At 38.2% G+C, this 288,358-nt stretch overlaps 6 protein-coding genes across 11 annotated transcripts; 3 read left to right on the top strand and 3 right to left on the bottom strand.

The window, feature by feature from the left end:
• Positions 1 to 75,896: 75,896 nt before the first annotated feature.
• Positions 75,897 to 202,252, bottom strand: CDC73 (cell division cycle 73). The gene is made up of 17 exons (XM_052800598.1): positions 202,042 to 202,252; positions 196,170 to 196,275; positions 195,103 to 195,172; positions 193,490 to 193,552; positions 193,349 to 193,401; positions 191,496 to 191,584; positions 188,491 to 188,707; positions 167,304 to 167,402; positions 165,951 to 166,029; positions 155,054 to 155,118; positions 98,378 to 98,435; positions 95,297 to 95,332; positions 94,834 to 94,921; positions 87,182 to 87,343; positions 85,164 to 85,264; positions 81,616 to 81,757; positions 75,897 to 80,388 (listed from the first exon to the last, which is right to left on the bottom strand). Exons 1-17 carry the CDS (start codon positions 202,170 to 202,172, stop codon positions 80,352 to 80,354), a joined length of 1,596 nt encoding a protein of 531 aa, XP_052656558.1. The 5' UTR covers positions 202,173 to 202,252; the 3' UTR covers positions 75,897 to 80,351.
• B3GALT2 (beta-1,3-galactosyltransferase 2) lies at positions 122,063 to 130,505 on the top strand. 2 transcript variants are annotated; one of them, XM_052800600.1, is made up of 3 exons: positions 122,063 to 122,672; positions 124,685 to 124,809; positions 127,604 to 130,505. In XM_052800600.1, the coding sequence occupies exon 3, from the start codon at positions 127,740 to 127,742 to the stop codon at positions 129,006 to 129,008; it is 1,269 nt and encodes a 422-aa protein (XP_052656560.1). In that variant the 5' UTR covers positions 122,063 to 122,672; positions 124,685 to 124,809; positions 127,604 to 127,739; the 3' UTR covers positions 129,009 to 130,505. The 2 variants fall into 2 exon arrangements, with proteins under 2 accessions (XP_052656560.1, XP_052656559.1); XM_052800599.1 differs by lacking the exon at positions 124,685 to 124,809 and having other exon boundaries at positions 122,064 to 122,672.
• On the bottom strand, positions 195,227 to 196,121 carry LOC128147754 (ubiquitin-conjugating enzyme E2 D2-like). The gene is given in 5 exon segments (XM_052800734.1): positions 195,227 to 195,734; positions 195,737 to 195,832; positions 195,835 to 195,920; positions 195,922 to 196,001; positions 196,095 to 196,121. Coding segments are annotated over 5 exon segments (342 nt in total). The 3' UTR covers positions 195,227 to 195,681.
• A 4,234-nt stretch (positions 202,253 to 206,486) lies between the features above and the next one.
• GLRX2 (glutaredoxin 2) lies at positions 206,487 to 210,873 on the top strand. Its single transcript, XM_052800605.1, has 3 exons — positions 206,487 to 207,091; positions 208,549 to 208,725; positions 209,283 to 210,873. Exons 1-3 carry the CDS (start codon positions 207,029 to 207,031, stop codon positions 209,412 to 209,414), a joined length of 372 nt encoding a protein of 123 aa, XP_052656565.1. The 5' UTR covers positions 206,487 to 207,028; the 3' UTR covers positions 209,415 to 210,873.
• Positions 210,163 to 236,748, bottom strand: RO60 (Ro60, Y RNA binding protein). Of its 3 annotated transcripts, none has more exons than XM_052800596.1 (9): positions 236,267 to 236,748; positions 231,072 to 231,671; positions 230,340 to 230,560; positions 229,943 to 230,089; positions 220,796 to 220,933; positions 220,363 to 220,479; positions 219,507 to 219,620; positions 218,911 to 219,057; positions 210,163 to 217,228 (listed from the first exon to the last, which is right to left on the bottom strand). In XM_052800596.1, the coding sequence occupies exons 2-9, from the start codon at positions 231,649 to 231,651 to the stop codon at positions 217,076 to 217,078; spliced, it is 1,617 nt and encodes a 538-aa protein (XP_052656556.1). In that variant the 5' UTR covers positions 231,652 to 231,671; positions 236,267 to 236,748; the 3' UTR covers positions 210,163 to 217,075. The 3 variants fall into 3 exon arrangements, 2 of the variants coding, with proteins under 2 accessions (XP_052656556.1, XP_052656557.1); XM_052800597.1 differs by having other exon boundaries at positions 236,275 to 236,748; XR_008237081.1 differs by lacking the exon at positions 236,267 to 236,748 and having other exon boundaries at positions 219,514 to 219,620.
• A 195-nt stretch (positions 236,749 to 236,943) lies between these two features.
• UCHL5 (ubiquitin C-terminal hydrolase L5) lies at positions 236,944 to 257,451 on the top strand. 3 transcript variants are annotated; one of them, XM_052800602.1, is made up of 11 exons: positions 236,944 to 237,283; positions 238,705 to 238,768; positions 240,585 to 240,690; positions 248,992 to 249,117; positions 249,204 to 249,265; positions 249,344 to 249,474; positions 251,061 to 251,124; positions 252,224 to 252,326; positions 252,788 to 252,901; positions 254,869 to 254,967; positions 256,836 to 257,451. In XM_052800602.1, exons 1-11 carry the CDS (start codon positions 237,202 to 237,204, stop codon positions 256,878 to 256,880), a joined length of 996 nt encoding a protein of 331 aa, XP_052656562.1. In that variant the 5' UTR covers positions 236,944 to 237,201; the 3' UTR covers positions 256,881 to 257,451. The 3 variants fall into 3 exon arrangements, with proteins under 3 accessions (XP_052656562.1, XP_052656563.1, XP_052656564.1); XM_052800604.1 differs by lacking the exon at positions 236,944 to 237,283 and adding an exon at positions 244,901 to 244,984; XM_052800603.1 differs by lacking the exon at positions 254,869 to 254,967.
• Positions 257,452 to 288,358: the final 30,907 nt, after the last annotated feature.

Genomic DNA, 288,358 nt, shown 5'->3' with positions numbered 1-288,358 from the left:
GTGACTGTTTCTTTTCAATGGTACAGAACCAGAATATGGCTACATTCATTCTTTCATTCATTCACTGTTGATTTTCACACTGGGAACTACCGTAGCAACTCATGAAATGTCATTCACTGAAAGAAGTACACAGAGGTTCTACTTTCTAAGCTTTGTTTAAGTATGTAGATTTCCTTCTTGGTTATTTTTATATCCTGTGGAAAAGGCTTGCTTCACCCCATCATAAGAACATAAACAGAACATGTAAGGCAGAATAACTGTGTTATCATCATATTATTTCCTACATTTGCAGATATTCTAGTTTTGTAACCAGACTAGATATCTTGTGTAATATTAAATACTTTCTTATAATGTATATTTGTGCCAGAAAATACCAACACAATTCGGGAAAAAGTCTAAAAAAAGATTTTTGCAAATTCTTCAGAATTTTCATCAGTCCTCTCAGAGCTAATATTTTCTACCTATCTTTCCACCACACTAGAAAGAGCCAGTGGGTCACATCCCCTGCTACACAAATACAATCACCCTGCTGTAGAGGGTTAAGGACAATCAAAGCACATTTTAGCATGACTGATAAATGCATTCATCCTTCATGTGATTATAAACAGGAAGTTGATTATCAATAGCAGAGAGACCACTGGAGAATGCTTACCTGATATTAGCTGGGCAAAGTTAAAATATAGACAACCATTATTGATTATTTTTCATCAGACACCTTGACAATAGATAAAAGATAATTAGATTTACAGGTAATTGTTTTTTGCTTCAGAACTCTGCCCACATGAAATAGAACCATGTTGTGCTAAATGCATGTGTAAACATGCACAAGAAAACAATTAGAGGTGTACAACATGACAAAGCAGCACAGTAACAGGAGACACATTATATTACTGCCTTCATTTTTACATTTGAACACAGAAGCAGAAGAGATTGATTCATGCATAATCAAACAAGAAGTTGCTGGCAGTCCTTCCCTAAAAGGGAGTCTAACTGAGCTGTAATAACTAGCCATTTCAGACACAACTGAAAACTAACATGCATCATTCTCTAAATTAACTCTCATAGCGCTGTCCTGCTCTGTAAAAAACCAGACTGGACTTGGCTGCCTGGAGTGGCTGAATTACATCTTCTGTTGACCCTCCTGCAACCTTGATTTCTCTCACTAGATTCCCTGACACAACAGTTTCAGTGAAAGTGCTGTATACACAAATTTAATAAGTGAAATTTTTAAAACTGGTGATTTGTTTGTTTTATAGTTTACTTAGGGAAAATCAAATGGGAAGCTGTTCACATTGTGTGGCCAGCAGGAGCAGGGAGGTGATTGTTCTCCTGTATTCGGCACTGGTGAGGCCGCACCTCGAGTACTGTGTTCAGTTTTGGGCCCCTGTATACGGACAGGTTAAAAGATGGGACTTTGGTCCGTGGATGAACACTGGGGGAGTGGTAGATAGCCGAGGAAAACGCAGTCAGCACAGAAAATGGATGGTTTGTTGCCCATTGCTTGGAATGCTGACCACAGAGATAAGAAAGCTGAGCAATACTGGGGGAGGACGGGCGGCAGGCTGTTGCACAGCACAGCTGTGAGCATGATCGGCGTGTGACTGCTGGATGATGACAATATGCCGCATGTACAAAGCCCATGAACCAATAGACAGGGTGGCTATGGCTTGTGCAGAGCGCCTGGCCAGCAAGCGCATGCGTCATAGGCTCCCTATGTTACAACTGAGGCGTGTTTTGGCACCCGCTGGCCACGTGTGCCGAAACCCATTCCTCTGCAAATGTATAAATACTGGGATTTTTCCGAAGAGCATTGGGCTGGTGTATGGCGAGGCCACCGTTGCCTCCATGGGGACGCCCACGTAAAGCTGGCACCTACTGATTGCTGGGCTGAGCTCACGGCGCAAGACAGCACAAGAATGTATGGATGGTCCATCTTCCTCACAGTCCTCGGGTCAGTATGTTAATTTGCCTTACAAGATACCCTTAGCATAACGCACATCTGCAGTTAATAAATGCTGGCTTTTTCCCCTTATAGTCAGCGTGTGTGTGTTTGCCTTCTCGGGAATCCTCAAAACCACCCTAAAACAGCCCCTCACTACAGGAAAGACATTGAGGTGCTGAAACGTGTCCAGAGAAGGGCAACCAAGTTGGTGAGGGGCCTGGAGCACAAGTCTTATGACAAGCGGCTGAGGGAGCTGGGGCTGTTTAGTCTGGAGAAAAGGAGGCTGAGGGGAGACCTTATCACTCTTTACAACTACCTGAAGGGGGGGTGTAGTAAGGTGGGTGCTGGTCTCTTCTGTCAGGTGGCTGGAGATAGGATGAGAGGAAATGGCCTCAAGTTGAGGCAAGGGAGATTTAGGTTGGATATTAGGAAAAATTTCTTTACTGAGAGGGTTGTCAGACATTGGAATAGGCTGCCCAGGGAAGTGGTTGAGTCACCATCCCTGGAGGTATTCAAAAAGCGTGTAGACAAGGTAGTCCAGAACATGGTTTAGTGGGTATGGATGATGGTTGGACTCGATGATCTTGAAGGTCTTTTCCAACCTAAACAATTCTATGATTCTATGATTCTAAATTGGGTCACAATTTCTAAGCCATTACTAAATAATCAATAATAGTTAATGACTTGTTTGACAGTTAATGTCAAGAGGAAAAGGCCAATGAGTTTAATGCTGTAACAAATCGATGTTACCTATGTTAGCAAATAGTTTTGCTGTTGAAAACTATAATTACTAAGTAAAGTAAACAATAACATGTTTTCAAAAGAAAAATACCACAGCAGACCTATCTGAGGCAGGATGAGAGCCAAGGAATGCGTCCAGTCTTACAAATTAAATAAAAATAACTGTGATACAATGCAGGTAAATTTTGCTGCTCTGCAGTAGAGAATTTCTCTCTATACATACCAAATAAACGGAAAGCACGGTTACCCTAGTTTAAAAAAAACAAAACCAAAAACAAACCAACAACAAAAAATCCACAACTTTAAATTACCTTTTCATCTTCCTTCCATTGTTTGGTAATACGCAATATATCACTGTTTTTAAATGGTACAACTAATCTGGTACAAACTAACCCCTTCTGTAAAAAAATCTTCGAATAGGGGTTCAGTCACAAGGAATCTTCATTAAAAGTTTTTTGGAGTACATTTACCACCAGTATAATTTGAGACAGTATTTAAATACACCAGAACCCTATGAACCCTGGGTTTTGCCATTATCTTTTCTGTATCTCCACACCAAACAAAATACCAAAGATAACTAAGGCACTCCAAGCCTAACATTGTTTCTTCTACTGTGAAGGGCAAAATGTGTAAAGTTGTTCAGAATGCTTGTATAACAAAAGCTAACATTTTTCAATTTATAGAAACAAATTAACAGATCATACAAAGCACTGACAATGATTTATCAAACCTTACTAGGTTTCTCAGTCAGTGACTGATTCTGGTTCCAACTTCTTTTCACATACGCAGTTGATGGGAAATGTGATAATGCAGCACACACAGCGTAAGGATGAGGCCAGCTCTAACGTTGCCTTTCAACTGCTTTCCTTGCAAGAGTCGCCTTCTTTTGTTCCCCTTTTCCCCAGGTAACTATGTGCAGGATCATTTATGTGTGTATCCTTAGAACTTGCTTGTGAATAGAATCAATTCAGTAGAATATTGGGGAAAATGATGTCTTCACCATCTCCTCATCCAGGGTCATCCAGTAATTACTTTCCCTGGGGATTAAACATAGAAGTGCTTCAGAGCAAACTAGTCACACCTTTGTCCAGAGACACAGGGAAGAGCTGTCCAGCAACTACCCAGTCTGCCCTTTTGCCTTCAATAAGGTGAGTATGGATTTATTTTAATGCAACTGCAACCAGTCAGGCCCTCAGGTCTGTTAGTAATTAAGAAACAAACATGCAGTGTGCAGTGTCATGGTTTAACCCCAACCGGCAATTAAGCACCACACAGCCACTCGCTCACTCCCCCCCCTCAGTGGGATGGGGATGAGAATCAGGGGGAAAAAAAAGTACAAATTGTGGGCTGAGATAAAGACAGTGTAATAGGACAGAAAAAGGAGGGAAAATAATAGTAACATTAATAGTAAGAAGAGACTATACAAAACAAGTGATGCACAATACTATTGCCCACCACCCACTGACCGATGCCCAGCCAATCCCTGAGCCATGGTGCCCCCCAGCCAACTCCCCCCAGTTTATATACTGGGCATGACATTATATGGTATAGAATACCTCTTTGGCTCGTTTGGGTCAGTTGTCCTTGCTGTGTCCCCGCCCAGCTTCTTGTGCACTCCCAGCCTCCTCTGGCAGGGCAGTATGAAACACTGAGAAGTCCTTGACTTAGTATAAACACTGCTCAGCAACAACTAAAACATCAGTGTGTTATCAACATTATTCTCATCCTAAATCCAAAACACAGCACTATACTAGCTACTAAGAAGAAAATGAACTTTATTCCAGCTGAAACCAGGACAGCACCCAGCATAAAATTCTTTAAAAATAGGGAACGAGAATGTTGGTATTTTACTACAGTTGCAAAGTTAAGCCTACTATAAATACCTCTGTCAAATAAATTGTTATTGGAAAAATACTATATTCAAAGAGGAATTGAATACTAGTTATCCTGCTTGTAAGGCTGAATTTTCAAAATGTAATTTAATGAGACCTCAAAACATTTTACAAAGTGGGGCTTTATGGAATTCAATTTGACTTACACCTGACTTTGATCAGTCAGCACAGTTACAGTGATTGCCTCCATTGTCATGACACCTTCCCATCTGACAGTCTTCTGTACTAAATGTAGTCTAAAACATCCAATCTCCAAAGCTAGCTTGCTATTACAGAATTAAATAGAACATTTATGTTTAATTGCACATAAATTTGATCATTCTACACTCCATGAGGGATTATAAAATAATCACTTCTCTTTTCCTTGGCCTCAGGGGGGGAAAAAGAAAACCCACAAAGTTTGCAAATTCCATTTGCCACATGCAAAGAATATCTTAACAGATGTGGCACACTCTTAGGTTCGCAGTAACTGCAGGACGTATACAGTGGGTTGCAGTATCTGGCTTCATAGCCAAAAGAGAATTACTAGTAGCTTTGCTAGTCCCTTCTGGTCCAGTTCTGTGGTGGAAGGTCCACAGATATATTGTAGGGAAAAATACAGCTACACACTAATGCGTGTGTATATTGCACTTAATGAATAAAGACAACTAGAACCTGGGTTAACTTGGTTAAAATGACAAAAAGTAGTTCTCCAGTTTTCTAACTGCAGGACAACACTCTGGAAAATATTAAAGAAACGTCCAGTTTAGCATACTCTAGGGATTAGAAACAGAAGGCTTCAGCTTCCTTTAAGATACCTGCTTTTAGCCATTTTAAATATAGGGTTCCAAAAAAGACCCAATTTTTTTAGTCTCATAAAATAGTTCTTTTGTTCTTTGACAAGGTGGTTTTATGAAAATACAAATGATACTGTAATATCATCAGATCACATATTTCAACTTAATAGTTTAGTGAATTTACCTTATCTAGACATAAATAAAAAGTGAGTATTAAATATTTCTATTTTCTATTTCTATTGTGGCAGGATGAAAGGAGCTTGTTATCCTTTTAGAAAAGTATTATTTCAAGAACAATTAAGTATTCTTTTAAGTAAAGATTTAACCAAACTGAAGTTTAAAAACCCTTTTTCATTTAATACATCTTTTGTAGCATCTAGTAGGTTTTACTCTGAGATTTAGCTCGTCATTTAAGATTAACGGATAAAAGCTTGCTTTATGCAACTTTTATTAACTGAAAAACATTCTTAATTCACATAATACATTACATACTATATGAAAGTGCAGTTATTGACTGTGCCATTGCAAGTTTATTATGTTAAAAGTTAACGTTGCAATTGCTCCTAGGCCATTGCTTTTTTAAAACTAATATAGGCCAATGGTGTAATTAACTGTGTGCAATTCAAAGAAGCCCAAGAGAATTCTTAGAGCTCCAGGATTATGGGTATATGTTTGTCAGAAAACTGGACTTGGAAGTATAGAATTAAGTAATCTGATATATCTGGGAGCAAAAATATTTATATGCAATAAGAGCAGAAAAAGAGGATGGATTTTTCTCATAGGTAGCTTGTAGGTAAGGCAAAATCAAGAGTATATACAGTACATCTTGAGGGCGAGATTATTTTGAAGATGTTGCCACAGAAAAAAGGGAAATGTTAAAAATCAATAGAACTCCATTTTACCATCAGTCTCCAGCTGCCTTTGCCATGGCCTCATTTATACCCAATACTTTCAGAGTTGACACTAGAGGAGGAAATGTTCTCTTTCTGCGTGGCAGTAGTAGAACCTCACCCAGCTTGTCAGAATAGAAAAAAAGGCAGCATTATTCCCAAGAATGGTTGAGAAAGGATAGTGTTCCCATGCATGTCTTCACATACAGATTTCACTCAGTAGCCTCATCTCAGTTGCAAGACTACTCAAAATTAAATAGTGAAAAAATTTCCAGTAAATATTTATCTAGTCAGATATAATACACAAACACATCATGAAAAATAAGCATAATCTGTGAGGATTTTGTCCCCTTAGTAATTCGCCAGTTACTCAAGCAATTGTGCAATGTATTCAGCCTAACTTCTGGTCACACGAGCTGATTGTAATATTACAATTGTCTAAACAAGGAAAAAAGCTTTGCAAATTTAACTGAAGTTCATTTGCAAGTAGTAAAACATAAAGGCAGGCAGACAAATGTCTTTTCCAGCAAAAATTCAGCTGCAGTCAAGTGTCCTTTGCAGGTTAGATGGCTAACTTATGTGAAAAGTACAAACTATCAGGATTTTACCTTACTCCAATTAATTTAGGTTACCATCTTTTTTTTTTCCCCCTACAGTTCAGACCCAGCAGAACATGTTATTCCACAGATAAGCAGTGTAACTTCCTTCCCTCTGCCCTAGTTACTTGAGTGACCAGACTTTCAAGCATCTGGGAAAGTAAATACTTTCTATCAGCTACAATTTAGATAACTTCCACAATCTCATTTCATGATGGAGTACATATTTAAGACAACGGCATTATTGAAATGAATAAATACTCAGCAGTCTGAATAAGGTATCCAGAATCTCGACTAAATTTTATAACAGGCTCACTTAAAAAAAAGGTTACCTTCAAAATTTACACCTTTGTGATGTTTATTTTTGCCTTTGCTTAAATGTTTTTTAATGTATGTGCTTCTGTGAGTGTTTTTACAACAATGCAAGAATGTCATATCTTCCTTTACCTCTCTAGGGCCAGGCATGAATTTGCCAGGGGTATGGAACAGCTAAGTGAGAATGCATTAAGCTCTTCCATGATTCTAAAACAGTAGCGCAGCTCCCTTTTGCACATCCCTGGCACCAAGAATTACATTAGTTTTAACATCACTGACAATGGTTAAGTCTCTATTGCAGGAGAAACTGTTTAAATAACACTGCACAAAAGAGATTTTCATTCAGAATCTTTGAACTACTCCACTTATTGAGAGAGGGGTTGGCACCAATGAATTAAATGAGTATGTACGGAGTTGTAATAAGTGCAAGTGTAGCATAACATACCAGCACACTGCAAGACATCCTTATGACTTTGTCCTTGCATTTTAAGAGCCTATTCCTGAGCAGATTGCTTCTTGGAGGCTCTGACAAGGAGGTCAACCAAGCCCGCTTACTAGTCTAAAATATGTCCTTACAAATACATTTACACAGGCAGGTTCAGCCTCGCTAAATCCCATGGTTGAATCAAATTAAATCATTTCAAACATAAGAAGCCATTATGGGGAGTATGTCTGCTTTCTACTCAGTCTAGCACCACATTACAGCAGACAGGGATTCAGTGAGTGTTTAATCAAGGAATGCTTATTAAACTGCAGGTTTGTGCTGTTTCCAGGGAAAACATAAAAATAGAAACATATTCTAGCTGTCAGTCAAGATGATTATTTTAATGCTACCACTCTTAGTTTAAAAACGTTAGAAGCAGCTGAGTTTAAATACGTACACTCTGTGCATATTCACTATACTTCTGTACCTTATTTTTCCATTAAATAAAGTTCAGTCTAAACTTCTATACTCTGCAATTTAGCTACATTTTTAATTGTCATACACCTACAGTGTGTTAAGTAATTTTGTCCACATAAGAATTCACCCTACTGATTATTCTTGTTAACAGAGAAAGTTTGGTGTGGTTTTTTTGTTTTTTCTTTTTTTCTAAGCATTTCTTAACAGTAAGCAAACTCAGAGTTTGAATGTCACAGGTCTTATGTAGCAGTATCAGGGAACAGGAATAGCTGAGCTCTACACTTTGTTTTTTGACTTTGGAGGGAGGAGAGAGAATATCCATCCCTAGAATTAACAAGCACAAGGTAAAAGATTGGACTGAGGGAAAAAGTAGGTGAAGCTCTGGCGTAGACAACCAGGAGATGATAGGAGACAAGCCAATTGATGTGAATTAGCTTGCTTCCTTTTTTCTGCTTCCACCATAAAAAGGATCAAGAAAATAGTCATGACTGAGCCATAACTTGTTCTGTGGTTTGCACCTGAGCAACTGTAATTATCTGCTGTCACACCTCCCCACCAGGCAGATTGCAAGGCTGCAGATTAAGCCCCAGGGTGAGATGATCTGCACTTCAGTGGATACAGACTCACCGTACCTGAATATTCCATACGGCCAACAATGTAGAAGAACAATCACCAAATCATATAAGTCTGAAAAGCAAAGAAAAACAAAAGAAAACAAAAAAATCCAACTTTTGAGATAATTAGGCACAGGGGAGTTTACACGATATGCTTAACACTAAATGACATTTACCATATGCCAAAATTAATCTCTGAGGACAACAGTGATGGTCAGCTATTGTCCAATAAAATAATTTTTGACAGAAGAATTCATTTAAAAGAAGAATTTTTTATGGCATTTTTATTGAAAATTGTTCCTTGGATCCAGAATGGAATGTCTGGTCAAACAAGGAGAAATACTAAATGCAAAACAGGAAGGATATCAGTTTTAAAGGGAATCTTAACAGATGGGGAAGGCCTAGCATCAGAGCCATATTCAAGCCTGTTGAACCTCAGGACTTGAACTCCAGTTTCTTGTAGCAGATGAGTGGAGCTGATGAGAGAGAGAAATCCTCTATGGCACAACGTTCAGCCAGCTATGAAATGGCTCTGGCAGGATCAATGCCACCTACCTCAAAGAATGTGTAACCTCCTGGTCCCAAGCATTCCCACCTTGGGGAGGGAGGGGAGGAGGTTAATGGAAAATTTGGAACGGAGTCAGGAAAAGTTTTTAAATCTCCAAAACTTTCACAGAACAGGAAAATCATTCAGCTCTATCCTTAGTAAGAAACATTTTTTATTTTATCACAAATGCTTATGTAAAGCAAATACAAAGATAAATTCCAGTTTAAATATAGGTCAAAACTGTAGCTGGGGCCTAAAGTCTGATTTACAGTTCTTTTTGTATTGGATGAAAATATTTTAAATTATAATCTGGAATACTGATTAATGGTCAACCAAATATTCTGATTAAAAAAAAAAACTTGGATTGATCAAAACTAGCCTAGATAAGTTGTAAAATATTCTAAGAGAACACAAAGTTAAGCTCGACTGAAGAAAAAAAAGCATAATATAATTCACATTGGGTAAATTTCTTGTTCACTCTCAGATTGGCATACCTAAAAATCACTCAAGACACCACCTTGAAAACATCCATATATTCATCATGTAGCAGTGCCAAATAGAAAACAGAAGTATTGTAGGAGCACTATTGATATCTCTTTGAATGCTTTGTTCCCTTACTTTATCTGAGCCTCAATACATGAAACACAAATGGGAAAATAGCCTAATAAAGGACAAACAGGAGAAGACACAATGCCAGCTGGCATGAAGAGGGCACAAATTTCAGTTTCATTCCAGACAACTGAGAAGAAATAACAGGGGGATACAACACCTTATTATTTATACATGCTCATAAATCCATAAACTTTTACTCAAATCCACAAGTGCTGAATTATTGCACAATTCAACACAAAGAATAAAGAAGTTTGAAATGATTCTTTGCTCTGTTGAAAATAAGGAAATCATCTTTCATTCAACATTTCACCCCACAGTGAAAAACAAAATGCTATTGAGCCTTTTGGCTTCTGCATCCTTACAAGAGCTAAAACCATGAAAGGAAAAGAATGACTAATTCATAAAACCCACCCTCTTTTTAAAATGAGATTTGCTGGTGACTGAAGAACTGAGATTAGAGGCAAGTCCTAAAATAAATATTCTTCCTTCTTCATTGGTTAAAGTATATTAGAGTGCAGATTAAAATTATTTGCACTTCTTCACAAAACCAGATGTTCACCAGTTGATTTCTCTTCTGTTGCTGGAAAATCTGTTCCTCTGGTCTTGCCATTCTGCTCTTTGCATGTAGAGACATCACTACATCTCCATATTCTTATATCCACTCATTTCTTATCAGGTGTTCAGAATGCCCAGGTAAGTGCTGAAAATTGAACTGTCTGTTCACTACGTTCCAGCCAACTGACTAAAATTAAGGATCAAACACAATAGAAAGAATTGAAGTTTCTTCAGCAGCAGCATTTCTGAATCCTGATTTCCCATGCTTGTTCTCTTTGCAGATTCTCCACTATCTAACCATATGCTTGAGCTCTTGCTTCTACCTTTCCTTCCTGAGAAACGTAGGGTAAAAACCCAAAGCTCACTGATGACAGAAATACAGATTTGCAAAGGACCTTGAGGTCATCCAGTGGGATATGTGCAGCTGGTACACATCTCTCATGTGAACATGGGAGACATATACTTCCCCGGACCATGCACCGAAGGAAATTTCCCAGACACAGACAGTATCTCCGTCTAGAGCAGAACCATTTTACTTTAGATATCATACTGTTATCCCTCCTTCAGAGAAAAGGTTGAAATTCTATTCCAGCCCTCTGCTGTCCCTCAGCACTGATGTAGAGTGCCACCACCATGACTACAGAAATACAGCTTGGAAGAAAATGAGCAAAGCATGTGTGAGGAGGAGGTATTAAGGAGCTAAGGAGGAAATAGGAATAAATGACAAAGAAAAGAAAACAAACAAACAAACAAAAAAGAACCCTCAATACCAAGTGATCTGAACCAGAATAATTCCAAAATATGCTCTCCTTTACGAAGGACTTCTCTCCCATGTTCCTAGTTCTAAATCACAGCAATTCCAGGTCTGTATTTAAAAGCCAACTGCCATATAGAAGATAGATTTTTTTTCCTTAGAATTGTAAACTGTTGTTTAATTGGACAACCAAAAAGCTTTTTTGTTTTCCTTTTCATTAAAAAGTAGTTGTGTTTACCAGAAACCTTAAAACAAAGGATGTCTAGCAGAGTACTAGGATCAATATATTTCTTAAACATTGTTTCCTCATAAAAGCATTTTCATTTGCTGCTCTTTCTTTCCGCTACAGATAAACTGCTTCTAAGCCATAGCAACTGAATTGGGATTTACACATTTCACTCTATAATTTTAACTATCCAGGCTTGACTACTTGCTGCTCAGAGTCAACATACATTAAATAAGATTTTATTTTTTTTTAAATAAAATATACAGGATAATTGCTAGAGTTTACACAAGGCATTCTTTTCTTTATTGAAACTGCAAGCAGGGTAAATAGCACTGTACTTTCCAATGCTAGGATTTCAACCCATTTCCAGTTAACCACTACAAGAATATACTCTAAAGACTTTTGACTAGCCTAGAAATGTATCACTGTTACATTAAATCCATCGGTATGTCCATCACAGTGGTTCAATAACTAAGCCACTAGCTGTGGAATTTGATTCTAGGCCAATCCAGCTTTTATCTAAAAGTAATGCAAAGTTTCTTACTGTTATGGTTGTGAGAGGAAAACCTGAATCTGTAGCTCAGATGACAACCCAATGTAAGAGCAGATTAAAGGATAATAATTTAGGTTCCTTTTATTTCATAATTCTTGAGTGCTTGGATTGGCCATGAGGGACCCAGGAGGTTTAAGGTTCAAGAATGAGGAATGATCAATGCTGAAATAACAGTAGCTAGATTCAAAATATGTCTGGATCAACAAGATGAGATTCATTGGTAAGGACATGTGCAAAATAGCAAAATAGAAAAAATAAAGCTCAAAAAACACAGAATCATTTAGGTTGGAAAAGACCCTTAAGATCATCAAGTCCAACCATTAACCTAGCACCACCAAGTCCACCACTAAACCACATCCCTAAGTGTCACATCTACACATCTTTTAAATATCTCCAGGGATGGTGACTCCACTGCTTCCCTGGGCAGCCTGTTCCAATGCTTGATAACCCTTTCGGTGAAGAAATTTTTCCTAATATCCAATCTAAACGTTCCCTGGTGCAACTTGAGGCCATTTCCTCTCATCCTATTGCTTGTTACTTGGGAAAAAAGACCAGCACCCACCTCACTACAACCTCCTTTCAGGTAGTTGTAGAGAGCGATAAGGTCTCCCCTCAGCCTCCTTTTCTCCAAACTAAACAACCCCAGTTCCCTCAGCCGCTCCTCATAAGACTTGTGCTCTAGACCCTTCACCAGCTTCGTTGCTCCTCTTTGGACACACTCCAGCACCTCACTGTCTTTCCTGTGGCGAGGGGCCCAAAACTGAACACAGTACTTGAGGTGCGGCCTCACCAGTGCCAAGTACAGGGGGATGATTGCTTCCTTAGTCCTGCTGGCCACAGTATTTCTGCTACAAGCCAGGATGCTGTTGGCCTTCTTGGCCACCTGGGCACACTGCCAGCTCGTATTCAGCTGGCTGTCAACCAACACCCCCAGGTCCTTTTCCTCCAGGCAGCTTTCCAGCCACTCTTCCCCAAGCCTGTAGCGCTGCATGGGGTTGCTGTGACCCCAGTGCAGGACCCAGCACTTGGCCTTGTTGAACCTCATACAATTAGCCTCGGCCCATTGATCCAGCCTGTCCAGGTCTCTCTGTAGAGCCTTCCTACCCTCGAGCAGATCAACCCTCCCGCCCACTTTGGTGTCATACGCAAACTTACTGAGGGTGCACTTGATCCCCTCACCCAGATCATTGATAAGATGTTAAACAGAACTGGCCCAAATACTGAGCCCTGGGGAACACCACTTGTGAGTGGTCACCAACTGGATTTAACTCCATTCACCAAAACTCTTTGGGCCTAGCCATCCAGCCAGTTTTTTACCCATTGAAGAATATGCATGTCCAAGCCATGAACAGCCATTTTCCCCAGGAGAATGCTGTGGGAAACAGTGTCAAAGGCTAGGTAGACAACATCCACAGCCTCTCCCTCATCCACTGAGTCACCTTGTCATAGAGATGAGTGGCAATTTTAAAGGTCTAAAAGAAACATAAAAGTATTGTTTTTCTCTACATTTTTCCAGTGTGAATGAATGCACTCCAAACTTAATTACATTCTGTGTATCTCATTAGTGCAAAGAAATTGGTAAATCAGAGAAGCCAGAGAAGAACAGCAAAATTTATAGATATGCAACTTAGACTTAATTACAAAGGACAATTAAAAGAAGCAATATGCACACACATATAGCATGGCAACATACTTATAAGGAGAACAGGAAAGTGAGAGAGGAAGAAGATTGTTTACAAATATTTTAAAGCACCAGGAAAGAAGAGTAATTAAGAGTTATAAGGAATAAAGGAGAATACAGTTTTGATGGATATCATGAAACACATTCTAACAGGAATTCTCTTCAGCTTTTGAGAAGTTCCCCAATACACTTAATTGATCCCTTTTAATCAAAAATACCTTGGATAAATACTATTAAAATGTATGCTGGTAAACAACCTCTTCTAGCAAGAGTAACTGTACAGGACTGCTTCACCTAACTCCTATAAGGACTGGAGCTCTTATTTGGTAGAAATCACCTGAAAAGAGAAGTAGTGAATAAACCTATGTGTATGATTAGGACAGTAGCAACAGAGCCATATACACACTGAAAAAAACAACAAAAGAAAAAAAAATTGAAGAAAAAGCAATCACCCTCATATGACAGGATCATGTGTTATGGAAAAAAGATGATCTATTCCAAACAAATTCCACTAAATGAAAAATGGTTCTAAAGAAGCAAAGAGCAGTATCCCAACTTCTGTGTCAATCTATACTAAAAGGGGACTTTCTGTCTTAATTTCAGATTTGAGACACTTTTCCTCTTAAGAGCAAGAATAGCAGCAATTAGGTGTCTTATATCAAAATACTACAGGGACATTAATGATCAGCTTATTTAAAAAACCCCAAACCTCTGTTATCTCAGTGAAGCCACCAGAATCCACAACAACTGAGAATCAGAATCCAGGTTGGTTTTGTTTCATTGTTTTGGGGGTTTTTTGGTTTTGGGGGGTTTTTTTTTGGTTTGGGGTGTTTTTTACTTTTTTCTTACTGTTACTGTGAGGTGAATTTTGCCATAATTTCTAGGGAAGAAGGAAAAATTATAGATTCTGGAAAGAGAGGAAAAAAAAAGCACCTAACACGTCAAGTGAGCTAATTAGTGGATGCACCTTATTTCAGAATAAAGCTGCCAACAATATTAGCTTATAACATAAACATACTTGAAGCAGGCTTAAGAGTTAAAAGTAAGCAGCTATGGAAATATTGAGGATGGCTACCTCTCTCATCTCTGAAGAATCACTCAAGTTCAAAAGATGCTAACATTTTTACTTTTAATCAGTTGCCATTTTGATGTTGGCCTCTAGATAGCATGAAAGAGAATAGAGCATTGATGGGTGGATATGACAAAATCCAAGACATCATGTTTCCTTCCAGATTTCCTAATCATCTTTGTTAGTTTCAGGCAGCAGGTGAGATTCAAGAAAGTTACAGGCTCAAAAAATCCCCAGCCTCCCTCAATACAAGACTTTTTTCCTCTTCACAGCTGCAGTGAGGTTGTTCACTAAATAGCAGTTCAGGCTCTAGGGAATAAGCACCACACTAAGCCTCGCTTGGAAGGGAACACAAACTCCCTAAGGTATGCCCCGTAGGCTCAGAGAAGAAACACAACACTGCAAGCTGCCAGCATTAATATTTGAGATTCTGTTGTTTTTTCCCCAGGAAATGAGGTAAGTCAAGGAGAAATAACATCTCTCTGAGCCAAGAGCACACACACACATTTAAGTGCTTTCTGAAGGCGGAGAATGAAGGGGTTCTTTCCTTTTGACTTAGTTAAGCTCTCTGTGGGTTTGTATACTGTTCAAGCTTTTAGAAGAGAGACTGAGAAAAATAGCAATCAATAGTGTCAGCTAAAGGTGACAAACAGAGCACAAGGTGGCTACTGCAGGGACGCACTGTGAAGACAGTGGCTGGACAGTGATCAATTGCACTAGGAGATGAAGACAGACAGAGGGAGCAAAAAGAGGAATCAATCCAGTCTACTGCAGATATAGGCACCTGGAGTAGGTAGCATGTGACAGGCAAGGGTTTATCTGTCAATAATTCATACTGCCTCACTGCATAACTTTTAGTAAAAGTCTGTCTTGAAAGCAACAGTACTGACATATGTTGTATGGTAGAGTTTTACTAAAACCTGGCATCTCCAGTCAAGAGCAATTCAAAGCACACTACTCAGGATCCAGTCACCTTAGTTCTTTCTGCCGAATGAGTTTTAGGGCAAACTAAAAAGGCATTTGAAATACTTGTTTTGATGGAAAAAATAATAGAGAAGTGTTGTGGTTTAACCCCAGCCAGCAACTAAGCACCACGCTGCTCACTCACTCCCCCCCCCCCACCCAGTGGGATGGGGAAGAAAATCGGGAAAAGAAGTAAAACTCGTGGGTTGAGATAAGAATGGTTTAATAGAACAGAAAAGAAGAAACTAATCATGATAATGATAACACTAATAAAATGACAACAGCAATAATAAAAGGATTGGAATGTACAAATGATGCACAGTGCAATTGCTCACCACCTGCCGACCGACACCCAGCCAGTCCCCCAGCAGCGATTCCACCCCCCCCCCCCCCCCCCACTTCCTATACTAGATGTGACGTCACATGGTATGGAATACCCCGTTGGCCAGTTTGGGTCAGCTGCCCTGGCTCTGTCCTGTGCCAACTTCTTGTGCCCCTCCAGCTTTCTCGCTGGCTGGGCATGAGAAGCTGAAAAATCCTTGACTTTAGACTAAACACTACTTAGCAACAACTGAAAACTTCATTGTTATCAACATTCTTTGCATACTGATCTCAAAACATAGCACTGTACCAGCTACTAGGAAGACAATTAACTCTATCCCAGCTGAAACCAGGACAAGAAGGACTTCCAAAACTAGGCAGAAAAGGGAAATCAAAAACAATCCTTGTCTTTTAAATGGATTATTCAGTCTAGTTCTACACTGTTGAAAATGTAATCATTATATTTGGCCAGCATGCCTGATGTGATATCCTAATAAATTCAGCCTAATGTGATATACTGATGAATCCAGCTGATTATAAAGGCCTGGAATCTGAGTGGGAAGAATGATCTAAGCTGAAAGCAGAGGCTGCAATTGCTAGATGCTTCCTGGGCCAAGGGAAAAGAAGGATGCTATTCACAGCCTGGATTCTATGCAGCAGCTAAGAGAAACATCCTGTATTACTGAAATGTCACTAGTGGGCTGGTATTTAAAAGTGAGTAGTGCTCAGCCCAATCCAATTTTTCCAGACCCTAGACATTCAACTATAACAAGTGTAAAAGTAAATATGAAAAATGGAATTTCAATACTTACCCTCAGAAGAACACAGGAATAAGTCCCCCCTCCTAAAGTCCCCCCTCCTAAAGTCTCCCATAGGTGAGTAATAAGCATCACAAAAAAAAGTTGATTTTATTTGTAAAGAGGCAATTCAGCTAATTCTTTTAATAAATGCTTTACTGTATTTACTCGAGTTCCCGGATTTATTTACTAACTTCAGTATAGCCATTTTCGGGAGAAATGATTCATCCCTCAAGCAAAATGATGTCACAATTGTCAATTAATATTCTACTAATTTATTTCAAATCTTCTAAGTAATATTTAATTTAATTGGTACTTAATTTATTGTGATAGTCAATGTTATGCAAGGTCAAGCCTTTGATTAATTGCATCTTCTCCACTGAAGATGGAGATAAAAACTGGTGGTGGCTATTATAACAAAATCCATATAGGTAACTGCAGTATCTTTAATGAATTAGAGAAAAAGTAAAAGTAGTATTTACCAAAACTCAGGCACTTACTAAATCACTCACAAATGTTCCAAATTATCCTTCCACACAAATACTCACATATTTAAAGATAACAAGTTGGTTCAAGAAGGTGCACACATTTTAGCCCTGATGACATCCATTCCTGACTCTGTATTTTAAATAACATCAGTCATTTCTGCAGGAAGCTGGCATTGCAGCATGAATTGTCTTTCAAACCATGTGACTGTTTTCTTCCTGGCTGCTGACAAAGGCTCTGGTAAATTTTGTGACCCTCAACTGAAAACACTACGTGAGGTGCATCTAAATATGTCTTCTTTAAGAAACTATTTCTAACTGTTGTACTGAAGAGATTCTAAATCATCTATCCACTGCTTCTTCTCCTCCCTCTCTTCTTCTAAGTCTGAAACTGATGCATGGTTATTGATTTAGGACATAGTTATTAATTTAGAACATGTTTTGGTTCTCTGCATTTGTTTAGGCCATATTATACAGCTTCTCCCCGATGAGCATGCTGTACACAAGTCATTAATTAGGTACAGAAAAGTTCATACTGTGCTGAGCCACAGGTCCCTCCTATTATAAAACAGGCCACTCGGCTACTCTAGTCTCTAGCAATCATTCACAGAGAAAGTAGAAATTATTCAGCATTCAGCAGAGCCCTAAATGTTTCAGAAATCTGTTTTCCAAAGCAATTGCTGGTACCCTGATAGCTATACTCAGGCTTTATACAATGCCTACAGATAAGTACATTTCCAACCTCATTACAGTGCTATCAACAGGAGCCAAGCATTTAAAATGTTTTATGTATTCGCTGAACCATATTTTAGTTTCGAAAGAGCAGGTAAGATTTGTTTCATCACAAATAGGCTAGACATTAAAGTAAGCAAATCAACAACATTTTTCTATGCTGTAAGATCAAAGCAAATATCGATTGCAACATTCCACTGCTGCCTACCAATACTTAGTGAAATTAATTTCAATAGGTTGATTTTCTTTCTTTCATTTTTAGTGATTACCCACCACTTTAGTTCCAAATGTAAAAACTAGTTTAAGCCATGACGCCTGTCAAAGCAAGAGATGGTAATAACAAGCCTTTGCCCTTAGATGAGCACAGCAGGTTTTCAGCTCCTCAAAAATAAAGGCAGCTGCAGTAAAGACTACTCGTGGTTGTTCATGCAGTATGGTACATAAATCTTAAAAGGTTCCGTGTCATAGCCAATCCGTAATGAATTATACCTGCTTCATTAAGTTTCAGACGCACAGTTACTCTGATCATTTTTGGGTGTTCATCTGCAGTTTTCCTAAGGCCAACATAATTTGCTAATTTTCTCCTTCTCCAAACCAGACCCATCCAAATAGTCACCTTCTTACCATTCAGAAATTGAGTCTCTTGTTCAAAATCACTAGTCATTAAAAAAAAAAAAAAAAAAAAAAAGGGGGTGGAGAGACAATCAGCACTGAGTCATTTCACAGGACCAAAATGAGTGGGAACTCCATGACTTAAAGTGTAGAAATTTATGCAGTTCAGTTCTCATATAGTGTGCTCATAAATGAAGAATTTCCTAGTTAACTATTCGTATCAGCTGTAGTATTGTCTCCACTGATATGTTTCTGCACACTTTTTTTTGAAGAACATACTTTTGTGGCCAGATTTTTTAAAAAATATCTCTTATAAAAATCTTCTTGGAACAGAACAAGGTTGTTCCTAAAGTAATTTGCTGTCTTTGTATGCAAAAGGGGGAAAAAAAATGGACAGGAATCTTACAAGTTTAAATAATTACCCCTGAACACAAAAATTAGTCTGTCATGTACAGAATGAAATTGTTTAAAATGAATTTTGCAAGTTGTGCTCTGATAAGGCAGACAGGCTTTTAAAGGACGGAATTTGTTCTAATGATCCACCTGAAAAGTATTTTTTAATTCAAAATTAGAACTTTTATAAAGAAGTAATGGAGTATTTCTTTTTGATAAGCCACTTCACAGAACAGGGATCAGAATGCAAATTACAGTTATTTGCTCTAAGTGCTTTTCCATTAGAATGGCATTAATATGAAACATTTTCTTTCTCCGTTTCATCAAGACATTTCACAGTATTTCTGCTACCTTTAAGACATGGTGTATTAATTTAACAAAATTATATATAATCTTGGGTGTATTATGTATGTTTCATTTACTTTTTGCAACATTCATTATCTTATTTTTCATGTTTGAACCTGTCAACTGATAACACAGCTACATCTCCTTTCAGAAGATCAGGTTTCAGATCAGAGTAGTAAAGTCTAATTACAATAGATTTGTGAAAAATTGAGGGTTTTATTAAATAAAAGGATGACACAAGCCCTTGTGTTTAACAGTCCAAAATCTTGTAGGTAAAAGCTTTCTTTTTCTCTCTCCCTTCTTTTTTGTAGTTTAACCAGTAACACAAGTAAACTGATAATTGTTTGGGATTTTTTAGTGTAAATAAAGGGTGCCAGCACAAAGGTGCTGTAGTATGAATGATCTATAGCACCAAGAACACAAGTAGAAAAAACTGAGTATGTGAAAGTAAGAAATAACAAACTTTTATCTGTGGCTTTTTCACAGTGACTATTTGTATTGGGTTTTTGTGGCAAGGTTTTGGTAGCGGGGGGGGTTACAGGGGTGGCTTCTGTAAGAAGCTGCTGGAAGCTTCCCCTGTGTTCGACAGAGCCCATACCAGCCGGCTCTAAGACGGACCCGCCACCGGCCAAGGCCAAGCCAATCAGCAATAGTGGTAACGCCTCTGTGATAACATTTTTAAGAAGGAAAAAAAGTTGGGACGGAGGTATTTGGCAGCCGGAGAGAGGAGTGAGAACATGTAAGAGAAACAACCCTGCGGACACCAAGGTCAGTGAAGAAGGAGGGGGAGGAGATGCTCCAGGCGCCAAAGCAGAGATTCCCCTGCAGCCCGTGGTGAAGACCATGGTGAGGCAGGCTGTCCCCCTGCAGTCCATGGAGGTCCACGGTGGAGCAGATATCCACCTGCAGCCCGTGGAGGACCCCACGCCGGAGCAGGTGGGTTCCCGAAGGAGGCTGTGACCCTGTGGGAACCCCGCGCTGGAGTAGGCTCCTGGCAGGACCTGCGGATCTGTGGAGAGAGGAGCCCATGGAGCAGGTTTTCTAGCAGGACTTGTGACCCCGTGGGGGGCCCACGCTGGAGCAGTCTGTGCCTGAAGGACTGCACACCGTGGAAAGGACCCATGTTGGAGCAGTTTGTGAAGAACTGCAGCCCGTGCGAAGGACCCACGTTGGAGAAGTTCGTGGAGGACTGTCTCCTGTGGGAGGGACCCCACGCTGGAGCAGGGGAAGAGTGTGATGAGTCCTCCCCCTGAGGAGGATGAAGCGGCAGAAAATAACGTGTGATGAACTGACCGTAAACCCCATCCCCGTCTCCCTGTGCTGCTGGGGGGTTGGTAGAGAATCCGGGAGTGAAGTTGTGCCCGGGAAGAAGGGAGGGGTGGAGGGAAGGTGTTCTGAGATTTGGTTTTATTTCTCATTACCCTACTCCGGTTGATTTGTAATAAATCAAGTTAATTTTCCCCAAACTGAGTCTGTTTTGCCCGTGACGGTAATTGGTGAGTGATCTCTCCTATCCTTATCTCGACCCACAAGCTCTTTGTTATATTTTCTCTCCCCTGTCCAGCTGAGAAGGAGGGGGAGTGATAGAACGGCTCTGGTGGGCACCTGGCATCCAGCTAGGGTTAACCCATCACACTATTGAAAGCTACTCACACATACTGGTTGTGGACAGTGGGACACCACTCTACCAAAGGTAATCCAAAGGGCGTGTACAATCATCAGAGCACATACTGCATCACCCTTTCTTAATGCCTGAAAATTGCAGTTTTACCAGATTTTGTTTTAGCTGCAGCACCTGTGAAAATTACTTCAATCCCCATCCTACAAAATATATTCTTTCTTACTTCTTCCTTGAACAATTTCTGTAGTTGTGCAATGAAAATAGCTATGTAATAGATCTGGGATAACCTTTTTCTCTGGCTTGTTTTCTATTAACCCCAAATTATTCCCATATCTGTTTTCAAATACAGCTGCACAAACAATTGTACTAGCACAGTTCAGAAGGTCGAAACATGCATGCAGATATAAATTCTGCATAAGCTGACACTCCTATAGAAAGATATGCTCATTAAATGACACAGCCATGAGAAATGGTTCACATTAAGGACCCCTTTATAGTCTTGATATTCCAGGCCACTAGAAAGGTCATTTGCATAACCTGTGTCAGAGAAGCTTTGAGCCTCTTCACTTTCTTCATACCAGGGCATCAAGAAAGCCTAAGAAGTGTTTTCCACTCCTCTAATCTCTAATAGTTTCCAAGGATGTGAACCATGAGCAACCTATAACAAAGAAAACCTCAAGAAACAAACCAAAACAAACAGAACACCCTCCAAGACCTACTTGGTGCCACCATAAAGGTTATACAAGCTTTTTGTCTTCCACAATTAGCATACACATGGCTTACTACATAGGCATAAAAAGCTAGTGGAAAGTCAGAAATGAAAATACAGAATCAATGATCTGTTTTGTTATTTATAAAAATATAAAAAGTAAGGGGGGAAGTTTTTGTCTTCCTCCACCCTGTCAAGTGCAATCACTTCCACAGTAATGTGCAGTGGACTGCACTTGTAAACACAGCACTCAACACTTCTAGATAAAATTACTAAAAAGAACCTTTTAATTTTGTTATGTTATAATTTTTATTCCCTTGTCTCAATCCCCTGGCTTTGCAGAAAAGGCTAAGAACGCCCCACTGGAAATTTCCAGCACACAGGCTGTGAAACACAGTCCTGGAGGTCTATTATAAGACCCAGTGAAGTCTACAAATGAAGATTTTGTAATGCAGAACTCTTTAAAAAACACAACACTGGAAAAGGAGAAGACATATCCAGTGACATATCTGTAGTAACCACCTGCCAGAAAAAGTTGACAACTATCAGTGAATACAAAGAAAAGGCAGCAATAGCACCTGTTCCACTGGAAGAGGTGGACAAGCAATAGCACTATAGTATGGAGATGATGTCAAATGAAGTAAGAGACTAGTAAAAACTTGTGCTTTCTATCAAAAATGCAGAAAAATGAAGGCATCAGTTGGTATGAAGGAAAAGCAGGAAAGAAAAAAATAATCAGGATGATGAGCAAAGAGCATGTTATTAATAATTAAAGTGGAAATCCCTGCATTAGTGGCCACTATGGACAATTAACTACTGGTTTATTATTTATTTTAATTACCTGACCAGAAGGCAGTCCACATTAAAAAAAAAAAAAAAATCATTATGTGTAGTAACATTAGGTTTCAAGGGGATTAGCTCTTTTATAACCTGTGTTAACTACTTTACAACAGCCATAATGTGCTTTTAAGTATGTTGGTTCTGTGGCTGCTGAGAAATTGGTCTGTCTTCATCAGTTGACTATTGATTTCCTATCAATCCAAACACTATACTGTTTCACCATTTCTCTTACATATTTTCCATTATGTTTTAAGATAACCTCACACATACAGTATGCAAAAATAACAATTTTTTGTTTTGTTGGTTTTTTTTTTTAATGTAGTGATTACTATCTAAAAGGAAGTAGCCCAAATCATTCAGTCCTTGTTCCAACAAATCTGGAGTCAAATCCTCCCACTGCCTTATGTTTCTCAGGTCACCCATACCACTGTGACCTGCACATAAAAGCATCACCAAATCAGAAAATTAAACAGACAGTGCAAAGTAAAAGAATCCTGTCTGACATTGCAGGTTCTGAGGTGAAACACTTTAGATCACTCTCATCCCCAAACATGTTCTGTATCTGTATTTGTTTCAGTGAAAAAAACGGTCATGCATTTCAGAGCAGAATGTGGCTCAAATACTAAAAGAAAAACAAATTAGTAAAATACAATCTTTGCAGTCTTTACTTCACCTTGGACAGTGGAGCAGGGATCAGTACAAATCCCTATGGGGGGCAACAAGTGAAAAAGCCCATCCCTTCACAACAAAGAGTTAGACTTGATCTCATTCAGCATCCATTGCTGTCAGCTGGCCTCAGCATCTCATCTAGGCTTAAAATGTCTTGATAGACTATCTATAGTATTGGGCTGGTGGTATGATTCCTTCACACTATCACCATCTAAACACGTAGACAGAAAAAGTCTCCAGCAGATGCAGTCAGACTCAGTAGAGTCATTCTATTTCAACAGCTTATTCCTCCTCAAATAACTTAGTTTAAAGCCCTCTGTTATTCTAGTCCTTCAGTGCTGTGGTTCTGCTTGCGTGGCCATTCCACCAAAATTCCCGTGTGACAGCATTGAAAAGGATGGTATAAATGAAAGGAAAAAATCCCATTTTTTATGCTACATTTAAGTAGAATCAGAAAAAGCAATGTCAGTCAGCAGTCTCAGGTAAACAAGTACCATTCTAGATGTTGCCATAAATGAATCTCAAATTATTTTGGAACAAAGAAGACAAAAGTACAAGCAGAAAGGTGACAGAAAAAGCATAGTTTTGCATTAAGACAGAAAAATGTGAAATTTCAGACAGGTACAGAGTTGTGAATTTTGAGAGAAGGCATGAGAGAAATTGATGCCATTTTATGTACCAGTCTTATGGTATTTCACAGAGATTCAGAACCTATTTATAGGCCAAAATCATTCAACTAGCTGAGAAAACGGTATTTTTCTGCACTGGACCAGCCACATCACTGAGAGGATTAAGGAAGAATACATCTGAAATACACACAAGTTTTTTGTTTTGTTTTTTTTTTTTTATTGGAACAGAACTGAGACCATTAAAAAAAGTCATAAAAACAGTCTATCAATCAAGTTCTCTTACATGTCTGGTTAATGTCATGACCAAACCTTTTTCAAAGTTAGACAAGCTCTCTAGCCAAATAATTGTTTATTTATATAAAATAGGGCCATGCTAATAGGAGATACTGCACAAAAGAGCAGATCAGCAGATTTTCTTATGACATCTCTCTTTTAGTCCAATGATTTGCTGCTGCCAAAGGGGAAATCCACCCTCCCAATCCTCCCAGGCCTGAACTGCCTCCTTTTCCCTTCCAACATCTCTGGCTTCTCAGCAAGCCCATTCAGCTAAATAACTTTTTTTTTTTTTTAATGTCTTTTTCTTCTAGCTTAGGAAGACTAACAGGCTCTCCAAGGACTCAGATGAGCATCAGAGCTCACATAACAGATTAGGTTCACAGAAGCAGGAGAGAAAAGAAGTCCAGCACTATCCTCAGTCATGGACTACCAGCCATCTCTTGAAACTTCACCTTAACTATACTGCCCTGAGGAAAATGCAGTGGGCTGAGATTCAGATTGAAGTCTCTATTCTAAATTAGACAGAACTAGGACCTATAACCCAGGAAGGTGTTCTTCCTACTACAGATCCCTTCCACAGTGAATTAGTTTGCCTTTGCATTAGCATTCCTTCCTTCCTGAATTTAAGAAATATCTCCAATAAAACCTTTACCGAAATAGTGCATTTCTGCAAAAAGATGTATCTTACTATATCAACAAGCTTCACCTCTCAAACATAATATATATTCAAAAAGTCATGGCCAGTTGCCTATAGGATTTTTTGTTTCATACTGTGGTGTAATTTATGGGGAACATATGACAGCAATTAGCTGGATAATATGTAATGCAGTACAACTGAAATAGTCTTTCTATAGAAATACGGTAAATTTGACATTACTGTTAAACTCTGAAGTCCTACTAGTACCTGGCAATTGCTCTTTACAGGGAGGGTGAATGGCTGATTACACAGGGTGGAATTTCACTATATTCTAGACATAAATGTCCCAGCATCATTACACTCCTTTGCTCACTTGGAAATAATTATAGCACCTAAGAATGTTGTTTTAGTACATCATCCTTTTCCCATTTGTCTGTCACTGTTTCTTACTAAGCTGCCTCTAATAGCAATAACTGTACCATACACTCCTCTAATTCTGCACTCCTCCAAGCAAACTCTCTCTTGTAATGGTAGATAAGCAAAGAGGCTCCAATTATCCCTATTATAACAACCATGGGAAGATGCCCTTGTAAGTTGGGAGGCAGCCTAAATTCAGGACTGTGTAATTGTCTGGACTGATCTGCTTGCAAAAAGAGGAACATGTGGATTTTAATGAAGCCAGGAAACCAGCCAGCATTTTGTTGAAGGTTCCCAGAAAGTGACTGACCATCTCATCTAGACATTAAAAATACATCTCTTTCTAAGTCTTGTGACAATGCTTAACATGCTAAAAAGGGAATTAGGGTTTAAGCAGGTTGAGTTGGGTTTTTTTCTGGGTTTAAAAGAAAAAAAGGAACACTTCTTTCTTACTGTTTAAAAACATTTCATTTATAAGCTTCCTCTAAGGTTTCCACAAGAAAGTACCCCATTCCAGCCCTGAGACAATTATCAACACTAACATATAATGTATGCTTTACTTCATTAAATATATAAAAAGTATTAGTTACCCAGTAATGTGCTCAAAATACTGCTGCTAGAATCTGATTATTACTAGTTTTGAACTGTTGGACGCAGACCTTAAGCTCAACAAATGGGAAATCATGCATTTAGGTTCACTAGTTTGTGTGGGTGACCCAAGCATCCATCCATCTGGAAGGAATGACAGTACAAAGACAGACTAATTATCTCCCAGATAATTCTACCTACCTCAAAAGCAGACCTTAAATATAAACATGAGTGCAGTTCAAGTCAGAATCCAAAAACTATTAATAAGAAGAAAAAGTGGAAACATGACAAAAAGAGGTATATAAACAATCAGCTTCCTCGCAGTGGAAAATAATCCTTGGGGAAATTTTGTATTCTGTTATCAGAAATACATGAAAATTTTTAGTTAAAAAACAAGTGATCAGCTCTATTGCCTAGTTCTATGTTCTATGTGACAGAATTATAGAATATAGTGATCACCTCAAAAAATAATCTACATCAGAGTTTTTCAACTGGTTTGATGGATCACATGAATTTTGGGGGGAAAAAAGATCTACAGCCATACTGTATATCTCATGTTGCCTGGAGGCTGAAAAAGTGAGGTGAAAACAAATCAGTACTTTGCATATCAGTCCATGCAATTTAATTGCTTTTATAGTATCATACATTTTGTTATTATTGTCATGACACACCAGTTGGGTGTTGACAACAGTCAAGAGCTTGATACCTAGTATGTGGTGCCATTAGCCATCTATCCACTGCACTTCTTTGCATGCATATTTCACAACTTTTTGCAGTTCCACAGATCACCTTTTGAGGCTTTACATCCATTCACAGTACTTTCAGTAACAATGACATAGTCTGCTTCCACAGGTGGCTCTCTGTTCCCCCCTCTTCAAGAAAGATCAGTTTTACTTGTGATATCCCCAGCAGACACATGCCTGCTCTGTCCTTAAAACCTTCAAGGACAGAACAATCTATCCCTTAGAAATCCTAAATGTTTTCTGTTGTACTACATTTCCCTTTATGCGACTTGAGTCTATTCCTTCTTGTCACAGACCTGGGCACTGGTATTTTACTTCAAATCTGTTTAAATTTATTCAGTAATATTTGTCTCTTTAAACAGTCCTAGATTGTCCTCCCAGATTTACTGGCAAAATTCCCATTCTCTTCAGTAATGTAGTATCTGGATCCATAACAATAAAAAACACGTTTTAATCCAATATTTCTTTTCTTCTATGACAAGCTTTCCAACAGAAAACAAGTTTAGTAAGTTGGATGAATATCATATGACTCAGACAAGACATCTAAATGAACTCAAAGATGAAATGTTTGAACAATTGACAATAACCTTGTCATTAAAACTGCCTCTGAGTCACAGCAAACGTAATGCCAAATTTTGAGAAGGGTCTCAGATTTTTACAGAGAATGGATCAGCCAGAAATACTGGTAGCCTTACTGGGAAAAGGGGTAGGAAATAAAATACATAATCTTTTGCCCATGGATATATGGACAAAGGTGATAAACTGACAGGAATAAGTTATTGGCAAAATCTTGTCTCACAGATACATTGGAGTTAACTTGAATGAGTCTATAGGTATAAAAGGCAGATCAAGATGATAGAGTCAGCCTGGATTTCTGAAGAACTTTAAAAGAAAGTACCACAAATTATGAGAGCTGATCTTTCCAGGTAAATAACTCGTTAAGAAACCATGAGAGTATACTATGGAAAAGTTATGATATTTGCCCTGTTCTGACAGGAAACCCTATGTCTGGATTTTCAAAGGCTTCCCTACAGATCCATTGGGTCTCCTAAAGCATTAAATTAAGTGAATATCTCCTCCTCGTTTCAGAAACCAATGAATTGTCATTCTTTAAATAAACTTAGTTCTACCAAAATCCTTCAGAAAATGGATTTTTTTAAAAGATTCAGAGAAGGCAGCAGCCCTTTTTCCTTAAGAATGCTTGTTATTTAGAACTCGTACCACGAGAGAGGGATGTACCATCAAACATACTGATATAAATTAGTAGACATTACAAATACCATCCGTGCTAATTGCTGAGAAGCACAAGTCCCCAGTTTAAGAGAAATGCTTCAAGGATTAAAGGGAATCTTGCCTTCTCAATTGCTGATACAAACTCATTGCATTTTAATTTTCCTTTGAGCACAGTCTTGCATTTCAGGTTGGGCATCAACAGTCTGCATATAACTCCAGTGTTTACTCAGTTGCTGAAATTTGAGCTTCCTTAAATAAAACAGTAAACAGTGAGGAGTTACTAATTTAATCACCTGCCTCATCTCACTGTAAGCACTTTAAACTACAATTATTTTTATAGATCATGAAAATTAGGACCTCTTGGGACTTTGAGACATATTATTCAAAGTACTATACAAACCTTAGAGCGATCAGGATCCATGTTAACTATTATAAAAGACAAGTGCATGTGTATGAGCAGATAGGTAACCTGCAGTTCATTTGTAAAGTGCAAATTAACATCTTAAAGCAGAATATATTTTAACTTAGTACTATTACAATTCTCATCTTATTTTTACCCTGTGTTTCCTTCAGCTGAAAGCCCTGTAATAGCAATTGACCTAGTATTATGCATTTATATTAATAACATTCTACATAATGTGTAATGGCACATTATAAATACATATTGGAATACACAAACCTTATGAAAAGATCATGTTTGGGTTTTTTGGTTTTGTTTGGTTTGTTTGGTTTTTTTTAACTTGCCATTAGGCATATTTACTTATCTTTGTGAATAATATTCGATATATGTTCTTTCTGAAAGAGAAGGTATTCCTAAACAGTAATTTACATTAGCAAGAATTTTTCTCCCCAAAGTCAGCTCATTTGGATCCTTTTCCAAGTGATCAGCAAATCTGGGAGGTAATAGAACTAACTACACAGGGAAGAATGTCAGCTGTGCTTCTTTCCTGATATTTTGAGGAAGTAAAATACCTTATAAAAATGTTCATTTCCAAGCTTGGTTGTTTTTTTATTTCTTCCTTTCAGTTGTCACAAAAATAGATTTTATATAAATTACTAACATAACAGTACTGATAATTTTGAAAAGGTTATATGGAAATTGTACTAATATCAAAAGTCACATTTGGTGAACTTTATGACAGCTTTTGCTATGTTGTTGGCTGATTCAAATTTCCTTGCAGAATACCAATCATATTCCTACATTTGTAAAATAAAACATTAATAAAATATGAAAGTTTGACATTAATAAATATTAATTTACAAGTCTTTCTTGAGTACTAATCCATCTCTGGCAAGTTCTAAGTAAAATGTTAGTAGGCTCACTTCACAAAGCCCCATTGACCTCTAATGATCATGATGAAATTTGCTTTTCATAATGTTCTTTCATGGGCAGTCCGTAACACTTTTATGTTGAATACGGTTAAATTTAGCATGTGAACCACCTTTATGATAGCTACATATAATTTTTATATAAATTAACTTGGTAAGGAAGAAAACATCAAAGATACAAGTAGGGCTTAGTAATACAGTTTTAAAAAGACAATTGTAAACTCAATTGGTGATAATGAAATTATTTCAATACAACTTCAATATATTTTGTTATTAAAACTAAGTGTGAGCAAAACACAATAATGAGAACTGTTCCTATTTTAAATGATGATTATACTGTGAAAACTAATAGGTTGAAAATTATTCATCACATAATAGAAGTGCAGGCACTATATGAACAGTAAGAATCAAACAGGATGGACAAAAAAGTTATGTATGAAAGATTGAATATTGATAGAATGTCTGACAGTGCAAAAAATACAAAGAAGATATTGGGAAAACAGAGTTATCACTTTGCTGTATCTAGTGATTCCCGAAATAAATCAATGAATCTATACACACTCCTTTCTACATTATTGTTCCTATGCAATAACTAGACAGGATGCTGAGAAGGAATATCTCAGGTTATAAAAATGAAACCTTATGGAAATATTCAAAATCTGTTAACATTTTTTAAATATGACCGTGTTAAAAGGAAGCCATTTTATCTTTTAATTTTTTCTGCCCATAGAAGTCATTCGCTTTAACAAAACGAAAGAAAAAAAAGCTTTCTTTAGAATCAGGTTTTATCATAGCATTTGATGCTATCAAAAATGCAACATTTTTACACTTTTAGTTCCTTCCTTTTGGTATTTGTGTTCCCAAACAAATTACAGAATTTTCAGGTTTTCTTCTGAATTAGAAAAAGCATTATTTTTAGAATGTTGCAATGTCCCATTAAATACATATTCCATTTTTTCTAAAACTATTCCACGAAACAGATAAAATCTTGGACTGTACTGAATTTTGTCACTTAGCTCCATAAATCAGGATCTCAGCCCAGTGCCAGGAATCTCAAGGGAACTGCAATCCAGTGAGCACTCCTGCAGCAGAAATGTTGAGCATCCTGTTTCAGAATGACATAAGGTAGCAGATCTACCCTTCTAATTTCTACTGAAAAGAATGAAGTTTAAAAAAAATATGGAGGAAGATGAATTGGAAGAATCTCCTGGTTGTGTAATGAAGAATGGATAAATAATTAATAAATTACATTAAAAATTCCTTGTGCTGTTATGCACCTTGTAAAACAACAGGTAGATTCCAAATTTAGCTAGATATGCTTCAAGGCCACAAATACCCAAACTCAGGGACTGGCAACAGAACTCAGGTAAGTCATCCTCTTGTGACAGTTTCTGCTAAGCAATGATTAAATGTTTTGTTATGTTGTTGCCTGATTCAAATTTCCTTGCAGAATACCCATCATACCATATGGTATCATACCATACCAAGAATACCATCATACCAATGATGTCAGCCTGCTGATCCTTTTTGGTTACCAACATACATTCTACATGATTTCGGACTTCTGACAAATTATGGTGAAGTTTGATTGTCAGAGAAAAAAAGGAATGTTGACAAGATGAAAACCTGATTTTTACTAATTCAAAATAGAAATTAAGATGTAAGTGCAAGAAAATATATTTTTTAAAAAATGTAAAAGTGAAGTGAAGCACTAAACCAACATGACCAATACAGAAATCTGTTCCTAATGGAATCTTTCATAGGAACAAAGACAGCTCTGGAAAAAGATTGACCTTCAAAATTAATTTTACTAAAATAAGCTAGCATTGGCTAGAGGCTAATTCTTTTCTCAGCTTTGCATGAAGGTCAATCTCAGACTGACAAATTAAACCCCAGGTAGCATAATAAAATTTCAAGATAACAGTCTTAAGAGGTCAGCTCGGGATAACATTAGTATGCTAACAAAATACACTTTACAATAAGAAGAGAACAAAGATATCAAGATGTCAGAAAAGGATATTTAAGATTGTTAACTCTCTTTTTGACACGAAACAGAAATTTCCACTGGAAAGTAAATAAATATTCATGAAAAGGTTTGAGCCGTGAGATGAGTTTCTCTGATTATGACAAATTTCCCATCCACATTATGATGAGGCTGTCATCCTCAATATGAGAAGGGAGGGGAAGAAATATGGATAGAGGTTTACTATCTCTCCAAGACAAGAGAATATTCATAAGAGCCTTTCATACCTCTTGATGTTGGTAAAGCAGCAGTAACTCACTTTCTGCTTGGCTGTCAGTAACGAAAGAAAAGCCTTTTCCTTTCCTTCTCTATCAAAAATGTTTTTAACAAAGAACAAGGGGTATTTTTATTCATATTATGTACCCCTACATGGAATAAAATAAAGGTGTAGAATTACATAGACTCAAGAGAGTGTTATAAACTCAACAGAATTTTTGGATTTACTTGTACTCCACTATTTTCAAAGTTTAAATACATCCAGTTTCTAAAAGAAAATCCAATACAGGCATCCAATCTAAATTTTTTCACAGCTCACATTTCCTCATAGGGGATAGTCTGAAATTTCCTAGCAGAACAGGACACAGAGTTTAGAATATTTTTAGTAGCAACTGCCGCCTTTACCGTGACACTAAAACCTAAGATTAATTATCATTCACCCCTGGCTTTTTCTGTGTAACAAAAGCTGCAAAGAGCAATAGCCAGTGGAGTGGCCAGGGAAGACTGTGCTATGTTGTCATCACTACTAGTGAGACACAGATTTTTCTGCATTCACTTTTGGGTACAGAATAGCCTACCTCCAAGAAACAGTAAGTCCAGACGCATTAACATTTAACGGCAGAAATAACACCTGACAGAAAGACAAAACTAATTACTCTAGTCACTGTATAGGACTTCTTTCATGGTCCTTTCCACCTTATGGATACAAAACCTTCCCAATCACGTAAGTCCACTGCAATTGTAAATCAGGCTAAACTTGCAATGGTTGCTTTATAAAGCAAATGCTTACATGTAATTTACCATCAAACTTAGGCAGAAAGAGCAAAAATTAGCAGGAAGGCAAGCTATGAGTGAAGAGAAAGTTCCATTTCACCTCTTTTGCTAACATTCCTACACAAATCTGTTACACCTCTCTCTACATCCTGATACGTATTTGTCTCATTTACATTCATACATGCTGTCAATTGGAAAAACATTTAATTACATAAACAGATATCAAATCTGTTTTTTGCTCCTATATTTTAGACATACCTGAATAATAAAGCGATCTCCAAATTTATCTTTCAGATACAGAAATCTCAGAAGTTCCTGGAGGAAAAAGAAAACCTTTTTTTCTTCAAATCACTAGGCTTATATAGAAAATTGTTTTATCCTAAAATTTTCAGGTTCTCTTACAACAGGTTGAGTCAGTTCATCTCTCATTGAATGAGGTAACACAGTAAAACTGATGTAACCCAGCATGAGTCATCACAAAACATACCAGTTAGAAAGCCATGCAAGAAATAGTTACTGTCATGGATAATAAACATATAAAAAGGTAATATGCTATGGTACTTGCAATGATGCAGCCAGTGGCAAGATGATACAAAGCATTTCAGCAAAGTACCACCTTCATTATTTCCCTTCTGAAAAGTTTCACTGATCATCTCATACCGAAAGTCATTTTACTCCAACATCTAGTAACTTCTGATCTGCATGTCTGTTTTACAAAGAACTCCAACATGCAATAATTTTTGACTAACACTTACTTGCCTTTGCTGATCTGCAGCTGATTTACACTACAGGACAGTACTATAAACAGACTGCTGGAAAGTCTTGAATTCGAGTCACCCATGTAAAAGATTGCATCATTATCCGAGATGTTTTTCCAAGACCCGTTTGCAATGTCTGTACAGGCCACTCTTAGGTGAACTAATATGATTTATAATGGAATTCCCCAAAAAGAAGAATGGCACAGTATGGAGTACAGACTAACTAAAATGCTTCTACCAAACGAGTATTGACCATGAGCCAGGTTCATATGCTCATTTTTTCCTTTAGTTTGTTACTCATGCAGGAAAGCCTCACTCATCTAGCTTGAAAAAAGGGAAAAAAACCCAAACCAAAACAAAGACAACCCACACAAACAGACCCAGAAGTAGTTCTTGTAAGACAGTCGTGAAATTTGAAATCTCACTCTGTTGCTCTGTAAAGATTGAAACCCTTAGATAATAAATTATAAAGGTAACACTAATAGGACTTAGCCACCTCCATGTCCTATAAAAATCCTAGCCAGGTTTAATATATGTAAAGACAGTCTCACAAAATATAGCATTTATAAACAAGCTACAGTTCAGCCAAGTAAATGAAGACTGCAGTAGCAGTCTTCAGTAGCAAATAGCAATCTGTTTTAATGGACCATAAAGCAATCTTAAATGAAAGAAAATGAAAGAGCAGTTTAAGAGGTTTTTTGGAGGGTTTTTTTGCAAAGCCTTATGACAATGACAATATTTACAGCCCACACACAGAAACACAGATGGGCAAAAATTAATCTGTCAAGATAACTTTCCCCAAACTTGTGGTGGACTTGCCTGAATGAAGGTTTTATTATGATCTGATTAATAATGCTATTCAGAAGTACAGGTTCAAACAGTGGCATGGTGGTAAAGACATGGATAAAATTACCTGTTCAGTGTAAAGAAGTAGATCACTCATTTTTTTACACAAATATGAAACCTATACATTATTGCATGTTGTTTTTCAGCACCTATCTACTCTTTTCACTGAAGCAATGGGCTTATAAACTACATAAAAAATTGTCTTGAATAAAAGAGTCTATAAGCTACAAATTCCACTGAGTTTACCATTACTGCAACGGATTCTATGTTAACTTCCACAATAGGATGAGGGGAAATTGGTGTATCTTTTCGCTGGTTTGTAATAAACCAGTTGTTATGCTTCAAAGGTCAGTTATTTCCAGCAACTAAAATTAATTCCAAAATACAGCAATTTTCCCTCCTCATCAACACATTTACTTTTGTCATGCCATATCAGATATTTCAAGTTTTCAGAAGAAAGTACAAATTCCTTCTGCCATTTGTTCCTGTTATGTGACTGAGACTCAGTCTTACATCCATGTACAATTATGTTTATAAAAAGGTTATCCTAACAAATTCCACTTAAAGTGTAAGATTAAAAAAAACTTGATGCAAGCCATTTATGTGGGCTGTATAAGAACAGCTTCCTGTTTTCAAATATTAAATTGACCTTTCTTACCTTCCTTTATAAGTGTCTGGCAATCTGTTTTATAAACTCTTCCTCAAATGAGGCTACACTTATTAAAATACAAGGCGAAGTACGTACCACACGAACTTCAGGCCATTCTCTTCAGCCAAAAACCCCTATGATTACCAGAGACAACATTTGCAGCTGTATGGTGTTCCAGCTCTGATTTCCTGGGAGAAAAAAATAAAATGCAACAACATTTTTATTGCTTATCTCAAAGGATGCAGTAATTAATTTTTTCTCAATATAATAATGTTCTTCATGGATGCTGTTATTGTTATGATGATTGTTATAGGAATGCTTTAATGTGTAAATGAAAGCAGCATGACTAGAAACTTCAGAGGAATATTTTTCTACAAGGGTCAGAGATAGCAAGTGAAATACAGGATTAAGTAGAGTGTTGTTATAGCCCAGAGATTTTCTTTTCTTTTCTTTCCCTTTCCCTCCTTCTGTCTTTTTCTTTCTTCTCATAATAATAATCTCTTGAATAAAACTGACATAGTTGTTCAAACAAAATTCTAGTGCAAATTTCAATGTACTAAACACCTTGGAAGGTTTTAGGATGTCAAAGTAACCTTGAAATATTTGATACTACTCTGTTTCCATCCTCCCTACTTGTCTTTTACTCAACACGGTGATTTGAGGCAGAAAAGCTAGACAAGGGGAGGGAGGAAGATTTGATGTCAAATTTTGATCAAGACACTATCTCTACAGTGCAAATGAAGCAACAATATAAATATAAGAAATAGAGCAAGGGACAAGATCACTATGATCATAACTCTAAATAATGTGTCTAATGTCTTTGCTAAATTTGAATTTCAGGATGAAACTATTCACATGCTTAAAGCATATACTTCAGTCCTTTGCTGGGTCAGGGAATTTATTTGTAAATTAGACCTTGTCTGTAACAAGATCTACTACAACAGTTTCTAACATTTCTTGGTCCAAAGAATGAGAATAATGTGTTTGAATGGCAACATCATGCTTAGATTTTTCTGGACATGCAATAGAATGCTCAGTTTTAAATTGTGGTTTGTGTGGATGCAAATAATGTCATATGATCTTATAAGCAGTATGTTGCTCACAGGTTGGGAAGCACCATCAACAGAATATAAGAGATCCATATCCACTTCAAGTCATATTCCCTCCCTTTATATTTAAAAAATTGCATGTTTTACATATTTTTTCTTATTTAATAGAATGACATTTCTTAGCTCAAACAACAAAGGCTTATATTTTCAGGTAATGCAGTCTCTGCTGTCAATGAACCAGTCAGGCTCAAAGTTTAAATGCATTTAACTACTACTTTGATAATAATTATCAGTATATATCAATAATTATCAGTGTGTGTGTATATATATATATCAGTATATCAATAATTGTCAATACAGACTCCTATATATGTCAGTCAATTATCAGTATTATCAATACACTGTATTATCATAAAATGTATATTATTCTCTCTTTTCCATGCTCTTTTTCATACTTTTCCTGCTATATTCATGCAGTAATAGCTCCATTTCCTAATTCAGATTTCCAATTTATACTTGGCACCAAATGTTTACATTAAGATGAGAATTGGTTTCTTCTTAAACAGCTGGAAGATTACTGTCCTCTTCCACATTTCTACTTTAAAAAAAAAAAAAGCTTGGAAAAAAGATCTTTCAGGCTTTCTAAATGTTGTTAGTATCATTGTATAATCATTCTCTCTCACATTCTTGTACAAAGAAGTGAGATCCCTATGGACAATCAAACATCAAATGGTAATGCGTTAGGTTGATCATGCTTAAAATATTACTTGCTTTAGGCTCTGTCAGCAAAATTAGCGCCTCTCGATGATTTCCTGACTTTTGAAGCTATAAGGGTTTACAGGCATTTTCACTAGGGGAAGCCAGACTCTTCTTTACCCTTAGAGAGTCTTACTCTAGAATGCCTGGGCAGAGATTTTACACAAACACAAAGGTCCCTCAAGATGAATTCAGGTGAAACTGAGTTTATACCAGTTAACAACAATGTGTAGTTTTTCCTCATACCTTCTTTAGAATAATAGACACTGCCATGTGAAAATAAAACAAATACAAAGCTGCTCCAAAATGTACCAGGCAAGTTTGCAATACTCTGTGTAGGTATACTTACATAAAAGTACTCCTAGAAAAGGTGCCTGGTGACTTTGAGACAAAAAATGAGATTGCAAACTGAATTCATTCCCCATAGGACACAAGTATAAATACATTCCTTGGTTTAAATAGCTGGCGAGGAATACAGTTTTTCATCTAGTCTAAAATTTCACTGACCTATCTTTCCCCTCATATATTTAAAATCCATTTTTAGAGTTCTAGCCTGATTTCAGGCATTCAGTCATGCATGTCACAGTATCACCTAGAACATGAAGTATTACAGATTTCAGCAGTAGATTCTATACCATTCATGTACTTCTGTAATTAAAGGCAATTAATTATTAAGCCCCTAGTTTTCGTAATACTCAGACAATAATAGCCAGGGCAGCCCAACAACCTAGGCAAACAAGTTGCTAGCATAGATGAGACCAGAATAATACAAGAAGCATGTTCACAGATGTTTGTACCAAGCTATGAATAGTATGAATAGAGGTTAGTTTCTGCCTCCTGCAAAAAGCACAGTGTTTGAACACCCTTGAACTGATGACTTAAAAAACACATGGCTGAAAGGCTCAGCTATATGGTCAGATCCACACAATCCTTTTTTTTTTTTATTTTTAAACAAAGACTTTTTTCAAACAGAGGATTTGTTTTGTTTTTTTTTATTTCAAAACACAAAGAAAAAAACAATACAACTAAGGCTCTAACCTAGGATTTAGAAAGACCTTGATTAAAAGCATTGCACTGTCTCAAACTCCCATCATGATCTTGGGCATTCAGTTCCTAAAGGGTTGTATAAATCGAGTATTGTATCACTTCTCTGCCTCACAGTAAAAGCATGATATTAGAACAGCCATACCAAAGCCCTGAATCCTGACTGTGACCATAGCAGAAGCAGATGCTTAAGGAACATGTTTCACTGCTGTATTTTGCCAGTTTTCATCAGTCTGCTATATCAATTTATTTCATCTTCCTTAGATATTGTATGGTGAGAAATAGTAAATAATTGTTCTCTGTTCACTCTCTCCAGGCAACTTATAACATTGCATTATTTGCCCTCTGGTAGGTTTTTTTTTTTCCCCCCCCAAGCTGGAAAATCTGCAAATGTTTAACCTCTTCTAGCAGAGAAGCTATTCCACACATTCCACTACTTTGTTGTCCTTCTCTCTACACTTTACAGTTCTCTACTACATATTGTCAATATTGTCAACATTTTGAGCTAGCAGGTGAAGCAGACATTTACAGATATATACAATAACAAGAGAACTATTTTCTGTTTTCTTCTCCATTAGTTCCAAATAATTTCTAACACTGTATTAGCCTTTTTGACTGTATTAGCAAAATACTCCAGTCACATCAGAAAAATCGATTTTTATTAAATACATCCTCCAATTTTCTAGCAAATGCCACTGCTGGCAGAATGCATTACTATCCTTGTGTTGCATCCTGAAGATCCCAATATGCTGAAAGACCCAAATGATTTCATTCAAAAAAGAAACCTATTTGTCTCTATAAATTAGTCACTCAGCTATCCTCAGGGTAATTACAATATTAAAAGTCAGAAATTAAATTAGAAAAGTGAAGGACTGGTTTGAGAGCTAGCAGCACTCACCAATGTCAAGTGCCAGTTCAGGTCAGGAAATTAAAAACACTATGGTCAGCTGAAACAGAGAAAGTTGCATGGATAAATGAAGTGGCTCATAACTGACTCCTAAGGTGCAATCAGGTATAGAACTGATTTCCTCTAGTCAAAGCCTCATAATTTGAAAAGGTACATGAAAACGGTATCTTTGGGAGCACAGACACTTCTGACATTGAGAGGTGTTATGATTCCTGTTTTTTTTTAATGGCGTCAAAAAGAAAGACATTGTCTGATACCATTTTATCACACCCTGGGCTTTCCTGTTTGTATACTTTTCATGCCTCGTAGACCTGCCATTTCCGAGATCTGAAGATGTCACAACCTAAGGTAAGAAGGCAACAGGTAACTTTAGCATTATCACCAAAGCTTTGCATAGTTCTGGATCGCAGATATTCATAGTGTGTAATTAGTTATTCCACATGTGCTGGTGAACACAATGATACTGCAGAAACTATTAATAAAAATACATACAATTTAGGACAAACAGTCAAGAACTTTTACTTTTCTGTGTATCCCAAACTGGAAACAGAAGAATATAAAACCACTTCTTTACTCATTCAGAAAGCATTCCCCAGAAGACAGAAATAGTGGGCTGTGTAGACAGCATATTCCAGAGTAAAGAACCATGCTCTGACCCACTCTTCCTTCCAGCACCATGTGCTCACAACTGCCATGAGGAATGAGAACCAGCTAATGCCATGAACTTCACCTACAAATCAATAAGAAACTGGCACGATTCCTGGAAATGCAGGCCTAAGTGGTATTTTCTGGAGAGAATACACTAAGCAGACAGCTGCTTCAATCTGCAGTCACTGCAATTTCTAAATGGCTATCTGGTGTAGCCCACTGACAGCATAAGCAATAATCCACTCCAGAGGAGATAAAGGGGGAGGTCTAAGCCATGAGCAGCTGACACCCTCCTAGAGACACTCGTCCGTAGCACCACACGGAACCTGTCAGAGAGCAAATCAAACCCTCACATTTCTGTTTTTACTTGCAAGGGTTTCCCTGGGGTTTACCTAAGAATGAAAATTAATGGCTAGTACATATAGATACATACAGCATTACTTTCCAGCTTAGGGGAAAAAAGTCTTTAATGCCTTATGTTGCATAAAGATTTCTCTTCTGTATAGGGATATAGGATTATTGTTCTCTTAAAAGGCTGGAAGAAGTTGCTAAATTAATTCTCTCACTGATAAACAGTTCATTTTCCTGTAAGGAAACAATAATTGGGTTATTTTTTAAGTCAGAAAACTACCGATCATTACAATGAGGATGTTAAAGATGAAAAGTCAAATGGCAGCTGTTAAGCAAAGACAGTATGAATAAAGCAAGAAAACGTGCAGAAGATGTAGATGCTGCTTAGTTCATACATAACTCATTGCTTGGGCCTCATCTGCAGGATTATTTTTCCTACAATACTCTACCCTTCTTGCCAATGACTCCACCTGAAAAACTGCAGCAATGAGATCTCTGACAAGGTATCAACTAGTATTTAGAATCAGATATCCAAGCATGACCGGTACAGTGATAGCTGCCAATTTCTCTGTAAGTACTAGTAACTCCAGTTTGTACTGGTTATGGCTACAAAGCACTACCGGAAGCAGATAGAAGGCAAGAGCAATTAGTCTAAAGTCTGTATGCCAACGTGCCATGAATAATGTTCCAAACTGATGCCAAGCTCAAGTCCTAGAAATGGTTTAACAGCATCAGCCCAACACACTAAAACTGAAGAAACTTGGCTCCCAACAGGGATCAAAGAGCTCTTATTTTCATCAAAATGGCTCAAACCCTTCCATTTACTTTCAAGAAAACATACTTAATTCACATCACTGACAAGCAGAGTCTGCTAGAAGGCAATCTTTCCTTGAAAACAGAATTTTTTTTTTCCAGAAGCTCCCCCAAACTATCTTCTACCTCTTCATTTCTGTATCACTGTCTATCTTCCTGTAAATAAATGGAAGAGGAAAAATAGCAGAAGTTACAAATGAAAACATGCACAGAGTAGATATTTATTGTGGAGGTATGATGGTCTATCATACAAGCTTGTGAGCAAAAAAAATCAAATAGCTGAAAACCATTTTTGTAGAAACCTGTAGAATGAAAAGTATTTCCACATTTTTCCTTAAGAATTCCTTTATCGTTGTATTAGCTGTGTGAAAAGCAGCATGAAAAATGCAACAGTAGTCTCCACATAGTAATGCCTGTCTGAACTAAAGCAAAAGCTCACAAATGTGGGGGAGTAGCTTGAATATATTAAGATCATACTGACTACACTCAGAAGGGACTACAATCAGTGGGAAACTCAGTCAAGACTATCCACTAAAGAACTCCCTTTACAGCAAGAGAAGATAATGACAGTGTAAGCATTCAGCTCAGCAGTCCAGATTTTACTGCTAGGGACATAATTACTGGAAAATACCTCTGTGAAACTTGTGAACATGGATGGCGATGAACAATTGATAGAAACTTCTGCAGTACTTTGAATGTCTGTATGTGACTATACATGCAACATATACATCAGTTCTTTTCTGTTACTTTTTTTGTTCTTCAGTTTAGTCACAGAAGTAAATTAACCCATTTTTTTAGAAGAAAATGAGAATAAGTTAAAATAATATGGACATATAAAATATATCTTCTTTTTTATGCTCAGAAAAGTATCTGTTAAAAATACTGGTTGCTCAGAATGATCTATCAGCCATTCCATCCAGAGCTTTTTCTCTGAGATGACAGAAGAAAACACACCCTTTACTTGTAAAAATTACTAAATTGAGATAATTAAACAAGCTACATAGACATCTGGGAATATTATTGTCTTCGTGCATTAACGCAGAAACGTGTTGCCCAGATGAAACGTAGAATGATAAAGCGACTCTCATGTACTTCGTATTATATTTTGCCTCTAACACAAGCATTAACCTTCTGCTAAGTAACAGCAAATGTCTAGCCCATATAGGACAGAAATGCTGAAAACAAAAGAGGGTATATCCACATGTAGGTATATTTCATTTTCATGCTTAAATGAATTCTGAAAAAAGATGATTACAGTAGCCTTTGGAGCAGTCCTCCTTTATCAAGAACTTAGTAAATATGGTGTAAAACGTCTGTGCCACAACACAAATCGATCACATGCAGACATGAAGAGACAACTAGTCTAAAATGAGTATGTTTAGAACCTAAATTAAATTTGAAGTAATTAACTATACAATGTTTGAGCATAGTGGTGCCTCAGAACATTCTTGAACAAGAAAAGCAACTTATGCTCACCATGCTACACTTTTGAACTGTAATTTCCAATATCAAGTAGGGTATCAGTTTTAAAACTTAATTTAGGATATTTATAAGATCTTATTTGTAAATCACAAGAACACACGTGCATTTAAAAGATACAATCAACTGTGTAATGATGAGCTTTTAAAAATCATATGTCACTGGAATTATTATTCACATTGTAATGATTTCCTTTTTAGCTGGAGGATACTTCTCAGTCGCCTGGTGCTGTTCTGGCACATTTAAACAACCTGATCATCAATTTCTTTGAATCAAATTGAGACAGAATATTATGACAGATCAATTTCCTTTGCAAGATACTATTGTTGTACTGCTTGCTTCTCTACAGCTACACTACTTTAGAAATAGAAATATATAGCAATAAATGTTAGTGTCTATGCCTAGGTACAGAGGCAGCAAATCCCCAAGGAGGTTGAAGGTAAGCTTACAGCCAGGGTTACGGACTGAGAGGGTTACAGAGGCCTGTTCAAAATTGTGTCTAAATAAAGAAAAATGTGATTGTTACATATTTCAAATTTTTTTTTTACATTTAGGATTGAAAGCAAATCTTTCTAAATACTAATAATATAATTATATTTTAGAACGCACAGTTGTCCGTTTCCCCCAAAGTCATCAGGCAACCTACCACCACACATCATAGAGAGACCATTTTTTCCATTATGAACGTTTCATTCATGTCATAAAGCTAATTTTAGTTGAATTAACTTTCTAACTTTACGCTTCAGTATTACAATTACAGTAAACCTTAGTATGCTCTGTCTTTAGAAGTTAAAGCAGAGTATCTCTGACTAAAAATAAACTCCACCCATTACCAAGGAGGTTCTAACTCCTTGTCTGCCTGTGAGTCTCCTAATACATTTTTCTTTTTTATTCACTCTGAAGAACTTTCGATACACAACAATGACCAAGTACAATCAGAACTAGTCCATTCATTGACACACTAACAAATTAATCGTTGATCTAATTAACCATTTGCCAAAATAGCTAGCTGCTACGATGTTATTGCTTGGATACCATCATTTCATTCTATCCAGGCAGTTAATTTCTAAGACACTCGTATGCATGGAGTTGCCAGTTTGGCATGCTGGCCTCATTAACTCAGGTGCCTTACTCCTCTAACCCTATCTGTCACCCAGTTCTGGGACAGTCCTCCTACGCCTCAACACTGATTTGTTCCCATTTAGTTTTGTTGCATGGCTTCAAGTTTTCAAGAGACAAACTACAATTCAGGAAAGATGAATGTTTAAAGTAAGTTATCCTGTAGATGAGTGCCATATGGTAACCTTTTAAGGTGGGTAAGCAGAACTGGAACATGATCAGCCAATACAGATAGCACTAAATCCCACTCAATTAAGATACAGATGATGTTCAAATTTCTCATTTCACATTTTCCTTACTGGAACAGGCAAGTTGTCATCTGGAGGTTTACAGCTGAGACTGAGTTGAGTTTTGCACTAAGGGCAATGCTTCAGTCTTCTTTTTTTAGCATAAAAAATTCAGTGGTCTCCCACTCTGAAGGGGAAATAAACAAAAAAACTTGTAAAATAATTAATGCATTTATTTTTAAAATCCAGAAGTATGCTACTCAAATTCACTACCTTTTTCAAATCTTAATATTAGAATAATGCATTTTTCAGGAAAGCCTGTATATAATTAGAACTCCATAACTCTCTTGCAAATGGTATGTTTGGATTAATTGATATTTTCTCATGACCACTTGCTATAACAGAATTATCAGCAGCAGCAAAATTGAAGTAAACTTCTTTAGAAATGGCTACCAGCTTTTACTGTTTTCTGTTGAAAGGAACCTGAAAACTTACTGCTTTAATCCCTTTCTACCTGTTTCTGTCTGCCCTTCCTCTTAGTGACCCAACCCTTGTCTTCTCCAAAGACAGCTTGACTTCACTCCTATGAATGGTAAGGAAGGGAAACCCAATATTTAACTGAAGTTAATGTCATACGAGCCAGCTTCAAACTGTTAAGAAAATGAACCCTCTGGTTATTAAGTTATTAGTGAGGGAAAAATAAGATTGCTTGAGTGCCATAATAATGCCTGCTTTAATGAGTTCATGTTTATTTTAAAGGTATACTTACCATTAGATTTTCTGAACTAAGTGCTTTTTGCAGACAGTTGCAAGAGACTTGTGGTATATGTTATTCTGAACTTTACTGTTATGAAACAAACCGTATTAAAAAGTAGCTAAAACTATCCTTAAGTAGAAAAGAGATTATTATAGACGTTTAAAAAATTCTGTTCTCCCCTTATATTTTTTTCCTCAAAATATGATTTTGCAGCAAGGAAAAAAAAAAAGCACGGCACCTTTTCAGACCAGTATAAGGACCTTCTTTACTCAAAGCATAACTATCTGACAGTCTAAAGACAACTTTTGGATGGTTTTGCAAAGATAAATGTGTCCTACTTTCAGCTGGGATAGAGTTAACTGTCTTCCTAGTGTCTGGTACAGTGCTATGTTTTGAGATCAGTATGTGAAGAATGTTGATAACACTGATGTTTTCAGTTGTTGCTAAGTAGTGTTTAGACTAATGTCAAGGATTATTCAGCTTCTCATGCCCAGCCAGCGAGAAAGCTGGAGGGGCACAAGAAGCTGGCACAGGACACAGCCAGGGCACCTGACCCAAACTGGCCAATGGGGTATTCCATACCATGTGACGCCACATCTAGTATAGGAACTGGGAAGTGGGGGCGGGGAATCGCCGCTCGGGGACTAGCTGGGTGACGGTTGGCGGGTGGTGAGCAATTGCACTGTGCATCATTTGTACGTTCCAATCCTTTCATTATTGCTGTTGTCATTTTATTAGTGTTATCATTATCATTATTAGTTTCTTCTTTTCTGTTCTATTAAACCGTTCTTATCTCAACCCGCGGGTTTTGCTTCTTTTTCCCGATTTTCTCCCCCATCCCACTGGTTGGGGGGGGAGTGAGTGAGTAGCTGCGTGGTGCTTAGTTGCTGACTGGGGTTAAACCATGACAGTCCTTTTTGGCGTCCAATGTGGGGCCCAAAGGGTTGAGATAACGACAAACCTGACCAGAGCTTGTTAAAACAAATTTGTTATAAGCATTCATTATATTGGTCTAATAGTCACTGGTCATTATGTTGATTTACGTGTTCTTAGAGTTGTTGCTCTGGTTTTTAAAGTTCTGTTATGTATCACCTCGCTTGCTGTATGTAGTCCCTCTTCTGCTGCTTATCATCCATGGGAGGTGGATTAAGGTTTTTGCTTTGATGTATTGTGTAACACTGGTTTATGGTATGATAAAGTCATCGGTTGTGGGATTAATCCGGTATTTGCACTCAGCATTGTCACCTTTATACTTCGGGAGCCATCTGTGGGAAACTACTAATAATTATACCATTTACCTTTCCTCCTTGGAAAGCCAGTCTATGGGTGGGGTACCTTTCTTCCCATCTCCTTTCTCCTTCAGTCCAGTTACAATAGTGTTTGAGAATTTTTTAAAATTTGAATAATCTTGGGATGTTGGGACCAGCACAGTCCTAGCCCTACTGCTAGGAAGTAGCATGCTCCTGAATGTGGTTCAGCTCTTGTTTGAGGTTAAACAACTATTTAAGAAGATCACCCAGAGATCTGCCCCGAGGCTGCATAATTATGAGTGGCAGGGTGTGTGGGGTAGTATGGGCAAGTACCTAGAAAAGTGGGCACCTCCAGTGTTTTGGAAATTCACCCCTGAACAAGTGCAGAATCTGGAAGATCTAGTAAAATATTTGGAAAAGGTATGCTGTCACCCCGGCAGCTCCAGAGAGATTCAAATCACTGCAACCTGCTAGGGCCTGGCCCATGCCTATCGAGCCCTGTTCGACACCACTCAGTACCCTCAAGGGGAAGAGAAGGTCTCTGGATCTAACAACAAAACAATGAGCGCTGCAGTCACCCAAACCCCAGCAATGGGCGCTGCGGCCCCTCCAGCCCCGGCGACGAGCATTGCGGCCACCCAGACCTTGGTGACAGGCACCGCGACCCCTCCAGACCCGGCGACGAGAACTGTGGCTACCCAAACCTCAGCAACAGGCACTGCAGCTCCTCCAGCCGCAGCAACAAGCACAGCAGCTACCCAAACCTTGGCAACGGGCACTGCGGTCCCTCCAGCCCCAGCAACGAGCACTGCTGCTACCCAAACCTTGGCGACAGACGCTGCGGTTATCCAAAACCCGGTGAGCAATACTGCAACTGAACCAGCGGACCAACCTGCACCAGTATCAGTTGCCCCCCTACAGAAAAAGAAATATACAAAAAAATCAGTTCGCTTAGCAAACGATGAAGGTGAACCAGGGTCATCACAGGAACAGGAGGAAGAGACAGAACGAGAGGTAATAACCCGATCCCTATCCTTGAGTGAGCTGCGAGATATGCGAAAACATTTTGGCCGCCGTATAGGTGAGCATATTATCACCTGGCTCCTCCGATGCTGGGACAATGGGGCTAATAGCTTGGAATTAGAAGGTAGGGAAGCCAAGCAGCTGGGATCGCTTGCCAGGGAAGGTGGCATTGACAAGGCAATTGGAAAAGGGACACAAGCCATCAGCCTCTGGAAGCAACTCCTGTCAAGTGTGAAGGAAAGGTACCCCTTTAAGGAAGATGTTATATGTCAATCAAGCAAGTGGACAAGCGTGGAAAGAGGTATCCAATATCTGAGGGAATTAGCTGTGCTAGAGACGATTCATCATGACCCGGACAACCCACAATTACCTAAAGATCCAGACGAAGTCCAATGCACACGACCCATGTGGCCGAAGTTTGTACGGAGCGCACCATCGTCCTATGCCAACTCACTGGCAATAATGACCTGGGAAGACGAAGAGGCACCGACAGTAGATGAAGTGGCTCGCCAACTCCGTCAATACGAAGAAAATCTCTCCTCCTCCCTGCAAGCCTGCATTTCGGCTGTGGAGAAGCTGTCCGAGGATTTCCAGCAATTCAAAGAGGATATGTCCTATTCCCCACCTGTAAGGAACAATGTCTCAGCTATTAGGAGTGAGTGCTCCTCTGCCCAAGAGAGAGAATATAGAAGGTACACACTGCGAGGTGCCCTGTGGTTTTACCTATGTGATTGTGGAGAGGACATGAGGAAATGGGATGGAAAACTCACCTCAGTCCTAAATGCACGGGTACATGAGTTGCGAGGAAAAACCACCACAAAAGGGGATTCTAGGAGGAAAAATGCCACTCCAGTTTCCAAACAGAGTAGAAGGGCTGATCTTATTTCTGATCCTGTTGAAGGGACTTCTGAGCCAATTTTATGAGAAGGGAATACTGGATACTCTGACCAGAATTAGACGGGCCCTGCCTCCAGCCAGGTGGAGGAAAGGGATAACCAGGTCTATTGGACTGTGTGGATTCGATGGCCTGGCACGTTAGACCCACAGGAGTATAAGGCTCTAGTAGACACCGGCGCACAGTGTACTCTAATGCCATCAAGTTATAAAGGGGCAGAACCAATTTGTATTTCTGGTGTGACAGGGGGATCCCAAGAGTTAACTGTATTGGAAGCTGAAGTAAGCCTAACTGGGAATGAATGGCAGAAACACCCCATTGTGACTGGTCCGGAGGCTCCATGTATCCTTGGCATAGACCATCTCAGGAGAGGGTATTTTAAGGACCCAAAGGGGTATCGATGGGCTTTTGGTATAGCTGCCTTGGAGACGGAGGGCACTGAACAGCTGTCTACCCTGCCCGGTCTCTCTCAAGACCCTTCGATTGTGGGGTTGCTGAGGGTTGAAGAACAACAAGTGCTAATTGCTACCACAACGGTGCACCAGCGGCAATATCGCACCAACCGAGACTCTCTGATTCCCATCCACAAGTTGATTTGCCAACTGGAGAGCCAAGGAGTGATCAGCAAAACTCGCTCACCCTTTAATAGTCCCATATGGCTAGTGCGAAAGTCTAATGGGGAGTGGAGACTAACAGTTGACTATCGTGGCCTGAATGAAGTTACGCCACCACTGAGTGCTGCCGTTCCAGATATGCTAGAACTTCAATACGAACTAGAGTCAAAGGCAGCCAAGTGGTATGCCACAACTGACATTGCTAATGCGTTTTTCTCAATCCCTCTGGCAGCAGAGTGTCGTCCACAGTTTGCCTTCACTTGGAGGGGCGTACAGTACACTTGGAATCGATTGCCCCAGGGGTGGAAACACAGCCCCACCATTTGCATTGGACTAATCCAGACTGCACTGGAAAAAGGTGAAGCTCCAGAACACCTGCAATACACTGATGACATCATCGTATGGGGCAACACGGCAGAAGAAGTCTTTGAGAAACGGAAGAAAATAATCCAAATCCTTCTGAAAGCCGGTTTTGCCATAAAAGAAAGTAAGGTCAAGGGACCTGCACAGGAGAGGTCCAGTTTTTAGGAATAAAATGGCAAGATGGACGTCGTCAGGTCCCAATGGATGTGATCAACAAAATAGCAGCTATGTCCCCACCGACTTATAAAAAGGAAACACAGGCTTTCTTAGGTGTTGTGGGTTTTTGGAGAATGCATATTCCAAATTACACTCTGATTGTAAGCCCTCTCTACCAAGTGACCCAGAAGAAGAATGATTTTAAATGGGGCCCTGAGCAACAACAAGCCTTTGAACAAATTAAACGGGAGATTGTTCATGCAGTAGCCCTTGGGCCAGTCCGGGAAGGACAAGATGTTAGAAATGTGATCTATAGTGCAGCTGGGGAGAATGGCCCTACCTGGAGCCTCTGGCAGAAAGCACCTGGGGAGACCTGAGGCTGACCCCTGGGGTTTTGGAGTCGAGGATATCGAGGATCCGAGGCTCGCTATACTCCAACTGAAAAAGAGATATTGGCAGCATATGAAGGAGTTTGAGCTGCCTCAGAAGTGGTTGGTACTGAAACACAGCTCCTCTTAGCACCCCGACTGCCAGTGCTGGGCTGGATGTTCAAAGGGAGGGTCTCCTCTACACATCACGCAACTGATGCCACGTGGAGTAAGTGGATTGCACTGATCACACAATGGGCTCGCATAGGAAACCCCAGTCGCCCAGGAATTTTGGAAGTGATCACGGACTGGCCAGAAGGCAGAGATTTTAGAGTGTCGCCAGAGGAGGAGGCGGCACGTGCTGAAGAAGCCCCACTGTATAATAAACTGCCAGAAAATGAGAGGCAATATGCCCTGTTCACTGACGGATCCTGTCGCATTGTGGGAAAGCATCGGAGTTGGAAAGCTGCTGTATGGAGTCCTACACGACAAGTCACAGAAACTGCTGAAGGAGAAGGTGAATCGAGTCAGTTTGCAGAGGTGAAAGCCATCCAGCTAGCGTTAGACATTGCTGAAAGAGAAAAGTGGCCAGTGCTCTATCTCTATACTGACTCATGGATGGTGGCAAATGCCCTGTGGGGGTGGTTACGGCAACGGAAGCAGAGCAACTGGCAGCGCAGAGGTAAACCCATTTGGGCTGCCGCACTGTGGCAAGATATTGCATCCCGGCTAGAGAATCTGGTTGTAAAAGTACGTCCTGTAGATGCTCAAGTACCCAAGAGTCGGGCCACTGAAGAACATCAAAATAACCAACAGGTGGATCAGGCTTGCCAAGATTGAAGTGGCTCGGGTGGACCTGGACTGGCAGCATAAGGGTGAGCTATTTATGGCTCAGTGGGCCCATGATACCTCAGGCCATCAGGGAAGAGATGCAACATATAGATGGGCTTGTGATCGAGGGGTGGACTTGACCATGGACACTTGCACAGGTTATCCATGAATGTGAACCATGTGCTGCAATTAAGCAAGCCAAGTGGTTAAAGCCCCTGTGGTATGGAGGGAGATGGCTGAAATACAAATATGGGGAAGCCTGGCAGATTGACTGTATCACACTCCCACAGACTCGCCAAGGCAAGCGCTATGTGCTCACAATGGTGGAACCAACCACCGGATGGCTGGAAACTTATTCTGTACCCCATGCCACCACCCGGAACACTATCCTGGGCCTTGAAAAGCAGGTCTTGTGGCGACATGGCACCCCAGAAAGAATTGAGTCAGACAACGGGACTCATTTCCGAAACAACCTCATAGACACCTGGGCCAAAGAGCATGGCATTGAGTGGGTGCATCGTATCCCCTATCACGCACTAGCCTCTGGGAAAATTGAGCAATACAATGGACTGTTAAAGACTACGTTGAGAGCAATGAGGGGTGGAACTTTCAAACATTGGGATACACATTTAGCAAAAGCCACCTGGTTAGTCAACACCAGAAGATCTGCCAATCGGGGTGGCCCTGCCCAGTCAGAATTTTTACATACTGTAGAAGGGGATAAAGTCCTTGTAGTGCACATAAAAAATATGTTAGGGAAGACAGTCTGGATTACTCCTACCTCAGGCAAAGGTAAACCCATTCATGGGATTGCTTTTGCTCAAGGCCCTGGGTGCACTTGGTGGGTGATGCGAAAAGATGGGCAAGTCCGATGTGTGCCTCAAGGGGATTTGATTTTAGGTGAGAATAGCCAGAATTAAACTCTGTGATATAGTTGCTATATAACCCTGCTACTGTATGTTATCATTACTATAATTGTTATATGCTATATCCTTAGTACTATAGTAAGAATCACTTAGATCAAGCAAGAAAGAACTGTGATAAAACTGAGCAAAGCGCAGTAGTGATGGAACCAGAACTGACTCCAGCATGCAACAATCCAACAGTGCACACCATCCTCCTGCTGCATCCGACATCACCTGCTCATCACACTGCACTGAAGTCCAATCCTGCTCTACCGACTGAGAGGATTTTGCACCATCCCTCCTGCCCAGAAAGACTGGTATGACAGATAGAGCCCAGAGTCAGGAACTAAATGAACTCAACGAACATTTAATGAACATAACCCATAAACTAAAGGAATGATATCTCTGTGTGTGTATACATATATATATCTCATTGCTTATATGTCTCAAAGAGATGGAAAAGGTGATGATGATTGACCAGGATGTAACTGAAGGTATGGGAACTGAGCATGATGTCAATGGTATAGAATAAGGAGTGGATACTGTCCTAGTTTCAGCTGGGATAGAGTTAGTTGTCTTCCTAGTAGCTGGTACAGTGCTATGTTTTGAGTTCAGTATGAGAAGAATGTTGATAACACTGATGTTTTCAGTTGTTGCTAAGTAGTGTTTAGTCTAAAGTCAAGGATTTTTCAGCTTCTCATGCCCAGCCAGCGAGAAAGCTGGAGGGGCACAAGAAGTTGGCACAGGACAGAGCCAGGGCACCTGACCCAAACTGGCCAACGGGGTATTCCTTACTGTGTGATGTCACATCTAGTATAGGAACTGGGGGCGGGGAATCGCCGCACGGGGACTAGCGGGGTGTCGGTCGGTGGATGGTGAGCAATTGCACTGCGCATCATTTGTACATTCCAATCCTTTCATTACTGCTGTTGTCATTTTATTAGTGTTATCATTATTAGTTTCTTCTTTACTGTTCTATTAAACCCTTCTTATCTCAACCCATGAGTTTTACTTCTTTTCCTGATTTTCTCCCCCATCCCACTGGGTAGGGGGGGAGTGAGTGAGCAGCTGTGTGGTGCTTAGTTGCTGGCTGGGGTTAAACCACAACAAATGAAAACACTGGTTCAACAGAAATATATCAAATTTACTCTCATTTCTTAACTTGAGTGAATAAAAAAGAATAAGAAAGCTTTCTAAAATTGGTAAAGCTTTTACAGATTTTGAATAAAGAAGAATAGGAAAGCTTTGTAAAAATTGGTAAAGTTTTTACAGATTTAAAGAAGCAAAACACTGAGTTTTTCTAATATAAAGGCTTATTTAATCTAGTAGACAATAGTCAGCATCATTGCAACAATCAGCATGTTCAGATACCACCATATCTAGCATTAGCAACATTAATGACAAGAGGGTCACACTTTCGTTACCCCTGAGAATAAAACAGCTGCTGAAACACCTTACCAAGGCATGCACTGGCATCTCCATTATTCAGACTTTATGAATCAAGTTTGGGTTTCTTTCTGAAAAATATGTTCCAGTTTATCGCCCAGACCAGCTGAAGGGAGAGTCTATGGCTTATGTTGCCTCATGGATTAGCTTAGATAATGACAGTCTTTATATGTCTTTAACACCAGAAACAAAACAACTTATTTACTAATGGTAATAATGGGGTCAAAATTCAAGGACACAGAGGGAAATGTCCTACTTCTCAACTATGTTGCAGCTATGCTAATATTTATGAAGTTAGTACAGTGTCAGTGGAAACACTGCTGATAGATTTTGAAACAGTTTTATATCAACATTGTATATGTACAAGTCAATGAGAAAAAATACAGATCCATGGATAGTCAGGAGTTTTTTTCTGCACAGCTGAAACTGAAAGCACAAAATGCAGTAAGACTGGAGTGCAGATCTCTATTAGATGTGGTTAGATTTTAAAATCATACTTTGCAAGTTATTCAAAGCATGTTGTGATCCTGACATGTTTGAGAATACTTAGAAACATGGATGAGAATTGGAACTGACAAACCATGCAAAGAATCTTAAGTGGACCATTGTTTTTATTTGTAGTATCAAAAAGGACCTCTTCTTATGTTACTGACTTCATGATTAGGAAGCCTGCATATCACCATATCTTTTGTGCATTTAACAAGTTGCACTGTATCACTGAATGAGCTAAAATTATTGTTCCATACGTTTTAGGATGGATGGAGTAATCCTAACAGAACTAACAAGCCACTCCGAGAGAGATACTAGTAACAGAAATTAATATAAAGAGATTATAACACCATCATGTATTGCTGCTAATGACTTAAGAGAAATATATTACTTTAGTAGTGAACTACTACTACAAAAAAAAAAAAAAAGCACATCTCATCAGATACAAGGTAATGCCTTTATGGTTCATATTCACTCAATACCCCAAACACAATTAGCAAGCATTAGACTTCTTTCCCATCATCTTCTAGTTCACAGATGAAAGGCTTTAGGCAGTAACGTATCCAAATGTTTTACTTTAAGTCTCAAAATAAGTCTTTGACAAAGTCAAGAATAGATCTTGTATGTATTGAATCCCTTCACTGCAAAAGAAGCCTAATATATTCTTTCATTCTTCCAACTAGGATACCAGGGCACTTTCAATAAGTCCCCAGTTCTTCATGATATTTGAGTAACAAATGCATCATGTAACATCTTCAGGTGAATTAAACAGAGGAAATAAGGAGAGGAAATGCAATTAATGCAGTAGTCTTGGATCTGAGGTTTAGTGTGTTTTGCATGTGCATTTTGAACAAGCTTCAGAACTTTATAAAGAAAAAAGGTTGGAAGAAGATCCTAACTAACCATGCAGAGGATGAATGGAGATTTTTGACATTTAGGGCACATAGAATTATGAGATAAAATATTTGGCATTGCCAAGCTCTCACTGCTCTAATTCATCTGCCTTCCAAATCTCCATATCCTGTTTCTGCTGTTCTTGCATGACGTCCTCTCCCAAACTCCTGCATTTTTCAAACCTCAGTTTCTCTCTCCTGTTGAGGAGACCTCCTTTCTCTACCTACACAGTACTCACCATAACACACCTCCCCAACTCACTTCTGGCAATGGCTAATTCTTTCACATGCCTCTATCACGTCCAGCACACCAAGATGTTTGTCAGAGCATGTCTAGGGACCACACAGACTCATGCCTGTGCCACACTCTTGAGAGAAGAGGTCCTGAGGCAATCTTGCTCTAACAGGAGCTCTTTCTGACCAGTTGTACACACAGCAATAGTGAGAAATGAGTCTGCCTGTGGCTGTCTGCCCCAAGTAGCTGAGCTGAGGCTAGTTTGTCACACCTGTGCACCCAACTGCAGGAATTTCAGTTCCTGGAGGGGAGGGAGGGGAGCTATATCTGTAACATGCCATGGCAATCACTAGGGATGCATGCAGCACACTGTCCAAAGAGACAGAAAATTTACTAGGGGATGGTTATTTACATTTAATCCTACCCCCTCTACACAACATGTTACATTTTCCCTGCTGCAAAGTGAAGATGAATCTGGAGGGCTTGGGGATGCAAGGGAGTTCCCCTCCCTGGCTTGGTGGGCTCCAACCCACTTTTCCCATCCCTGTCAGACACAGGTGGCTGATGCAGTTCCCATTTGTAGGTCTGGCTAGTGGCAGGGCTGAGCATGTACACAACAGGCACAGATACACAACACACACAATTTCAGTAGTGTGCCTACATACACACACAGAAGACAGCACACTCATACAGAAAACAGTCAGGAATAGAGCTTAGTAAGAAGATAGGGTAAGCTGTGGTGACAACATGCAATGCTCAGCCAGGCAAGGGTACCAACCAGCAGCCTCCTTGCACTTCACTGGCACTTTTTATCCCCCCTCCCCTCTATTTTTCCTTGCTCATTCTTTCCCTATTCATTTTGATCTGCCCTTATCTCCCCTCAGATGAGCAACACACTGTACATACTTTTTCCCATTGGTCCCAGTTTTGCTACACCCATGCCCATGTTTGGTGTTTCTGATCCCATTATCTAGGTCATCTAAGCTTTCTACAGTATACTGACAGGGTTACCTAAGTTCTGTTGGTACTGCAAGATTTCACTCCCCCAAAGGTTCCCAACACTGCCCTCCAATTATCTGTGAAGTTCACTGTCTCTCATGTAACTTCCCATTAAGCACCTGTGAAAACCAGCTAAGCTCACAGCACTGTCTGTACCCAAAGTTAGTATTTCTGATCCCGTTACTGAGATCATCTCAGTCTTATATGGTATTACTGATATGGCTACCTAGGTGCTGTTGGCTTTGCAAGACTCCCTTTCCCAAAACATCCTCCTTGCAATTTTCTGTGAAGTTTGGATATTTCACTTGTAACTACCCCTTAGTCATCTGTGAAATCTGACCCACTCCAGCACACACCTTCCCTCCACTCATTTCTTCTGTCACCCCTTCTCACACCTCTCCATGCCTTTAGTTTTTCCTTCCTCTAGATCTGCCTATATTCCAACTGCTTATCCAGTTATCATCCTTCTAATCTCTCTTCAACCCTGAAGATGGATACTTAGAGAAAACTAGATAATTCATGGAATCTAAGCAGATCTGACTTCCCTTAGATAGGGAATTTGGAATTTTTACACATATTTATCCTCCACCAGAGGATAAAGAATTCTTTCTCATTTGTATTGTTGTTTTTCTTCCCTTCAAGTCCAAGAAAAGCAGCATCTTAACATAGTCTCCCTCCCTTTTCCTCCACCAGGTTTTTGCCTCTGTTAACAGGAAAACAGTCATCATAAGAACTCTCTCCAGCAGATGTCAGCTCCTACTTCTTGTAATGAGAATTTCATAATGAAAACAAGCAGAGAAAAGGGGATGATGAAGCAGGGCTCTTCAGCATCAGGAAGATGAAAAGTCTCCCTTCCCATTTACTAGTGGTGTAACAGCTGAGCTCCCATTAGTTTAACTCATGCACTTGGGTTTCATTTCTTTGCTACCATTAATCACTTTATCTCTCACTGAGAAAGCAGAAAGGCACACAGGATTCTGCTTTTTGGGATCATGACAAGATTCCCCCGATGGAATAAATCGCACAGAGTGAATAAAGCATAATTTTTTAATCAAAATTGTCAAAGACTCCTTAATGTTGATATAAATAACTGTGCTTTGATGTTTTGGCATATTTGCATGTGGCTGATACAGTCATACAGGCCAAGCCAGCTCCAGGAGTTGTCAAATTAAAATCCTATTGCCTATATCACCTATTGCTCTAATCTCCTCAGATCACATAGCAGTTCAGTCAGTCCTGTTTCTCAGCCTTCCAATTTCCTGCAACACCAAAACACAGAATTTCCTGCAACACCAAAACACAGAATTTCCTGCAACACCAAAACACAGAATTTCCTGCAACACCAAAACACAGAATTTCCTGCAACACCAAAACACAGTTGTGATCCATTTACACTGCAGAAACACCTGCCACAGAAAAGATTCATTAGCAATAGCTCTTACAGTAAGCAAAGATGTACAACAGAGCTCTAGCAGGAGCACCAGAGATTTGCCATGAAATGAGCATTTTTATAAGAGTCCCTCAGCACTATGCTGCTGTGCTTGACTGTGTTCTGAGCAGGAAGCATCACTGTCTCCTCTCTTTGAAATAGTATGTTGTGGTCCAATGCAGCCCTGAATCAAGAAGGGACAGCCCTGGTCACCAAAAATTCCTGGCATCCATGCAGTAAGTATCTAGATAAACAAGGCCCACATAGCAAACTTCTTTGTAATAGATACAGCTCTGCAACTAGAGAAACAATAACTCAACACCAACAGAAAAGGTAGAGATTAAATCAGTGGAGCAACGAAGCAATTTTGAATTCCTGAAGAAGGAATTGGGGGAAAATAGGCAAATAAATCACTCCCTGTTGTCATTGTTGTATTTAAGTTAGTAGGAGTTGAAGGGGATTCAATTTTGTAAGCCAATACTTTGCAGAGAAATGTAATTTTGATAGAATTCAATTTGGGGCACATTAAGATCCTCAAAAGCTGCTTTCCAGAGGATATGGAACATCTGACTTCTGATAATCAGGGCTCCTACTTTCAAGTTAGGCATCTAAAATCACTTTTTCAAAATTACAGCATTCATTATTAAGGCACAGAATATTAGTGATCAATTCACTATGTCAATTCAAATTCTAAAGAATATTCATTTATTCAAATGATTTCTTCAAAGTAAAAACTGACACTTAAGCACTCAGCATTTACACATACCCTTACGCAACTGCTCTCCAATTATTAAGTGTAACCATAAAAACTACTATTTAAGGCCCAGCCGAGTGAGGACTCGCTATTATAAACACTGTAAAAGATTAGTACATTACAGCAAAGAGCATGCAGCCTGAGCAGACAAAACAGATAAAATGTGGAGAAAAGAATATAAACACAAAGCAGAGTGATCAAGGATTTATCCTTATTTCTTTGGAAGAGAGAATACATTAGTAAGCTAGGAATAAGCTAAACAAAGAGCAGTGAAGAAAAAGAGGACATTGATACTAAAGGCAATGAGAGAGAAAATAAGGGCAAATATGGAGCAAAACCAATATGAAAAGTAATCATAGACTGGGAAAGTGGGAGGGAAATAAAGGATTGGATAACACGATCAATTGTCACAGAACAGAGGACATCTAGACAGAGCCCAGGAAAGATACTGAAACTCCAAAGGCTCCTGCTTTGCCCTCTTCCACATAATCCAATCCACTCAATGAAAGAATATACTTAAGTAAGCAATTATCTATCGTCACATGGAACACCTTTACCTGAGCTGAGGTACCTGATTTTTCAAGTCAATATTTAACACTGTACACTCCAAAACTAAATTTATCTCAGCCCAACTCCTCCATAGCGCTCAGTTCAAGCCTTAGTTTTATAGGGGTATCCAACTTCAATATTCTTTCAATATCTTTAAGGCTAGCAGGTTCTTGTAATTATTAATTTAGTAATACAGTATCTGAAATGAAAAAAACATGTAACTAAAAAATGTCATTTAATGTTGTATAAAGTATGCCTAGGTCACTAATAATTTATTTTAAAAGTCACCTCAGGATTGGCTTTTCTGTTCCTTTTCAAATTTCCCTACTGCTCTCGATTTGTCACAAGCAAGTTTTTGTATGTTGGCTAACATGCTCTACACCTTGCTCTATTTTCATTGGTCTGTTCGTCTGCATTACAACTGAATTTACTATATATGTTGTGTTTTACATATGTCAAATAATTTCTGCTCTCTTTATTACCCCTAAAACTGCTTTTATGTAGCTCCCAAGGCTGCTTTCCTTTGCTGACCAGCATCTGACCATGGCTAGTTAGTTTTTAGCCATGGGGCCTCTGGTATCCTCATGTACCTGTCCTTTCAAAGCTTCTGCCCATGCCTGTGCTCCTCTGCTCTGGTCTAGGATTATAGATAGCTCACTCTCCACAAAATAGCTACTTGTAATTACTTTGCATTAGTTTAAAAAAATTCATAATGTTATGTATTATGCCACACAACTGTACAAGGCTAAGCAAAAGTTAAAACAAGGTAGGTAATAGTTCCCTGGTCACTAGATAATAATCTAGCAACAATTAGATAATTACTGTTACAGGTAAACAAGCTAAAAAAAAAAAAAATCTCCAGGCTGGCCAAGACAAGCCCAGACAAAACCTGGCAGATGTTAAGTCCGTGCTGTTAGTTTAACACAATGCTGTGACCAGTTACAAGCAACAGCAACTCCATGTTTACTGGGCTACAAGACTACGCCATAGATCATACAAACACATCCATCGCAGTAAAAAGATGGATTACACAGCTCTATTTTCCTGGTTAGCTGTGCAGATCTATAACAAGACATTGTTATCTGATATGGTTTCATTCAATAACAGAACTTTGCTTTATTCAGTAAACTTGCTATCTTCAATTTCCTATTGTTTTACAGTTTAATATTAGGAGTTTAGGTAAGACTTCAGCTGTTATTTCTGCTCCATGTACCAGGCTTACTCTAAACAGCATCTGTATATCTGGTTTGGCTGTATCTTTTTTCCATTAATATCCACCTTTCCTTTCTTCTTATAAATCCATTAAGATACAAATTACATTTCCAGAAACCCAGCTAAAAAAATATCTGAATCAGTCTCTCATCATTCAAGGACAAAAATGTTTTATACTTTCACAAATGGAAGATTAAACTCCAAATCTACATTTGATACAGAAATCCTGAGTAAATATTTAAATATTCTAGCATATGCTCTTTAACTTTAAGCAATCGAAGTGTTTGTCACCTCCAAATAGTTCAAATAGGAGCAAGACTAACAAAGAATAAGATTATCTGAAAACTGGAACCAAGTAAAGCTTGTTTTGATTTTTCTGCCTGTGTAGTTTGTGATCCTTTAAATTATGCTTGGTCGTATCTGCAAGACTATCCTCACAGTTATATGGTTAAAAATACTCATGAATGTGCTCTGAGAATTTAAGAGTTATTAAAATACAAAGAGGCCCACATCAAAATCATCAGAATTAACTTTCTAGGAACCACAAGTCTGTAGCATGATAAACAGGTATGGGAAAAAAGTAGGCAGGGATCCCATGAATTTTTTTTTCTCTAGGACTTGGGCTGTAACCTTGACCATTGAGTAGCATGTGTCATACCACTGCATTTCCTGCTGAAATTCCTTTGAAGATTTTAAGTTTCTCATGCTCCTTCCAGTGCCCTCAAAGCTGTTTTATCACTTCCTTGTTTAATGTTTTAACTCTGAGATTTCTCTGCAATTCGTTAATAGAGCAGCAAAATCACTGCAGTTTTTTCCCTAAAAAAAAAGTCTTATGGGAAACATTTTATAGTGTTTTCCTTTTAAAAAATACTTATGGGAAAGTTTCTGTAGTGACTTTCTAGATCTTGGAGTAAAGAGTCTGTATTGCAAGTAAGAGAATTTTGAAGAAATACCATGTAATTGGTTTCCACTAACAAAACTAGGAAGCTGAGCTGAAGGTTATACAATTTTATGCTTTGGGAATTGATAAAGAGCAATTCCATTTTAAGAGATGAAGGTAGAGATAGAAATCATAAGGTTCCATAGTAAGAATTTTCCAGTTTTGTTGGAGCGGGTGCAGGAAAACCAGTCTTAAACAAGGTCAAAGTTGAACATGTGAAGAAGGGGTGAAAAGAACTCAGGAAGAAAAAAAAAAAAAAACAAAAAACAAAAACCACCCTGTTTCTTTTTCTTTCCCCTACACCACATTTCTTTCAAATCAAAGACCTTCTACCTAAGCCTCCAAAAAGCTGATTTCTCCAAGTTACCCAAGTTCCCTGCCTGATTTCTGCTGGAAGATCAACAAAACCAAAGCATTCCTAAGGAACTTTACAATTTCAAGGATGCAGTGTTTCCCAACAGAAAGGCATTCTTTCCAAAAATTGTGAACACTTTAAATATCAATACCAGTGTTGGCTCAGCCATTTTAGATTAACATTTCAGTCAACACTTCTGAATTTTGTTATATTCATTCATTTTCCTGCTATTCCCACAGCTTCAAGGATTTGAACTTAAAAATAAATTTATGCTTATATCGAAAAGTGTTTCAGAATTCCATTTAAAAACCTCAAAGGCGGCAAATAAAGAAACTTCCCTGCTAAACTTACTGCATATTTAAAATCTTGTGGGTTGGTGGTTTTTTAATCCTTGGTGCTGGAAAATGGAAATGGCAACTCATTAGAAGGTCCAACAGAGAAGCACCTGGCATATACACTGTAATAGTAAAGGTTTTATACTCAACCTCTACAAATAAATAGAAAAATCTCTCCAAAACCAGTAAGCTTAGTGCCTTTGCCTGATTTTATTAAGATGACAGTTTTGCCTTTTTTCCTCTCAGGTTTTTTTATGTACTGCTTCTTTCTTTAGGTTTCCTTAGGTTTTAAAGAACATTTGTCTGTTCACTCTTGTCTGAACACTGCGAGTTTTATTATGCCTTAAAGGAGTATAAATAAAGCTATTAAAAAAACATGCATTTTTCCTCTTCCTAAATCTCAAGGTTAAATTTATTTTCAAACTAGGTATGTCCTTCATTTCTCCTATTGTTTGCATATGCTAATTTCTACGCAGATCAAAAGTTTGACCGCATTCTAGTGCTTGAAGTTCATAATCACAAGACAAAACATATTTATATGTGACTGAAAAGTGGTGTGCTCAGTTTCCACTCCATATGAAAAGGGTATGGAAAAAAACCACAGCACCAATATACTTGGTGAGAGGCTAGTGAAGGGAAGGCAAAATTTTGTTTTATGATTGCTGAACAAAAACTGGATGAGAAAATAACCCCCTTTCCTCGCCCCCCCCCCACCCTGAGACCACCTGAGAACTTTAGCTTATGGAAATAAACTGTTCAAATAAACCATTTTCCCCTGTTCTGAAAGACATGTTTCTTTGATAAGCAAGAAAAAATTGCTTAACTTCCACAGAAATTAGTGCCATTAAATACAGGTGTAATGAAGAACACCATATTATGGTGAATACAAAATGACCTCAGTTTACAAATCATAAAGCAACAAAAAACACGTTTGCTGTTCTTAATCTTGTGGTCCTCAATGGTGGTAGCTGAACTTGCCCCACTGCACAGTCTGCTAAACAAGGCTGAGGACAGAGAGAAATTTAGACAGTGCTGAACCCTACGCTCTCTTTTCTGACTTTTGCCAGCTACAGCTGTGTGTATCACTGCAAAGAGCTTAACAGCATATTCTCTAAACATAGGATGGGTTGGATTTTTTTAGAGCTTAATTTCAGCTTATATGCAGATCAGCAGAGTGTGTTGAGCTGGCTCCATCCCATCACTGCGTTGCATCAGATGACCCCTTCTAGGCAGGCAGTACACAACCACATCTTCTTGTTTGGTTATGACAATCGCTATGAAACTGGCAACTTAGTCTGCAAATTTGTATTGCTTTTTCAGGCTCATGATGCTATTTCCAGAAGTCTCACATCTGCGAACCAACATACATAAAATGTCTCTTGTCCTTTTTTGGAAACACCAAGTTATGATCTATTTAGTCCTAATCAATATATTACGTGAAGTTAATCAGCTTGTCTTATTACAGATCTTTAAATCTTAAGAATTATCTCGTACTAGATTGGTCAACAAATATTAAAAGTAGCATTGCTTATACTAAATTATTGATAATGACTAAGTTCCAAGCCCCTTGTGAAATTATTTCTGTATTTTCCCCTGCTTCTCCCTTTTTCCTCCCTAGATTTCTTCTCTGTCCCCTTTCCTTAATTTCTGATGTTTTGCTTGTGCTCTATCATTTTACACCAAAAATTAATGCCCTTACAAGTCACCTGTTACAAATACTCCTATATATTTTTTTCAGACATTGAAAAACATAGATACAAGAACAGTTCAAAGAGCAATTTTTATTTGCCATCATACCTGTGTGAAGTAGAAGTTCATGAGTTTGAAAATCATTTGTTCTAATTCTTTTGGGGGTACAGGAAGAAATAACCAAATTAAAAATGCCCTATAAAACTATTCTTTCTTCCTTCTTCTAAACACAATTTTCTATGATCCTGCCTGTGAGCTGAAACTTTCAGAAGCCAACCAGCATCTCAACATGAATTCTTTTATGTCAAAGACTATGTATTAATGCAAAGCACACAATGTCTACGCTGAGGAACGACAGTGGTCAGATGAAGGTGAAGACTTGATATTTAAAGTCTGTTGAGTAGAAATGAGAGAAACTATCCTTACAGTATAGAAATAGTTCACAAGTAAAGATAGAAGGCCTTCTGGGTATTTGCAAGTTTTGCAAAGGCTTCTGAAGCTGAGGTGTAACTGGGAGAGACTGAACCTCTAAGTTGTGGGTTTAGCATTTTTTGTGATTTGGTTGTGATTTTGGGGGTTTTGTTTTGGGTCTTTTTTTTTTTTTTTCTTAATGTACTCAGACTGCAGGGACAGCAAAGCTTTGTCAGCCTTTAATTCCACAGAGGAATGCACATGAGAAACAGTTGTAACTTTAAAAGGTGTTTTCTGCTGTCTGTATGCCCCTTCTTTAGCCTTCCCTTGAGAACACAGTGCCAGAGGAAAAGCACTACAGTCCTGGACTGACAGCCCTAAGGATCAGGACATTGAAGTTATCCCGAACAGGGAAAAACCTGTGTCAATGCAGCAAGGCACAGCCCCCTCTCCACTCCCCTTCTCCAATTTGACACCAGCCTGAGATTTCATTTGAGCTGTTTCCAGCTATCAGGATAGCAAAATGTTTATAGTTGGTTCTGGGTGCTCACGTTAGGATACCATACAGAGTCTGACACTTCTTGAGAAAAATGGGTCACATCACATCACTAGTCTCTGGCAGAAATTATATTGAAAAAATATGTTGCTACCATAAAGTGCTGGTTTTATTTTAGGAAGAGATGAATCTGAAGCAGTCCACATTGCACAAAGAACTACCAATATTGCCATATTGCCAGATTTGGTTCTGAAAGCTACATTTTACTTCTGAAGGAAAAACTGTTTTGAATCTCCTAAATGAAGTACAATAGCACCAACTGCTGCTATCTTAACCGATGACTGCTAGATGCTATTACTATAAAACCATGAACTACTTCCAGCACAAAAGCTGTCGTGGTTTAACCCCAGCCAGCAACTAAGCACCACGCAGGTACTCACTCATTACCCCGCCCACCCAGTGGGATGGGGGAGAAAAATCGGGAAAAGAAGTAAAACTCATGGGTTGAGATAACAATGGTTTAACAGAACAGTAAAGAAGAAACTAATAATGATAACACTAATAAAATGACAACAGTAATGATAAAAGGATTGGAATGTACAAATGATGCACAGTGCAATCGCTCACCACCCCCCGATTGACACCCCACTAGTCCCCTGAGCGGTGATTCCCCCCACCCCCACTCCCTCCAGTTCCTATACTAGATGTGATGTCACATGGTATGGAATACCCTGTTGACCAGATTGGGTCAGCTGCCCTGGCTGTGTCCTGTGCCAGCTTCTTGTGCCCCTCCAGCTTTCTCGCTGGCTGGGCATGAGAAGCTGAAAAATCCTTGACTTTAGGCTAAACACTACTGAGCAACAACTGAAAACATCAGTGTTATCAACATTCTTCACATACTGAACTCAAAACATAGCACTGTACCAGCTACTAGGAAGACAATTAACTCTATCCCAGCTGAAACCAGGACAAAAGCTCATTTACCTCATGAATCTGCTGCAACCGATCTTTGGCATTAGCTGCCAGTGAAGCTCTGTCATCTCTATTCAGATGCAACCCTCCCCTGATCTGAGTAATAAGATAGAAACCACCCTGGGGAGGGGGGAGACCCAGCAAGAAAATATCTTCCTGGTTACAAAACAACAAAAACATCTCCCCCAGAAAAGTCAGTGGAGAAATACTTTATTCTTGCAATTAGATATTATTAAAGAACTCCTGTGTCATTGTTTAGCTTTGAAATGGCCCTTCCAGATGTTACACATCTCAGTCACATATTTCAATATCTGTCCTGCCTCCTTTCACTTGCTCAGTGATTGTGCAACACAGATGCACAGAATAACCAGAAGCAGGCTTCAGGGTCCAAAGAAAGAACTGTTGGAGCTGAGAGCTTTTAGCACCTGCATTTATCAAATGTTTTGAAGAATTTGACTTCCACTCATTTTCTAAAGTTTCTATTCTAACAGAATATTTGGGAAAGGAAAAAATTTTTACAGAGAAAAAAACACTGCAGTCTTCTGCTCTATTCTTATTCATGGAAATCTTCTTTCACACATGATGCTGCTGTATCAGTAAAATACAGCAGATTGTGTGGGCATGTCCTTTAATAATTTGGAGATAAAAATAATGGAGCAATTACAAGGTAACGTATACACCTTAAAAGAAAACCTTAAAGAACCCTGATGCTCAAAATTAATGGCTAATAATATTTAACATCATGGTTGCCTCTAAAGTATAGCACACATCAAGACCATACCACTTTACAAAGTCCTCACTCTGGTCAGATATAATTGACAGTTTTCTAAGTATGATTATGTCCTCTAATCTGTGCTACAATTTCTTTATTAGAGCTTGGTTGCTTATCTGCACTATGATTACTACAGAATTCCAGACCACTAAAACTTTCTTGACTGCTGCTTTTGAACAATTAGAAATATATAACAAAACACTTCTGCAAAGCTCAGGGAGGAAACTTTTAAATATTATATACAAAGACATCAGACTGTTAATTAATGCCAACATATTGATGACATCTGGAAACACTGTTTGGAAAGATAGCACACCTGCTTTTCACCTCTAACACTTCTACTTTAAGAACTAAAAAAAATCATCCTAGCCTGTATCAGAAACAGTGTGGCCAGAAGGAACAGGGAGGTGGTTGTTCCCCTGTACTTGGCACTGGTGAGGCCACACCTCGAGTACTGTGTCCAGTTTTGGGCCCCTCACTACAGGAAAGACATTGAGTTGGTGGAATGTGTCCAGAGGAGAGCAACCAAGTTGGTGAGGGGCCTTGAGCACAAGTCTTATGAGGAGCGGCTGAGGGATCTGGGGTTGTTCAGTCTAGAAAAGAGGAGGCTGAGGGGAGACCTTATCACTCTGTACAACTACCTGAAAGGGGGTTGTAGTGAAGTGGGTGTTGGTCTCTTCTGTCAGGTGGCTGGAGATAGGACAAAAGGAAATGGCCTCAAGTTGAGGCAAGGGAGGTTTAGGTTAGATATCAGGAAAAATTTTTTTACTGAGAGGGTTGTCAAACATTGGAATGGGCTGCCCAGGGAAGTGGTTGAGTCACCATCCCTGGAGGTATTCAAAAAGCGAGTGGACCGGGTACTCCAGGGCATGGTTTAGGGGGCATGGTTAATGGTTGGACTCGATGATCTCAAAGGTCTTTTCCAACTGAAATGATTCTATGACTCTATGATATTAATGTACCGGCTCTAACCCAAAAGCTAATGCCCAGAATCAAAACCAGTGTCCCAAGATAAACCACTCTCTAGCTGATAATGTGCTCTGAAAAGCCGGATAATGGCCCCTTCATTTGCAATGGGTACATACCTCATGCCACCTTCCGACACAGGAATTCATTTCTTCATTTTGATCCATTGCATTTCCCTATAAAGAGAACAGACTGTCTTAATCAAATGAGTGAACTCTGGAACTGGTTCAACATCTGGGGCAAGATATTTTCAGCAATTGTTATTTTTAACATGTATGAACTTGTTCTACTAAATTTCCTTCTAGCATTGTCCAAATAAACCTGTCTGATTATGTAAATGTTTCATATGTTCTGCTTTTTCTTTTTTTGAGCTACTTTGATAGCAAATGACGTTCTTGTGACAGTTACAGCAGATTGTATTTTCTGGTACAGTAAAGCAAATCTCTCCAAACTTTTTCTGTACAGTAAAGCAAACCACTCTAAAAATCACTTCATTTTAAGACTAAAACACACTATGATGATCACCCAGCTTCCCACAGAACAAATCAGAGAATTTAATCTTGTAATTCCTCCATTTAACTCATCTCTGAAACTCGTTATTCCATGCACATCTTGAAGAATTTCAGTCTCTAATAAGCAACCATCTAGCATTTTTCTTTTGGCTTTGAGTAGTAGTTGACATATCCATTTATACCATGGGTCATTGCAAGCAAGAATCTTACACCCTCATATTTATCAGACAGGGCATCTTGGTGTACTTCATACAAACAAGAGTTGAAGGACTGCTCTACCAAGAACTGAATCAGTCCTCGGTGCCTCAACAATAGCAGAAAGCCTCATGAAAGCCTTGAGTTTATCCTGAATAGTTCCTTTTATGTTAGGAATGGGGATGCTTCTCAGGAGATTCATGACCTTGCCTGGGTTCAGATGGAACATGCCACAAAAACAAGAGGAGGTTCCATTTGGCAGCCTTGTTGCAGGCCAGCAAAACCTGCTGTGCACTTGAAACAGGCTTGTGACATGGCCATAGTTTTGGCTTTATGAGCTAGCAACAGCGACAGTTGTCTGAAAGATCTATTTCTGTAAGAGAAAGCCTTCCCAACCTCCCCTGTATGAAGAACTAAGCATCAAAGACATACTCTGTGGAAAAGAAGGCAAATTAATTTCTTGAGTAATCAGGAAAAGCAGAAGGACATCAAAGCACAAAAAACCACCCATATTTTGTATGAAGATATTTCATCAGAAGGGATTAAATCGCCTCCAATACCTTGTTAGAGGCAATAGCTGTGGGGAAAGACATCATTACAGAGAAGTGCAACAGCAAGGTAAACAAGTAAGTTACCAGTGGTAAAATGAAGGCCTGACAAGTATAATCATATTGACTTCCCTCACAAGACAGGCTTGGTAGAGGTATCTTTACTGTTAACCTTCTCAGGAACTGTAAAGCAATAGGGTGAAAAAACAGATGCTTCCTGAAACTGGTAGGCTGATATGTAAAAGAGCTCTATTAAATTTCACTTGGCATACAAGGGAGAAATTTGAGATCTCTAAACTTTATTAATCCAAAACATTCATTACTCAGTTCCAGCAATAAGAAATGCTGAAAACCTGGTTCACTTTGTGAAGTACATGCATCTCAGAGATCTTTTTACTGTTAGTGAAAAGCAACTTTATTGATGAGGAGAAATAACACTGAGAAAAAGATTGATTCTATGAGACGAAACACAGTGAGACGAGATCAGTGAGACTTCAAGACCTCTGTGAGATTTGGGAGCAAAAAATAAGATCTCAGAATGTTCATAAGATGCATAAAACTGTCTGGATAACAGGTTTTTGCCTTGTGTCTCACTGTTGTGGTTTAACCCCAGCCAGCAACTAAGCACCATGCAGCCGCTCACTTGCTCCCCCCCCACCCAGTGGGATGGGGGAGAAAATCGGGAAAAGAAGTAAAACTCGTGGGTTGAGATAAGAATGGTTTAATAGAACAGAAAAGAAGAAACTAATAATGATAACACTAATGAAATGACAACAGCAATAATAAAAGGATTGGAATGTACAAATGATGCGCAGTGCAATTGCTCACCACCTGCTGACCAACACCCAGCTAGTCCCCAAACGATTCCCCGCCCCCACTTCCCAGTTCCTACACTAGATGGGACGTCACACGGTAAAGAATACACAGTTGGCCAGTTTGGGTCAGGTGCCCTGGCTGTGTCCTGTGCCAACTTCTTGTGCCCCTCCAGCTTTCTCGCTGGCTGGGCATGAGAAGCTGAAAAATCCTTGACTTTAGGCTAAACACTACTGAGCAACAACTGAAAACATCAGTGTTATCAACATTCTTCTCATACTGAACTCAAAACATAGCACTGTACCAGCTACTAGGAAGACAGTTAACTCTATCCCAGCTGAAACCAGGACACTCACCCTAACCACTGAAGACAGCTCCTGTCTTGCATCAGTAAATATATTCAGCTGGAGGGGAAGAAGGCACATACCCTAAGTTAAACTAGGAAGATAACAGGAAGAGAGTACTGACTACCAGGCTTCAGATTAAAAAAACCCCTAAAATCTGATTACCCTGTTACCCTATTAGAGACAAACAGAAGTCTCTCAGAATAACATGAAATCTGAAAAAAATATCTTCACAATAGTAGAATCTCCCACTTATGAATAAGCATAGACTGACTCAACTCATTCACCAGTGGTTAGCAGATCAAGGAGGTAAACTGATAGGCAGACGGGTCTAATTCTTTGTGCATGAGTCTCAGAGCTCAGCTACTTTCTGACAGAGGGAAAAATTTCAGGCCAATTTGTTTGGATTTCACCTGAAAATCCCCAAACTCTGAAAAGCCCTGCACACTGTTGATTGCTGCAGTGAGGTTTCTCTGAATACAATTCCCATCCCAGAACAGATGCAGCCATGGAAATAGATTTGGATAAGGAATGGTGGTGAAAAGATGCCAGCTCTGGAGGTGTCCCTCCACTGTGACAAGAAGCATTTAACAGTCTGAACAGTAGCCAGTAAGGAACAAGGCACTTAAGACAGATCACCCTTTCAATGAACATCAACATTGTGCATGTCAAGGCTTATGACTGGTTGGGAGCTAGGGAGGACTTGCAAACAAGGGGAGCAGTGTGACACCAAAAAAAAAAAAAGAGCTAAGACACTGAATGGGAGTGAAAAGTTACTGGGGAGTATTTGAAGCCAAGGATTTCAAAGGGCCTGCCCTGCTTCTTTGCTATCCCTTTTCAGTCAAAATGGCCAGGCAGCTATGGAAACAGGATTACTCCATTCCCACTACAGTGGGCCACTAGAACAGCTGGGAGTTTGGTGAAGAACCTTAGACTCTGGCAGTGTGGCCTCCTGGCTGTCTCACCAGCATGTTCAATACTACACTGCACACACAGGTCCACAACACATGTATACGTATGAAGGTTTCCGCTTCAACGGATCTCTGCAGTTTGTAGGTCTGCTTTTAAGCAAAAGAAGTTATTTTATATTGAATTGATAGACATGGATTGGGATGGAGGAATGGGAAGACAAAAATCTTTCAACTCTGTTTCGTCTAACCATTCACCCCTCCAACCTTTCTTTTCACCTCAATTCTCTAGATTCAACCCTGATTCACAACTAGCTTCATTTTCCCACCATGTGCCATTTCCTCCCCCCCACACCCCCCCAAGTATATTATTCATGAAAAACCATTCAGCATTAATCTGGACTTCAAGTTAAAAAGTTGACTTGACTTCACCTCTGTGCCCAGACTATTGGTCATGCAGAAAGAGTTATTTTTCCTGTGAATATAAATACATTAAGGTTTGTGAAGGACATTTACATCTCCCCAAAACTACTGCCAGTAGCACAACAATTTGCAGTAATACCTGGTTCAGTTCTATCATTTCTGTGAGAAATTATCATTTCAGTCTATTAGTGGTTATGAAAATAAATGAGGGTTAATTATATTGGAAGTTGCCTACCTAAATCATCTTGGCAACTCTGAAAATACATGAAATTTCTATAAAAAGCTTGTTTAAAATGGGTTTTCATGGTATGGTTTTGGTTTCCACATACAAAAATGTACCACACTGGTTTGAGGGAAGGTTTACAGAAACATCAATTTAGACAAGACTAGAAACACTGTGATTACTCTTAAAATGTTTGGATATCAATTGAAAAAACCCTGTGGTTGTCTTGATAAAGGAGGGAAAAAAATCATAGCTAACACTTGAAGAAAGGCAGCAGTACATTTTTCCACAGTTACAGGTACAGGCTTGTATATGAAGTACCTTACAAAAAGTAACTTTCTCAATCTAGATCTGAAAAAAATACAAAGCAACTTTTCTAAGTGCTTTTCTGCTTAAGCTGAGATAGGCGTGAATTAAGCAACGCTACTAACTGGCAGGGGAAACAATCAGCAAATAAACTTGATTGTTAATATTTACATAGGAAAATCATTCTGGCCATTATTAGAAGATTGCTCAGAACAACATTTAAATAATGCCATCTTCTGCTAATTATAAACTGACTGATTAAACTGAGAAGACAACTGAAATACAGTAACATGTGTGAAGGCCAAAACTTACCGCTTTCCTCTGTGTCCCAGAGCCTCTTGCTCCCCCAGCCAGGTACCTCGCTGACATGGGGAGAGGAGAGAGAGAGGAAAATAACTTTGGTTTTGTTAAAACTGCCGGGGGGGCAGCAGGATTGGTAGCCTGTGAGCAGGGACAAACCAGGCATGAGGCCGGGAGGGTCAGGCAGGCCTCTGGGCAACGGCCTGGGCTGGGCTGCACCTCCTGGCAGGGCCTGAGGCAGGGGCCTCCTGAGGCAGGGCAGGGGGTGCCACCTGAGGCCCTCCAGGCCCTGACACGAAGCAGTTGATCTGCTGCTGCTATCAGCATGTGAGGGAGTCAGTCTTGCTTTGGAGCAGTGGTTATTGTTCATTGTCCCTGAAAAGCACCAGTAAGTCTATTGTCATGGAAGCCCTCTACTCAGTAAGGAACATCTAACTTTAAGCACTTCTATTTGAAGTCAGATATATGATTAACTGGGTCCTAACATTGAACAACACATTGCACATCTCTACCAGATAGGAGAATGATCAGTAGCCTTGAAACACCATGAGATAGTAAGGAGACAACTCGGGAGATTTATGGGTTCATGGAAAAGTCCGGGTCTTTGGAGATCCCCAGTCCAACCTGCTCTTAAAAGCAGGGCCATAGACTAGGTTATCCAGAGCCCACTTAAGGCAAATCTTGAGTACTTCCAGTGAGGAAATAAGTTTCCACGACTTCGTGGGCCAACGATTCCTATGCTGAATTGCTCTAATTTTTTTTTGGCTTTTTGCTTTTCTTTTGTCCAGACAGTTTCCCCTGAAGCAGCTTGTCCTTGTTGCCTCTTGTCCTGTCACCGTGCATCCTTGTGAAGAAAGAACCACTGCCACCTCTACAGCTACTTTTTAGGTACTGGAAAACACAGTAGATCTTCCCTGAGCCTTCAAAAAAACCCCATGTTAATTTCTCTTCCAGTGATGAAATAAACAACACTGAGGTCAGTCAACACAGGAGAAACATACTACATAAACAAAAGAAAAAAAAACAAACAAAAACCCCCACACAAATTACATTCTTCTTAAAAAAATCTAGTGCTGATAAAATATATCCATACCCCTGAAAAGTGAAAACAAAGTAAACTGTTTACATTGAACCCATCTAAATACAATCTCCATTTTAAAAATAATGTTTTATGCAACAGAAGTCACCAAAAAGACTAGTTAGCAGGGCTTACATCAGCCACAAAGTGACCCCCACCACTGCAGGATCAAACTCGAGATGAAGGCTACTAGATGAATACAAGTTTTAGGCTAGGACTGCAAGCCTTTCACTTACCCTGAATGCTTATAAGATCCTTCCACAGCAACTGAATTAGCAGTAGCAAGAGCCCAAGTTTCATAGATTTGTTCTATGAAATGTATGTTGGCCATTCTTGACCACTTTATGCAGAATCTAGAGTGAGCTTCAAATGGTGCACCTACATTGGTGCTGCAGTTTGGATGAGGAACACGTTCCCACAGAAAACCTGAATGCTCCTCGCTTAGTTTGCTTGTGCTCTCTGTTGTTGCATGCTACATAGACTTTCCACATCTAATTTAGTTAGATAAATTTAATACTGGAAATACTTGATCTAGAATCATTAATTTTCTTTCTTTGTGCTCTTTTGCAAGAGTAATAGTTAAAAAGACATCTGTGGAAAATTATAGGAAAATTGTATTAGCTCTGGACGATACAAATAATGATATTAGGGTTTGCACTTTAGCTTGTAACTTTCGTAAATCAGGTTTATCATTCTGTTGAAAGATGCACATATTACCTCACATAATTGGAGTTAAAAGGGGTGTAACAGGAAGGTAGAAGGTAATAGCACAGAATTTCTTTGTAAAGTGCACAAGACATGCCATTTAGAAGCATAAGTCAACAGCAATCATTCATACTCTCCAGCAGGCAGAGAGCAGAATTTTTGCCTTCCAGGCATATATATGATATATTTGGGCTTGCTACCTTCATGGGAAGGCAAAGAAATTATCAGACACTAGTGTCATTGGGTAGAAGCAATGAATTTCTAGAAAATTTAAAGGTTCAAAGTAAACCATCTCAAAATCAGTACTTTACACTATCATTTATATCAATCATGTTATGGCATTGCTGATGCAAAATGAATCTGGCCCTATGCAAGCAGATGTTTTCTCAGAGACACAGGTGTGGACTCACAGTTTTTCCTAACTTTAAAATACTTCATAAAATTTTTTACACTGGGATCAGTTTCCAATAGTAGAAAAAAATGTTGTCTTTAGCAGTTATTAGCTACATACTCAGCTGATGTAAAAGCTATGTCAATTTACCTCATGACCTAAATTAGGCTTTTGCAGGGTCAGCTAGCTTACCCAGGGAGAAAGATACAACAGTTAGCTGAGTCAGGCGACTACTTCAATTAAGATCATTTCAGTTGCACATTCTAACAAAGGAAAAGGCATGATGAAGAAGTTGTATCATTTTTTTTTAGCATGTAAATCTTAACATGAAAGTTCCCATATAGACTTTTTCTGACATTTGAGATAATAAACTACACATCACTTCTCTAATCTCCAGAGCATAAAACCACAGTAAAATAAACAAAAAGTTAAGCTAAGATAAATCATGATTGCCTGTAGCAGCTGTAGAAATATCACGCCTTTGATGGTCCTGAACCTCCTCACCTTATCATTTTATGACACAGCGGAACCCCCATTTCTCTGTCTTGTTGCTAAAAGCTTCAAGGTTATCGCTGGTTTCTAAGGAGTCTTTTAGTCTGCAGACAATGCTATACACTGCATTGCTAAGTATGGTATGGAACATTAAGAGCTGCATTAAAGAAAACCAGACATTATGTCTGAAATACTGAGATATAACTTCATGTTTTACTACTATAAAAAAATATTTGACATGGATATGATATGGTCAATGACTGTTTACAAGGCTAGCAATACAGTACTGATCAGCTGAATTATTTTTACAGAAATAAAAAGTGGGCAAGTACTGCAATACAGTAGGAAGATGGGAGACTGGAAAACCACTGGCAGTAAATGCTGTGAAAGAACCAATGGACAGGATGTAAGAAAACTTTGCTACAGGTTGAGATACTGTGGCAATGACGACTTATCATGCATTTGTACTGTTGTGCCCCCCAAATCCCATTATTAAGCAGTGGCCACAATCCACTTATTTTTCCATTTTTCTATTATGTATCTCTTCCCAGATACACTACCACCTGCAATGGACATTATTTCCTGTTGCAAGAGATACTGTATACTTAAGGAGCTAAAAATTAGAAAATATTTACACCCACCCCCTCCCCTGATGTGACTGGTAACACATCTGAAGGCATTAATCCCAGGAATAACAGTATAAATCATGATTTCAGAACAGAAGAGAAACACATTAAAGAATGTGTTGCACGATATGATGCACAAATAACTGTTGGGCTAGCAATGGCAAATTTATTACCGTTTTGACTTGCAGACTGTGTGAAACATGAGAATGTTTTGAAGATACCTGTGTGATGTTTCAGGACCATCTCATATTAAATGGATAAATCCCTAACATATTCAATATATTTAGCAGATTTTTGGCAGATTTTGTTCTGCTAAAGTTCTCAAAGGCTATTTCTTGCTTTCGGGAAGGGCTAAGAGAACACAGCCTTCTTCAGTCTGCATCAGTGTAAAAGTAAGTCTCCCGAGAGGCCCATTATTAAATGCAGAGTTCTCCTTAGCCATAATTTCTTACGTAGCTTAGTTACCATATTGATTATTGTCTCATGTTGTATGGCCAAATGTCAAATTTGTTCTGAAAAAAATTTCAACATATGGAGAGCACTGCACTTTAATTTTGATGCATTACAGAAGTAATGATGTAAAAAATTACAACGTGCATCATGAGGGATGCAAATTTCTTCTCAGTGGAATAGTAATGTGAATGTACATGCATATAACCACAAAACTAACTGTAATTTTGTACTTAATTAATTTTGTACTTACAAGATCATCCAGCTGCCTTGATATGTGGGGGAAAGAAAAGGCTAGATGAACAGACCAACAGGTACTGACCAAAGCCAGAAAAATCCAAGATTAAAACTGAAAATTAATCAAAGTCAAGAGAGACTTTATATCATTGAGTGAATTTGTGGATCATTCAGTTTGATAAAGCTAAAACAAGATTATGGGGAAAGAAATTTGGGTCATTAATCCGCTGAACACAAAAATAAATTCGTTCTACACAGACTTCACAATGAATTGTTGTAAACATATTTCAGTTTAGCAATCTCACTTTTGGAAGCTCTTCTCTGTTTGGGTTTGGATTTTTTGGTTTCACTTTTTTTTTTTTCCCCTCTCATCTTTAATCCCATTATTCCCCTTTTAGCAACTTTTCAGCAACCAGACTAATTGCTTCCATCATGCATAAAACAGAGGCTTTTTCATAAAAGTTTTATTACAGAATAAAAAGATCTCCTCTCTCCAGTGGAACCTGCAATCTAAGTTTCACACAAGATGCAAAAACGAATTTAAACAGTTAGGTCAATGAATGGCTGAAAATACCTGCCATACAAAGTGGCTATACATGACATTCTGAAGTAATTAAATTACTCTTCCACTCTAACACCTGTGTTATTCGCAGGATCTTCAGCAGTGATATTTGTCATAAGAACAAGTGGAGCACTGCTAAGTAATTTTACTCACTTTGGGTTGTATCTTTTTAAAACCCACAGACATACCTTCAGTAGCATGTTAGCATCAAGAAAATCAGGACAGCCATTCTCAAGACTACCAGAATGAAGAACGCCTGGTTAGACAACCAAAACAAGCTCCACAATAGGGGATTTGAATACGTAAAAGATCACCTCCTTCCCCACTGCAGTGATCCTGAGTAGGAATGCTTGAATTGAGGAAGGGGTCAGCAGAGATGTCCCACTGAATACAAAGAGACAGCTGGTGAGGTACCATTCAGTTACACTACCTTTTCTACGACCATGTGAACTTTTTTCAAGGGCATGCTGCAAAATTTATTGATAACTCATAGCCTTAGAAAACAATCAAATCCACGCTTTCTGCTCTTGGGATTAGTATTAGTTGCTGTGGTCACCTCACAATTCTTATGAAATGATAAATAGCTCTATTACAAGTGTTTAACAGCATCTGAAAAACAAGTATCAATTTTTTATTTTCTTCACTGCTCATAACTTTGTTACGTTAGATCTGTCTCTCACAAAATCAATAATAAAGAAAACTAGTGTGGTGCTCCTCAAATCATTTGCCAGCTGCCAAACAAAGGCTGTCAGGTAATTAAGTGTTTAGATTTCATTCAGTCTCAGGTTAAGATTGACTCAACTCCGTGGAGCTAAGGATAATCATTCACCATTCTGCTCCTAATACCTATCTGCAGTAACAGGGAGAAATCTACAGTTAAAGAACCTTGGAGAATAACTAGAGACATAATAATAATTAAGGAAATAATAACTAGTATGCCTTCAATATTTTTATGTTCAAAACCTCAAAGCTTCATTACTACAGGACAAAACTAAATTAGAAAGAAGCATGATGAAGTAGTATTCAGTAGGTCATACTTGCCTTTTTTTTATTTTTTTTTTTTAAAGTCTGTAACCAACTCTTTGATACATAATAGGGAGGAGCTTGTGCTTCTTGTGCTTCCACTGCCCTGTTTGTGCACTGATGAAGATGGGGCAGAGGAAAGATTCATGGATGTGTGCTGAGGTGAGGTCCTCAGAAAGCTTGCAGGTTTGGGAACAGTCCCAGTTTGGGAGACACAAGCAGAAAGAATAAGTCAGAGAAAAAGATGAGGGTCTGGACAGGTCTCCTGGATAGGATTTCAAGAGGGCAGGAGCAAGTGAAATATTAGAAGCAGTTTCTTTAAGGTATTTTTTACCTCCTATTTCACTGATAAAAATCCATTTAGTATTATGGAACTACAGGGTTGGTCCTGAATGGTAGGAACAAGAGAAACATGCTTTTTTTTGTTTCTTCTTTCACAGCCAAGTTGACTATTGCATTTAGGAAGACATCCCACCTCTGAAAGTTCTCAAGATACTTCTGCTAAGAATTTTCAAAAGTTGGACTTGAGCTGATACTAAACTATTAACTCGGTGAAAACATCAATAATACAGTCCAAATCTTAAATAATAGGTCAAATGGCAAGACACATCAAAAAAATTAAGATTTATGGAAACAGTCATTAAACACAAGTTTATGACAGTTACGTGAGAGTTTAAAGGTTTAACCTCATGAGAAGTTTGTCTTCTTTCATTCAACAGTGGCTGTCCCCATCAGATTCTTACAAGACTTCATTTTAACCTGAACCTTCAAAACCACTGTTAAAATTTGGGCCCACTGATGCAGGCCAGAATTTATAATCTACAAACTCATTCAACCAAACCTTCCAGCAACTGCAGCTAAAGATTTACCTCTGACAGCTTTCTGTGATACATACAGGAACCTTGTGAAGCAAGTAACCAGTTTTTCTGAATTTTAAATAAAATAAATCTGAGCAAAAGAATTTACAGATACAAATGAAAACCATAAACCAAGATATTTTTCTTACAGATTTTATGTACCACCTCATATCTTTCAGTTTTATATGTGAACTAGTCTCTGCAATAAAGTTTCAAACATTTGAGATTGTTCTTTGCATTCTTATTAAAAAATTATAAAATTTTTGTTTAAAGTAAAATTAACACAGTAAATCAGTCTGGATGCATGGCCTGTCACTGTGTACTACCTACCAATGAATTTTGCTTGATTAAATCTCATTATTCTCAAACTTGCCCTCTATAATAGCATCACCACTGAGAAGAATGATCTACAGACAAGTCAATGACAGCTGAACAATGGACTTGATGTTACCCACTGGATCATAGTTCCATTAAGAAACCATCTTTATCTTTGTCAAGTGCATGAGCTCCACTTAAGCAACTTCATACTTAAAGTGATCTGTTTTCAATCACTGCCTCAGAATCGTTGTATCATGTTAACAGTCTTAGCATTACACAAAAACTACGCAGTTGCTACTGACGTACGTAGGTGTTCAGAAAACGAAAGCAAAACTGCCATCTCTCTTCAAAAAAAAAATCAGTTAAGTAACAAATGAGCAACCCCAAATATGACATTTGGAGATTCCAGTTTGTGGTACATTTTTGCACACACTAGTTGAACTGTAACCTACTTGGCCAACGGTTTCTTCAGACAGGGATTTTAATTTTTCATGAACACATTGCTCTAATAAAGTACTTGGCATTAGTTATGGCTTTTGAATTAAAATGCATTCATGACATTAAATTTTAAATTCCCTAAGCCATTAATTTTGACCAGCTTTTTTTTTTTCATATTGTGTTTGCAAGAATTAGCAACTAAGTGCATATTTCACCAGCAAAAGAATGAAAGCTGTACTAATAAAACTTAGTTTTGCAGGTCCCTGCAGAGAATGGTAATATTTTATACACTGCATATCAAATGAAAGCCAAAAACAAATTTGCTCTTCTGATAAAGGCTTATCTGTCAAATATCACATAATTGTTCAACTTACGATCAAGGGCAACTTAACACACAATCTGCTATCTACATTTTCTTCTGTATTCAGAAATAAAAAGGTTTACACCACTGCAGAACAGTTCTATAAATTGTCTAGCTTAAGCACCGACTTTAGTACCTATTTGTGAAACTATCTTGCTACAAAAATTTCCAGGTAATAACTAAATAGCTGAGCTTACTCAATTGAGGATGCTGATCTGCAGTTTCTTCAGGTATGCAAGTCCCTGCAGTTGCCCTACTTTACCTTACAAAAAAATGCCCCCTTTGTCTGCTTTATTCAGGGTAGCATTCAGAAAGCTCAGATAGTATAAATCACATGTATTTTAGTTTTTAATATAAAATCATTACTTCAGATATGTCTACTGGCCCCTATAACCTTGCTACTAAAAGAGATAATCACCTGCTGACAGTATGGGAACCCAATAGCAGACTTCAAACCAGTCTTCATCTTGTTTTATCGTGTTTCATCTCGTTTATCTTGTACTTATGAAACAGTGTAGAGTTATGACACTTAAGATGTTTAATAGAAACAGCCAGTTTGATATCCGATTCCCATGCTGCTATCATTCTACTGTTCAGTAAACTACAGTCAGTGAAGTAGCTCAGTTTTAGTTATACATTTTAACTGAGTACAATTTACACACTTTATACACCTCTAAGTAGTGCGTCAAATTTGCTCAACAATAAGAATGCAGCTCACTAAAACAGATGTCTGATCCTCCAGCTTCCCCAGTTCTTAGTATCGGTTTCCTTTACTACTCTACATTAACTTGTTGATAAATTAAGCATAAGTGTCTAAAATTCCAGCTGTTTTGCAAAATGCTGCTGTAAGGCTAAATTTTTAAGTCCAAGTAGTTTCATAATCTATGTGCAGTTATTTATGAAGGCAGCAGGAATGCTATTCTGACAACGTAATTAAACTTGCAATAATGTCAGCAGGAATCTGATTGCAAAATGGCTCATTTTATAAACATCACTACCTTTATGACTGACAAAAATATGCACGATCAGGTGCCGACTCCTTCACAAACACATATTTTATAACTTGTGTTGTAAATTGCTTGCAAGTACAAATTCTAAGATATTAAAGGTCTATGCTCAATCCCTAAAAAATGGCACAGTTCAATACAAAGATTTCATGGATTTTGCTCTTCTGCCAGTTTCACATCCATGTAACTTCACTAGTTTCAGAGGAGTTATTCCCAATATATACATAAATTTACATCTAAAGCAAGCCATCTCCGGTATACAATATTGGACCTGGGATTACACATGCGTTTAAAACACAAATGAAATACAGGACAGAGAAAAGATAATTGGACCTTGCCTATTTTAAGACCACTATATAGTCTGTATATCACAGCACACGAAGCACACATTTCTTCAGAATTTGCTTTTTAAGTTCGCTGCCCATTGTACAAATCTCTTTAAAACGGCATGGGCCACGAAGTACTGATTAAGTCTGAAAAAAATTACATTTCTCATTGGAAGTGTTTAAGAGTTAAAAAAAACATACATGATATCCCACTATTTAAAGCAGTAATAAACCCTAAATTGAACCACTTCCTCATGGTAGTGATTGCTGGGTTGATAGCCATTACAGCTTTTCTAACTAAAGTACAGGTTAAAACAAAGTATTGAATGTTTTAGCTCACTCATGTATGACACGGTTACATTTATAATAAGCTTAAGTATTGGGAAAAAACAGTCATTTGGTATTGACCAACTGCCCATACAAATAGAAGACCTTCTAGTAGTTCTGTATTGCCTGCTCTTCTAAAGTCACTTCACAGAATCCATTCAAAAATCCAGTGTCAATTTCTTCTAATGTTGGAGTCACTGGGGTTTTTTTTTTGGTGGTTTGGGTTTTTTTTACATTTCCATTAAGGCCATTTAAAAATAGTAGTCTCGATATAGCAGGGATGGAAACATTTAATTAAAGTCAGACCTCACAGTCTTCATAAATTTAAAACATAGTTTGAGAAACCTCTTAAGGAGATGTGCCTTCTGCATTTACTAAAAATGAAGGTAACATCAAATAAAAAGCAAAACTAAACAAGAATAGGTAGAACATTTTACTTTTGTCAAACCTTAAATGTAAAGTATATTAAAAAAACATGGTTCGGAAGTTCAGGAACAGGAATATAAACATGTGTTTTCTATCCCAGAAAAAAATTCATGCAGGTGTTACAGTATTCGATCATTCTCTACATCCACTGGTATGCAACATCAACTTAATGTTCTTAAATAGATACAGAGATACCATAAATTCATATAAGTACCAGGGTCTTCTGGCCTCAGTTATACTGTAGATCAAGAAAATCTGTTCTTTGGTAATTGGAGTAGGCTCATTTTCCAATCCAATGCAGGACTGTTAGGAGGCCATATCAGCCACTCATCTCAGAAAACTACAACTCCTGTGGACATAGTCTGGGCTACCTTTGTCACAAGATAATAATATTAGAGGTGGTCTTAGAGGTATAAATGTAAAGAAGTTAAAATTATTCATTCCTTGTGGCGGCTGTTTCAGGAAAAAAACATCCAAACTCTCTCCCCTTCTCTATTCATTGTTTAATCTAGGCAACATTTAGACTCATATGCAAAGGTATTTTGATAGATGGGAATGTACACATGCACACCTTCAGCTTAGAGAGACCTGTGTGGAGAATGGCAATTTAAAGTTAATGACTTGAAGGTATTCTTATAATAAAGTTTAAAGATTTAGTAAACTGGGACATTACAAATCCAAAAAAGTGTGTCTAGATTTTTCATCTTCCCTTTTTCAACAAAGACTGACAGAATATACATATACAGTTTGATGTTTTGATTTATCGAAAACAATTTTCACTTTGCTCAGTTTGCAAGTCCTATTGACTAAAATGTAGTATCATTCACAACAAAATATTTTCAGTAAGTGAAACAATAAGCAAAGAAAACCAAAACTAAGCTCAGAAGCTAAGTGGTTTAGAAAGCCTGGTAACATCTATATGTGTATAAGTGTGTCTATAATTTTTTTTTATACATTATATATATAGACACACACACACACACACGTGCGCACATGCGCACATGCATACACACATTTGTAACCTGCAGTGAAGATCAATCTATTTTCTATAAGGAACAAAACACATTATTTAAAAATGTGGCTAATTTAACAAAACAGAGAAGAAACTGCTGCTATCAAAATATACAATTTGGATTGCAGACTAGAAGGCTAACAACATTAAAAAAATAGTTTTAAGCAAAACCCCTTTGCTTCTGAATAAGAACAGGTATCATCAACCTGCCATAGCATGAAGCATCCAAACAAGATTTTATAAAAAGTTTAAACTGTGACCCTTCTTCATTTGTAAAGTTCTTGACATATCACATAGTGTGAGCTCTGGTCTCCAAACTGGAGCACCTTTCATTTTTCTCAATCCGTACTTCAGGAAATAAATGGCAACTGAAGGATTCAGAATCTCAAGTGAGATTTGTGCTTTACCATATACCTGAAAAAAATTAACAGAAGACAACATTACTACTCTTTTCGTATTTATAGAAATTTTACTCTCAGGAATAATATGCACAGACTTTGTTAAAACAAAATTCTTAGAGAACTAGCAATTTGCCAAAAAGATGCAGTGTCTTATATGCCATGGAGCTCTGCATTATGCACCACATCTGTCCCACTAAAAGAGTCAGCTAAAACCTTTGAAGAAAATTCATGTTTTCCAAAGCATCACATAACTTCTAGCATTGGAAGACTGTTGTGAAAGATAACTCTAGTTCATTCTGCGAATTCAGATATATAGTTTAGCTGAGACTTTTAAATAAGAAGCCACAGAATGTTTGATGCTTGGAATTTTCAAAATTCCGATAGGATTTTTCCTTTTGAAATTCACTCAATCATTCAAGCAGTTTGCTGTGCAATCAACATGAAAAGATAAAATATTCAGGAAATGCATGGACTTCTCCCTTCCCTCAATATTTCTTCAACTGCTTCATGGTAAGAAACTTTCTTCTCTACAACTTGAAAAAGGTATTGCAATGAGCTTCCTGAGATCACAGAGAAGCAGAGTCAGAAGCAATGCTGCTCTTCACAGAGCTGCTGGTGCTCCTCCATCCCTCGCTTCTCATGAAAGGCAGGGCTAAGGACTTGGAAGGCCCCTAAGATACAGAAGAATTGCCAGTCCAAAACTCATTATGTGCCATATCTTTTTTGACTTCCTCTTCTACCTAGTGCTGTGGACTCAAGGGCATCAGGATAAGATAATGCTTTGTGGCTCTTTACCTTAAGGTAGTTTCTCACCTTTTCTAGACTGTAATCTAGTGAGGTGGAAACAGAAAGAGAAGAGCTTGTAAGCTCAGAAGTGCAGTCCAAGGAGAGGGCTGGAGGAAAAAAGGAAAACTCTACACCACCTAGCTTGTTCTCCATTCCTTTCCTTCTGCCTGAAGGGAGATGGGGAATCATGCTACTAATCAATGATTAATGGTAACTACCCTTCCTTTAAATCCATGCATATTACACTGTGGAGATTATTATTTATAGTCTGTAAGAAAATATAGCGGTATATATTTAACCGTATCATTGGGGAAAATCTAAACAAGCAGTATTTTCAAGCTAAAACATTGTTCAGATGTTTACACTGTATACAATTCCCTTGTTGCCGTAAGTCTTCATTCCCACCAAACATCATAAGAGCATGAGCATTAAGGATTTTCAGCAGGAAACATACCTGTCCAAAGTTTCCCAGAAGCGTAGAAATACTGGCCTGTCCAAGTGTCTTTTGTGGTAGCTTAGTTCTAACACTGTTACATCCCATTTCTGTACATTTGGATCCAGACGTACTTCATCATATTTGAGATGAAAAGCTTTAACTACAGGAAACAGGAAAACATTTAATGTACAAACATGATGACTTTACAGTGTTTAACTATTAGTCAAAAAGAATTTCCACCCCGCCCCTCTTTTTTCAGAAACAGAGCCTGAGAACAAAATTAATGAGTCCATCTCTCAAGAAAGTCAACTAGTTAATAAAGGGCACTGAGCTAAATATAGTGGTTGGTGGCCACTATCAGGTTTTCATGCTATTACAGGTTTAAGTGAAAGGGCAGCCCCTATTTTTGGATGCATAGATTCTAGGAGAATAGCAGAAACTTAATGCCAATTCAAGCACATTTTCTTTGGGAAGCAAAGAAGTTCTTTCTGAAAATCTTTGAACTGTCCAAGAATTTTAAAAAAGAAGCATTTCTGAGACCATTGAGAAGGAAGCCTGGCTATTTCCTGCAGGTCTGCGTAGAAGACTTAGAGCAGAATACCAGTGTAACCCCCCAAATGCTACATGAAGCATTCTGAGAAATTTAGAATCATAGAATCATTTAGGTTGGAAAAGACCTTCAAGACTGAGTCCATTTAGTAACTGCCAATTTCCCCTGATTTAGTACTCACTTAAAAGTGGCAAAATATTAACAGTTATTTTGCTCTTGGGAAATACTGTCACATGTGAATTATATAAAGCCTAAGCATTAACACAGTGAGTATTAAAATCTTCTGGCGATTCTTTTTGATTTCCTTAGCCAAATCATAGTTTTGACATAATCCAGTGCAAAGTAGTTAAGTCTTGTACAATTCCTATCTGGTAGCCAATCTGATGCAGTTTCTATTTTGGATATTATTGGAGAAGTAAAGCAGAAGCATTTGACCAGGCTTGTGGAAACCAGTTAATTTTAATGCCATGGTCATATCTTTTCTGGTACCACACTCTTCATTTTTTCTTCCACAAAATCCACCTACAATTTTAGCTAAATGGCTAAAATGAATAAATAAATAAAGCAGTCCCCTTTTCCAGACACAGGTCAATCTATACAATGATATATCTAGGAGCTTTCTAGGAGATTGGTATCTGAAATTAGCTTTTTTTTCAATTGATAAACTAAAGAAGTGGTCATCTGGCTTGTACCATTGCCAGATAAATTTCCAAGCTTTGTGAATGAAAAGTAAGAATACATATGCATCACCTTTGCTATACAAAGTTGCATGTTTTAAAATAACTCCAGAGCAAGCAAATAAAGATACACAGGGTCTATGCATTTACAGAAAACTTAATCAATACCTGACAGAATCTCTGCATTAAGGTTAAACGATACTGAGCAGAAGATAACTCACTTCTTAATTGGAAACAAATCAGTCTTAAAACTGCACACTAATATGCTCTAGCAGCAAAACCTTTAAAATTGTATTCAAAATTAAATATTTGTTCATTAAAGTGACACCATCCAAAATTTCACCTCAAACATTAACTTGCAGATGCAAAAATAAGCTTGTTTACTACGCTAACATTAAACACTCAGACCACGTGTAAAGAAAACTAAGGAGAACAATTTTAGAGACTCAAGCAGCAAAATGCTACATGACATAGCAACTGAACAAACAAAACCAATTTAACAGGCTCTGGTCCAATAAAAATTTTATTGAGGAATTCTTTATGGTAAGCTACCTGCTTGTTTTCCAGAGTGACAGTGATAAGCTTTCAATATTTGCTAATCACCACAGACCCAGTGACTTACATAAAGAAATGCAAACTGCAGATGAAACAACGAACTGTTGCAGATCCAAGAAACCACATTTATGAAGACTATTAAAGACTATTAATATGGGCAAAGCAATAGCTCCAGGTAAAGGTAGACACATACAACCAGACTGACATTGGATGTGCTCTCTCCATTGACACTGTTTTTATTTTAAGGAATGAGTGAAGTCATTAGGAAAAGCCCTAGAGATACTCTTATCAGGAAAATATTTTAAAAATACCTCAGCTTGGAAAAACAGAATGCATTTCTAAAATTAAAAAAGGTCCATTTCAATTTATCTTTACGAGAAAAGTAAGAACAGGTATCCTTCTTTCACTTGAAAAAGATAAGAATTTGTACACCTTCAGACTGAACTACACAGGCTATGATTTTGATCTTTTGGCATAGTGAAGACTTCAAAAATGTCAAAGCATGTCATAACAATTTCTATGGCCCTCTATACATCTACATATTCATAATGTTAAAATTAATAGGAACTAGCATGCAACTACTAGCTAGACCTTAAATATTTAACAGCATTTTTCTTGGTTTTGCTTTTTACAATTTCCATTTTCTCTATATATTCATTTTGAAGTGTTATTTTTTTCTTTCATTAGTCTCTTTTGTTAAACTCTCTCCTGTGGTGTATTTTTTCTTTTACATTGGCTTTCAGGCTCTTTCTCTCCCTGCTCATTCTCAATCCCCCCTTAAGCAACTCATTCTATTTTCTTGTTCACAGATACATCCTTAGCCTTGTGTCTGTTTTCTTTTTTTGCTCCTTACCAAACTAGCATTCTCTTTCTGCCTTCTACCTCACATACCAAATATGTGCACACATAAAACCTGATCAAACTTGTTTCCCCATCACACTGACTGGAAGATGACAGACTGAACTAAGTCTTTTGGCTTGGTTTTCTTTTTTTTTTTTATGTGTGTGCGCATTGGTTTGGGTTTTTTGGGGGGTGGGTGGGTGGGTGTTTTTTTTTTTTTTTTTAAAACCTGTAGCTCAGAAACTACTGGACACTCTAAAAAGGTCTATTTTCTAAGGCAGCTTTACAATGAAGCAACAGAGACCAGAAGCTGACAGTTGCTTTAATATTATCGCACACATTACAGTCAGAAGAGTGAACTGTGTGAGAAAAGTGCAGTGGTGCAGTGTGTCTCAAAGCATACCAGGCATAATTGTGATAACTCAGAAAACCTGTTCAGATCTATACAGTGATAACAACTAGCTCACAACGTAAAAGTATTTGTATCTTATTAAACTTCCAAGTTTTTGTCAGACACCAGATCATATTTGTAAAGCTTTCTTAGTGAAATACTAGGTGATCAATCCTCTGTTCAAAGTAGTAATGAAATGCGAAGACAGCCTGTAAATCTGTTATCTATGAAGTGTTGTAATATACATTGTCTTTTCACCTTTTTTTAGAAGCTTGGAAAATAAATTTATACACTAGCTATTTCTGAGCTTCTTGTAAAGATGACAGCTTTGAGAAGATTTCCATGAGCTTCCACAGGTCAGAACAGAACAACTGCAGAGGGCGCATAAGTATCTGCCATCTGTGCAAAGACCTAAGCCCCTGTCTTCTCAACCACCTGAGTCCAACAGCACTTTGGCAGTACTTTGCCATAAGCATAAACACCCCATAAAAAAAAACCCAAACAGAATAACAAACCCCAAACCACTTAAAAACAAAACATAAAAACCCCTTACTTTTTGCAAAGATATCAACAGGTGATCCATCAGGCAAGAGCCAAGGCCAGCCTTTGAACTGCCAAGCAGGACCCTGTACAAACACTGCCACCACACGATCCCTACGAACACAGAAAGAGACAGACACGTTGATGGCCCTGAACATTTAAATTACATGCTTTCTTAAACAGGCAATATACCTTAGCATAGTTTCTTATTTTACTAACAGCAGTATAGCACATTGAACAACTACACCTCCAGCACAACTGCCTTTTTTTTTTTTTTTTTTTTTTTGCTTAACAGAGAAAAGTTATTTTTCTGGACTTTTAGCTCCATCCCTTTGCAAAACGCAGCTCAGTTTCCCATGTTAGATTCATAAGAAGTTGAACAGTGTTTATTTCTGGTCATTATTACTTTGCTTTTAAAAAGTGCTCCAACCTTTTAGAGATAATCTTCTATGAACGATGTAAACTGAGATGTATCAATTTAAAAGCCTTTATTCTGAATACTGTTAACTTCTATTCTAAAAATTTATTAGAAGAGACAGCTGCTAAATTTCTGCAAAGTGCATCATTTATTGTAAGGGTATGTAACCATTACCTGCAGTCTAAGAAAATAAATTTGTGATTAAGATGAAGCTTTTACATAAATAAAATTAAAAAACCCAACACATTTGAGAACAAATGACCTCCCACATATGGTCTATCTTTTTCTTGAATATTTACATCATCCAACTATGGTTCCTACCTACTACAACAAATAATTACCTCCCTAATCTAATCCCCAAATTTAACTCATTGTAAAGTCTACCAAATCCCAAATGGAAGAGATTAATCAAGGTGGAGTTTTGGGGGTTTTTTTTGTTTTTTTTAAAGGACAGACTAAAGCTTTGCCATTTAAAATGGTGTTACAGGTTTTGTAATGGCTAACAGTAAAAACCAAACCAAAACAAAAAAACCCACAGCAGCAACATGTTAATTTCTAGATACTAATATCTGATTCTCCCTTGGATAAAAACAAACTAAAAGAACGACCTCACTTCATCTGTTTGGTCAGAAGCACTTTAGGATCCATTTCAGATGGTTCATAAAGGTTTGATCATTAAACATTAAGTGCTATTTGATATTTAGAATTTCAAAACCACGGATTTCTGATTAGTTCAAGTTCTCAACAGAAAGAACAATTAATTTAGGAACAGAACTGTTTCAAAATATTCCTCTCCATTAAAATCTACTTTGGAAGTTACTAAACCACCAAAAATGTCATCATGTGTGTCTAAAATCTTCACACTTATGAGGAAGAAATAAAAATTTTGCCTAATTCATTACATCAAATAACAAAAATATGTTTCTCCAGAATTTTCCTGCTCAAAGAAAAATATGTTTTCATAGCATCAAAGAATAGGCTACAGACAAAATAATCTTTCCAGCTTTTTCTTAGAAGTAAAAGCTATCTATGATTTCTTTTCCCCAACTGGGGCTCTCCCTTCAGAAGTAATCTTACATCATTGAATCCAATTCAATGAATGTGGTTCAATACTGAAAACATAGTTCAGTCTTTACTGTCTGATGTGCTTGCTTTCTTTGTTAAACTATTAAAAAAGTTAGAATGTCAGATGCTGAAGGCCTGTAAACACATCTTCCCAACAGACTCTCATTCAGAAAGTGGAAAAGAAAGCAGGATTTTTCTCTCAGCTCATGTTTCAGTGACTTGCACACTACACTATCACGAACCAGAAAATTAATATGAGTATTCCTATTTGAATTTCTGGAACATTTCCAGCAAACCTATAAAAATAAAATTAATTGTGCTGCTCACACTGTTAGAATGTAGAGTGTTGCGATTTCTTAAGACCTTTTAAATAAGTTTAGTTTCATATTATTTTCACCTGCAGAAAAGACTCCTTCACAGTTAACAATCCAATCCATTCTTATATCTGTATCTTCACTTTTTAGTGAATTTAGTAGCATTTTATTGGTCCCCTCCAAATTCTGCATTCTCCTGGTTAAGAAATTTTGTAAAGGAGAAATCTGTTTTACCAGTCTTGTGGCATAAGTTTCAGAGGTTGGTCTACTACTCGATAAGGTACAGTAACGCTGACTGTAGTTCCCCCAGGCTGCATCTGATCCTTCCTTCTCTGTATTAGAGTTTCATTCTCTCGTTGACAGCCTTGTTTCTTCTTCTCATCTGATGGTACAAACCTTGGGGAATAAAAAAAACATTCAGTAGACAAAAGTAATTTATTTGATATAATCAGCAGGAAAAGTAGCAGCTTTATCAGAACGTTGCATTATTGGCAACAGTCACTGAAGCCATCTCATTTTCACTATGCCAAGCCTCTATCACTACTCATTCAGAACAGCAAAAAATATAAGAATAATATTTCATAAGCCCTTATGATAAAAACAGTTGTACTAAAAGGTCCTCTGCCTCTCAAAACTACAGCCTGACCTGTTCTCATACATTTGTGGCACTCCCTGCCGACCTTACCCAATACATTTGCAGATGAGGAGCCACATCACAACCCGCTAAATGGCTATAACTCATTATTTTTAGTGATCAAGGGTAATGTGAGGAAGCTTGGGCACTAAGAAACAATTGCTTCCTGGAGCAAATTTTAGAGCTCTTGCTCTTGGAGCCATCAGAATTATGTTTTTTGAAGAAAGCTGGGATTTTTGGTCAAAAGGTTTTTGAGTGAGGTTTTATTTTTTTGGATTACAGTGATTTTACATTATCAATGACTCATCTGGTTACTATGATATATATATACTACAACTCTATAATTTTTTTTTTTCCTAAATAGCTTCTCTGATAGATTAAGTGCTCAGAAAATAAGGATGATGTGATCCTCATGTCTTATGTAATATCTGTATGACACAAATAAATGCTTAAGATGCAAGGCTCCCCAAATGAATTACAGATCTTTTGTTTTTGAAGTGGGGGGCTGAAAAATAAACAAACAAAACAATTCCATTTCAAGAGTCTCTTCTTTATGGCAATAATAAAATAACATACACAGAACAGTTCTCAAAATTGGCATCAGAAACGTGAGAGTAGCGTGAGCCTTTTTACTGATGAATCTCAGTGGGTTTTGTCAAAAGGAAAGATAACAAAATCATGAATGTTATAGAACTAAAACTGTGTCACAGAAAGGTGAGCTGGTGTGACCAGTAACACCTGCTAGGCCAGCAACAGAGCAGAGCTCAGACCTATGTTCTCCTAATATTCTATATAGAACCACCCAGCTGCACTACTAACACTGTTTGCCCTTACATTTCTTTTCTAAAACTTCTGATAAAAAGAAACACTGTTTCACTTAACTGCAAAAGTTCTCACCAGTATTGGTGCTACATTTTGAAAACACAGTACTCTACATAATTTGTAAGATTTCTCTTCATTATAGTACAGGCGGTGCTTTTTAAAAGTTTACTACATTTTTCAGGTAAGTTGTTTGCACCGTTTCCATTTGTTCTCTTCAACCTATTTCTGTTTGAATACTAAAAACCAATTTGATTGTGCTTAAACAGGCAGACTGCACTTTCTATTGCTGGAAAAATAGAAGAGAGGAATGAAAAATGAAATATGAGGAAAAATTCATTATTCAGTCAACTTGAAAATACTAGTTTCTGCTAACATCTTATATCCAATGAGAAAACGGCATTTGGGGGAAAAAAAAAAACCCTAACAAAAACCAAGTTTTAAGGCAGCACGTGGAAACTGTCAATAAACCTTCAAGCAAAACTATTTTACTTTGCTAACATAAATAAACAGATGAAGCCCCCCCATACTCTTCATGATTTAACAGTATTTCAAAAACAGAAAGTCACAATGAATTTCTGAAGTGTGCGTCCAAACACACACAACTGCACCGGAAAATTAAAAAACCCAAAACTGCAAAAGACTACGAATTGTGCATTAAAGTTGACTAGTATTGCAAATACAGAAAAAGCATTACAGATGTTAAATGATAAGCTACAAATTAAATTATACTTATCTGTCTAGTACATGTAAGACACCACCATTCCAAAGAAAATACAGACAGAAAAGCTATACAGGATACACTGGGAAAAAGTACACTTAGGCCACCTAGAATATTCTAAAAAAAGTTAAGACAGTCATTTCACCAATAATTGAAGTAATTACAAACCAGTTAATATCAACACATATTTTATCTACCACAACCAACTGACACATACAATTGCGTGCTACACACAGAAGCGTTCAACACAGTTCTACTTTGGAAAAAGCTACTAAACGTGACATCAGAATTAAGTATTTCTAGTCAAGTCGTTAATGTAAAAACTCAGAAGTAAGGTACAACTTTAATCATGAGCATACCTAATGGCCTGTCCTGCCAACGTGTTGCAGGCTTGGCTTTACCAATACTAACTGATAGGAAACTGTATTTTATAACTTAAAATGAGGATTTGCTTGGTGGTCTTGAGCTTTTAAGAACACCATTCATGAGTCTCTCCTCACCCATCAGAATTAAGGAATCTCAGCTGGAAAGATGGAAATAAAACGTTTTTTGGTTTGGTTTGGGTTTTTTTTAATAATTTTAAAAAATTACAAAAAAACCCTCCTCAAACATCTTTTACCCAAGTGGCAAGGTCTATATGAAAAGCCAGAATCACCTAAAATGGGGGAGTGCTTGAAAAGAATTTCTTTATTACATGTCCCATGCACTAAATGAGAACAAACTCTTACAGAATATGTAAATAAAATGCAGCCATACGTACACTACAGCGATAATCAAATATTCATATGAACAGCAATCTAAAAGGTCACATTTTCAGTTTAATTTGTAATGTGAGGAAGGAAACACATTTTAAATGGAAACAGGAAAGCTAGCCACCCCAGGCCAAATTAGACAAGAAGCGATATTGCTATTCTACAGTCTAACAATTTCACCACTGCATCCAAGACCCCTCAAATTTGGCTGAAACAGGCATTCTCAATTCTACTTCTAGCTTTAAATGTTTCTGTGTTTAAGAATTCATTTCAACACTAGTTAATTGACAGTTTCTCTCCATTTCAGCTAGAAACTGCGTTAACAGCCATTAAGGCACCATTCGGTTGTGCCTCAGTTATGCATCTTCTAGACAACAGCTTCAGTTTTATTTACTGTAAAAATCTGAATATTTTTGAACACATTTCTCCAAGAGAGAACATAAAATATCTTATCTGAATTTTCCAAAGAAAAAAATATCAATGAGCAGATTCACACGGAACAGTAGAGAAGATAACTGTCATAAAGAAAGCACTGAAGGAAAGGCTTACATATATGTACACAGAGTACAGGAATAAATGACAGCTTACAGATAGTTTATGAAATATATGCTTGCATTTCCGGGAACCATTGATTCAGTAAGTATAATAAAAGCCATGTGCTCAAGAATTGAGAATCAATAGAAATGACTGTATGATTACAGATATAATTATGGCTTACTCCCTCGCTACCTGGACATAAAAGACAAGCATAAGAAATCTGAGTATTAAAGGAATCACCAAAACCCCCATCTTCTCTTGGGAATTATTTGCCACAATGCTATAGTGGGTGGCTTAACTACACATTTGTACTTGACACCTTTTTAATCATCCAACACACTAGAAATCTGTTCTGAAACCTGACTGTGCCAGAGCTTACATTTTTTTGTTGCTTCTCCAGATTACTATTCCCTAGTAAAAAAAAAATAATTAAAAAATCTGTATCTACTTAGAATCCATTATTATACCCCTACTAGGAAATTAATAGCACTCCATTCTCTTGCTGTTAACTGCCAAAATCATTATCCACACAAAAAACGGTGCACACTCATTTTACAAAGACAGCAGGTCCCTGTCCCAAGGTAACAGGCAAGCGATTGAACAAGATCAAATGATGGGAGGTAACTGGTAAGGTACTATCCACTGAACTGCCAGAGCTGCTCATGTCTAAGCTCTAAACTCATATCAATTGCTAGCATTAACTTTAAAACACTTTCACTGAGGTCAGGTCAGTACTTTCTGGCCCCCAACTCAGGCATACTGAAAAATGCATGGACAGAGAATAAGGCAACTCCAATGCAGGACAGTAACTGAGATCATTGTAATATACATTTGATTGCGTTTAGAACTGGAGACTTATTTTTACAACCCTCTCAATATTTTTGTCAGATTACAATATCACCTGTTTTTGCAAGAGAACAAAGCTTTTTTTTGTAATACATCATGCCTCAATCTTTCAGATAGTTTGCTTGATATCAAAGCTGGATAAATCCCAGTGAGTTGCCTGGCCACATATGGTGAAACACATCATGAGTAAAAGCATCATCATAATAAAAATACATAATCATAATCTAATCATTTACATCTGCCTGGTATAATTCCTGCCTTGCTTTTGTTCCATGTAAAGCAGAAGCATTGCCTCTGAAAAGCCTAGCTTCAGATATGCTCAAATACTTAGTCTGGAAAGCCAGATTTTACACAATAATTATGATATTCAGTTCAGATATTGAATAAGAATAAAGTGTATTATATGAAATATTTTTTAAGAAGCTTCACAATATACCATGAAGTATTGCAGTTCTGATTTTAATTGAAATGATATCTTTTTAGTATTTTAGAAACTCTTCATTTTTATCTTATACTTGAATCCTTAGAAAAATAACTTTCAAAAAAAAGGTTATGAAGAATATTTGCATATTATACAGCATATGAATTATAAATATTACAATTATATACAGAAATGTCCCCCTACAAAAACTAAGTTGCAACAAATATACCCAACAGACAAATCAGATATCTTAAAAAATAAAAATCTTAAACCAGTAATATGCTTCTGGTTTATCATTATACATGATTCTACTCATGATAGCATTCCTGCTTTCCCCATTCTCTACCTCAAAACAGAGCATAACATTAGTGATGAATTAAAGATGCTAAGCATCACATAAATGTCAGCCAAATTTGGCAAGAAAAATAACACCAACATACTATGAAGCTATGAAAAGGCTTACTAAAAACGTTGGTATAATTAGTAAGTTTCTTTTAGTTCTTGACAATTGAATTTAATGCCTACCATAGTACTAGATGAAGACTATCCTGTTTATTTTACAACAAACAACGTAAAATATCTGTCAATGATACCACGATTACTTTTTCTCACATCCAAAGTGACAATGCATTGCAGTCCAGTTACTTATAAAAAAAAAAAAACATCCAGCACCCTAGACAAAAACTATCCTAGAAGACAGGAATTCCCAGCTATGACTGTAAGTTTTGATTTTAAGTGGTTTGATCTCCCATTACAATTACAGCTTTGTTCCTTGTTTTGTTTAAAGAAACATTTAAATGGAGGGAATAGCAAAAGTTGGTTTTATTTATGAAACCCAAATACTCATTCTTTATTATCACACACTTCATGGAACCGTGCTGCCTCAGGTATCAGGCATGGAAGAAAGCTGCCCTGTAAACAGCCTGTGTATCACAGCTTCCATACCCTAACAGTCCCAGGGGCCTCATTCTCCCGGGGTTCTCCTACATTTCTTAGCAGTCTCCCCTGCAATGGCTCTTACTCTTCCAGCTCCAAAAGTCCCTTCTCCTCGTGCTATCATTGATGTACTCTGATGGCTAATACAAGCAGACTGATTACCTCTAGAAATACAAGAAATTCAAGTCTACCTGCACCTTCCTCAACAGGGGTAAGGGAGGCAGTATTAATTTGGATGTGTCTTTTCTATCTGGACAATATTTCTTTATTCCAAAACTTGTGGCAATGAGATGTGTCTTCCAAACCTCTACTCTTCTGTCAATTTTAGCTGAAAGTGGGAAATGAGTTAAAGGCGGCAGTGACTTAGAGGCAGAAATTAGATAAGTCTTCTTTCCTTGGAAAACCATCACATATCTATCAATTACACTCTACATCAAGGCTAGTTCTACACTCTGCATACCTGAACAGTAAAAACAAACCCTGCAGCCATTCCTAAACAAACTACTTGCATAAATTTGAATGCCAAAAAAAAAAAAAAAAATACAGGCCAGGTGGCGTATTTTCTAGAAGCGTGCTAGAACTGTCATGGCTAAATTAATATTTTGCTCTTCTAAATTCTGCTATTGAACTTCTGATTCATTAACATACCTTGCTTCTTCAGTTTGTCTTTCACACTTGTTAACTACATCAGTGTCCTCCTTTGAACCCTTAAACATAATTTCATCTTTTCCTGGATCGTGTTCTTTGTACTCTAACGATCAGCGTCCTCTTGGGGCAGATTTCGAGAAGTTAACTGTAGCTCTACCCCAGTGGAGCTGAAAACAGTGCAAGCCTCCTAGCACAGACATACTTAGACAGGACATATTGGTGCTTTATTCCATTATAGGTATTCCTGTACCAGAAAGTCACAAATTACACAGACATAAAATCCAGGGCTTGTAGTGGTGAAATTTTTTCTTAAACAAAAAAACCCCACATAAACAAGCAACACTCTCTGTCAACACAATTGTATCAGTCCAGTTACTGCTTGCACATTAAGCTATAACGTTAAAAGCCAGCCTTATCTCTGATTAAATATTTCGGAAGAGGCACCAAGAGTCCAGTAAGCTTACTGGATCTTTGATGATATATGGCAGTAGTCTAGGAACTAGAAATAGCTGGAGATCAGAAGGCATCTGGTATCTCACAGCAGTTTTAACAAATTCTAGGGCAACTCCAGTGAAAGCTGTAGCACCACAATAAGGACAGCCCATTTTTGAAGAAAAGCAGTGTATAGTCTCATAAAGGACAAGCAAAATGCTGAGGTGGAAGAAAGAAGAGCTCTCCCTTTTTTCAACACACCATTGCGGACCATCTATAACAGTGTATTTCTCTGTGAAAAAGACTGCCTGTTTCAGAAAAATTAACTGGTATTAACCTATAGGCAACTCTAAATACCATGATCTGTTGGACAAGCAGAAAGATGGGTTTTTTGGTGGTTTGTTTTTTTGGGGGTTATTTTTGTTTTTGTTTTACCATAACAGTGAATTTTACCTGACCACAAAGAAAGTAATTTGCAATGTTGATTGCATTCAGCCATAATGAATTAAACCTTAGAATCAGATGTGTGATGCAATAAACAAGTTTTAGCAACTCATTAATTCCCTGAATGAATTTGCATCAATACTTAATGACAATGCTTTATTCTTATTTTTGTTATATGTGAACTTTAAAAGAATTCTTTATTTACACAACCAGCTGACCTGCTCAGCTGATACAGCCATTTATTTAGATAGAACAGAGGCCACCCTCCGGTCGCCTTCCCCTTTACAGTAACTGTGGTCGTTTCCCAAAATCTTTTCTGAGCTCCATGAGCACATTGCCCTTGCTCATCTTCTCTAAGTCTTCTTCCATTATAAGGGTTCATTGATCAGTTGCACAGGTGTGCACGTATGTTATGTAAAAGAAAACCACTATAGATATTAGAAACGGTACTGTAAGACTTTCTTATCAATCTGCCCATTTGGCCCACAGGTCACAACTGTGCAAAAGCTCTGAAAAGAAGTTTTCGCTTTTTTCCTGCTATTCCAGAGGCATTAATTTCTTTTATACTTTGGTTTGTAAAACTAGCTTATCGTGAGACAGTAGATACTCCCTCTTGCTTAATTACTAGTTTGGTACTAGTACACCTTCGTATCTGAAAACAATTTTTTATACAGCATGTTCTAATCAGCTACTTACTTCAGATCTTGCAGAAGGTCCTTTGCATTAAGCATCGTTATTAAAGAGGTCGTGGCTGCTGGAATAATGATTATGGGAGTTCGAGACCCTGGAGAGATAATACAGTCACATTTGCCTGTTGTTTTTTTGTTGTTGTTGTGGTTTTGGTTGTTCCCCCCCCGCCACCTTTTTCATTAAAGGAACTGTACATAAAACGAAAACTCTTGCTTAACAGATCAAAATCATGGAAAAATATTCAAGGAAAATTGTAGTCAATCTTTTCTAAACTGAGGTTTTCGTTCACCAAAAAAAGCGTACCCCTGTATCAGGACTCTCTAAATATGGGTAGGACCCATTTAGCAAAACAGAATGCTGTCTGTATTCCACTGCTTGTTTATATTATTGCTTGTGGTTCCAGCAAAAGATAAGAGTGGGCACAATTCACACAAAAATGAAAAGGATCATGTAACTAAAATTGACTCGCCTTTTTTCTGGTTTGGAGGTGGTCTTGCTTGAGAAACTGAGAAAAAACAGAAAACATGGCAGAATGACTAAAACATAAATACAAACATCATTGTAAGGCAACATTTCAATGTTTTTAGTTGCAGGAGTGAACAGAGAAGAGTCACACTATCGTCATTAGATCATTTTCACAGATGCAATACACAAAGTTGAAGAAGAGATTTATAACTTGGGTCTCAGTATTCAGAAGACAAACAGCTTTTGACTGTCTGAAACATGTTAGGACATGAGTCAATCTCTCCTAATTTTACTTAAACTAGTCATCCCTCTCCATCCTCCTCAAAAGGTCGGCGCACTATAGCATTGACAAAAATTGTCAGCAATCTTGAAAAAACTGCTTGTAGATCTTAAGTTCAATTGGGCTGAACCAACAGGAAGACTGTTGCATAACAAACTAACCTTTACAGACCCTCACCTTTTCATTAATAGTTATTACTGTACACGGTATCTGTAGGATTTAGCTATCCTTAACACATACAGAACTCTCAACAATCAAAATCTGAATTTCAGGCTTACTCCAGTTAATTTTTGATTGCAGTTTGAGTTACATAGCCTCTTTGGGTGCCAGAAACGGTGAAACTTGACAGATATGGTAGCACTCAAGAAAAAAACAAAAAACAAAAAACACCAGGAAAAACCCCACCAAACAAAAAAAACCCAACAAAAAACCCCAAACCACCAAACAACAACAAAAAAAACCCCACACAAAGAAAATATACTGGCCAGACAGAAAACAAAGTATTCCCCCTAGCCCCCCAATAAAATGTTTCCGTTTCAGGCTTCCAAGTTGTGACCTCCTCAATATGGGAGATACTTCAGTCCGAAGTTGCAAAAACATGTTTCTTCACTTTGGTGCTATTACTGAATAACCTGGCTTCCTCCAAATAGACATTTTATAGTTCAGTTTTCAGGAGTCCTAGCTTAAGGAAAGAACTGTTGTGCCTGATAATTATCATCACATGTGTTTATCCTAATTCACAAAATCAGAAAATGGTGAGTAGTAGAAAGATTGATGCAGACTAACTCCAGTCTCAACTGCTACTATGCACGACAAATTTCATTAATTGACTTCCAATTTCATAGCACCAACTTGTTCATGTTTATTTATGACCAACTGTTTCAGAAACTTCCTAGAACAGTATAAATATTCACAACACAGTTGCCATTGTTGAAAAATTGAGACCATATCCTTAATTATCTTTTCCTGACACTGTCAAATGCACAGATATAATTGGCAACACTATATTGAACTACATGAACTTTACCTACCCAGTGATTTTTTTTCTTTTTTTTTTTTTTAAATCTACGTATCTCCTTAATGTAAAAATGTTCCTGAAATACATGGCAACATTAGCTGATCCCCCCCCCTTCCAAGTGGGGGGATGGGGAGCATCTTTAAGAAATTTGATAGCTGTACCAAGCCAGGTTAGTAGAAAAGTTGGTACTGCAGAAATATGCAGAAAAAAACCCTTAAATTAAAAGCACATCTCAAATATTTTTTCAAATCAGTATTGTACAACTGTTTTGTCCAATTCAACTAACGCTTATATGCACAGGAGCAGCATCCTGGAAATTGCACATTTTAAATACTTTGACTGCTAAGAACAGAGCAACTGATTTTTTTAAAAGTTCCAAACCCCAAAATATCCTAGAACAGGCAGAAAGCGAAATCTTTTTTTTTTTTTAATGAAGCAGCATATACTGTTTTCACACTGTACCTCTCTTCAATTTACAATATAGAGGCAACATAATGGATTAGATCGGCCTTAGAGAACTACAATATCAGTATAACCTATACAATGTACAAAAAATACACTTCTGACAGTTAATGTCCATGAAGTCACAGCTAGCAGTAGGGACCTGTGACAACTCAGACTTCTGTTCTTGCCACTACTACCCTTTCCATACTGCTGTCTGTCAACTCCATTTGCATTATTATGCTTAATAGGGCTAGTGAGATAAGTATGACAGGTAGCATGACCTTTCTAGTACCAAAAAAGCAAACAGAAGAATCTGTGCACAACAGCATTTAGGTGTGCTGAGAATATTCAGTATTAGAATAGATTTTTGGGGAAGAATCATTTTTACAATATTAAGTCTTAGCATTAAATCCTACTAATAAATCTCAAGGAATTAGCAAGGCACATATTGAAAGCATTTAGTAGTCTCCACAAGAATATACAGTACTCCAGCACTACTTCTAGAAAAAGTCTATTAATTTTAAAAGGTAGCTTTTTTCCCAAAAAACCCATAATGTCTGCTTTCCAATACCTTCATAACAACTATAACCATCATCTTGTTCTTAAATAACACCTTTCACTTGAGACTTACATCCACCAAACCAGAAATTCTCTTAGTACATAAACCAGGTGCAGATATGCACATAGCTGTTTGGAAACACTGATCCTCTCATACACTGTCTGTACTCTTACACTCTTTTAAAAACTCTAAGTGTTTCTCATTAAAACAAAACAAAGTACCTGTATCATTCTGTCTTTGAATCTCAATTTGAGATTCAATCCGACATACAAAATTGACTTGGTAGCTAAAGTCTACTAACTGGGAATTAAAAAGCCAGTTGAAGATTCTGGCTCCATTACAAATACCTAATGTGCCAAGAAGTGTGAAGAAGTAATGATAACACATTCAGAGAAAGACTTATTTCTGATATATTCATAATAGAAGTAATAATATCTTTTTGAGATTAGCTTTTCTATTTAGGTTGTTTCTCCTTGGAGTATTAACCAGCTCTTATTATGGATTTGAGCTACCAAGTCAACAACCAAGAAGTTCGTCACTTTTTAATTTCACTAGCGCATCATTTCAGTGGGCTAATTGGGCAACACACTGAAGAGAATGAACCCAAGCCCCATGGTATAACATTAACCAAAAAGTTATGTGTTACTTCCAATACATATGCAGTTAAAGGCCACAAATAAACAAGTCCCACTTCATTCTTCAGCTAACTAAAGTTTTAAATAGTACTTCTTTGAAACTCATACTTATTCGTAACAGAAGCACAAATGATAGTAGGCTACCTTACCTGGTCGTGGTACAGGCTGTGCTGCTGGAGTTTGTGTTTTTCGAGCAGAAGCACCTTCCTTTTAAAAGACAGAAGAGGTAACATTAATAGCTGGCCTTCTTGTCAGGTACATGGGTTTTTTAAATGAACACAGAGCTACAGAGGGTATCATGAAAATGAGGCCAACACGTTTCCATTAAAGAGAAGAAAGAAAATAGTGAAAATATTCAAAACTCTTTACAGATTCTGTTTCAGACTTGGTGAGGACAGACAACCTCGTAAGCTTTTACAGGTTTACATTTTAACCATCAAATGCCAATCAAACTTTTTTCTATATTCAAAGAAACCTTTTCTATTTATAGTATTGTTTCATTTTACCTATGATCACTTTCACCAAGGGTTAGTAACATAAATGTAAGCAATTGGCTACAGAAATTTCAAAATAAGATCTGCTTACGCTCTGGATGGAAAACTAGGACCAAGAAATTGCAATGCATTCCTGCCTTGAAGAGTTTTAGTGCCCAGAAATAGCACACTGATGATAATTAGTTCTGCTCATGGCTTATCCAATTACCTTAATGTAACAACAAAAGACATGCACTACTATTTATTCTTGTTAACTCTGCAGAGTCAACACACCAGGTAAGAGAACAGTGAGGTCACACATGTCTGGTCCCAAAGCAACAATGAATTCCTGCAAGAACAAATTCTGTTCTCAGTTACTGCTGTGAAACCTCACTGAACAAAACATGTATTACTAACAATCTTACTAACACTGAAAAAAAAGGCTAATATATTCCAGCCACTTCAGTTTGCAAGGCTGACAGAAAACCTTTTAACACGAAACCATGAATTCTATCTAAAAATTATTTAAATGCTATATGAAGCATATCCTAAAACTGTGAGACACTCAGAAAGGTCAGAAACCACTCTGGGAAAAACCTGTTGGAAAGGACTCCAATATGGCATTATCACATTTGTTTGTCCATGCGTAAATAACAATATGTTTTGTAATTCAAAATAAAAAAAGCTAATGAGCAGGGAACTACACACACGCAGCCTCAAGTTCCATGATTTAAATAACACTTAAAGCAACTGCTTTTAAGTTTCCACCATGAAAGTTAAAACTCTGTTTTTATCTCAAGAACTGTGAAGTACAAATAGAAGAGAAGATCACTTGACAAGCCCTTAGAAAACACAAATTTACTCAAAATGTCTCTTCCCTGAGCTTTAGTCAAAGCCACCCATGTTTAGTTACTATAGGCTGGAGCTGACATTTGGTACAGCACGCAGCTTTCGTAACTTTTACAGTCAGCAACCTCCTATTCATCTTCAGTGTAAGGATTTAACCCTGCACTGCAAGAAATGGATTAATCCCAAATTTTGCTGTACTCTTTTCTGATTATTAAAATACCAACATCTATGTAGGGCACTTGAGTCAGTAACTGTTATTTTAAGACTTACTTTTTTAGTATCTGAGAAAAGGTATTTTTGCCCATGTCCTTTCACAAAAATTACTCAGAAAATGACAAAAATTAAAATACCACATTCTAAAAGAGCAGCAGCAGGAAAGGCTGACTACCTTTGAGAAAAGCCTTGCGATTGAGAAACAGCAGCTCTTTGAAACACCACCACCTTTCTTTTAACCAAGAAAGTGGAAATAAAACATTTTGCATTTGTTTCTATAGAAAAATGTCATTTTCTGTGTGAAAAGACTGTTCCTGTGGTGCACTAATTACACATTTTGAAGAAACACCAAGAATTCTCCCATAATATCTCCTTAAATTCACAGCATTTTATGAAATGGAAAGAAAAACATCGAGCTAAAGAAACATCACTTCCTGCAATGCTAAGTTTCAAGTTTCTAAATCCAATGTAGTTTGCATGCTTAACTAATACTGTCTGCAGTCCCACACATCCACTCCTCTTTCCTCCCCTGCAGAATCAGTAATGCAACTTTTGTGCCTCCCCTTCCACTTATTCAGTACCTCCAATGTCTCAAAGAGACCCTGCAGTCCTATGGCAGCTACAACAAAGGGAGGGAACCTGAAACTGGTTTAGAGATTCTAGAGTTTTTAGAAATTCTTGGTTAAGAATTATAACCAAATTATAACCATAGCTTTGGTTTGGTTTCCATATGACTTGTGCTTGTGATTTCTCCTCTTCACCAAAATGTCCATAAAGCACCAGAATATACATAGAATCAAGCCTAACAAAATAACTGGCAAATTATCTATTCGGGAGTTTTTCATAGTTTCCTCTGAATAGTCTTCTCTACAGTGATTAACTGGAAACTTAGTGCAGAAGCCTAAAACATAAAGGCAGGGCTTTGAGAACATTGCAGCTGAAACAAAAAAACCAACCCCAAAACAACAACAACAACAAGCACATAAAAAAAAAATCACAAGAAAATATCTGATTAATGGTAGGAAATAAATTCATTTAAATGAGTAGGTACAAAAGACAGTTACCCCTTCCATGCCCATGACCTTCTATCTGTAAGAACAATTTCTGCAAATCAATAATGATGGAGGTCACAGCTCTTAGTTCTGTAAATCGCTGTCTTAGACTGTGGTAATTTCATGGATGAACCTCTGCTCACACCTCCTGATATTCTGGCATCTTAGCACAGAAGCTCAGTTATTACCTACCGAAGGCATAACACGTATCCTTTGTAACTGATTACGTCTCTCTCTATGATTATCTGTGACGTAATCACCACTTCCTACTATGTAAAAAACTGCAGACAATGTAGGAAAAGAAGCTCTGATCAATATTTTAACCACACATTTCTTAAATGGTTTGTAAGGAGAGAAGTATACTATTTAGATGAGGAAAAAACAAAAGTACGGAGCAGTGATGGTTGACAAGATACACTTAAGTGGAGAAGAAAGCCTGCTTTCAATAAGGAAGTCATTGGCAGGGTAATTTTGCTAACATTTCACATTGTCCCAAAAACAAAAGATGCCAAGTTTAGATACAGAATTAATGCTTTTCAAAAGCATTCAGATAGGAAAAACTTATATCTCTATGACAACACACTGATTTATGATACAAGCTCTGTTTACAAGGCAGGTATAACCACAGAGAACTATGTGCTAGGATTTCTGCCAGAGGAGAAGAAAATAGTTGACAGAGTAAACTTCATAGCTGGTTCATTCAACTACACAAGATAAGTGCTGCTAGTAATTTATGCCCCTTGTAAAGACAGTAGCTTATTTCTCAGTGAGCACACAGTAAGATATTTCAAATCTTCAAATGTGAAGTTTTTAATGTAAAAGTTACTCTTAAGTAACTAGCACACTGCAAATTCAAACTCCAGTTAGGGAGCTTTTGTTTGTGCAGCTGTACCCTAAGCATCAGAAGCAGCAGAAATCACTGTTTAGCTATTTAAAGAACATTCATTTCTTCAAAGTTTCTGAACACTTCACAGTTTTGCTCAAAGATGACATACCTAATTCTTATGCATAAGCTGTTTGAGACCGTTAAGGAGTATATTATGAATATTCATAAGTTGAAACTAATTTAGTAACAAAACCATGTAATTTGAAAAATACAAATCTTCTTTAAGACGACCACTTAACATCATATTTTAATCAAAAACATATTACTTTTAGTTGTCTGATTTACCATAGAAGGTTATATATAGTTTACTTATAATTTACATTAAATACATGAGTATTTAACCATTCAGAAGCGACAACCTGACATAGAATGAAATCAAGAAAACAGATACCAAAAGCTTCATACCTTCCTAGATTTCATTGCATCATCTACAGATACACCGCTGTATATACTTTTCAGTGGAATTCATTCCATTTCAGTACTAATGTTTCCTATCATATTAGACATTTACAAAATCCCTGCTCAAAAACTGTTTTTGTTTTAGTGTATGCTTTCTGCTATTTAGCATTGTCCTACCTAAACACCTAAAATACTGGTTTGCAAACCAATGCATGAATAGAAAACAGGTTAGTACACGTGGAAAAAAAAAAGAAAAAAAAAAATCAAGATTCCCACTTATAGTCAAACAACGAAAAAAACCCCTCACATCCTGAAGGACAACTGACTTCTACTATTATTGTACAGCCTGGAAATCAAGCTTTGAGTGTGTTCTTCCCTCATTCCTTCATACAATTTCTATGTTTGTCTTAAAAATTTCAGACACTGCTATGTGCTCTGATATGTTTTGTGAGTGTAAACTATGTTTACAATAATAAGAAGCTTTAGGTCTATTGCCTAAAGTCCCTTAAATTTGTACGTTCTGTATACAGCTTACTTCACATCTTTCCTTTCACATGTGCTTTAATTTTCCCTTCTCTGCTTCTACATTATACAGGCAAGTTGCAATGTATTATGAAGATGCAAATTGTTTTGGACAGATTCTTACCACACTTGTCTGTCCTCCAATATATTGCATCCTCAATCCGTTTTAATGTAAAAAGTTCAACAACTTTTAAAAGATCTATTACTTGCAACAGTAAATCTGAGATACTGCATCTACACAGACAAAAAAACCCTATCTAACAGAAAAGTAAACTATGGTCAATCTATAGTTTTATTTAGTTATCCAACAGTGGGTGGTGATGTTGGTTTGGTTTTTAACAGCTTCTAAAACCTTCTGCAGTGTCTGTTAACCTTTTTAATTAAAAAATAAATCTGTCATTCTTTGTGTTAATTTGCAAAAATCACCAATTACCAATATTCATCTGATACCAGGACCCAACTAGTATTTTTCTAGATTTTCGGAGGGGAAAAAAAAAAAAAAAAAAGGTATTTTAGATACCTAGTACTTTTCTTAAGTCTAAATGAACATTAACATCCATAGTGAAGTTACTTCCACTCATTTCACAGAATGGAATCAGAAATTGCCTGAACATAAACTCATGCTACGTTTTAGGAAATGAACCCTCGTGTTTTAAGCAACAGAACATGTTATATTGGTAGAATTTTTTCTTGGAGGCACGTTTCACACACCCACTAGTTTACTCTTGAAGCACAAAAAAAGCTATTAAAAGTTTCCTATTGTGGCTTCGCAAGGTATAAATAATGGAAGGAAAAAAGCTCTATTTCATTGCACATTCACTATCCCAACTGGTTTCTATATAGAGATCCACACAGTCTGTAATATTTTGACCTTTTAAAAAATGTTAAGAGCAACGGATAGAATTGACAATTTGATGCCATCTTGTGGCTTTTTTAATTTAGTAAATTTAATTTCTATCCTGTTCCTTCATAACATTTAAATTAGTACAAGATCTCTACCCATAAATCTAAAAATTATTAGGCAACTTGCAGTATTGAACCTTTGAAAATTCTAGTAAAGCCACCCTAAAGAACTAGGGCAAAATCTAAAACTACTGCATAGTTAAAAAGAATATTATTTTTCTAGAAATTAAATCTTGTGTACATCCATGTATGACAAACAGCCAAAACAATGGGATGACTTCAAAAACAGGTATCTAACAAATGGTCCAGATGCCCTACTTCAAGCTTGATAGAAACATCTATCTATTTCATACAAACAGCTTGGATTCTGAAAACATAGGGCTTTGCTCTAAAAATTTGAAGCCCTTACAAGCCTGGGGGGGGGGGGAATCTTCCAAAGAACTGAGCAAAACAATCCAACTGAGTTGCTCTGCCTCTGCAGTCTTCCTAATAATTCTTCGACTTCTGTTCATATCAAGAAAATTTTAATAATATTTTAACTAGTGTTTCACATAATTTTATTTACACATGAAACTGGTAGAGCTTATCTGAATACTTCTATGCACACAAATCTGCATATGCAGTCCCCCAAGACAGATACTTAAATAATAAATTGCAAGCTTTTAACTGCCTTCCTAATTTTAAACTATGCTGTAAAAAAACCCCAGAATTCGATAACAGGATCTTAACTATTGTGCAAATACTGCTAATACCACAGTGATTTTGACTTCCAATGCTTGTAATACTAATAAAAAGGTCGTTTCTACTGTTTACAGTTTCAACTTCCTTATAGTCTAGAAAAGAGAGTGGGAGTTTAAGTAGAATTAAAAGTATTTTTGTAGAATGAATTTAAAAAGGGGAAAAGTTTACCATTATTTATCAAAGGCTTCTGATACCAGCTGCCTAAGGAAAACAACACCATAACTTCACTATTTCCTACTTCAACAACTAAAAAACTGATATGACAAGACAAAAGGGGTTAGTCAAAATTATAATTCATATTTATTTCAAAATACAAAATTGCTTATACTGAAGATCGTGTCTCATCAAGCATAGTTTGAAGAAAAATACCAGTGGAAGACTGCCAATCCTCAAATTCAGTTGCAAGGAAGAAACCTCGATGCCCACCTTCTTACAAAGATAAGGCAAATTTCATTATAGTTTTCAAAATACTGTTAAAGTTAGTACTTATAACAAATTTCACAAGTGTAAGGAAATCGGATGTAGACAGTCTCTTCTGAATGAGTACAGCATTACAATGATGGAGGAGAGGGAGAAGGGAGAATCAAGGGAGGATGGCAGAAATAAAACTATGCTGATGTCATCAAGGGGCTAACTGAAACTTAGAAATACTAATACTTGTTATTCCACAGCATTCAAATTAAACTTTTGTTTACAAATCTGGTCCTTTATTAATCCATTACAGCATTAAAACTGACAAGATTACTCAAATTCTGGAACACTGACACTGTAAAACGTAATAAAGAACAGGACTGATGGCTTTTTCAGCAGCAGGTTAGGCCTGGAGATCAGTTTCATTGGAAGACATGAAAAATGCTCACTGCAATTTCTTGTTCGTTACAACCAGATTAAAAGAAGTTCGTTTTAAACATGGAAAAATATGACTGCATTAACTGGACTGCTTATATTTAAATGACTCATTCCCTTGAACTGAGTGAAAAGACAGAAGCAGACATCACTAAAACATTATTTTTGCTTAGAATTCTTTCCCTTTGGGTTAATTATCTGAGCAGCCTCACACATATTAGTTAGCAATGGGTAAGATTTTTAGCACAATTTGAGAATAAAAGGATTGTTTCATCTTTCTCAAAAGTCAGGTGCAAAGGTTTATACACTACTGGTTTTCTGTATACTACGATCAGAATATGCCACATCAATTCAATAGAACTAGAATTTGCATAATTGTGAATTTACTACAATCTGCTAATGTTTTAGTCTCCAACTTTCAACTTCACACATTCGTGAATCTCTAGTTTCAATACTACCTGTAACCACAAGTATTAGTCACTCATATGAAGTGGGTTTTCACCAGAAACATCACAAAATATGGGGCTTGAACAATTCATTTGCATAAAAGCACTGCTGACATGCAAACTCTAAACATACATAGAAAAGCACTGTTGTTTTTCTATTCAGATCCTGCTTTGGAAATGCTATTCAAGGGAACAGTCACATGTACATCAAAGAAAATCTTGCTCAGTACAGAGCAATAGGAAGATCCCACTTAACACCTGCAGTCAGTGAGCAATAAATTTGCAGAGGAAAAGGCTTAAAAGACCTCAGAAAGGTTCCTTTGCAACTTCTGGAAAGACTCACGAAATGCTTTGTATGTGAAGAATATTTTCAAGAGCTCTGCAGGTGCCTAAATGAATGCAGATGGATCCTTAACTTCTGCGTGAAAATTTTTCCAAAAATCCCAAACTGAACCAAGACCCAAGCAACTGATTAACTTTGTGATGCTGTTCAGCACCTCAGTGCAACAGAAACTGATGAGGCTCTTTGCAGACTCCCCTTGGTTATACTGAATCCTGTTGCTAGAACAGGAGATGCTGCAATATTAGAATTCTAATACATAGGAAGCTATTAAAGATCTTGGGTTTTTTTCATGATTGCTTGTTCAACAAATTATCCAGCACTTTTTCCCCAGTTGTACTTCATCCTGATGTGATCTCCTCTCCTTTCTATTCACTGAAAAGAAGTTTTAATATTATTCCTCCATACCTGTCCTGGGTTTGACTGGGATAGAGTTAGTTTTCTTCCTAGTAGCTGGCATAGTGCTGTGTTTTGGATTTAGTATGAGAATAATGTTAATAACACACCAATGTTTTAGTTGTTGCTGAGCAGTGCTTACATTAAGTCAAGGACTTTTCAGCCTCTCATACTGCCATGCCAGCAAGGAGGCTGGGGTTGCACAACAAGCTAGGAGGGGACATAGCCAGGACAGCTGAACCCAACTGGCCAAAGGGATATTCCAAACCATATGACATCATGCTTAACAATAAAACTGGCATGAGTTGGCCAGGGGGTGGCAGCCCACTGCTCAGGGACTGGCTGGGCTGCTGTCAGCGGGCAGTGAGCAACTGCATTGTGCATCACTTGTCTTGTATATTCTTTTATCATTATTATTATTTTTCCTTCCTTTTCTGTCCTATTAAACTGTCTTTATCTCAACCCACAAATTTTACCTTTTTTCCATTCTCTCCCCAATCCCACTGCAGGGGGAGTGAGCAAATGGCTGTGTGGTGTTTAGCTGCCTGCTGGCTTAAACCCCACAGTACCTTCCCAGCTTTCGGAATCCTAGCACTATGGTTATATATTACATTACGTTACAAGAAAACATACTTATCGTGGGTGGTCGTGGCCAGAGAGGTGAAAGCAATTTTCCAAGTAATCACCTTGGAAGACTTAAAACATCAGGAGAAAATCCTGCAACTGTCTTCCTTGAGGAGCCAATGCACAAAGCTGAACAGTGGAGTGATGAACTCTTAGTTGTTTGTGTTGCCTAGAAAAGTAACCGCTGAGTTCAAAACCAGCATATGAGCTTTTTCAGGATCAAAAGCTTTAGCTACAGCTATCATAAATTGTAATAAAGAAGCCAAGAGATAAGAGGGCTTGAGCGATGACAGTAATGATTGTAAGAATACACTGGACTATAACCACTTTGACATGGAAAGGTCTATTTTGAACTGTCACAGGCCAGGGAAAAGTGTACAAAAATGTTCTATTGCAGACTGTCTTACACTCAAGCCTTTCTCCTTTACGAATAACAGATAATCTACTATGCAACTTCAGCTGCAAAAGAACAGTTTTTTTTTTAACTGCAAAAGGTGATGATCTTGAAGCCTGTTATAACTGGACCAAGCTGCTAATAATACTAAAGTACAGATCTGTGCAGAAAGTTGAGTAATATTGGTAATGAAGTTTATGTTAACTCAAATTTTCTTCTTAACTTTTCGTATCTCTTTACTTTGTGAGTTGTATCCTAAGACACCCCAAGACAGTCTTGTTGGACACCCACTTGCTTCACTGGCTACAGCAAAGTCAAGTGATAGCAACTCTACATATAGGAAATAAAGTACTATAAGGCGGGAAAAAAAAAGTTTATTTATACCAGTTATCTGTGCCATTTTCAAACGCAGTAGTAATCCTCCAGCATAACATCTGTTAAAGCCCTCATATCAACAAACTGTCCATTGAGACAGAGCAGACTGACTATCTTGGGTGCTGGTGATAAAAATAATTGACAAAATATTGAGACACAAGAGATCTGTACAACATCAGACAAGCAAGTCAGACACAGAACAGTAATTTACTGCAAAAACTTCTGAGTTTAGTCCAGCATGGAAGTCTTATGATTTCTGGACTTGCATATGCTGCAGTTATCCACACACTGTAATTCCCCCAAACTGGGAAGAGTAGACATTTTAATCTGTTTACAAGATAACTAGAATACTGTCTTCTAAACATTTGTCCTGCCCCAGCTGCATAAGTTCACAGGTTTGTTTCAATTGTCATATTAAAAGAAAAAATTAATATTTTATCAAAGACTGGAAATTAACCAAAGTAACACCATATTCACAAAAAAACCCAGATTTTGTCCTGCTCTTACTCTACAGATCTTATTGCTTTAACTCGTTTTAAAAAACAGACTGAAGAAAATGCATTGTGTACCATAAGGATGGGAAATGAGTCAAATCAGGATGCAAACAAAGGTTTTTGGTGGATGGTAGTGGGGGGAGGATGGGTGAACAGACTTTTTTGTTTGCTTTTTAACACTGTGGCTAAGCACCCTTGATCATAATGGCAGCAAAAGGTATCATTTATCCATGGCAAGAATGCAAATTCAGTCATCTCCCCCTTTGTCAAATGTCTATTTTAAGCCTTACATTTACAGTTTGCATGATCAGAAAAGCCCCTGTGAAACGTTTGCCAAGCACTATACATAAACACAGCATTAATTCAAGATTAAAATGCATGGGAACAGCAACAAAAACTTCAGACAAAGCTTTTTGCAATAAAAGCACCTCTAACCAGAAGGATAGGACAGGACATACTCGCGTTATTGCTAGCCCAGATTCTGTTTGCCACCTGCTTTCGTCATATGCAACAACATAACGGTCTGTGTCAACAGGTTGATAATGTGTTCAGAGGAACTGATCTACACTCAGTTTTGAAATCACAAGAAGCTGGGAAATCTGACAAATAACAATCTGTCCCCAAACACAAAGTTATTGGTCATCTTGTGACTAAACTTTTATTTCACTAAAAATACTAAATCCGAGAGAAACCAACTATTTTGAACAGACACGAAATACCTTACATTTTCAATGTACAGGCTTGTTATATGGTGCCATATGAAAAAGCACTATTTTGAAAACTATTATGACTGGAGCCAACATTTCATTGCAATGTTTCTTTCTGCCTGGTGATTTGATACACTTGTATCAAGTAAAACAAAAGATTTCAGTAGCTTTAACTTCAAAGAAAACACATCTATTACTGGATCAAAATGTTTACATTCAGATTTCAACAAAATAAACAGCTCCTTGGAAACATCTTCCCACATTTTAAGTCAGGGCATAGAGGCAATTTGGGATTCAAAAGAATATACATACAAACTTCAAGAACCAAACCTATGAAGTTCATAAGCAGTGTATGAATAGTAACTCAGTATTAAACTTGAGGAGTTGCATAGCTTCTAGCTTCCCATGCTTTATATACGTAATACAGTAAAACATCATGGAAAAAAACTTGTGCTCTTCAGTATCCTCAAGTGGCTGCTCCCACCACTACAAAAATTAATCACAACATACCTTTCTCAGTACGATAGTCTGAAGGCTGAGCATTTCCAAAATTTACAATAATAGCATCCCACTTATACCAGTCACAGTAGCTCTGACAAACTGTCCTCTAGACTACCTAGATCTTTTCCTTGGACTGCATTATATAAAAGTTTCACACACACCCCATCATAATTAAACACCTAGAATAAAAATGCAATGGTTTTGGTACTGCTATATGCCATTTATGGTCCTGTTCTCCAATTTTTGTCTCCCTCCAGCTTTCCCAGTGAGATCAATTGCACTACACACTTTTCACTGTAGAACTCTCTTTCCAGACCTCTGTTTTAATTAAAATACAGTTTTATTAACAATTATGAAGGAGCACTCAAATTAGACCAAAGCATTCCCCCCCCCGCCTTCTCCAAGAAATTTCTACTCAGTGCAACTAGGTAACTCCAAAAGGCCTTAAGTTTCCCTCCCTAGGTACAGATGTAAACAGATCAAAAAGTTAAAATGTTTTGCAGGGATCACTACCACACAGCACTAAATCACACTACTGTACGTGTGTCATGGTTTAACCCCAGCCAGCAACTAAGCACCACGCAGCCGCTCACTCACTCCCCCCCCACCCAGTGGGATGGGGAAGAAAACCGGGAAAAGAAGTAAAACTCATGGGTTGAGATAAGAACGGTTTAATAGAACAAAAAAGAAGAAACTAATAATGATAATGATAACACTAATAAAATGACAACAGCAATGATAAAAGGATTGGAATGTACAAATGATGCGCAGTGCAACTGCTCACCACCTGCCGATCGACACCCAGCTAGTCCCCGAGCGGCGATCCCCCGCCCCCACTCCCCCCAGTTTATACACTAGATGTGACGCCACATGGTATGGAATACCCCGTTGGCCAGTTTGGGTCAGCTGCCCTGGCTGTGTCCTGTGCCAACTTCTTGTGCCCCTCCAGCTTTCTCGCTGGCTGGGCATGAGAAGCTGAAAAATCCTTGACTTTAGACTAAACACTACTTAGCAACAACTGAAAACATCAGTGTTATCAACATTCTTCTCATACTGAACTCAAAACATAGCACTGTACCAGCTACTAGGAAGACAATTAACTCTATCCCAGCTAAAACCAGGACAACGTGTCAGCAGAAACAGCCAGGAAGCCACCTGAACCCAAAATTTGGTATTTCCTAGATTAAGCCTTTATACTTATCCAACAGATTCCAAGATTAAAAAAAAACCCTAATAATCCCCCAAACACCCAACACCTGCTTTGTACCCAAAGAGCAAATAGACAATGTACTGTTAAACTTCCAGTTGTCTTCATATAATCGTGTTCTAAAAGCCTGGCTCTTTGACAAAAGTTATACAGCTTTTTGATAGGGCTGTTTTACCTCAAAAAGAAATCACATATGTGAATCAAGCAACAGAATCACAATATTAATCATCACATAACAAAGTCACCTGGGACAAAAAGTATTTTAGTCACACATCATAGATTCATATGTTGAAGACAAACAATAGAAGAATATATACCATATTTTCATCACAGCAACAATGCCTTCTCCTTGTGTGCTTCTTGACAAATTTTTAGGTTGACAGAATTGCCTTCAAAATTTTTTGCACTAGCATGCATGCAACAGAATTTGTGCATTATTGCTATAATATTATATACCAAATAGATTGTACAAACTGCTATTGGTATTTGTATCCTGAATAAACATAGCATTCATACCATCCCACTGTAGAATATAAAAGTCAATGATGTTATATGCCTACATCAAAAACTAACTGTAATGGCAATAAATCATGCATTAAGTTAAAATACAGGAAAGATTCTGGCTGTATCACACAAAAGGAATTTTTCCATTTGGCCTTCTGCTTCTACTTTCAGCTTCCTTTGGCGTTATATCTAAATTCCCCATTATTCTTCTCTCTTTAGTAGAGAAGATTAAATTAAGCTCTTCTTGAAGCACTGAGACGACAGCATTCAACTTTTATTTTTTCATTTTATTCACAGTCCATACACTGGATAGACTATCTCCAAGCTTCTATCTAAGCATTATGAGATCTGGTTTATAATACGACTGTTCTTTGAAATGACTAGGGCACAGCTATATTTTTGGTAGTGCAGAAATGCAGTCCTCTTAAATGAAGGTCAACTGACAAGGTCTCATTCATACAGTCTGGTGCCATTCTATTCAAAGATAAAGACAAGATAAGGGCCGTACAAAAAAATCTACAAGTTTTAGGATCTTCCTATTATGCTGCGAGTTTTTATAGAGTCTTCATCCATCACTGCAGAAAATAATCCCCTGACTAAGCAGACTCAAAACTGTATTTTAAAACAGATTTTAAAATTTTTCCAATGGCTGCCTCGCTCACTCTCTCTGTACATACACCCCCACCATGTGTATGTGTACACGCACACATACACACAGAAATTCATCTTTAAGAACTTCCCACTGCGAATAAACATCTAAGATGACTATGCCAGTCAGCACAGACACAGGTGAGGTTCACCGCACCTATTATTTCTGCTACTCACATGTTAGCAAATATCAGTCATCCATAATGATCCTGTGGATTTCACAGTTTATCTGAAAGAAATCTGCCTTAAGCAGCAAGACCTCTTCAGCTCTCCTTCAGCCCGCACATCTGTCCTGTTACTTCAAATAGCTGTTTCGCCTTTGAAAAGTCTACTGTCAGTGATAAAAAATAAACAAGATTTTTTCCTTCTACAGCAATCTGTTGCGAAGTAAGATCCCCTCACTGGAAAACTGTGCACTTAAGTGACAGGAAATAAAACTGAGCAAGCCACTAAGAGCAGACGATGTTTTGGAATAGAGAGTCAGGCTTTCAATGCCAAGATCTCGGTGGGAAAAAAAAACCAAAGTGTAACAAGATTCCACTGTTTACAACACCCTGGAACTTTCTGTACATGCTTAGGAGGGTTTCACCAGTCACAAACAGTTTCAATTTCAGAGAGACTCATCCAGTAACTTCCTTGTCTTAATCTGGTGGTGCTCTACTTTTACAAGAAAAACACCAAAACAAAATAGCAGTGTCACCTTTTGAGAAAGGGCAGCATAGTAATTTTATGTATAGCTCAAAAGGCTGGTAATAAGTACAGAAACCTCACACATTTCTATTTATTCCTGTTCTTCTAAAAAGACATTTTGGAAATGTAAGAAAAAGCAACTATTCAAGAGCTAATGCCAGACTACATATTTCTTCTTATTTCTTAGCTTCTATATTGTCATATTCTTGGGTAAAGGAATGTATGTCTGTTTTGAAGGAAGAGCAAAACCCCTTATCTTCTCAAACAGACCTTTTTTTAACATTGACTAGTGTCTAGTTTGAAGAAAAAGGTCTGAAAATTAGATAAAAATAATGACAAGGCAGTACCAGCATGAAAGCTGTTCTAAAAAACCCGCAACTTACCATTGCCATCAGATCTCAATCAACTGGGATCAGATATTCCAGATAACACATTTTCCATTTGAGATGACAGAGGTGCCTTAGATTTAGCAATTTCATTAGCTCAGGGCAGCTTTGTAGAAACACAGCTAGTTTACTTCCCAGGCCAGCAGGGCTTCAGAAACAGCACTGCCACACAGCATGGAGCTACTATTTATAAATCTTGCAAGCATCTCATGTATGCCACAGCATTGTTTCAAGAACAAGCAAGCAATTCTACACAGAGTCATCAGAGCTTATTAGCTCCAGCCACACGGGACCTGAACCAACTCCACCAGACCATTCAGAGTAGGCTGATGCATCTATTCCCTAATGGTCGACATTCCACAAGGCTTATTAGATTGTGTGCATTATCTTGTGAATACACAGATCCAATTTTAATCTGGCATTGGTCCTAACCAACCTGCTAGTGAGAGAAGTACAGAGAATCAAGAGACCTGCTCTAACTTTCCCAGCTGCATCCAGTGTTTCCCACATTACTGACCTACCTCCTTGCCCCAGCGCACCTCGGATATGTGAAAGTTAATTACATGTAACAAAAAGCCCCTCTTCTTGTCATGAGGCAAACCTGGCATAAAAGTAGAGATACTGGCACACAGTTCCAGACAGCACTGTGTAGGGGCAACTGTAAAAAAAAAAAAAAAAAAAAAAAAAACAACAAACCAAAAAAACCCCAAAAACCAACCCCACACCAAAAAACACTACAAAAAGAAAAGAAAATGGCAAAAAATAAAAGATATTTTCATAGCAAAAGAAATCTCCATATAAGGTGACCTAGAGTCTCAAAAAAAAAAGGGGGGGGGTTCCCTTTTTGTATTGTATCCACGACTCATTAAATTAAGAAGGAAATTATATTCTGTTTTATTGCTTTGCTTGCTTACCTAGAAATGCAATAGAAATAGAAAACAACTGTTGACTTTTTTGCACTATTATGCTTCTTACTAATATTAACAGAATTACAGCATTTTTTATATTTGGCAAAATAAGGAACTCCAAGTAAAACAGTAAGATGGAGAACCAAGGTTGGGGATGAGGAGGTCGTGGTAAGAGGGGGGAGTAGTCAGGTTTAGTCTCCCAAAAGTTCGTTCTTTTCTTCTGCAATATAAACCATAATACTCGCACGTGAGTAAAGCACAAACGTGCATTAAACAAAAATTACAGAAAAAGTATTTGTAGAAGTCTGAATGCTTAGTTACACAAATCCTTGTTAGGAGAAGACTTAAAAGAATCTGCAATGTGCAATCCACCATCCAAGGTCATGAGATTTTTGTAGTTTTTAAGAGGATGACAGGGTTTTGTGTGTTTTTAAAGAGGTTTGGGTTTTGGTGGTTGGGTTTTTTTTTTTTTTGTCATTGTTGGTTTGGTGTGGGGTTTTTTTTGGTTTTAAGATAACAGATGCTCCCTGTAAATTTACTCTACTTCAGTAAAAGGGATCAGTGGTAGAAAGCTTTGCAGATGCTGATTAAGCGTTACAAGAATATATATCTCTATATTACAGAAAAAAAATACAACCTTTAATTTTAATGCTGAATTCGTAGAATTTGGTCTATTACATTAAATATATCCAGTATTTTTTTCTGTTAAAACACATACCTCCTAATGATTCTTAATATTATGGCTTGAGATGGACAAGATGCAAGAGCACTGTCTCTGATGTCTTCTTCTGTTGGAAGTCACTAAACTACAGAAAATAAAAAACCTGGAATTTAAGTTTGAAATACAGTCTAAGATAGCAGAAAAGAATAAAAATTCTCTAGTTCTGAACCAATATTCTCTGTCAATTAACATAATTCAAACTAAGCTCTAAGGATTTCCTCTAAATCATGTACTTGAGGACCAGGAGTCCTGGTGACTCTGACTCTACATTAGTAATTTATGTGGAGGGGAAAAAAAAAAAAAAAAATATTCCTCGGGCTCATGAAATTAATCTAGAATCTTACACAGATTACAGAAGGAATTATGAACACCATTACTCGGACAAAAAGCACAATTTCTACAGCATTGTTTCCTTTTCCTTGGACTTTGCTAAAGGGATGCTATCATTTAAGTTTAACATGAATTTCAAAAGTGGAAAGAGAAAGTCTCTGCAGGACAGACTGATAACTAGGGGTATGCAAAGTCATTTTGTATAGTAACTTGATTTCTTTGTTCATCAGAAGCATATACAAATGAACATTTACTTCCAAAAGATTTTTGCCACAAAACAGAATTAACTTGGAAATAACCAGAAATCAGTTCAATGATATTAAGCACACTACCTGATAAAACTCAGCACATACTATAATCAGCTTTTCATTAATATACACTGACTGAAAACTACTTCCAGTTGACAGAATCATTTACACAGAACAACATTAGGAAAAAACAGATAGAAGAAACTGGCTGGCCAAGTTGAAGTAGTTCTATCAAACTACGTGGTGTGCAGGGTGTTCGGAGTAATTTTAGTTCCCCCAACATGTCAAAGAACAGGCAGCAGGGAACTGCTCTTTGAAGTGGACTTATGCTCCATTTTATGGTCCAGGTCTTCTGTTGGCTATGAACAAATAGTCTTCAAATTTATTACAAGGAGAACCTCTTGGATCACTGGAGAAAGGATTTTTCCACAGATTTTGTTGGTTTTGCTAGTTTAAGCATCTGGGCTTGAAGAAAAAGCTTCAGGCATTTAAGGCACATGCTAAAACCTTTGTTATTTCTGTTGTAAACCCTGCATGTCCCACAGAATTAGCTGCAAATGAGGATACCTACGGAATGGAACTGTAGGAATTAATGTACTAAAGCTACTGAGGAAATGTGACAGAGTCAATACAGGTCTCAACCCCAAGACACATGAGATTCTGACAGCTCTGAAAGTCCAGCTCTTCATTTTCACATTATTTGACATAAACTAAACATCTGCATCACCAAGTTCAACTTCAAATCCAGGAATTTGAGGCTGACAAAATGCCTCCCTATTCACATACAAACTATATATATAGGGAAAAAAACGTAGCGAGCAGATGAACAGTTGGAGCTGCTAATCTCCTAATCAGTCTCACAAAAAACCCCTACATAGCTCATCCAGCAGTCCAAGGAAGAGTACTGGGCAGGAGGTCTGCATCCTGGTGATGAACCTGATGGGCCAAGACTCTTCAATTCCTTGAGAGATAAGTGCCAGATACCTCAAGAGCCTGAAGATAGCCTAAAGGAAAAGGGTCTTGCTGTACCTGTTGCAGGAAGGAACCAGGCAGCGAGAAGGGGCTGGACAGGTGGTAACAGCTGGAACAATGCATTTTTCTCCTTAGGCGTAAGAGCTGGTAGCATATTAACTCCCATAGGATACTATCATCCTGCTTGAAGAGATTTGATACGTATTATCAGTTCTTCCCCAAAGCCTCACTTTCTGTAAGAATTTAAGTTTTCATTTCAAATTCTCATGCTGGGGGTCTGAGGGTGGGTGTTAGGGGTAAGTCATAAGGTAAGGGGAAAACCAGAAGTCTATTTTCCACAGTTCTTTAAACTGCCTGCAAGTGTTTGGTACTTCTGCTGGTTGGCCTTCCCTCCCCTTCTGTACTGAAGCAAAGCTTCATAAAGTCCCTGCTCTTCTCAGAATGCAAAAGGAACACTTGTGACAGGCTGAAAACATTACTGCTGGCACTGGATTGTCAGTTCATCAGGGGAGAACTGCACAACCAAAAATACTGCACAATACCATTGAAATTATGTTGTCCATACGCTGGGAAAAAAAAAAATCTGCATTTAGCACTTGAGATCAGCAATAATTAGATGCAAAGCCTGGGGGAAGACATGAAAAATCGGAATACAGAAAAGAAAAAGCTGTGATAAAGCAAACAACACATTATTGAGGAAAGAAACGTGTCTGGACAGTAGTCCAATACACAAAATTTGCATAGCACACAAAACCAGAACAGAAACAAAGTAGACCAAAACCATTTTGTGCTTTGGCTTTTCAAATGAATTTTGAAGCACTCCAAACCTGTGTTCCTCAAAAGGAAGCTGTGATCAGAGAATGGATTGAATTCCAGTTGGATACCTAGAATGTCAGTTTACTTAATAAAAAAATATAAGCTTTAGAATTATGAAACCTCCCCTTGAAATGTTTCCTAAGGCAGACAGAATAAGAAGCACCCTCCTGACTTGAAAAGATCACTTGGTCTTTTCTCTCTCTCTCTCTCTCACAGCTTTGCAAAGTTACAGGATGTGCTTATATTCCTTATTGAATGATATAACAATTATCAACTACTCATTAGCAAACAAAAACATGCATGTTTCAGAATAACTGGAAACCTTTTCTAGTTCTATTAGCAATTTGGATTGATCTATATTGCTGCATTTCTGTTTTAAGACATTCAAAGATTAATGAATTCGCTAAGTTTATGGCTTGGGTGCAATTAGAATAGTGTGCAAAATCTTGACCATTTATAAAAAATTTAGCAAGTGTAAGCTGGATTTCTCAACTAGCTAAACAATGGTGGAAATCTGCTAAGGAAAATAAGGCGGGCAATACTGACACTCGTGGTCATTTCTAGACTGCTCTTTTTCACTCAAACATGCTTGTGATAGTTAAGAAACATGTTGGGATCACAAGGTAGCCAAGCAAATTACAAATATTGTACAACCCTGTCCTCTCCACTCTAAGTGACTTACAGAAGAAGTATTCTTTTTGAAGCAAAGAACAGAATGGCCACTGGCCATATACATAATAATTCTTAACACAGAAAATTAAATCTAAGCATTTATGACATGCTGTATTAACACATTTCCAGAAAAAAGTTTAAAAGCAAAAATAACCAACCTTGAAAATGTTGCCATTAATAATTTTGAACTGTCACTTGAAAGGTTTACAACACATTACAGCTGAAATAATAGTACAATTTTACTACAATAAAATGGAATAATCTTTGCAAAGTATTCATGGAGTATCCAGATAACACGGTCCGTATGGGAACATTCAGTTGACAGGTCTGATATGATGTACGTATTTAGTTTAACTTTCATGGGACCCATGGCCACCAGGCAGAAAACGACCAAGCAGTACACACCTGACTATCGCAACCACTCTAAATTGATTTGAGAAACTTCTGTTAATGGCATCAAGAGAACTTTATTTAACAGCTCAAACTTAGGGTCTGTTTTTTTAAAACCAGTTAGACAAGATTCTACTAATACTCTCCAAAAATGACATGTAGGAAGTTTAAGGTTTTTTGAAGAAAATATTCCAAACTTACACACCTTTGTTATGCGTAAGTACATTTTGCATAGTTCACAGTTGTCACATGCACAGGTTATTCTAAGTAGACATCTTTTCCAACTCCTTGCATCTGCTTCTAGCTTTGCAGAACTCACTAAACAGTCAAGCTTTCACTCGGCCACAGTAACTCTGTAGTGTTCCTTACTCACAAGCTGTACATCTTTACATCAGAGTAACTCCTTCTTAGTCTTAATAGATGGCAGCATTTCAAACACTAACATTGCAGCTTCTAATTTAAGATGTAACCATAGTAACATTACAGAACATATTACTCCTTGGATCAAGAATAAGCAGTCCACTGACCCCTTCACAGTGAGATTTAGCTGAAATAAAGCTCATTCCAACCTCCAGCCCAGCAAGATTACTCAAAACTTCAGGTCATATTTCCAGTACAAAGCAAGCTCTGCCCTCCTGAAATACCCAGAAACATACAGTATCACATAAAAGTAGTAAAGAAGAAAGTGCTATGAAAGAAAAGGAATTTCTTCCTGAAACTTTCATTCTCTAAAGCTAGACCAGTCACACTGAGATAGAAGGTAGTAGAAAAATCACTTTTCCTTACTTTTCTGTAAGATGAGCAAAGACCTGCTCATCCTTTAAAAGTAAAGAATGAATGAACAAAAGAAATTGTTCATTAAGCTTTAAGAATTCAATATTCAATTTGTTCACATGGCAAGATGACAAATTTTACACATATCACCAAGCAACAGCTCTGCCTGAACTTTAAAACTATGCACAAGTGATACGGTCATCTAACAAAAAGGCAAAGCTGATACCTGTTCCCTTCTAAGTTTACTTTAAAACAGATTATACGTAGAAAAAATGGCCCTTGGGATTTTTTTACCTTTAATATTTACTAATGAGTATTTACAGAAGAATAAAGACAGCTCTGCCCACCCCAATATGTAAACATACTACATAGAACTCACAAAAGTTCGGAGATACACTTCAGGTATAGCGAAGCAGTAGTAAATAAAGTGGAACACTATGGATTTTAATAACCATTCTCTTGGGATTTAGACTTGTTTCCTGAATACAATGTTTTGTGTCTTATCTGAAAATTCAAAAATCAGAGGCAGATTTACATGCTGGTTTCAAAAAAGACATTACTTGCTTCTATGTAAATCAATACAGGTGGGGTAAGTTAACTACATGAATATCTCACTTGATTTCCTACTCATAGCCCAGAATGCAGAAAACCGACAATACTCCTAACCAAACTGTCACATATTTGTAAACATAGAGCAACAGATTATATGAAGTTCTGTATATTTGTGATGGGTTAACCCTGGCTGGATGCCAGGTGCCCACCAGAGCCGCTCTATCACTCCCCCTTCTTAACTGGACAGGGGGAAGAAAATATAACAAAAGAGCTTGTGGGTCGAGATAAGGATAGGAGAGATCACTCACCAATTACCGTCACGGGCAAAACAGACTCAGTTTGGGGAAAAATTAACTTGATTTATTACAAATCAACCGGAGTAGGGTAATGAGAAATAAAACCAAATCTCAGAACACCTTCCCTCCACCCCTCCCTTCTTCCCGGGCACAACTTCACTCCCGGATTCTCTACCAACCCCCCAGCAGCACAGGGGGACGGGGATGGGGTTTACGGTCAGTTCATCTCACGTTATTTTCTGCCGCTTCATCCTCCTCAGGGGGAGGACTCATCACACTCTTCCCCTGCTCCAGCGTGGGGTCCCTCCCACAGGAGACAGTCCTCCACAAACTTCTCCAACGTGGGTCCTTCCCACAGGCTGCAGTTCTTCACGAACTGCTCCAGCATGGGTCCTTTCCACGGTGTGCAGTCCTTCAGGCACAGACTGCTCCAGCGTGGGCCCCCCATGGGGTCACAAGTCCTGCCAGAAAACCTGCTCCGTGGGCTCCTCTCTCCACAGATCCACTGGTCCTGCCAGGAGCCTACTCCAGCGCGGGGTTCCCACGGGGTCACAGCCTCCTTCGGGAACCCACCTGCTCCAGCGTGGGGTCCTGCACGGGCTGCAGGTGGATATCTGCTCCACCATGGACATCCATGGACTGCAGGGGGACAGCCTGCCTCACCATGGTCTTCACCACGGGCTGCAGGGGAATCTCTGCTCCTGTGCCTGGAGCATCTCCTCCCCCTCCTTCTTCACTGACCTTGGGGTCCACAGGGTTGTTTCTCTTACATGTTCTCACTCCTCTCTCCGGCTGCCGAAATACCGCCGTCCCAACTTTTTTCCTTCTTAAAAATGTTATCACAGAGGCGTTACCACTATCGCTGATTGGCTCGGCCTTGGCCGGCGGCGGGTCTGTCTTAGAGCCGGCTGGTATGGGCTCTCTCGAACACAGGGGAAGCTTCCAGCAGCTTCTTACAGAAGCCACCCCTGTAACCCCCCCCGCTACCAAAACCTTGCCACACAAACCCAATACAATATTATACAGGGTAAGGATAAGAAAGCTTTGTGTGTTTAAGTGGAAAATTCAGTAGACTGAGCACACATGCAATCTTTCAAAGCACTGATTCTCAGTTATTCATAGAAGTCCCAGAACAGTAAGTGGTGCTGGACATAGGTCTCTCCTCTCACTCCACCGCCTCGCTGATGCCCCCTCCATTTTTTAAATACAAAGTTTTTAGTGTGGAGGATACACAAGTCTTTACTGATATGCATGCTATATTTATAATTAATATTTTGGGAATATGCTCATGCTCCTAAAATATCCTCAAATAGAATCACAGGATTTGTGGAAATTGTCATTAGGATAGGAAATGCACACATTAAAAACAAGACTAGATTAATAGAGAAAGTTAGTGTACATAGGTGATTTGGTGAGGATATAAATCTGATTATGTTTCTAGTAAATTATCAGAATATGCATCTAGAATAGTAAAACACACTGACTGCCTGGGGAAGCCTCATTTGTAAGTAAAGGATGTATCTGCCCCCAACCCTACTAACCAGAGATACCATATGATAGAACAATTATATTTTCTTTATCCTTTGGCGAAAAAAAAACCCAAACCACCACACACCAAAACCAACTAAACAAAAAACCCCCAAAACCACAGAACACCTCCCCCCCCCCCCAAAAAAAACCAAACAAAAAACAATCTAAAGAGCTAGTCATTAACTTCTCAAAATAGCGTGGACAAACACAGTGACTAATAAATATTTGGGTAAGTCTGCTGGTAGCTTTCTATTTTCTGAGCTATATATTGTGATATTTTATTTATAACATATAGTAAATATAATAAGATGCTTCAACATAGAAGGGTGAGTCATTGAAAGGACAGAAATGAAAGGAACACAAGTTTCATTAGGACCAGAAAGACAAATTCTATAATATAGGTATGTCTGTAACAACAGACATTTTAGATCCATCAATAATTAAAATCAAGTGCCCCCGATTCTGCAATACCAGACTTCGACCTTTACCAAGGAAGAAAGCCATTATCAGCAGAAAGGCAGCTTAACAGCATGTGCTTATACATTAGTGTTGTCCAGCTTAATTGACTAACTTAAGATTACAAAAAGCAGCTTTTATAGAGTAAGCATATGTAAAGGAAGTATGAGCAAAGAAATACATTTCTATGTTTTCTTTGGCACAAAGGCACAAAAGATTTATACTTGAAGAGAGCCAAATGGGTTAAATCAAGCTTCGGTATTTAAATGCTTATAATTCCTTTGCACTGCAGAACAGCTTTTGGAATATGGGAATAGAACACCTAGTATTAAAAATCCCCTAGAGAATCATAAGTTGCAGTGTCAAGGAAAAGTGAAAACAATTTGAAAAAACCCTCAATCATTCATTTAATAATCATACAATTTTTATACTATTCACCTATCATTGTACTTGAACTGAGTATGTATCATTTATCAAATAGGAGCAAGAGCCTGTAAAGCTTTCTGACTGCCTTTGGATTTAGTCAAAATGAATGCAAACAATCACGTGGGATTCAGCCAAGCAATGACGTTAAATTCTGCTCTGTCAGAAGACAGCATCTGTCAAAGCCCACATTTAAACTGCTGCCTGCCTGTGCAGCAGCTGAAGAACTACGGAATGGATTTTATAGACCAGAATCCTCGGTTAAAACAGCTCAAAACCATTTCTATTCCTGCCTAGCAACAACGAAGGAAGGAATAGAGGGAAATCCTGTTAATGAAGGCAACTGAACCACTACGCGCTAGCACTCCCTGCTAACATTACCATTAGAAATATGGATACTGGGGAGAAGAGAACACAGCACTGCATTGTCCGACAAGGGAAACACCAGATGTAAAAGCTCCAATACATCGGCCGAGAACGCCAGACAGCCCCGATCAGAACAGAAACGGGAACTACTGTCCTTTTGTTTGAAGGATGAACAAAAAGTCCCAAGACAAGGACAACACTTATGAGCAAGGAAGGTAACACAGCAACGAGCAGACAGATGGACAGACTGGATACTGTGAAAAGCAATCGCAGGAAGCAGACTGTTGGGGGATGTGCGCATGTTCGATAGCATCTTTTTTGCTGGAGTGATGGCGTGCAAAAACTATTTTCTGTGGGTATAATCCTCGCACCATAAATGGCCTGACCAAGGAAGGTATGTCAAATCCTTGTGTGTGATATGCATTGCATTGTCTGTTACCTTTTCAGCCATTACAGATAATGATCATTACTAATTTGCAGAGCCCTGAGATAACAAGTCTCTGAATAGGGAGAAAGAATTCGAGCAGGTTTTCCTCTCCCACAGCACAATGTCACTACCTTTACACTTAATAAATGCATTGCTTACAGTCTGCACAAGGTTGGTGTGGCTGGAGAGGAGGGATTAAAGGGATAATGTAGCTACTGTAATAACTGCTTTTAACTGAGAAATTAAAAACTCAAACCCCTCCAATATAGAAAAAACAGTTAGAGATCCTTTTGAACTAGGTCAGAATTAATCTTTATCTGAAGTAATTTTAAAGCATTGGTAAAATGTCCATGGTGTGACACACTGAGAGCACTGAACCATCAAAACAGACCATGCAGTCAAATTACATTATCTTAAAAGTACCTTCAGACTTTCTTACACTTGCTTTTTGCCCCCCGAAACACAAGCAAAATGTCATCAGGTTAATATCAGCCAAGCATAAACTGGGAGCATGCAAAAGATTGGACATGATTTAAACCATCAGCTGTGCAATCAGGCACCACATTTTACATATAACATCAGGCTCCCCTGACATCCCAAAAGGAAACCTTCAAACACTATACACTCAAAATGGTGAGCACGTAACTTATCTCATGCCATCATTACAATTTCTGTTTAATATGAAAACACTGACTGTTTAACTTGGATTGTAAAATGACATTCCATTTAATTGCCATTCATTTCTATTTATTGTTGAAATTTAAATACTTCATCATTAGTGGCAAACAAACAAGATGAGTATTTGCAATACAAATTTAAGACCTAAATCTATAGGAATTTAATACACCACAGAAAGAAAGTGCTTATCTGCAGAATCTACCAATAAGCTATAACAAATCATTAAATGTCAATATAAATGTACTTTCTTTGCCCAAGGCAATGCTAACGTACAATAAAACAACTGCAACTGGAAAGAGTTCACATACCTAAGGATGCAGCATACAACGGTCACTGGTTTCAGATCACACTTAAGACATTTAGAAGATAAAATCACTTTCCAGAACTTTTAAAACAAACAAACAAACAAATCTACCCTCAAGCAATACTCCTGCAGAAACATGCCTAGCTATTGGTGTGACTTTGGTACCTGACATTTAAAAACCTCCACATCAAACCTCATCCCGAGTACTGTTTCGTGCAAAATATTAATGCAGTTTGTAAGTGACCTCAGGCACATTATCTGAGGCCTAATACGAAACTGCTGCTGCTATTTGTCAGAATACCGACTCAGGCTGCCTTTTGAACTCTTCCCTCTAATTAAAGAGTTTGCCCACACAGCTAATCAAAATATGAAAATCCAGGACGTGTGAATAGGAAGTCAAATGCTTCAATCTGCAAAGCTGTAATTATAGAGCAGAACTGAAAGTACAAGGAACCAAAACACCAGCAGAGGACAGACCACAAATAAAAATTCAAGAGGCATTCACAGTTTATCTATTTGGCATTTGATAATGCATCAGTGACTACAAAGTCAAGTGCCAAAAATGAAGCAGAATTACTATAAATCATATCTTCAAACTGCAGAGTTACACGCAACAACACACTTTCGGAGGACAAGGTGATTGCATAGAGACCTTTTGCTATACTTAGGTTTTCTTATCTACTGCCAATGGTTGGTGCCTGTTCATAAGCTTTCCGTGAAATGAAATTTTAAATATTTGGGCAAAAGCAGTAACGCTCTAACCCTAAATAAAGTGAGAGAAAATACTATTTTTATGACACTATTTGATGGTGTTTTTAATATATGTTGACAGTTGTTTACATTATTTTTAAACAATGCACCCTAGCACAGAGTATTTTTTCAAAGGTGCAATTGTTATTGCTGTATTTCAAATTCTTAATACCCACTGTGTGTTTTGGAATGTTTTACACCTGAATTACAAAGAAAATGAGATACAAAGTTACTTGGTTTTTTTCAGTCAATAGTTGTATGAAGCTGAGAAATAGATGTGGGTCCTTTCCCTATCCATACAATGCCTTTTTAAAGGGCAAACAGCCTGAAGATTTTCTAGGAAACTCCCACTTTGAAAAATCAAAGAAACATGTAAGTGAGAATGACTCTCTTTACATTTCTTATGATTGTAGTTCCATCCCTCACTGTAAAACTTATTTTAATATGCACAAAGTGAGCATGCAGCCTACAAAAAAGAAAAAGGGGTGGAGTGGGGAGGGGGGAATGTTCAGCCATTACAACTGCCTTTTCTGGGACACTTCCTCAGTGCATCATGGAAAGACAGCACCTGAAAACAGTCTTCAGTTTACGCAAATATTACATAACTTAAAATTCTCACTTTTGACTATTGCCATATGAAAGTAGGTGCACAACAAAACACTACCTGAATTAAAAATTAAACACAGAGTAGTAATGCAGTGCAGATTTGCTTAAGTATTTGCACCTAATGACTGCAGTTTTAGAAGTGGAACAATTCAGTGTGACAAAATTAATCTGAATTCTAGCCGTTACTTCACATTCGTGAAATTCTGGTTTTTACTTTCTTCCTAAACTGTATGCATGCAATGGAATGGTAATTAATCAAATATTCCCAGTGTTGCCCTCTAAACTGCTATCAAACAATTAATTTCCCTGAGATCTAGGGTACCCTTTGAAGTGGCATTTATGTTTGCTTATGCAGAGATATTCTTCCCAAATAGCTGAGTGTTCATTTAAAACTCACTGCATACTGCAGAGAAACTAAAAATTTTTAGTTTTGAGGACAGGCTTTTATTTTCAAAGCATGCAAAAGCAGGTGCAAGTGGTGAGATAACGTAAGTCTTCTACATTTGGGGCTTATTTTCTTTTACATAAGGATAATGTCTGAGTTAAACCAGCATAAAAAGAGTAGTGTGGAATTTCAGGTTAGTTCTCGAGCTACATAGTTTAGATACACGCGTTTAACAGCTGCAGATTGGAAAATAATTTTTAGAAAGACAGCTCCGTCTCCATAAGCGGCATCAGTCCCAAGCACTTTAAAAAAATAAAATAAAATCAGAAATACTTTCAGGGAGCTTGAAAACAAAAATTCATGAATGCTGTGTAACAGCACAACGACAGGGAAGAGCTTACTAGATCACTAGGCAAATATTTTGCTATTTCAGAAAGAGAATTAAGGAGCAGTGTCACCTCTTCAGATACATTTACATTGTCACAGACCACAGTGAAAATCCCCACTTACTTGCTCCTCCTGGTGGAGGTTAGCTGGAGAGACCATTCCAACTCCGTAAAATACTACCTCCCCCTTGCTTCCAAATAACTGCGAATGAGGCATCTTCTGCATACACGCTATTTTGTTTATATATAAACTGACATACAGTAATTAAAATAAAGCTCGGTTACACGTCTCTCCCTACCCTTTTGAAACACAAATTTTCCCTTACATGAACCAGGCAGACTGAATGTTAAGTCACACACATACAATTTAATAATATATTATTCAACTGCCATCTCATCTTAAATTACTTCCTTACAATGTAAAATCCTGTAATTTCCCATATAACATGTCACTTAGTTTTTTAATGCCGAAATTAATCCAAATATTGGTTTTAGAAGATAGCAAAGCAATTAATAAATTACACATCTATATTAGAAATAGCGTTTTCTATGGACTCTTGTTCAGCTGTCATCCTTTTTCCTACACAAAACCCTAGGGCCCAGAAATAAATTAGAGCAAATTGGAAATCACAAACGAATTGCTACTGTGCAGTGAAAGGTTCATTTACAAGATGATGTGATCAGCTTTTAATATGCAGCATCATGAAGCTGCCATATTGACTGCTCTTGAATATGAAAAAATTTTAAAAGAAAATGAAGCACAGACTACTTTGGCACTTTTTCCTACAGTTCCAGCTGCTGGTAACAATACTTGAAGTTTCTGTATGATAACGGAAGTACAGTAGTTACATATACATTTACAGAGAAAAAAAACAAACCCCAAAATCATGTTCATCAGATAGCTTGCCACAAACTTAGTGCTGTGCAATTTTACTTCCAGTTAATATCAACATTTACCCCAGATCTCTGCCTACTAAAAATCAACAGCTTCATTTTAATTCAGCTGCATATCGGCCTGGCACAACAGCCAAGTGTTCCATTCAATATTTTCCTTGATTGTGGAGTAGAAGGTTGAAGGTGCTGGAAAGGTAACCAAAAATGTTATCCTGCGTTACCATCTGAGGGCTGTGCAGTGAGGTTACCAGACCCTGAAAATTAATTTTGACAGGTGCATCTTCTCATTGACTTTCTGAACACAGTCAGGGCCGGTGGAAACACGCCAAGCAGTGTACTGTGACTAACCCAACTCTGCCATAATCAACCTTGCGCCGTCTGTCCCACCACCAATACATGACCATTTTACAAAAAGGGTTTTTAAATTGTGAGCCGTACTAGCCTCTGCATGTCAAATCAATTTTAATTAATGACAATAAACCTTCCATCTGGTATCAAGGCCTTTTCATTCAGTCTCTCAAACACAGTACAAGTATTTCACAGTCAGTATACATGAAGCTATTTATGTCTACTTCACACTTGTTCTGCTAACATGATCAATTTTTTTTTTTTTTTCCCTTTTTATCTTTGCTACCCAGGACATCTGTGAAAACTTTTACCATGAAAAAAGCATTTTTGAAAGCTAACAAATCCAGTCAACTTTAATCATAAAACAAGGTTGGCTTTTAACATAAATCAAACCTTGGTTATATTAACATGGGCTATTTTTAAAAAAAAAAAAACAAACAACCTTACCTCGATTTTATGTTTGTATCTAGTTTTTCATTGTAACCTTTTATATTACGAGTGCATAAAATGAAAGATTTCTGATTTTCTTTTTTTAAAATCTTTGCAGAGTGAGCCATTTGCAGACAATTACTCAACATGAGCAAAAGAAAATGAATACCAAAGAATAGCAGTGGATTAAAAAACGATCGGAAAAGCTTTTTGCTTGGCCATTGTCTCATATCCCATCATTGGATTCTTACAACATGCTTCAGTGGAGAAGGCGACACTGCTGCTTTGCAAAGATGACCTGGAATACCAAAAGGTCTCTGTTTCGCACCCATCTCATTGGCCTGATCTCTCTTGTATTTCTTTTTGCTATGTTTCTGTTCTTTAATCATCACGACTGGCTGCCAGGCAGGGCTGGGTTCAAAGAAAATCCCATGGCTTACACTATACGAGGATTTAGATCTACAAAAAGCGAGACAAACCACAGCTCTATAAGGAACGTGTGGAAAGACACCGTACCTCAGACGCTCAGGCCTCAAACTGTCACCAACTCCAACAACACGGATCTGTCACCACAAGGAGTAACTGGTTTGGAAAATACCCTCAGTGCCAATGGAAGTATTTACAACAAGAAAGGTACTGGGCATCCGACTTCATATCATTTCAAATACATCATCAATGAGCCTGAGAAGTGCCAGGAGAAGACCCCTTTTCTAATATTGCTCATAGCTGCAGAGCCAGGCCAGGTAGAAGCTAGACAAGCTATTCGACAAACTTGGGGTAACGAAAGCCTGACACCTGGCATCCAGATTGTTCGTATTTTTTTGCTGGGGTTAAGCATCAAGATAAATGGATACCTCCAGCGTACCATACTAGAGGAAAGCAGACAGTACCATGACATCATTCAACAAGAGTACTTAGACACCTACTATAATTTAACCATTAAAACTCTGATGGGAATGAACTGGGTTGCATCTTACTGTCCACATGTTCCGTATGTTATGAAAACTGACAGTGATATGTTTGTCAATACTGAATATTTAATACACAAGCTTCTGAAACCAGAACTTCCTCCAAGGCACAAGTATTTTACAGGTTATTTAATGAGAGGTTATGCACCTAACAGGAACAAGGATAGTAAGTGGTATATGCCACCTGATTTGTATCCAAGTGAACGTTATCCTGTATTCTGCTCTGGAACTGGTTATGTTTTTTCTGGAGATTTAGCAGAAAAAATCTTTAAAGTCTCCTTAAGCATCAGACGTTTACATTTAGAGGATGTATATGTGGGGATCTGTCTTGCCAAGCTGCGAATTGACCCTATGCCTCCGCCCAATGAGTTTGTCTTCAATCACTGGCGAGTTTCTTACTCCAGCTGTAAATATAGCCACCTAATTACCTCCCATCAGTTCCAACCTAGTGAACTGATCAAATACTGGAACCACTTACAACAAAATAAGCACAATGCCTGTGCCAATGCAGCAAAAGAAAAAGCAGGCAAGTATCGCCATCGTAAACTGCACTAGAAGGACAACGCTCCCTCTGTCAAATGTACTCCATGTGCAATTTGTAAATACCGCTGAACGCATGTACAGTGAAAATGGATGAGCTTAATGGGACAGCCTTTAGTTGATCCCCATCACATAGTGGAGTCTGAAAATTATTTTTTTAAGTTAAAAAAAGTATAGCTCTTGATAACACTACTACTATGAAACTATAACCAAAAGGTTTTCCCAGCAAATTTGAGGAAAAAAGAAGAGGGTATATAGGGATTTTTGTGTTAATGTGCAATAATAAGCATGCACACTTTGGTGGTACAATTGCTGATTTATGTGCCAATAAAATATAATTGAGCATATATTCCACACTAAAATTTTATTTTTAAAAACACATTCATAGCTCTAGTTCTCTTCAATATAATGACTTCTTGTTATCTAGAATTGCTATAAAATGAAAAATTAAAAACTAAGGAAATGCACAAAGGGCAGATCAGTTTTACCTTCAAATACCACAGTAAATTATTATATGCTTCTTTTAATGTACAATACATACAGCAATGTCACATTTACAATCTAGTAAGACACTACCAATGAACTCTAACACACTGGGAAAGTATGCCCTTAAAGTAGGTCCATTTTTTTGAAGATTACTTATTAATAGTTAGGAAGGAAGGATAAATGAAATGAAATTTCAGAACACTGCCACTTTGTACATTACCTTCAGAAATGCAAGTGATGTTCTAGATTCAACTAGATTCTCCTCAAAAAGCTGACTAAAAGTTACTTAATACCCTAGAAGTCATAGGGCGAGGTCCTAAAATCTGGTGCCATGTAACATTCATCTTGGTATCTTTGTGCAAATTCATTGAATCTGCTATTGATTTCCTTACATAACTTTAAGGTAACTCAAAGGCTGATCAGAAATGCAAAACGGAACTTCAAGTCTTTCACCGTAGTCTCAAAAGTGTTTCATTTTGTGGAAAGAGGGAGAAAACTAACCAAATCTTTGTTGATTTTACTCTTTCCTGCCTGCCAAAAAAAAAAAAAAGAAAAAAGAAAAAAGAAAAAAAAAGATCAGTCAAGTGAAAACAGGTCTGCTAGAGAAAATTAAGCCACACACCTTACGTTATAGGTGGGGAAGACTATAAGGTCATAATAAGACTGAGAGCTCCAGATAGCAATATGGGCAAGAACAAAATCTAAGCAATTTTAAAAATTAAAGCCACAACATGTACCATTGAAAATAAATTGTGAGAAGTAGGTTCAATCTATTTACAGGTTTCCAGTTTTCTAACAAACAGAACTTTTAAAGCTTATTTTCCAACAGAGTTACAGCAGAGTTATATCAGATTCAGGTTATTACTGTTTTGTCACAGTGCCAGGGTAAGCAATACCCACCTCTGATTTAGCAGCAAACAATGGAACTGTGATTAGTTTTCTGTTTGACTGGGACTTTTTAATTGGACAAAATACAAATATTTGATGTACTTTTATTATTTAATAAAATTGATTATATTTATGGTCTTCAGACTTCACTTTTTATGGGAAAGCTGCTCAGGATGAAATACATTTTTAGCTTTAGCATTACTTGACTTTTCTAGTGTTCCCTAGCTCTTAAAGCCTAGTTTTCATACCATGCACAATACAGAGATCACAGCAGGGTTTTTTTTCCTTTGTAATGAAAAGACAAATCATATTACTGAGCACTCTCAGCAGCCCTAAGGCTGTCTGTATGCAGGAACTCACACACACGAACAGAGCGTATTGCACTGGACTAGCCCTCTGAAGAAATTCTAGCAGCTCCTATTGAAGAAGGGTATGGAAATTTGCTTGTCACCAGTTTTTTGGTGATCCTCCACGAAGCTTTGTCATCTGCTGTATTTGAGGTATGATAATTATACACCTGTGCATTTCCAAGATACCTCAAATTGTAGAAGTGTCTGTTTCTGGGGAAAGTAAATGTGTGTAAAAACATTAAATCTCTGCAGAAAAGATTTCTTGAACTAGATTGAAAGTGCATCCACCTAGTTTATGTGATGACTATTGGCATTCATGTGACACAGATGCAAGCTGCATTAGAAAAAGTCTTTGGGAGCATTCTTTCAACACCCGTCTGTAGTTTTCTTCGCACTCAGTCTGCCTGCTTCCTTCCAGCTAATGCAGGCCACAGTTAATATTACAGCTGAAAGCCACCTGGCTTAAGTTAACTATATGCAAGCTTTACATAATAATGCGAGCTTTAGACAACTGGAATGTGTTGAACGCCAGCTACTACTCAAGGGTATTCAGTTCTGGAAGATGTACAATCCCCTAAGTGGCCTCTCCCCAGGTAATGCTGGCCAAGAACATAGTCCATCCTCTTAGAAAGGACTTCAACACTGTTCCCTGCCTTCAGCACTTTCAAGCTAGATTGTAATGTACTCTACTTGGATTGTACCAACTCTGGCTAGTTCAAAATGTTGTTACTGGCTTCTGGGTATAGTCCAAGAGGTTAATAACTAAACGTTAAATAGTTTGGCACTTGAATCAAAGTTTGGCAGCCAAACAACCTCTCGGGTACTCCACTTTGGAGGTCATGCATGATGCCGATCTGCTGGAGCTTGACAATGCCTATGAGTTCAGTATATCAAACTTCTTGCTAGCCAAAATACTAGTGAGGAGTACAAGACGTTAAATTAAAAAAACCCCAACACTTTTAATGTCCTTTTAAGGATCCAACATAATTTTTGAAAAATTTGTGTTAAAGTTTGGGTGTAAGTTGAAACTACCCTATAAATATATTTGAATCATTATCAAGACAGCCAAAGGCTACTTAAATCATTTATATCCAAGTACTGTTTTCTTGCACAGTTCGTTACAAAGCTTTCAGAAGCAGGAGGGACAGCTTGTATGATGAAATATGCAATTATGGAATGAAATATCTACATTCCATTCTCCAAATGTTTTTACTGTTTTCTAGCTTGTGTTTAAGCTATTTGCTTACTCTACTGGAATAAAAAAACAGATCATGTTAAAAATAGTGCAATCATGATTTATATCACTAAAGTCTTTGACAAGTTCTCTCACTTCCTTTACCTATAAAGCAAGACAAAAAAATGCATTTTCACTAGCAATTGGATACAAGCTTGTATCTAAAAGTCTAACATGTCCGCAATGCAGAAAAAAAAAAAAAAAAAAGGATATAACTAGTTTACTCATTGAGGTATAGAAGTTTGTATATTTGCTGTAAATATTTTTACTTCTCTGTGTGTCTACTTCAGGTTGAAAACAAACAAAAAGTCATGACTCAAAACTTACTATAGAAAAAAATGCAACATCATCAATGCCATCATTATGGCAAAAAAAAAAATCTTATAAAAGTGAAGCACACATTGATACTAAATAACCAAAATGAAGTCCTATAAAAATTGTAATGTGCCAACAACAGAACTGTTCCTTTCACATCTCCAATTAAATCAGTAATGTGGGTTATTTGCAGATCACACATCAACAGATTTGAGCATGGAAAATGCACAACTACAGGTTTGAGTGTGATGCAACTGATCCTACCCCCAGCCATTGACAGATATTTCATGGGTAAAGTTCACGATCTGTTCTAGTCTGAAGAAAGTTACAGGTAAAGGTACTTCCAAGCCTCAGTAGTTAGTCTGAGGGAAAATTCAGTGTCCATTAAGATCTTCACTTAAATGTTATAAATTATTTTTATGTCCTATAAATTTAAAATTATAGTATGGCAGTGATCTAGAAGAGATGAGACAGAGTGGCTTTCAGGTTAACCTTAATAGAATAGTAATTTAAAATTTGCTTTTCTTTGCAATGCAGTAATATAAAATGTGTCAGTCCATATTTACAAAATATTTTCAGAATATATTAACATGTTAAGACATGCATTAATGATCTCAAAATCCATGCTAAATCAGGCAGTGGAGGAGAGGGAAGCACGTAGAAGCCATTACTTTAGAGTGCCCCCCCCATCCCTAATAATTTTCCTGACAGGTTAACACAATCCCCAATCATACTTCAATCTAAAATACCTACATAATCCCACTAAAATCTTATCTCTTAAATGAATACTCATTGCAACGTGTGAAAACTTCCTAGGAGGAGATGAAAGGGAGAAGGAAGATGCTAATATAGAAGCTACTACTTCTTACATCTGTGCCATTAGCAAGAACAGGCTTGTAACTCATTTGCAACAGCATCAGTAGTTGTTTACATATTTTTCCAATTTTAAACCCCATTTCTCAATCCCTATTTTATGCTGTCAAATAACATGAATAAATAAATATTGAACAATTACTTAATTACACTACGATAACCACACCTATCAAATTTTAAGAGCATTATCATCCTTTTAATTTCAGATTGTTCTTCCAAAACAGCATGCGATTCGGGTGGCACGCAGTCTCACCCTGGCTGACCACAGTAATTTCAGACTACAGACCATACCTAATAGACATGGTATTTGCTGTATTACTACAGATTACATCTCTAGCCTATCCAGTCCCTCCTCCCTTCTCCAGCTCTGCTTCACAAGACCCAGACACTCTGCGAAGGGAGCACGGGGGGAAGGAGGGAGGCAGGGAAGCTGCACTGCCAGCTATGCAATGCTGCACTGTGAAAATGTAGGTCAGAAAGGAGAGCACATTGTCTTTGCTTTGTACCCACGGCAAGAGTGAAGTCAAAGGCTTTCTGGGGCGGGAGGCTGGGGGAGGGTTGTGGAGAACAACTTTCTTACAGCAGGTCAGTTAAAAAAGCTCTTGAATGTCAGAAACCCGAAGAGTGAAACTAAAAATGCAGCAGCTGATCAACACCACACAAGTTAAAAAAAAAAAAAAACAAAAAAAAAACCCCCAGAGCAGGCTTAGTGATAAGGGAAAGCATTAAAAGCAAGGCCAAATTAGAAAGCAGGTTCTGAATTTCTAGTGGGAAGTGTTTGCACTTCACCCCTTCTGGAGAAAATACAAATCTATTAGGTAAATCCATTCTTCTAACAAAATTTTTAGTTTGTGATTACACTGCATGCTTTTTATTATGGTCTGAACCAAAGTAATTATAAGACATGACACAATGGCATGAACAGCAGGTCAGTTACTCCACAGAGAGTATTCTACATACAGGACTGTTGGGGCACAGTCAAGCCAAAAGCAAAGCAAACTAGATCACTTGTATCTAGAATTTACATTACATTTTCAAAGAAAGAGTTAATTCCAGTCTTCATTTGTCCCTGGTTAACTCAAAAGAAATCTAGCCTGGTACAGTATGGTACCCTTCCTTTCACAGTGCAATGACTACAAAGGAATTTAGCTGAACATGGGATACGGATGAAAACTATCATGTTGCCATTCTGATATTACCATGGCAACAATTACAAAAGCTCTCTTAAGCATTTAAATCTGGCAGTTTTCATGATAACACTAACCAGATGACAGTAATGGTGCATTTTGGTTCATAAGCTAACTGCTGTGTAACTCAAACCACAGGGTACGAACCATTGCCTCTGCTTTTCTCAAGACTATGCTTGTGGTCAAAACATTCTGACCGAGACAGTAACCTTGAATTACTACTCTCAAAAAAAAAAAAAAAAAAATCCTTTCAGCACAGGGAATATTCATGGCTTAAAGCTTTATGTACTCTCAAAGGTTTCCATCTGAATGCTTAAGTTGTGCACAGTTGGTGTACAGGGTGGAAAAGTCAAGACTGCTAAAATCTTTGACAGGATTTTTCTCAAAGGGCTTTCATTTGCCTGAGAAGGCTTGAGAGAAGAATACACTTTTTAAAGAGTGAATTGAATTGCTGCTGGTATCTTCCAGGTATCATTTGCCTGAGAGAGGAGGAGGAGGACATCAGTGTTTTTCTACAACCTTTATCAGTTTGTAACCAATATACACTTTTTAAAAATAAGAAAACACTGCAAGCTGCTTTACCTCACTGGAGGCCAAAATGTACTGAAGAATATACAACTGTGCCCCTGAGGACAAGTGCATCAGAACAAGCGCATCCATTCCCTTTTAGCCCATTTAGCTTTATCTAATATTAATTGACATTTTGACTGTTTAATATGAATATTTGGTGAACCACTCACTCTGATCTCCCAGACGCTCAGTGTGGGCATAATGGAGAAGTCTTTCTTTACCTCATTAGAAAGCAAAGTGTGTGAAACACGTTTCTCATCCTAACATTTTAAGGATACCAGCTTTGATGTTGTCTTACAATTAATTCAACTGAAAAAGATGACGAAACTGAGAACAGTGTGAAATCCTTAAAGGTTTAAAATTTCCCAAGATGACAAAAATCAGACTAGAGGAAATAGCCATGCTTGCAAGGATGCAAGAGAATGATCTTTTCAACATAAAACAGACCTGAAAAAGTTAAGTATTCCCAGTTCTTTCCCTTTTATGACTTTTTAAAGTTTTGTATTAAAATAAAAACATCCACACCATCATAAAAACACCAAATCCCTCCACTCTTGAAAAACCACAACCCCACCACATCTTCTCTTGTGGAAATGCCAAGCGTTCCCACATCTCAGTAAGCTCAAAGTTTAAAATGAGAAAAACCAACTGTCACAAGAAATCCTTTGTTATTAAAATACCAAACAAGTCACCAAGGAAAAAAAAACTTGTTCGCTGTCTTTACTAAATATTTAACATATCCTGCATTTAAATGAGCTGAGGTCTAAGAAATATTTTGAGAATAAGAGAGAGATTCCAGGTTTCATTCAGGATTTCTATGACACTGTTGTCGCTTCCAAAAGAAGCATGAATTTAGTATACAAAAAAAAATCTAGATCATTATTTAAGCCTGTTGTGCCGCAACATATAGGTTGATGCAAGATGATAAAACAAAAATGAAACAGTGGAAAACACCATCTGTGACTCAGTCAAAAATTTAGTACTGCCACTTAACGCAAATGCCAGTCTTTTTATAGGCATTCCTCCAAAGTCCACCTAGGCATTGATTTTTGTAGACATAAAAATTCAACTCAATTATCCAGCCTTCTGAACCAAGAAAATAACCAATTTCCCATTGTATCATCTTTGAATAATTTAAAGTATTGTATTTTATTGATTGTTTTTTTATGTAGAAAAGAGTAACATTTTTATGTCCCAATAATTTAAAGAAACAAGATTGAAATTCAGAGGTACTCTTAACGTTACTTAAGACTCTAAAATAAAAGTAAATATCATATACATACCTGAGGGGACAACTAACACATCTGTTCCTCAAAAAGCGAATTGCAAAGCTTATGCTGTAAGCACACTGAGGTATACCAAAGGGGAAAACAAAACAAAACAAAACCCAACAAACCCACAGAAACCACACTGTTCCTATATAAATGTATCTTCAACAGAAAAGTATTTTCAATAATGCCTCTATTAATGTAATGAGAAAATTGTGTCTTTCAAATCTGAAATGATTTTTAGAAGTTGATGCAGATTACTTCTATAATTTCACCAAATTTGAGATGCTTTATTTATTTTTGAAGTTAACCACATTACTTTAAAAAAGCTAATCTTTCTCCCGAATTCTCAAAATGGTAAAAAAAAAAATATTTAGCAGAAGAATGATAATCACAATTCTTTTACTGTATAAAAATTATAAATTATTCAGACTTAAAAGCCATAGTTACTACTTCATACTATCCAGCTGTGAATTATCCTGTTTTTAGAAGTAGGCAAGTTTGCTTGCTACATCCAGCAAAGGTATGATTTTCTTTCTAATCAGAATTCAGTTGAGAAATGGATGCTGCAAACAAGATATCTAACTTTCATTACAGTTAATAAAGGAATGACAGCCTTCTGCCGATAATCTGGGGGCTTTAAGCCTCAGTAAAATATAATGCTGTCATATTTATTAAAAAAATGCACTGTCTGGGTCCCTCAAACATTTTTTAACTTTTTCCTTTCCACCATTTCCTCATTTTCTACTAGTAGAAGTTAAACAGTTCAAATGATTTATCATCCAAATTTCATGCTAGCAGAGTGGAATGGGAAAACTAGAATAAAGTACACAATTACATTTCTTCCCTACCCCTCCTCCTATTCATCAAAAAACTTTACACACATGAACACACACTTTCTCTAACATCTTCTGCACACATTCCATAAATTGAGCCTCTGAAAACACCACTTTTGTTGCATATAAGACTCCTTATGACAACCAGTCAAATATTAATATTTTATCTCTTCCAGTTCTGTCAGAGAAAAACATCTACGAATCTTGTATTAAACATTTTTCATTGTAAAAAATTTTATGTGGAATAAAGGGGGGGGGGTTGCCCCCATTTCTTATCACATTCTCTTGGACTTGTAAGTATTAGCACCTGAAGTACTAATAGAATACTTGGATTCATAATACCTTGATTTACTCATAGAACAGCTGAATCCTAGAATGTTCATGACAAAATGATCATCATGAGCATTAAGTGACTTTTCTTTTTTCTCACCAACCATGTACAATTGAATCACATGCTATCATAGTCTAGCTAGAATATAGCAAAGTACTTTTGCATTAAAGTGCCAAAAAGAAAATATTCACTAGTACAGCCATTTCAGCATACACAACTATGATCCAGTTTAAAGGTAAGATAAATTGCAGAGTTGGACGGCGCTCATGCTCTGAAAGGATGGACTGATTCAACCATGCCAGAAGGTTGAGTAGCTGACCTTCACACTGTTTATCATATCCAGATGTATAATGCAAGGTGCTGGATAATTTCCATTTTTTTCTGTAACACTTAAAGACTCTTGGGCAAAAATAGCTTTACGTGTTTGCTGAACATATTTTACGCTGGCTTTGTCAGTTACTTGAAGTGAAAAATGATCACAATGAGATGCGTTGCCATAGGAAAAAAAGGACTGCCTCCCACCATGGCCAACTAAAAGATCTGGCATTTCATTGGTTTCAGTGGCCAATACAGACACAATAATCCATGTTTGTAGTTTGTCCCTGGCTTTTGGGAAGTCAACAAAAATGGAATTAAATTTATAATGGTCAATAAAGCTTTATTTTCTTGCTGTCCTACTTCCCTTTGACAACTACCTCTTCACAGTTAAACTTTTTCTCAAGTTATCAAAAAGGTATGTGGTAACTCACTAGAAGTGAATCTCTGCAAGATGCAATATGAAAAACTAAGCATTTTTCTAAACAAAACCTATAATAATCTCCCTCCTCACACAAATACCTCAAGAACATGCTAATCGTGAAACATTCTGTCTCAGAGGAACTTCTAACTGGTCTTGTTTTAAACAAGCGGACATTAACTCACTAAAACATTGCTTTTTTAAGACCCCATCCAGAAGAAATGACACAAACCTCTCTGGTTCTGATAAATACCAAACTACAGTTTCTGATTTTTCTATACAACATTTTCAAAGCTTACTAATAAGCTTGAGTCCTTTAGATGTCAACAGAATTGGTCATATCGAAGCCTTGAAATAAAGGCTGCAGTTTAAAGACTCCATTGTATTTTTGTAGAGCTTAATTTATGCTTGCTTGAGTGCCTTTGAAACTTTTGGTATATAAGAAAACCTTGAGCTTTGTTAGCAGTAGGCACAAATAGATAAGAAGCCTTAAGTTCTGCTGAGCTTTGCAATTAAAACCTGCCAGGACCAGCTAACTAGGAAGAAGAGATGAACCACCCGAGATGACCTGCACTGCGCATGCCTTGAGAGAGTTTAATTAGCGGACACCAAGAAAATGACCACCAGAAGGTTTCAAACACCCCAAAAGACCACCAACCCTTTTAATAGCATGTGCCTAAGAGGGCGGACACTATGTAAATAATTTCTGGGAAATAACTTGAATATGTATGACAGTTCTGGGAAATGTAATGAATATGTATTTATTAGACAATATAAGCTTTGCTTTTTGTAGGTAATGAATGGTATGCATGCTAGGAGGAACCATCCCCCATGCATTCAGTGCTGCAATAAACAATGCCTGCCTTCTAAAACTCCAGAATTGAGTCTTAGAGTTTCTTCGACTGGCTTTTTCAGTAACAATATACTGCAGACCAACTCTTTGCTTAACAGTGGCATCAGATTATATTAGACCCAATCAAATTGACTTGTTTCAATGGTTTGCCAATGTACCAATACAGGTTTTTTAAAAATCCAGTAAGTATAAATAAATGTTAAGACCTGTTATTACCAATACTCCCTCCCTAAGTAGTTGATAAAATCTATCCAACAATTCACAGTAATGTTACCTGAATTTCCCCATTTACTGAAAAATCTAAGGATAGAACACAGAAATTCACCTACAGGGATTCAACTATAGGGATGTTTTAATCTGAGACTACACCATCCTCCATATATGCAGCATGCAATAGAAATTATCAATAAATTCCTGTGCTGCTAACTACATTAAGTGAAAAATATAAAAAAAAAGTAGAAATATTTTGTAATTGATGTCCATTATGCTAAACTTTAAAAATTGACACACTTCAGTAAGTGTTACTTAGTACATCTCTTGCTATTAGAGAGAGAGATAAAAGATGCAAACCGAAGGAAAGACACACTTCTGGGGAAATATGTAGGCAGGACAAGCACTGAAGAAATTGTAAGAGAAAATATTCTGCCCTAAGCAGCTTATGTAAGTAAATGAGAAGACGAATTTTAAGCAGTAGGCTTCAATTGATCAGTTTAAGTACTGGAAATGAGTGTAATGACAATTGAGGTAAAGTGTGAAAGCAGTGACTATGCCCTAAAGTAAACAGTCACTCTTTTAAACATCCACAGCAATTTAATTTCCTATTCCCTTCTTACCTTAAAGACCCCAAACATGCTATGTAAAACTGAAAGCAAAACCAACTACCCTTAGGTTTGCTGACCAAAATAAAACCAGAAGTTGAAAAGACCTCTGCAACTTTTTTTTTTTTTAATATGCACAGAACTGCATTATGAAAATTTTAAAAGGTGCTGAATTTACTGTTGAATTTACATGAAATCCAGAATCTTAAACTGTGCATGCTGGAAAATGCACAGTCTTTACAGGCTAGTTAATAAATACCATCATAGTTCTACATAATCTAGCCATTACTACACGGACTCGAGCAATAGTTTAGTTTTACTTGTGGCTCTGATTCAGAGCAAATCTGTAATCTTATGTGAGCTAGTAGTAAACACGCACGCAGTACTAAGAAATGGGACCTCAGCAACAGGAGAAGCAGGAAATGCATATGAAAGTCCAGGAAAGCTGCTCCCAAACTTAATGGGCTAACCAATGATCTAAAAGTTTATAAAGATTCAAGTAAAGGTGAGAAGTCAAAGCATATTAATTTAAATGCATTAAACTCCCACATGGATTTTCTAATGCAGGAGTAGATTGGCCTTCACTCACTGTAAACCAAGGAAATTCAACTACAGCTAAAGTAGTTTTATTCCTAAAGACATCATCAGCCAATGGCAATTTAATGCATTACAATTTATGAATGTTGATATTGTACACTTTGGTAATTTGCTTTAATTTGCTTGAGTGGCTTGATCTAGATCTAGCCTTAAGGAATACTTGTATATTGCCATATTAGATTGCATCATCCTTTGTATTAAGGAGAAAAGGTTACTTCTGAATGACAGAACTATGAAGCACTTGCCTTAACAGGAAAATGGAGAGAACTGATGAAGACTTTTAACTTCCTAATGACTCCTACCCATGCTCAGGTGGCAACAGCTTGGAAAGACCTGAGGTGCTCAATTACAAATGAAAAACAACTTAAGATTGTAACCCTTTTAAAACAAATCCTGTACTGGGGGGCTCAGCAGCAACAAGAGAAGGCTGAGAGGAAGTTCCAGAAGATCCTCAAGCCCATGAAGGGCACTGACTGACTGAGACTCAAAGGCTACCAAGAAGTAAGAAGGTCACATTTCAGACACAGAGAAGTGGTTTTTTCCCCCCCCAAAGCTACACACAGCTATTGTTCTTTGATTAACATTTGCATGAGTGCAAAGGCACTTCCAGAAGTCTGTCTATTTGTCACAAAATTGCTAAACAAGATGGGAATCCAGGAAGCTCTGATGCTGAAAAAGGCAGATAACTTGTGAACTGAAACAGCACTCACACGGCATCTCCAGGATAAGAGGGGGATCAGGCCCAGTCAGCATGGGTTTACGAAAGGCAGGTCCTGCTTGACCAACCTGATCTCCTTCTATGACCAGGTGACCCGCCTAGTGGATGAGGGAAAGGCTGTCGATGTTATTTTCCTAGACTTCAGCAAGGCCTTTGATACTGTCTCTCATGGCATACTCCTGGAGAAGCTGGCATCTTGTGGCCTGGATAAGTGCACTATTCACTGGGTGAAAAACTGGCTGGATGGCCGAGCCCAGAGGGTAGTGGTGAATGGGGTGAAATCCAGCTGGCGGCGGGTCACGAGTGGTGTTCCCCAGGGCTCAGTGTTGGGCCCTGTTCTGTTTAATATCTTTATTGATGATTTGGATGAGGGGATTGAGTGCACCCTCAGCAAGTTTGCAGACGACACCAAGTTGGGAGGCAGGGTCGATCTGCTTGAGGGTAGGGAGGCTCTACAAAGAGATCTGGACAGGCTGGATCGATGGGCTGAGGCCAATCGTATGAAGCTCAACAAGGCCAAGTGTTGGGTCCTGCACTTCGGTCACGGCAACCCCATGCAGCGCTACAGGCTTGGGGAAGAGTGGCTGGAAAGCTGCCCGGCAGAGAAAGACCTGGGGGTGCTGGTTGACAGCCAGCTGAATATGAGCCAGCAGTGTGCCCAGGTGGCCAAGAAGGCCAATCGCATCCTAGCCTGTATCAGGAACAGTGTGGCCAGCAGGAACAGGGAGGTGGTTGTTCCCCTGTACTCGGCACTGGTGAGGCCGCACCTCGAGTACTGTGTTCAGTTTTGGGCCCCTCACTACAGGAAAGACATTGAGCTGCTAGAGCGTGTCCAGAGAAGGGCAACCAAGTTGGTGAGGGGCCTTGAGCACAAGTCTTATGAGGAGCGGCTGAGGGATCTGGGGTTGTTCAGTCTAGAAAAGAGGAGGCTGAGGGGAGACCTTATCACTCTCTACAACTACCTGAAAGGGGGTTGTAGTGAGGAGGGTGTTGGTCTCTTCTATCAGGTATCTGGAGATAGGACAAGAGGAAATGGCCTCAAGTTGAGGCAAGGGAGATTTAGGTTAGATATTAGGAAAAATTTTTTTACTGAGAGGGTTGTCAAACATTGGAATGGGCTGCCCAGGGAAGTGGTTGAGTCACCATCCCTGGCGATATTAAAAAAGCGAGTGGACAGGGTACTCCAGGGCATGGTTTAGGGGGCATGGTTAATGGTTGGACTTGATGATCTTGAAGGTCTTTTCCAACCGAAATGATTCTATGATTCTATTAAATAGCTCCCAGGTCAGCAGCAGGCTGGAGGCTACGACAGCTGGATGACAGGCTACAGTGGTTAAGAGTCAGTTTATATCAAAGAGAAAATGCCTGCGAATACTGCTAGAAGGCACACAGGGTCCACCATGAGTCTCTCCTACAACAGCTTGGTAATAAGGAGTAAGCATGACTTCAGCCAGAGGTTTATCAGTGAAAAAGAAAAATATTAAAATATTAAAAGAACTGAAAACTAACTGAACCCAGATTTAGATAAACATATACCTTTCTAAGTAGAAAAGCTCTAAGTTTTAAATATTACACAGTGAAAAACAAAGAATTAAAAACAAAATACAGTTCACAGTAACACCTAAATTTACACTTAAGTATAACAAATTCACTACAGATCAGTGTTAGTGAACAAACTATTAATAAAACCAGAATACACCTTTTTCCTCCACCAAGATAATATCACAAAGCACAAGAAGTTTAAAAATGACTGAGAGCCCTCCCTCCCGACCAAAAAAAAACACCCAAAAACCCCAAAACATATTACAGAAAGGCATAAATGCCTTTCTGCAATTTAATTAGAAGCAAAACATATTTCCCCCATAATCTTCAGACTTGCCAGAGAACCTTATTCTACTTCCTTCACCCTTGAGAAAAGAAAACATCTGCCCACCCCATCAGCTTTTAATCTTCTTACGGACAGAATTAATTTAGCTTCTTTCTGGGGAATGTGGTAGGAGAGGAAACTAGCCAAGCCTACTGGAGCCAAAGCGAGTCTTTTGTTTAAAAAAAAAAAAAAAAAAAAAAAAAAAGACACACACACAAAAAAAGGGTAAAAAAAGTCATAATATTTCTCAAAGCTGTGAACATTCTTTAGTTATGCCACATTTATGAAGCATCAATATATGCCTATGCATTTTAATATAGTTTAAGTATGGCTTCACTAAAGAAACATCACTTTACTGAACATAAGGCAGAAAGTCCTTGAAGTTTGCCAAATATTAAATGTCAGGTTTATCAGTCGTTTTCATTCCACTTATGAGAGGCGTCAGAAAAAGTTACATTATTTCTCTAAAGGTATGATTCTTATTCATAACTGAGAACTTTCACAAATATCAGTATACTAGTAACTACTGTTTAAATTTAATACATTCTTGATCTTAACCTGGAGGATGTTGAGTATTTATTACCATTTATATTCTTTTCCTCTCAGCTCCATATAAAGGAGTGATAAAATAATACTTGAAAATATATTCTGTGTATTGTAAATTTCCATCTATAAAATGTTCCCTGCATATGGATTATTGTTACGGTACTCATTGTTTCAAAGGATCTAATACCTACATTCATGTTTGAAAGAATTACAATTCACACTGTTTGATAATACAAGTCAACTACAGGCAGCTTTCCAGAGAAGAAAATAAAAGGCCATTAAGAGTCTTGCTGAGAACTGCCAGGGGAAGGAATGTAAGAAACATACTGAATATGTGGTTTTGTTGTATCGTACAATAACATGCATATGAAAGTTATCCTTATTAATTATTTAGTACATCTAAATAAAGGTGAGCAAACTGTCTGATTAGGCTATTCTTTCACCAGTCTGAATGGCTACTGTAACAAACAAGTAAATAAAATTTTCAAAAGATTTCAGGTATTAACAAGGAAGTTGATTCACATGTTCAAATTTCACATATGCAATTTGAGCCAACTATAAAACCACCCTTTAAAACCAGATGTAACATTACACCAGGCAGTCCAGAGTCCCTTTAGATTTTAATTTCTAAGATAGCATTATGATCCATTTCATATTCTAATATGTATTTTACTACTTTAATCTGTATTTCACCTGCTGTTCATGTCCAGATATTTTTGGAAGCTTTTTCATGACATTATTTTCCAGACCTAATTATACATGTGAAACCTACTATAAAATTGGTGGTTTGTTATAGCATATGATGTTACCCTAAACCAGAACAGATTTTATAGACCAATATGAGGTAGCTGTATATATTGTGTATATTATAATATACAATATATATTATTAGCTACAAAATATTTGGCTTAAGGTCTTATAAAGCCCTCTCCATCCAGAATTCTTTTGTTTCACTTAGTAACCACAATGAAACACAATTAATCAGGCAGGTTATCTTTTTTATGACAACTGGATTCCATTTTATTTTCAGTAATATTGCAATCTGTTTGCCTGATTTACATCAACTGCTCCAAAGATAACTAGGAAGCAGGACTGATGAATACTGCTGCATGACACACCCTCAAATCTCCTTATTCCAAAGTAAAAGGAGAGGTTTTTCCCCCACCAGAAAACAGATTTGTTAGCAGCCTACTTTAGTAACATTCCCTCCCTTCTTCCATAGTATGTTTTGAACCTACTTTCCAATTTCAGTAAAACCTGTAGAAAAGTTATTGCCTTTGTTAATTTTATAACAATTGTGGCCAGGGAAACAAACCCCTCAAATTACTGCTCCCAAGGAGGGAAAGGCAGGCAGTGCTTTTTCTCTATCTCCTCAAAATGGCAGCACCAAGCCACCTGAAAGCAAACATCTCCAACTCATCAGCTGTGCTTCCTTCCAGGTCAAGGGAGAGTATGAGGCAATACCCACTTTACTTGGGTAGAAAACAGACAGGCGATTATAGAGAAAGTATACACTACTTTTATTACCTATGAAAAAACCTAGAATTTAAAAAAATATTTTAATTTAAAAGTGCTATGAATTTACAGCAACTAGACTGACAGTTAACTACAAGCAATCTTATCACATCACTATATCACTTCGCTTAGTCACACAAAATTTTTCTTCACACTTTAACTGAATTTTAAAAGTGTATCTGTTGTTCATGCACAAAACCCACTCATACACCTCTGTGGAGGGAAAGTGTCGCCTGCTTTTAACCTCAAAGAGCCAAAAAAATGAGATATTTTAATTCCAATAATACATCTTAAGTCTCCTAAAGCAGCAAACCAAGTGAATAGTTCAACTTCCTGAAACTTAGTCTGCCAAATGCAACGGTAATGTAAGGTGAAATAACATGTTTTGTTAATACTCATGTTGTATGAAGTCTAACCAAAAGTTTTATACTCTAGCTAATCAAAATATGTACTTGTAAAAGAAGTTGTTCTCAAAGTTATTTCTCAATTTCTTTCAATTTACCAACTTCTTTAGATAATTTTGACATTTTAAGTACACTAAACAAACTTTCACTATTTGAGATAGTACTGAAAATTAATATGTTCATATAGTAGCAAACAAAAAATCTGAGAATCGTTTTTATACTTAAAAAGAAAGTCAGAATGTTTTGTCTCAGAGATTCACATTCACACTATGCGTTTATTGACTCACAAAGATCAGAAACCACATGGGGTATTTTACCCGGTCATTATCTTCAGTGTTAAGTCTCAAATCCTATATATATGAGGTTCCTAAGACTTAGAAAACCCCCAAACCAAAAACCTCCAGAAAATCCCACAATCCTTTTGGGAATACAAAAATAGAGAGTGGTGAATGAAAATTAAAACAGACAATACATCTTTCAATGCTTACCTACATGCACTTTCATACATACGCAGGTCTCCCCTTAACTCACTTAGCTTAGCTGAGCAGTGTCTTTCAGAGAGTTTTAGATGAATAAAGACCAAAGAACCACCCTTCCAGCAGCGGTGATGCAAGTAATTTCCACAATAGCGCATTGCTCAGTGAAAACATAAATATAGCTCCAGATGGCAGCTCAGCAGATCGCAATCACAGGTATATTCTGGAAGGTATGATCAGTATTGCCTAAATGCTAGTTGAGTGAGCCATAACTAATGCAGAGTTCTCTATATAGTCTTTACAGTCATTTACCTAATGAGAAAGCCTACACTGAAACAGACTATATCCAGGACCACCAGTAGCAAACCTGAGTAAACCAGGACTTTGCCTATAGATCATCCTAGCAAAGATAAATAAAACACAAACATCCTGAAAGCTAGGATGCAGATTCAATAGCAACAGCATGTGGCTGCATAAAAGACACCAGCAGATTAACACCTGCATTTAGATGGAACAATAGAATCACATAAAGTTAGAGACCAAAAGACAGTCAGCCTTAATCAATTACCTTCTTAAATGGTGCAAGAAGGAATTGCCTTAAAGGCTTAAAAATAGCACCTTTTTTGCTATTCGAACTGGACCTTCTCATTAGTGATGTTGCACTACATTGAAATAGTGCTGAATGACATCACTTATAATCTGTCCCCCAAAAGACCGAGAACCAGGGTTCTTACCTCAGCTTTCATTAACATTTGCCTCCAAAGATCCATCTCAATTCTGAGCTCTGCAGGTTTGATGTGCTTAGAAAATACTGTCTTTGCCTTACATATCCTGATGCAAGAACTAAAGAACACCTGCCTATTAACACCCTCATGTAATAACTGTACACCTGTGAAAAAAGCCTGCCACACTGAGATATCCTCTGATTGGATTCAAACACAGCCACATACTGAAAGTTCAATACAAGGAGGAAACAAAACCAAACCCAAACCCAAACAAACCCACAACTGCAAGAAGGAAAGGAGGTGGACCTCTAAAATAGCAACTCCAGAACACAGTCCACAAATTGAAACAACAGACCTTAAGAATGTTCAGAGGGCCTTGACAATAAGGACAAAATACATAAGTTATAAAAATAGAAAAAACTTATAAGGGGGATTTTGCTCTGGCTTAACTAAGTAGCATGAGTGAGATGTACATGAGACTGGGCTTTGAGGCATGTTCCTATGGATGTTGCTAGGGTAACAAACAAGCTATCCTACTTTCCAAGCTCAGAAAAGGGTATGACTATGAAGCTAAGTTACACATAAGCAAGTACTCCAAGCAGAAAACTTGTTTCCACAAATAATGAATTGTATCTTACTCCACTAAGAGCAAATAACCAAGTAGTAAAGTGTCATACGGCCTAATGACAATGGTATAATCTGAACAACTGAACAGAGAAGGAAATTTTGACTCAAGTCATCTCAGATTAGTTACATAAATGACTCAGCTGATCATTAAATACTTGAAATGTATTTTGATTTAGTTACTGTATAATGAATTGCAAAGTGTGTTTGTTAGAAGCCTTCAAAACTTTGTTAAAACTCTTATTCAAAGACAATGGGATGGCTACCCACATGATTATTTTCACAAGTGTGGATAAACTAGCAGAGAAAAGAAGGGATGTTGAAGTGAACTACCTTCTGGTCCACCATCTGTCACATGCTCATTTCTACTAGGTCTGCAAGACCTTTATACCGCCTTCAATAGTTATGTAGTGTTGTAATTTATTCACAATAGCCAAGTTGTTCTTTCCCCATTAGGAGAAATGTGACAACAAACTGTCAGTTGGAGATGCAGCTATTACATATTCAGTAGATGTTTGGAGATAATTTGTAGAGGGAAATATGTGGACAACATAGTTTAATATATAAGCTGTGTGAAGCGCATGATGTTTGATTGTTCAGAACAATTAGGACAAAGTATAAAAAATCTGTAGCTCAAGTTCAGCTGGTATCATTGAGCAATGCCCCATAAAACTTTCATTAATAGGTATTACACATAAATCTTAAGACCTCAGAAACACAAATGAATCTAAGCACCTACATAAGATTCAAGCAGAAAGTGGACATCCAATTCAAAGAACACAAATGAAGTTTCCTAGTTATTTTTATTTGAGGTCATGTTTCCAAATGAGAGCGACTCCTAAACCATTTGTAAAGGATCCGAGTCCTAGCACACAGGGTACATGGCAGATGAGTTTCTCAAGGAACACCCATAATGTCAGCATATAAGCTCCTATCATTCAGCTTTAGGTCAAGACAAGTCTAGCAAGTCACCTTAAAATTCATACTAAGAATTGTTGAGGGTCTCAAGCTTTTGTAAGTAAAGCTCCCTGGATGTCTAAAGCTCCACTTCAACGTGTACGCAGAAATACTTTGGATTCTCATACTTGGCACTCCTCCATTTAAACCACTTAAGGACCTGACAGGCATGCCACAAGCACACTTAGCACGCTGACACAATCGAGTTTTACACAGAACAGTGACTTCAGACATGTTCATTCAGTAACAAAGCTAGATGGCTCCAGGTCTTGCTCCCTCTTTTGTTCAGTAGCATACTGGGCAACATAGCAATGCCTAACTTCCAGATGCATGACTGGTTATACAATATCCACTTCTTTTCTTGAATTTGCAGTTCTTAGTCTCAAAATAAAATAAAACCTATTATGAGGAACAAAACAGGCAGTTCTATTGTATGATGCAGTACAACAGCAAGATATCTTGGCACAGATGTACATGATTTACAATCCCTGAGAAAATGAGTGCAGCATTGTTCAACCTAACATTTTCTTGAAAGCAGCATTTGTATGTGATTTTCTGACTATTTACACTAAAACTCTTTAAGGGAGAGTAATTTATTTAATGTTTGGAACACGACTGAGGCAATGAAGTGCCAACCACTGAAATTGTTGTGTGGACCTTAAATATAAAAGACAGTAATAGTTCTTAGGAATCTTGGTTGCATTTCATCCACTCTTATTACAGTAATATAGACCCAGAAAGCCTTCTAGTCTGTTACCTCAGAGCAGTGTAAGGTTGCTAGCAGACTATTCTGGGGAAACATCCATTTCTCCAGCTAAAGGATTTTTTGAGTTAGTGGTCATGTCCTAGCCCTCATGGACCAAGAGCATCATAGTTATGTCTAAATTAGTTACAGATAAATATACTTAACATGAAAAAAATTTACAAATCCAATGAAAACAAACATCTTTACACCTCCAGCATCATCTATGGAACACTCTTCTACTAATAAACAATTATTACAGTTTTCCTCACCTCGTCTTGATGGTTAAAAACTGAACAGTATGCACACAGAGTTCACAGAACGCTGCTCTGCCCGCAGAGGGGAGCAGGGGCATGGGCAGACTGGCGTTACACTTGTGGTGAGAATAATGACCAGCTTATGCACAGACTGCATGAAAATTATGCTCCGCTTCAGAGCCCGTTTCAAATGCTTTCAAAGAGTCTGTTGTTTTGTTAACTCCTCCCTCAATACCACTGCTCTCAAATATTTTAATGAGATTAGGACATGACACAGAAAACTGGTGACATGTGGATAAGTAGTTATATCTCTCCTATCTAATATTTAAGATGTATTAAATTTTTATTTATTTTTTGAAGGTTAGTGCTGTTTATCTGTATATTGAGAGACAAAGTCCAATTCCACCATATGCTTCTGAAAAGTCATTTCAAGTTTTGGCACTGAATCACAACCTTAATTCCTCACAATAAATTAAAAAAAGATCTTGTGGATTTACCAACTTATGCAGAAGCCTATCAATTATCTGAAATCTTTTATATAAAATATGTGCATACATCATGTTGATTGCTTCTGCCCCAACATGCTTCCTCTCCAATGGCCCAGTCTTTAAGGTGCCAGAAGCTTAGCATTTCCTTTCATTCTACTAGAGACTAATCCTTTGAAAATACACCAGAGGTTAAACAACCTCTCAGTTAAAATAATAAAATCACTGAGACTATACCATACTTAAAATATGTTGAGGGCAATAACAGAAACATCCTTTGATGTTGCTCAAAATCTGATACTGACCACAAACTGATGAAAAATGCTGCTGACCTTAGAGGTGCTGAACCAGTCTTCCAATTCTTCTGAAATTAATCCTGCTTGTACTGTGACTTACATAGGGACCCCCTTTTTTTATTAGCTGTTTTCTGTCAGGAGTATGGAATGTATTTGTTTTGACTGAAATGTATTTTCTTTAATTACTGATAGTCTCATATATACTCAGGGTAATTTTACAAGAGATTGTTGTAAAGCCTGGCAGTTTACACTGGAAAGATGGATGTTACTTTTATTAATTTGTAGGAAAAACATTATCACTGAACTCATAAGCACTGAAAACTTACAAAGAATTTCTTACTAGAGATAAAACTTACATATTTGAATACACTACAGAAATTTGCATTTGAGTTTGCTACAAGTGATGTGCCTCAACTGAAACCCTCACCAACTATACTGATTCTTCAAGCTGAGCCCCAAACTACCTGGTAAGGATGTCACCTCAATGCCTAGAAGAACTGTTTTATCCACCCGTTTACTGAACAGCAAGAGAAAGAAATGCCAGCAGTAGTTCTGGCTGCTTATGAGTGCAGATGATTAATGACAGATTCCATTACTAGCAGCAAAAACAAAAGACAAGAGCTTCTGAGCTTCAGCAGCCACAAATACCAAAACCAGAAGTTAAAACCAGGAGAGCTTTCTAGCAATTAGGAAAGGCAACAAAGCAATTTCTACAAGGGCCTACTGCAGTACTATGCAGACCTTATTTGCTTGCACCCAAGTTTATAATCACACTGAATCCCAGCTCACGACTAGTCAGGACTCTCAGAACTCAGAAGAAATCATTCCACAGAACTCCACAGGCTATCAGTCTATTCCTTTCTTTCATATTAAAAGTCATGAAAACTTAAGAAAAAAAACCAGAAAGATGAATAAAACCAGCATCACTGTGACTATTATTGTCATGGAGAAACAATTATTACTTGCAGGTGCACACAGTCAACAGAAAGTATGCCCTCTGCTTGGAAGAAGATACACTTTAGCACCAATCTATTAAAGCCAGCTTTATCAGATACTCACAGAACAAGCGACTTCTCCCATATCGTGACATAGATGCAGATAGCTCATTTGTTCTGATCTTGACATCTCAAGCTATAGTAACAGTTAAATACTTGACATATTTTAGTTACAGAAACCAATAGTCCAAAATTCCATTTCATTTATATAGAAAAGGTCAGACCCACTTTCTAGGCTTCCACTAGATGACACTGGCTTAAACTCCAAGTTAACATTTCTCTTTAGAAAAGCAGAAGGCTAATGCCCCAAACACATCAAATTTACACAAATAAGAAAGACCATGTTGAGAATATCAGCTTAAGATTCTCTCTCTGCATTCCCTCACACCCTGCATGGTATAAAATACTAACATACTTATCTTCCACAGCTCCTATTTGATCCGTCTCAAACAGTAAACTTTCCTACTTAAAAAACAGAAGTTGCCTGGCTATACAAGGGATTATGCTTTCAGATAAAGCCTGCAGGTAGACCTGTAGGTTTCTAAGAGTCATGCTGCACCATTTGCAACATGAACTGCTGGGTAACTAGATAGCAAGAGCTACCACCACTAGCTTACTTGTTTCCAAAACATCAATTCAGGAAAATGGAAGGTGCCACATATTAAAAAAGGTTTTCTGAGGAACATGTCCTGTTATAAACAACTTCGTGTCCAGAATAATGAAATCATGCCTTCACAATAAAAATTCATTAAATAAATCAGTTCTTCCTAAGAGAAAGTAAGCGTGCCAATTAAGCAAAAACCCTGTTACAGGGAAGAACTGCCAGCAGCACAAGTTATTTTAGCTGACATTACTTCAGAAAAAGCCCACCATTCACCATCTGTTCTGGCACAAATTTTGAATGCTAAGAAAGTTTCCAACATCACTGATGAAAAGAAAGCAGTCAAGTCGCAGAAGTTTTTGTTTTGCTGTTAAAAAGAAGAAGCATCTAGGACAACTCACATTTCAGCAAGAACAAACACAAAACAGAAATTTTGCACATTTCATAAAAATGATTACAGAGAATTACAATAAGGCAGAGTGCAAGTGGAAGACATGTAGGGACTATAACACAAAACAACTAAAAGCTTCTTACAAATTTTACATGAGAAGCAGGTAGGCAACTCCAGACAGTGGGTCACTGTTTACACTCCAGGTAATAAACATACGTCTACAAAGGTTTTTTCCAGTTGCTAACACGATCAAAACTTTTGGAAGCTAATGGCTCCATCAACCTTTCAATAAGAGAACACTATCCATCAAAACCTGTTTCGTTCAGACAATGAAAATAAGGGACAATGTGTGACAAGGAAGCCAAAGGAATCAAGGCAATACAGAGAGAACAAAATTCGGGGTAGATGGTATTACCAATAATGTTAAACACTCAAATGAACCACCACAGTAGGATAAACAATCTCTTTCAACATGCAACTCATAACCAAAGTGGAAACTAGAGCAAAAATAAGAAGATATGAAAAAGTGATAAAGAACCAAGATAAAGTAAAATACATGATTCATCCATCTCATGGCAATATTTATAAATTCAGAAAGAGTAAGAAATTCTTAATGCCTTTCTACAAACCATTGGTGAGATCTCACTTGGAAAAATCCATGAAATTTTACTTCTCCCTGCTCAAAAAACCCATTAATTCTAACTGGAATAGCTAGAGAAGGAAAACTCACTTGGGAATTGAAAGCTTATTTTGCAGTATGACTTGTTTAGCCAAGCAAAACAAGAAGTTTTAAAAGAATGAATGACTATAAATACATTAATGGAAACAAACACCATAGAAGAAACAGGAGCTACCAAAGTCAAGGAGAACAGCAGCATAAAAATGAACCTTTTAAATTTTACCATTCATCTGGAAGTCAGAGGTCTGAAGTTTGAAGACAGCATCTAACAAAGAGCTACCTAACACTTCAATTCCTTTGCAATGTTTGATGAGTTCACAAAAACGGATAGCAATACGATGAGGATAGCAGATGACATCATGTAGGTAGCATACAATTCCAATGCTATCCTCCATATTCCTATGATTTAGCCAATGAGTATAATGTACTTTTTCATTGAAACTCTAGGGGAAAAACATTACTTTCCCATTTCCTCCCTAGTTTTGTCTAGCATAAAAAATAGGAACAAACCACAAAAAAACCTGAGTAAAAACATAATATGAAATTTGCTAACTGGTAGAGGATTAAGTATTCTATACAAACCAGCAGTCTGAAGATTGTGGGTTAGAACTATGTGGTCCACCACTGTGACAAAGTTTAGACAAAACAGATTAACATTTCTGTGTCACATAATTACAGATTTATTTCTCTGCCATCTTAAAATCAGTATGTTACCACAATTTATGAATGAGCTAAACATTTGGGCATCTTTTTAATAGTCTGGAAAAATAAAGCTCAAAAAATCCCTTACAAGTTCTTTTAGAAAAACACTAAATGACAGATGGAGTTTTAATATTTCTTATGACACCAGATGATGCTTGATGTGCAGTCATGCAATACCTCTTAAATACTTATTTCAAAAAACTCTAGCTTATGTTGGAAAAAGATCTACTAGTAATTTAATATCAGTTATATTTTCTTTCTTAATGCAAGAAATCAGCAAGGACAGTTTAATAACTACCTCAAAATTCTAGGTAGTATACTGAATACGTGAGCGAGTATTCCTAGAATTAAAAACCTTATCTCTTTAATGAACTTAAAAAATATGTAATTTTTAGAGTTACTGTGCATCCCTTCACTTCTACAGTTTTTATACTGACAAGCGTAAAACATCTCAACATTTCTACTTTACTTTAATCTTGCCTTTTTTTTTTCCCCTTCTTTTTTTCTTTTTTTTCCCCACAGGGCAATTAAGACAAAGCTTATTTACTAAGTCATTTACTAAGTCATTTCAAGTCACTACCACTTGAAACAGATAAATTATACCATAGAAACCTGGGTTTGGTATAACAACACTACTGCTTGATCCCTCATAAAGCAGGCCTAAATTCATGCAAGGTTCAAGAACAAATCTTTGGACATAATGGGTTATTTTCTTCCTTCACCTAATCAATTTCTGAATTAATCTAGAAACAGCACTGTTTAGCACTAAGTAGATTCCTCCTTTAAAATATTCCCCCATCTTTTTTTTTTTTTTTTTTTTTAAAGTATTTTAAGTCCAGAGAAGATTGGGAATGAAAGACTTGGGCAAGAACTTTCATCAAACAAGAAAAAGCTCTGAATGTTATTAAGAACTTTACATTTAAGATACTATTTTATGTTCAAATTAGGAGTGCAAACTGGAAGTAGTACATGGATTTAGGAGAGTGTTTAGTGCTGTCTATTCATCAGATTTATATAGGTATGCAGATGGCAAAAACCTTAATGAGGGCTCTACATTAGTTTTGTAGCATCTGTCCTACTTACCAGCAGATCAAACCAGCACTTGTTTGACAGCATTCAACCCACTTCCACAAAAGCAGACAAACATTGGCCAGAAAAAGGAAATCTGTTTGAGGGTCTCTCTCTCATCTGCGTACATAGCAATTCCCACTGACAGCATTATAAAGTCATACGAAAGAAGCTCATCTCACTAGGCTAGAAAGCTTCAACAGTAATGCAGAGGTCAAATTCTTCCACCACTGAACAAATTTATGGTTATTAAATGCAGAGTAGTAAACAGAGCAATACTCCAAAACCTAGTTTTATTACTTCAGTTTTGTGAGTATAGTTTTATCACTTATGATTATGAAAGATGTCCTTCACAGACATACGTAAGGCTAGCAAAAATCTGGGTATCTTAGTAGACTCAAGCACAAAAAGGCTGCACCTCCACAAGAATAACCTGCCAGCAAAGCCTTCCCAGCACACCTTTTTACTGCAGACAAATCCCTTAAGCAAAGATCTCTAAAATGTGCAGACCAAATCAAAACATTTTTATCTTTTCACAGAGAAGAATTTTCATCAATTCTGTTAGTCAACCAAAGTGACCTTCCAGAGCCTAGGCCAGGCTGACATAATACACATATATGTACACTATCATTTATAGAAAACATATTTAAAGAAAAGGCTTTTAGCTTACCGTTACAGACTTCAGAGTCATTCCATGATAGGTGCCCATGGTATCAATTTTAAAGCCTTCCGTTTCTGCAAAGGACAAAAGGCTCTTGTAAATCATTATGGACGGAGGGATGTCATGTCTAAATAGACAACACTGGAAATATCTTTGAAATTATTTTTGCAAAGAACGCATCTTGCTATTGGTAGTGGTTTAGGTTCTGTTCACAATAGAAAGCCTGGTTAGTAATTAGGAAATCTGTGTTTTCTTTAGACAGATGTTCATTTGGTATTTCTGATTTCTGTAACCAGAGTAAGCCTTTCCTGCTGCACGGAATCATTCAAACCACTCCAGAGAAAGGATATAAATTTAGATCTTTGTGATAATATGTTACAACATGCAGGCAGTCTCAGAAATTCTCTTCACTACAAAATGGAGAGGTGCCTCATATTCCCAGAGTGCATTATAATGCAACATATTCAACTTATATTAATGGAAAAATACACGTAATAAGAAATGTTGACTATAAAACCTTGGCCACTTAACATGATAAATTCACTTCTGGAGTGCAGAAGAGCAACAATGTCATTGTCATATGATACAGAGGATAGAATCTGCATAAATTCACACTACCAGAGTAAAGGTGATAAAAAGGGCTGGTTTGGGTTTTTTTTTTTTTTTTAGTGGTTTTAATCAGACTGAATTCATGCTGAGTAAGTGCCAGAAGCCTGCAAGTGCTCAGTGATTAAACCTGCTTCCACTAGCCTGTCTGCTTTTGAATACTCCTTCTCTGTCCTCCTCTTCTCAGCAGTCTAAGACCAAAGTCAGCTCCTGAATACTGCCACCAGGATTTGCAAGAAAACCTTTTTCCTTTTGTAAATTCCCTGGCCTCATACATCTACGGTCAACTGACCCCATCAACCAACCACCCAATTAATTCATACTTAAAATGGCATGATAATCAGCAGTTAAACCATGATAAGTAAGCATTTGTCTACACCTAAGCAACTTTCGGGCTATTTCAACTAGACTTGGGTAAAGGTAACTGATACTGTGCAGAAACAGCTCTTTGGAACTGGAAGATTTTTGCCATTTATTACACCACCTTCATATAGTGCATCAGCACAAAAACATAATAGACCAAAAATAATGCAGAATCAAAGTAATGCTCACACCTCAACCTACAAAAACTCCAAGAAAAATATTAGAATTTCAAGACTGTTAAAGCTTCTTACTCTTATCATAAGTAAATTAACTTAAATTGAAACCCAGACAACCTTGAAAACAATGCAGATGCTCTGGGAAGCATCTGTGGTTGCTCATCCTTTCTTCCTTAGATGCGGAAGATTATCAGACATTTGTAGGAAATGAGGCAGAAAAGTTTCCCAGATTTAATAACTCTCCAGTGCCTAGAAAAAGATACGCCAGAGTTGAAAACTGATCATACTACTCTCACCAGAGAGATAGGTAGCTACTTTCTGAACACCATTTTGGGCTTTACTTTTCCCCCCTTGTCCCCTTGATTATGCTACCAGACCTAGCATCAACTACCAAGTGGAGAGGCCTAGTGTTACTGACCACGTTTTGTTTTACACAAAGTCACTTCAGCTCCAGCCCTTCTTCATCTTGGCTTCTCAAGGCCATCCCTCTCCTTCTGCTGGACTGAGCATTTCTGAACTACAGAGTTGATTCTGAGAATGCAAAATGCAGGTACATGAATGGAGACTTGGTTTGGTCTTGGAAAAGACATGAATGCAGTCTTTTCTACTGAAAGAAGAAAAAGAAGCCTAGCTTCCCTTTATAAATTGATACTGCCATACCACCTTTCCCCCCAGCCCAAAAATGTAATCATGCATTAGTCACCTCAGGGTTCATACAGCTGAACTCGAGTTAAAGATGGTAAAGTTGCATCCAACCAACACTTCCATGGATAACAGTTTTTGCTGTGACTATATAGGTCACTGTTTCTGGGCAAAGAGCATATTAATATTTCAGGTGGTGCCTGGAGCCTTGCAGAATACTTGATAGAGCTGGCCTAAGTTGAAGACATGCTTTTGCTGACCTGAAGTGACATAAATCAGAGACATATAATCTAGGATGACAGTTGTTTGCGATTTTCAGGTTACCAACAGAGGAACCTTTCCCCTTTCCAGACTGACCTATTATGGGTTCCTCTTGCCTATGACATGGAGAATTTCCAACTACTTCAACCAGATGTTCCTCCCAAACTCCAAAGAATACAGATACCCCTTAACAAGGCCAGCAAAGCAACACCCCCCGTTGTACCTGGCCTGCCAAGGTTTCTTTCCTCCCAGCACAAATCGTGGTTCTATAATTAGTTCTACATCTTTGTTCCCCATTTCATTTCTTTCTTTCCACTGGACTTTTTCTACTTTTTCCCCTAGTAAAACTTTGCATTCCTTCTCAATTAATTAAAAAACCCTAAACCAAGTCTCCATCAGCATTGCAAAGGGAATAAAGGCCCACAGAGATAGCAGCACAGTTAGAAAGTAAATCAAAGGGGAGAGAAGCACCTGGCAGGGAACAAGCCTCTGCTTAACCACCAATGGTTTCATCTTTTGCAAAAACCTCTCCAAGTCTCAAAATCTGTCCTGGTTCATTTAATAAGCCACAAAAGCCTCTAACCAGAGCTCTGGCTCTTACCAGCTTCCTGCTCCCAGCCTTGTGCTGACCCTTCTTCCAAGCAGGAGGAGCAAACAAGTAGGATCCTAAAGAGCCACCTGTTGCCTCAAACATTAGAGTGGGCACTCTTGCCTGCTGAACGTCTTCAGCAGCTACATAGGCCTTCCAATGCTATTTAACAGATACTCAGGTAGTAAATAAAACAGTTCTGGTAATCTCTAAATAATGGCATAGTACTTTTCCTTATGAATGTAAATCTAAGAGATGCTAAATGGTCAAAGTAGAACATAGGTACCCACTTACATTCCTGCAAACAGTTACTGCAGCCACTACAAGGTCTACTGCAGACCCCAGGAGCTGCTACCTGTTGGTAGGGTGGGACAAGTAGAACAAACCACTTCCAAAACTGCCCACCAGCTCTCAAATTTCCTGCCTCAAACTCTCAAGCAACCAGTGAATGACAGTTAAGCATTGCCAGCTTCCAGATAACCACAGCAACCCTCTTGTAACTGGTAACAGCACGGACACTCTTTTCTCAGAATATAGCTTTTTTGACCTGATCCTCTCATTTCCCATGTGATACTCTACCAGTCAGCCACTCACTTTTCTTACAGAAATAAACACTGCTACAAGCGAGAGCCCTGCCACTTGCACTTTTGTGCCTTTTTATAAGGTCTCAACAGTTTGTACACTTGGCCACATACAGTAGTACCTTCAGCTCCACTCACTGTATACAGCCTGTGCAAAGCAGAAAACAAATGCTTCTAAGTCAGGGACTCCACAGTTATAGCTGCATTCCCACTTCAAAAATTGCTGAGGGTGTTAGCCAGGTTAATGCAGCTGGTTGTAAAAGACATTCAAGGACCACACTAGAAAGCAGAGATGCACTTCTCCCAGAGCATTCTCTGAGGGCAGTGGCTGACCCTGATGCAGCTGCTCAAAAGCAGACCTGGGATACAAGAGGAACCACAGGCCACAGTAAAGAGAAGCAGAATACAGAGCAACTTGGAGCACCAGGGGACATGCCCCCAGCATACATCAGCATAAATGCTGTACCATACCCTCAGACTAAACATGCAAAAGCAATATGTTTCTCCCCTCCCTCCCAAACCAGCTCAAACCTGTGCTGCTGAGTCATGCACCAGCAGAGAGATGAAATATTAACACCTGGCCAAGATATAGTTTGCAACTCCAGTTTCACAATCACAGCTTCACTGATGGTAATAGAGGAAGCAGTTAAAATTACAAGCCATCTACTAAGAAAAGGGTATTTAAGAAGAAAAGATCCCTTTAAATAAAAGTATGGTGATGGCAAGACTTTGGACCCTTATTTTTAAACTTGGAATTAGATGCAGAACAATTGTTAAAAAAACACCACTTGCTTGAGTCTTCGATACACCAGGATTTTTCAATAAAATTAAACAAAGTTATCATACACATTTCCTTTAGGCAAAAAGCAATCCATATTAAATACTTTAAACACAGATCTAACATTAAGTAAAGAATGCAAGCAAAGTCCAACATTAATGTATTGCAATGAACTGTATTGCAACTTTTTCTGTTTTCCAAATATAATCAGTTTTATAAACATATAAGCATTGTTAAAAAACACAGACATCAACAAACACCTTAAAAACTACTTCTTGAGAGACTAAACACAATAACTAGTACTGAATAACCAGTTCTAATGCTTCAAAAACATAAACTACCATCAGTTAACATTAAGACTATCTTTTCTTCTCCATTCATTACATGTATTACAATCACAATTTCACACTGCAATGACCCAAAGACTGTCAAAAGATCATACACTTTTCCAGTGTGGTTCATCACTAGTTACCTTTCTAGCATCACCATGAATCAGAGTGCCCTCTCTCATTTAAAAGAATTAAGACCTGGAAATGAAAATACGCACCCTAACGCATCAGCTTATTGGACTGATTATATTCTCCATTGCCATTTGGGCATATGCTCCATTTCCTTGCATATAAGTATTAATGTTCAAATTGCCTTCCATTTGCTTAAAGCCCACTGCCCTACATCCATTTAGGTCACTCTGCATTTTGATTCTGCACCTGCTGCAGCTCTAGCCATCCAATCCAGGTGCAAACTTGAGCACTGATACATTACCAAAAGAATAATAGCTTTAAAAAGACTCAAATTAACCTGAATTTCTGGAAGGAAGTCCAGGCAAACAGAAACAGAACACAGGAGCATGTCTCTGAAACACTGAAGAGCTCAAGTTAAAGACTTTCTTTGAATTGTGGATGAATAAGATTGAATAACCACTTCTTTTTTCAGCTGTATACTCTGCAAACCCCAGATAGCAACAGCTCTGCAGACAGCCTGGAAATGATTCACTACCCCACTTCACACCCATGGTAATTAAATCACTGACACCAAATTTCATTCTACATTTACTGAACATTCCTTTTCAGTACTACACCCTAACAAGTTAAAAGTTTCACACCTAAATTTCCAAGCTATACTAATTAGTTTACAAAATTCTCTGCACAGTTCATATGTAACAGTTCAGTAATAATCTTACAAGTAATTAACACAAAGTTCTTAAAAGTTTCTCACAGTACTAATAAAAAAAATTCACAGTATGAATCTGTGTATTTTCTAGCGCTGAAGTGAATGTACAGCATTGAAAGTTATCAAACTACTTGGTCACACCAAGCCAGAAGATAGAGATAGACCACACTCTCTTTCCAAATGTAAATCTCTCACACATATTCTCTGCTAGAAAAAAAAGCAGAATCCTATAACCTTAAAAATGAATGCAATAAATAAAAGTCTAACAAGGCAGTCAAGTTTCAGAACTGTGGATCTCCTGCTACCAGTTCTCATATTCTCCTTGTGTAAATAGAAATCACACAATTTAAAAGAAAATACTTATAATGAGAGATAGTTTATAAAGAAGCTTTCTTAACGATGCATAGGACAGAAAAAAAAAAAAATTATGGTCCAGAGTCACCTCAGGCTTAAAAACTTCATAGTCCCCTGTTGCCTAGGCTTAACACAACTGATTGAAAGCTAGGCATACTGCTGAAAAACTGCAGCTATGTTTGAAAATCCAATATGATTACAAGAATAATTCAAACATAAAATGACAATAGCAGGAAGTCAATGGCAAGCTTTCCTGAAGGAAACACTTGGGTGTGGTAAACAATATTCTTTTCACCATCATGGACTGAAATCACACGGCTGTACAGCAAGAGCCTTTCCAATTTACACTAAATAGAAGTAAATGTTGTTGGGTTTTTTTAATAACAATTGGCTTCTGCTATGTTGAAACCTTGACAACAACAATAGCAGGCAAACAAGAACAATGGTACCGGAACACACCTTAAAGACCTAACACTTGGAGCAGCACAGAGAAACTTTGCTTTGTCATCTGAGAGATGCGCTCAATGGGTCACAATAATCTTAAATCTTCAAGATTATCATCCCAGAACTATTTCACACTCTGGAATTACCGAAGAAACGAGCATGTGAAAAGGAGGATCTCAGGTAAAGCCACTCAAGAAACTAGGGAAAAAACAAGGTATAGCATCCAAAACAGTTTAGTACCTAGAATGTCCTATAGAACCAAACACATCAGCTCAAAGTTTTAGTATACCACAGGCTGTACTGCAAACCATATACATCAATAAATATGTATGTATATATCAAACATTGAGGCACACAGGAGAGGACATGAGATACCTTCCTAGGCGTCAAATGACATTTGGGCACAGGATTTTTTAAAAATCCTAGAAAGGATTTAAATATTATGTTGCTCAAGAAGATACGACAGAACAAAATGGTCTGTGGCATGAATAAAATACCACTAGTAAAGATGCACATTAATAAATGACATTAATAAAGTGTAAAAAAAAAAATAGCTAAGTGCAGTAATATGAAGGAAAGGAATAAAACTACAAAGGAAAAGTAGAGAAAGGTTAGCACAGAATGGAGCTCCATGTTGTTGAAGAGATGATACCATTACTGCCAGCATGAAGGAAACAAAACCAACAGGAAGGAAACAGCAGTCAAGGCAAATAATTACAGGGAGTTCACCTCCTCACCTCAAAATTGTTTGAGCAGTTCAGCATGACAGGTGCACTGCCAAGTAACATGTTCTTCCACTGTGGAAATATCTAGGACATACGAGTCCTACTGCAAGAGACATTCTAAGACATTTCCTATGGCATAATTCACAGAACTTTAAGAACGTCAAAGGAAAGACTTCTCTCTCCTGCCTAACCAAAGCTGCAGTAACAAGACACTCATTTGAGAGAAAGCTACCAACTACTGACTCAGGGCTGCATAAGCAGTTCTGTTGACTGCAAGTGTAACTGATTATTTGCTCTTCAAGTATAGTACTTTACAATTACCAACTCCCTCACATTTACTATTAAAGCAATTGAAACCACTCTAGCAGCAAAGCCTATCCCATCTGGCATGAAAATTTTATGTAAACCAACCAGAGAGGCATCCTGATAAACCGCATCAGAAATAATGACCCATCACAAGAAGCAGAGAAGTTTGGCTGCAACTCAGCAGTTTACTTAATGCATCTTGTGTTAAAATTCCTAAATTTACTATCTGAGCTCTATAAGCTTTGAATTCTTTGTGCTAAGAACAAGACTGTTAATGGAAAAATTCTGTATTAAACCACACAAATATTCAAAGAAAAAACAGTTCACCTCCATGCTGCCTAAACTTTAAATCTTCATGAATACTGTAGTATTACATGAAACTGCCGATAAACAATAAGCTGTAATCATGATGCAGCTAAGAGGGGACTACTGTGAATCCTTCCTGTAGTTTCAATACCTCTGAAGAAAGAGCAAACAGATGAGACACAAAGACAAAAGGTTAGAGACATAGCCTCTCTTGGTTTTGTTTCAATGTTCAGCCAAAATCACTAATACGCACATTGTTACACGCATCATACCATCCTCCCTTCCACAACTCTGGCCAACCACACACACAGTCATCATTTAGGGTAAGATGTGGAAACCTTTCAGAGTGACACAAGTCTAAAGGGTTCAACTTTATCTCAGGTGTTATCCTCCATTACTAATAAACATGGATACAATGGTATAAAGACTGCAAGTTATTATACCTCAAACTCAAAATAATCATCCTTCTTTTCCTTCAGACTTCTTTCCCAAAATCCTCAGTACTGCAAGCTTTCCATAAACACATAATTCCAAATTCTTACTAGATTAACTGTAAATAAATAGTCTTTAAAGAACAAAAAGTGCCTTATTTTACTTTTATTGATGACTATTTCTGCTTGCAATCTCACTTCTGCACTGACTATTTGGGGGCCACAACTTAATTTTGAGGGCAACTAAATTAAAGATCCTTTAAGGAATGAGTTCACTTGTGATATGGTTGCAAGTGATATGTATAGTTAGTTCAGTTTTAAGCAAATCACATTACTAGTGCTAAATGGCATAGGAAAATGTTACTGCCTAGTTATGTCTTTTATAAACTACCCGCACTGTAAGTTTCAGTTAGACTAATATTTTAAAGTTATCATTTTATAATAGAATACCTCAGAAGATCATCTGCTATTTTCTAAAGTTAATTTGTAGCTGAGGAAGATCTCAAATATCTCTAGGTCCTCTCTTAAGAAATCCAGACATTAACTGCTAATTCTATGTAATTTCCATAAATGCTGTATCAATACCTTTCATAAGTCAGTCTTGTATTTGAAATACATTCTTTCGAACACCTAATTTGTACTTCCAATGCTAGCCTACGCTTATCTAACTTGGTATTATACCAGTGCTATTCTTAAACCACCTATTTCTTTAAATACACCTAGAAAACTAAAATACAAAATTAACTCCACATGTGACTAAACCAAATATAAGAAACTGTGTAAGTTAAGGCACATAAACATGTCCCAGAAAGATGCAGATTTGTAATAACAACTACCCAGGTAGAATATGACTATTTCAGGCATTTCATAACCACATCACAGAAGAACCTTTCAACTGCAACAAGAGCTGCAGTCCAGTCCACTCCATTTCAGCACTTATGGAAACCCCAAGACCACATTCTCAGAATCATATAACATAAAAATGGATTTTTCATCATTATTAATTAAAGGCAGAAATTGCACTCTCCCCCCCCCAGCCCCCACCCCAGCAATCATTTAAGTCTTCTTTGATTTCTGCTCAGAAATTTCTACACTAAACCAGCACTGGTGAGCTACTCAAGCTTTTCTGGGTTCTTTTTGCCTGCCATGCAAAACCTGTTATTTTTTGTTCCCTCTTGAACCACACACATGCATTAAAAGCATAAAATATATTCACCTGTTTAGTACAGATGTTGTCTACATGGATTGCTTACTAGAACTATGTAACTTGTCACCTAGAAGGACACAGAGCATTCCTTTACCTAAGTTTCTTGTTGTAAAAGAGTCCACAATGAATTAAACGCTTTGGTACAGTTGAACTGTTACACTTGTCCATTAATTTCTTTCTCCACCTTTAATTTCATACTGTTCAGGATAAGTATTTAGTATTTTTAATTCTTAATAGGAAATAGTAGTAAAACTACTTGGCAAATACATGAGTCTTGAAGATTTAAGATGTTATCAGAAGCAAACTGAAGAAGTACTAGTAAAAATATTCACAGAAGGGTTGGGTTTGGTATGATTTGTATTTTTTCCCTTCCTTTCTCTCCCAAATTCTGTTGGCTCTTATTATAACAATTAATTCTTCATGGATGTTATTTGTAGACTATTTTTCAATGCTGAAAAAGCTAGCAAATATCCTGCTTCAGCTTTTTTCTCCTGCCACCCCCATGCAATTGTCAATGAGTAGTAGTAAATAAAAACCACTGCACTGAAATAAAAGTATATTGAGGCCAGCAGGGAATAGACTTCAAGAGGATATAATAGAATATCTGACCAAATTTTCTGTAGTAAGTTTCACACACACAAAAAAACCCCATAAACCTAAAGGATGTATTCACATGTAAGTGCATATCTACAAAACTTTTTTTTTAAATAACTTCAGAAATGGCTACAGTTAGATTCTAAAATTCTTGTGCATTATCCAGTATGAGGTGCATGGGAAAACATAACCTTCACAAATTTCTTACAGCATGAAATTCTCCATGGTGTTATACTTTATGCTTTTCTTTCTCCAGTTACAATCAAAACTGAATATCCAAGTACTACTGCAATATACTCTTGCTTACTATTTATTTATATAGCAAAAACAATCACATCATTTCAATATAAAATTGAACACAGCTACAGTACAGCACTTCCACAAAATCTGAGAATTCACATACACTGCATATGAATGTTACTCAGTTTCCCTGAACAAAAATTGGTACTAACTTGGACAAAGCCAAATACTCTAACAGACGCAAGCTGAATTGCTCAGCTAAACTTTAAAAGGGTATTTAGCAGCATGTAAGTTCTTGCAGTCAGAAAAGAAAGCCCTTAGAAGCATGCGTAGGAAGTTTCATTAAAGAAGAGAATAATTTTGTTTGAGAACTCGAAGAGGCAACTCAGAAGTATTAACAAAATTTGCCTTGCCCTCTGCAAGAAACACAAAAACATCCAATCACAATGAACACAAGACTTGCAAAATAAAACTACAAGAAGACACAAACATGAAATAACCAGAACTTGTACTAGAACAGAAGATAAATAAAAGCAAGGGGGACAGAAGAAAAATTTTGAGTTAGAAAGACAAATCAACACTCAAGTTCAACCTTCCACCCTGTTTTAAAATAAGCGAGAATTCTTAAATGTTGTAGATTATTTCCATCTTCTCTCCAGAAGGGAGCTCATATTTAGCACTGCTGTTACCAATTTGTTTTGTAATCGAAAGAGACCTAACAAGCTAATAACATTTACTTGTAATTACTAGAAGCAACTTTTAAAGTACTTGTTGATTGTTTGAGGACAGGCAATCTATTTCATTTTATGCACCGGACAGTCATATTTGCAGTTCTGCTTTTTTATTAATTGCATATGACCTTACCCAAACAAATAATTTATTCCCCCCCCACCAAGAAGTTCTGGTTTTAAGCTTTCAGTTTGCTTCCGGAGACATAGAAATAATTTCTAATAAATAGTATTTTTAGACTTTATTACTTAGGCACAGTTACAGCTTTTTTTTGGTCTTTTCTTAGGTTTGAAAAGTAGCAGCACAGAAAATCCCCTAACCCGAACTTTATAACTCATCGGTTTCATTTCCCAGTTGGGTTTTTTTTTTTTTCCCTTTTAAAAGCAGCATTAAAATCAACTCACCCTCTTTGCCTTTGAATCTTTCCTGATCATATCTGTTGTAGGCAGCTGGAATAGGTTGCTTATTTCGTAAAGTGGGATCCTAAAACAGGTTAAGTAAGATTTGTAAAATATACTAAAAGGTATTTGATGGTTTTTGAATGTCAAAGTATTACATGGAACTGTTCAAAAGTATAAAATTAGTTCGCTTTTGCAGCAGTTTCAACGCATTAGAAAACTGCTGGTACATTTGCCTTTAACATCTACTTACAATCTTAGAGAAAGAGAGTTTAGAAATACATACTGAAAGCCATGACAACAACCTGAGGCAAAACTAAAGCAGCAGTAACAAAGTACATTAGCTAAAACCTATAAGTTTTATGAAACCACTGAGTTTTTGTAGTATCTCAAGAACTAGTGGGGAGGGGTAAAAAAAACCTGTCAACTGACAACTCATAATTAAGCCTCCAGCCACACACACAAAATGTTCCTTGCCAGCCTGATTAAGCTAAAATTCTGCTAAACCTACAGAATAAAAACAACTTTGGTAGAAAAAAAAGGCATTCTGGGAAAAAAAGTTTAAAAAAGCACCAATCTAGAGGCACACTAAATACCAGTTCAATCTTTTTTGTGGATGGCTTAGTTATGTATTCACAACTATTCTGAATAGGACATTTGAATAGTCCCATGCACAAATTACAGAATTCAACACGAAGCAAATATTTAAAAGTTGGACTTCATCTTGCTATTTAAATTTAGTTCTTTGTTAAATGCAGTAGCAACAAAACCAAATCCAAGTATGATTAAATAGCTTTTATAGCAGACTGCCACTGAGTTCAAGAATATATTCGGTTTAATAGAACTCAATAGTAAACAGCACAATACAAAACAAATCCTGTCTAATACCTACATAAACTTAAACAATAAAGCTCTAAGTCTGTCCTCCTGATTTATTACAGGCAAAAGAAACCTAGTTCAAGCTGTTCCCACTCATGAGTCACATTCCAGATTCTTAAACATTTTCTACACTATCTGTCAGAAAAACAGCAAAACATTTTGTTTGAAATGGCAATAGTCTCATCTAATACATTTTTTGCAAATAGATGCAGGATGTCGCTAGTGTTTGGTAGATGCAGAAGCTGGCACTAGCAATTTAATTTCTAAGTAACAAGAACATACCGAACAAATTGAACTATTATATTCAAGTTACATTTATTGGTATTTAAAGAGTCAAGTCAAAAAGTATCTATAAAGTTATGCTTGAAAGTTGTGCATTCATTGGAACTAAACCAAAACAAATTTCGTATTTAATACTGGCAAGACACTCTGCTGTCACTTTTGGTGTCACAGCCTTTAAATTCAAAGTGCTGCTCCTACCGTTGGTGCTGTATTTGGTGCAGGTCTTTGTTCAGGTGCTCGGCCTTCTTCTCTGGCTTTTACTGATTGAAGAATTGCAAAAATATTCTTGGCAAAATTCTGAAAAACAAATCGGATACCCATGAACCTTGCTAACTATCGGCATTTCACATAGTAACAACACAGGTAGAAGACATGAGTTGGTTAACTTGTACTTCACAGAAAAACAAAAGCGGTGCACCAATATTCTAAATAGATGTTTTTCTAATTGTTTTTCTGTGACGGGATCCAAACATAAACAGAGTTTTAAGGCCCCACTGCTACCCCCTATTCTTTAAGGCCCAAACTTGCTAAATCTAACTGGCATCATTACACCACAAGGAAAACCAAACTCTTAACAAAACGCTTGTAATATCCATCTCCCCTCTTGCCTACCATGCCCTTACAGTCCCTTGGGAACTCTTCATGCTGTAACAAGAAGGAAAAACTTTTACTCAAGATTTCCAGGACAAGTCTCATCTCCAAGGAGAGGTACGTATCCACTAATGAGAGCCTGTCTGCTCCTCTTTGGCCTTTCTCTTGAATTATTACTTCACTCCATTTAGCACCAAGTAATGTAAGTAGGAGAGCCTTTCATTTTAAATTGGAGGAAGCAAGTACAGAAATCACATTTGCAAATCCTTGATTCAAGAGTGATTCAGGATAATTTCAGTAACTTCATGCAGTGTTTTGTGAGATAACCAAGTCATTGAGGCACAACTGAACAAGTGATATTAATCAAGGTTTTTAAAACAAATTGCTCCTGGTAATATTAGTGGGAATGCTTTATTCTAAACAAAAATGTAAACACTAATTTAACTTTTGAAAGGCATATGCTTATTATGTTACCACTCAATAGCTATTTTAAGCTATAGAGATATGTGTACACAATGTCTGTCACTACTGTCAATTTTCAGTAATGGTTCCTCAGTAAAGAAACCTTTTATCAGTTAATGAAAAAGGCTTTTTTACTGATTCAGAATACTATAAAGTATTCACAAAATGCTTAGATTCTTCTAGAGTATTGTATACTAATACTGAAGTGGTGTTAATTAACAACACTCACATTACCAAAAAAAAAAAAAGCATTAATTACAAAACAAAAACTTCGGGGATGAATTTTGTAGACATCGTTTAGAGAGCACTGTAATGCAAAGTTTCTCTAAGCTTGTTCACTTGACCTCTGTCAGCATGTTGGTCATGGTTTAACCCCAGCCACCAACTAAAGTACCATGCAGCTGCTCACTCACTCCCCCCCCACCCAGTGGGATGGGGGAGAAAATCAGGAAGAGAAGTAAAACTTGTGGGTTGAGATAAGAATGGTTTAATAGAACAGAAAAGAAGAAACTAATAATGATAATGGTAACAATAATAAAATGACAACAGCAATAATAAAAGGATTGGAATGTACAAATGATGCGCAGTGCAACTGCTCACCACCTGCCGATCGACACCCAGTTAGTTCCCAAGCAGCAACTCCCCCCCCCCCCCCCCCCCAGCTCCTATACCAGATATGACGTCACATGGTATGGAATACCCCGTTGGCCAGTTTGGGTCAGCTGCCCTGGCTGTGTCCTGTGCCAACTTCTTGTGCCCCTCCAGCTTTCTCGCTGGCTGGGCATGAGAAGCTGAAAAATCCTTGACTTTAGACTAAACACTACTTAACACTGATGTTTTCAGTTGTTGCTATCAACATTCTTCTCATACTGAACTCAAAACATAGCACTGTAGCAGCTACTAGGAAGACAATTAACTCTATACCAGCTGAAACCAGGACAGTATCCACCCCTTATTCTATACCATTGACGTCATGCTCAGTTCCCATACCTTCAGTTACATCCTGGTCAATCATCATCACCTTTTCTGTCCCTTTCAGACATATAAGCAATGAGATATATATCTATATATATCATGACACATATATATATATATATATATATGTATGCACGCACAGAGATATCATTCCTTTAGTTTATGGGTCATGTTCATTAAATGTTCGTTGAGTTCATTTAGTTCCCGACTCTGGGCTCCATCTGTCATACCAGTCTTTCTGGGCAGGAGGGATGGTGCAAAGTCCTCTCAGTCGATAGAGCAGAATTGGGGTTCAGTGCAGTGTGACGAGCAGGTGACGTTGGACGCAGCAGGAGGATGGTGTGCACTGTTGGATTGTTGCATGCTGGAGTCAGTTCTGGTTCCATCACTACTGCGCTTTGCTCAGTTTTATCACAGTTCATTTTTGCTTGATCTAAGTGATTCTTACTATAGTACTATGGATATAGCATGTAACATTTATAGTAAATGATAACATACAGTAGCAGGGTTATATAGCAACTAATATCATAGAGTTTAATTCTGGCTATTCTCACCTAAAATCAAATCCCCTTGAGGCACACATCGGACTTGCCCATCTTTTCCATCACCCACCAAGTGCACCCAGGCCCTTGAGCAAAAGCAATCCCACGAATGGGTTTACCTTTGCCTGAGGCAGGAGTAACCCAGACTGTCTTCGCTAATATATTTTTTATGTGCACTACAGGGACTTTATCCCCTTCTACAGTATGTAAAAATTCTGACTGGGCAGGATCAGTAGATCCTCTGGTGTTGACTAACCAGGTGGCTTTTGCTAAATACGTATCCCAATGTTTGAAAGTTCCACCCCCCATTGCTCTCAATGTAGTCTTTAACAGTCCATTGTATTGCTCAATTTTCCCAGAGGCTGGTGCATGAAAGGGGATATGATACACCCACTCAATGCCATGCTCCTGGGCCCGGGTGTCTATGAGGTTGTTTCGGAAATGAGTCCCGTTGTCTGACTCAATTCTTTCTGGGGTGCCATGTCGCCACAAGACCTGCTTTTCAAGGCCCAGGATAGTGTTCCGGGCGGTGGCATGGGGTACAGAATAAGTTTCCAGCCATCCAGTGGTTGGTTCCACCATTGTGAGCACATAGCGCTTGCCTTGGCGAGTTTGTGGGAGTGTGATATAGTCAATCTGCCAGGCTTCCCCATATTTATATTTCAGCCATCGCCCTCCATACCACAGGGGCTTTAACCACTTGGCTTGCTTAATTGCAGCACATGGTTCACATTCATGGATAACCTGTGCAATAGTGTCCATGGTCAAGTCCACCCCTCGATCACAAGCCCATCTATATGTTGCATCTCTTCCCTGATGGCCTGAGGTATCATGGGCCCACTGAGCCATAAATAGCTCACCCTTATGCTGCCAGTCCAGGTCCACCTGAGCCACTTCAATCTTGGCAAGCCTGATCCACCTGTTGGTTATTTTGATGTTCTTCAGTGGCCCGACTCTTGGGTACTTGAGCATCTACAGGACGTACTTTTACAACCAGATTCTCTAGCCGGGATGCAATATCTTGCCACAGTGCGGCAGCCCAAATGGGTTTACCTCTGCGCTGCCAGTTGCTCTGCTTCTATTGCCGTAACCACCCCCACAGGGCATTTGCCACCACCCATGAGTCAGTATAGAGAAAAAGCACTGGCCACTTTTCTCTTTCAGCAATGTCTAACACTAACTGGATGGCTTTCACCTCTGCAAACTGACTCGATTCACCTTCTCCTTCAGCAGTTTCTGTGACTTGTCATGTAGGACTCCATACAGCAGCCTTCCACCTCCGATGCTTTCCCACAATGCAACAGGATCCGTCAGTGAACAGGGCATATTGCCTCTCATTTTCTGGCAGTTTATTATACACTGAGGCCTCTTCAGCACATGCCGCCTCCTCCTCTGGCAACACTCCAAAATCTCTGCCTTCTGGCCAGTCCGTGATCACTTCCAAAATTCCTGGGCGACTGGGGTTTCCTATGCGAGCCCGTTGTGTGATCAGTGCAATCCACTTACTCCACGTGGCATCAGTTGTGTGATGTGTAGAGGAGACCCTCCCTTTGAACATCCAGCCCAGCACTCGCAGTTGGGGTGCTAAGAGGAGCTGTGTTTCAGTACCAACCACTTCTGAGGCGGCTCGAACTCCTTCATATGCTGCCAATATCTCTTTTTCAGTTGGAGTATAGCGAGCCTCGGATCCTCGATATCCTCGACTCCAAAACCCCAGGGGTCAGCCTCAGGTCTCCCCATGTACTTTCTGCCAGAGGCTCCAGGTAGGGCCATTCTCCCCGGCTGCAGTATAGAGCACATTTTTAACATCTTGTCCTGCTCAGACTGGCCCAAGGGCTACTGCATGAACAATCTCCCATTTAATGTGTTCAAAGGCTTCTTGTTGCTCAGGGCCCCATTTAAAATCATTCTTCTTCTGGGTCACTTGATAGAGAGGGCTTACAATCAAACTGTAATTTGGAATATGCATTCTCCAAAAACCCACAACACCTAAGAAGGCCTGTGTTTCCTTTTTATTAGTTGGTGGAGACATAGCTGCTATTTTGTTGATCACATCCATTGGGACCTGACTACATCCATCTTGCCATTTTATTCCTAAAAACTGGACCTCTCCTGTGCAGGTCCCTTGACCTTACCTTCTTTTATAGAAAACCGGCTTTCAGAAGGATTTGGATTATTTTCTTCCGTTTCTCAAAGACTTCTTCTGCCGTGTTGCCCCATATGATGATGTCATCAGTGTATTGCAGGTGTTCCGGAGCTTCACCTTTTTCCAGTGCAGTCTGGATTAGTCCAATGCAAATGGTGGGGCTGTGTTTCCACCCCTGGGGCAATCGATTCCAAGTGTACTGTACGCCCCTCCAAGTGAAGGCAAACTGTGGACGACACTCTGCTGCCAGAGGGATTGAGAAAAACGCATTAGCAATGTCAGTTGTGGCATACCACTTGGCTGCCTTTAACTCTAGTTCGTATTGAAGTTCTAGCATATCTGGAACGGCAGCACTCAGTGGTGGCGTAACTTCATTCAGGCCACGATAGTCAACTGTTAGTCTCCACTCCCCATTAGACTTTCGCACGGGCCATATGGGACTATTAAAAGGTGAGCGAGTTTTGCTGATCACTCCTTGGCTCTCCAGTTGGCGAATCAACTTGTGGATGGGAATCAGAGAGTCTCGGTTGGTGCGATATTGCCGCCGGTGCACCATCGTGGCAGCAATTAGCACTTGTTCTTCTTCAACCCTCAGCAACCCCACAATCGAAGGGTCTTGAGAGAGACCGGGCAGGGTAGACAACTGTTCAGTGCCCTCCGTCTCCAAGGCAGCTATACCAAAAGCCCATCGATACCCCTTTGGGTCCTTAAAATACCCTCTCCTGAGATAGTCTATGCCAAGGATACACGGAGCCTCCGGACCAGTCACAATGGGATGTTTCTGCCATTCATTCCCAGTTAGGCTTACCTCAGTTTCCAATACAGTTAACTCTTGGGATCCCCCTGTCACACCAGAAATACAAATTGGTTCTTCCCCTTTATAACTTGATGGCATTAGAGTACACTGTGCGCCGGTGTCTACTAGAGCCTTATACACCTGTGGGTCTAATGTGCCAGGCCATCGAATCCACACAGTCCAATAGAGCCAGTTATCCCTTTCCTCCACCTGGCTGGAGGCAGGGCCCCTCTAATTCTTGTCAGAGTATCCAGTACTCACTTCTCGTAAAATTGGCTCAGAAGTCCCTTCAACAGGATCAGAAATAAGATCAGCCCTTCTACTCTGTTTGGAAACTGGAGTGGCATTTTTCCTCCTAGAATCCCCTTTTGTGGTGGATTTTCCTCGCAGCTCACGTACCCGTGCATTTAGGACCGAGGGAGGTTTTCCATCCCATTTCCTCATGTCCTCTCCATGATCACATAGGTAAAACCACAGGGCACCTCGCAGTGTGTACCTTCTATATTCTCTCTCTTGGGCAGACGAGCACTCAACTCCTAATAGCTGAGACATTGTTCCTTACAGGTGGGGAATAGGACATATCCTCTTTGAATTGCTGGAAATCCTCGGACAGCTTCTCCACAGCCGAAATGCAGGCTTGTAGGGAGGAGGAGAGATTTTCTTCGTATTGACGGAGTTGGCGAGCCACTTCATCTACTGTCGGTGCCTCTTCGTCTTCCCAGGTCATTATTGCCAGTGAGTTGGCACAGGACGATGGTGCGCTCCGTACAAACTTCGGCCACATGGGTCGTGTGCATTGGACTTCGTCTGGATCTTTAGGTAATTGTGGGTTGTCCGGGTCATGATGAATCGTCTCTAGCACAGCTAATTCCCTCAGATATTGGATACCTCTTTCCATGGTTGTCCACTTGCTTGATTGACATATAACATCTTCCTTAAAGGGGTACCTTTCCTTCACACTTCACAGGAGTCGCCTCCAGAGGCTGATGGCTTGTGTCCCTTTTCCAATTGCCTTGTCAATGCCACCTTCCCTGGCAAGCAATCCCAGCTGCTTGGCTTCCCTACATTCTAATTCCAAGCTATTAGCCCCATTGTCCCAGCATCGGAGGAGCCCGGTGATAATATGCTCACCTATACGGCGGCCAAAATCTTTTCGCATATCCCGCAGTTCACTCAAGGATAGGGACCAGGTTATTACCTCTGGTTCTGCCTCTTCCTCCTGTTCCTGTGATGACCCTGGCTCATCTTCCTCCTTCGCTAAGCGAACTGATTTTTTTGTATATTTCTTTTTCTGTAGGGGGGCAACTGATACTGGTGCAGGTTGGTCCGCTGGTTCAGTTGCAGTACCGCTTGCCAGGTTTTGGATAACCACAGTGTCTGTTGCTGGGGTTTGGGTGACCGCAGTCCTCATCATTTTGTTAAGTCCAGAGACCTTCTCTTCCCCTTCAGGGCACTGAGTTGTGTCAAACAGGGCTCGATAGGCATGGGCCAGGCCCCAGCACGTTGCAGTGATTTGAATCTCTCTGGAGCTGCCGGGGTGACAGCATACCTTTTCCAAATATTTTACTAGTTCTTCCAAAATTCTGCACTTGTCCAGGAGTGAATTTCCAAAACATTGGAGGTGCCCACTTTTCTACGTACTTGCCCTTACTACCCCACGCACCCTGCCACTCATAATTATGCAGCCTCGGGGCAGATCTCTGGGTGATCTTCTTAAATAGTTGTTTAACCTTAAACAAGAGCTGAACCACATTCAGGAGCATGCTACTTCCTAGCAGTAGGGCTAGGACTGTGCTGGTCTCAACATCCCAAGAGTATTCAAATTTTTCAAATTTCTCAAACACCATTGTAACTGGACTGAAGGAGAAAGGAGATGGGAAGAAAGGTACCCCACCCATAGACTGGCTTTCCAAGGAGGAAAGGTAAATGGTATAATTATTAGTAGTTTCCCACAGATGGCTCCCGAAGTATAAAGGTGACAATGCTGAGTGCAAATACCGGATTAATCCCACAACCGATGACTTTATCATACCATAAACCAGTGTTATACAGTACATCAAAGTGAAAACCTTAATCCACCTCCCACAGACGATAAGCAGCAGAAGAGGGACTACATACAGCAAGCGAGGTGATACATAACAGAACTTTAAAAACCAGAGCAACAACTCTAAGAACACATAAATCAACATAGTGACCAGAGACTATTAGACCAATATAATGAATGCTTATAACAAATTTGTTTTAACAAGCTGTGTTCAGGTTTGTTGTTGTCTCAACCCTTCATGCCCCATGTTGGGCACCAAAAAGGACTGTCGTGGTTTAACCCCAGCCAGCAATTAAGCACCATGCAGCCGCTCACTCACTCCCCCCTACCCAGTGGAATGGGGGAGAAAATCAGGAAGAGAAGTAAAACTCATGAGTTGAGATAAGAATGGTTTAATAGAACAGAAAAGAAGAAACTAATAATGATAATGATAACACTAATAAAATGACAACAGCAATAATAAAAGGATTGGAATGTACAAATGATGCACAGTGCAATTGCTCACCACCTGCCGACCGACACCCAGCCAGTCCCCCAGCAGCGATTCCACCCCCCACCCCCCCCCACTTCCTATACTAGATGGGACATCACATGGTATGGAATACCCCATTGGCCAGTTTGGGTCAGCTGCCCTGGCTGTGTCCTGTGCCAACTTCTTGTGCCCCTCCAGCTTTCTCGCTGGCTGGGCATGAGAAGCTGAAAAATCCTTGACTTTAGGCTAAACACTACTTAGCAACAACTGAAAACATCAGTGTTATCAACATCCTTCTCATACTGAACTCAAAACATAACACTGTACCAGCTACTAGAAAGACAGTTAACTCTATCCCAGCTGAAACCAGGACAAAGTTGTCAATCTGCTCCAAGTCAGAGGGGCAGGAACTGGAAAACCACCAGAAACCACTTATAAAGGCAAAGCCATTCCTTGAGCAAGTCCAATTCTTTTCACAAACACTGAAAGAACTCACACCAAACTGTACCTGAAGTTCTTTTCAGTCAGAAAAATCCTGGAAGAAGAAAAACGTTAGAGCTGGGCCATGCACGTATCAATTATACAGGGGTACTCAAAATCAGCTCTGTTCTTCAGAAGGTAAGTCTAAACTACACACTTTTTACTGGGAATTCAGAGATTCCTCCCAAACTGTGGGCTGGGCAGCATATCAATCACAACTCTTGTCATTGCTGTACTTCATCACATTTGGTCTCCTGGAAATGACAAGCTACTCAGTCTTCTGAAATTCAGGACGAGAAACTAATTAAATAACAAGAAAAAGGGGTTTATAAGAGTGATTATCCATGTAGAAGGCAAGTCTTTTTTCAGTCACAAGGAAGCTAGGACCAGCTTTCATATCCATATTTAATTCATAAAACCTAGAGTTAACATACTCTTAAAGTGAGCTTAAATTTCAAACTATGAATTTTTCAAAGGCATTTTAGCATCTCAGATTTTAATAGCCTGAAATTGCACGTCCTCGACCAAATTTTAAATTCTAACAGGTAAAAAAACAAACACAGGACTTTCTCCCATCTGCTGAAAAGAAGTCGCTAATAAGCATGGAATTACAAAGTGTTCTTGCTGATGTATTTTTTCCACAGCATGAAAATGCAGGTCCCCCAAGGCCACAACTAATATCTGTTTGGAAGGGGAAAAAAACAGCAGTGTTTTAACAAGCACTTGAACTGGTATCATCATCATGCTGTTCACTGGGTTGGTCAGGGACATGGGATTACATTACTGTGACAGAAAAATGATAAAGCAGTAAGTCCACTGCAGGTACCAGCTGATTTGCAATGCCCTGCAGAGTCACAAGACTGCTAAGTTTTCATTGTTCCTCCCTTCAGAGATCAGAATATGAATATGCCCTAGCTTCTACCCTGGATTTAGTTAAACTTAATACCAAGTGCAACATTTTTATTACCAAAAACTTTTGATCTGGGGGACAGAGCAGAAAAAAAGAAAAGAAGCTAACTGGTTTTGCGCACTAAGACTTATAAAAATCTGAACATGCTTTAAAAACAATGCTTAGGAAAATCCTTATCTCTTTGTTGATTCCAACCACGTCCACACCTAATAATAATTCATCACATTGATGGGGGGAGAAGAGACAAAATGTTTCAGCCACTACCAAATCAGGTTTTGGATACTATCTTAAATAAAGTCCTATCATAATAGATTTTTTCCACCCATCCTCACTCATGCCTCTAAAAAGACAACTCATGCACTAGATGCAAATTGGAAGAGAAAACAATGGTATCCAAAAGATAATCAATAACAGCAGCTACGGTCAGATAAACGTAGTCAATCATCTTACAGAAAGAGTCACACAGATTCTCTAGGAAAGCCTGCAACAGTAAATAAATTCTCAAAATTTACTGGCACAGATGCTCTATCTATCCCTTGCCAACATAGTGACTAACATACACCAAGGCAAGTTACTATCACTGGTGTTAATTTAACACCAGGCTGTCTGAGGAGAAATACCAGAGCAAGTAAGATCAGCTTGCTTGGCTGGGGAAGACTTAATGCAGTTACATCACTAACAAGACTCCTTTTGTAATTAAAATACTTCCACTTAAATGTATCACAATTTATTCTAAAAAACTGCAATCTTCATTCTGCAACCTATCTTTAATTTCTATAACTAGTCAAAACCCTAATGCTCATTAACAAAGACTTCTCGTCACAATAGCAGCTTTATCATGCTAGGAAAAAAAAAGTTTCTAATAACGATCATCAAGGAGAAATACCGACTTTAACTTGACAGAAAACAATTCTTGAGGCAAAAAAATTCAAGAAAAGCATACTTAATCTCAATCATCTGAACAAAAATAGAAGATTAAATCTAACATATAAAACTAGAAGCATATACACTGTTATACAGCATGGCTTCTAGAGGGCTTCAAAACTTTCTTACAGGTAAGTTGTAACCACTTTTTAATCAGATTTTACATAGAACCATAGAATCATTTCGGTTGGAAAAGACCTTCAAGATCATTGAGTCCAACCATTAACCATGCCCCCCAAACCATGTTCTGAAGTACCCTGTCCACTCGCTTTTTGAATACCTCCAGGGATGGTGACTCAACCACTTCCCTGGGCAGCCCATTCCAATGTTTGACAACCCTCTCAGTAAAAAAATTTTTCCTAATATCTAACCTAAATTCTGGTGTTTCACTGCGGAGAGAAAAAGAGCCTGGGAACAACCATATAAACTCAAACTTGAGCTGACAAGAAGGATTTCTTGTTCAACATGCATCCCAGGATGATCAAGAGCTGCAGAATGCTATAAACATTGTCCAAACCTATATTAGGGTTGAAGAAGGAGAAAATCAAGCCCCTACCACACTCCTTTACAGATTTCCTTGATATGCTCAGACATACTGCTAAGTCCTTTGCAGCAGACTGAAAGGCATGATGCAGTACCAGGAATGCAATATGCCTGTACAGGGTTTGCACGGCAAGGTTTTGGTAGCCAGCGGGCTACAAGGGTGGCTTCTGTGAGAAGCTGCCAGAAGCGTCCCCCATGTCCAACGAGCCAATGCCAGCCATCTCCAAAAAGACCTGCCGCTGGCCAAGTCCAAGCCCATCAGTGACAGTGGTAGTGCCTCTGGGGGAATAACATATTTAAGAAGGGGAAAAAAAAAAACAGCACAGCAATTGCAGCCAGAGAAAGGAGCGAGAACATGTAAGAGAAACAACCCTGCAGACACCAAGGTCTGTGAAGGAGGGGGAGGAGGTGCTCCAGGTGCCAGAGCAGAGATTCCCCTGCAGCCCATGGGGAAGACCATGGTGAGGCAGGCTGTCTCCCTGCAGCCCATGGATGTCCACGGTGGAGCAGATATCCACCTGCAGCCCGTGGAGGACCCCACGCCGGAGCAGGTGGGTTCCCGAAGGAGGCTGTGACCCCGTGGGAACCCCGCGCTGGAGCAGGCTCCTGGCAGGACCAGTGGATCTGTGGAGAGAGGAGCCCACGCTGGAGCAGGTTTTCTGGCAGGACTTGTGACCCCGCGGGGGACCCACACTGGAGCAGTCTGTGCCTGAAGGACTGCACGCTGTGGAAGGGACCCACACTGGAGCAGTTTGTGAAGAACTGCAGCCTGTGGGAACGACCCACATTGGAGAAGTTCATGGAGGACTGTCTCCTGTGGGAGGGACCCCACGCTGGAGCAGGGGAAGAGTGTGAAGAGTCCTGCCTCCGAGGAGGAAGGAGCGGCAGAGACTATGTGTCATGAACTGACCGCAATCGCCATTCCCCATCCGCCTGTGCTGCTGGGAAGGGAGGAGGTAGAGAATTCGGGAGTAAATTTAAGCCCAGAAAGAAGGGGCAGGGGGAGGTGTTTTTAAGATTTAATTTTATTTCTCATTACCCTACTACGGATGATTGGCAATAAATTAAGTTAATTTTCCCCAAGTCAAGTCTGTTTTGCCCATGATGGTAAGTGGTGAGTCCTTATGTTGACCCACGAGCCTTTTGTTATATTTTCTCTCTCCTGCCCAGCTGAGGAGGGAAGTGATAGAGCAGCTCCGGTGGGCACCTGGCATCCAGCCCGGGTCAACCCACCACAATTCCCATCATACAGTTTCAGCAATTCCTATGTACACAAAAAATGTAAACAGTATTCGGGTGGTCTCATAGAAGTATAGCAGAAATTAAAAATTTGTTCATATGGACCATGAACTAATGAACTGTATATTTAAAAGAAAATATTTTGTGCATTTAAATTTAAAGCACATACTTAAATCTGGAATCCTTCATTTAAGGCATCGCTCTCCTATGCCTAAGAATCTGTATCTTCAACTTGTAAACTGTTCGCCAACAGTGAAGTTTATCTTCCCTCCTCCTTGCTCTTCTAATTTAAAAATAGTCCTAAAGCACTGCATTTTATGTTGTATGCTAGGTTGCCCTCAGAATCAAAGGTTGAACATAGACAAGATTGACATTCAGGGATAGCTACAAGCAACTGCAAGCATGCAAATATATCAGTAGAACAGATATGTGAACTATTGCTATTCTCTGCACTGTACTTATTCAGACCACAAAAATTTCCATCATTTCTGACCCAGCATCCTTCCTCTCCTTACACAAGGACCCTTCAGAAACAGGCCACAGCTAGAAACATGATCTTGAATTATATAGTTGTGACAAAGTAAATCTTCCTTTTTGAATTACATACACATGTACCTCTCCCATTTACCTTTATTTGCTTTCATTTGAATAACACGTACAATGCACAAGATGCTCAACTGTACTAACAGGCATGGTTGCAGAGAGCTCGCGGTACCTCTCAAACTATTCTCTATACACTTTCAACCTGTACATACCATACTACAGTTAAGTCATACAACAAGCATACTACCACACAGACAATTTTAAGAAGCAGCACCTAAATAAATGGGTCATCTTAGTTGTCCTTTCAGGACAACAGTAGTTTTAAGAAATTCGCAATGAAGTACTAGAATTTATACAGCTAACCAACTGAAGCAGAGTACATGGCTTAATTTTTTTAAGCTCTAAGATTAGGGAACCTATATAAAATTATTCATAAAACTCAATGTGTTACTAACTGCTGGGGAAAAAAATAGAAATCAGACACTCCCCTTCATAAAAAGTTACTCTTGGAATCAAATAACATTTCTTTATGTTCCAGTCAAAAAGTTCATTTAAGTATTACTATAGCCTACTGCACTGAATTGCTATCAGCCCTGTATATTTGTGGACTATGTTTTCAGTAAAAAGTTCCACTCCTCACTTATTCCATGTAATCTTCACTGAATTTTTATAGCAAGAGTATTATACAAAAGACAACTGAAACATTTAGTTTAAAATAGCACAAAGGCTAATTCGGAAGCATGAAAGAGCAACAATGCTGTAACATCCCGAAGACACAGCACAGTATAAAATCTGCTCAAAAATCCCCCTCATAACATAATGCTAGTTTATTTCTCCTATGAATGCAGCATATGGAAATATTTTTTTTTTTCTTAATACTTACTAGAAGTAGTGCTTAAGAACGGTGAAGTTACTTTATAGCCGACCTAAATTTTCTTTCAGGAAACATAATGCTTTATTCTACAGATTTCTCTGATAAATTCGAGGTACCTATTCACAAAAGACTCATTACTGTGCAATATAAATACATTTTTTATAATCTGGCCCATCTTTCCTTTAAGTGCTGTATTCAAAACGTCTGCATTAGTGCCTAGCAGCAATATAATGGTCTTCCCAGTTTTACTAAATAAGCTAATATAAGATAAAATGGAGTTTGGGAAAGTTCCAAGCTAAAGTTCTTAAGCTAGACCATGCCATTACACTTGTGCACAGCCATTCGAAAGCCATACGCTTGTTCCATTCAAAAGCACTAATGAGGATACTAGTTGCTATTACCCTGGCACACCTTTGCCTTCTCAATTTTGCTATTAAATTCACTATTGTGAATTTCAGGAGCATAGAACAATTCTGCCACCTAGAGCCCATACACAAAGTTGCTTTTACAATCAATTTATTTTAAAGTATCCAAAATTTTACTCTCAGACCTTTTAGCAGTCAAAAGTGATTAAAATACTATTAGTCTTGCTATAAAGTTATTTTAATATAAATTGCAGTTACAAGATCATATAAAAGAATTTACCAAAACTGTAAGAATGCTCAAAAGGTATCAGAACAAGAATGAAAACTAAAAGTAACTGAAAAAGTGGTTTCTCCCAGCATTTACTTCAAATGTGTTAGCTACTGTTAAATGGATCAACCCTACAAATAAACAACATTAATTCAAAAAAATAAGGTATGCCAGTATTAACTGCAGTGGTAATATTTTCCAGGTGATAACACAAAACTAAAAATATTTACCACCATAAAGATGAGATTAATTTGTGGAAAATGAGAAGTCCCGGTATTTAATACTTATGTACAGGAATACAAAAAAACACAAAGGAAAAACATTCTGAAATAGTTCAGAGCAAGACACTCTATTAGATACTGGGGGTGGGGTGGTGGGGAAATAAAATCAAGATTATGGAATTTAATACATACAACTCGCAGTCATTGAAGTTAGAGCTGAGTCCATTCCCTCCCGTATTAATGTCCTTTTTTATAGATATATAATACACTGGGCATCATCAACCTTTTTTCCAAAGAAAAGTATAGATACTAGTACATTACAACAGGGCTGCAATAACTGAAGATATCAAATCTGAAAATGATGATTTTTTTTTTTTTTTTAAAAAAGTTGTTTATTTAAACTCATTGCTTGTTATACAAAGTAAGATTCCTGTGTTTTTAAAACAAAGCCTAAGAAAAATATGTGCTGGATAGCCTAGTCTACATCTTTCACATAAGAACGGATAACACAGAAATATGAGGATTAAGGCAGAAAAACATTTTATTTGATTCAGGCTTACTTCCTACTTTATTAGAAAAGGAAAGAACGTAATTTTTATATATAAAAGCACTGATAATTCAGAATATTCTCTTAATTTTTTGGTAAATATTAAGCAGGGAAAAGATTAACTACCCGGATTGTGAGAGAATCAAATTGGTCAGTCTAAAGAAGTGAAGCAACAGCAAGTAACAAATGCAACCTCTGCTTCAACATTTCAACCTAGACCTAGCAAGTAATATGCGCATGAAGAAACAATCTTATATTGACAAAAAGATACAATTTCATAATTCAAAGGTTATGAAACTAGAGGGACTGAGTTTCACATAACTCAGAGTTTTAACGCTCTAAGTAGTTCTTCCGTTAGTAACAGACACCCACTTAAGGAGCCCACATCTGATCATTCTTCGATTTTATACACAGCTAATTCCATTAGAAAAACATTTACCTCAAATTCAGATTTCTCATGTCCAACTTACATGGTTCTACTTCAGTGCTTTTCCCTGGAACATAGCCAGGCACTCAATAACAGTAAGACACCGTACGGGTCACTCTGGACTCCTAGCGCCTTGCAATGTCTTCAAAAGTCTTACACAAGGCTCGAGGAAGACAGTAAAGAAGGGATTTACAGATCTATTAAAAGAGACCGAGAAATACACAAAACCAGCAGCTGGACAAGTCCCATGCAGTTACTGCACAGACACATGTAAATGTGCATGAGTATGGACTCACGTACATGAAGCATAAATAGCCATTGTTACAGTTTCTTAGCAAAAACTATTTAGAAAGGTTATGTGGCATAACCTTTAAGACTTCCCATATGTTCAATAGGATGGGTGTTATTTCTCCTGTACGTAGGGTTAGAGTTCACTTGAGAAAAGGTAATTCTAGTATACTCACATCTGTAAGAAAATACAACTGAAGACCGCTACCCAAAATTTAAAGTTTCAGCAATAATCTCTAGCATATCCCTAAGTATTGGGTCTGGGTGAGATGGAGTTAATTCTCCCCATAGCAGCCCTCATAGTGCTGTACTTTGCATTAGTAGCTAGAAGGGTGTTGATAACACACCAGTGTTCTGGCTCCTACTGAGCAGAGCTGGCACAGCATCAAGGCTGTCTCTTCAACATTCCTCCTTCACCAGCAGGCTGGGCGTGGGCAAGATCTTGGGAGGGGACACAGCCAGGACAGCTGACCCCAACTGACCAAAGGGATATTCCATACCATATGACATCTGCTCAGCAGTAAGAGTTAAGAGAAAGGAAGAGGAGGGGAGGCATTAATTATTACGACATTTGTCTTCCGGAGCAACCCCTACACGTACTGAAGCCCTACCTCCCGGGAGGTGAATGGGCATCGCCTGCTGATGGGAAGTAGAAAATAAATCTTTTGCTTTCCTTTGCTTCTGCATGCAGCCTTTGCTTTTATTAAGCTGCCTTTATCTTGACCCACAAGGGTTTTTTCCATCTTATTTTCTCCCCCACCCCCATCCTGCTGAGGAAGGGAGTGATAGAGCAGCTTGGTGGGCACCTGGTGTCCAGCCAAGGTCAACCCACCACACCCTACAAAGAAAAGGATGAAAGATTTGTATTTTCTTTTAAAAACCATCAGAAATACTCAGAGCTCACTATTCCTGTAAAAGCACTGGTTCATTTCCAAAGTTACAATTTCAAGGCCCATATTAGTACATTTCCAAGATTCCAGTTTTAAGATTTCTTTTTAAGTAGAGCATGTTCAACCCAGCCCACCCAGTTACCATGCTGCTTATCTAAGAAATATTTCTGACCAATCTGGGAGATTAAAAAAAGTTTAAAAAAAAAATAATCAAGTACATCAGCAGTCACCAACAAAAATACGCCCTCCAAATACACCTGTGAATGCTGAAACTCCTGCTTAGGCTACTTTGATTTGTTCCTGTAGGAACACATTTACAGTAGAGACGGAATGAGGAGGTTTTTCCTTCAGAAAAGATTGCTGAAGCCTGCTACAGGAGATGATAAAAAAAAAATCAAAGGATTATTCAGGAAGGAGAGATAGAGGAATGACATGAAAGGAAGGAATCAATTTCAGTTTAAACACAGTTTTTTTCTAGGTGTTCAATGGTTTGTTTTACAGAACAGCCAAACATTTATCTAAAAATATATATACAAAAGAACTGAAACCTCTGCAAAGCAGTAATGCAAAATTTAACACTCCAAACACTTACGATGGTAAATATTCTATCAATGGGTTAAAAACTTCGGCTTGTTCTATATACAAAGGTTCTCTCAATAAAGAAGTTACAACAGTAATATTTTTGTTGGTATTTTCCTTTAATATTTGCAGTTTCAAAAGTGTCAATATTAATTCTGACATATCTTCACCAGACAATATTTCAGTTCAAACTGATTTAACATATATAAATATCTGACAAACTTAATCTGTTCTCCAGAAACAGGTTCCATAGTCAATGGCATGACTACATTATCAGGAACTCATTCATATCCTTCTAAAATGATGTAAATAAGCATCCTGAATATTATGTCTGCTTCATACAAAAAACTACACCAGAAAAACCCCAGTGAGACACAGGAGCAAGACGCCTTGTCCAAGTATCAGTCTACAAATTAAATAATTTTCACTGTCTTCTTTAAACTTCTCTCCCCCAGCATATCCAGCTGTATGGGGTCTGAAGGTAGCAATTCCCTTACTCTGATTTTATTGTGTGTTTGTGAAAATTAAAAATGAGAATTGGACTGCATGAAGAGCGAGGACAAACAGAAGACACTAATTTCTTAAAGCCCCCAACAATTGTAGCTGTTAAAAGAACAGTAAAGGCATTCAGAAGCAGCTCTAGCATCTAGTACTTTTATTGCTTTTGAAATCTGACTAAATTTTCAGTTGGTTCAACTGTCAGTTGACTCACCAAAACAGCAATGCTATGTTGCATGCCTTTAGCCAAACCTAAAATTAAACTGCTTTAAACAATAGATCCTCTGAAGTAGTTCTAAAATTAAGTTACTACGAGAGGAAAAAAAAAAACAAACCCTTGGACCAAACAGATGCAATTTGGCCCTGAAAAGTGATTACATAAAAATGTCACATTATTCATAAAATCTAGAAAACTACAGACTTGGGGAAGGCCAACAGATACTTAAAACACACAGTGCAGGATGACTCATCCACTAGCAATTAAATCAAACACTGCATTTCAAAAAGAAGGCAAAACTGCATAATAATCAGGTAGAAAACTATGGAAAAATACCTCAATAAAATGTTCTAAGCAAAACAAAAATAAGCAAGCAGACAAACGCAAATTCTAGAAATCTTAAAAACAGAAGAGGACAGGTGAACTGAAATGTCTGATTTTACAAACAGTAGGAACCTCACAAAAATCAGTAAAAAGACAGCCAGGGATCAATGCCACATCTGATCAAAAGAGGGTAACAGAGGGGGTCGTACAGATAAAGGACCTGTGTGATGCATTACAGGAAGCTTAGACTCAAATAAACTATGAGTGACAACCAATGAATGATAGTAAATGAACAATAACCTGTCCCAAATCATTGAAGCTATATTGCCAATATGAATGGGACAATACAGAGACTTCCAAAGAAGAAAACAGTAATTATGAGAAATTGCAGTTACTTTGTAGGTTGGATAAGTGTCAAGAAGGGAAGTGATGCAGCAATTAATGCTTTAGCTATCATAAGTAATTGCTTATTGGAGCAACTGGCCAAAGTAGTCACAATAGGAGAAGCATCTCTTGATTTGGCCCATAGTACCTACTTTAGAGAGGCAGCTGCTGAAAAATATTCTACAACAGGAGTATCAATGCACTCAAATTCAACATTCTTGTAAACAAACAAACAAAAAAAACCCAACCAACCCCTATAGCCGGGAAAAAAATCCACCACTAGAATTTCAGCAAGGGAAGCTATGTAACAATGAAGATATCAAAGAAAGAATTAAAAGCAGCACCTAAAGGGCAGAACGCAAGTATCATGAACACTTTCAAAAGGTGTTAAAGAAGAACACTACATCACTGGAGACTTCAAAAAAAAAAAAAACACACAGGAAAAAAAAACCCAAAACCTGGAACAGTTCTATAAAGTAAAAAAGGCCATTTGAAGTAAAAAGCAAACTTCAGAATCAGAAAACGCGTCCAAAAGGAGAAAGAGTAAATACTCCATAAATATAGTTAAGATTATTGCCATCTACATAGAATTTTGAGGAGCATCTTGCTGGAGGAATCAGTACTTTTTGCACACACATCAAAAACAGAGGAAACCTGCCAGAAAACCGATACGGACAACAGATTATTTTCTTTTTGCTGTGGTCCGAAATTCCTAGTATTTTCCTTTTGCATCTTAAGCTATCTCTGCATCTTTGTTTACTACAGAGAACACTGGGAAAGTTCACATAGAAGACTTTTTCTCTGTGGAGAAGAGAGCTTGAGGAGCTGCCTCAGACTGAAGCAATTTTTGGAAGGAAACAAAATCGACATTTTGGGGTGCTCACTCTTTGTTACCATTCACCCAGGAGTTCTAAAGGATTCAGATATTAATAAGTCAGACACTATATGGTATGTAAACTACTGTTGTTTTTAAACATTCTAGGAGGATTCGAGAGACTGCAAATAAATCTATACCAAGCAGATCATAGAATCAGAATCATTTCGGTTGGAAAAAGACCTTCAAGATCATCGAGTCCAACCATTAACCATGCCCCCTAAACCATGCCCTGGAGTACCCTGTCCACTCGCTTTTTGAATACCTCCAGATAATTCTTTTTCCTGTAAATTTTCACTATCAGGCACATTAGCAATTCAAGTATCATATGGAAAAGCCAAAACAGCATTTGCAGAGCAGTACTATGCTTCTCTGATCAAAATTCTTTAAATGAACAGGCAAGTAGATAAAGAATGATCTGCCTGAGATAACGTATCTGAGTTTTCTAACAACTTTTGAGTAGGTCTTCACAAAAGTTCTTTTAAAAAAAACTCTCAACCAAAAAAACCATCCCAACCAACCTACAAACAAACAAAAAACCCTGGAGCTGTTGTGGGATAAATCACAGCCCTGGGTAACCAGACATGCTTCCCCATCTCCTTACTCTCACTGTTACTTGTACAAAAATATAAACATTAACATCTGATGATTTCTGTCCATGCTATCAAGAAATAAAGGCTTGCTATTATGCCAATTATATTCATCACGCTAGTCAAGTAACTGCATGCTGGAGTCCAAAGAATAAACTTGATCTCCTGTTTCTTGTCTTTCTCCCCATGTTAGGTTTTGCTTAAAAATCACTACCTCATCTCACTATTACAAGGATACTACAGTAGAACACTCAACTCTTTCCCTAGTATCTTTTGAAGTTTCCCTTGGAAGACATGTAAAGATATGAATGCCATGAATGATTCGCTAAATGAGGAAAAGCTACCCAGATTCCTTCAGTACAAACATTTCCGATGACTAAAACAGTAAAGGCTTTTACCAATTTATCAACTGTTCAGCAGTGAGATTGCTACAAATCTCACAGACTCAAAGAAATAACACTCACTCTGTGTGTAGCATACATGCAGGTACATGCCACATACCTAGTAATTACCCCATAATTCATTAATGAAATTATTCTACCACTAATGCCATGACACCAGGTTGTGAAAATGAACGCTATGTAAAATACTCTTAAAAATAGACAAAAGAAAACTAGGACCTCGTTTACTTCTAAACATTATTTTCCTGTGACAATACTCAGAGAAGTAGTGAAGGCAAAGGATGTGATTTGACAATAACCTCAGGAAAACAGACATTTGCAATGTTTTAGAAATTGACTTACTGCCTCCTTGAGAAATTTAGTGCCAAGTATCACTGCAATAAAGAAAGCCTAACTGTCCAAAAAGAGCAAGCTATCAGCTGTGCTTGCAACCATTTCTGGATGGCACATAACCAAGTGCAGCTAAAGACATGGATTAAAGGAACATGAAGGGACAAAAATATACAGAAAAGCCTCCTCATGGTAACACTTTCTGGGTTTGTTCATTTTCGCATTTTCTCTCCTTACTTCTTTGGTGTTTTCCACAGCTTAGCAGCCTTTGGACTTCCTATGTACACATGTTGCTACTGCTATCAGTTACTCCCCGCTTCTATTTCAAACCTGCAGGTACTTTCATACAGCCCTCCCAAATGTAGGGTTCAAGCCAGCTTTGTTTAAGAGGAATTAAGCGATTACTTGGTATCTTTTAAGTGGCTGAAGCAAGTATTTTGAGATACATTGTAGGCTTCCCATAATGAGGAAAGAATGAACTCCTCTGTCACTGTGCCAACAGTCCTCCAAGCCTACCTTTACCTAGAACACTAAGCATAATCCCCCCCAGTCATATATAGTTAACAAGCTAGAGACACAGAAAATAAAAAATGCGGTTTGCCATTTCGATCATAAAAATAGCTTGGTATCCAGAGCATTACCTTGCCTGTGCTTTGTAAGATTGTAGTTCTTGTCCTCCATACTCTCTCCCGGCTGACAATATCTCTGGTTACATCTACTTCAGCATCAACAAAACTTCTCTGTTTAAGAGCAGTTATGTCATCATCCAGATCAGTTTTGATAGTTGATCTTTTCTTTGCCATGATTTTTGCTTTGATAGCAGCAATTTTTTCCACTGACATGGCTTCAGACAAGGACCTAAATGAGCAAAAACAACAGAAGAGACTGAGTAATTGAACAGCACTGGTGAGGCCGCACCTTGAGTACTGTGTTCAGTTTTGGGCCCCTCAGTACAAGACAGACATTGAGATGCTGGAGCACATCCAGAAAAGGGCAAAAAAGCTGGTGAGGGGCCTGGAGCACAAGTCTGATGAGGAGCAGCTGAGGGAACTGGGGTTGTTTAGTCTGGAGAAAAGGAGGCTGAGGGGAGACCTTATCGCTCTCTAAAACTACCTGAAAGGAGGTTGTAGTGAGGTAGGTGCTGGTCTCTTTTCCCACGTAACAAGCAATAGGATGAGAGGAAATGGCTTCAAGTTGCACCAGGGAAGGTTTAGATTGGGTATTAGGAAAAATTTCTTCACCGAAAGGGTTGTCAGGCATTGGAACAGGCTGCCCAGGTAAGTGGTGGTGTCATCATCCTTGGAGGTGTTCAAAAAATGCATAGACAAGGCACTTCAGAACATGGTTTAGTGGGCATGGTGGTGTCAGGTTGACGGTTGGACTCAATATTAAAGGTCTTTTCCAACCTAAATGATTCTAGGCTTCTATACAATTCTTCTGAATAAACTTGTGAATGAATAACTCGATCCTGCTTAAAGTTTATGGCTATGCTATAATTCATAAAACAGTCATCTTACATATATGTGACAATTATATGAGCTTGGCATTGCTGTTTTGAGCATGAGGATCAAACTTCAGACAAAAGACTCCATCCCAGTATTAGCACAAAAAACATCAAAAAACCCCAACTATCACAAGCAGAAGTAAAGATTTCAAGCGTAAAGCATCAGGACTAACGCTTCCATTTACAACATCATCTGAATTTCAGCTCCCTGTTATTTTTAGTGGATTACAATTTTGTGTCCAGTCAATCAATCCCTGGCTGCTCTGAGGCTTTCAAAGGATTAATCTAAATTTCGGCTGAGGTGCTGTTACACAGACTTGGCCACTTGGAAGATGCATTACCTCTTCAGAGCATGTAGGCCAAACAAACAACAGATGGTAGTAGTTTTGTCCACATTAATCTGTGCTTGAGGTAGCTCAGTTCAGTTCAGTCCAAGAGTGCAACATTTCTATCTGTTTGCTTTTAATTGTAAACACAGAATTTGGTTGCCAAACAGTGAGCCCTGTTGTTTTGCAGGTGAGCTGAAGAAAAGGACTGAATTGCACAACTGTAACTGCACATACCCAATTTAATTTTACTTTTTTTTTTTTTTGAGAGTACATTGAAAAATTAATACAAGTAGTACTGGTTGTGAAGTATTCTTCTTTTACAACCAAGCTATTGGAAAGGGAACTTTTTTTGTGTTGCTGTTAAAGTAACAACAGTGACAAGCACAGAGTTCAAACTCACTGCCTATAAATGTTATTTGCACTTTTTTAAAAGGGCAGTCTTCTACATTCAGCATTAATAATTTGTAAATATAGAATACAAAGTAAATACGAATAATAGTCAGTAAACCTCACTGCAGCATTGTCTCAAGTCCAAAACAAAGTTGTGATACACTCAAGCTAGTATCCAAATTATTAGTTTATGCAAAACAACGTGTGTACTTTTTGATTTTTTGATCTTTAGACTTTCTGATTTTGCATCAGGTATGACAACCAGATTTTCTTCTTTTTATATAGTTTCCTTTTAAGTACACCTAAACAAGACACAGAGAGGAAGACGACATTCAAAACACCTATTTTTCATGTGGTTATGTGTAATTATGGATTCTATAAATGCCTCAACTCTGCTATATTAATTGTTGCAAGGCTAACTGTTAAGTTTAATCCCAGTGAAGGACAGACAAGCATTCACAGTATTGTTTATGCTCAAGAGACAGATTTCTCAAAAATGCAGCTGGTCTATCAAGTGAAACTACTTATCCGCAAAATCCAATGCAGACAAAGCAGTACATTAGTTCATACTCATACACCTTAACCATAGGAAACACGACTCCCATTTTACATTATGGGAGCTGACACACTAAAGAAATTAAGCAGCTACCTTTACTTTAAGGCTTCTGAACTCAGGTATTTGAAAAGGAACTACTAGACTCTGGCATCCTCCTAAGCCCAAGATCCTTAGCATCAACAAGATCTTGCAAGAATTTCATTTCCTCTCTGCTTGGCTTTGGGAAGATATGGTGTAAGTCTCAAAACCAGCTGTCGTTCTTTACAAAATTCTGGATGGATACAATAGAAGAGGAAAGGTGATGGGCAAGTTTTTAAGCACTTGAATACTGATTACTACTTATGGCAAAGACGGTGCATTGTCCTCTGGTAGCTGACTGCCTCTTCAGAGGCAAGCAGCTCACCTCTGTAGGGAGTCAAACAGAGGTTGTGTTACCCTTTGATCTGTTCTCACAATGTTTTCCTCCTTTTACATGCAAGACAGTCCTCAATACAGGACATTTTTCTTTGAAATAGAGAAATAATCAGTATCCCCTTGCAGTTCTGCTCATTTTATTTGACTGGTTAGGTAAACACCATGGCAGAAGCAAGCAGAAATGGTAGACTTGGTGGGAGGAAGAAACAACTGTCCACTCACTTCTGAAGACAAACCAAATCTCATGCCATGACATCTGAACTTCCACTCAAGAACAGGAGTCTGACCAGGCATGAAGTTCCGTCTCCTCAGACATTACTAATGTTAGCACCTAATGGAGGGACACTGCCACTGAGAGCTGTTGGACAGAAGTAAAACTGGCTGTCTTGAATAGCACAAGAGTTGTTACCAGTCCTTTAATTAAGCACTATCCATAAGAAAAAGTATCCCTACCTGATCTGCTCCGTTTGCACGATACCTTCTTTATGTCCTTCCAACCGAGCTGCCAACCGCTCCTTGTCAAGGCGCACGCACTCTTCATCCTAGCAGTAACAGTAATGTTTAATTTTTGTGCATTCTCTTTAAAAAACTAAATACAACTAGAATTAAAGCTATTCAGAGTTTTTTGTTTTGTTTTGGGGTTTTTTTCACATTTGCAAGGACAATCTTTATTTTCAATTACCTTTGATCTGTGTGCTAGCACGAACTGTACAGCTATTGGAAATTTCCTCTCAAGAACCACAAATTATAATTAGAATAATGAAAATACTACCATTCCCTCATAAAGAGCCTTGCTCAGATGACAATTGTGAGCAACAGAAAAATCAGAGAACTTAAAGCTGGCAAACAATGCACACATTCAGGCAGGACAATACACATACACACATACATATTTAAGGTAAATTTATCTGACACTCAAATTTGCCCAGATATTTAAACAGTGACATTTTTGAAGAAAAGAACAGCTCAGAACTGTTGTATCTTTAAGCAGAACTTTTATAAATGGCATTCCTAGTAAACATAAAAAACAAGTCAAGAGTAAAGAAGCCTACAGTTACTCAAGCCAGGTTTGAGGCAGACATGTAATTTGAGAAAGCAGTAGAGATGTAATTTTATACCATCTTTTCAGCTTCTTAATGCTGGCACCACTTGTGTTCAATCTGTCTTATCTCCCCACAAAACTTAAATCAGCATCAAGCCTGCCCTGTTGCTAAAAGGCTGTTTGGAAAGGCTGAAGCACAGCAAAGCCAGTCATGCCCATGTATCAGGAAAGACCTGGAATCTCTACACAGAGATGATCTCCAAAAGAACAGACTTTACAGACTCTGAGCTGCCAGAGCAGCAAGGAAACAGAGAAGATGGCCATAAGCTTGTTAGGCTCGTATGCAGAATTCTTGATTCTCCAAATTATGACAGTGAAGATCTATAGCTTCAAAACATACTGGCATCACAACCACACTTGGGTAATGTAGAACAAAAAAAAAAAAAAAATCCATAGATCACCAATAGGCCACCTCACAGCAATCATCTGCTCATGTGCCATTAAGAAAGCATAAAGTTCTTACAATTCTTATGCAGTTATAGTTAAGCATAAACAATGTTCAAATCCAGTTCTCGAATAAGGGAATTTACGTATTTGGTAACTCTTCTTCTAAGAAGAAATCTAAAGCCTCAGTACTCTGAAAAAATATACAGCCAGATTTATAATAACTTACATAGGAGAAAACTGGATGAACTTAGTTTAAAAAAATTACAAAAACCAGTAAGTCAGATACAATGTGTGTAATAACTAGACATATTGCTTCTACTCAAGAGGCACTTGTGAAAATACACTGTTAATTGCCTAAGACACAGCTTCAGAAAATAGTAATAACAGGGACAGTTTCATATACTGCTACAAAGGGACTAAAATAGCAGGTAAAACAAATAAGTATCCATTCATAAAGATAAGACTGGCATTTAAGTATAATCCTAACTCATGGATGGCAAATAACCATAATCAGTCATTAAACAGCACTTTTATTCCAATCCCATAGTTCTAGCAGACAGGTTATACTGCAACAGGTACTTACAGATATGCAGTCAAGCTTTCCCCTTTCATACTACAACATACATCTACTAGCAGCTAAAATTCCAAGTTTAAATCAGAGGCTTAAATTCTAACTCCTTCCAGTTCATGTTCACACTAACAGAAGTACTGTGCGCACCCAGAGGACAGGTAGCCCAACTGAATTGCTACAAGAACAGATAAATACTGTAATTTACCACCACCCCCAATTTGTATTGATGACAGTTACTGTCATTACCTCTATTCTTGGTTTCTTTGCTTCTGCTAATATTTCATCTGCTGCTCTTTTAACTACAAGAAAAAGAGGACATTAAAAATGCAAGATTGTAGTACACTGTCATAAAATAAGCCTCAAAGTTATTTTTTAGTTAAACTGTACCTTGAGTGGACCGTTGAAGACCAATTTCAAGTGGAGCACTTCTGTCTATGCTTGATGAGGTTGCTGTAATCAAACACAACATTTCATTTAAGTACAAAAGATTTGCAAAAGTATTTAAGTATAAAAGGAAGAAGGACAACAGACAAATTGCAACAAAGGAAATTCTAACTAGATATTAGGTAGCAAAACGCAGTCAAACACTGGAAGTGGAGATGATAGAATCGTAGAATGGTTTGGGTTGGAAAGGACCTTAAAGATCATCTAGTTCCAGCCCCCCTGCCATGGGCAGGGACACCTTCTTCCACTAGACCAGGTTGCTCAAAGCCGCATCCAACCTGGCCTTGAACACTTCCAGGGATGGGGCAGCCACAACCTCACTGGGCAACCTGTTCCAGAGCCTCACCACCCTCACAGTGAAGAGCTTCTTCCTTACATCTAATCTAAATCTACCCTCTTTCAGTTTAAAGCCATTACCCCTTGTCTTATCACTACATGCCTTTGTAAAAAGTCGCTTTCCAGCTTTCTTGTAGGCCCCCTTTAGGTACTGGAAGGCTGCTATAAGGTCTCCATGGAGCCTTCTCTTCTCCAGGCTGAACAATCCCAACTCTCTCAGCCTGTCTTCATAGGAGAGGTGCTCCAGCCCTCTGATCAACTTCATGGCTCTCCGCTGCATTCAATCCAATAGGTCCATGTCCTTCTTATGTTGGGGGCCCCAGAGCTGAATGCAGTACTCCAGGACTCACGAGAGCGGAGCAGCCATTCAGAACCTGACTGAATATTAAGTTAGATCAGGTTGCTCAGGGTCATTTGGCCCTTCTTTGAAAAGAGAATTGAACCAGATGACCTCCTGTGGTCCCTTCCAACATAAATTAGTGATTCTATGATCTGTATGTACCACATAAAAGAAAACAGAGTCACAAAGATAATTACTTTATAACCTGGAATCAAGATCTACTAGTTTGTCTAGTTTTTGGAACAAAGACAACCTGCTGGTTCCTTTAAAATATATACAAAAAAAGGTGTACTGTTCATATTTCAGAAATAATCTCATATTCCAGCATACTTAAAAGTTCTAAGACCACCTAGAAAACAGAGCAACTTACAAAAGTAAGCCATATTTATCTTTCTCTCAAAGAAACCTCTTTTCTCTGACTATTGTTCACAAAAATTTTAAGAAGATGGAATACTAGGCAAATCTGCCAGTCTGACAAAGCAGACTGTACTGAAGATTTTATCCCACACATTTATTGCATCAAGATCAATGCACTACCAAAAGTTTCCCACAGTCTAGAGAAGGAAAGAATATAAACCCTAAGCATTCTAACACATAACTATTAACTAAAGGATGTTAATAGTAATAAAAAAAGTAGCTCACTTCTAAACATGCATGTAGGAACGCAGCTCCTATCTAAGTGCCATAAAAATAGCTAAGTGCAGAACAAAATTAAAAAAATAAAAGAAATCCTAACTTCGTTTGAGAAGTTTGAACATATTCAATTAAGCTGCACACTGACCATCATTAACCATCCTTCCCCTTCTACCCCTTATTTGAGCCATAAATATGAAGCAGCAAAGCACACTAGGTGTCTAAGTTAAAAGAAAGCATCACTCACATGTTTCCCCATTTAGGTATGCAAGCAAGTCCTTCCTATCAGGTCTTCTTACAACAGGAATGTTTTCAGTCTGAAAAGACAGCGGGCTTGACATTAAACTGTTATTCCCTCAAAGTCTCTTGCTGAAGATTTTTCATTTTATTGAAAACTATTCATTCACACAGACAGGAACACACATCCTGCCTCCCCAAAAAGTATAACTATCAAGCTTAAAGATACAATTACTTCCTAGAGGATGTTCAACTACGCAAAATGAAACATGTTGTCTGCTATAAAACAGAGAGGACAGCCTTTTTCCTCCTTCACTTCAAACTTGCAAATAAGATTAAGAACTAGCTTTTAAACACACACACACACGCTTCTCTGCCAACAGTCAATGTTAGTACACAGAAATAAAATATTTCAATTTTGTTCTTCCAACTATGTAGAACACGCAGCACTGCTGTATCAGGTAACCATGTGGCACAGGGGAAGATGAAGCATGGGCTCACAGAAAGCAGTCAAATGGCAATCAAAAGGACTTTCTCTATCAGAGTTCCCCCATCTTTATTTGTAGAGCTTATCCAATAATTTCTTTAATTAGATTGCATACTTCTGAGTCCACTCCAAAGTTATTCTGCTGTACTTTTCTGTGTTTTGTAGATCCTTGCAATCTCAGGCACTACAGGATCATCTAGACTGGGATTGCACAACAGAGAACAGATGGACAAAAGTACTTTTGCAATAGTGCCAGAGACAACTGTGACTGTAGAATATCAAGAGAAATGCTGCCATTACTGTTAATATTTGGGTGACAGACTCTTGTTGTAAATGCAACCTGGTGGTTTGAAGGTATAATCTGTTAGAAAGTGAATTGTCAAGAAAAATACTCCACCTTGACAAGGTCTGTCATTTGATCCCTAAGTAGAAGTGTTCTTTTTTAAACACACACACACACTTTGTTGCATATCTTCTTCCCTTTCCCCAGCCTAATTCATACACTTAAATGCTACTATCACTCCCTGAAAATAACTATGCATATATAACTTATAAGCAAGAAAAAATAAAATTTTGTATGGTCTACTTACTGCAGCACGGCGGACATAAACAGGATGAGAAAGGTGCACATTATTGAGCAGGAACAAGATAGAATCCAAAGTGTAGTATTCCCTGGGTTGGCCCTCTTTCCCTGTCCTGTAAAATCATGAAACAAAGATTTTAACATTTAAGCTCTTCATCTCTGTCTCATGCACACGCTTTTTTAGCAAAGTTATCTTTTCTTTCCAGAAGACAATTCAAAAAGAAAGCAGTAATATTATTATCAGGGTATTGCCACACTAGGGAACTATCAGTTGTGTTAACAAAGACGAGCAAGGGATATATGTTCTTGCGCCCTCTTTACTGAACAAATTATAAAAATTGTCCAAAATAATCCAAAATAAGAGCTAGATGGGTTGTAAAATATACAAGAAGCAAGACTTGGGAAACTGTAAGAACACATTCTCCCACATCTCCAACATATTTTTTCTGATATCAAAGGAACCGTCTACCTTATTTGGGACAGCTAGAGGAACATAACTGAACTGCAAATGAAAAAAATAGTATTACATGCTCTTCAGGTATAAGGGGACAGAATTTTCACCACTTGAGAAAGCACAGTGAAGACCTCAGCATACACAAATTCCATGAAGTCTAGAGAGCAACAGGTTCAAAATGGTGCCAAAAGGTCAAAATAAGGAGTGACTAGAAATTAATTGCACACAAAACTAGCAAAACCAAAGTGGACTACAAATCACAATGAACTCCCATACAGAAGTCAGACCACTTCAGAGCAACATGAGAGCATCAAGTTCAATCTCAGCTTCAAAACAGCTTGTTTGAAAGAGATGCCTCAAGCCTAAAGAGGAATCTGTTCTGTGTAACAGTTTGGAAAAAAAAAAAATTCCCACAAAAAAAGGTCAAACAAAAACTGTAGTTTCAGCTAGGCTCCATGTGCATCAAACACAATTCCCCCCTCACACACACCTTCACCCCTTTTATGCTGTTACTTGAAGATTTTGTAGGGGAAGCAATGCTTGTCCCAGTTACAAAACAAAACCTGCTGCCTAAATACTTCAACTGCTCTGAGAAATGGACCTTACCCTCAGTTTCACAGCCCTCAGCAGGACCAGGAAATCAATGAAACCAGTGATTCCACTGCCCAGACCTGGGACCTCCCAGACCCCGTCTGCAAGCAGGACAAGGCTCCCCCACACTGCTCAGTCCCCATCCCCAACCAGCCAAACCAGCCGGCTCACCTCAACGCCCAAGGAAGACGACCCACTGGAAAAAACAGGCCAAAACTGTAAAATTTAAGACTAGCAAAGAATTTTGATCAAACCAGAGATGTGAAGAAGAAATACTTCCATGAAAACCATAAGAAGGAATTTCCCCCCCCAAGTACAGTGGCTTTACTCATGGCTCAGCATCAAAACACTCACTCCAGAAGTGCCAACCTCACTGGGGGGAGAGGAAATAAAAAAATACTCAACCATAACATTCTTGAACCTGAAAGAGCTACACAAATATCTACTAAATGCCACAGAAGTGTAGGTCTGTTTTCTCCATACTGTGGATATAATGCCACTACTGCTTTTCTTGCAATTACTGTTCTGAAATTACCTAGATTGAAAGTGTCCAATAACCTGTTCAGAACTCATTACTAGCAGTAAGGTCAAAAACCATTACTTTCACAACAATGCCCGAGAAAACCAATACACGAATAACATGCAGAGAAAAGTGATCCAAAACACCAGGAGAATGGCAGAATAAAGGATCTTTCTACCACTCTTTCTTCCTTGCAAAAACTTAGTCTGCATGGGGCGGGGGTGTGCATGTTCGTTTTGCTGCTGAAGAGGAGAGAAAGGAAGAGACGCAATACTTTTCAATTCCTAAGAAGCCAAAAGCTGGCTTCACAATTACAGCCAACAGAACTGGATTCCTCAGCAAAAAACTGTTTGAGTATTTTACTGTTTCACTGCTATCTTTGATAAGGTGGTATTTAAACATATTCAGAGCACTAGTAGAAACAAAAGTTTCCTCCACATAGACTTGGCTCTGAAGTGAAGTCTATGTCACATGATACAGTTGTCATTTCATTTTAAACTGAAGATTTTAGATTATCTCACTTCAGAATAACTCATTATTTCTTTGAAGTGTGCCATATCCACTGAACATTATATAAAAAGTCCAGCTGCTCATCTACGCAGGTTTTTAGCCATATTTAGCAATAAATGGCGTAATTTAGAAAACAAGTACTGAATGGGTTACCTGTTAATTTGAAAATACACCATTACAAAGCCACAGGCATTGCGAAAGCTCAGCAGGGCACAGCTGGTACTTCATCACTTAAACCACACACACAACAAATCCCCATGCTCATCATGGTTCTAAGAGGGTGTTTTATTAGCAGGACAAGATACTGCACATTAAAGGGAAAGCATCAGATGGACAAGCAGTTGTATGCAAGGCGAAAAATCTAAGTCTAAACTATCAGCATCAGTTTGTGTTCCTTTCAGGTTTTCCAGACAGAAGGAACCTGCTCAATAAACAGAGAACTAAATGCAAGCTGATCTGAAGGTAGCTTACTTCATACAATTTACAAATATCCAAAGTAGCACAAGAAATTAATTCTCTTTTCCCATATTTACTAATGGTATCAATCACTTAAGGAAAAAAAAATGAAAATCTTAAGATTCAGACCTCGAAAAGTCCAGCACTTATAAATTTGCTTTAATGGTTATTAAAAGTTGCATCTCTTAAAAAAACAAACAAAAAAAACACCACAAAAAAACACTCCAGCTTAAAAAAAAAAATGGATAAAAAGTTTACATAACACAAGGGAGAAAGTTTCACCTGCTTAACACCAGAAATTTATTTCCTGCTCATCCATTCACCCTCAACCTGTGGGCACCAGGAGTTTACTCATTTTTAACTGCTTTATTTCCTCTTTCATGTTTCAAAGCATGAATTTTTATAGAGGTACTAAAGGCCTGTGCCTCATCCACAAAAAAATGCAGTAATCTTTAAAAATACAAGACTAGGCACACAGAGTATCCCACAAATTACAATACCCATGATCAGCTGCTCACTGTTTAAAAACTTCTCAGCTGTGCATACAAGCCCCTCTGCTGGGTAAACAAAGCAAATAAGTTTCTCTGTTGGATTGATTCCTTCCTTCGGTTTTGAAACAGATTCTATAATTGCTCTTCAGGGGCCACAGATCAGCCATTAGATCGAAACACACAAACCACTTAATCTTAGACCATCTAGCCTTCTTCACGTGCCAGCAGTGGTATTCATGTAATTATTATCTGGGAAGTAACCTGGATTAAAATTAATTCCCCCCTCTCTCCGGGTTACTTTTAACTTGGCTTAGTTCCTCAGACCGGTTCACTGTGTGACCGACACTTCTGCTAGCACAGAGAGAAGGCAGTGCAGGGCAGCACTGCCAACTCCTGCCAGCTTAGCTGCTCAAGGAGCCACAGTGTTAAGTGTCTAGTGGGACTACTTCTAATTCTAGCAGGGACAGAATGCCACCACTGCTGTTCAGACTTGCATTACTCTCTCCAGACTGGCAGTAGAGATGCAATTACAGCAACTGTGCTGTGGACACCTAAAACAGAAATCAAGGTTTACTTCATGAAAGACTAAGCCACTAACAACTGCTCAGTGCAAGCATAGTTTGGGTCCTGTCAAGCAACCTGAACATAAAGGGTTTTGAATCTTAAAAGTTTTTGAAAATTTTCCTCTTGAGTCCCTGCATAAGTCTGGCAATTACATAAATTAACAACTCCTAAACTGTGATGTCAAAGCTATTGAGTATGGCTTGCAGAACTGGTCTCGTTTTTACAGTGTCTTCAATTTAAAGATTAGACATACATAATTCCACAGTGGTTCACAAGAAACATTGTGAATTGATAGCAGTCTGATCCTACCAAAAGTTCAGAAGCCACTGGTCTAAACTAAGATTTACTAACTTACTTCAAACAAACAAAACAACAAAAAACCTCCAAATTCTACAACACATCTACCACAAGAGGCAAGGACACAAACAGCTATTACAAGATTACTGCTGCTGCTCTGCTCAGCGTATCCGCTGTTCACTCATAGTTCTTTCTTGACCATGAACATAAAGCTTCCTGAATGTACATAATAAAGTTTCTCTCTCCAGCTGCTGTCTTTTGTTAACAATTTCTGGGCCCAGTTCAAGCTCTCCTAAGCAGCAGTAAAGTTCAGCTGGCATATCAGCTTCTCCGTACAGAAAAACAATGAAACTTGTCTGTCTAGTTAACCATTATTACTTGTTACTCTTTGGGAAAAACAACTTGTAGCAAGGAAACCATCACCATTATCTATACACTTGCTCAACAAAAATAGAACTAAGACTTTTCAAGAAATTTAAAACTTAACTGCTTATGCAAATATTTTTCTTCCTCTTCAGTCTACCAGCATCCCCCACTCAGCCAGGAAGCGCAAATAAATCCCAAATGAGTTTCTGAAAGCTTGAAATAGGTAATGAAATAACACATTTCTAGTTTTAGATAGATTGCAAAGTAAACCATTTAAAAAAAAAAATCTGTCTACAAGTTAACACGAACAAATAAGTTTCTTTCATTTCTCTCTCAAACCAGAAGTCAGGATATTAGATTAATACTAATATTCATATCATAATTATTAAAACAACAACAACAACAAAATTATCCCTGGTCATAGACTGAACTACAAGGGTTGGGGTGTTTTGGTTTGGGTTTGGTTTTTTTTTTTGAGAAATCTGCAGGTTCTTTTGTTTTTCCATTAAGCTTCACAGGATAACATACTCTCTTTGATAAGTACCTGAAACATTCACTATCTGATATTTAACAACGAGCATTTTTTTCCTCATGTTTAAGAGAGATTCATTAAAATCCTCCTAGTTAGGACGTTAAAAGCAAGCAGCAGCTAAATTCAGAGGAAAGGAGAATGAAGAACTCCCTTGCATTGTAAGCAATAGATATCGTACTAGAAAATTGAACGGGTACAAAAATCTCATTTTCTGGAAGTTTTCTAAAAATAAGTAAAACGCTTAACATAATCATTTAAGCAACAGAAACGCTATCTCTACTTGTTTATTAGGATAAGACCAACTAGGAAACAGCCTGCATGGGGTACAGCCCAGGAAGAGGCCTCAGCTCGGAGCCGGCTGAGGAGGAGCAAAGCGCCTGCACGCTCCCACAGGGCTCGCAGGTGACGCAAAGAGAGCGTCCGTTTGGACCTCACCGACTGTCCTACCCCCGGACAAACCTCCAGGAAAATAGAAGTAGCCCGGATAAACTAAGACAATAAGTACATAACGCCCGTTTTTCACACAAACCCCAGAAAAGCTTCGAGAAGCTGCCTCCTGCCGTCTCATCGCGTAAGCCCTGAAAGACCCGGCCCCGCCGCGACCCTCCAGCCCCCACCCCCCTCGGGTCGCACGGACAGAGCGAGAGCCGAAGAAAGGCCTCGCCCCGGCCCCGCGGCTCTTCTGGCCCAGGGCAGAGGCGCCGACCGGCCGGTCGCGGTCCTGGGAACCTTCCCGAAGGGACGGGCGACACCTCCCTGCCCGACCGGGCCGCCGGCAGCACGGGGGAGGGAGACATGGCCCACCCTGCCGCGAAGGGCGTCGGCCGCTCGGACACCCCCCTCCGCCGGGACACCGCGCCCAAGCAGCGAGGAGGCGCACGGCCCCGGGGCGCTCCCGAGGAGCCCCACCAGGAGGCGGCAGCCAGGCCGCCCGCCTCGCTCCCCGCAACGCGACAGGACGCGAAAGGCGGCGGGACCTTCCTCCCTGCTTCCCGGGCGCTCCCCCACAACTTCGGGGCAACTTCTCCCTCCTCCGCTCCCCCTCCGTCCCGTCCCCTCCCCCAGCGAGCGGCCGCCCGCCTCGGTCCCACCGCTCACCCCCAAATGACATAGTTGGTCTTGACGTTCTTGGGCCAGGAGAACTCGCCGAAGATCACCTCATCCCCCTTCACCACGATCTCCTTCTTCTGCGTGTTGTACTGCCGCAGCACGCTCAGCACATCCGCCATCTTGGCTTCGGAGCCACCGGCCGCCCCTCCGCTCCGGCCCGGCCCTTCTGCCAGCCGCGCAAGGACCCCGCCGCCAGCCGCCAGGCCCCGGGCTGCCCACCGCGAACGCCTGAGCAGTGGCGACGCCGACGCCGTCTCCAGGGGGCGACGCCGAGCCCGTTGCCACGGAGCGACGCGGCTCCGCCCTCAGGCCGGCACTCGCCAGGGCCGGAGGGGGGGAGCGAAGCGCCCACCGCCCTCACGGCCGTAGGGCCGCGGCCTTGGGCGGCGAGGCCGGGGCGTCAGCGCCGGCAGCGGGGAGGGGTTCACGGACGCTGCCAGCAAAGGGGCTACTGGAGTCGCTGCCAACCGTCCGCTCCGCGCGGGGCCTCTGCCAGGCGGCGGGAGCGTAACGGCCGCGGCTCCGCTCCTCACGGCCACGGTGCTAGCGCGCAGCGCGTCCGCAGGCCGCATCCGCCTGCGGACGCGAAGCACCGTCAGAGCCGCAGCGTCTGCGGGAGGGACCGCGCGTCCCGGTGAGGGCTGTCGATGAGCTTTTCACGGCCGGTCCCGCGGCCGCCGGCGTCACCCACACACGGCGGAGAACAACCAGAGGTGTCACGCTGATGCGCGCGAGGTACCGGCGGCAGCACACCTTTTTCACATTACAGATAACTAGGGCTGGGGGAGCAGCTCGTTAATCGCAGCTTACCGTGCTGCCCCCGCGCTCCCCCGGGGCTGCGCGGTGGGAAAAACAGCTCGGGAAAGGGGTGCAAAAGCTGTCACGCTACAGGTTAGAAGGAAAGTCTTCTGTAACCTAGATATAAAGCAGGGGGGTGAGGGGGGGAAGAGAAAAAACTCTGCTTTATCCATCACAAAATACAATTTAATTCTGAAGAGAATAGGCCGTCAAAAGACCATAGCAAAAAAGTAATGAGGAAAATATTTATTGCTTCTGCACCTGGAGAAGGACGAACAGTAACAACACCGAGCAAGCTTTACTTTACCCTGCGGAGCTCAGGATTTCGCAGAGCCCCTACAAGGCTGCTCGCTCACTGGAGCAACCAAGCAGCTGTGGCTGGCGGTGGCCTGCACATCACACACATATTTTGCCCTCTCACTGTTCCGGGTTGATTTCTTCTGCTCAAGCACACAAATAACTGGAAGCGTAGCACTTCACAGCAGAACCTGACAGACTGGTATCCCCTGGGGAATACCAATTCTGGGATTTTAGACCTGGAAGAAAGCTCTCGTGATGGCTTATTCTAATCTTTGATGCTCAGAATTTTCTTAACACTTTTCAACATTGACAGAAAACATTATTTCATTTTAAATCTGCAGAAGGCAAAATGGCATCATTTTTCTTCCTGTAAGTAGCATGTACCAAGACTGACAAAGCCTAAAAGTCAACAGCATATAGAATTTCCTGTTCTGAAATGTTAGCGATACCACCATTTGTGTTGGAACTACACAGCACGCGAATATCACAAGTATATTTATAACATTTCACATGTGGTATTGAAATGGTCTAATATACAAACATACTACAACACCTTGTAACATGATGAATTATACCAATTACTTCCAATATTTATTTTTCAACTGGTATAGAGTAACATTTATATACTTAGGAGACAAAACCATGATGAATGAACAGAACATAATTTCTCAGACTGGATTTGGAATGATTACTGGAGCTACAGCTCACAAAAAATTGAAATGGAACTTGAAATGCTTCTAGTGGGCCAGGTCCCATTTCTACATCTCATCCAAAAACCCCACTGCATCACCTAAACCAGTGTTACCTCTTAAGAAACACATCCCATACATCGGCTAGACTACAAATAATACTTCCTTCCACAAGATACAAAGTCATTATGTTACAATGACACAAAAAAGCCATTCATTTTAGTTGTGCTGTGGTCTGTCACTCAGTAAGCCATGAATGATGCAATACATAATAAGCTGCAACACGTGGCTGCAAAGAAATTTATTTTCATGTTTCAAGAAAATGTTGTGATTTACTTTTTCATTTAAGGATGTGTCCTGGTTTCAGCTGGGATAGAGTTAATTGTCTTCCTAGTAGCTGGTACAGTGCTATGTTTTGGGTTCAGTATGAGAAGAATGTTCATAACACACTGATGGCTTCAGTTGTTGCTAAGTAGTGTTTAGACTAAGTCAAGGCTTTTTCAGCTTCTCATGCTCAGCCAGCAAGAACGCTGGAGGGGCATAAGAAGTTGGGAGGGGACACAGCCAGGGCAGAGGCCCAAACTGGCCAAAGGGATATTCCATACCATGTGATGTCATACCCAGTATATAAACTGGGGGGAGCCACCCTGGGGGGCAGATTGCTGCTTGGGAACTGACTGGACATCGGTTGGCAAGTGGTGAGCAATTGCATTGTGTATCACTTGTATATTCCAATCCTTTTATTATTATTATTTTCATTTTATTACTGTTATCATTATCATTATTAGTTTCTTCCTTTCTGTTCTATTAAACTGTTCATATCTCAACCCATGAGTTTTACTTTATTTTCCAATTCTGTCCCCCATCCCACTGGGTGGGGGGGAAGTGAGCAAGCAGCTGTGTGGTGCTTAGTTGCTAGCTGGGGTTAAACCATGACAGGATGCCTTCATTGGAAGTTTTAAATGGGATTTTCCAGAACATTTCCCACAGTTTTCTTTGGGGATCATAGTGAGATTATTAACCGTTATTTTTATCACTAAATCAGGATTTGATAAGAAATGCCAGAGAAACTATTTTCACATGGCATTAGAGACTTGAGAGTTTATCAGTTTTATCACAGATTAGGCTAGAAAATTATTACCTGAAATGAGAAAGCATGTTACCATTTAGTAAGATGAAAGTATATTGCATAGGTACAATGTTTCAATTGCATTTTATGACTAGTTTAACAGAGCTCTGTAGTCTTAACAATTTATGCTGATGTTTTATATGAAATCAAAATTAAGTTGCAAAACAATGCAATTTTACATCATAGGTAAATTCATTCAGATTAATAACACCAAGAAAGATTGTTCAAGTCTTATAATACAGAAGGAACAAGATATACCATGTCTGAATACACAATACTCATTTTTATATATATACATGAGCAAAACCAAAATAGTACATGTTAACTAATTTCCTTGCGCTATTTTTTAAAACATAGGACTGACGACTGAACAGTGATCCAGAACACAACTTTGCAAAACTTATCGTCTCCACAAAGAGAGGGACAGAGAAGTGTCTGCAATACTGAAATTCTTATCTAGGTCCCAGTGGGGAGACTCAGTAGCTATGCTCTGCCAAGGACACACATATTTGACCAGTGATCCAGGCTCCATAGGAAGTTATGTGGGGGTGAAGCAAGAGAATATAGCCAAACAGCTCTTACTAGACAGTCTGAGTAAAGAAAAAACCAATACCCCCACATAAAGTAAAACCTTCCCAGACACCAGGCCGAGTTCATTATCCTTCAGCACATTCTTTGTTGTCTGGGAACACTCCTGCTTCATGGGTATGTTTCTGCGTATTTGAATAGTTGCAGGCAGGAAAGAAACGTAAAGAAAAACGAGCAACAGAAATGCTGACAGAGCAGATTTAAAATTAGTTTTACATTTGACAAAGGAAAGGCACGGCCGAAACCTTAGCACCTGGGAGTCAGCCACAAAAGGCAAAAGACCCACCCTCCCCGCCCCCCGCCCCAGAAGTCGCCCCGGGGCCTCCAGGCATTCCGCCCCATCTTTAACCCCTCTCCAAACCGCCATCCCGCTGACAGCAGCGCTTCCGAGCGTCGTTACTAGCCCGACGTCCAATTCCAGAACGGTTTTTCCTCAGAAAAACAGTCTGTCACCACCTGTATCCAGACTGGTAACACCAGTAACGGGGAACCCGCCGCGGCTGCCAGGCGCACCGTCCCCTCAGGACGGGTACCACGGCCTCCGGGAGCTGGCCCCGCCGCCACACCGCTCTCTTCCCCGCTCCGGAGGCGCTCCTTTCCCCCCGGCAGCCCGCTCTGGGCTGCCTTCACCTCCGACACCGTCGCTAGCAGGGCCCTCACCCGAGGGACAGAGCGACCGACTGGCGGGGCGGGGCGGTGCTGCCCGCCACACGGCGCCTCAAAACACCGGCAGCGCGGAGCAGCCCCGCGCTCCCCTGGGAGGCGGTGCGCGGGGCCTGCGAGCGGGGTCGGACCGCCGTGAGGACTGCGAGAAGCCCCGCCCCTTCCTCTTGGCGGCCATGGCCCTGCAGAGGGCGCTGGGCGGGGCGGTGGCGCTGGGACGGCGGCGGTAGTAGAGGGGCGGGTGCGTCGCTCGGTTGGTCGGTGGGAGCGAGCGAGCGAGCTCTCCGCTGGCGCTGGAATCTTGGGCCTGGGTCGAGCCCGAGGCGACGGGGCTTGCTTTTTATCTTCGTGCTTTTTGAACGCTCGTCCTGGGAGGAAGCGGCCCTCCGGGGAGCGGAGCGGCGGGTGCCAGGGCCGCCCGCGGCTGGGGCCCGGTGGCATCGGGACGTGCAGGCCTCGGAGCGGCACGCCGGAGGGACCGCTCCTTTGATGAAAACGAGCGTGGTCCCTTCTGTTAGAGTCGGATTTGACACTTGTATCTGTATTGTCATTGGGGGGAAAACAACTCTTTCTCTTGCAAAGGCAGCCTTTTTGGTTATTCTTATAGTCTGCAACGTCCATCTCTTTATTTGCATCTCCCCACAGGCATGTAAGAACTGATATGACTGTAGGCATCGCAGTTGAAGTACACTTGCATGTACATTAAATATTGAAACAAAACAGTATGAAGCCAACCTTTGTGAACTATGAAATGTGTCATTTGTTTGAAAGCTCGAATATCTGACTTTAATTTCTTTTTAGTTTTAGAATGGAGAATAGTCTGCCTACTTCTGTAGGGTTGTCTAATGATGCTGCTGTGAAACAAATACAGGTAACATTATTTATGCAATTCTTATTTTCAACATTTCGAAAAGCCACAGTTACTTAAAAGCTCTTGTGATTTATACTAAGAAATTCTGTAAATAGTTCTGCATCTTGAACCTGATTTTTATGTTTATTACTGGCAGCATTGTTTATGCACAGCCCTGGAACCTGATCTTCCTAGGCTGCATCCATTTTACATCTTTTAAGACCTCTACTCAAATTCAGTACTACTATCAATATGGGGGATTGAACCTTGTAAAATGACTAATATCGAGTAAAGTAAACATTTAAAGAGCTTTTTAAAGTACATTTACTGATACTAAAGGACAGCCTGAAATCACTTTGAATTTACAGCAAAGTAATACGAATATTCCTTTCTCCCACTCAGAACCCTTTTTGTCACTCTGCTTGCCCCTGGCACATTCCATTTGCCTTACAGACAAGGAAAGCTGTACTAAGTAATTCAAGGAGATGCAGCTTGTTTGGCAGACTGTAGGAGGTCTGTGACTGCAGAGCACAAAAGGGTTCAGGGCTGGCACCGCTGCATGGCAGTCATACCACATGCTCCACAATCATTCTGCTCAGTTTTGGAGCCAAAGTGCAGGCCATACACAGCTTCAGAGGTGCCAGCAGTGCTTCTGGTAGAGATTGTTAATGCCAACCCTCCTTTATTTCTCTGCTCCCACAAGAAGGTCATAGCATTCCTGAAAGTCAGATACTGCTAATTTTTTTAACTGACTCCTGCACAAAGAATAGAACATACCTTTTACTGAAAAGCTTAAGTGGAGCAGAAGTCACTTTATCTTCCATGTCGTTCTGCAAACTGCTGAAGTTGCGTGTCACTGCGTACTGCACTTGTGTGCAGATGCTCTTTCGGATCTGGCCAAGTGCAACTGCACTTTTTGAGGTCGAGAGTCTGACTTTCTTGGTAGTTAGGTAGGAAGAAGTTTTTATTCTGATGTGAAAGTATGGGATGCATCCCTAAAGGATGTGCTAGGCCACCTTAGAGGTCTTCAGAACAAATGTGGGGTGGGTATGTTTTGCACCCACCATATAGGTGATGGTATCTTCCTGACAGATACCTTGATAGAAGTCACCGTTCTGCTCCTTGTTTTTAAAGAAGAGTAGTTCATTACTCACCTTAAGATTCTTGTGGCTCTAGATTAGAAGTAGGGAAAATTTAGAAGCTGAACTAGCTTTTCACTTTACCTTAAAAAACAGAGAATAAAGTACAGTGTTTTGGAAGATTCCTGAGAAGTAGCCCGCCATCACTGTAGCATGGCTGTGAACTCCTCAGTTGTCCCCATTAAAAAAACCTCAAAAAGCCTTTTACAGAGTAATTTTCCTGTATTTGTTAACATAATAGCAGATTTTAAACTTCGTTTTCATGACTGTTCAATACTGTTAAAATACACTGACTCAAAATCAAAGCACACTGACTTGAACGTTCTTCTGGATTTACAGAAGATTATTTCAGACAACTGTGTGGTGATTTTCTCTAAAACAACATGCTTCTACTGCAAAATGGCAAAAAAACTTTTTGAGGATATGAATGTAAATTATACAGCTGTAGAACTGGACATGAATACAAATGGAAGTCAGTTCCAGGACATTCTTGAACAGATGACTGGTGGCAGAACAGTAAGTATATTTTCTTATATGTAACCATCAGAGTAAGAACTTACGCTACACACGTTCCTTATGGGTTATGACATACCAAGTTCTTCATTTTTTTGAGACAAGTCAACTTGAGATACAAGCTCCTAAGTTAAAGGCAAGGTACTGCAGAAGGGTTCTGTACCGTCTCTTCCTCTTGAGACCCTCTGGCTATCCCTCTGAGGTGATTGTTTCCATACTGCCACTAAGATAATTGAAGTATCAAAGTCAGTTTAAATTTGTATAGGTATATTTAATCCATTGTGTTTAACACTTGTGTTGTAATTTCTTCATTTTATATAGTCTCACTTGACTCGGTTTATTACTATTTTCCATACAGTGACTTTATCCCACTTCTGAGGGGCACGTGAACAAAGTTTCCCATCTCTAAATATTATGGAAATGTACGAGTTGTACAGTAATATTAAATATGCATATGTAAGAACATAACTACTGTGTGTATACTGGAGTCCACGTGGGCTTGCTTAGATTTTTATCTCTCTTCCAAGAAGTAACTAATGCAATTTTCATCTTCTTGATAGGTCCCGAGAGTGTTTGTCAATGGGACTTTTGTTGGAGGTGCTACAGATACTCAAAGGCTTCATGAGGAAGGCAAACTGCTTCCATTAGTTCATCAATGTCAAGTGAAAAGAAAATCTTCAACAGCCATCTAGCTTAGCTTAGTCTTTCTTTGTACAAACAGAATTTCAGACAAGTTAGAAGATCACAAAGATACACTGCATCAGCTGGACTCAACAACTTCAAGCCATGGATTCCTGAATCGTAGATCATTCTCAAATAACACAGACTTTATGGACTTGGCAAATTACTTGGTGTCCTTGCCTCAGCTTTACCACAACAAAAATGGTGATTAAAAAACATTATGTAACTCTTGGGGCTCTAAGTGTGAGATAGTGATGTCATCTTATTGCTGTTACATCCTGGTACTATGCTTCGGAGAAGTATAAACTGTACAAGAAGAATCCTGGGGGGGGTTCTGCAAATCAGCTTGCTCTCTAGCTTTGTTCCAAGAGTTACAATAAATGGTCAGTCTGATTTAATGGTTCCTTTAAGTTTAATTCTTCTCTGAATGTTAAAATTGTAATTGTGAAGAAAGCAGGAAGCAAAAAAAGTTTGTAGCAGTATTGCTGTATGCATGTCTGCCTCTTACATTTCAGTGACTGATCACCTAGCTACCAAATTGTCTGTCCAGTTGCTACAGAAAAGGGAATAAAGAGTCTTGCACCTTTAGAGAGGTAGGTAATTGCTTTCATCTTCACCCTGCACTATGAAGTATCAGTCTATACAGCGTCATTCAGGAATAGCCTAGGGGAACCAGACAGCTTGCTGTCCTAAACTGTGCCGTTACAAACTACATTATGATCAATCCAACACTGTTATGAAATTTCAGACCACGTAAAATAGGTCTAATATGCATAGAGTTTATTTAGCACTTAAATTCTACAGTCAGAATGCAGTTTACTAGCGATTTTAACTTGCAGTTAAATGTTTAAAAGAAATGTCTAAATTCAATAGTTTCAGTACAATGTACATCCAAAGCCAGACCAGGCAGTGTCAAGACTCTTAGTTATTTGAAGAAAGTTCAGGTGCAAGTAGAAAATTATATCCCATTCTTCAGTAAAAGGGACCATTACACTACTAAAGGTGCATAGTTCAGAATAAAAACATTAGTCAATGAATTTTTATTCACTTCTTGTGAATAACACTCCTGTTATTTCCACTGCTTTCAGCGCTGCATGCACCTAAACTACTTTTTTCCCCTCAAGGGAAAAAAGTGTCATGCTTATCTTCAACTCCAGATAACTAGGACCATAAGAGCATCACTTAAATTTGACAGCTTCATTTTTGTGATGCGGGTTTGAAGTAAGTTTGAACTGCACCATTTGTAGAAAGTCTTTAGTATATAGTTGTCTGAACTGTGCATCTTCAACATGTAATGAGCTAATTGAACACACTGACCTCATTATATTTTTATTATTGAGGTTTACTGTATTTTGCTACTTTCATTGCTGCCTTATTAAAATTTTGTTTACAGGGACACGCTCATCAAGGTAAAGACACACAAATGTGCATCTCTAAATTTATACTTAATAAAGCAATTTATTTTGCACATACAGTGGTAACCAAGTATTCTTTTTCTCTGTGTAGAATTCTTAGGCCAGTTATGTTTCCTCAGAAGATTAACAATAATTTTGCACCTGAAAGCTAGTAAATCCATCATGTAAAAATAATAATAATAGTATGCAAAGGAATTTTTCAAAGAAAGACCTTTTCATTTTGTTCCCTATTTTAAAAAAAAAGTCCCAAAACAGTAGTCTAAAATAACCCTTTGAGTTCTAAGTTCCAGAAATCCCAGGGCATTGTCACTTAAGGCAATTATTCTATTCCAACTGTTGAGAAAACATGCTGTATGCCTGCAGATCCAAGTGAGTGCCCATTTATTAAAGAAGATATGTCTTAAGGCACTCAAAGGGTTAATTATGTTTCTTTTTAACCATATTAAGGCTCCCTATCCAAATAGTTTCTCATGAATTTTTGTATCATTTCATAGAAAGTAGCAGCAAGACAGTGCCTTCATTATTGGATGGCACAAAGCCATGTTATGTTTAACTTACTTGAACATGATATGGCTGTTAAAAGTGTGGTTCTACTCTGGAAAAAAAAAAGGGGGAGGGACTCCAAAATAGTCATTAAAAATTTCCATATTTTTTGCTTAGCATTGTCTCCAGGACAAAGCTTTTTATCTTAAAATAATGCTTGCCCTGGGATCTGAATATTAAAAATTATCCACTAAAAGATTCTGTAGTTACACTTAAGACATACCTGCTCATCCAGCTTAAATACCATGCTCCCAAGAAGCATGAGAAGCTGAAAACAAACATCAAATTACTTAATTAAGCAGACAGAGCTGTAAATGCACTTATCTGTTGCTTTTTTATACGAATAATTTTTAAAGAGTAGAACTGCACTTTTATAGGAGAATGTAACAGAAAAAACATTTTATTTGTAACTAGTTGTGCTTAACTCTGAGAAGCTGGTAACATTAGGAAAACAGCTATTTATGTTCATTATTTATTAATGAAGCATTTGTAAAAAGTTCTCAACATACCACATATATATATGCAAATATATATATATTTTTAAACTTAAATTCAGAATGCAGAAATACCTAAAGAAACCACACTTTACAATATCAAAATTATAAATCCAAATGTAAGCACAAATATTTAAAGACACCATACCTTCTGCTGAAATTAGCTGATCTTAAATCTTAGCTCTCAGAGCAGCACATACATAATACACTGTCCTAGTGTTTTACCTCTCCCCCATAACTCTTACTCAGCAATGTTGTACACTATACTGTGTCACAGCAAGATGAAATCTCTACCATTCTAGCAGTAAAGTCATTAAAACAGCTTACAGCATATTTGTCCACTGTGAACCGCTGCAAATAGCAGAATAAACCTATGAACTAATGAAATGCTTAAAAAAAAATTAAAAGCACAAGCAAGACAAATGATTCTTCGCTTAGGTTTACTTCTACATCCTATTCTTTGAAGATTTTCTCTAATCAATACTGCAAAGAAGCTGCCCATTTATCCAGAATATTAATTTAAATGTTTCCCTAATTCTGCATAGAATAGCAGCTTGATAATATTTAACAGAATGGAAAGTTCCAACTCACTGAACTAATTCTAGAAAAAAGCTTTAAATTTGAAAAGCCAATTTTAAGTGGTTACTTTATAAAAATAAAACACGCATTCACAACACAGATGTTGGATTTTTGTAAATAAAGTATACTTTTGTCACTGATCTTTACACTAAGTTTTACCAAAAAATCTGATAGATAGAGCAAATTAAATGTTTTATAAGAGATTTATATAATCAAAGGAAAGAAAAAAATTATCCAGTTTCTTAAAATTAAGATAAATACTAGGACATCAGTTCTGGTCTGAGTTATTTAGCTAAGATAGCATGCTCAATGATAGCAAGAAGCCAGAAGGAGAGGGGCAAAAAAAAAGGAATGGACCAAAGCTTGCATGTGAAAAGAGATTAAAATATAGGCCTGAGGTGACAAGGAGATGGGAAAGGAGAAAAAAAGCCAAGAGTAACTGAGAAAAGGAAGGGCAAAGCAAAAAGGTAATACAAGAAACAAAATAAATGGAACCAATACTAATGCTGCTGGTACGGTGGCTATGAGTTAGGTATGTGATTAAGCAGCACAGCATCTTGCAATAGAGAAAAATGCCTTCCTAGTGTTTTTACAGACAGAGGCATTATTAAAATACATTTCCAAAACTGCTGATGTATTCTTAAAGCCAAGAATATATACTTCCTTGAATAGCCTTTTAAAGCCATACCCATTTATCAGCCCAAATTAGACAACAACAGTGAAAATGAACCAACACAACCCCCCCAATGACTTATGTTTAACAAACAGGTTTAACAGTGGTTTTAAGCAGCAAGGTATTATAGGGCCAGTTATTAGTGGCCCTCACATAGTGGGCACTTAGGCTGGCCCTGCTGACTTCAGATCTACACCTACTTTTAGACTTCACTTTTTTAAACACATAGGACTGTAGGTAAAGAACCCATATTTTGCCTGTAATCTAATTCTACAAGCATCCCAAACTCTCCTCCTCCTTGCTACAGGTCTAAAATTCCTGACACGAAATTCTGTTTCTTGGCAAAATTATTACTGTCTTTATTCAATTTATTACACAATGTTGATGTATGCATTGCATGATTTTTAAGAAATCTTGTGTGCCTTCTGCCCTCTCCACATTGTCGATTGTATCCCTTCCATGAAGAAACCTGACCTTTGATGTTCATTCGTTACAGTCCTTCATTACAGAAGAACGTTTTACCTCTGCTGTGCTTCCAAACATTACATCCTTTTCTTCTTTCTTAAAGCTAAAGTGCCTGAACATTGTAGTCTTAGACATAATAGTCTAATACTGAAGAACTGTTAAGGGGGTCACAGTGAAATGGCAGTCAAACTGAAAGCCTATTAATTCTGTTAGATATCAGGAAACTTGCATTCACCCAGTCTACAACTGCACTCTGCGTTTAGACTTTTTTTCTTTTTTAAATTAATGTTTTGAATAAAATTGACTATCTTTAAACTTGTCCCTGTTTAATTTTTACTGGTAAATTGCAATGCACAATTATAGCCCCATTTTTGTTTTGTTAGTCAAAGTGTTCCTCCAATGCAAACACCGCTACTAACTTGAAAGTCAGTGTCTCCTCTGGTGAAAGGGCAGGTTAGTTATTGTTTACTGAACTAATGCTTAAGCTTAATAACTTTGTCTTAGCGCACTTTTCTTTTTTTTTTTTAAAAACATTGCAGTAATTATTGCCTCTTTAGATGTCCAGATATTGGTTTTGGAAATTATCAGTTTAATAACTAAAGACTAAAATCAGGATAAGTAAATCAGGCAAATGAGTCATGCTGTCCCCTAAAATTCAGTATATGGGCAGATAAAAAAGATCCAGTCTATGGAAAAAGAATATGCAGCATCATTCTTCTATGCCCCTTACTGTAAGATAGTAACAAAACCAGACAGAAACAAAGGTCAACACACTATAAAGTTTCAGCTGTCAGCATTTACTTCAGTTTCCCCTTTCTATGAAAATGTTAAAGGAGGAGCAGATGACAACATGATCTCATTGGTGCTAGTTTTACATCAGATAAACAAACCACTTAGAATATTCTAATTCTAGTACAGAGATACGGTAAATATTTAGGAGCATATTATGTACTCCAGCATGGACGACTACCTTTAACATGGTGCATAGCTATCCAGTGTCAATAGTTACAGGGAGCTACATTTTCTATAAGTTCTACTGAAAAGTTCATCTTCACTTACACTTTAGTTCAAGGAACTGTATTTTAAACTGAAATGCTTTCAAAGATGCAACACTACTATAACCGTTCATTCAATCTGTTAGTAACTAGTCTAATCTTTTACTTGCAGTAAATTTATGCAATTAACTGCACAAAGTTACTTGAAATACCTGTTTAAGTTTTCATTTTATATTTAGTCCAAAATATTTCCTATTACTTCACAAATACTACTCCAAATAAGAAAAAGTACTTGCAAAAGATACTTATCTATCAGTTATTTTCAACATCTCTAGCTTAGAAGGAAACACCTAATCAGATGTTTGACTTGTGTAATTTAAAACACATTACTACCGAAACCAACCCCAAAACATCAGTGCATTTACTTGAAATAATTATTAACATGTATTGAGCAAATGAGTTAACTCCCCATATTCATGGTGTTTATTTAGAAAGGAGACTAAAAGTGGTAAGAAAATTTTCATAAGAAATGGCTAATTTTCTTTTTTCAAACTCAAAGTGCTATGTCTCAGCTTTTACAGGAACACTTGTTTTTTCTAGATGTCACCTGACAAGGTGGTGGCAGTCCTGTATTCTTCAAGCATTCTATCAGAGCCGTATCGTTAAGAGCAGTGATGATTCAGAAGTAACTACATTCATGTCCACTGAAAGGTAACATTCCTACCATCAATTCTTTAAGCCATGGTTTTAATGTCAGAAAAGGCTTCCCTCACTGTTTTGATTTATTCATTAAGGTAGCGTATAAGTATGTAGCAGAATACCTTCAGTAACATGTAACCTCACATTTTAGCACCAAAAGAGATATCCATCCTACAGAATGAGAGCTTTGAATTTATAATCAATATGTATGAGGCATAACAAAAAGTGTTACAAGTATCAAAAGTATAATATGAACTCGAATTTTACATTTAAAAGCTTGGGTTTTAGGCAGAAAAATATGGTCTTACATGTCATTTACCACAACTGGGTTATTTTTATAAATTGCAATTATTTTCAAATTAACATCAAATTCACTGTTTAAAACAGCCAGAATTAGCATAAAAGAGGCTGACATACATATGTGTTAGGAGAAGTTGTAAAAGCATCACTAAAAAACTTTTCTCTTCTTCTAAGATTGTGATCTACTAAAGAGATCTTTTAACTTCCCCCCTATACACACATATATAAAAACACACACAGAGAATTAAATACATATACACATGAATTGCTATCAACTCCTGTTCCAAAGTGATAAGATATTCACTAGCTTTCTCCTTATTGACTCACACTCTTACTATCAGATTAAAAAAAAAAAAAAATCCAGTTTCAATCACTTCTTAAACAAGATTTTGAGAACATGAAGGAGGCAACTGTACATTTTTAAGAATTGGTCCCTATAAACTGGAGGTAGTTTTGAAAAATGTTAGCTTGAGTTAATTTACAAAATCAGAAGTAACAGTTATCTACAAACAGGTTTTATAAAATGAAATACTCTCCTGTTAGGAAGATTGTTTCTGTATCATTGAATGCATTCTTTTGAAGAAAAAGTAGCTTTTTGTTTCTGGTTGTTACCACTCAGGTTTCAAGAGCAGGCCAAGACACATGCCCTTGTTGATCTTTCTCACTGAAAAGTGTGCTGATGCTTCCTGAAGTTGTAACACGGACTGAATGTGGCTTCCCAGCCATTTCCAAGGTCTTTTTCTACTAAAACCAGTTTTTAGAACTTCCTATAAAGCATATTAATTCTAAAACGGTGCTTCTGAAATTGCATTGTACAGCAACTGCCCCTCAATTTATCTAAAGAGAATTACACTTTACTCCTGAAACCCGAGATGATAATCTAGATAGAAAAAGATTAGCATAAGCTCTTCCACTTTCAGTTTTATCAGTATAAAATTTCACTGGCTAACTTTTATGTTGCATCACAGTCACATGGTCTCACACGTGCCAGAAAATACTTGTTTTGTAGATTTGCAGTGTAACAATGGAAACTGTTGAACCTCAGTAATTTGTTTAAAATACAAAGACTAAAAAAAGCCCAAAGAAAAATCCCTCTCAACGAAGCTGCTGTTAAACTGACATTATTAAAAATACTAACCCCACTTTTTTTTCCTAAGAGTAATTCATCAATTTATTCTTGCAAACAAACATTCCACAGCAACTGGGGCGGGGGGGGGATTAAAAATCTCTCAGTATTTATAGTCTATTATAAATGAAATTAAATTATGTATTGTATAACCCTGTAGCTACTGTTAGCAAACTTCACACTGTTATTTTAAATTGTGTGCAACAGGAAAAAAGAGAAAAGAGATTTCTCATCTGCTTTTCTTGTTTTCCCTTCACAAAAAGGTAACATTCTGATATGTATATAATGTGCCATATTCTAATAAAGTATATTTGGCTGGGAATTCCCAGGGTGAAGTCTGTTGCCAGCAATGGACCCACTGGGAAGAGCAAACACCTAGAAAATTAAATCAAATCCAAAGTGAAGTTTCGAATAACATCCAAAGTTCCTGTATCAAAGCCACATATATCCAACATGCCTCTGTCATCTGGATCTGCGATCATAAAACCATTTGAGGTCATTCCACAAACAATCAATTTAGCAGGAATATCCATTTTCTAGAGAAAGGACAGAAAAAAAAAAAATCAGAACACACATATATAGTAACTTAAACATGCCAGAGGGCCAAATCTCACCATAACCAGAATTACAGACTGCCTGTTAACATTGTACTTAACCTGCAGTAGATATATTTAAATAAATGGAAATAAATACAATGAGGTATACGTTCCGGACACATATTTAGCTAACGGTCGCAAAAGCATTCCAGACACCTTTAGAAGGCCTTGAACAGAATAAACAAAAAGGCAAAAAATAGAAAGATGCCAATTAGAAGAACACAGGTGCACATTCCAAGATAAAGGGAACTTGGCACGAAGAACCTCAATTCGGCAGTTTATCTTAACCAATTGGGCTGAGACAAGTTTTGCATGTTTTAGGTAGTATAACCAATTGTGTCCTATGTTTAGGCGCATGTACAGAGTTAGTATAACCAATTGTGTCCTATGTTTATGCGTGTGGACAGAGATAGTATAACCAATTATATTTTAGCTTTTGGCACGTGGACAGCTGATGTTTAGCTTGACAAGGTATATAAGCACGCTATTTGGGCAATAAAGAGAGAACAACTTTAACCGTATCGGTGTCCAGTTGTTACTCGGCTCACGTCTCCAGATGGTTCCCTGCTACAGGTATACTAGCATAATTTTCCTGCAATACTAAGATTCATAGATTATTTCAAATGCAAGCATTGTATTTGCTATTCTGAAGTTCATTCAGAGTAAAAACTTTCAATAATTATTATCAAATCATCTGATAGGAGTCAGAGTGTGTTTTTTGTCCAAGGCAAGGATTTCCAAATGTTGGCTGAACAAACCCAACAACTGTGGCCTAGACAATTCTGCTAAATGAGCTGAATTTGCAAGTTAATAACCTGTAAGGTAAAGCAAAGCAAGTGGCATGAAAGCCAGAGTACAGGACCTCTTTGTTCAAAGAACAAATTTAAGAATGGGAGCTAATCTCAACTAAGAAAACTAAAACACAGTGGACAAGTTAACAATTTTTGGTATTAACTTCAACTGAGTGGACATGATATGAAGATTAACGTCCATACATACATGCTTGCCAAAAAGTATTTTTTGAGGTTTAAAAAATAGTTCCTTCAAAGCATAAAAGATTGTTTGCCAATTAAATTAGAGTTTCTAATAGCAATGTGCTTGGAGAAGGTATTTTTCTTAGTTCTATTTTAAAATTCTGAAGCTGCACAGCTTAAGAGTAGCCCCTTTAAAGCATAATGAGCTTTCTTCACAAGATACTATCACCTCATCCTATTGACACTTTCCCTACAGGCTTATCTTCCTTACTTCATTTAAACTTTGTAGTACCTGCTGCAGACATCAAAGTTAAATTTAATTCTGTGAGCCAAATTTCATTCTGTAAGAACTATAAAAATCTTATTCAATCAATTATATATAGAATGCAGAAATTTATATATTCCCTGAATACCAAACAAATTTTCATTGATACTGTAGTGCACCAAGCAATTCAGTGGTTTTAAGTATGCACAATTAGTGCAATATGTGCACTTATTCTGCCTAACTGCAGAATATATAATTTTTTAACAATATATAATTATTTACTGAAAAAAAGCCACAACTAGTTCAGTCTCTGAAACATTTTTAGAACTGGTATTTATTTTGTACTGTATTCATCAATTATAAACAGTGAGAAGCATATTTACCTCTCTGTACTCTCTAAGAGCTGCTGCGGGATGAGTATTTCCAGTAAAGGTCTCGTTATCAGTAAATACAATGAAGACATCAGCAGCTGTCTGAGTTTTTTGAGCCCATATCATTGGAAGGGAACAATCAGTGGTACCCATTGGAATCTTAAAAGAAAAATAATACATAGAACACATCAATAACGAAATTAGTAAACCATGCATGATTTATCACACACAGAGGCTTCTTTGTTAAACAACAGTTCACTTACTCATTTCATTTTAGTTTTGTCCAGGGTTTTTTTTGTTTGATTTTTTTAAATATTCTTTTCAAACTAACTCATTGTGACCTAATACTGCCACTCTAAATTGCAATGTTTAATATCCGGCAGTTGAAATAATGACATTTGCTGGACTTCCTCTAAATAAAAGGGAGAAAAAAAATCCAGTGTTTTACTATACAGATACAGACTAAACACAGTACTAGAATTGATTACAAAGAAAATACAATGTAACTGCTGAGACTTCTAAACTCTGACATTAGCAACAACTATTTCCTAATTTATTTTGTTGTTGGGTTTTGGTTTTTTTGTTTGGTTTTTTTTTTTTTTACATACTTCATACATTTTCACTAATACTTGAGGTAATGTCATATCAGCTGTCACTGGGCAAGGGACCATTTCGTGTGAAAAGGCAACAACATGGGAATCCTTCTCAGTACATGCTACAACCTGAGAAAGAGGAAAACAAAACCAAGTTAGTTATATTATTCAGAATTTTTAATGTCTGAATCAAGGCATTCCCTACCACACACACAACATCACATATCCTTTTGTATTTAAGTCACCACGGCTCCTCATATGCACTAACGCTTCACTCTACACTTCAAATATTCTGTAATATTACTGCACATAAACATTGCAAAAATCAGAGTTAAAGAACTGCTCTAAATACTGTAACTAAAAATACTTTCATATTTCTTCTCCCCCCTCTGACATAAAACACTAAATATTTTTAAACACCAACAAAAGTTCGACTCCTCTATAATATAAATACACAAGAAGCTTTAGAATGTCAAATGGAGGGGAAGGTGATTGTGATACAAAGGTCATAATTGGTAACTCAAATGCACACAAGAATTATCCCAAAATTTCTTAATCCAATCTGTATTATTCTATGAGTGCTTTTGAAAAAAATTAAAATGTATTTGCAACTAAGATAAGTGAAAAAGCAGCCTCGACCACTTTGATTTATACTGGAAACCAACTTCTTCAAATTGATCTTTCTGAATTTGGTTGCCAGCAGCTTTAACCATCTGATCTACCAGTGATGCACAAGGTCCCGTCTTCTGTACCCAAAAAATATTATATATAAGTTTCCTTCTGATTTCTAACCAGCTTTAGAGCACCTTTGTATCAAAAGAGCAGCTCAAAGCCGCAAATAGTTATAAATAAAAGAAGTGTAATGCCTCACCATACACATTGCTGCTGCAACTGTGCTAGCACTGAGCATGCTGCCCAAAACTTTTTGTGTCATTGATGCACTGACATCAACTGCAAGTAAGAAGCGTTTTCCTGTTGGTTCAACTGTCTAAAAGGAAAAAAGAAAAAGAAGATAGGTACACATAATTAATATATTAATTTCTTCTTCCTTCTTCTGCTTTCAACCCTAGAAGTGGGGCTCTTTTTTTATTCTTTCCGGGGTAACGTTAGGACAATAATGTTGCCAAAAGCTGAATACATCATGAAGTTTTGATTCTTTGTTTAATAAAATTTCAATTCCTAAGATTTTTTGTTATAAACTTTCAGAATTATTATCCACCCAACAAACTTTTCTTGATCATTTAATAAGCTTTCAGAAAACAGAGAATTCTTAAAAAGCTTAACAAATTGAAGAACTATATTACCTTGAGAGTTTTGTAAAATGAGGCATCTAAAGCTTCTAAAATGTCTTCATCAGGACGCCAGCAAAGCTTCCCTCGGCTTCCATGACCAGCTTTATAGGTTTCTAATGCAACCAAAATATGGAATGGATGTATTCTACCCTACAGGCAAAAGAAATCAACAGTTAAGTTTTTGAAAATCTGAAATCCTAAAAAAAAAAAAAAAAAAAAAAAAAAAAAAGTAACAAACTAAAACTAAGATCCTACTACAAAAATCTCTGTTTTAGTATTTTGTTACTTTAATTGAAGAGTTCGTGCAGTCTTTACACAGTTCTTGTATGCACTGATACTTGGCAGTTACTGGTAATGGACCTCATTCCCTTGCCAGAATCCTCCAATAAATTCCAAATGTTATCTTATGCCATCACCAGAATTTTGGTGAAATTTCACAGCTTTACCTGTGATTGTCCACTGCTATTTTCTACCACAGGCTTACAGTAAGAGAAAGTCCCTGTCCTGCTGAGGGGAAAGGAGTTGAGCTAGGAGAACAACAAACTAGTTTTGTATCAGATACAGTACAACTGGACAAATAAACTACTTTCACAATACAGCATTTATTTTCCTCTTACTATAAGAAGATAGTCCAAACATTTTCTTCTTTTTTTACTTTCCCTGCATAAACCAGATCAGTGGCTGCCACATGCTAAATATTCTAAACCACATCTTTGCTTTACTGATTTATCAACATTTTGTTATCTTTTTCCTCAAAGGGAGTTTCTGTCATTAATCACTACCAGCAGCAAACCTTTGCAAATCTGAATGCCTGTCCATTGTCTTTCTTCCATCAAGGTATTGCCACCATCTTTGCTCTCCCTTCTCCAGTGCCTCAGTAATTATGTATGATTAAAGAAGAAACCAGAAAAAGGGAAGAGCAGTGGGATGGGAAAAAAAGGACGTACTGTTCTTCTCAATTCAACTATAGTCTTGAAAAAGTGTCCTGATTCTAATTCTCCCCAACTCACAAAACTATTAGAAAAAGCCACTTGTGTTCTCTATCTCCCATAAAATTCCCGAAAATTCTGTTCTCCCTTTGGGGAACCCTCTTTTACTTCTTATTTTCTTACCTCTTTGATGGATAGTAAAGCAATCTGAAAGGAGAAAGTCTCCTTGTTCCATCTTCTTTTTCCTTTCACCTGCTACGCTAGTTTCTTCATTCATTTCCTAGGATCGATCCTACATGAGTGATTTCCACTCACTTTTTAAGTTTGTATTGCTGATTCTAAATTACAAGACTCAGAAGCAATGGATGAACCCAAGAGGCAAAGCTTGCCACAGCCCTAATTTAAGAAAAGATCCTAGCTGTCAATACACTTAATTTGTAGAAAAGTTTCAGAACTAGAGGAGGAAAAAAAATATCAAATGAGAAATGATATATACTGAGACAAGGGGAGTCAAAAGAATCTCAGTAGATATAATAAAGGGGGATGAAAGATGATGTTTAGCGCTCACATTGTTGAAATTAGCTGAGGCAGAGACAGTTCCTGGTAAGAAGCAGGAGCTGGCCCCAAGCACCAGCCAATGAGGCAGAGACAGTTCCTGGTAAGAAGCAGGAGCTGGCCCCAAGAGCCAGCCAAGACTGGTCTTGTGGCTTGGGTGAATACCAAGAAACCACTGAGCCTGTGCAAGAAAAGAGGTTACTAGCGGTGACGAAGAGGAGTCGTCTATCTTCATCTCTGCGACCACCAGACGACCACCATAAAGAGGCACTGCGCAAGCGCAGTTGAGAGGAGACTATGGAAATGACCTCTTGGAACTCATTTTAATATGAAGCGGGGATAGGTCATGCATATGTATAGGCGTATTGTGAATATGTAACGCTTGGTTGTATAAATTTGAAGTGAACTGCCGAGTCAGGCAAGCACGACTTTGGTGGGACTACCCCCTGTGCTGCCCAGTGCTGAATGAACATACCTACTTTACAATCTCATTGATTGTGGAGTCTGTTTCCGCACATCAGTTTTGGCGAGCCAGGCAGGAGACTCTCTGCTCGGCTGCTGGACCGACTGCGGAGCGGACGCCCCTAGGCGCGCCCCAAGCACTTTCCTCGGAGGAGCCTCCGCTGCCAGCCGCTCACCGCGGGAGCAGACAACAACCTCCTGAAGCCTCAGACCAAACGCTATGTGTCACAAAGGGAGCCTGTAAAAAGTACGGGCCGGGGCAGTTGGTAAATCGCGCCGAGACGTCTGGCATGCGGCGTAGTCCCCGTATGGGAGGAGGGTACCCTGTATGGTAACAAGGGGGGATTTGCTGACCAATAGAGTGGCCGCTAGCGATCTTGGGGGTAGATCGAGCAAATCCGGGGTGACCGCTGCATCCCAGTATCGGGAGCCAGGACGGACCTCTCGATGACTGGTATATAAGAGGCAGGAGAATGGTAAGCAGCGCACCCCCTCACAATTGCGCTTGGTACATTTTTGGGGTAAGTGGACCCCCTTGCAATTGCGCTTGGTACATTTTTGCAGCTGCTGAAAGGTTGTCAACTGGAGTGATGATTGTATGATATGAATGTTTGGAAATTTTATGTTAAAGATTTTGTGTGGGTGTGTGGAAATGATATATAGGTGTATGTATGTTTGTTAATGTGTGAATGTCTTTACGTATTAATAGGGGTGATTCCCTGCTTTGTATGTATGTGGGCTTGCAACTGGACTATATAATTGGCATCCGGCTTGGGTTTTGTTGAAGTGTAAATCTTGTGGGAGAAGGTGGTACTGTACATCTAGCAGACGGAAACCAGACTGCCTTGAGTGTTTTCCCCAAATTCTACACTTTTATGATTGGGAAAGAGCTCACCAAGAATCCAAAATAGTGAGATTGGTGTGTGTAAGGGAAAATTTAATTCCAGAAATTTGGGACGTGTGGGAGGAAAACTGGGGGAAGACTATAAAGAAGTGTAAGAAACGATTTGCATGGAAGCTTATTAAAAGGAGAAGCCAAAATCAAACTTAAGAATCATTAGGAGAAGTTATAAAATGGGAAACAATCAAGAAGGAGTATTGAGGAAGAGTCCTCTGGGTTGTGTAATTGCCCACTGGAAAGATATTGTTGGGACCGGAGGTACGGAAAGTAAAAAGAACCTTATTAAATATTGCAATCAGTGGTGGCCGTTGTATAAGTTAGAAGGTGATGCTAGGTGGCCACTTAATAGGTCAATAGATTATAATATTCTATTACAACTAATGCTGTTTTTAAGGAGAGAAGGAAAATGAGATGAGGTTTCGTATGCAGACATGTTTTTCACCCTCCGAAACCATCCGGAGTGGTAAAGGGACTGTGGAATGGTACCCCCACAGGACCCCATGGTGCTTGCACTTGAGCGAGAGAACAACAAGGAGCTTAGAGGTAAACTGAGGCGGTGCTGTTCAGCATGTAGTATTGGACAAAGATGTACTAAGACAAATAAAATTCATCAGGCACCAGAACAAAATTTAACTGATTTGTTTAAGCCTCCCCCTTGACCACAGGAACAGGATGCAGACTCGGATAGAACTCCAACCCCCCCCAGAAAGCAAAGTACCCTTTTCTACTGCTGACCTAGGAGAATGGAAAAAGGTTGGAAAAGATTATAGGAGAGATCCGATAAGTGTAACTAAGCATTTCCAATTTATTGTAAAACAGCATAACCATGATTGGAAGGATATACAGCTATTATTGGAATATATGACTGAGACAGAGAAACAGCTGATTTTAAAAACAGCAGGGAACCTTGCTGAAGATCATTATAAGATCACAGGAGGGAACGTTAAAGAATATTTCCCTCTCCAAGACCCAAAGTGGGATGTTAATAGATCTGCACATATGGAAAGATTGCAGGGGTATCAGGAGTGGATTACAAAAGGAATGGAGAGAGCAATCCCCAAAACTATAAATTGGTCAGCTTTATATGCAGTTAAACAGAGTCCTTCCGAGTTTCCATCTGAATTCCTGGATCGACTGAGGGATGTGATGCGCCGCAGCACACTGCTGGATCCTGGGTCAGAGGTAGGAGTACAACAATTAGTTTCCCTGTTTTGGGGTCAATCTACAGGGGATATAAGGCGCAAATTTCAGAAATTACGCCCTACAAAGGGTAGGAATTTAGAAATATTTTTGGATGAAGTGATATAGAGAACGAACTGCTTATTGCTTAATGATTGTCTCTCTGTAACTTTACATACCAAGGACTGGTGTTTGTCAAGGATTAAGCCTGTCAGAGACTGGTACTTGGGAGTGATGAGCAAGAAGGAACCATGAGCAATCACAAAACTTAATTAAATGTTTGATGAATTTACGATCTTGTTAAGAAGGAACAAGTAGAGGCCTTGCCTGAATAGATAAGGCCGGAAAAGATAACAACTCCTACCTTTGTTCTCGTCCTTGTAGATAATTTAGCTTAAACTAGCCATATGGTTCTATACTACTAATGAAAACTTAGATAATAAGAGCACTAACAAGCACTGATGTATCAAAACATGTAAAGGACCATACTGCGCAGAATCACCTGAGGAGGGTCAAATAGCGGACAAGTGAGGAAGACTATGGAAGACCACCAGAGGACTCCTAAGACCACCAGAGACCTTCAATGCGCCTGCGTAAAGGACATTGGCATATGCTAATAGTTTCCCAGAAAACTAATGAATATGTATAACATTTCTCAGAAATCTAGTGAATATGTATGTAGAACATGTACTTAACCTGCACAATTAGGCCCAACGGTGTGCACAATAGGTGGAACGATCCCCTGTGCATCCAGCGCTGCCAATAAAGAATACCTACTTAATAGTTAATCAAACTATTGAGTTAGTTTCTTTGAATCAGAAGCATGGAGAGTATTTAGCAACAGAAAAGAATGATATAGGCAAGGGCAAAGGAAATTAATGGCTGTTATCCAGGAAGAAAGAGGAAGAGGGCCTAGACGAGACTTGCCGCGACTGGGCAAGGATTAATGTGCTTTGTGTAAGAAATTCGGTCATTGGAAAAAGGAATGCCCAAGGAACAAGAAGGAGGATCAGAGGGCTCAAACAGGAAGAACGGTAGCCCATGCGAAAGGAGATTGACAGGAACCTGGGGAATCTACCCTAGCAGATGCACTGGTTATAATTAAGCTAGGGAAAACACAACGAGGTAGAATTTTTGTTAGATACAGGAGCAACATACTCGGTTCTGAATCAAGCTTTGATGCCCCTGGGAGATGATTATGTCATGGTGAAAGGAGCGACTGGCCAAAGTGAAAAGGCATATTTTTGCAAACCTTTAGAATATAAATTAGGAAAACAGTGGGGCATTCATAAATTTTTATATATGCCCAACTCCCCAAAGGCGCTTCTGGGAAGGGACTTGTTGGAACAATTGGGAGCAAAAATTGTATTCAAAAAGAGAGAAATTACTCTGGAGGTGAAAGATCAGCAATATATTCAAATATTGAGCCTAACCTTAACCTGTCTCCCCCTAGAAGGGAGCATTAACAAGGACATCTTAAACCAAGTGTACCCGGGGGTATGGGCTACCGATGCACCTGGAAGAGCGAAAAGTGCTCCACCTGCTGAAGTCAGGATCAAGGAAGGCCAAAAGCCAGTAAGAATTAAACAATATCCCCTAAAGAAGGAAGATAGAGAAGGAATCCGGCCGGTGATAGAAAAATTTTTGCAGTTGGGATTATTAAAAGAGTGTGAGTCTGAATTCAATACTCCTATATTACCTGTTTGGAAGCCCGACGGGTCATATCGGGTGGTCCAAGACTTACGGGCGGTGAATAAGATAACTGAAGATCTTTACCCGGTAGTGGCAAACCCATATACCCTGTTGACCGTATTAACACCTGAATTGACTTGGTTTACTGTTTTAGATTTGAAGGATGCTTTCTTTTGCCTCTCTCTCCACGAAGCCAGCCAAAATTTATTTGCATTTGAACGGGAAAACGCCAAGGGTGGTCGAAAGACCCAGCTCACTTGGACGGTGTTGCCACAAGGATTTAAGAACAGTCCTACCATTTTCGGCAATCAGCTTGCAAAAGACTTAGAATCCTGGGAAACCCCGTCTGAGGAGGGGAAGCTGTTGCAGTATGTGGATGATATCCTGATCGCCACCAAAACAGAGAAAGATTGTATGACATGGACACCACTGAACAGAAACACCTTGAGTGGAACAAGGAGACCGAACGAGCCTTTGAGCTACTGAAAAAGGCTTTGATGTCGGCCACGGCCTTAGGACTCCCAGATGTGAGTAAGCCATTTCTTCTTTACTCTCACGAGAAGCAGGGCATTGCCCTGGGAATATTAGTACAAAACCTGCGTCCATATCGACGGGCAGTTGCCTACCTCTCTAAGCAGTTAGACATGACTGCAAAAGGTTGGCCTAGATGCCTGCAGGCGGTTGCAGCTGTGATACTGAACATACAGGAAGCCCGAAAGTTTAGTCTGGGCCAGAAAATGACTGTTTTGGTGTCTTACACAGTCAACATACGCCAGCCGCCCAGACCTGAAAGACAGCCCCATGGAAAACAGGGAAACTTGGTTCACAGACGGAAGCAGTTATGTCCTAAATGGTAATTAACATGCGGGATACGCCGTCACCACCAGCCAAGAGGTAATAGAATCAGGAGCTTTGCCCATGAACACCTCCGCACAGAAGGCAAAAATAATTGCTCTAACCCGCGCCCTGGAATTGGCCCAGGGCAAAGTTGTGAACATTTATACAGACTCAAAATATGCCTTTGGAGTTGTACACGCACATGGAGCAATTTGAAAGGAGAGAGGACTATTGAGTTCCCAAGGGAAAAATATCAAACACGCAGAAGAAATTCTGAAGTTACTGGAAGCTGTCCAGCTCCCTAAGAAAGCAGCAATTATGCATATTAAGATACACCAGAAAGTGAGCTCAGATTTGGAAAAAGGGAATGAGCTGGTGGACAGAGAGGCAAGACAAGTGGCCAAAACAAAGGTAAAAATAGAAGGGGCCTTAATTCCTGATAGGCAGATCTCCCTAGAAGGTAAGCCAGAATACACCAAGGAAGATCGGAAGCTCATTACAGATTTAGAAGGGTCATATAATGAAGAAGGGTGGGCTCATACCCCACAAGGAAAGCTAATCGTTCCCTCTTGCTTATTATGGCATTTGATACGGGAGGAACATAGGAAAAGACACTGGGGAACAGAGGCTCTGTATAATCATTTAATAAGAGAAATTGTGGCTAGAAATTTATACAACACAGTGAGACAGGTGACTCAACAGTGTGATCTTTGCCTCCAGACTAATCCTAAGAATACCCCCGAGCCAGAAATGGGCCAGATTGGAAAAAGCAATAAGCCTGGACAACAATGGCAAATTGATTTTACAGAACTTCCAAGAAAAGGGGGGTATCGATATTTATTGGTATTAACTGATACCTTTTCACGTTGGCCAGAAGCATTCCCAACAAGAACGGCTAAAGCTCGGGAGGTAACTAAAATACTGGTACAAGAGATAATACCACGTTTTGGGGTTCCAGCAACCATATCCTCTGACAGAGGACCACATTTTGTCTCAAAAATAGTACAACAAATTAGCTGCCATTTGGGTATAGATTAGCAGCTTCATACTCCATATCACCCCCAGTCGAGTGGTCAAGTGGAAAAAAATGAACCACTTAATCAAACAGCAAATTGTGAAATTAGGACAAGAAGCAAATTTGACATGGCCTCAGTCTCTCCCTTTAGCCCTTCTGCGTATACGAACAAGACCAAGGGCAAAAGAAGGACTGAGCCCCTTTGAAATCCTGTATGGACAACCCTATGGGATACAGAGAGGGGTGTCTGTACAAGCGGGGGATGAAATTATGACTTCTTACATGGTAGCATTAGGTAAGCAACTTAATAAAATCAGGAAGCATGTGGTAGGGACTCGAGGGAAAGGTTTGGATGGGCCTGTACATAATATACAACCAGGAGATTATGTGTATATAAAGTCTTTTACAGAAAAAACTCTGGAGCCGCAGTGGGAAGGACCATTTCAAGTATTACTCACCTCCCTTACTGCAATCAGAATCAAGGAACAGAACGCCTGGATTCATCACACCAGAGTGAAAGACACCCAAAACTCCATGGAAAGTCACCACAAAATCCGATGGACACTTAGTTTTTACGCAGTAATATGGGCAACCGTGGGGACAAGGAGCGTAGCATGGGATGGGAACGTGTTTGTTCAACTCACAAGATGATACTTAATGGGGATTTTCTGAGGTATGGGAAAAACTAACTTCCTGGTTGCCAAATTTAACATGGCTAAAACAACTGTTTGTGCCAACAAATATTTTGAGAGAATGCTAGATAGGGAAACAATGTATTAGAAGTACTAGGATTAGATATAGTAAAAGAATTTACTATTTTCTAGAAAAGGGGGGACTGAGACAAGGGGAGTCAAAAGAATCTCGGTAGACATAATAAGGGGGGATGAAGGATGATGTTTAGCGCTTTACATTGTTGAAATTAGCTGAGGCAGAGACAGTCCTTGATAAGAAGAGCTGGCCCCAAGCACCAGCCAATGAGGCAGAGACAGTTCCTGGTAAGAAGCAGGAGCTGGCCCCAAGAGCCAGCCAAGACTGGTCTTGCGGCTTGGGTGAATACCAAGAAACCACTGAGCCTGCGCAAGAAAAGAGGTTACTAGCGGTGACGAAGAGGAGTCGTCTATCTTCATCTCTGTGACCACCAGACGACCACCATAAAGAGGCACTGCGCAAGCGCAGTTGAGAGGAGACTATGGAAATGACCTCTTGGAACTCATTTTAATATGAAGCGGGGATAGGTCATGCATATGTATAGGCGTATTGTGAATATGTAACGCTTGGTTGTATAAATTTGAAATGAACTGCCGAGTCAGGCGCGCACGACTTTGGTGGGACTACCCCCTGTGCTGCCCAGCGCTGAATGAACATACCTACTTTACAACCTCATTGACTGTGGAGTCTGTTTCCGCACATCATATACAACTTCTAAAATAAAGGTGCAGGTATTCCACTGCAGTTTTTTAAAAGAATAAACTACGTATTTCCTCCTAAGAACATCCCTTTTATTTTGTAAACAGGTTGCCTGAAGAAACACAGTTTAGGAAGAGATTAAAAACCACAAAGGCTGGCACTGATTATGAAAAAGTTCTTACCTTTTTTAGCAGTTTCTCATTTCTCAGTCTTTCACATACTATTGCCACTTCTGAACCTCTTGGTTCAAGCACTGAATTTGCTGTCAGCTTTCCTAAATTTCTCAGCAAGACAGAAATGGACATCTCCTTCAGCAATGCCTTCCAAACCTATGATCCATGAAAGAGAAGGCAAAAAAAAGATAAGATTCCAAAACTATAAGAACTGACATCTGTACATTAAATAAATGTATTTTAAAATAAATGTACAAGTTATATGAAGCTCTTCATTATTTTAGATTAGCTACCTGAGTAAATAACTTGAAAAAGAGCATAAGGGCTATTTTTTACAGAAATCTAGACTTAAGACTCTGAAAAGTGTTACTCTAAAGAGAATACAAAGCTAATGAAGTTTACCTACCTCTTTAGATTTCAGATGGTTTGTCAGGAGATGCTCTCTAACTAGACCATATTCCTCTATTAAATGAGTAACTTCCAATTCATCTTTTGTGCGCTTTACTTTCTCCACAGCCTCCAGATACTTTAAGAGTTTTTCAGTCTCAGCAGAAACTGCTTTGTCTTTGTAAGCCTCTTCGACATCTTTCCACCCTTTGGTAATGTATTTAGTGACTATAGCAATTCCTATTGAAAAGAAAAATATTTTCCAAGCATGATTACCATCTTTATACTGGCATTTATCCTTCTAGCAAGCAAATGAGTTAGCAGGTTTCATTCTCAGACCTGCCAACCAGCTATAAAAAAGGTCAATCACACACAACTTAGAGCAGTAGCTTCAATTACTGTCTTATTCTCCTTAGAAGTAAGGACCCTAACATATCTGAAACAAACAGATCTTCGCAAATAACAAAAGTGTTATTTAATCATTTGTAAGCAAATAGGAACAAATTGAGGGAATTGTATTATTTTATCTTCTCTTGACATAAGGAAGAAATAGAAGGAACAAACTCTGTTTACCTTGAAGATAAACAGGTCAACTTCTGATATGACCACTCACGTTTTTAAGGTGCAATTTACAGTATACCATCACTAAGAAATCATCAGTCTACAATGGTACTTGGGTTTCCAAAATAGTTCCACAATAAGTATAAAAGGTTTAAAACAGAGTATTTTCAGGTAAATAAAAATTTATTACCTTCACTGGCAGGTTTGAGGTGGGACAACCTCAGAAGATCTTTATGAGACCAACCACTTCTTTGTTTATATTTTGTAACTGCTAAAGCAACAGCCATGCCATTCTTTCCATTGTACCAATCTGCAACAGCCTTCCTCAGTGCACGGCCCCACATGCCACATTTCATGCCCTCCTTCAGATCTTTTTTAAATTGGATGAAAGTAAAGAGATGGGTTGGTATGCAACACACCTCAGGAACAGCTTTAAATGCCGTTTGTTTCGTTTTTGCATCAGAACACTGTGAGCAAACTGCAAGAGCAAAAAGCAAGGGCTCCTGTTTTGCTGCTCTGCCTTCTTGACTAAATGTCTTTATTTCTTGAACAACTTCACAACCTCTACCCTCTTCAATCAGTCTTATTAAAGCCTCTGCATTTTCAAAGCCCAACTTCTGCTCCTTGACGTAGTAAGTACCACCTTCTGAACCAAAACACAAGAAACGTTGCAGTCGATTCATATCGGTGACATGCCACACATAACCGCTTTCAGAGTTAGGCACCTGCTTTTCGCTGAGGAGTTGCATTTGGTTTTCCTGGTCCTCCATTGTTTACACTTACAAGAGCTCTGTTGAAAGAATAATAAAGTTTATTAAGAACTATTGTGAAAACCTGATGACTCTACTCGTTTATCACTTCTTAGCAAAGTAAATAAATCTTATGTATACACTTGTAAATTTTCCTTCCTAAATTTAATAAGAGTATACTCTAAGTGGGCAATAATACATATCAGTTAGGGGAAAAGAAACAAAAAAATCTATGAGTTACAATGGTGACAAATTTATTTCCTTAAAACCAACTGAGAAACTACTTAGCCCCAACAAGTGGCACACAGAAAACAAGGCTGGTGTTATACCTTTTTGCCACTAATATATTACACCTCTTTCTTAGGTAGATTTTGGGATTGCATACTAAACTGCTCAAAACTCACATCTTGCTCTACTCTATTTTGCTGAAGAATTGGTAATACTGACCAACTGAAGAAACACGATGCTAAAATAAAGAACTAAAATACTGAAAAACTCTTCAGTCAGAAGAGTTTGTGAGAGTTTAAATATGGTAGGTTTCAGTGAGGCTTAGACAACAGCTTTTTAACAACTGACAATAGTCAAGAAAAAATTATCTTTATTACAGGCTCAGATAGTCTGCCGTTTCAAGGGAGATCCAAGAAAACACACAGACATAACAACAAATTCTGTACTGCTTTACATTTCAGGTTAAGAAGCAAAAAACAGCACAACAATTCACAGTCTTTCCAGTATTTATATTTATACACTCTTGAGTTGCAAGAGAGTTCAGATGTACTATTTGTAGCAACAACACTGCACTTACTTGGAGAACATCTGACATGGCAAAATTCAAGCCGTAACATTTAAACTGAAATAAATGCAGGTGAAATAAAATCAGCAGGGTAAGGGGAAGAAAATTCATCATCGTCACTACCTCCAAAATATTAATATGATAGCAATAAATTTAGTTTTCTCAGTTCTCACCAAACAATAAAAAGACACTAAATAGCACCAAGAGGTCCTATTAAAAAAAAAAAAAAGCACCAATAATCCACTCCATCAAACTGCATATAGATCTTAAAATCTACACACTAAAGTCTGAGCACACACAAATGACATTGCAAAGAAATCCACTTAACAATTTTTCAGTATTGCAGATATCTACTTTTGACATGCTTGTTTGGATAGTGGAGATAAAAGCCATTTTGCTTCATTTACCATGATAAGCTAGCACAAATAAATGTCACTAACGTAGACAGACATTTTCTTCCCCAGTTTAGGTATGTAACACACTGATTTACAACTTCCCTACTTTCTCTTTGACACAGAATTTTTCTTTCTCTGCAAGCAACTAGAAATGTACCCTCCCTCCATTCTTGCCTATCTCCAGCAATGTGCTGTCTGCATCCAGAATTAAATAATCACCAGTGCTCCCATTATATTCTATATGCTGCTAAAATCATAAAAATAGATGACATATGCTGATACCTGGTTTAAAAACGCAGGTTTCAGTTAAAAATTAACTAAGAAATAGCTTTCATTGTATTACTCAGAGCACCAGTGCCCAGCTATTTTTCTTAGTGTTTAAATATTCTAACCGTGTTTCCCGCCAAACCAATTTAAATACACATCATAGTTGAGCCAACTTTTTCACTGACATCTGAAGCATGCAAATACACTGAAAATAACAAGGCTAGTATTTGCAATACATGAATACCATATCACTATGTTTTAATGTCTAAATATATTTTATTTCAATACATATCAATTAGCTGGTTTCATTAAACAGTAGGTAATGTTTCATAATAAACATCAAAAACCCAAACAAAAAATCCTGAAATCATGGTCAGCATCCATTACTTTATTTACCAGAAAAAAATGGTATGTGGAAAGATACTGAAAAACACCATTATCTTGCAGCAAAAATAAGAATGGAAAGCATAAAGGATCATGCGTGAGTAACAAGATCTCCATATACATGAAATCTTGAGAATAATTTCTTGTTGCATCTTTCATATCCCTGCTATAATAAATATTACTACATTAAAATGAGACTAATGGGAAAACTTTAAGGTCACCTATGGATTACCAAGACTTAAACTGAACTGGAAGGACCATGCCTCTAGTTAAACAAAACATTTCTGATCTTACTTTGCTGATTATATTAAGAAATACCAGCACTACTTTGAATATTTTAGTTTTTCCCCTACGTTTTTCCATTTGCACAGGTTCCATTTGATATGTCCATTTTATTTTAATTCTCACTTGGAGAGTCTCACTTGTCCTCACACGCTTAGTTTTATAGTCACTAATACAAATTAGCTACCATTGTCATCATCACACTGAGAATGGGAACAAAACCTAAATGAAATAATTATAACATTTCTAAAATTACAAATAACATTTATCTGGTTTGAAATCTAGATTTCTTTATAAAACACTCTAACACAAGATCAGTATTTCATCAAAGATATCATCCTGAAAGGCAAACAGTTCATGCTGTTATGCGTGAATATGCAGTGTGATGTTAACTGTATTGTATTAAAGAACTTTACAGCTAGCCATCAGAGAAAAAAATTTTCCTGCTGCACTTCTCTATCACACCATATAACAAACCTAACTTACGCATGTTAATAATGGATAATTTTTATGTTTACTTTTTATGGACTAGGCTTTTGTATGGACCCATAGCACTGAAAACAAGTATGTGCTAGCATCCATAGGCTTCTGACACTAACATCCACATTTTAAAAAATGGTAGAATCCATAGGCTTCTGACAAACCCATATTTTAAAAGATAGTTGCAAATCTACACTTCTAGTTTTTCTGAAGCTTAGCTCTTTAATTTGCCTTCTTAGGAATATACTATGAGCTACAAAAACAGACGCTGTTACGATTTCCACCTTTTGTAAAGCTTCATTTTCACTCAGCCCTCAAAGTCTTCTTCTCAGATGAAACACAGTATTTCACAATGGAATGAATTACCTGCAGTACTTATGGCATTAAAAATGCCTATGATGAGTCTTCTGAAACCTTTAATGAAGTTATTAATGCTTTCTGATAAGCAATCTAGGATTCAAAACAGACTTATCTCAAAAGGCTTATTGCTGCCTCAGGGATTTAAAAAGAGCTTCAAAAACATAATCTTTTGGATCCTAATAAGAATTATAAATTCTTTAAAACAAATTTATATTTTAAAAATTACCCTTGAAATCTGCAATAGCTGATGCAAACCAGTAATTTCACTACTAAACAGCCACACTAGAAGTATCAAATTTAAACTTTGCCAGGATCTCCTGGAAAAGTACTTATTCAGTGTTGAACTCTTTAAATCACATTGGCCATTTCTAACTCCTGTTTTATATTTCAGCCTCAGAAACTCCCAAATCTATTCCCTCCTTCCAACCAGTCCCTCTCCCCTGCCCAGACCTCAAGCTTATTTTCTCCTTTAACACCTGTACAACACAGACAACTTTCACCCTCACAGATGGATAAATGCAAATACGCACTTAACACGTGCTTTGCCATAACCCTACCCTTCATCTGCTGAGCTGCAGCAGTGAAGTTGAATTTCACTCATAGAGGATTTATCAATGATATTCTGGCTCCATAAGCATTTAGAATTTCTGAGCTATTTGAATGCAAACAGTAGTGTGAAAAGCCTTGAAAGTTACAGACTAGCTACTTTATAACGAAAATTCCTGAACTAAAACTCATGGTTGCTCACCAGTATTAATGAAAGAGAAAAAACACCAAGTGAAATTTTTTTTATATTTCAAACACCATATAAATTAATCTATAAGTAAAATATGGCTTTGACTGGTCTGAAACAGCCTATACAGCACTTACATCTTGATTGGTAAGTCAGTATCTTTACGTTGCTGTACCATAACACAACTGAGTTTTTTAACCTCTGTTATCTTCTCTGACTTTTGCAATTCACCCCTAGTTTTTCTAAGAAATAAAATGTCTTATAGTACAAGTTTCAGGTATGTATGAAAAAAAATACAAAAAGCACAAAGCTTTAATAGAACTAGATGTTCTAACTTAAGTTCTTAAATTTAACTGCTATGTTAACAATGATGAGTCAAACTTTGTAGTGAAAACATATGGTATTAAACTTTGCCCGAGTTAGATCCTTTATGAAAAAAATGCATTGATATTTTAAAGACAACACTCCAAATTGTCTTCAAATACTTCAAAACCATATACACTTTGTTCTATAAGAAACTGCATTCTCCCACTCTGCTCTCAAAATTTTGTGTAAGCGTTAAACCAAAGATTATAAAGAATGTTTTCTGGTTCATTAAGCAGGGAGACTATAACCATCACGCTGAGCTATGGTTGTACCAAATACACCTGCACTACAGCAGAGCTCTGGCAACAACATTAAGTCCGTGTCCTTCAGAAAATAAGCATCTCTATGTAAACAGGAACGCTAAGACAACATTTCCCAAGTCACAAATGGCACGATCACCAGTGTGATGACAATACAGGAGATACCAGACTATGAACCACACGCTTGCTCAAGAAAATTCTACGACAGAATTTGCTTCAAGGTCTATTTGCTTAAAAAAATTTATTGACTGGAGGGAAAAGGTAGCTTAGCTGACGTAGAACAAAATTACGAGGAAAAAGCATCTAAACTTTATACCCGAAAACCTGTGAGTTTAGCTGTCAGCTTCTACAAGGACGATAAATACAAACGACGTCGAAGCGGACGAGTAACCCCACCCGACGGGCCCTTTAATCCCCTCACGGGGTTTCCAACGCCGAGGTGCCACGGAGGAGGTGGCCATTTACAGAGATGGCCTCTCCGGATTCCTTCAACATCCACGCCGACGAGGCGGCCCGCTCCCCGCCGGGGCTGACACCAAGGGGGCGCCCACACCCCCGCCGCGCTACCCGGCCGGGGCCGGTCAGCCCGCTTCCCCCCGCCCTCAGCGCTCCCCCGGGAGGCGCGACTTGCCTGCGAGGCCGCGGCCTGGGAGGGGCCGCGGGGCAGGGCCTGCCCGGGCCAGCGCGGCCTCCGGCGCCGAGCAGTGGCGCAGCCCCAGGGAGCTGCGGCGGGCGACGGGGAGGGAAGGGCACCCCGGATCGGCGGGCGCTGGCGGAGCCGGCTCTGAGCGCGGGGGGGGGGGGGGAGGGAGGCAGGCAGGGCGGGTCCCGCTCCGGCCGCCGGAGGCTCCGCGTCTTCCGCAGCCCAGCCCCGCCCCGCCGGCGCCCTGACAGCATCGCCGGGACCCGGATGGGGCCGCACCCCAGTGCCCGGATGGAGCCGCACCGCCCAGCCGGAACCGCTTCCTGCCGCGGTGCAGGGGGTCTCCTCCACCGCCACAGCCTCGGAGCCGCAGGGCGGGGGCGCGGCCCCTCCGCGGCCCGGGCGGTGCCGCCGCCAGCAGCGGGCGCCTGCCCCGGATCCAGTCCCAGCCGCCGTTTCCTGCTCCCGCCCCGCCTCACCATAGAGATGACAGGCGCTGCGCGGACCGCGGGGCCTGTCGGGAAGGGAGCGGCGTGCCTCGGCCTCGCGGCTTAACCGGCCGGCGGCGGCGCCGAGCCTGAGGGAGCGCGCGGGCCGCCGCCGCCATCATGTCGGGAGGCAGCAGCGCCGGCGAGTGGTGCCTCATGGAGAGCGACCCGGGTGTCTTCACGGAGCTCATCAAGGGCTTCGGTGAGGGAGAAGCGGTGGCCGCGGCTGTTCTCGCGTGGGTGTAAGAGCGGCCCGCCCGCCGTGTCCGCGGGGCGCTGCCCGGTTTCCCGGCCTAGGGGGCGGGACCCCGGACCCCGGCGGGCTGAGCCCGGGCCGGGCGGGAAAGGGGACGTGGGGATCGGCGGAGGGGAGGCTTGGGCCGAGGCCCGGCGCGCCGCGCCAGCCGGCGCCAGCGGAGCGAGCGCTGCCGCAGGGCTGCGGGAGTGCCGTGAAAGGTGCTGCTGTGGAAGCTGGCAGCGTGGCGGTAAGCGGACGCGAGCGGGAATGAACGCGCTTCTCGTGACCTCTGCGCGGCTGTCCCGGCCTCGGGCCGCCCTGGCAGCGCCGTACTTCCCAGCAGCCCGCACGTATGCACCGCGGGCAGCGGCCGGCCTGTCGGCGGAGGGGAGCTGTGAGGGCCCCGGCCCGGGGTGTTCCCGGTTTCAGGGCGGTGGGTGCCTAGTGGCAGGGCGGGCGGTGCAAGGGAGCCCGTCCTATCAGCAAGGGCACGCGTACCTTCTGCTGGAGAGCTTGATAAATGCATGCCGCGTAGGGGAGAATGCCAGCGCTTGCAAAGGGCTAGGTACGTGTTTGGGTCGTGTGCCAGCTGACTCGGTTACAGAGTCTCCAGGAGAGAGGACGTTATAGATGGGAAAGGGCTGTGAGCACGCTGAGCTGTGGTGCTTGGCAGTAGGCAGGGTAGCCTGGAAGGGGCTGCTTTGGCTTTTAGAATGTTAAATTTTATGTTGAGTTGCATTTAATATCTTCGGCAATACTGTGCTCGTATGGTTGTAACAACAGAGAAGTCTGCACAGGATTTTGGCCAAAGAAGCAAAATGATTTTATGCTAGGTTACATTGGTTTATAATTTCTGTCACGATTTTTTCCCAGAAGTGAAGACCAGGCATGCTTCTCCTTTTGTGTTTCTATTGAACTAATAGATTAATCTTACATGTACTAAGTATTCGAAGTTTTGGGGCTCTGTCTTAGGCAAACATCTTGCTTGAGTGTATTGTTTATGGTATTTTCAGTCTACTAATATGGGTCTTTCTCTGGAGCTAGGTGTTTTAAGTTCTGCTTTGGACTAGCTGACAATGTCTTTAAAAACAGCAAAGGACATGAGGTGATGAAAGATATGCTGATCTCCTCTGCTTCTTTTTAAAATGCAGCTGTGTTATAAAGACAACATCACCATACACAGGAGAAATTCCTGAAATAATTTCTCTTGACTTGCCTTGTTTGTGTTTGTAGTGAAGGTGCGTTAAAGCCTGTAAATGGACTTTTCCATAACCTGGGCATACAAGTTGTAAAAGTTATCATAGTTCTTTCATGTGTCTGTCTTTACTGGCTGCGTCTCTTTTAGATGGGGTAGTTGAAGAAACCTGTATCTTTCCTTGTTTCAGGTTGTAGAGGAGCACAAGTTGAAGAAATATGGAGTTTGGAACCAGAGAACTTTGAAAAATTGAAGTAAGGCACTTTTCTAATCTGAATGGTTTTTATTCACATTTGTCTGCAGTCACTGAAAGAATGTGTACTAAACTCAGGTGGCTTTTTGGTGGTAGTTTTTTTGTTTGCTTGCTTTGGTTGGTTGGTTTGTTTTGTTTTCAGTTTCTACAGAAGTTCGTTAGGATTTTGATTTAATTGAATACCTGGCAATTAAATTACTTTTTATTAATGCCTTGGTACTTAATCTAGCTTTTTTGGTTTTGGAAAGAGATGCTAATAGTAGCTAGAATGTGAAAATAGATTTCTAGTGATTTTTTTCACTGGCTTGCATTATATCCTGTGATAAATTCTTTGACAAACTTTTGCTCCTTGCTTTATCTCCCTTCTTCCTCATATAACATGAAATTGCATCTGTTGCCTTAAATAAATTAATTTACTGTACTTTTGTAACTTTGTACTTTTGTAGCTTTTGTAACTCGTTTTTCCTGCAGAACCACTTCCACATGAATGTGAAGGCAAACAGTCTTGTTATAACTGACAATGACTGATACCATGTGGAACAGTCCTGCCCTCATTAGGCGATATTAGTCTTTTACCATTTTGTCCGTGATGCGTTGTTATCCATGTTCACATACAAAATTTTAAAAGGAAAATGTCATCTAACCCAGACGGTATTCCATTTCTGTGCAGATATCCTACACTTGTATAATTAATCTTTCAGAAGATGTAGCAATTGGTACAGAAGATGTAGTTTTAGAATTTTTGTCTGACTGAAGATACTTGACAGGTGACACCTGAATGGCAGAAATGTTACTTGAGAAGTGGTTTATTTGCTGCCTGCACTATATACTTCATATGATACTTCATCAGAACATTACCTGTTTTGTTCATAAAGTAACAGCTTTGCTTGCTTGTGCTGTCAGATGTATAGCTTTCTAGTCTTGAGTTATGACCAGCTTGCTTCCTTCCCATGCACACATACAGTACTTAAACACTAGGAGTTAAAGAATATAATAACATGTAGCATTTTTCAAATTCCCTCAGTGGACCCACTGTTTAAAAAGACGTCTCAGACTTCTGGCCAGAGCTTAGGAAAAGTTTCTTATGCAGTACAGTACTATGTTTACCTTTTGTAGATAAACCTTTTATGGCATCTCTGTGGCAATGACCCTAAATTCAGGTTGATATGATGAATAAGGTTTTGCTTTAATGTAGCTGTAGATTTTGTAAGAATTGTTTCCTTTACTAATAAATTTTTGGTTTATGGGAATACTAAATACAGTGCAACATGCAGTAAAAGGTGTTTACTGTGCAAGACATGCAGTCTGAAAAAAGCGAGACACAATTTTAGTAGAAAACTGTATTTCTCTTACTTCTCAGAGAGATAACTCAAAGCATGAAGTTTCACGAGAACTCCTTTTTGAACATTTCATTTATGCCTAAAAGGATTACCAAAACTTTAGTTCCAGCTCTTGTATGATTGACAAATGTTTTGATAGCGATTTATTACTAACAAAATTCAGATGAGTGTTGCACAACTGTAATAGTTACAGTAACCAGGAAAACTGGTCCTGACTTTTGAAAGTTACTGACTAAATGCTAATTCAGATTGGGATTGTTTAGCATATACGGTAAGAAGCCTGAGGTATGTTCTGCCTAATTAAATAACACATCTGAAAATTTCAGTTCAAATTCCCTATGTTTAGAAAGAAATAATTAACAGAATTACTGTACCAGCATACAGTTAAATTATAGTAGAGATTCCTGGCTTTGATATTTTTCATCAGTACAAGTGACTTTTTTTTTTTTTTTTTCCCCTATCAATTTTATTTTTTAGGCCAGTACATGGGCTGATTTTCCTCTTCAAGTGGCAGCCTGGAGAGGAACCAGCAGGTTCTGTTGTCCAGGATTCCAGACTGGATACAATATTTTTTGCTAAACAGGTAAGACAAGTTCAGTATTTTTCTTAGATATGTCATGAAACATAGCTTTTAGTACCGAAAAATAAACTATATTTTTGTTAGTATGCACACAAAAATTAACATTTTACAAGATTAAATGACTTCAACAAATTCTGTGAGAGTAGGAACTGTGTATTAAAAGATGATTAACAAAGCAAATCAGATTGATCTGTCAAGTCAGACAAGAATATCATCAGGTATGGAAGAGTAAAGCTCTTACTTATTTGTCAGCCCTATCCTATAAGAGTGACTCACTCGTCTGTGCAATAATTACGTGGTAAATGTTCTCAGCAGAATGAGCAAATTAATTTTTTGAAACCACTTTCAACAAATTCTAGGAAGAAATGTTTGGTTTGGTCTGGTTTTTATTGTGTTTCTCAAATGCTTTGCAGCCAGGGCAGTATAACTCTAGGATAATACTTTCCTTTAAGAATTTGCAGACCATTTTGGCATGGAATTTTTAAGTATTTAAATCAGAAAGGTGAGTTTAAATGAGAAATTACAGGAAAAATTGGTTTTGCTTATGTAATCTGTTGTGTCTTATGAAATACCAAGTAGTACTGAAATTTCGTGTTAGCTTTGCTTTGGCAGGCTGCTGTGCATATTGTTTGCAAGCAAGAGAAAGTAACCAGAATGAAAGTAGGAGTGTTTAATAAATGCTTTTAGCTCTTTTTCAAGACCTGCTTCTCAAACAGTGATAAATGTAACAGTCCAAACAAGAAGTGTAACCCTACATGTGTTAATTACAAAGCATTTATTTCAAAGGGCAAATTGTTAGGCTTTCTATGAAGACTGACACATAGACTGGTTGTTGGTTTTGTGTTTTGGATTTTTTTGTTGGTTTGGGGTTTTTTTTTCCCCCACAAATGCAGAAGTGTTTTGTATGTAAATTTCAGGATATAAAGAAGTCTCCACACACTTCTAGCTAAAAATATAGAAATATGGAAAACAATGGAAACATTAGGTATATCTATAGCTCTCCTGGCTACACTGTACATGCGCTTCTGTTTTGCAGATAATGATCTTTAATTTGTTTCTTTTATAATCACCTTGCTGTTTCCTGCTATTGTAGATGACTTTATTCCTTGGTCTTTTTTTAATACTGTTTTCTTCATTCTTCCCCTTCTGCAGCTCTTGAATCCTGCCAAGCAGTGTCCATTCTCATGATACAATGATCAGCATTAGTTTGCCAAATGTCTTTAGAGTTTGATAGGGCTGATAGACACTGGTTTAGGTTATAATTTCTACTTAATCAAGCATACTGTTAGTGATCAGTAGTCTGTGGCTACAGAATAGCCTTGATGCAAAGAACCTCAGGGAAAATCCTTGATATAACTCTCGATGGTAGTTGTGTGGCAGGAGGAAACTATCCTGATAGGAATCTAGAGAGGTTTTTTTAAGATGAAGGCAGATTTACCCTTACTCAAGGGATTTCATCTTTCTTGTTTCATGTGAATAGATGAGGTTCTCCCAGAATTGATGTTCTTTTGGATGCTTAAAAGTTTCAGAGCATTCTTCTGCTTGCTCTACTTCTTTTGCCTTTTTTTTCCTCCGCTCCCCACTTCCCTTTTTGAAGCAGGACACTGTGTTTAAACGTAAGTAACTAAGAGGAGCTTTGTTGAGCTTTAAGTTGGGATTGCAGAAGGTACATCAGAAAATTTGGATAATGTTAGACTTGCTAACAAAACCAGAAAATTAAAGGTTAACAATGAAAAGTCATCTTTATTTTGTAGTTTTCTTTGAAGCATTTATATTTTACTGTTTTCTTAAGCCTGAAACCTTTTTGTAGAGGTGTAGGAACTTTGTAGTCTTCCCCCTCCTACACCTGCTGCCTTTAAGGAAGGTGTGCTGAAGTGACTCTAAGAATTCATTAATTTCAGCAAGGAAAGTGATTTCTGGAAGTGTTCACTATTTTAAAATAGTAGTACCTAGTTATGCCACTTGATGGCATGGAATATATGTTTCAAAAGTAACTTTCAAAGAGTTTAAAATTAGAATATCTTCTTTGTGTTTTAGTATTGTCCGTTAGTCAAGTGCAGTGGCTTAGCAAAATCAAAACATTTCTTGTAGACATTTATGCTCGTGTTTCATGTCAGTTCAGTTTTGCCTGGACTGAGGTATTGTGACTGAAAAACTAGTGAAATAGTCACAAAGAAATTAAAATTAAAAGTCAATAGATAAGCTCAAGAAAACTGGTTTTGATGTTTTGGGGGGATTTGTAATACCAGTTTAGCTCTCGTGACTTTCACATTGGAGGAAGTTAACCTTAGTTTGAGATCCAGCTTCACAAGCTATGTTTTGAGGACTGATAGCGTTTTCTTAAGAAAATGGCTGATCTGATGATTTGCTGATGATGAGAGGAGGATGTCTTGGTCCTCCCAACCTGTCTCCTTTTGACTTCATAGTTCTGTTCCTCTCTTGCAATGGCTCAGCTGCTCATTGAACTTCCATGAGCCAGTGCAGCTCATCGGCCAGGAGTTTTCTGTAGATTCTCTACGCGTATTTTCTGGGCTGGTCTCCTGCCGCGTTATGAGATATATTTGTTCAGTGAGTCTGTACAGGCCAAAGCTGGTAAAAGGTAAGTGAGAGAGAGAGAACAGGAGTTTCTTTATAGTAGTGCTGAGGTTGTTGCATTTCTTGAAACTGCAGTCTGTGAATCCTTCTGAGTCACCCAGGAGCACAAGGGAAGACAATCATTAATATTAAATATTTCTATTGTAAAATAGCAACTCCTCCCAGCTATCATGCAACTGGGCTCATGTGCCTTTTGTTTTTTCTCTATGCATGTTTTAAGTCCAATTTTATGGTGGCTTTGAGAATGGGGTTTTGTTATCTTTCAAGAATCTTTTTCAGATGTCAAGACTTTTTTTCTTAATTACAAAAGCGATAAGTAAAATAACCATATGTTCATTTGTAGACTAGAAACCCAGAACAAATACAAATTTGTTTTCTGGGTTAGCAAAATTTTTGTGACATTTAAGATTATTGGTCTATTGATCTATATCTTCAAAACTGACATGACACTGGAGCCCTAAAAATCTCAAGAAGTCTTTGGCTCGCTTTCCTTTCCCATACATTTTCTTTTAAATGTTACCATCTAAAGAGATCTGGTACAATCTGTTTTACTGCAGAGAAGTTTTTAAGTGTCATTCTGAATCCTGTATGAGCAAGACTAAGTAACTGTTAATATGTAATAACAATATAGTATGGTGTCATGGTTTAACCCCAGCCAGCAACTAAGCACCACGCAGCTGCTCACTCACTCCCCCCCACCCCCCACCCAGTGGGATGGGGGAGAAAGTCGGGAAAAGAAGTAAAACTCGTGGGTTGAGATAAGAATGGTTTAATAGAACAGAAAAGAAGAAACTAATAATTATAATAATAACACTAGTAAAATGACAACAGCAATACTAAAAGGATTGGAATGTACAAATAATGCACAACGCAATTGCTCACCACCCGCCGACCGACACCCAGTTAGTCCCCAAGAGGTGATTCCCCCCACCCCCACTCCCCCCAGTTCCTATACTAGACGGGACGTCACATGGTATGGAATACCCCGTTGGCCAGTTTGGGTCAGCTGCCCTGGCTGTGTCCTGTGCCAACTTCTTGTGCCCCTCCAGCTTTCTCGCTGGCTGGGCATGAGAAGCTGAAAAATCCTTGACTTTAGTCTAAACACTACTTGGCAACAACTGAAAACATCAGTGTTATCAACATTCTTCGCATGCTGAACTCAAAACATAGCACTGTACCAGCTACTAGGAAGACAGTTAACTCTATCCCAGCTGAAACCAGGACATACGGGAAATAAATTACGCTATTACAGCATGGCTCTGTTTCTGTTCAATTTTAATTAAATGTTCCATCTTATTTGTTTCATTTGGGGGGAGGGGGGAACTTTAGTTAGATGTAAAAGGCTACAGCTCTCAAACTGTCCAACAAAACATCTTTAAAATTGCAAGAAAACACAATTTTGATAAGAAGCTTGTGATGCTCACATTTTATTCATACCCACTTTCATAGTGATGTTGTAGTTGAATTCCAGATGACAAGATCTTGTTCAAAGTTAAATCACAAGTATTTTGGGGGGTTGAATTTTAAAGTCTAATATGCATGCATATTAAAGGATTTTTTTTTTAATTGTCACTTCTATGTGCACTCATGTTAAATTTGGCCTCCCTGTTATGCCTAGGTATGATTTAGTCCTCTATTTGAGGCCACAGAACTCTGGATGATCTTACATACCCTATGAGCTAGGATACCTAGGCACAATGAGGTGAGTTAAGGATACAATTTCAGCCTTAACTCTGAATTTCCTGATTCCTGTGTTGCTTAAGTAGGCCCTTGCTGTTATTTTTACACACAGTGGCTACACAATTGTAACACTCAATGTATTCAGCTATCTTCAGCGCTGTTTTGAATAGCTGTATTCGGTGCTGATCACTGCAGAAATGGAAGTGTCTCTTGACAAAAAAGAATGCCATTGTTGCAGACTTACGTATTAAAATTTTTTAGTTTAATAACATCTTCAGGTTTTATTACTGAAGTGTTGGTATCATACCTTTGTTTTATGCCATTTTATGCTTCATTGTGGTGATAGAACATTACAATTGTGGTAATAAAACATTAACTTCATTAATTGGGAATAAAATCTGTATACCTTCAGAAGGAGGATCTTCTAAATGATACTGTTAATAACAAAACATTGGTGTTTAGTTATCTTTGTGCCACTAATGGAAGCACATTATATGTATTTTTTTTTTTAACATTTCCAATACTTCAGTTGTCAAAATTTTTTACATATTCAGGTTTGGTAACATTAAGATAGACCAGATATCCTTGTTAAAGCTAAACTTGGGATAACGACTTACAAGAAGTAAAGTGAACTTGAAACACATGTAGTCAAAGTCAGAAAGAGATTTTCAGTAATTGAATATAACTATAGGAAGAGTATATCTTTATTCCAAAAGAATAGAAATAAATGAATAAAATTAGATAGGGTTTTTAAACAAGAATAAGTTTTGGAACTTTGTCCTAATGCTGAATTTTTCATGTTGAGCTTTGTGAAGCCAACTGATTTGTAACATTGGGATGCTTAGTGAGTGAACCCCAGAGATTTACTGATTATACTACCAATTGCAGCACAGGGTTGTCCACAGCTTTTTGAAAAACAAAATACATAATCCATCCGATTCAAGAGCTTGAAGTGCTTCAGCCTTAAGTTGATCCAGAAACTTGGATTGGATCCTTAGGGAAAGGTGCATGCTTATGAAGTTATGCACCTTAATTGAGGAGTGTATCAGAGTAACCTATTCAAGTGGTTCCTTTGTTTTAAGCTAAGCTTCACTTGGTGATATGGCAATCTTCTCAGTTTTTTTGAAATCATCTCACTAATGTGCATATATGTCTGTATATATATTATTATTTTCTTTCAAATATTAAATACACCTTGTAGCTTTGCTAGCAAAATCTTTCAAATATGGGTATCTGCTTTAAGTTGGAGTCTTGAATATTGATCAATCAAATATCTCACCAGGACTTCTTGGGCAGCAATATACAGGCAAATGTTGGTATTTCTGGACAAATATAGAAAATCCTCTTAAGTTCCTTAAGTCAAAATAAAAATCTTTCTGGGACAACCTGCATATATTGTCATGGTATCTAAATGCAGGAAACGTTTTCTGCCAATGCTGAGACACCTTAAGTAAGAGATATGTTGGAAATTAGGGTAGATGGGTATCCTGACCAATTTCTTTCTTGAAGGACTTGACAGCTTGTGTGTGTATAGCAGTGCTGGAGTGGCTGTGTGACAAACCTTGCACTCGTCTACATTTGGTACTGCAATCACCACCTCCTTACTCTTTGCTCTTCACCCTGCCCATGAACTACCACTAGCTAGGTACCTCCTTCTTCCATCTTGGTAGTTCTGTCATGTCATCTAGGTCCAGGAACACACTCTTTTTATGCGTATCAGCTGCACTTGCTTTTACTCCTATGCTACAGGACTATTCTTGCTGCCTTTTCCTTACCTCCTGCCTCGCACTTGCTGAAGAGTATTTGTAGTTCTATAATGTATTTCCATTTCAACAGCTGGGGACCGCTGGTCTAAGATCTGCATTTGTTGCATATTGTTCTCTAGCAGTAAGACAAGATTGTTTAGTTTGGTCCTTATATACTTAAACAGACTCCTTTCATATGGTAGTTGGAATACAAAAATATATTTATGCTGAAAGACAAATATTTGATGAGACCACAAATTCCCTGCCAAGTTTAATTTTTCCTCCTATTTTTGCTGTTGTTTAAAGCTCCTGTATCCAGCTGGTTCAACACAGTTTCTGTGTTGATCTTGCCTCTAGGCACAAAATCTCTCTTAATTTCTCTTCCCTTTTTTTGAAGCTATTATTGGGTTAGCGGTCTGCCAGAATGACTGATTATTCCATCTTGATTTTTCAGTAAGAATAGTTAGCACTTAGTGCTGTCTCTCCCTATAATGTCCTGTATTATCATTTAGCAAGTGAAGTTTGCTGTAGTGACCCTGCCTTCATTGTAATAGCACTGTTCTAATAGCTCTTCACCACAGGTCTCTCTACCATTTTTCTCCTTTCTCTATCAGCTTAATTACGTTTGTAACCACTGCTTCAGGTTAGCCTACTCTAATCTGCTTAGGATCTTCCTACTGTCATCCTAGTGCTACTTTTACAACTGCCTCTGATACCATTCTCTAGTCAGACCTCAGAGAATCTTGAGTTCTTGGTTCCTTTTCCTACGTTATAGTATTAATTCTCTCAAGTTATGTCATTCTTGTAGTCTGTGGGATTTAATTTTTCTGCTGCTGTTCATTATTTCACTGCCTTTGATGGATTTTCCTTCTATGTCCTTTATTTTGTAATTGTGTGAACTCTAGCCTTTAGCTTGAGTACCTGCAGTTTGAGTTTCAGTTGCTTTAATCTGTTCTGCATGTGTAGTTGACTTAAACTGTAATCAAGGCAGTCAACTAGATGGTATTTTTCTTAAAATAAGAAGTGCTTTATTATTTATCATCTGCACTATACAGACATAATCTGAACTGAGAACACCCTGAAGTATAGAAAATGAATATATGCTGTGGCTTATAGTATTAATATAGCAGGTTTTCCTTTGTTAAGGACTAGCTTTCTAAAATAGGTTGGTTGTTTTTTCTTTTTTTTTTTTTTTCTTTCTCCTTTCTTGTTGGAAGTGGTTTCGCATTCACAGCCCTGAAATAATTTTCATTTTTTAAATACAAAATCAACATCCTCTCTCCCAGTCCTAAGGTTTAAGTAGCATTTTCAATTGCAAAATAGTCTCATAGACTGAAGATACATTATTTTTTCTAGCCTATAGCTCACTGAGAAAAAACTGCTAATATGAAGTCACCGTTTGATTACTGTGCTTTTAATTAAATCTCAGATTATATATAATAATCCTTGTAGTCTCTCTCTTTAGATACTGTAGTTTGGGTATTACAAAGCAACATTAAAGACATGGCTGTAATATGAAGAGGTTTGTTTATACTTTCTAAAAATGGAATATTTAACACTTAAGGAACAGTGTCACACAAACTAGTAACTTGAATGTTAGGTTGAAAAGGATAGGTATATTGTAAATTAAGAAAAGTGAAAAATCTAAAACTTTGTATGGCTTATTATTCAGCAAACCATCATTTAAAGAAATCTTTACATCTAGGAACACGTCTGAATTTTATTAGTTTATCCCTAGGATATATGAAATTTTTTGTTCAACGCAACCTTTTTATAAAAATTCTAGGTTCCATAATGTGCTTTATTGCCCCAAATATTTTTCCAAGCTCCTACTCCTGGTAGGAATTCTGATTATTTGAAGGACATTCTCTTTGGGAGAGTTGACTTTTTTGTTTTTTTAAGACCTTATATAATAATGTAATTTGGGCAGCTTGCTTTGAATAGTACTTTATTTGTTTTTCTACTGAGATCAGAGGGTTCCTGTATTTCTTCTGTGTCCTTTATTAATCATCTCAGGAAGGTGGTGAGACAGTAGAATGACAGAGTTTCTAAGTAGAGGTGAGATTTTATCAATGAATCGTATATGACAGCCATCCAGTGTTCATTTTGTTAATCTCCTACAGCAAAGGTTTTCTGTGGCTACTCTGAACTAGATTTGCTGCCTGTTTTAGAGTGAAGCTCTAATGTAAATCAGCATGGAAAGTGTGCGTAATGAAAAATGTTGCCCAGCTTAAATTAATTTTTTATCATAAGTACTGAACGAATTCTCAACACTTTTTTCTAGGTAATTAATAATGCTTGTGCTACTCAAGCCATAGTAAGTGTGCTATTAAATTGTGTTCATCAAGATATCCATCTAGGAGAGACTTTGTCAGAATTTAAAGAATTTTCACAAAGTTTTGATGCTGCGGTAAGTGCCTACTATTTTCTGTATTTTAAGTATTATAGTGCTATATGTAGGTTGGCTTACAATTTAATTTTGTTGCTTACTTTCAGATGAAAGGTTTAGCACTAAGTAACTCAGAAGTGATTCGGCAAGTTCACAACAGTTTTGCCAGGTAACATATGTTTTAAATTTAGGCAGAATTTCAGCAAATTCTTTTTCATCTCAGATTTTTTTAAAATTTTCTTTGCAGACAACAGATGTTTGAATTTGATGCAAAGTCTTCAGCAAAAGAAGAAGATGCGTTTCACTTTGTAAGCTACGTTCCTGTTAACGGACGGCTATATGAACTAGATGGGCTAAGGGAAGGACCAATTGATTTAGGTAACATTCTGTATTTTTTCTGAACATGGTTCATTTTAACAATAGTTTATTGCAACAAATTGGTTGTATGTTATAGGATCAAACCAAGTTAGTTATTAAAATAAAGCATATCTTTAAAGTTTTCTTAATGTGGTATTCAGGGTAGTACTTCTTTGTAGTCTTTTATATTGTTTTATTTTTGTCGGTCTGAAAAAGCAATTTTCTTTCTGCTTCCTCCACGTTTCTGATTCTCTCCTTTCATTCAGCATTCAAATGAACTGGCCTTGCAAACCAGTGGGATTCTAATACCTTAATAGTTTTGCTGCAAGAGAGAAATTTATATAACCCACTTCCTGTGGATATTTGTTCTCCTCACCTGAGGAAATACATTGTTGTTCTATGCTGTCTCTAACAAAACCTGGTAAAACTATGTAATGTTTTTGGCTTTCCTCACTGATAGCGTGCAATTCCTTTTGCTGGTATTTTTCCCCACATCTACCTTTTTGTGGTATTGTCACCCAAGACAATTCCCATGTCATGTTTTCAAAGCTTTTTTTTTCGAGGTTGATTATAAACTATCCATTTATTTTATTGTTTGTTTCTTCTGCGGGAGCATGTATACAGCTGACTCCACACGCTTTTTATACATTATGTGGCTGGTGTTTACACACTGCCCTCTTTCTTCTTAGGTAGCAAATACTATCCCAATGGTTTAAAAAATAATAGCTACTTTAGCATAGTTTTATTCTCTCTAAGACTTGTTCCTGTTTTGTGTCTTTGTAATCTTTCTTAACCTGCGGGGTGGGTGCCATCTTGTGTCTTGAAAAGCTTTACAGTGCCTATCAAGTGTCTGCACTTTCTTTTGAATCTGATATAATCTCAGTATGTGTTTTCCCAATTTTCTTGATAGTTGTATTTATTTTTAGGCTGAGTAATGGCTTGCTACTGAATTTCATCTTTAGTCTGGCTAGAGACACCACACAGTCTGCAGACCTAGCAGTAACATAAGTTTTATGGTCATAAGATCATGAGTGTCTTCATTTGCTTTAAGGTCTTGAAATTGTTAAAGAGTCATAATCAACTTACAAAATCACCTTTAGCTATTCTCTTGATTATCTTAAAATCAAGTTATCTATCATAAATAATTTTATATTTTTTTCTGTGTCTGACTTTTTAACATTGTATTGCATCTACGTGGTATTAACTCTTTATTTTGTCTAAATGGAACAACTGTAACTATTCATACTTTTTTCTTTTGCTGTCTACTTTTATATTGTCATACCAACTAATTTCCTTTGTCATAAAAATCTTACATAATTCCCCCCCCCCATGTTGTTTCTTGTTATCAGGACAATAAACTTTAGATGCTTACGCCCTCAAAATTTAGTTTCGCTCCATTGCTTTGGCCAGTACATTATCTAAATATTGTTAATAAAAAGTGTGGTTTGCACCTACTAAAAAAATCACCTGAGTAATTTGAGACTGCAGTTGGCAAGAAAAAAACTTGTTACATACTCTGAAGTTGCTGCATAAGCCTGAAGTATACAAATCTCGAATTTGCAATAAATTTTGCAAGATGATTAATTTTTTTCTTTGTGTTTTTTTAGGTGCATGCAATCAAGATGACTGGATAAGTGCTGTACGGCCCGTCATAGAGAAACGTATACAAAAGTAAATGGTCATGATGCTTTTAAAATATAGCACCTTTTATATGTTTAAAAAATCCTTATTCTTAATTTCCTTCAATTTAAAGGCTTTCAACTGAATTTCTAAGGAATGGCGCTTATGCATCGTTTTTATGTGCATATCACTGTGTGACTTCAGAACCTATTGCCCAACATGATCCAAATGTGGTGATAGATAAGTCTCAAATACGCTGTGTTCCTGTATGATTAATTGAAGTAGGTATCTGTGTAGTGAAGAGAGATCCTACTAGTACTCTGAAAAAGGCAGAGCAAGATTATGAACTCTGCTAGACAGCCATGGGTCTTTGTGAATGAAAACTAAGGGCACCATTACCATGGATAAAGTTTGGGTGTGCGCTTATAATGGAAAATACCAGATAATATCCATATAGCTGGTATTTACAGAGAACAAGTTTTCCTTAGGTATGTGGCTTGTTTTAGAAATTTAAGCTAGAAAAACATACTAAAGAAGTTTTCTTGCTTCTTAGCTCTAGCCCCAAACGTGTTAGAAATAAAGTTGGATTTTATACCATTTTTAGAAAATAATTTCCAAAGTCTTTTACTTGAAGACTTTTTTTTGATAAGCAAAACATTACTACCAGATCTTATTTGGAGAATTTAAACTCTGAAAGGCCTGCTAGTCTAATTGTTGAATGTACTTTTCACGTTGTATGAAGAAGTCTGCAATGTTTTCTAACAAGTAGCAGTAATGAGAAATTAAAAACTATTGTGTGCAGCAGTCTTGTGCAAGAGTTGTTGTCAACTATATCATGTTTTGTTTTCTTTTTTGGACAGTTTCAGTATTTATTTTTTGTGACCACAAACAGGAATAGTAATATGTTGGGAGAGGAGGTTATTAGGAGTTATACATTGGACAGTGCTCATTTGAGGTCTGATTTTATTTCGTGGCAAAATTGGATCTGTAGCACAACTTAATTTAATAGATCCATTTAGATTATTTTTTCCACAAATGCATTCCCTTATAATGAAATTGTGGAGGAGGTTTTTGAGTTGTCATGTTAATTCTGAAAGTGGATTTTATTGTTTGTTTGTTGGTTTTGGTTTTTGCTTTGTTCCTCATCTAGATACAGTGAAGGTGAGATAAGGTTTAACTTGATGGCTATTGTATCTGACAGAAAGATGATATATGAGCAGAGGATTGCAGAATTACAGCAGCAACTTGCAGAGGTAGGTCATGGTATTTAAGTTACTGGAGTAGTTCTTTGATATCAGTTCTGTGTCTTTGCTTTATTGTTCCTTCTTTCCTTGCTCCAAATGGAGTATCCCTAAAAAAAGCAGGGAAGGATTACTACATATCTGTCCCGCGCAATGCAGTGCTGTGTGAATGCACTGATGCAGCTCTGCTTAGTTCTGAGTGAGTTAATTTGAACACTCAGTACAGTATGACCGTGTCATTGAGGCTGTCTGCCTTGACTAATTTGCTGTGGTAGCGGAACTATTCTTTTCCTAGTACCTGAGCTAATCTGCTTATAACTAACTGTGGAAATTCCTTGAATGTTCCTATAACTGTAAGCAAAACTGAATCTTTCTGTGACAGAAATACTCTTAAGACAAGACTTAATTTAACCGGAAAAAAAAAATTAAAATGCAGTAACATTGTCCATTTAACTTTTTCTGTTTTGTGGAAGGAGGAGCCTATGGATACAGATCAGAGTAGTAATATGTTAAGTTCTATACAATCAGAAGTTGCAAAATACCAGATGTTAATTGAAGAAGAGAACCAAAAATTAAAAAGATATAAGGTATGTAGCCTTTGCTTTTCTGATTAAACTATTTGAAAAGTTGTAAGAAAATGCTAGCTTTTATATTTATGGGAGGCTGTTGCAATTTGAAGGAATTGGATGGATACGAGGAAGATAATGTTACATAAATTCATGTTGTATTCCTGAATTTACAGGTTAGTTACTAGTTTGCTTTCTTTTAGCATAAGACTTACGAGTCAGTTTGTAATGGTCTCTGTAGCTCCCTTTGTTTTGCCACTTCTTTGTATCTTTCTCACTTTAAAATATTTTTTTAAGCACAGCGAGTTCTAGAACTCCTACAAAGAAATTGCTCTCTGTGCCTCAGAAGGCTGATCAGTCTTTGCTTGCTGGAGTTGCTTGTTACACTACTGTATGTACCAGTGATCTCTTATTAAGTAGGATTTTTTGTTTGTTTTTACTAGAAGGACTTCGACGTGTTAGCTGTAACTCTCTTCTACAGAGCGTTCATATAAGCTCTTTCGGGTCTCATTGTCAGTAATGAAGAATGTTGATGCAACAGTTGATAATGAAGGCTAATGGGGAGATTCTGTGAACTTCATGTATAGATTCATTCTGTGTTTGCCCATACATCTCCTAATCTGACATATAAGTACTTAAATAGCTTTTAGTGAAGAAGCTCTCCTGGGGTACTTGAATTATTCTTTTGTTACAGTTTACCTGCTGTCTTTTCCTCTGTGGGAAGCAGTGAAGACACAACTGGCATGTTCTTTTTTTTCCTAAATAAGTACTTCATGTGTGTACACTGAAAGTGTATCATTCTTTGAAATGACATGGTATTAATGAAAATGAAATACGGGAAAGTTTCTCTGAGATCATCACTTGCAACCTTTTTGATAATTCCCAAATACTTCTAAAGGAATGTTTTGAGGGGGAAAAAAGCTGGGTAACCAATTTATTTCTTTATTTAGTGTTTTAATCCCTTAACCTATTTTTGGAGGGGGTATAGAAAGTGGCTAGATTAAAAATTAGTTTTATTTTAAAAGTTGTATATATCAAAGGATAAAGAAATTGAAGAAATGTTTTCACTAGGTTTTGTGTTCTTTCACTAAAAATGAAAGAAATGTTTTCATTAGTTTCTAGAAGGTACAGACGAAGACTTCAATAATTCTAATGATAATTTCAAATATATTTCTACAGTACATGTTGCGAAGTGTTACTGTTATCTGTCTTTAAAGCAGTGTCGCTACATGCTGTTCCACAACATCAGGATGCAATTGAAGAAACTATTAAAAAAACCAATCAAACAAACAAAAAACTGACAACCAACCAAAGCATGTGCTTTACCAAGCAGGAGAGTAAGCAAACAAATTAAATGGGGGAGGCAAAACCCCTTAAAGTTTCTAACTGTATGTGGAAATATTGTGGAAACTGCTTAGAAGTCCACATTTTGTTTTATGTTAGGCTATCTACTTGGGGTCTGTGGAGGTCATTCCTCTCAGTTGAAAAACGAAGCAATCTCCTACTTTTCTGAAGGACTGAACTATTGTAGAAGCTGCAAAGTCTTTACTGTAACAAAAATAGTTACGCTTTTGCATTGCAGAATGTTTAAGTCTTCAGCCTAGGCTGAGGCCACAACTACGCAGGGGACTGTGAAAATACATAGGTCGAACTGCAATTTAAGTTGAGGAAAAAAAAGTGAATAGTTTAGATAACAGTACTTGCCAGTGTTAAAGCAGTGGCTAAACCATATAAACTACTTAATCATTGAGCGTTTTTCACCTAGTATGACAAAAGACCATAAGGAGAATTTGTGCCTTAAGCAGTAAATTCATCTGGCATATGCTTTCTCACCATGTGCTCAGAATTTTATTGCTTTGACTTTATTTTTAGCTGGCTGAAATTTAAAAATAACTCCAGCTCTTTGGGGAGAGGGGGGACAACAGGAATGGGAAAAATCCCTGTTTAGCCATATAATAATTCTGTTAATGCTTTTAATTTATTTTTAGATCGAAAATATTAGAAGAAAACATAACTACCTGCCTTTCATTATGGAATTATTAAAGACTCTAGCAGAGCACCAACAGTTAATACCCTTAGTAGAAAAAGTGAGTATTTCTTAGCTGACTTTTAAGAAACAGTATATTAGTATAAGTCTTCATACCTTCTACTTAAAATTAAAAATGCAGTCAAATATCTTGGAAGCATAAATGGCATGAGTTTATTTAAACTGCTACATTCAGATATATTGCTAGTTTACCTGATAGTCCCTTGCAGTTCTCAAGAGGCACAATTCCATTGGAGGTTGGAGTTTGTGGGACCAACCAACTTTGCATTATTATGCAAAGGCAAACTGTATCTTCCCTTTGATAAGCTAAACAAATTTTTCTAATGATACAGGAAGAGGCAATTCAGTACCAGCTAAATGATCACATTACAGGGCATAAGATACTACAATACAAGAGACCTGTGGTTTGGGCTTTTCTGCGCAGGAAATTAAAAGTCCTATTAAAATTGTGATGTGTAGCTCCAGTTAGTATATGGTAGAGTTCCTCATACTATCTTGATAGCTCTTTTTGAAGTGAAGATTATTTAAATCTATACATATGCAGATGTGTATGTACAAGATTGATCCTGTTTGCCAACCTGGACTTTTAAGTCAGTTTTGTTGATTTATCTAGCTGTCAACATTAGATGGCAGTCTTTGCACAGAGGTTCTGGTAATTTTAGGTGGTTTGAAATTCGTTCTCTTAATTTTCTGTTTTTACACGATTTACTGGCTCATTGTTTTCTCCTTTTTAAGGTGTCCAGCTACTAATATTGATTTACTATTAAGATTTTTATTAAGGCTAGATTATTAAAGTGTGTCTGTCACTTTGGCAAGGTAACTAAATTGCATGGTTAGTCAAGTACTCGAATTGTAATAAGATTGGTGCTGGCTTGCATATCTACTCATGTGCCATAGACAGTATCCCTAATTTTGAACTCACACTGAAAAAGGATCTCTATATTATTATAATGAAAAAAGAGCTAAATATTATTTAATGAGTACATTCTTTAGCTGAATTTATTTAGGAAAGTATGTTTGCAGGCCAGTAGTTTATAAGACTAACATTTGGATTTGTTTTTTAACCTTTTCCTTCTTCGGGTAACTTGAGGAGTTTTAATCCAGTTTCATGTTAATAGGTGTTCCTTATAACACCATCAAGCTTCTTTTACAAGTAAATTTCCAGTGGACCCAAGCAGCTGGTGATAACAGTTCTTAATTCTAAACCACTGAATTAGATCCAGTTCTGTTCAGTAAGTGGTAACAAGCAGCAGTCTGATTCAGAATGAATAAATGTTTTGACAGAAAGATGGCTAGTATTGCATCTGAATTGTCCCCTCTTCTTGCCTAATCTTTTTTCACTAAATTCATAAGGAAGAAAATGCTAGTTCCTTGTCAATTTGAACTATCTGTCAATTGATACAAGTTATATGAGAATCTGTTTGCAAATATCTTGCTAGGAACTCTTGTGGGGTTTGGTGGTGGTTTTTTTTTTTTCACTCTGCTCTTTTGAAAGATCTAAAAAACTAAGATCTTGGTTGCTTCAGAATTTAAATTGTGAAAATCAGTATATCTGAATGCAGTGTTTTCTTGTGACATAAAATGTTTTCATTAGGAAGAGTTAGTTCTATATTAAATGAAAAGAATATGGAGGTATGAAAAATGAAGGTTAGATTATGTTTTAAAAATAGTGGGGTTTTTGACCTGTCCTTTTCCCTTATGGAAGTTACCTAATCTTACAGTTTCTTATATATATGAACCTAGTAAAATAGTAGGAGGACACTTCTGAAGGGTCTAAATTTACATTTAAAATGCCTCTTTCCTCAGCATATTTTGTTGAATGTTTAGAAATGTAATGAGTAGTCATTCAGAGCTCCAAAAAGATCTTTGTCTTATCAAAGCTTAACATCATCTCCCTCTGTTTTCTAGGCAAAAGAAAAACAGAATGCCAAGAAAGTTCAGGAGGCCAAGTGAAGATGACTTTGCAAAATGCATACAATTATGTGCTTCTGAAACTGTTTTCATGACAACAAATAAAACTTTTCATAAACTTTAAATTTTGTCCAGCGCACGTTTGACAATTGTAACAGTTTGTCTTGTACTGTATGCACGGGTCTAATTTTCTTCCTTCCCCTGCATCTTGTGCATGTAGTACTGCTAAATAATGTTTAGGTTCTCTTGGTCAAATTCAGTATTTAACAGTCTATCTGATTTCTGAAAGCTTGGTAAGTCGACCTAAAAATGTGCAAGGAAAATGTACCCATTTTGTCCCACTTGAATATAGGGTAATGATACAAATGCCAGAGTTTAAGTATAAGCATGAACTTTCTTTGCTCATCCCTACTAACAATTATAATGCTATCCAATTGTTCAGTGACATACCCTGCGTCTTTGTTTTTATGAAGTATGTGTCTGATTTTTTTACAAAATTGAAAAGTATGAATTTAGCTGTAGAAACATTTGCAAAGACCAATGTATAATCTCAAAAGATCCGCATTGCTTTAGTAGAAAAGATAATAAATATTCCCATTTTTATTTTGGCAAACTTTCTTCTGTGGTATTTTATCATTGGATAAGATGATTAGTATATGTATTAAAGGTCATCAGCCTTGTGACTTCGAGTATACATGTTCTAAATTTGGGTTAGAAAGAAGGCTATTGTTTGGGGAGTTAGTATTCTTGCATATAAGGTACTACAGTTCTAGAGTATGTTAAGTTTAAGTCTTTAATAAAAACAATGATTTTTAGTTGACCTTGGGAAGTAGTTTAATATAAGAAAAAACATTTATGGAAGATTCTTATTGATAACAACATTGTAATGGAAGATGCTGGAACTGTCTTCTATGGACCAAAGGGAGTGTCTGGGGAATGGAGCTCACATGGTCTCCTACCTTCTTAGTGGTGCTCATATGTGAACTATGAATAGGCAAATTGTTTTGGTAAGGATAGCAACAGACCATTGTAACAATACATGGTATTTGAATTACTGAAACACTGTTATTTTATAGCATATATAAATTGGTTTAGAAAACTTCTTCCTAAAAGATTGAGACAAGAAGTAGAAAGAAAAACAAGCAAAGGAACTTGGATTGTTTGGAAGACATTTAAAACCAGTAAAAGATGTTTGTTTGGCTTACTTTGCCTATCGGCATACTTCACTGAACCGTGAGGTCCTTTGGTCTTGTAGGCTTGTATGATAAGAATATACTATATTTAGAGAATTTTTTGAAACCCCAATATGAAACAAATTCTGTTATCTGTTGGTGCTTCATATATGTTGCATATATATATTGACAGGATAAAATTTTGTCCGAAGAAGCAAAACATATAGTGTGCTCTCCTACTACTGAAAGGATCCACTCAAGTCATTGCTGTAGTTGGAAGGGTAAGATCTGTTTCAGAAAAGAACACAAGATGTGTGTCTGTGTTTTGTACAAAATTGATTAGGTTGATGAGAACATAAACCGCGTGTGAGAATTCCCTATTTTAGTAATTGATTGCAGCAGTACTGTTTAGGGAAAGGTAAAGACTGTTCCTCTGTAAGAGGTATTTCTGATCTGAAAATTAAACTCCATTTCAACCTGTTGAAAAGATTTGTCAGTGTTTTTAAGTGGTAGCCTGATGATTTCTGCTGTGCCCTGACATTCTTGAAGAATTTTGATAACTCCTCTACAATAAAATTTTGCTATTCCATAGTAGATGTCAAATTAAATTTGTCTGAAGTCATTCAATTCTCCTTTTATTTGCATTCTTGGACATGTGGAAGACGAAAAGGAATTTTGCTAAAGCAGCAAATTATTTTTGCAATTGTTAATAAATTTTAATAGCAATTTTTTTAGAAATTAGAATAACTTACATTGCAAACAAACTTTCTGGATTTGTGGAATAAAAAAAAGAGGATAGACGTAAAGATCAAATTCTAACAAAATTTGTTAGTCCAATGTATGAACAAAAAATGGGTTTTTCAAAAAAGGGTATTTAATGCAGAAGTAGAACAGCCGAAAACTAGTGTACTTAGTTATATTATAGAATCTTTTTTTCCTGATCAAAACCCGTATGCTAATTTTTGACTGTTTTCACCAAGTTTGTAAAACTGTTTTTCATAATGTGTGTCTTGGTTTTAAAATCACTTATTTGTGTGTTGCCTACTTTTAGGACAGTGTCACGTGAGTGTAAAACTGTGTATGAAGTTGATGAATTACCAAATTAAAGTGCCAAAAAAAATCAAAATAGATATTTGGGCCTTAATCCGTCTTACAGTTTTAAGATACTGTGTCTTGCTGTATATAGAATGGTGAAAGGTTTGTGTTCTGATTTGTTTCAAGGGCTACTGCTTTCTGCTGGTACAAACATACGGTGTGGCATAGCTGTCAGAACTGAAATTTGGGTATAATGAGAATAAACAGTAAGTTCAGTTTCTGTGAAGAATTCTGCCATACAGCGGCTGTTTCCTGTTGCCTAAAAGAGGTCAGTGTGTCTCCTGTTTGCTAAAAGTTTTTTAACATAAAATCCCAATGTAAAACTTCAGTGTGATCTCACAGTGTTGTTCTCTGGCTGCCAGTCTTAACATAGTACATAAAAATGTAAGAATCCTGCTGTAGCCTGATTTCTTCCTTCACAGGGTCACATTTTATGTTTTGTACATGAATTGTATTTTAAAATACAAATTTGGTATACAGATTTAAAATACAAGTTTGCATGTTCAACAGTGTTTTTGATTTATGAGTGATAGCTGCCCAAAGACACATGAAAATGCAGTAGTCTGGTTTTTGTCTAAGAGGGTGAGAAGAAAGAAGTGAGACATACCACTAGACTCATTAAGTGTTTGCTTCAGAGAAAAATGCTTTTTTTTTTTTCCCCCCCAATGTATTACTCCAGATAAAATTTATTTCGGTCACAGAAAAGTCAGATAGAATGAACTTGCACCAGAAGAGTTTGTTACCCCTGAGCAGAGCAAAGTATTAGAGGAAAGATTGGATCCAGATGGTTGTGGTACTGGTGACAGAGTCTTCTGCTCTGTGAATGGAGACAGGGAGACTTTGAAAAATAAAAACTGGCAGGCATCTACAAGGCCAGTGTGTTTATCATCTTTGGAATAGGTGTTTATACTTGTTTATATCTGTTCATGAAAATGACCTGTTCCTGGCAGCTCTTCCATTTGAATTGCAACATCTAAAACTTCTACAGAAATAATTCTTTATTGGCTGTCTCATTTAGTAGTGCAAATGAGCTTATCTGGGTTTTCTTTAAAGTTCATGACATCGCTTTAATAAATGGGTGTTGCAGGAAAAATGGTCATGTTATCTGTACATATACATATCAGCTTAGATGTCAGATCGAATAGCAGATTTATTATCATGATGCTGTAGAGGTAGAAAATGGAGGATATGAGGTCTATGGGTACTTTTGTACAATTTATCTGAATGTAATCAATAAAAACACGGTCACTCCAGAAAGTGAATGCTTAATGACTTTCATCTCTTAGAGATGAAACGGAAATATGACTTGAGTTGACTGTTATGATAGAGAAATTTTTATTTATCCATCAAAAGACAGAGGAAAATGATTCCTCCCCCCAGTACACACAAATACAAAGAGAGAACTGTTAAAAAAAACAAAAATAACCAAACACCCCCCCCCCCCCCCCAAAAAAAAACAACAACAAAAAAAACCCACTTGGACATGGAAAATGTATTATGTTGTATTCACTTATTTGTACAAAATTCTCCTTTTTGAATGTCTTTTCCGGAGTGTTTTCTGGAATTGACTTTAACTTAGAAAATTTCAACAAATCTTTACTGATATTTGACATTTGTCAGTTTCACTGACAAATTCTTATTTTTAAGCTACATTTTAAGATAATGTTCATAAATCCTCTCTATGCTTCCTCAAAAAAACCTGTTCTTTGGGAAGCTATCCTTCTTTCCTTCCCACAAGTTATGCTACATGTATGTTACCTTACTACCTTGCAAGGTAATAGTGAAGGTCATTGATTAGTTAACAATGGATTTATCCTTGAGTTTCCAGGATGAAAGTGCTACAAGTCCTTATCTTTGCAAGACTTTTGGTCCTAGTGACTTAGTTAAACCTGCAGTGTTGGTATACTCTTAAGAGTGAATGAGCAACAGATAAAGTAAGAGGTTTTTAATTTATTTTAGTTGCAATAGTGGTGTATATTCCAAAGATCTGACCTTTGGGCAGTGAGGTTTATGAAAGCTACGTAAATGGAGACTAAAAGTAGAAAAATACTAAGGAAAGAGTGACTAGATAGTGTGTATTTATTTCAACTGTATGGGACTAAGCTAAGTAATTTTTTTATCCCTAAGATTTGTAGAAGTATTTTTCTCTTAATATCTTCGGTTGTCTTTGGCAGTCTTGTCGTAGCACTACGTAAAATGGGTGATTATCAGCAAGTGAAGGAGCTATTTGAAATGTTCTTACCCTGTAAGAAGTTTTGTACAACTGACAACGTGATGATAAATTCAAGTCAGTCTTTTACCTGCAACCAGTAATGAAATCTTTGAGCATAGTTGCATTTGTCATTGTTAAGCAAAGTTGTAAAAGTGTGTTACCTTGTATTTGTTACAGGCTAAGGAAAATATACACAAAAATTTGTTTTAGCTCACATTATTCATAATAGCTAGACTATGAACCTGAGCTTTTAAGAGCATTTACCGTGGTTTGTGTAGTGCATCCAGAGAAACTGCAGACCTGTATTTATTTTTAAACAACTGGCTGAGAAGAAGCAGTTCTCAGCAGCACTGGTTGTGAACTTTGAGATATTCTCTCTTGTCCCTGACCAAGTAATAGAATTAGCACAAAAACTTCAAAATGCCAAATCACCTATTGCTTTCAGGTTATACTCAATTGCCAGAAAACAAAAATCCTGTCTTTTTAGTGAGTGATATAGGCCTTACTGGTGTGATGAATAACATTATTTACCTGTCCAACATGGGGCATGTGTTAGTGTGCATGTCATGTTTGTCAGACTTCAGGTGTCATCTTACAGCATGGGCTGAGCTCTTTATGTCCTTCATCCCGATATTGTATCAGTAAATCAAAGTTTCATGTTAACTCTTGTGTGGTTTCTGTGATTAGACCTGGTGAATTTAAAGAAACGAAATCTTACACATCCCTCAGACTACTCCTGTCATGGTTGAAATCTTTTCAGTGTATTATCCTGGAACTTTCTTAAAAGTTGGCTTACTACTGGGTTTGAAGGGAAACAATTCTACATTCTAGGCATTTCCAAAGTCTTTTGTGGTACCTACCTAACCAGGTAGGTACTAAACCTTTCACATTCCATCTTAAACTCAGTCATGTTGTATATTTTTTTATTGTTAAGTGGCTGACCAACCTCTTCATAAGTTAAAGCATGTTTTAGTATGGCAGTGGTAGCACTAAACCTTATGGGATTTGTAACACAGCTATATGGAACATTCTGGCTTCTGATGAGCATCAAACACAGAATGTTCTAGTCATCTTTAGAGTGGGAAGTACTTTTTCAATCCTGTCTTGAGAAAGCTGAAACTCTTCATTCCATTACTCAATGGAAATAGTGCATGCTTAATCAGGTTGAAGAGCTTGAAGGCAAGGAGATCTCTGGAAGAATTAGAGTTGATGCTCAAGCATAGACTGTCAGACTGTTTTTGAACCTTGTGTATGAAGAAATCCCTTCAAAATTAGTGGGTATAAGTAGGATGGCTAAACCACATCAAACTGACAATGCAGTTACTCCTAGAGTAAAATAAATGTGTCCAACAAAGAATACTTTTTGGAACCTTGATCAACTTCTTTATTTGTTTTCAACTTCAAAAGCGTAATAGGAAAGTTCAGTGAAGAAGTGTCAAGTTTATAGCCTGTGTTCACTAAATACCTTTGTGAAAGAATGCTGGTGTTCCCCCAGAAGCATTTTAACATGATTTGATACTCCAAGAAGTTGTTTCCAATGTAAATCCTTACAGAGTGCTCAGAAGAATTTGAATAATTATACCAACAAAAGTTTTATTAATAGTGGAAGTATATTACAGGTGCTAGTTTTGTGGAGGAGGAGCAAAAAACTTATTTATGTTAATATCAGTCAAAATTAGATCATTAAGGATGTATGAGCTTGATCACTTTGTGTCTTGCTGGTGAAACTTCTTTCTCTTAACGTTTATGCATTTCTGAGATGGGAACTATGCAGGATTATAAAATACAGATTTTCCCTGAGGTCCCTGAGCATTCTTGTGAAATAAAATATAAATAGAAATGCATCCTTAGGGAGAGAGCTATGGAGGAAATAGTTACGTTTGTATGTTATAGTTCTCTCTCTCTCTTTTTTTTTTTTTTTTTTTTTTTTTTTTTTTTTTTTTTTGGTGAATACCTGATAGGGATATTTAAATCGGTCATCTGTATACAATGGGTTTTGGGTTTGGGTTTTTTTTTTTTCATTTAATGGATTTTTATCCCTTAAGGTCAAAAATAGCAACATAGCTCATAGTAAGTTCTGCTAGCATTCTCAATCTTATTTAGCGAAAATGGTGATGATGCAGAGTTGTTTCCACAGAGTTACAATTACAAGGTTAAGTGAAATTGTGGTAGGTTTCTCTGTTATGTGTAATAGCCACAAATGTTGCAAAAAACAGTTTGGCCATGGAGCCTTTTTGTCTGATGTGGATAATCTCACTTCCCTTTAGTAATAAGACCTAATAGAGTTTGTTATATTGAAGGCACGTTGCAAGTCTAGTTAAATGTTTTGCCATGATAAGCAAGTATTTTCCATATTTTGTACAGTTTGTTTATGCTTTACTTACATCAATTGGAGATTATGTTAACATTTGACTTCTTTTTTTAACTATACACATTGCTAATTGCTAGGGTTACATCTCTGACAATAAGCAATCATCTGCAACTTATCAGTATCTGATATTTACAGTTCAGTGAATGAAAAATAAAGTGTGCTTTTAAGCAAATATTTTTATTAATTTCTGTTAATGTTATTGATGGCAGCCTGGTACAAAGATAATTGCTGTATCCCAATTTAAACAAGAAAACATGAAAACTGTAAGATATTTCTAATAAAAATAATTTCTGAATTGAACATCCAGTAGCACCTCTTACTTGAAACACTTTCCGCAAATGTGCGCATAAGTGTGTATGTGAATTACCATTTCTTCACAGCAAATGCTGAAAAATTATTTTTATAGTAACAAGTCAGATTTCTTCGTCCTTAATGGACAATATTGTACTATATAAGACCAAACAGTTTGTGGTTCAATGTTCCCTGTTAAGTGTATTAAGATATTATTAAGCTATTGTGCTTTTACAGTTGATGGAAAAGCACAGAGTAAGTCTTGAGGAAATAAAATGTGTGCATAATTCTGCTGATAATATTTAAAGTAACCTGAACAGTCTGGACACATTCAACTTGACTCATCATGGTTACTATGTGGTGTGCTTCAAATAATAAAACAGCATCATGGCTTACAAATTTTGTTTCTCAATAGAAAAATTGTTTTCCAAAAGTGGAAGAGAATATTATGAGCTTTTTCTTGTACCACATCTTTCTTATTCCACTTCTTATTTTTCCAGTAATGCTTTGGTCATTTCTCAATCACTTAGAAATCTACAGAGCATTTCAGGAAGTTTTGCACTCAGTATTTACTTTGAAGTCTAAATGTGGTAGCACTAAGAGGTGATCTAAACATGACTACAGATTCCTAGATTACTGTTGAAAATGCAGTTTGGTTTTAAGGGGAAAACGAAGAGATTTAAAACTGAAGCTTCTTCAGCCATTTTAATTTATTTTTCCCCTGTTTCATCTTTTAAATGTCATCCTGACCTCCAGCGCCTAATCCCCACTCACACAGTATGAGAGCAGAGATTCGCTGTCTAAAGTGATGAAGCATCATCAGATATGTGTTTTTAGGAACTGTATATGTCTGTGAGTGATTATTTTTTTTATCAGAAGGGCGTAACTAGCCAAACAGACTGTGACTGGTGCTATCTTTACAGTGACTCCTGTCTTCCTCCAAACCATTGTTTTCTCAGTTCAGAGAATATTTTTACTGTCAGAAGTTACCAGCATAAGATGATATATCACTTTTCCCTTTGACTTTTTTTCGTTTTCCCCTCATGTAAACTCATTTCCAACTCTCAGGTAAAAAGTAAAAGGAGAGTGTGGGATGTACTGAGTTTTCTGTATCTGTCTCACTGCCGTACCTGCTTGATTACATGAAGGAAAAAAATCATTAGAATTAAATGTTGATACATGGAAGTGAGAGAGACATTACTGTCCCATTTGACAGGAACTGGTAGAGACTATTACTTAACATTGTCTGCATACTAGTGAGAAAACTTCTTCTGGCCTACCTGAGAGATGATAAAGAGAGAGCTTGTCTTAAGGGAGTTTTCACGCTATGCTGCAAAATGGAGAGATACAGGCAGTAGGATTACGCTGCCCCAGATACCTGAGACTCATTATCCAGAACTCATCTGTATGTTTCTGTACAGTATTATGCGTGCCGTGGAAAAAACACTGGGGGAAGGGAGGTCTGTGCAGCTGCTTCTGTCTTGTGTCATCCAGTTTAGTAAGCCTATAAAAACAAACCAATGTAACAACTGAATGCATTGACTTCATTTGTCCAGGTTCTTTTCTGTGTATTCACAAGTCAGAATAAATACAGGTTTTGCTGATGGGGCCTTACTAACCAGGGGTTAGTCCTCTGCAGTGCTATTCTTCAGATGACAGGTAGTGGTTACCTAAGGATGTTGCGAGATGCTTGAAAACTTTCATTACACTCTAAAGAAAAGATCTCTCCCACTACCTGCACACCTTGAAGGGTCAAGTATTTATTGCTAAGATCTTGAAACTGTGCATTTATAATCCATACTTTGTAAGAACTCATTTTACAATAACTACAGGACTGACCTTGGTCCCCTTTAAGATGATTGGGATCTGTTCAGTGATTAAGGCTTTTTGAAGTTCAACAGTCGTATCTCGAAGCATGAAGTTCCTTATTAGTTCTAAGAGAAGATAAGAATACATGTGCACGCAGTGATGAATACAGGAACTTAGATGTCCCCATATGAAAGCAGAGAAATTCCTGTTACTGGGAAGTTGAATTATTCTTACTGAAACTATCTCCCCTTTGTGGAAACAGCTGGTACACCAAATGCCAGTATGGCAGACTTCTAGCATGTGCTTAGGCTGTGGAGCAGTCTCGCTAGATCTCATAATCCCAGCTTCGTAACTTGGTATTTTGGCAAAAAAATCTTGAGAAATGTCTCTCGCTGTCTCTTCCTCAGAGTTTGCCTTGAAAAAAAAAAAAAAAGAAAGAAATATCAAAAAGTTGTATAGCATTTCTTGACTCTGGCAAAGGAGACTGAGGGAGATTAGAATAAAGTGGTAAAACCAAATTGGGAATAATAATGGGAAAGCCTAAAAAAGAATAGATACAGAAATCATTAGTTCTTTCTTTTCCTTTTTTTTTTTTTTTTTTTTTTCTTTTCCCAGAAGAAGTAGAGAAAGTTAGATGGCAGGTACTTCAGTGATCAGGAGGTGAATAGTAATTATGTGACAAATCTAAAGTTGCAAGTGAAGTCTTTGGATGTCGGGTGTTTTGGGGTGAAGAGGTTTGCTGCTCTTTAGAGCTGCTAAGGTGACTCTTCAGTTCAATACATGGCATGTTGAAATAACCATGTAGGCTTTTTGCATGTGTGTATACGTTTATATGAGATCTTGTGTCTGAATTTCCGGAAATATTTTTGAGGCAAATGTTTGGCTTAGATAATCTTTTTGTTCACAGTAAACAGAAGATCTATGCAATAAATTTGACTGATTTGTAATATTTACAAATGCTAATGCCTGCGATAGTCATCTTTCTTGCAGAGTACTGGAATTCTGAGTGTGTCTTTTGGATGTATTTAGACCTATTCACATTTCACTATGCTGTTTCTCTTGAGTAGCTTTTCAATATATACAGCCTTTTTTTAGTACCTTATTTTGCGTTTTTCCACAATGTTGAGCATCTTTTAACATGGGTTTGAGTCTAGGGAATGTTGAACCTGGCCTTTAGCTTTCACTCTTAAAAATTCATTCTTTAGTTCTACGTCGAACAGTTCCTTATCTGAAGTATCCTGTTATGTGAATGACTTACAGTTTGTTTGAGGAAGTTAATTCTGTTGGCATTTGCTGCAATTGTTTCTGTTAAGTTCGTGGTGTTAGGTAATGAAGAATCTAAACATCTTAGTATGTTTGAAACATGTGAGAGTCAGACGTGACAATAAAAACATCAGTGAATTCCATAAGCAGCAAGAAATTTAGCCTGAGGAATTAGCAATAGATAATCCTGTGGTATGTGATTCATGTTCCACTAAACCTGATTCAGTTCTTGTGACTCATAATAAATCATTGATTAAACATAAAATATCTTCCTCCCATTGCAAAAAGGATAGAGATGTCCAATAAAAATAACCAGGAGATTTGGTTCTGCCTGGGGAATCTGTTGAGTAGTTGCTTAACTGAAGGTATTCCAGTTGCCCATGAAAGTTCCCATAAGAATTTAATAACAAATTCCTCATCACAATGAATGTTTAGATACCAGAAATGACATCCACAAGTTTGATCAATTAAAGCAAGGAAAAGTACTGCAGCAAATAATTGAGAGCAGTTTAAAAGACAGATATAATGAGTTCAACTGAATTTCAATTTACTTGTAGTGTGACAAATTCTTCCTTTTCCCTCTCAAAATTTTTATGATTACAGGAAGTATTCAGGATAAGAAATGCGTTATGCACATGCAAACTTTATAACCAAAGTTTTTTGAAAATTGAATCTTACAAGTGAGAAGAAAGTCAAAGGAACAAAGTTTGAGTGTAGAATTTTAGTCTTTGCTTTAAATTAAGAAGGATATATTTTCACTTTGAGATCATTTCACTACATACATTTAAATTAATGCATTTGACTTGCTGTTGTTGCACATCAAACATGGAAAATAACATGACAGATGAAGAGGGAAAATACCATGTCTGTTCCATGCCTGAAGGAAACATTACCCCCCTTCCTCCCACCTGACCCCGGTGTTTCTGTGTTAATGGTAGGCTTGAAGTTTTGAAGATTCCTGAACCTCTTGCGCTTAATGCATGATCCAGTATAAAGCCTTTGGCTGTTTTGACTTGAAAAAACACCTTGCTAGAGCCGCAAGTGCATCCTCCCCTTTCATCCCCCCTCTCATTGCTACATTTAAGGTCCCTGCGTTGCATTGCATTCCTATGCCTCGCTGTGTACCCCGTTAATCCAGACCCTGGCTCTGACCCACGGACTTAACTTTCTGGCTTGACTTTAGACTTGTCTTATTGCTGTGGACTTCCCCGGTGGTCCCTGCTGGTGCCTGACCCTGGTTACTGTCCACAGATCTGATCCTGACCCTTACCTCCTGGTTCAGCTTCTTGGCTTGACCTTGGACCTTCCTCATATCCTGTCTGAAGACCTGGGCTGTGCGTGGACCTGGCCCCCATCACTGGACTTGCTCTGCTCACCTTTGCCAGGTATGGTGGGACTGTGCTGCTGTTGGTGAGGGCACTGCCTTGCCTGCCTCCCTGTTAGCCCAGCTCCCAGCTCATCCTCCAAGGCAGAGCAGTCTGCCTTCGCTGCTCACTGACTGTGTACTGCTCTGTACTGGGCATTGATCAGACTACAACAGCCTACTGCATTGACCTGGATCAAACTAAAACATACTGAGTACCATCAAAATCACAGCTATGTCCAGGACTTGGTGTTTTTTAAATCAAATTTAAAACCAAATAAATCTGTGCATATCAAATAATATCTCAAAGAATCCTCAGGTATTGATGGGGTTCATATGCATAATTACATTAGCATTGCTTTCTGACAGCACTGTCCTCTGATTTTTAGCTTAATATTTTGATTCCTGCTTCTGTGTTAGCTGTTTTTCATGGCAATTACAGTCATTCTGGATCTCTGGAGCTTAATGTGCTTCTAGATTTTGATTTTTCTCTTCTTCCTTCACTTGGTACCATACTTCTTGTGCTTCAACTCAGATTCAGTTACTCTAGAGAGACCATTCAGGCCTCACACTGTGCTGCGGATGTTGTTTTTTCTAGCTTTTCCCTTCTTCCTAGCTAGGAATCCTAAGATGTAGTAATGTATCCTTAATGTGAAAGCAATCCTCAGTAACTTTTATAAAGGAACTGTCTGGATGACAAAACATTCAAGTCAAATTTCTAGTAACTTCATGGTAGTAGTACGTTACATAGGTATCCCTTCTTTATGTATCTCCTTTACATGCTCAAACCCCTTCAATATATGTGAAAGTCTAATTCCATGTTTTTCTTTCTTACTGTGTCACTTACCAAATGGGATATGAACTGCCAATGATGTTTTGTGTTATGTTTATAAAATATTTTATAAACATGTAATTTTACAGTAAAATAGAAGTACAAAAGTCAAAACCAGGAGAGAATGTTTGGCTGACCATTTCAGAAATATTTTTTTATTTATTCAATGTAGGACATTGTAATCCATGGTTGGCTTTGGGAGGCCTGGCCCCTGTCAGTGTCTGTGTGAGGGAAAGGAGAGGAAAAAAAAATAATATTTGTTGTTTTCCCTGGAAATGATGCAGCAGTATCCAAATTCTGTGCAGCTGGAATTTTGGTTCAGTGCTTTGAAGTGGGATGAGACACTTCCAGTAGATTGTTATCCTTTCTGTATTTCATGAATGACTCAAAGCTGCATGCTGTGCCATCTGCTAACAGTTTGAAGCCACCAAAAACCCATTAACAGTATTGTCTGGGTTACTTAACAAAAGTCTGACTAAGTGTGCCTTGATTTTGACATCAACTCAGGATACCAAAAATGGTAAAAGTTTTGACCACCCGAGAGGAAGCCAGGTGTAATTGAAAGGGCTTAGTGCACTGCAGAAATTGGATGCTCTCTTGTCTTGAAGAAAAGTTAGCAATGCTTGTATACAAGATGATGCTGGAATTGAAACTACTTGGAGAGTTTATGGAAAACTGAAAACAAAGAGCTGAAAAATGGAGCTCAATACCAACAAAGAGTACTCAGACTGGAAAAACAAGAAAAGTGGCCTTTTCTATCACACAGACAACTGTTTGGCATCTTCTGCAGCAGTAGAAGGGACTTAAAAAGAAATAATGAAAAGGGCAAGAATTTATATAATGCTGGAGCTACTTGTTTTTCATGTTAGATGGAGCTGTATTGTAGTAATATTCATGCAGTATTTGCATCAGGATATTGCATAATATGTTCTGCCATAGTTCTTTCCAAAACAAATGAGTACAACAAGATACACAAGAGATAAACAAATTAGATAGTACCATCACAGAAAATGTCCTCAGACTTTTGTTCTCGGAAATCTGGGGCAGGCATTGGAAAGTTTGTAATGAAGGTGGAAGAAACACTTGAAAATATGCTTTGGTTGGATGGGAGAGCAAGGGAAGTGAAGAACCCTGTTTCTTTGTGTTGTAAGGAAATAAGAATTGTTCATTATTCTTAGAATTCTCACACCAATTTTTGTTAACGCTAATGTCTCAGAAATTATTATTTTTCATCGAGCAGATCTGGATCGCTTGTTTTCTGCTATGCAATACAGAGTTATTGAACTTTCTCTTCTGTCTGTATTCATACATTACTGTAGGTGGCAGCTGGAGATATACACGGGCATGCAAAGCCAGTCATGCATCCTTTCTGTTGATGATAGCTTCTCTTTCTCTACAGAGCTAAATTCAGTGACTTTTATCTACCACATGGTTTATTGCATACACAAACACAATGTACAGGAAATAAAGTTTATAGTTCTCAACTGCTGTAAAATCTTAATGACTGTGCTCACAGCAGACACAGTGGGTACATTGTATGCTTCAGGTTCTATTTTAGATAGCCTGAATTTACAGTCCTCATATCTTGGTAAATATAATCCCTTGCTATATGGCAAAAGGCTAGCTCTAAGGATAGTAATCTTCACTGCGATGAAGGCAAAGTCCAGATCTTTGTTCTGGTATAAAGGCTTGCTTTGTCCATATAAAATCCTTCATTTTGAAATCATACATTCATATACTTCTTCCCTCCCAAAAATAAAAATATTTAATAGAAAAATCAGACAGTATGTCAGATGCATCAGCCATTCCACTGGTGAGAAAAACTGGTGTGGACTAAAGGTTTTTTAAAGATGAGCCACATTAATTGGTTATGGTTTATATGTTTCAATTAGTTTTGGACTTAGGTCTCATACACACATAAGGAAGTTTTTATTATCCTTCTCTTTCTTATGATGATGTCATGATCAACAGCAGAGCTTAAGAGCTTTTCACAACTTTTTTAGATGCTGTCACAACCTATTTGAAACTTTTTTTTAGTGTAAGAAGAATTTTTTTTTTCCCCAGCATTTGACTCATTCCCAGTTCTGCAAATATTTATGTGCATGTGAAGAATCCTACTAAAGTCAGATTTCTTACATAAATAATTCATGTAGACATGTAGGAAGGCTCATGCCTGCATATATAATTTATGTACTTGATTAATTCACTGTCTTTGAGTAACTACTTGCTGTATTTCTAAAAAGTTTCCAAATGGTGTCTAACTGCAGCAGATAAGAAATACCTCAAATGTTTTCTTTCACACTATAAGTAAAACTAAGTTCAGAACAGTTCTGAGAGAGTGATGAATTAAAAAATGAGATTCTTAATTTAGGCTGGGCTTTAGTCCATATTGTTCTTCGTCCATTATTTATAAGAGGTTTATGCTTTACTGTTCTCTTGTGTATTTACAGACTTCATAAATGCTCAGTGTTTGATGTCACCATTTCTTTCTGCTGAACCATGTATTGAACAATTAAAGTAAAAAATCTTCTATGTACTGTTCCTGTTCTTCATTTTTACCTAAACTTACCTTTATTCTTTGTTACTCTTGCCATTTCTTTCCTGACCTTTTTTCTTTTGCAACATTGTGAAGCAAAATATATCAATTTCACGACTTTATGATAGAAGGAGATTGAAGAAAAGCAGAAAGTTGTGTAATATTTATAGTTGCAAAGACTACTTCGAAATTACAAAATATTAAATTAGTCTGCTTTGCATGAAGTACTGATTAATTAATCCCATCCTAATATATGCCTTTGCATTTTTATCTCTCAGGATAAGCATACAGTAATGGATTTTTAAACTTGAAAACCCCATTTCTTTGACTGCTATATAGAAGTGGGAGACAAAGGTCATTTTTTCAGTCTTTAGTTTCATCTCTTTGTCCAGCTTCCTCAATGGACTTTGGAAATGCTTGAAGTATTAAGGCATATTTTTACTTTTATGTGTGTGATGTACCACATACATGGGTAGTACATACAGAGTTAATAAAGCATAAACACTAATTAGGTTTGTATTTGCTTTGCTGTTAAAACTACCCCAGGATTTACCAAATAGTCCAACTCTTCTTGTATCTCAAGATACAACGTGTAAGACCAAGTCAAGGTTGGACGTGCCTTTCTTTGGGAGCTACAATTAGTGTTGATAGATGCCAACTAGTTTTACTGACTGATTCTTTTTATCTTTTAGACCACATCACAGGCTTAATGATGTCTGACGTGTCCAGAAAGGCTTGTGACACTGATGGAAGAGGAACTAGTCAGCTGGCATATTTTATTTTCCAAAGATAATGCATGTCAGGAACTTCAGAGGATGAGCTTGCTGCAGAGATGAGACTCTCCTCTCTGCCTAAGCCAGACAGGAGGAGCAGCAAGTCTGGATATACTCCAGCAGTGGAGCTACTTCTGGTTTACAAGTGCTTTCAGAATACCCTGTCCTCAATGAATATTTTGCCCTAAACCCTGAGAAAACAGAGCCGATAGCACGGGATCCTCTGTAGCTGTGTTTGCTCTTCATGTTTTCAGGCTGTATCTACATAGCCCAGGTTGGCTCCAGTATGACTGTAATTTATTACAGTTAATTGGAGTAAAAATGCAGAAAATGCAGCCAGCAGAGACTGATGTAGAAAGCTCTTTGCTACTTATAGAGTAGACAGCGTTTCTGGGTTTTTATTGTATTCTTATTTTCTGACCTTTATCTAGATTAAGGTACCTCTGCCTCTACTGTTACGCTACACCCAGTGGCCTCGCTGTGGGAAAAGGAGAGGATTTCTGCTTTCTGCCTTGGGGAATGCCTTAACCAGGAGGGGGTTATGGAGCAGGTAAGCACTATCATTGCTTTCTTCCTTTGCGCATCTTTAAAAGAAAAGTGTGAATCCTGTTCTTCCTTGGAAAGGAAGGTTGTGGGAATGTGTTCATCAGGTGTGTGCTGGACTCTTTGCACACGACATCACCCTCGTGTTCTCCTGAGCTTAGTGTCCTGTGCTGGCAGAGGAGGGAGTGGGAGGATTTACAATGTCATTACACTGAGTGTTTGCTACAGGCCACTTGTAGGAGTCTTCATTTTCCTGGCTGTTTTGGACACTAAGTTCCCCCTCAGTGTTGTAGTAGTGAACAGCACTTTACTGGAGCTTAGAGACCATCTGACTAAAAGATACAGACTTAAATCCTCAGAGTCTTTAATGGAGTTGGATGCCAAGAGTTTCTGTGAAAATCATTGCTCTCAGCCACTTAGGGTATCTCCTTTGGCAACGTGTATTTTACATGATATGCCACTTTTGGAACTGTATCTCTGTATTAACAGCAGTGAGGAGAATCAATGTGCACAGCGTGTCAAGAAATCACTGGATGTGCGTAATGCAGGTACTAAGCTCAATTACTGCTCAGTCTTTACTGGCTTCTTGGCTTGATAATTTCATACACAGTTGCTATAAAGCACTCCTGTAGTATGTTGGATTTGCCTGTTCTGTGCTGACACCTTTAGCAGGAAGTCTGAGTAAACTAGATGAGGCTGAACAGTGTTTATAATTGGATTATAATTTACAGCATCTAACATGATTTGGCTTTAAGCATACAAAGAAAAATTAGCTTTTTAATACAACTCAAGCAAATCATAATAAGCGAGTCGCTGGCAATAGTCCTTCTGGTGTAGAGAAGTCTTAAGTCTTACGTTAACTGACTGAGAGTGTGCCTTAAATTAATCACAAGCTTCTAGAAGTTAATATTAACTCAATTAGACTGAAATCACCATTATACTGTATTTTGGAAATTCATTAAATAAGGAAGTTTGCGCTTATGTTCAGTTGCGTCAATTCTCTTATGATCCATTTTGTTTGCATTTTTATCTTTCTTCAGGTCCTTGGCACTTACTAATTACTAAAGAGAGCAGTCATGCCTATAGTTAAAACACCATCTAAATTGTAAACAGGACTGAAAAAAAACTTGACTGTAGCAGCATCCCATTTTGCCTCAAGACTTGCAACTAATGACTTTGGTTTTGTTTGGGTTTTTTAATGCAATTTTCTCTGTATGTTTGTTTTTTTATTTGGAGGATTATATATGACCTTCATGAGCAGGCATGTTGCATTTTATGTTCTTAAGTAATCATGTTAGTGTCTTTACATAGATAGGAGGAAGCTGGTCTAAAATTGTCAGTATCAGTATCTCAATGAGCATCTTTTTCATTCAACAGCCTTTTATTTGAGTTCAAAATCCTACATGAGTAACGATATGATTTTGATGTTATCACTTATGAAAGGTTCTTCTCCCCACCAAAAAAACTCCCAACCAATCAAACACCCCCTGCCCCCCCCCCCAAAACCTACAAAGAAAAAAATAAGAAAAATAAGAATCGCATGTAGTCTTCTAGCAAGGTAAGATACCCACTGTCACAGAAAAACAATCTCGCTCGTCAGTCACTGCATTAAGTTTCTCAACATCCATCCTGGTTTTGGGCTCTTGTATGTCCAACAAACATGAAGAACTTTCATTATTTCACAGCTCTTTTGAACAGAATAACATCTTTTAGTGAAATTTCAAGTGCAGTATCCTCTGTTGTTATAGTTTCCTGTGCAAAATGACATTCCTTTTGTGCAGTTTGGCTGTGGAGACGGAGAACTACAAAGGTTTCAAATGCTATTCATGGACTTCACACTAACATGTACCCTAGAGCTATTGACTAATAGGAAACAAAGTTTAGCCATGAGAGCCTGAGGCATGGACGTCATTGCTGAAAGGGAGGTTCTTACTCGCTTAATCTTTAGTGCATCTGCCAAAAAACTGTTATGATAACTTCTGATTTTTACTTCATTTCAGCAGAAAAACTTGATCTGAGTAATGAATCTATAAAACATTTTGACTTAGAAGTATCAGTTAGACCCTTTCTGAAAAAAAGTTTCTGGAAAAACATATTTTTTAAGTTTACTTTGAATAGGTACATTCAAAAGGAATCCTTAGACTCTAGCTGATAGTGCAGTAGAGCCTCTGAAAGGCTCCAGTTATGGCATAATAGATATGGTAAAAAAGATATGATATAAAGCAAAAAAGGTTGACAAGTTGCACAAGAGTGCAAGAATCTCGGATGGCACCAGCTAGCTTATCACCTCTGCAGTCAGTGACGTGAATCAGTTTGCAGCAGCACTAGTTCCCATGTATGTATGTAATTGTGGGAATAAAATCTAATGAAGTTCCTGAAAGCAAAATGTTTTAGCATTTGTTGTCGGTTTTTGTTTCCTCCCCTGTCATTCTGGGTCAACAAATTCAGAAGAAAAGCAGAAGCTGTTCTGGTATGAGTGTTGCATATTCCTACGTGTATATGTAGGTGTGAGTGATTTTTTTTTTTTTTTTTTTTTTTTTAAACCCAATTCTGACTGTTATGTGTGCTTGCATGTCAATGTTAGTTTACATAAATTAAACCTCAGGTGCATAAAGACAATGACAGCTACTGCAAAGAGATGCTTCCTTCTCTTTTTCTATTCTTAGTTTTGATCTTTAAAAAAAAAAACTTCTGGAAGTTAAAACTCAAATCTTTTAATTATGATACAAAGATGTCAGAAAGAAGAAAGAAACAAAAGAACAAGGGATCTCCTTGTGCCTCCTTTTTTCATCCCAAACCTTGTCTAAAAACCTGAAGGTGCTACTCGCAGTATTGCCAAGTTATTCTACTTCAAAGGGATGCTCAGGATTTATAGTATTAGTTCCCTAGAAACCTAGCCTGTCTGATTTTTTTTTTAATGCTGGCTTCATTCAGTTACTGAGGATCTTTTCTATTTATACAGTACATTAGATAAAGAAACTATATGCTTATATTAGGCATACCTCCCATTGTGTTACAACTTGATTACTTTTTTTTTTTAAGTACTGCTAGAGCAGAACTTCAAAAGCAGTCAGTGTCTTATTCTTGTTCTTCTAATGAGTTGTTGTTAGAACCTGTATCTAACTCAAAAATACCCATCCTCAGCCTGCCCTTTTAAACCTGTGGTTTTGTCCGTTCCTCATTTTAAAAGGAAATATCTCTTGTTAAATCTCTTGCATGAGACTCACCACACCATGACCTGAAGCAAACGTTTGTCTTGTATTTCATAATATGGGTTGACTGGTGGGAGAAAGTAAACCTGAGCAGAGGGAGAAGATGTATGTGTCCTGCAAAAGTAACTGTAACTTATTTTTATCAGGGTCCAATCTTTTTCCTACTGTCAAAAGGATGTAAACCAATATAAATAGGGCCTGCACAGATTCTGACATAGATACATTACTTACAACGTGGATATCAGAACTTTTGTCCCTTGCTCCAAAAATTACTCTACTGAATTTCACAGAACTGAGTAAACTGGCTGAATTCAACAACTCCTGAAAAATTGGGTAGAGCATCTTTTTATGCGTGAGGGCAGGAAACATTTTTATGAATTGCTACATTTGCCTTTCAGGAGGCTGCAGTATTGCACTTGGGGCATCTCTGGGAAATGTCAGTCTTGCTGTTGGCAGAGGTGGCATGTTGGCTGCTCAGCAGCAAACCAAGGGAGAACGAGTCCTGGCATAAATGATTAACGGCAGCCCTGATTATATAGGGGATGAAGTTAATGAGCGGTGTTTTGTTGTCAACATCAGTTTCTGGCTTTCCCTTGTTGCATCAGACATACAGTCTTGCAAATGCAGACCTTCAGGTTGGGTTTTGTGGCATGGAGCTTCCATGGCCCCTGCTGATGGTGGGGAGGTGGCCATTTTCTCAGTTTTCTTGGACAGTTGGATCAGCTTTTCAGTGTGCTTTCTGACACAGCTCAAATGTACTGTTTTGTGTGTGTCTACTTCTATCCTGAGATTTCCCTCAGGAAATAGCTAAGCTAATTTTAGGAGCAAAAACAGTTGAAAGAGGGCCATTGCAAATGCAGCCAGAATATCTCCCATCTAATCAGTTATGAAATCTGATTGATGCTAAAACTTTTTCTTAGCAGAATGTTTATTAATCTTGAAGGGGGTGGGGAGAAAAACAACATGAGATCTTTTACAAGGCAGACATAAATGAACAGAAGCTCTTTAAAAATGAACTTGTGGGAACTGGGAGATTGATGCAATACATCACAGGGATGGAAAGGCCAGACGGCAGCTTTCCAAGTACATGTTGGCATAAAATCAGATAGAGAGAAAAGAAACCATGGTACTTTTTGCCTGACATGACGCGAGGAAAAATACTGGCTGTTGTGCAGCTCGTGCATGCTTGTCTCGGGCATGTCATGTTCTGTATTGATTAAAATACAACTTCTGGTGACAGCAGGAACCCAAATGCCCTTCTGAATTGTGTGCAAAGTGCGACAGTTGTTCCTTCAGCCCAGGTCATGTTTCAGTGTATGTTTTAGCAACAGCTTTTTATTGCATTCGATTCCTATATCATTGCTCTGAATGAAAACATGGGAAATACACAATCTTATAGCAACGTTCTGTTTATATGGGGAAAGGTAACCTGTTGCCAGGGTCTATGAATGTTGTATGGATTCACACTGTGCCAGGAAGGCAGGGAAGACAAAAATGAAATAACTCATATTTTTAAATATTTCATCTAAACTCTTTTACTGCTTTTTTTTAACTTGTGTTGCAGGATGAACAGGTGCAGCCCTGTTGAGGGCTCCTCTCTCTTTTATTTTGACTACAAAAACCTGGGAGATGAAGACAGTGCTAAAGAGGGCATACAAGCTTCTTCACTTGTGTTCTGTCATGTGTCTCCTACGTTTTCTGGTGTCTGCTCCTGAATAGATCTTTACCATGTTCCAATTCACACAGGCTGGATTTTTTTTTGCACATACTGAGGATTTTGTCTTGTTTGAGTCTTGCATAACTATTACTAGACTTGAAAATGTTACTGGGCTGCAGGCATGAGAAACAGACTTTAACCTAAATTGAGTAGGTTTGAAACTAAAAGGTTTGAGCCTGGCTCTAAGCACTCAGAAATTTTTGGCAGCATATTGTGGCACCTTGTAACTTGGGCTATATTATTTGGAACTGTACATACATTTCTTTTCTGATTGCTACACTCAAAACAACCATTTCCCTCTCATTTTCAGTAAGATGATGCTTCCTGGTCTTCCTCGTAATCAGCTTCAGAAAAAGGGTATTTTTTACAGAGAAAAACTATCTGTCATAAACCCTGTGGCATTTTAGAACACTTTGTTACAACTGATTGTGCCTCAAATGTCGTCTTTGGGAAGACTTTATTTCTTTAGTCTGGGCCAAAATGAACACTGACAAGCTATTTCTTGCGTGATTGAAGTTCTTGGAGCACAACTGATAAGAGCAGTAACAGTCATGTAACATACAGCTAGTTATAACTCTCTGCTGTAGAGGGTTTTACCAACCTCTTGCCACAAACTTTAGTGGGAACAGATGAGTCTGTGCTGAAAGCTTTTGACAAATCCTACCCAGAGCATTTTTTGAGAACTGTAGGACCTTTTTGAGGATATATGTAAAGACTTAGCATAAGACATGGGATTGAGAGCCCTAAGGCAAGGAAACTGTTCTACTGTTCATGTTCCTAAAATTACTTTGGTGATCAAGTCACTTCTGGGCCAAAACCAATCAGATATTAGACTCAGCAAACTTGTGAATGTCAGAATTATTTGGGGGAATTGGGATCTTTCACCATACCCACATGTTTTGCCAAGATATGATGTGTAGCCCCAATTCAAAGAAACTGTAAATACTACAATTTACCCAAATTATTATTCCCTTGCTATGCCTAAACTTCAAAGAAAAACAATTTCTTAATAGTTTGTATGTTGCTATAAATAATATATATATTTTTTTTTTTATTGACTACTGAGAAAAGAATAGCATTTAATGAGTCATACTTATTGTGGGGTCTGTGGACAAAGCTTTCAAGGCCTGATGTGTTCCCACAATGTGCAAAAGCCTTAAGGTTCAACAGTCCTGCTTCTTCCAACAATAAATTAAAGATAGACTCTTAAAATACATGAATATTCTTAACATGAATAGGTGAACATACTTCCAGAAACACCTTGGTAACGAAGTTCTATGAGATCCGAGCAAAGAAAATGAACTATATACAAAGCCTCATTACGGGTCAGATGAAGAAAAATCTTTGTCCAGAAATTTCTTGGTTTTTGCTTGGTGTCATCAGTCAGTATGTTGGAGGTAACATGTTTACTGAATGCTTTAATGTGTAACTGCCAGGATTGTTTTTGGTTTGGGTTTTTTTTTTAATTATTTACTTGAAACAAAGCCTGCTTAAAAGAAGTGACACTTGGCCATAATTTATTGCAAGTGGCATAAATCCTGTTCTGTTACACCTCTCTAATCCTGTTGAGGTCCGTGGCAACAAAGAGAAGAATTTGACTCTCATTATTATAATCTAAAACTTTAAGCCAAATTGCAAGATAAGCTGTCTCTATACCATTTTGGTCAAAGATTTTAACGTTTCTCTTGTATGAGAATTACTGAATGTGCAAATTCCAGTCAGACTGTACCCTTTGTAAAATGACAAAAACAAAACGTGAAAAGACAGCGCTTTTCCAGGTGTGCAATTTCTTGCCTATATAAATATCTTCTTCAAATAAGTACCTTTCCAAGTAACCTGAAACAGCACTTGATCCTTCCAGTGCTGCAGGCATTTTGCTGTCCTGTCTAAGTATCAAAAGATGTGAAGTTCAGTGGATGCATCTAGATGTTTAACCAGGTCTTGCTTAGCTTGAAGGTTAGTGGCAGTATCATTCATTTTGTCTGAACAACAGCTGAAATAATAAACCACAGTCCGTGATTTGGTGCAGTTTTATCTTCAATACCTGCCTGACAGGAGAGAGAAGCGATCAGAGCTGCGGTGAGGATGGGATCGCCAAGGGCTGCTGAAAGTGATTGAGTAAGGTTCTTTGAAGAAATTCACTGCATCTTCAGATATTTCATCTAGAAACATCTATCCATTTTGCAGTGGATCTGAGGAAAGCATATGATACACTGAAAGATCTTCTGACTGACCAAATCTATTCCATAACATTGTCAAAGAGCCCAGTAAATACATATGGGAATCATTTCCATTTGTGTGCAAAAGCAAATATAACTGACCTTGTAATACATTTCTGCAGACAGTCACGTCTATAAACTTTGCATCCACAGAGATTGCATTCATTTTGCCTCAAATGCTTTGCCCAAGTTCAGAAGGCTGAAATGAAACTCTGAAGTTTAACTTTTTTTCAACCTTTCGAGAATGAGGTTCTCTTGAAAAGCTTGGCTTTGTTGATTTGTCCCCTTCTTTGGAGCAGAAGTCTCTTCTCCCCACTATGCTTCCATTTTCTGCTTTGCTAACATGTAATAGTCTCTCATTCCTTTAAATCTGGAGACTAGAGAGAATGATGCTATATTTTTTAAATTTGTTTTTAATCAGATTTTTACGGGATGGGGTAAAAGTACTGTAAAACTAGTAATTGATCCTATATGATACATTCAATAAGAAAATTTAAGATTTCTAGATGAGAGCACTGAGATGACGGATCATGCTACCAATCCTCTAGTAACTATCAAAACATGGTAAATGCTATGTGAGAATAGATTGCTGCAAATGATAGTAACTGCAGTTTTTCAGGTTGCGAATTATATACTGCTCCGAGGACACTTTGATTTACGTGAAAATGTGATTTTTTTATAAATCCTGCACATGGTTGGAGATAAGAAACATTTGCGTTGATTCAATTATTGTAGAATTTTCCTATTGAGTTGTCATATTGCACTGGGCTGTGTGGGTAGCATGTTGGGGTCAGCACAGGGTTCAGTGGTTTGCAAGCAGCAGCCAGCCTTGAGTACTCTGCTGTCACCCGCTGTGCTGAGAGGGAGCTCAGTGCCTGCAGAAGGAGCAGTTCTTGCACCCTTTCCCAACTTTTTTTTTTTTTTTTTTAGAACTTTGTGAAGTATCTTCCTGTTACATTCTTTTTACTGTCTCTAAGTATGATTTTGCTCTACATACTTGATAAATGTCAAATAAACTATAGGGAAATACTTGACTGCATGGGAAATTTGCTTTTAGGGTTGGTGGCTGTTTTAGGGTGGTTTTGAGGATTCCCGAGAAGGCGAACACACACACACTGACTATAAGGGGAAAAAGCCAGCATTTATTAACTACAGATGTGTGTTATGCTAAGGGTATCTTGTAAAGCAAATTAACATACTGACCGGAGGACTGTGAGGAAGATGGACCATCCATACATTCTTGTGCTGTCTTGCGCCGTGAGCTCAGCCCAGCAATCGGTAGGTGTCAGCTTTACGTGGGCGTCCCCACGGAGGCAATGGTGGCCTCGCCATACACCAGCCCAATGCTCTTCGGAAAAATCCCAGTATTTATACATTTGCAGAGGAACGGGTTTCGGCACACGTGGCCAGCAGGTGCCAAAACACGCCTCGATTGTAACATAGGGAGCCTATGACGCATGCACTCGCTGGCCAGGCGCGCTGCACGAGCCATAGTCACCCTGTCTATTGATTCATGGGCTTTGTACATGCGGCATATTGTCATCATCCAGCAGTCACACGCCAATCATGCACACAGCTGTGCTGTGCAACAGCCTGCTGCCCGTCCTCCCCCAGTATTGCTCAGCTTTCTTATCTCTGTGGTCAGCATTCCAAGCAACAGGCAACAAACCATCCATTTTCTGTGCTGACTGCCTTTTCCTCGGCTATCTACCTCTCCCCCAGTGTTCATCCACGGACCAAAATCCCATCTTTTAACCCATCCGTATACAGTGGCTTTTTTGTTTAACTGTACTGTCAGTTCCATGAAACAACAAGATACTCAAGCATGGACCTCTCTGATGTTCAGCTTGTTCACAAATAGTAAGTCACTGCTTCCTCGGTATCTTACCTAACACACAAATGTCAATAGTTATAGGGTGTTTCAGTATGTCATGGGGTACTAGTAGCATTTCCGTGCAAGGGATCATGATTTTCCACTATCAAGAAATCAAAAGCTTTTTATTGTTGTGGGGTAGAAGATACTAGCAGCAACTAAAAACAATGTTAGAACAAGTAAACAAAGGTTGACTTTGTATACCTTTCACAGGCATTCATCCAAACCAAGCCATTTTGGGTTCAGCCTGAAAAAACAGGTTGGAGTAGCTGAAAGCAGACAGAGAGATGCTACCTAAGGACAAGATTTAAGTAATGAGTAAGTCAGTTTTCTGTATCTGTCCTTCCCTAAGAAAGCAATTCAGGTCTTTGGGAACTACTGCAAAAATTCAGATTAACCTCAATAGGAGATGAATGTAAGTATTAGCATGCCTTGAGTAACACCAACCCCAATCCCCGTGGATCAGCTCCCGCTATATTTTCCCTAGCTAGTGAGTGTCCCAGTGTATCCAATGCAAATTCAGCTTCAATAAGAATAATTTGGTAGAGGGAGCTGGGTCTCATGACTATACCACTGGTCTATGAATCTAGGACTCTATTCTTTTTGGCTTGTTAGGATAGTGGATCTTCACAGCTTTGCAAACTTCCATGTTTTCAATCTTGCAACCAAAATTCTTCCCAATAGTGTCAGTTGGACAGACCTACCTTACAGCTCTTAAGGTAACCAGCTTAAACCAATCAAATTCCATCCTGGAATTGTTTAGGAGTCTCTTTTTGTCCTAACTCTCTCCTTCTCAGACGTTCTTTCAGGATCTCTCTGTCATACCAGTCAGGTACTTTTCTCCTAAGTCCAAATGCAGCCTGTTCCCAGACCACAGATGTTCTTTTGGTCTGAACTTGAAGAAATCTGTGCAGAAAGCGCTCACTGTTCCTTCTCAATATTTCTTCCAATGGGTGTTAGCACTCTACTGAAAACACGCATCTCCTTTCTAATTTAAATGTACCTAACTTTTGTTTCTTGTTTGGCTTTTTATAGTAAACAAGGAAGCCTTTCCCTCAAAGGGCTGATTTTGGCCTCTTTATTCATGTCCAGCTGGTAACTTGTGTTCCTGTGGTTTATACCAAAACCTTAGGTTTGTGCAGAAAACCTGAAAAAAGTTAACATTTTTTTCCTATGCAGTATCTGTGCAGAACAATCTTGTGAGATCCATAAAGGGAATATAAGGATTTTTTTTATTTACCTATTAAGTTCATGTGAATGTTATTCAAATATAAAATACATATAGTGGTGGGACACACTGAAATCTTGAATTGTCAGGTTTAAAACTAGTAGATGTTAAGTGACCAACAATTTCTCAATCCTATATCCTAAATAAGTCTGAAAGATTAGTGATGATCTTGTTGCCGAAATCCGGAATAAAACTCCTTAACAGCAATGAGAAGTTAAGAAGCAGGCACTCCTTTATTGCAGCGCTGGGCACACGGGGGATCGCTCCACCTATCGTGTGCACCTGTCTTTTCTAATGATACAGTTAAATACACACCTGTTATACATATTCACTAGATTTCCGAGAAACATTATACATAATCATTAGTTTTCCGGGAAACTATTAACATATGTAAATGTCCTTTACGCAAGCGCAGTAAAGGTCTCTGGTGGTCTTCAGAAGCCCTCTGGTGGTCTTCCATAGTCTTCCTCACTTGTCCGCTTCTTGACCTCTCAGGTGATTCTGCGCAGTACGATTCTCACTATCATCTATATTAGTTTACATAAAAATGCATACTATGTCTATTCTTAAATTTAACCTTTATATTGATTGGTCCTTCAGTCACACCTTATTATTAATATTCTTATGTTAAAACAATCATTGGTTAATCTCTCTTAACTCTACTGATTAGAATCCTCGATACTCAGATCGAGATGGGAGGGGTAAGGGGTTTCCAAGCAGCAAACTGGTGTCCATGATGGTTTCCTTAGCTTCCTAGAACAAAACACTATAAACCAATAAATCTTTGTCAAAGTTTCTGTGGTTAACTGATTTTAGACAATACTTGTATTCTTATAGTCACGTATAGTACATTTCTTAAAGTTCCTAAGTTCCTATGACTACATTTCAAACTTAACATTCCCATACCTAAAAGCAATCATTTTCTACTTCTTAATCAAACCAAACTCTTATATATAATTGGATTTTAATTTCTTTATCAGAATATTTTTAACATTCCCCCCTTTGAAAGTTTTGAAAATCATTTCAATACTTTCACTATAATTTTACTGATCAGTTACTATTGGAGGAGGTTCTGGGATTCTTTGTTCATTTTGTTGTTTTGCAACAGCTTGGACGATCATGTGATTAAAAGAAGTTTCACGAGTCAAACGTGTTAGTCGGTTCATCATTCTCCAAGTCAGGATATATAATATTGCCGACAGAGTCAAACTGATCAAAACCAATATCAAAAGAACCACGATGGGGTGACACAACTTGTTCAGGATGCCTGTAGCAGTAGGTGACCATCCGAAAAGTGTGTCCCACCATTTATGTTCTACATCTTTTTGCACTCTTTCAAAAATTCGGTGTATTTCTTTCACATTGTTATGAACAGTTATTAAGGTTTTCTGTCCATTTTCCCTAATTTTCTCCAAAATCTCAACTAAATCCTTGTGTTGTAATAACTGTTTTACCAAAGCAAGATTCATTCCGATGGGTATAGGTAATAATTCATGAATCAGCATGTAGTTAGATTGCAAAAGTTGGTGAGACGTGACCGGGGCCGAATAGGAAAAGTCACATCCTACAATCTTAGTAAAATTGCAAACACAATAATTTGAATGATTTTTAGTCTCTACAACTACCTCGTCTACAGATAAAAAGTCACAAACAGTCCTCAAACATACACAGCCTTTGCCAATATATATAAGTACTGTTTCAGGGTTTTCATTAGGATGAATCTCAAAATGGCAAATATTTTGTTCAGTATCTAAACAAATATCTTTTGCCTCAATTGCATTACCTTCACAAACAAATCCTTGTTGTTCCCGTACAATGCAAGATTCCAAGTTAACAGTTTGCCATTTTTCATTCACCTTTCGAGCCCATACTCTATGTTCAAAAGGATAGAGTATAGTTCCATTGTGGTTTAACCCTAATGCAATAATGGGATAGATCGGGTATATGGTAGCATTATATATAGTAAGTACAAAAGTTGTAGCTGTATTTGTAACGGGATCATAAGTAAAGTTTACCAGGTTCCACCAAGATTGGAGTTCTTTCTCAAAATCAGTGGCACTGTCCCAAATTATTTTCCGAATTTCAGTAGGGAGAATGCCTTCTTCACCTTCCCTTATAATTGAGGCGGCTACCGACTGCATCCATATTTGAGCCTGGATACAACTAAGAGCCAAAGAAAGGTTATTTTGGACCACCCCAAGTGCATCAGTAATCAATTCATGGTCCCTTACATTTACCTCTTCCCATTTTGGTAATATATTGGACAACAGCCACTGGTTGGTCCCCAAAGCCAATAACGAGGATCGTAAAGGTTGTTGCAATTTGGTCAAATCACTAATTGAAAGAGCCAACTTGTTCATTATTACTTCCGAATCGATGCTATTTAAAACTCCCAATCCTGTTCCCAAAACACCAGTTAAGTCTCTCCGCGTTCTTCTCATGAAAAGAGTTCGTTTTTGCAGCCAGGTTGTCCATCCCTCGTAAGAAGTCTTTAGGAAAGGTGAGCAAGCTGGCTGAATGTCTGAAACATTGTTCTGCATCGACAATTCAACCCGTTTGAGAGACCATGCCGGGTTAAGCAGCATTTGTTGTAGGCCCGTATTTCTGATCACATATGGTCCAATTTCAAAGATTTTTGGGCTAAGTACAACAATTGGTTGAGTAGTAGGTATTGTAACATCTATTTTAAATCCTCCCCAATATTTGGTATTGTTTTTCCACACATGACTTTATAAGGATATTGTACAGCAGTCAAATTTAACCAACAGTCTAGATTTTGATTTTTACACAACAAAGTGGGGCCATATGGTCCAATCCCATAACTTTTTGTGGATTCAATGTGAGATTCAGTGATCAGTCTACATCTTATTGCGATGTTATCTCCTTGTATCACCGTAAAAGAGGGTATAACTTCATCTTTGTCAGTCAGCGGAAAGAGGGTATCTATGTCATCGTGTGTGACTACTGCAACAAGCATCACTATAGGTCTAGTTACAACATTCATTTTGAATTTAAATGTTAGGCCTGATAATTCTCCTATCGGTGGATTAGATCGCCAATTGCACACCACATAGACTGGTTTGGTCAGAGTGAAATTGTACCAACAATCTCCTTGTTCCTTAATACAGGATTTGGTAATTTCAACATTGCTGGTACTTGGGTCTAGGGAGTAGTTACCGACATTCTTTTGACGGCAACACATAATGATAGAATCCTGTTTGTTACATCTCCATTCTATAGTAGGACAGAATTTCATAGTGATGTTGGAACTTGGGTCCAATAAATTTCCAGAAATGGTAATTGAAGAGGCTTTCTCATAAAGAGATCCTTCCACTTTTCTGCATCCCACTTGAATTTGTTCTCCAACCATCCCAGTCAAGACACGGACCCAGTCTTTTCTGTCCCATTCCCCCCATTCAAATGGGTGGTACACTTCAGAATCATGCATTACTACAGTGGCTAAGCTTGGGAAACGGCCTTTGGGATATCGTCCCATACTCTGAGTATACTGAACAATAGCTTGTGACCATGGCCATTCTGTATTTCTTTGGCTACAAATTAGGGGTGAGATACAAAAAAGTGTTATCAGCCTAATTAAGTGACTCATAATTCAATAAACAGCATGCCAACTATTTATAAATTTTCAATTTTAAAGGACCAGTTTCTTTAGCCTTCCAGTTCCCTGTTAGTGTTTTCTTTACTCGAGTATAATGAATCCATGCATCTGACTCTGCAATCTTGACAGCGGTGAAGGTGGTCAACAATATTTGGAAGGGTCCTTTCCAGCGTTCCTGAAGAGGTTCAGAAGTCCATGTCTTCACATAGACATAATCACCTGGCTGGAAATCATGTACTGGATTTTCCAAAGATAAAGGTCTGTTCCAAACAATTGCACTCCGAAGCGCAGTTAGAGTTTTTCCTAAAGAGAGCAGATAGTTATACACATCTTGCTTTCCTTTTAAATGTATGCTCAGATTTGGCTCAGGAGATTCATAAGGTTTACCATATAATAGTTCATAGGGACTGATTAATGTCCCACTCTTTGGCTGAACCCGAATTCGTAAAAGGGCTAGTGGGAGGGCCTGAGGCCATTTCAAATTAGTTTCCTGACATATTTTACTAATTTGTCTTTTCAATGTTTGATTCATTCTTTCCACCTTCCCACTAGATTGTGGTCTCCAAGGTGTGTGTAAGTCCCACGTAATTCCTAAAATTCTACTAACACCCTGGACCACTTCTGCAACAAAATGGGAACCTCTGTCAGATGAGATTCCAATAGGTACCCCAAATCTCGGGATAATCTCTTGTAATAACCATTTAATGACTTCCTTTGCTTGATTAGTTCGACTGGGAAAGGCTTCCGGCCATCCTGTAAAAGTATCAACCCCCACACGAATGTATCGATACCCATTCTGTCGAGGTAACTCCGAAAAATCTATTTGCCAATAATCCCCTGGTTCCATTCCTGATTTCAACATTCCCATTTGAACTTTCCTTTTTACAACTGGATTATTCTTTAAGCATATCTCACATTTCGCAGTTGTCATTTTAGCTATTTCTAGCATTTTTACTGATATCACTTGCCTTTTCAAAAGAGTTATTAATGCTTCTGCCCCCCAATGACATTCCTTATGTTTTGTCTGTATTATTTCCCTCATTACAGATGGTGGAATTACTACTTGTCCTTTTGATGTCACCCACCATCCTTCCAAATTTTTCCTTGCATTTAATAATTTCCCTAATTTCTCATCCTCCTCTGAATGTTTAGGTTTTTCCTTTGGTATTGCAATAGTTTTTGTAGGAATTAATGCCATTTGTAGGGCATTCCTTTTGGCTGCTTCCCTAGCTGATTTATCTGCTAATCTGTTCCCTACAATCTCTTTTGTATTCCCTGATTGATGTGCTTTACAGTGCATGATTGCTACTGCAGTTGGTTTCCGAACTGCTTGTAGTAAATGTAAAATCTCCTCTTTATATTTAATGTTGGACCCCTGAGAGGATAATAGTCCTC

Source organism: Harpia harpyja, chromosome 11 (genome assembly GCF_026419915.1).
Source record: "Harpia harpyja isolate bHarHar1 chromosome 11, bHarHar1 primary haplotype, whole genome shotgun sequence".
Taxonomy (NCBI): domain Eukaryota; kingdom Metazoa; phylum Chordata; class Aves; order Accipitriformes; family Accipitridae; genus Harpia; species Harpia harpyja.
This window is presented reverse-complemented; position numbering and strand designations above follow the sequence as displayed.

What these genes read in the sequence shown, in the direction of transcription:
- CDC73 (XM_052800598.1), bottom strand. Translation starts at nt 202,172, where the DNA reads ATGGCGGATGTGCTGAGCGTGCTGCGGCAGTACAACACGCAGAAGAAG. An exon ending in CAAAGAAACCAAGAATAGAG is followed by an intron (nt 191,585 to 193,348) that starts GTAATGACAGTA and finishes TGTTACTGCTAG; the next exon opens with GATGAAGAGTGCGTGCGCCT. An exon ending in TCTTACAAAGCACAGGCAAG is followed by an intron (nt 167,403 to 188,490) that starts GTAATGCTCTGG and finishes TTTGTTTTTCAG; the next exon opens with AATTTTGCCAAGAATATTTT.
- GLRX2 (XM_052800605.1), top strand. Translation starts at nt 207,029, where the DNA reads ATGGAGAATAGTCTGCCTACTTCTGTAGGGTTGTCTAATGATGCTGCT. An exon ending in CTGCTGTGAAACAAATACAG is followed by an intron (nt 207,092 to 208,548) that starts GTAACATTATTT and finishes CTGGATTTACAG; the next exon opens with AAGATTATTTCAGACAACTG. An exon ending in AGATGACTGGTGGCAGAACA is followed by an intron (nt 208,726 to 209,282) that starts GTAAGTATATTT and finishes TCTTCTTGATAG; the next exon opens with GTCCCGAGAGTGTTTGTCAA.
- RO60 (XM_052800596.1), bottom strand. Translation starts at nt 231,651, where the DNA reads ATGGAGGACCAGGAAAACCAAATGCAACTCCTCAGCGAAAAGCAGGTG. An exon ending in ATGAGAAACTGCTAAAAAAG is followed by an intron (nt 220,934 to 229,942) that starts GTAAGAACTTTT and finishes TTTTGCCTGTAG; the next exon opens with GGTAGAATACATCCATTCCA. An exon ending in TTGCAGCAGCAATGTGTATG is followed by an intron (nt 219,621 to 220,362) that starts GTGAGGCATTAC and finishes CCTCTTTCTCAG; the next exon opens with GTTGTAGCATGTACTGAGAA.
- B3GALT2 (XM_052800600.1), top strand. Translation starts at nt 127,740, where the DNA reads ATGCTTCAGTGGAGAAGGCGACACTGCTGCTTTGCAAAGATGACCTGG.
- UCHL5 (XM_052800602.1), top strand. Translation starts at nt 237,202, where the DNA reads ATGTCGGGAGGCAGCAGCGCCGGCGAGTGGTGCCTCATGGAGAGCGAC. An exon ending in CAATATTTTTTGCTAAACAG is followed by an intron (nt 240,691 to 248,991) that starts GTAAGACAAGTT and finishes ACTTTTTTCTAG; the next exon opens with GTAATTAATAATGCTTGTGC. An exon ending in GTTCACAACAGTTTTGCCAG is followed by an intron (nt 249,266 to 249,343) that starts GTAACATATGTT and finishes TTTTCTTTGCAG; the next exon opens with ACAACAGATGTTTGAATTTG.